At 40.2% G+C, this 288,358-nt stretch overlaps 5 protein-coding genes and 1 pseudogene across 10 annotated transcripts; 4 read left to right on the forward strand and 2 right to left on the reverse strand.

Moving 5' to 3' along the window:
* The first annotated feature begins 23,026 nt into the window (after window positions 1-23,026).
* On the forward strand, window positions 23,027-30,933 carry HAO2 (hydroxyacid oxidase 2). Its single transcript, XM_013958071.2, has 7 exons — window positions 23,027-23,157; window positions 23,956-24,107; window positions 24,947-25,230; window positions 25,595-25,810; window positions 27,662-27,820; window positions 29,505-29,574; window positions 30,878-30,933. The coding sequence occupies exons 1-7, from the start codon at window positions 23,027-23,029 to the stop codon at window positions 30,931-30,933; spliced, it is 1,068 nt and encodes a 355-aa protein (XP_013813525.1).
* Window positions 30,934-41,779: 10,846 nt separating this feature from the next.
* On the forward strand, window positions 41,780-52,333 carry LOC106497227 (3 beta-hydroxysteroid dehydrogenase/Delta 5-->4-isomerase-like). Its single transcript, XM_013958067.2, has 3 exons — window positions 41,780-41,948; window positions 47,550-47,714; window positions 51,442-52,333. The coding sequence occupies exons 1-3, from the start codon at window positions 41,795-41,797 to the stop codon at window positions 52,254-52,256; spliced, it is 1,134 nt and encodes a 377-aa protein (XP_013813521.1). The 5' UTR covers window positions 41,780-41,794; the 3' UTR covers window positions 52,257-52,333.
* A 7,239-nt stretch (window positions 52,334-59,572) lies between these two features.
* ZNF697 (zinc finger protein 697) lies at window positions 59,573-60,415 on the reverse strand. The gene has a single exon (XM_013957998.1). The coding sequence runs from the start codon at window positions 60,413-60,415 to the stop codon at window positions 59,573-59,575; it is 843 nt and encodes a 280-aa protein (XP_013813452.1).
* Window positions 60,416-72,842: 12,427 nt separating this feature from the next.
* Window positions 72,843-232,385, reverse strand: MAN1A2 (mannosidase alpha class 1A member 2). Of its 6 annotated transcripts, XM_067302575.1 has the most exons (15): window positions 232,117-232,385; window positions 231,507-231,683; window positions 199,430-199,685; window positions 180,503-180,599; window positions 160,232-160,350; window positions 157,718-157,798; window positions 133,494-133,588; window positions 130,282-130,405; window positions 129,752-129,845; window positions 104,501-104,616; window positions 97,621-97,840; window positions 88,408-88,580; window positions 80,158-80,273; window positions 74,520-76,611; window positions 72,843-72,974 (listed from the first exon to the last, which is right to left on the reverse strand). In XM_067302575.1, exons 4-14 carry the CDS (start codon window positions 180,597-180,599, stop codon window positions 76,479-76,481), a joined length of 1,368 nt encoding a protein of 455 aa, XP_067158676.1. In that variant the 5' UTR covers window positions 199,430-199,685; window positions 231,507-231,683; window positions 232,117-232,385; the 3' UTR covers window positions 72,843-72,974; window positions 74,520-76,478. The 6 variants fall into 6 exon arrangements, with proteins under 6 accessions (XP_067158676.1, XP_067158661.1, XP_067158668.1 ...); XM_067302560.1 differs by lacking the exon at window positions 232,117-232,385 and having other exon boundaries at window positions 231,507-231,980; XM_067302567.1 differs by lacking the exons at window positions 72,843-72,974; window positions 74,520-76,611; window positions 80,158-80,273; window positions 232,117-232,385 and adding an exon at window positions 86,441-87,146 and having other exon boundaries at window positions 231,507-231,980.
* On the forward strand, window positions 150,672-152,344 carry LOC136990969 (signal peptide peptidase-like 2B pseudogene; annotated as a pseudogene).
* A 25,736-nt stretch (window positions 232,386-258,121) lies between the features above and the next one.
* On the forward strand, window positions 258,122-267,678 carry CD86 (CD86 molecule). Its single transcript, XM_013958037.2, has 6 exons — window positions 258,122-258,174; window positions 258,303-258,352; window positions 259,624-259,965; window positions 263,930-264,241; window positions 266,746-266,880; window positions 267,659-267,678. The coding sequence occupies exons 1-6, from the start codon at window positions 258,122-258,124 to the stop codon at window positions 267,676-267,678; spliced, it is 912 nt and encodes a 303-aa protein (XP_013813491.2).
* Window positions 267,679-288,358: the final 20,680 nt, after the last annotated feature.

The raw sequence follows: 288,358 nt of genomic DNA on the forward strand, positions 1-288,358 counted from the left end.
AGGCCCAGCTCTCTCAGTCTTTCCTCATAAGAGAGATGTTCCAGTCCAATCAGATAACTGATTAATAATTAATAATTAATACTTCCCCAGCAGTTTGGAGAACATGTTGCACACTGAGTACTAATTTTCATGTTTTCTAGTATTTTCAGTATTGGAAAAAATGGTAAGCCACAACTTCATTGTGTCTGCAGGCAATGCTAGAATGGTAGGGTATTACCTCAGAACAATGTGAATAGAGCAAAACTAGAGAAGGTAAGGAATCAGAAAGTAGGTCACTGGGTGACAAAATGAAATCCTACTTGGAAAAAAGTATAAACTAATACATATGGAGGAAACTATCTAAAACACATTATTCACTGAGGTAGCCATGGAAAAAGGTAATGCTGAAAGAGACTTAAGTTTGAGAGTGGACAGTAAATTAGACATGAGTTTGCAATGTGTCAGCAACACAGTTTGGGCTGCATACACAAAGGTACCACATCAGAGAACACGATAATAAACCCTTTCTCTACATGCCTGGTGTGACCACACCTGAAAGTCTAAGGGACTTTGAAGTCAGTGGAGCTGTGCCAGTTAACACCAGCTGAGCGTCTGCCTGTTGTGTTTGGTTCTAGTTGCCTTATTACCAGACAGTTATTGACAAATTGGAAGAATTCAGTGCAAAGGAACAAAATATATGAGGGCGCTGGTAGGACTGACATATATATATACATGTGTGTGTATGTATATAAATGATTAAGTGAACACTGTATGAGAGATGTTCAAATGCTGGGAAAATGCCATTTATCCAAATTCTAAACAGCTGGCTTGTTTGACTGTAGCTATGCCTTTAGTATATAGTTCCTAAAGATGTTTGCAGAATAGTTGTTCTTTGTATGATTGCAGACATTTGCATAAGGACATAGGTGTGTTAGTGAACAAACATGAGTTACAGCGTCTTTTCCAGGATGTATCCCTTAGATTAATCTGTATTTAGGCACCTCAACGGGAGACCAGATTTTTAGATCTGATAATCACCCACAGTTGTCATGAACTTCAATAGTAATTGCTAGGAGTTTGTCCTCTCTGCATGTCTGACCTCACTTACATAGATGTTAAATATAGATGTATTCATCCCAGTGTAGATGCCTAGATTTGAATTACTTAGCAGAGGACAGCAGAAGTTGCAATGAAAATCCAAACATTTTCCATTCCATTATCTGAAGATGCACTGACTCTGACAGCTAGTTAAAGTCATTTAATGCAATATGTGCTTTGAAAGGAATTCTGGAAGATGAAAGTTCCCTGTCATTTTAAGACTATCCAGGTCCTGATTCAGAGCCCTTGGGAGTCAATGAAAATCTTTCCATTGACTTCAAAGTGTTTTGGACCATTCCTAGATATTAGCACAAATTTCACTTCATTCTTTCTTTCCAATTCAGTTGTCTGAAACTGTACAGTGTGTGATTGAATCCCTATGTCCCCTGCATAGCTTGCATGCCAGCTCCCTTTAACACCTTCTGTGAAGCTTACGATTTTAAACGGCGTATTCAGTTGCTGCAGGCATCTTCTTTCCAATCTGGACCCCAGCTGCTTGAGCTCTAACAGATCACTCTTAAAGGACAATGTGGAAACAACAATTAATGTATCTAAAGGAGTCAGTTAATCTAAGCACCTTTGAACATATGACTATGAAAGTTACAGAATTGATCTAGATTAGGACACATAAGTCTGAGCAGCAGCTAAGTGATTACAAACTTACCTGAATCATTAACCGTGAAGAAAGTAGAGATTTTCTTGCTGTTACTGATCATAATGAGGAAAAGTTTCAATGCTGAAGTGCCTAAAGCAGTAGTCTGACCACTTAACCATCAAAGACCCAGAAAACCCACATCACATATGAAGATGAACGTGAATATATGACCAGGGAGGCTTTAATTCCAGAAAATGGTAAAAAATATAAAGTATACACTCAAAAATGCCCACTAAAGACAGATGAACTTCATATGGTGAAAACTCTGAATTTCGGTCATGTTCTGTTGCCACCAGATGATGCCAGAGATTAAAACAGGGTCATTCATCTTTGTATGCCACAAGCAGAATAAAAATACTGCAGCTACCTCTCTGCTATTCCTAAAATTATTCAGTCTGTCCACCATCTGATTGATACTAACACCATCCAACCAGGATTTAGCTACTGAGATCAGATCCCATTGTTACTTCTGGAACCATGAAGTCTGCTCGTTTTAATAAGAGCTGGCGTTTTTCAAACAAAAACTTAAATTGGAGGAGCCTGAATTATCCATTCCAACTTAATTACATGAGTGTTTCTCAGTGGATTTCAGAGGATTCTGACATATCCATCTACCCTATGGACAGTTCTCTCAAAGAGTAAATTCACAGCCACTACCTCTCTGCATCACTGTATTATTCACCTGTGCTGTCAGCCTTCTCACTTGGAGATTTGTATACAGCAGCAGAAAAAGACATCAGTAACTAATACTGATGCCTAACAAAAGTGATTATTCAAAGAATGGGCACTTTCACTGAAACGGAATAAATTACATAGATGAGGAGGCAAGTCCATTTTTCCTTGTCATGCCAGCTAACTGGGGAAAGGAAAAAGAACAAAGTTAAGCAAGGCAGAGGAAAGCCAGTGTATTCTCCATCATGGGGCAAAGAAACAGAATGCCTTACTAAAAAAACCCACATAGAACAAACTAAGAAAGCCCTCATATGTAGAAACACACTCCAAATACCATAATCACTGTTGGAGAGGAAATGATTTGATGGGTGAGTGGAATGGGGGGAGCACATCTGGCGAATCAGACAGTAACTCTCCATATCAAACAGACACAAACAGTACTGTCAGATTCCACCTTGCATTTAGGAGGCTCTCAGAAGCTTCTCTGACTGTGTTAGAGAAGCCTGGTTTTGTGCTTCTGCCTCAGTCCCAGGCACCTATAGGCAGGTGGGGTATTACTTCTGTCACAGCTTCGTGCTACTTTTCTTGAATTAACTATATCGCTTAGAGCAGCGTTTGATCCCTGTTGTGAGTTGCATTTTCCAGTATCTTTGTGAGAGTGAGTGCCTAGTCTTATAAAGTGAAGTCCTCTCTCAAAGATAATAGGAATTTTGAAATAGTTATGAAATAATCTGAAATGACCCATGGTAGTCTGGAACACCTTCCATGGATGGGGGCTTGGAGGTGGCCATCACACAACATCAGGTCTAATCTTCTGCAGAGTAGAGCAGAGGAGAAGGGGACAGACAACAGTGGAATGCACTTAAGAGAAATAGATACAGACATGAAAGAAAAATGTCGTGATATTTAAAATATTTATGGCCTTAAAAGGCATGAAAACTGATACTAGCCATTAACTAATAGACATTCTGCCTTTGTGATGCAGCTTACATCCCTAACTAAAACCACATCTCTGCTCTGACTCTGTCTGAAACCAGGTGCACAGATGATTAAATTTAGGGCCAGCTACAGGGAGAGTGTCTTCATCCTGTCCTCTTAGCTAAGCACACACCATCTGTCTGATACTTATTCATCTGTCTTTTTGCTGGACTGACATACTGAGCCCATATTCTTCCAGCATCAGTTGGCCTCATACTATCATGCTGTGCAAATGGAAAGGATCTAAGCCTAAGGGAATAACCCAGGCTCTGGTGTAGGCTTTTGCTGTGTTAAGCCAGTATTAACTGCTCTGCCGTTAATATATCCTTGATGTTGTTCATATGTGTTTTCATGAAAGAGGTTTGGGGCCCTTGCTGATCAGTGTTGCCAGCATGACTCCTACTTCTGTGAGGCAGATTCTGTGTTCACTATATTTAAATGATGTGTTTACTGTGCTCCTCCTCTGCGCGAAGCTTTACTGCTCAGAAAACGGAAGATCATGGCCTTGTATCTCACAGCATATGGATTCTGTGTAATCAGTGGAGGGTAGACTGCTTAAAGTGTTTTTATTTTATTTTCTGAACAGAATTTCTGAGCCCCTGTTCTTGTTTCATAGGCCTACTTGTAGCAGGAAATGATAAACTCAGGCCCTGCCTCTTTGAGGAAAGGCTAGGTGGAGAAAAGGACTCCAAATGCATATATGTTTTTCTTAAAAAGATAAGACAGCTACTTTAAGTGTGTTGAACATATCAGAAAACAGACACAGCCTCCTTTTTTTTTTTTTGTTCCTTACTCTGATCTAAGTCACTTTGTCTTGGAGCCTAACAGGAACATTTGACCCAAACACATGCAAATATTTGGATTTTTCAGACCTGGATCCAAAGCTGTCACCCAGGTTTTCCATTCAACCAAATGTTAAGCTGCACAAGATGCATTCAAACTTCTGTTGCCAGTTCCTCCAAAACAGGACACTTCTGACTGGCCTTACCCTTCACTCTGTCTTTTTTTTTCCTCATTAAGGCTAAGGCTGTAGGGGCTATTTTACTCATAGCCAGACAACATCACAGTGGTTTCCAAGTACTTGATGGGAGTGCTAGAAACATCATGGCTGTTGGGGAGGAATTGTGTGGGTAGAGGAGTGTTTAGTTTTTGTGGGGACTGGTATTTTTATGTACCTATTGTAATCACTTTATTGAAAGGAGGCAAGGTTGAAGATGAGCTCCTTACCTTCTGGAGTGGCAGAAGCAGAAGTTGTTAGGGATGGCTGGGAGTTCCTATGAGAATTTACATCATAATCTCGCCTGGGCCCCGGGAAATCTGTGTTTCCTACACTGCTTAGCTTCACTAGCAGGCTGGAAAAATTCACTGTATGAGAGGAGTTTAGCTATCAGTCAAGGATGACATCGGGTTGACATGACTGTATCCTGCAGGTCTCAGGGTTATTTTTGGGATGGTGGGCTCAGACTGCAGAAGTCTCAGCTATAAGGATTGAGACTTTGAATGTGTACAGTTTGAGAAGGGAAGGTAGAGAGCAGACAATACAGCTGATGTACGCTGCAGGTAAAAAGGCTAATTGCGGAGGTGCAGCTTTTTTCCAGATCATGGTCTTGCTGAGGAGAATGGGAGCCTTTTCAGTGTATATATTCTAGCTGTGAGTTCAGGCATTTATCAGGGGTACGAATTATGACTTCTGTGAATTCTCAGAATGGTGCTGCAGAAAATGATGCCTTGATTATATGTAACAATTTCTAGAGATAAGGAGAGAAAATGGAAATGTAACATAACAGGCAACTACTGGCCAATATACGGCAATCTCATTCCATCAAGTATCCTACAGCTTTCTTCTGATGACATAAATAGCACATCCTGCAGGACATTGTCCCATGATAAAAATAGAAGCCCCAAGTGAAAGAACAGTCTGAGAAGTGAATTGCTAAAGGTCACCTAGAATGCTGTTGCCAGAGGAGAGTATAGAGCTCACAACATATGCCTCGCAGACTTCTCTTAGCTGCAAAGTCCTTGCTGTCCTCAGCCATTTAAGAAAGCTTGTGAATAAGAATAAGAACCATAGCTCAAACAGAACTACAAACAGAAAAATAAATAAATAAATAACTTCTTATCTTCATAGTCTCCTTGATTAGCTGGTTAGAAGGCAGATATAGGTATAATGGAAAAGTAAAACAGCAGATCATGGAAGGGCTGCTTATAGAAATACGAGGGAGATACATCAAAATTCCTTATAAAGGTAGTTTTTATTGAGCTCTACCATAAAAAGGTCAAGAAATTTTTTAAATGATAAATTGACATGTAAATGTATCAAATGTATTCAGTCTTTTTCTTGTGTTCAGTAATGGTCAGGGAGTTGTTAAACTTAGGGTAAACATGTTGAATTTCTAGCCTGGCACATGCTAAATGCAGCCCAAACTTGGGATGTAGGAACACCCTTCCTTGGAGCACATCCCTAATTCTGCTGAGAAAAAGGCTGCAGATCATCTTCTTCCCAGCATAGAGCTTGGGGAAAGATGTGGAAACACTGTAAGGTAATTAAGAATAATGATATATAATAATTTTATGGTGACATTATTAGTGATATGATTTACTATGCTTGAGGTTATAATGCTTTCACTGGGGAAAGGATTGGCCTTGCTGGAGGAAAAGCAAGCAGGAGAGCAATGCAGTAACCAACAAATAAGCAACATTTCCAACCAATCTCTAAACTAACAGGGCAAAAGCAGACTCTCAGTCTTTGAAAGTGACACAGCTGGAAAAGACATTGAACAGTTAAAAAGCCCTCTGAGCAGAGGAAGGGAGAGAAGATGAATGCACAGGACTGTCACCAAGTTCTACTATGTAGGCAGATAGGCTGGTCTGTTAGGTTAAAACCTACTTACTCTTTAAGGTTTTTTGCTCTAAATAAATAATCTTTTTCATTAAAACAGCTGCTTGATTGCTGGATAGTACTGCCATTACTTCTAGAGGAAAGAGGACTGCAGGTTCTAGAGAGAATCCAGGCACAGCAAAGAAGTTGTGGTGTCCTTCAGTCCAGTGTGAGGATCTCTTTCGCTGCCACCTACACCTGCCCCAATTGCCCCCTCACACAAACCTTGCCAAGGCTCAGAGCTGAGTGGAAATGCACTCAGAGAGTTTGGTTTTAAAGTTACTGTTGTAGATCCTTCTAGCTGACAGGATCCAGCAGAAATGGAATGACTGATATCTGTGTTATATAGTAAATAGAGGAATAACCCTGCATCAGAAATATGTAAGGTCTTGTCAAACAACCTCTTGTTAAGTTTGGCTGTCTAGAGGAGAATTATTTTTTTCAATATGCCAAGGAAGATGCTAATTAGAAACTGATTCCTACAGCAACTCTATTTATCATTTTCTATATGTACGTGTTTTGTGAGAGAAATGTAATGCTAGAAAAAGAAACCAGAATACAAAGCTTTTTCCCTCCACTATACCTAGCATTGTACAGCATCTTCCTCTGCTACATGAAAATAAAAGATACAAGGAACACTGAAAGAGCTGAAAAAAGCTAGAGATTTAATTCACAGACAAATTAGCTTCATTGCATTTAATATTCCCAGTGAGGAAATGAAAAGGAATTCATTCTGTTCCTTCTCTCCACAAATTCACCAGAGGGAATGATATCCCTTAAACTAAGGAAGACTGATTGCTTTCCCCCCTCCACCCCACGCCTTTGATTACCCTAAAACAAAATGATGAGAAATAAATAGTGCATAGAAAAAAAATCAAAACCACACTGAAAATGCTACAGTCATTCAAATTTCTTATTGTACTAGAAGCAACATTCTAAAAAGTTCTTTAATAATGTAGTAGAAAAGTCAGCCAAATGGAGCAATTAAGGCCTATTTCAATGGAGCAATTCAATTCAAGCTATCAAGCTAAAAATGAGGAATTTCTTCCGTTCTTTCAGGGCTGATAATTTAATGTGGTGGGATGGTGTAAAGCTATGCATATTTTGCACCCAATTTATTGGACAGTTTTTAGGATAATTTGTTTATCACATCACCGACATAAACTATGCAGAAATATGAAGAAAAAAGGGAGATTTAGAGAAAGATCAGAAGAGATGGATGATAAAGTAGAAAGGAGCCTAGAACTGGTGCTGCATTGGTGACATCATTGTATAATCATCTGATGAAATTGAACTAGAAATGCTAGCTGAACAGCAGAGCTGACCATGGTCCGGGCTTAACGAAGTGTGGCTCTGCCTAGATAGCTGTAGAGAATAAACTGTTACAATAATGTTGTATTTGTCATTATTTAAGGAACTAGATGTGAATGAATAACTGTTTTTGCAGCTCATGCTTCTAAGAATCTTTATGTTTCCTGTTATCTCAAAATGTTGGATAGAAGAGAGTTTTAAAGTCTATTTAGAGAAAAGACAGCTCAGCACCTTCTAATGTATACTAAGACTATGAAGGCACACTGTAAAGGCTGAATGAAGGGGGCCTTTGATAATGCATAGATAAGGTAGGAAATGACTCTTGTACTGTTTGCTGTTCCTGGCCTGAAAGCAGCTATGACTCACAGTCCAGACTGGTCATTCAAAATTTAATGTAAGAAAGAGGTACATGAAAACTGCTGTACTGGTTTAGATCAAGGGTCCATCTAGCCTGGTAACTTTTCTGCAACAGCGGCCATAGCAGATAGCTTTAGAAGAGTAAGGACAGGTGTAGCAAAAATGATATTCTCCTAGCCTCCAAGTGAATTTAGCTCTGGAGATTTCCTGATCCTGATGCTTTCTGTCTGTTTAATATCCTCTGATGGCATCCTCTTCCAAAAGTTTGTCTAGTCTGTCCTTGAACCTATGTATGTTTTTTGCATCCATAGTAGCCTTAGGCAAAGTACTCCACAGGTCTATTAGTTGTATGAAAGAACACTTCCTTTTGTTGGTTTTGAGCCTGGTGCCTGCTAGCTTCATTTCATAGGCTCTTGGTTGAAAGAGTCATTCTACCATAATGCATCATCTCCACTTCATTCAGGCTTTTGTAGACCTCTCTCATATGTCTTTTCCAGGCAGAAAAGTCCCAGTCTACTGAGTTATTCCTCCTACAGAAGTCATTCCATACTTTTGATTGTCCTTGTAGCCTTTCTCTGAATGTCTTTTGGTTCTATTCTATCATTTTTGAAATAGGAAGAACACATATTCAAGGTGTGGGCAAACCATGGGCTTATGCATGGGCATGATAATATTCTCTATTTTGTTTTCAATTCTTTTCCTAGTAGTTCCCAACTTTTGATTTCCTTTCTATTTGCTCCTGAGCCCTGAGCTAAGGTCATCACACATTCTTCTAAAATCCATCTGCTGTTATTCATAGTCAGTTCTTCACATCCTCACTAACCTGAATATCCTTGTACCATCAGCTAACATTGTCATCTGACTGCTCACACTCTGCCCCAGGTCATTACAAATATGTTGAACATAGGCCCCAGCACAGACTCTTGTGCAACTCTTCTGGTGACCTCCTTCCGTTATAAGAATGACTTTACTCCTACTCTTTATTTCCTTTATTTTAATCAGTTCTTTGTCAGGACTCTCCTTCTTATGCTTTGCCTGCTTAGTGTACTTAGCAGCCTTTGGTGAGGGATTTTGTCAAAGCCTTTTCAAAATCCAGGCAGATTCTCTCAACAGAGTGATCTTCAGCTAACGATCATTTTAGAGAATGTGAAGGAAGCCTGTAAGACAGGACTTCTCTTTACGGAAGCCATTTTGACTCCTTTGAAGTATATTGTATTTCTTCATGCATCAGTGAATTCTCTACTGAGCTGTAATGATTTGGTCAATACAGAATTTTTCCTCTCACACATACACACCCTCATCTCCTGCAGTTGCATTGCTTACCTTTCCAGGCTTAAAAATAATATGAAACATAAGACCTATCATTCCGTGGATGGCCCCGGGAACTGTTTTAAAGATTGGCTTCACTTCCAGTCTTCAGGTTCCAAGGAAGTTTTAAGTGGGAGGTTGCACACTATGATTAGTAATTCAGTGTTTTCATCCTTGATTTCTGCTGGATAACATCTGGCTCCAGTAATTTTTTAGTGTTCATGCTGTCTATTTGTAATAAAATCTCATCCACAATTACTTTAATTTCAGACACATCCTCTTCATTTTCTCCTTGCATGAAAACTTCCTCCATTTCTTCCCAGTGAATAGCAGTGCAAATAATTAACTTAGCTTCTGTGCAATGGTCTCCTTGTTTCTGAGCTTTCCATCTATACCCTCATTACCAGTTGGCCATACAGAGTCCCTTGCAGGTTTTTTGCTCCTGATGGTTTTGATGAAGGACTTAGTACTACTTTTGACTCCTTTAGCTAGTTCTCCTCAAATTCTTTTTAGCTTGCCTAATTGGGTTTTTGCTTTTAATCTGCCAGACTTCATGATTCATTTCATTTTATTTGTTTGAATTCAATAGACATCTTTGTGAAAAATGCCTTATTATTGCTCATAAACTTGCTTACTTGGCTGTTTGTGTATGCTGGCCTCCTTTAATCCATTTTCCAGCCTTTCTCAATAGGTCATACACAGCCATGCTGTGCTTCCAGTCTGGTGTTCTTCAGTAGTTTCCATGCTGCTTGTTAGGAAATGATTCTCTTAGCTGACTTTTTTAGCTTCTTTTTAACAAGCTTTCTCATTTTTGCATAGCTTCTCTTGAAGTTGAGCACAATGGTAGTAGAGTATTTTGCCTGTGGTGCTCCTGTAGAGCTGGTGAATCTAAGTGCACTGTGGTCACTGTCACAGAGTGGTGCTTCTACTGAAAGGGTTTGAACTGGATCACACACATTTCTCAGTACCCAGTCAAGAATTGCATTTCCTCCTGTGGGCTCTCTAACCAGCTGTTTCATGGAATAATTACTGACAAAGTCTAAACATGTTGTCTCTGTTTCATGTCCTGACATGTTATTTGTCAATCTTCAGGAGGGCAGCTGAAGTCTCCCATTACTACTGTATTTCCTGCCAACATTGCCTCTCTGATCTCTTTCAGCTTATCTAAATCAGGGCATTTTGCCATCCTTTGTCAGTAACATAAACACTCTACTAAATTCTTCCTATATTGGCCTGGAATTTCAACCTGTATAGACTTTGTGTTACTTGTTGAGTTGGTTAGTTTGTACATTTGATTAGAAGCTAAGCTTTCATTCCAGCAGAGTGCAACTCTGCCACTGGCACAGTTCATTCTACCCTGAGCTTTGTATCCTGATAGTAGTGTCCCAGTGACTGTCTTCCTTTCCCCAGGTTTCTAATATGACTGGTGCATCAGTGTCTCTATTTTGGACCAGACATTCTGGTTCCTCATCTTATTTCTTAGATTTCAAACATTATGTAGAAGGCAGTGCACCACTGCTTCATTATTTTATTAGCACCTTGTATAAAAAGCAATATGTTTGTTTTCCATTCCTGCTTGATTACTTGCATCTTCCAAACTATGCTTTCCTTGAGGATACAGAACTTTTCCATCTTCTTTGTCATAAGGGTACACATATTGAAACTGCTTTTCCACACCTGTCGGCTTCCCCTGCTACTTAGCTTTTCCATCTGGTAAAGGAATATTTTCATTTCAAAATGACTGTCTAGGGCCTTCATTTTGCTAAGAATGTCTGAAAATGTTTTTAATTTGCTGCAAGACCAATCAGTATCATTGTAGAGAGTTAGATAAGTTAGATGTATTCAGATCAGCTGGACTTGATGAAATTCCTCCTAGGATACTGGAAGAACTGTCTGAAGTAATGCCAGAATTATTAGCTGTTATCTTTGAGGAATCATGGAGTACAGAGACAAATGTGTTGTCTCTTACTATTTTTTTAAATAATGAGGGGGTAGGGGAAGCAATCTGTGACCCTCCAGAAGTTAACTACAAGGTGAGTGGCAACCAGTATGGTTTCATAAAGAACAAATCGTATCAAACCAATCTAATATGCTTCTAAGACAGGAGTTGTGGATGAGGAAGAAGCAGCAGAAAAATGTATCCTAACTTTAGTAAGGCTTTGAACACTGTCCCTTATGAGTTTCTCAGAAGCAAGCTAAGGAAACATTGACTGGGTACAATTTTTAGCAGATGAGTGCAACAGTGGTTGGAAAATTGTACTCAGAGAGTAGTTCTCAATAGTTCATGATTGGCCTGGAGCTATATGTTGAGTGAGGTCTCTATTGCTAACATTTTTATTAATCAAATGAGTGACAGAAGAAAGAAATTATTTATTATATTTTCAGATGACATGGAACTGGGAGGAGTTACAATTACTTGCAAGTTTGTCAAGATGACCTTGACAAACTGCAGAAATAGTCTGGAGAAACTTGGATGCAGTTCTGTTAGGACAAAAACATATTCTGCCTTTAGGTGGGAATCATCAGCTGCATATAAACTAGACAGCAGTACTGCAGAAAAGAATCTGGAGCAGAGGCTGTAGTGTGTGACAAGCTGAAAACCATGTGCAATGCTGCTGCAAAACAGAGAAACCTCTCAGTGGAAGGTTGCCACAGATCAATGTGCAAACAGGGCCTTGCTGCCTCAAGTCAGCTGCTTCCCAACTCTCAGAGATTCACTACAAAATTTCAAGACTGAGGTGGATCTTCCAGGTTGCAGATTGTTCTTGATACTGTTGTTCAAAAGCCTCCTTTATATCATGTTTTTTCTCCTGTCCCTCTTTCTCCAGGGACGCATCTGGATGTATCAGGGCGTCTCTGGTATGTATGTGGGATGGAGCCTTTTTATGACATCTATTTTCTCTCAGTACTTCTCTTTTAGAAAAAAAAAAAAAAAAAGGTCTTTGTTAGGTAATTATCTCTGGAGTTTGAGACTTTTGTTATCCTTAGCCTGATTCCTATCCTACTTGGAAAAGAGATGAGACTACTATTTTGTCTGAAAGACCTTTCTTTACCTCAGGATGGAATGCCTGCATGTGGAGAAATGAGTAAGGAACATACTGCTGAATAATGAACATAAAAATATTCTTCTGTCATCACAGCAGAATAACCAGGAGTATTAGCAAAGCTATGTGATGTATTCTTTCTGCTCTGCTCCAGGTAAGGACAGGAGAGGACTCAGCTGGAGGACTGCGTCCAGTTTCTGGTGCTCTAATTAAGGAAGGATGTGAAATAGCTGGAGAGCCCGGAGGACAGAAGTGAGAATGGCCAGAAGTCTAGAAAACATGGCTCATGAGGAGAGGCTGAAGGAATTTAGGTAGCTTGGTCTAGAAAACAGAAAACTGAGGGGGAAGCCCAGCAATGATCTTTAAATATTTTAAAGATAGCCATATACAGTGAAAATGAGTAAACCTTTCTCCATATCCACTATGGGTGGATAATAGTTTAGATTATGACAAGAGAGATCCAGGTGAAATATCAGTACATTTTTCTTGTATTAAGGGTAGAAAAGCACTGAAACATATTTTCCTTGGAGGAGGTGGAATCTCCATCAGTGGAGACTGGTGCAGGTATAGCCAATTCTGATTTCAGGAGGAAGAACAGACTAGATGGCCTCTCTGGGCTCCTCTCAACCCTATTTTTCTATTCTTCTGTGATGGTTATGCAATGGCAGGTAAAGACCTAGTCCTCAACAATTCCCACAAGGTGAGCAGATGGCAGCCTTGCTCCTGCTGCAAGTGGAACTTGCCAGAAGTTTGGCCAGCTTATAAAGTGGAAGTGGGACATGAAGCTCAGAGTGCTCTTCCTTCTCAGGTGGATGCAATTCCTGTGTACCTCTTGTTCAGTTTTTATTGTGCTCTGTATATTTGAGCTAGTTTCTTCTTTTGCTGCCAATACCATGGTATTTTAAAAAAAGACAAGAAGGAAAATAAAAATTAGATGTTTACACAGGCCTAGCTAGCCTATTGGACCAGGTAAATTATTGATGAAATGATCTGTAGCCAGCCATACATAACGGTGTAACATGATTAATGTCATACCTACCTGCCTTTGCTCCCTGGTTTCAAGAAGGACAGCCACCCAAGTAAATCAAGAGGAAAGCTCAAAGCTGAGTCACACCAGTGCTCCTTTGCTACCCCACCTTGTGTGAACTCAGTTGTCTTTGAAAGCAGCTTTGGCAGCAGCTAGTAAGGACCAAACAGTGTACTGGGAAATGCAGAATCTGCAGCCCTTCTTCCCTAACTCTCCTCTTGCTCATCTCACACCCTTACCCCTATTTCATACAAAAACTGTAGGTTGCATTTTACCAGCCTTTATTTATACAGTTACTAGCTTGAACATAGCTTTAGATGTGTCTGAGATGAGCAGTGCTTCACATGTTCCTACAGAGACTAGACAGTCATTGTCCTTCCTCCTTCAGCAATTCCCAGCAACAATTAAGTGACTCTGGAACTGCTTTTTCAAATCTTTTTTCATGGCTGTGTTTTCAGTCTGTGATCCCACTTGTGCACTGCCTCCCTGCTACCTGCAGCCCCTGACTCCTCACACAGTGGTGAGTGGTTGCCCTGCATCAAACCCTGTCTGATGTGATCTTTCCTCCTAACCAGATGCCTATTGGCTTGATCTCAGCATCCTGGTTAAGAGGTTTGTTACAGTCTGTAGCTCCAATATCCTTACTGGAATGGGTACTTGGTGAAAGGACTGCATTGCCTCTCTTTAGCTGTCACAAAGCCTTCCAGACCTTCCTTGCTCGGAGAGATGCAAGGGACCAGATTTCCATAGTAGGGCCCAGGAGCATGCTCCTGGTTTCTCCCAGTTTTTCTGAGGGAACAAACGGAGAAAAAGGATAAGGATGAGATGAAAGAAAGGGGTACCACAAAAATTCGTGTTACTGAGATAGTCAAGAGATGTAGGAAGATTCTGATTGCTGGATGTTCCTTGGGTTTGTGCTTTTTAAAGCAATAATTGCACTTGTGTGCTTGGAACACAAAGGTAAAATAACATGGGTCCAGATTCTACCTGTACCGAGAGTTGCTTGGCATAGGAGGGTAGACTGGATGACCTTCAGGGCTATGTAAAGCCTGCAGCCCTCTGAGTCACAGGCTATTTCAGTGCTATTTCCAGTCCCAGTGTAAATTAGAACAGCCACTGGCTATGCCTGAGGTTGCTACTCCAGCTTGGGAGAGCTGGAGTGCAGGGTACTCTGGACACACTGCACTCCACCCATGAGCTGCCATGTCCAAGGAGGCCAAGACGGGTGTGGTGCAGGAGGTGGTAGACTTCCCCACATCAAAGCAATTTTCAGCTGCAAGATCCTGCCACGGCTTGGGTTGGGGTGAAATAGGAAATTCAGCCAATGGTTTGGAAAGCCTGCTATGCTTGTTTCTCTTCCCCTTACTAGAGGAAAGAAGGGATTCCCAGGCCTTGTACAGGGAAAGGATCATTGTGTTTTCTGACCTGAACTCTCTAAAGGAAAATGACCTTCCAGATACAGGACCACAGTGACAGCATGAGGGAACTGCGATAGGACCCCATGATGCATTGTTTTCTCAACACATCTATGGATTTAGATTGCCTTATTTCAGGTGATCTAGGTCCATTAGCACCTACAGAGCCCAACCAAGAAAGAACGGTCCTGAACTGGTGCTGTACATAGAAACAAAATCGTCTCTATTTTACAGTCAAGGAACCAGAGCACAGAGAGGTTAGGACTAGTGTGCTGGTAATCTCAAACACAGCTCTGAATGCTCACCATTTCTGCACAACCAGCTTCATGGTGACTCCCAAAGGTATCAGCATTCTGTTCAGGTTTGTCCTTTGGCAACTCAGTCGTGGAATTTAGGTGAGGGAGATGGCAAGTCCACACCATGCAATGTATTGTGGCATAAAGACACTCACATCTAGTAGCTCAGAAATTTGTCTCTGACTTGGAAGCAGGGAGGTTGGGCTGATACACTGTTACTAGCAATTAATTGGCTGTGGATTACTAGCCTAGGTGTTTCTTTCCAGACCCAATCTATTTTCTCTTCCTACCACTTCATAGTGCTGTGCCCAGTTGTCACTGGTTAGCAGACCTTTGTGTGGTGCTCCCTGGTACACAGAGAAGATGTGCCCTATCTTAGTTTATGCTAGTTAAACCTGACCTACTTTAGACCCTTTCTCTAATACTGATGCAACTGTCAAAGTGAAATTCAGCTACCTTGTGGTAAAACTCATATTTGGGTGACATATTGTCATGTTAGGTAAGCCAGAAAGAAAAGCTCTGAAATGATGTTCTATCACATATGACAATACACAGGAGATGTGAGACTTTATATGGTTGGACTTCCAGACACAATACAGAGCCCTGCAGCATGATCCAGCAGGGTCATCCACTAGCAGGAAACACTTTTCCTTTTTGAGGACCTAACACTAGTGTAGATGAAATGCATTTTCTCAGAGGTCTTTGTAGCTATTTGCTGTTCCACAGAGTAATGCTGAGAATAGATCAAGCTTTCTTCTAGATTTCAGAGGGAGGTGATAACAGAAAGAACAGCCAAATATTTAGTCATCTCCTAGGTCTCTTTCTGCCCAGTGTGCCACAGGCTGTCCTCTTCTGCCTCTTACCCAAATTTGTCCCCTTCTGCCCTTGATTCTTCTATTTGCCTTAAGTCCAGTCATCCCACCATGTTCCTGTCCTGTTCTGCTTCAATCTGCTCTGTCTCTTTGTCACGGATGAGTGAGGAGTGATGCACTTCGCTTGTAGGAGAGAAGCAGCAATATGTTTTATTGAGGTAAGATAGTGATTTAACAGATTTCAATTGTAAATAAGACAGTGATTTAACAAGGGTTGATGGCAAGGTTCACTCAGTTATTGACTGTGTGGAGGACAGGGTCAAATGAAAGTGTCAAGGAGACCCTCCTGTTGAGTCACAAGGTTCAGAATGGACCTCCTTGCTTTCCAAATACCTTCTCAGGGGAGTCTGGGGGCAACTGGATCCAGTCTTAGTCCCAGACTTGGTCAATGGTTTCTGTCTAAAGGATTATGTGCACAATCAGTCAGAGATGCAACCTAGCAAAATTTCACGAAGTTTTGCAAAGTTTCAGCATGCTATTAGTCACTTACTGAGGATCTGTTGTGGGTAAGGAATCTCTCAACCTCGAGGAGTAACCTTGAGAGGCGTCCCTGCTCAAGAGGAGGTTCTGCAGTGCAGCCCACTGCTGTGTAGCTCAGTGGGCTCTGGGCTGCCCCCTATTTATGGGGGGAAGATGATTGACTCACAATCTTATTTGCATACTAGATGGATTTTAGCTGGCACATGCTCATTTAGCCCCTGCCTATGTACTGTTTACGGAGAGGTCAGGTTGGGGTGGAGGGAAAGAGCACATTGGGTGGGGAAGAAGCACACCATCACACTCTTACCCTGTTGTCTCTGTCCCTTCCCACCCTGCCAATCTCCAGGTGCTGTCCTGCAACTCCTATTTTGAGCCATTTTGTTTCTCTTTTTTTTCCCTTCCAGCCCTGTCTAAGTAGCTGGCTGAATCCAAGCATAGGTGACATGGGAGAGGCAGCTCTGCTCATATTTGGGGCTTTCTGAGTTCCTGTGGCCATGGGCAGAGGCATGCTCTGTACTAGACAAGCCTTCAATAAAGATAACATCTGGATTTCAGACAATGTCTGCTGACCGTGTGCAAGCAGAGAGCTGCAGTGATTTACAGCTAGGTCAGGTCTGGCTGGCTTTTAATACGGCCAGCAAGTAGGGACTAATGCCCCCAGGGATCAGCCCCCACTAATTTCAAGCCCCTGCGTCAAACACTGAACTGCCTAAGCTCTTGCAGCGAAACCACTGTAAGACATTTTCAGCATGGGCCAACCACCATATTTTCCCCTAACCTCATTCTTGGAAATTGCTGACCTGCTTTTAGTGAAACATTCCCAAAAAATTCAGCCAAACGCAGAGACCAAGGATGGGAAATTTCAGCCTTGAATGATTAAAATATGACTAAATTAAAAGCAACTGAAAACTGGATCTTATAATCAAAAGTGTTAGGCAACCTGAAATATAAGACTTGTTGCCATCTTCACCTATAATAGAGGGGTGACTATTTAAGTATTTAATTTTGGGAGAACTTTCTTGCATGAATAACGTACAAGGAAAAAGAGTTTTCCTTCCAAACATGGGGCATATGCCCAAGAAACACATCTGATAAGCAAAAATGAGTCGTAACTGCATAGTTATGCCATCTGGTTTACATTGCTCAGAGTTATGCCTTTATCCTTCACCAGGTTCTTCGCCAGAGTTTTCAAAAGTCCCCAAGTGAACCTGTCACTAGTGAATGCATCAGTGAGAGGTCAGCTTGAGCTATGGTGATTTGCCAGCTATGAAAAGCAAACAAATATAACCAACTGGAGTAATGATTGTTGTGGTTGTAACAGGAACTTGAGCAGAGATTTACACAGGATCTTTGTGCTTGGACTCACGAGCCTTCGACTATGTTAATATGAAAAGCAACTACAAAACCCCAGCTGTGCAGATCTGTGCAGAAATCAAGCTTTGGCTGTTGACTGCCTGACACTCTACCCGGAAGGCTGAACCAGATGTGTGAGTATTTCCTATTTTATTTTCCTCAATTTTCAAAAGAAAGCAGCAAGATTTGCAGTGAAGTTTGTAGAAATAAATTCTTTTACTGAGCTCCAATGAACAGGCTCCAGAACTTTAAAACTTGTCCATCTGAGTATATAGCAGGGGCTGTAATAAAAGAAGCTCTCTCTGTAATTTTGATTCCCTTAGAACTTTAAAGCTTAACAGCTAACTCAGAAGTATTACTATATCAGAGAAAATGCTACTTATGGGACAAGAAGCCGTTGCTTCTTAGAATTTAGTTCATTGCTGCAAGAAGAGAAAATCTCCAGATGTAAACTAGTCTCCTACAAGCCACAGTACAAAAGCAGAGATTTTTTCTCTCTCCCAATCCAAAATACAGTTGTCACAGCCTTTTTTTAAATTAATGTGAAATGATGATAACCAAGAAACCATAAACTTTATGGTCTGGTGAGTTGGCTGCTACGTGCATCCCTAAAGTAGGGGAGTACTGAGATCAAGAGTGAGAAACATGATGGAGAACCCTGCAGATAACTTGTAGGCTGAAACAAAGATCAGGGTAGGCTAGATGTAGCTATATTTATTGCTATGCTGTGCACCAGAAAATGTTAAGAATAAAACACAGGGAGTGAAGATTTCCAAACATATTAGCAGGCACTGTTGGCATAGGATCATACCAATTTTAAGGCCATAGTGCTTGGCAGCCCATCAAGGACTGTGGTTTTGTTTTTGTTTTTTTTTCCTGTTATTACCAGCATAAATTGCTATATGTGACACAAAACTGACATCTAGCGGAGGGAGAACGAACCCAGGATTTCCTTTCCCATCCCAAGGTCACACTCTGTCCTGTGTAGTGCAGAGGGAGATGGTACTTTGCTCTTCTCTTCAAAAGTGATATGAAAGCTGTTATTCTGAACTGGTTTTCCTGGGCAGGAAAGAGAACCCAAGGAGCTCATGGGCACTATGGCTAAGTGTGTGCATACTGTGTCTCGTTTGTAACAAATACATCAATAACTGAATGCCAGAAGCTAGCTTTGCAGTGCTGTCAGCAGATAATAAGCTTTGAAGGCAGAATTTTAAAAAACTTCATGGTATAGATGGCCATTCCTGGTAGTGCCTGGGCTGGGTCTTGTGAATACATCAAATAGAAAGATGTATTACTACAGCTGAAAAAAACGGTATTAGTGACCTAGGATTTCTGCTGCCAGGAACATAAGGTCTGCAATCCTGCATCAGACCAGCCCCGGGGATACCAGGACCCCAGGCTGTAATGCTGTTCAGCTTCCAGCTCTTCTCCAGTCCTTTGGCTCACTCACTGCCTCAGCTGCACTGTTTGGGCTGGGAGGACAATACAGGCAAAACTCTGGGAATGTTCTCACAAGTTTTTGCTTCAGCTTCTGCACCTGGTATCAAAGGTTTATGGAAAAAAACATACCAATTTTCAGTTAGTAAAAAAATCTAAGTTCTAAGCTCTCATGCTTGTAGGTAGAAATTGAAAACATGAACCTTGAAGTCTAAAAACCAGAGGACAAATAAAACTGTCCAGTATTTACTTTTCATATCTTGCAAATTTAAGTCGGTATCATAAATCTGTTGGCGCCTCTGTCCTCATTTGTAATGCTTAGTGGGGGGAAGGAAGGGAGCACAGTAAAGTCTCACCAGTTCCCAAGCAGAGGGAAAACAAAAGGACAGACAGTGCTCCTGGGAGATGACTGGATAGGCAGCCAAAGGAAGAAATCTGCAAGTGCAGGGGGAGAGCACGTGGATCATGGGAGCACTCATAGCCATTTAAAAATGGTGGAGCACAAAGGGTACTTTACTTGTTCATATACTATAGGAAATAAAAAAAAAATCTCTCTTCCACACACGGTGGTAAAGATTCAAGGCTCTGTAGCTGAGGGCTGTAACAACTCACACTGCCTGTGGATCATCATTTTGGAGAGCTTTATAGCATATTCATCAGCAAATTACCAACAGGCTTGAGGAGCAGCTTTGGTTGGCGAGGAACTGGAAAAAGGCAGCAAATCCAAATGACTTTTTCTGCAGACTCATTAGTTTTCCTTGCGGACCTGCAAGAAGGTGTGGTAGCATGCAGTTTACTTGGTAGAGCTAGCGGGTTTTCACCAGACTCTCAAAAATGAAAGCATCAAGTAACAAAGTGACACTGGGACTAAAAGAGCTGTGGTCCTCCTCTTGTGTGGGAATGGTAAACTCCTTCCTGCAAATTCTTTCTAGTTCATTAAAGAGAGCTTCCTTGCTAAAGCACAAGCATCTTGTATCTCACATGTACACTGTTTCTACTGAAATCCTGTATAATTTCAGCGCACCTTCAGCATGAGCCTTGAGTTTCTTGAGGTCCTCACATGCCCCATAGGAAATGGCATTTCACCTCCACTCCTTTTCCTGCTTGGAGCAAGGGGCAGGGAACACTGCCGGCCCACGCCTGAACAGGGCTGCACAGTTACCATCTCTCCTGTCCTCCTAAGGGCCAGTTTAGAGTTTCAGTCAAAACCCCTGAGATGCTGTTGCTTCCCTGAGTGAATGCAGAGCCTCCATCCACTGCCAAACAGGGCAGTTTCAGTGCCGTTTTCCAAGCAATGACTTTGTTGGCAAGGTGGTAGACATTTTTGGAAGGACCTTTTAATGATCTGATAGTAAAACAAAGTCAGTGTTACACAAGCAGTACAAAGTTTACTGCAGGACTGAGCTTTAATCGCTTGTGGTTGCTTATTGACTCCAGAAAAAACAGCAGCTACTCAGTGAAAAGACCTCCTCTGCATCCTGTTTGTAAGCTAACTTGAAATAGAGGATCTCTGCTGCTGCTGCTCACCCTGAAACTGAAAGTAAGTCTGAATTGAGGGGTAGTGAGGATTGGCCTGGGTCATTTAAGATTCCCCTTTATTCTGCCATGAAAGGATTTGGTTTATCTTTTTTTGTGTTTGCTGACTTTAACTTTTCTTACATCAGGGAAAGGAGAACTCGTGATATGTTGTATATGGTATATCATGACATATGAAGACTTGTGCTATCAACAGTGGTTGATGTAATGAAGACATACAGACAGGGCTTGGGATATTTTTACCACCCTGATACCTAATGATCGTTAGAGGAGACAAAGCACTAATTTAGATATCAGTCATGCTTCCTCTTTGTCTTCCAACTGATTCCATCATCTCGGCTCTTTGTTAGCATAGAATTATGATTCCTGATTTTCAAGTGTATATGCACAATCTTTATCAGTGAGACATATCCATGTTTGCAATTTGACAGACCGAATTTGTGTACATAACCTATGTGCTTTTCTGTGTCAGAAGCACACAACATCAGAAACATTGGACTGGTTTTGGTGAAGCTTGAAACCCCTGCTAATCTGCTGTGAAAGGCTAGTCTTGAGAGCCAGAGTATTTACTTCTTCCTGGACATTTTTAGAAAGATTACGTGAAAACCACAGCTGTTTTAAAACTCCATGTTTTAATTACACTACAAAATACCTGTTTTAATAAAAACTGCAGAAGTAATTATAACAAACAATTTAGTAGATTGATTTTTCCTATGTTTTGTACAGTGTAATACATCATGTTTCCTCACACACAGGCATGATTTGCTAAAATATCAATTTGCATAGTTTTTAGTCCTGACTGGTTCACAAGCATGAAAGTGAAGGCATTTGACAGTCAGATTTATATTGGTTTGACTGAACATTTGGGTCACACAACATCATTTCTGTTCCCTGACAGACTGAGAGTAGTTCTTCGAATCATGTTTTATGTTGTGAAATTTGCTTTTTGTCCACGTTCTCCCATAGTTTCTCCAAATTTTGTATGTTCTTTTCTTAGCATGCATGAATGCTGCAGTGTGGAAAGTAAACACCAAAGGGATATTTATTTGTTGCACAAGAAAAATGAATATTTCTACAAAATATTTTGTGTTTTTTCCACAACTCTAGCCTTGACTGTGACTTATACTCAGAGACTGCACATAGCTTTAAAAGGCCTTCATGCTGAAGCAGGTTATGTGTAGGTTCTGTATTTACTTGCTTCCAAATTTTATGAGCTTGGGTTTAGCCAATGCGCTCAGTAACTAATTGTTCAGTCAAAGAGCAGTCCTAGAAGAGAGACAATCCAAAGAATGAAGTTCTGGAACAATCTTCCAGGAACAAATTATCCAACTTTTTTTAAGATGGAATTTATGATGGAATTGTATGACTGCTGTGTCTTAAAATAGCAGAAGACCCAAAGTGTCCTCCTCAGGCTTCTGTTCATTAAGGCAGAATGGAGACACAGATATACAAGTTTCCTCTTACTCTTATATCTGCATCAGCAAGTTTTCCTCATACTAGGGCAGAGGATAAATGGCAAGATTTGCTTGAGATCAGATGAAATAATTGTGGACACTGGGTAATCATGGTCTGGTAAAGCAGTAACTAAAAGTTAGAAAGAAATCCTGATTCAGGAGGGATCTTAAAAGATAAAAGACCAGATTCTTCCTGTAATTCCTTTAATTCTGGTGGAACTTCTTGCAGTTATCACACTTGCAAGATCAAGACTTGAAAGTTTAGGAAATGCCCAAATAAGTATCACCTGTGTGACTTTGATTTGTGTGTGTGACACAGTATTCCACAGACCAAGTTCAGCAAGCCGCTGTACCATGCTGATTTTGAAACATTTTTGCAGATTCTTTTAGTGGGAGGCTTGATTAGATAACCTCCAAAGTTTCCTTCTTTTGCTAATTTTGTTATGATTCTGTAACAGCTAAGCAGGAATTTGTATCTTCTTGGATTTACATTTCTGAAATTATCAGAGCAAGCTCCTGGCACTGCCCCTTAGACAGTGAATCTGTTTGAAGGGCAGTCTTGTCACTATTTCGGGACACAAGTACAGGACATTTAGGAAATGAGATGTATGACTTGCATGTGTTCAGGAGGCAGTGTCAAATGAGGTGATATTACCTCAAGATTACCCCTGATCATAAGAGCTCAATAAATAGTCTCAGAGACTGAATGGGCCACCAAGCTGAAGACACCTTCTCAGCAACTCTTCTACAAGACCAAGGAGTCAAGGCTTGCATTAAGTGACATTAGAGTGCATAGACGAGAGAATGACAGTTCAGTATTTAATTTCTGCTCCATGTTATTCTTTTCTTCCAGGGTTCCCAGAGCATCTCTCTGAAATGGCTATGGTGTGTCTGTCAGACTTTGAAGCTTATGCTAAAAAGTATTTACCTAAGACTACTTGGGATTTTTTTGCAGCTGGAGCAGATGATGGGACCACTCGAGATGACAACATCCTGGCATATAAGAGGTAATGTGAAGGGGAAGTGAGGGGTATTGTGCTGGAATCTGTTAAATCATGTTTATGTGCAAGTGTGTTTGGCATTTGTGCTCAGCATTCACAAGCAAAGACTCCTAACATCTTGCCCTCTCAGATTCATCCCCAAGCAGAATGCACTTATATGAATGACATACACTGCACCCTCTGATGCTAGCCAGAATAAGAAACAGATTGTATGAGGCATAAGCGACACTGAGGGTACAGGCAAGTGGTATGGTATGGTATGGTATGGTATGGTATGGTATGGTATGGTGTGGTGTGGTGTGGTGTGGTGTGGTGTGGTGTGGCGTGGCGTGGCGTGGCATGGCATGGCATGGCATGGTTTGATGGAAAAGAGGGTAAGTGGCTATAATAGAGTGAGATGCAAAGGGGAGGATGTGGTGGGCTGCAGGAACCCTAAATGTGGATAATATGGGATTTGGGGACCATGCTGCAGACAGTGAGGGCAGACACTGTACAGTGAAGACAGAGATAAGAATGATGTAGTGGAAGACAGAGATCTGGGACTGGGCTGCAAGTAGAAGTAATTTGTGGGAAGGGGACACAGGGAGAACAAGAGATGTAAAGAGTGATGAGCTGAAGTGGGAAGTGCAGGAAAGCAAACAAAAGGAAGAAGAATCATTTTCACATGACTATGCTTTCTTTATCAGCTCAGACTCCTGCATTATGATGGGTAAATGAAGACCTGGTTCCCATACAACATCAGAAGCAGAAAAGCTATTGGGCAGCTACAACATTGAAGAGTGTTTTATTGCTATTGCCTTACAGAATTCGTTTCCGGCCACGCGTGCTGCGGGATGTATCTGTGATGGACATTAGGACTAAGCTCCTGGGGACTGAAATCAGCTTTCCTGTAGGAATTGCCCCTACAGGCTTCCACCAGCTTGCATGGCCTGATGGAGAGAAAAGCACAGCCAGAGGTACTCCTCCATTTTGTTGCTGTGTAGCAAAAATGGTTTTGTGGAAAACTCAGTGGAAAATTTAAGGAGCTCTTAGGATGATTTGAAGCATGATGGAGCAAAGTATTCAGGCTTGAAGGGACAAACTCCTTTCTCATTTTCTGACACCCCTTTTTGTAGGTGACCCACTTTGCTCTGGTGACACAGAGTGCATGGGAAGCCATATAAACAGTGTTGTACTTCTCCAGCTACCACTGTTACCAGATCACCCTTGTGTGGGGTTGCTGCAATTTGAGACAGAAACTGTGGAGACATTTCTGACTTACACCAAAACCTGCACAGGTCCTCAGTGCCATGGGCTCTAGATAGGACATAAAAGTGATGGATAGGTCTCAGTCTCTACATTTCTTGTGAGAACTGTCTCCCCCCAAGAGAAGAGCAGAATCACTCTCCCAAATCCTGCTGTGAGTTTGGAGAGCTGCCCCCTAGAAATACCTTTGCTCACATGTGGGTTTCTGTATAAACAGATCGCATTTGCTAGCACATTCCTGTGAGGCAGTAGTCATAAAGATGAAGTTGCCTTTTTTAAAAAACAGTTTCAAAATGAACAACACTTGGTGAATTACTTCTTCCTTTCCTGTATTCTTAACCATCATCCTACAACAGTGCATGGTAAATGTTGCCATTTTTAATCCCTGAGACATATATGCCAGTTGGTAGAGCACCGTGTTTGGCAGAATATACATAAAACAGCAAATCAAGTCTTCTCTGTAAACAGTATACAAAAAAAATCTTATACTGGGTACCTGATAGGACTATTCAAATAACATTGATTCTGACTCTTTTAATACCTCCTGAAGCAGCCAAAGCCATGAACATTTGTTACATTGCCAGCACATACTCCACCAGCAGCCTGGAAGAGATTTCTGCGGCTGCCCCCGGCAGCTTCCAATGGTTCCAGCTCTATATCCACCGCAACAGGGCGGTTTCTAAGCAGCTGGTCCAACAGGCAGAGGCCTTGGGTTTCCAAGGCCTAGTCCTCACAGCTGACCTGCCCTACACTGGCAAAAGACGGGATGATGTCCGTAATGGCTTCCGGCTTCCTCCACACATGAGCCTGAAGAACTTGGAGGGAGCCTTTGAGGTTTGTAAAATGATCTAGTTCTCTTATTCACTGTGCTCGTATATACCACATGAGACAAAACCATCAAGTAACTGCTGCCTTGACATCTGCTGTATCAAGAACGTATTTTCTCCCATTCTGGTTCTTTAGTGTTCTGGATTGGCCTCCTGCTCACCAGGATTCTGGCTTTAAAATCTCAGTCCAGTCTCCTTAGAGACACTTATTTCCATCTCCATATTATCCCCTAATGACACACGCTTTACAGAGGTGATGGACAAGACTGTTAGGAAGTTTAATTAGTCTCTTCTAGGGCAGGGAAAGACTTTAAGCGGCCTCTCTATTATTGCAACTTAAAATGAGACTTTCTTCTGCCCCATGGCTGTAGGGAGATGACTGTTCTGAGTATGGACTCCCGCCCAACAGCTTGGATCCTTCAGTCACCTGGAATGATATCTACTGGCTGCAGAGCCTTACTCACCTGCCTATCATTGTCAAAGGCATCTTGACCAAAGAAGATGCAGAGCTGGCAGTAAGACACGGAGTTCAGGGTATCATTGTGTCAAATCATGGTGGAAGGCAACTGGATGGAGGACCTGCCACCGTAAGTGCTATAGTTGATGTCCCATGAGTGTTTGTTGTATGCATGCTTGTGCTAAACTGGGTGTCTGTATGCTGGTGGTTGTATATACACTTATGGTGGATTTGTGTACTTGTTGCACGGCTGTGAGCATGTGCAGATGTCCTTTAGCTTCAAATTGGTAAGATGCATGTCTTGGCATGTGCTACCCATGCAAGTATTTTCTCAGCTTCTTGGGAGGGTTCTGTAACCAGCACTGAACCCATGTTACTGCAGATACACCACTGTCAGTATCTGGTCTAAGTTAGTAAAAGTTGGTTTGCCTATGTCTTCATCAGCTGGTACAGTGCACACATATTCTGTGTGCACTCCAGCAGGAACAAACTGAAGCTCTGGAGTTGAATATGTACAAATGAGAGTATAATGTATTCTCATTATTAATCTCTGCCAAAACATGCACAAACAATCCAGCTAGATTTAATGAGAGATCTGCATGCATATTTACAGACTCAAGACTAAATGGGAATTTACTGACTTTTATGAGCCAGAAAAAGAATAACTTATTTGGAGAAAAATTCCCTATTTTTTTATCTGTACAAAGAAATTGTAGGTTGTTATGACATATGTGTATTTCACTGCTTTGATTTGGCTTCATTTTTCTCCTTGTGCTTTACTGGCAGTAGACGGTCAGTTTTTCCGATTGTTTCTTTTACATGTTTGTATTGCATAGCATCTCATTCTTACTGACTTACTTTCTTATCTTTGTTTTCCTCTGTAAAATAAAAATAGGCATCAGGGAATTCTCTGCTGTTCTATGTCAAGGGTGACAGTAATGAATAAAATTTTTTTCTAAATGCTAAAGACATAATAATAGAAATGACATTCTTATTAAACTGCTATTCTACTTTAAAAGTTTATTTTCTTAGACAGAAAATCCAGCAGATACATAGCCTTGCCAGTCCCCTGGCACTGGGCCTGGCAGCAGAGGCTCTTGTCACTGTGCTTGGTGAGCTACTTCTGGACAATTTCAGCCTGCAAATCTTCAGCATGAAATTCTGAAAAAAAATTATGAGCAACTGGAGAAATCTACTTAGTAATCTTAGTTATAGCTGTTCTACCTAAAAACAATGAAAGGAAGGCAAGAGAGTGTTAAGACATCACAGGAAAGAGATGGTTGAGCTTGCTGAGAAGAAGAGTTAATGAGGTCTGGCGCAATGTCATGTCACTGGCTATATTGTCCTTGGGACCAGAGCCAGTATCTCTGCATGGTACTGCTCTACACTGTGCTCTGCTCTGCAGAAAAGATCTTAGGGAATCAAGAGGCTTAGCCAGGAGGAAATGACATGTGGGCTGTACTACATAGCAAATGAAATCTTTCATAGCTGCTTTATGGGGCTTGAGGAGGCTTTCAACAGATGGTCACTAGAATTAGGTTGAAATATAAATAAGGCAACTTGGAAAGAAACAGGGAGAAGCTTGACATTAGCCTTTTTTACAGACATTTGTATCATTCATTATTGTCTCAGATGAAAGCGAGATATTATCAACAATTGTTTCCACTGAAATTTATTTTAAAAATCTTTCCAAAAAATGGAAAGCAAATGAAAATGTTACTTTCTGACTTACCAGAAGTGCTAGCAAAGAATGCTAACATAAGCAAAACACTGGAAAATGTAAACTATCTGGCAAATTTAACATGGAACTGCGCTTTATTCTACAACTTTTGGTGATGAGTTATTTGATATGCAATGTTACATATCATTTTGAGAACATATGCTAGTAAATTATTCCATATTGTCTGCCTGTTCCACATCTCTCCCTTTTGTGTCAGGATCAAAAGCTGACCTCAGTGTGACAGTGCCTTCATCTTTGCAGATTGATGCTCTGGTTGAAGTTGTGGAGGCTGTACAAGGCAGAGTTGAGGTTTATTTAGATGGTGGAATACGAAAAGGCAGTGATGTATTAAAGGCACTGGCATTGGGAGCAAAATGTGTCTTTATTGGAAGACCAGCTTTGTGGGGGCTTGCTTACAAGGTGAGTAAGGAAGTTTGAGGTTTGTATGCCTACTTCTCACACTCTCCAATACTCTGAGTTACTTAAAAAATCTCACAGTTTTCACCAGTGAGGAATCTTAAGCATTTTTTACTTTTGCTGAATTTTTAGTGAGAATGCCCCCAATTGAGTCAAAACCAGACATTTTGTGTGATTAAAAAATACCAGGGAATTTTATGTTTTAAAATATGTTTTTGAAGTTGAAAACATTGTTTTGTGGGCCTGATTTCTTAGTGTTGCAATTTGATGCTAAAATACTGTAGGAGTCAGGGCCATTGGTGTTTTTGAAAATAGAAAGGGGTCTTATTTGTCGCGAAGATGTTTTTGAAAATTTTTTCCGCTTTCAGCTTACTAGAAAACAGTATATGGTTTTAGTACAGCAGTTTAATAGTGGTGTTAGGAGTTCTTTAGAAATATATATAGATCTCCATCCCACTGATGCTTAAAAGTTTGTTCGGCAGGACTGAGCACAACAAGTCCTGTAGGTACCTAAGTGGGCTGCTACCATCCATTCCAGCTTCTACCATTCGAGCTTTGCTGCTTCTTAAGTATTAGCACATTTGTATGATCCCAAATCATAAATCAGGCCTCTGATGCAGAAGATTAGCATAATATATTGAAAAGTAAAATGTAGTTATATAAGTTTTTTACTTTGCTAAGCTTTGCTTTTTAGCCTCTGGATTGGTGTGTTCAAGATCTGCTATAGAAAAAAAAAATTTAGTTTAATGGTCTGGAAGTATTTGCTATCTTTAAAGTGAGATTCCCATCCAGTGGTGTGATTCCTGTAGATTCCAGAAACTAGGCTTTAAGCAAGAAATTGCCTGAATCTTGTGAGAAACCTGGGAGAGCTGGCAGCACCAGTAAACAGGGGAAAAGGGCCTAACATCAAAAGGGCATTGCTGTGAGCTGCTTGCAGTTTTTCCATGATGGAAACAGACAGCAGATGGTATTTTTTGAGTTCAACAGTATCTTGGTATTATATCCCATAGGATATTCCTAAAGATGTATCTCTGTGGCATTACTTCAGCATACAACAGAGGAAGGGCAAGGACAAGCAGTGACATTGTCAGCACCCAAAGCATTCTACATTGTAAGAAATAAAAAGAAAAGAAAAAGAAAAAGAAAGAAAAAGAAAAAAGAAAATAGCAAAAAGAAAAAATCCTCCAATATTTTACAGTAAGATAAAAATAACATATACATGTTATGCAGTTTTTGAGCTTCTTGATGTTATTTGCTCAGAGGAAAATGCACACTGTACTATTTCATCCCTGTATCTGAGCAAATTAAAATTTTTAAAGCGTTACCATTTATAAAACTCTCAGTACTTCATAAAATACTGTCAGCATTGCCAAACTTGACATTTTAAAACAAGCCCATTGGTGAAGGTTATCTGAAAGCTAAAAAAAAAAGCAGCTAGAAAATGTCAGAAGTGAAAAACAGCTTTGTTTTCTTTCCCTGTCCAGATATATCTCAAAAGGAAAAACATCTAAATTAATCTGTGATGAACTGAGCACATCCATCATATCATTTTAAGCTTTCATCTGCATGAGTGACTAGAATTGGCACTGATCTAAGGGACTGTCCCAGCTCTCACAGTGAAAGCATCCTGCTGCATTGCTGTGGGCCAGTGCTCCTTTCACCCTGACTGCTTTCTCTGTTGGAGCAGGGTGAAGAAGGTCTTCAAGATGTTTTGAGGATTTTGCGTGATGAATTTCATTTGTCAATGGCCTTAACTGGTAAGCATTTTGCAGGTTGGTTTTAACTGGTGGTACAGAGGGTGTGCGTGCAATAGAAGCTTCACATCCACACAGACTTAACGATCTCATGATCTAACAAATCATAAAGAAACCATGTGAACTGTGCTGGTTCTAGCTGTGGTATTTAAGGTGATTCTTTTCTTCCTGTGAAACCACTTTGCATTTCATGTGCCACAGCAATGAAGCTTGCAAGGAGGAAGTAAGCAAGAAGCTTTCTGACCTGATTTAAATTAAAGAAATGCAAAACTTCTAAGCAGAGCCGAGCAAAAGTTGCAATTTCTGTTCTTCTAGGAATTGCATGTTTTCCAGTATTTGACTTAATCTCTACTGGGGTAAAATGCAACCAATTTTTTGCAGCATGAAAAGTTCAGAAAAACTGGATTCAGGATTTTTCTCTGTGTATTAGAGATGCCAGCCTGTTGGTACAGGTTCAGATCTATGCATCCCACATGCTAAAAAGCCTCCGTGTCTCTCCAGGCTTTCACTGTTGTCCCTAGTTCTGGGTCTCTCACTTCTGCTCTCACCTGTAACTGCCATGTTTGACCCCCCTCATTGAACAGCAAATCTGTGCAGTCTGGCCTCCAATTGCACACAAAAAAAGTACAGTGTTTTACTCTTCAGGTCCAGTGTAGAAGTATTTAGGCATCAACAAATGGTCCTATCCCAGTTCAAATCATGTTTTAAAGACTTTTATGCTTCCATGAGTGTGAACCCAAGTGGGTAGCAACCCTACCTAGGAGAGTGGGACTGGAATTCTTTGGGGAAATTCATATTACTCTTTCTTTGGGTTACTTTTCCAACTAGTAAAGATTCTTACAAGCTTTTTTTCTAAGAGTAAAGCTCTCAAGAGGGCACTAAAGTCATCAAGAGTAGCAGGCTAGAGCCTTTTCGGTGGGGCTGTGAAATTCCCCTTGGAATTGGCCAAAGGAAAAGGCACTGCAAGTTTCCATCTCTGATCAGTTTAGGCACAGAGGTCTTTCAGCCCTGTTTCTTTCCTGTCTGCCTTTCACTTGTGGCTGGATCAGATAGTTCCCTGCACAGCCTGTTATAAGTATCCTTTTTTTCTGATGTCTGACTCTCCTTGTATGGGAAGCCTAGTGCCTAAGCTGAAGATGCCACTGATAGTAGGGCTCCTGTGAGTGAGCTGTTGAAATGCCAACCTATCCCTGCATGGCTCGTACAGGATTAGGCTTGTAGGCTGTGACTCAGTGAGGAGGTCTTCCAAGTATCATCCGCAGACCTTTCTGTCACTAACACGTTTGAATTCTCTATTTTATTTCAGGCTGTTCCAGTGTCTCAGGAATTGGCCGACACCTAGTTCAATTCTCAAAGTTGTAAACAGCCTCCTGCAACGTCCTCTGAACAAAAGCAGCTTGCACCAGCAGTTGAGGTCCCAAAAAAGACTGAAGAGAGAAAAAGGAGGTGCAAATGTTGAACCTATAACATATAGCTGATAAAGCCTTCAAAAAGCTCCTGAGGAGATTAGGGAAAGCTCTGTGTTAGCAAGGATCATTCTTTGCTTTCATTGAGGCCAATAAGTTCTTTAACACTGCAGATAATTTTTACTTGCTTAAATACATTTACTTAAAACTGTCTGTTCGCTGGCATTACCTGTGTTGGGCCTTACTCCCAAACTCTATTATGTCTGACAGCCAGAAATGCTAGAAAACTGTGTCCCTTGCTTCTCCTGCCTGATCTTTCTACCTAGTCTGACTGCAAGTCCAGCCACAGGCCTTTCCTGCTGCAGGCAGGAAGTACTGTGACTGCCATCTCCAATAGCCTGGTCTCTCCCAGACATATTCATACAGATAGAGAAATTAGATCAGCCAGCTAACAGGTACCCCGGCTCCCCTTTACAGTGGTGTCATCTTGCCGCTGCTTCTGAAGAGAGAAGTGAAATCAATAGTAACCCAAGCAATAACCTGCACTCCCCACAGCGTTCCTGGACGTCCTTTACTACACAGTTAATTTGGACTGCATACTCAGCAGGGCAACAGCCAGGCTCTATCTATCTTCAGAGCACAGTGCAAGCTTGTGGCAGTGCATGAATAACTCACATGATGCCCTGCTCTCTTTGCCCGTGGATGAGAGCAGCCAGTGCAGGCTAACAGCATTGGTCAAAGCTATCTGTAACATCAGACCAGCATGTTACATTTGTCCTTGGAGGATGGTGCAGAGGCAGCACCGGGCTGCTGCCAGTGTAAATCCTTGCTCTCTGAGGTAAAAGAAATGCATGCTCATCAGTTCGCTTTCCAAGTTTCTACCTGAGACACTGGTCTTGCCTGCCCCTAAGGAAGCACAGCCTGGGCTCTGCTACCCATCTAGCCTCAACTGGGAGTGATGAATCCATAATTAGTAACTAGGAGCTTTCTCTTGCTTTCTTTCCCCTAGTCTTCTTTCACCTGGATGTTTCCTTTTCTGTAGCACTCCTTACAGCACAACCTTGGACTACTCCATCTAGTCTCTCTTTTCCTCTTTCTTCCTCATTCCCTCTCCTTTGATTGTCTCTTCTCTCTGTTCCTTGCCAACCCCTTTCCCCATCGTTTTTCTTCAGTCCTCATCTAGGCTATTATTTTTATATATCCCTGACTAACATGATCCTCCCAATGGCATGCACCTTTGCAGATATATGAAAAGCAGGTGTAGCATCCTGCAGCCAGGGCAAAAGCTGGTCCATGTTGTGTTAGTGGAGGGTGACATTGCTTAAGCTTTGTCTATGTCATAGGCTGCAGTATGGCACAGGGATGCCCAGGAATTGCCTGGGGACTAGAAGTACAGGGCTCCTCTTGCTAAGCACAAAAGCTGTTTCTGGCAGGCTGTGCTTTGGGCTGATGCTGCTTCAGTGTTACCTGGGCTAGTGCTCCTAGGCTGTTTGTAGTCTCATTGATGTTTTTGCACTGTGCAGTAGTGGAGGTGGTATTGCCTGCTTCCCTTTTGGATATAGCCGTAGAACTTAAAAAAGAGCTTATCAGAACAAAGGCTACAATCTAATTTTTCAGCTCACTCTTTTTGTGCTGTTTGTGATTAGCCTTAGCCCCTGGAGTACTGAGAAGGTGCTTTTCACCATTTTTGCTTATCCAAATGCTGCTGACTATAATGATACTTCCACTAGAGATGCATTTACTCTAACCTACTCTAGCAAGGAGGTGTTTAACAACACTTTGTTGATTTGTAGGCATTATGCAATGCTGCCCAATAAACATGTAAATAGAACTCATCTGAATGGCTAAAATCCCTGCGTGGACATGTGGTCTTTATTATCAATGTGGAGTGTAAATCAGTGGGGAATTGTTCAAAGTAAATGGTGTGTTTAGTAAAGAATCTCCATACAGGGTTTAACTGATTTAATTACTCTGGCTTAATCAGGTCTTTTAAATAAGATCAGTAAACTAGAATTGTATACACATGAAAACCACTTCTGTGTCTCATCTTTAAAAATGCAATGAGATCTTAAAAATACCTATTAAGAACCCTGAGTTCTTGTTTTCTTATTATTAATTTTTAAGGCCAGATGCAGCCACTGGTGTAGCCACTGCTTATATTGCACTTTAGAGCAGCAAAACGGCTGAAGGATACTGGGCAGCAACATGATGACAAATGTCCCTTTGCACCAAAGAAGTGCCAACTTGCTGGGCACCTGCCCTACTTAGTGCACCTCCCAGTGTTCCCATGCACACAGAGCTCCCCTTCTTGTACACTCACAGGTCTTTTTATGGTTCTTCTCTCTGCTAATCACCTGGCTCTGCAAGAAGGACATTACTTCACCCAGTAATTACTTGGAGGAAAGTGCACAAGGAGCCCTTGGAGCACAGGGCTATGCAGTTTTCAAGCTCTGGTTCAGTGGATCTGTAATTGTAAGTGGCAGAGTTTCAACATGAAAATGCCAACTCTCCTCCCATGAAACTGCCAATAAGCTTCTCTGGTCAAGACGTGCTCCTGGCACACAGGAAATACGACTTTCCCTTAGGAGCAAAGGGCATGTGTGCCCTCCCTTCCTGCTGAGCATAATGGGCAGCCCAGCACCATCTCCTGTTGCACCAATACCTTAGAAGAACAAAATGAAGCTTGTTCAGCCTTAGACTTGCTAGAAGTGAAGTTTCCAGCTTAGGCAAATGGAAGTGGCTGAAGGTGCCTACTGGCAGACCTTAATCAGCTGGCTGAGCTCTGGAGAGGAGCAGGATTTCCAGCATGCTGTCTCCGATACCTCCATGTGGCTTCCCACTAAGCGTTTGCATTGTTTTAGATCTAGTTTTGGCTCTAGAAGACTTGGATGCCAGGCTTTAGGAACAGAAGAGGAAAACAAGTCACAAAAAGTGAGTCATTGCCAGTGACTAACTTGAGGCGATGAAGCACTTCCATGGCTCTGGACCTTAATGCTTTTCCATGGAGCAGCCTGCTGCTTCTGTCGCCACTAGCTGGTAGTGAGATTGAGCAGGTGTCTGTAGCAGAGAGTTTTTGGTGAACGTTGCTGCTGTCTTCTGGAGCTGATGCTGTGAAATAGGAAAGTAGGTGGTGGGAGACTTGGACAACTGCGCTTAAGCTCTGTTTCTGTGAAAATGGAGTCCTCTGTCTCCCTGGTAGATGACCATCAAGGCCTGCTCCTAGTTCTCTGCTGTCCAATTCCTGTTTTCTCTGTTCCTTTTTTATGTGGTCCAGCATAAGAATTATTGATGTTTGTTTCAGACTTCTTCCCTGTTTCACACATCAAGTTTGTTCCCTCTGACACCCCTCTCACTGAAAGAAATCCTGTCTGGTGAAATCCAGGTACTGAAAAATCATTCATTTCTCACCTGCATTTCACTTAGATGCATTCCACTTGCAGTCTGGCTCTTTCAGTACTCCACACACAGCCTTGCTGGTCTCCTCATGCACCTCCTCATGGCAGTCTGTACTCAGAGCAGAAGTACTGCTCATGGCTGCTGTGCTGAGGCAGAAAAACCTCTCATTTCAGGCTCCAGAGTCTCAGCTTTCACTTAAAGCAAACAAAACAAGATACTGGAATGAATGTAATTGTTACAATTGTGAAGAAAAACCTTCAGGGAGGGAAGCCATGTTAAGAAACCCAAAGACATCTGCTGGAACTGAAACAATCATGATGGAAATGCTCTGCACTGCTGGGCTCACTTATGATAGCTTCATTGACACCATTATTGAGTACCATGAGAATCAAACCTGCTGTGAAAGAAAAGCAACTTCATATCATGAAAATAAGCACAATGATTTATTTTGTGATTTGAGAAGAAACAGCTTGTAACTCATCTTTTCTGTTTTTCCCATGGCACTGAAGTTGGGGGTTGGAGAGTAGGAAGGCAGATGGAGCTGAAGGGCATCTGAGCCCTTCTAAAAGGGAGCCAGAAAAATTGCATCCTCTGATCAAGTTGTTCTACAGATTTGCTTTATGAGACAGCATAAACTTCTTAAAACAAAAATATTTGCAGAGGCCACTGATTTGCAGCTCTCAGGATCTGGATGTCTAGTGCAGTACACCTGGAGCCAGACTTGAAGAGACATGGGGCACTTGCAAGTGAGATGAAGGTCAGCAGAAAGAGTTTGGGATTGTAGGCAGTCCTGAGTGAGCAGCATTGGTGGAGCTGAAATATCTTGTCCTCCCGTTCTGTCTCTTGCTATTGGCCATTTGCAGTCATATTATTTTTCCATCTAATTTTCCAAACTACACAATGACCTACCCCCCCCACACACACACACCCCTCCCAGTCCCTTCTGCCCTTTCAGATCAGCATATATTATGAGATTGAGGTAATGCCTGTACTCTTGGATTATTCTAACCTGTTCCCTGATGTTCTTCTTGCTGTGCACTGACTGGGGGCTGATGGCAAAGTAGAAGGGGATCCTGGATTTAAAGACCCTCATGGTGCACAAGAGGTAAAACTAAGACTGTACAGCTCTTCAACTGTGGCATTTCCAATCTTTTAAATGTTTCACTCATCAATATAATTAAACTGCATTTGATTTCCTCCCTGCTCCATCTTTAATTTACAGCACACTTTATACCAACAAAAAAGCCTAAATATGTAATTATTTTGCTCGATGCAGCATAAAAGCAAAATAAAGCACAACTTATATGCATTTCAAATGAATATTGCTAAAATCTAAAGAAGATTTATAAAGAGTGAACAGAGTTCAGGTCACAATACTGGTCTGGAACTCAAGGACCCTGGCATTTTTACTTTTTTTCTGCTAAACTTTCTCCAGATTTTTCCTGATTGTGCAACCAACAAACAAAAACTCAAGTGCCGTACCTTTTAACATACTGCTTCTTCATCTTTGTACAGCTGTCTTGTTTTAGATACGAGGCAGACTTCAGGCCTGTGTGTGTACTGTCCCCTCCTGTCCCCTCTCTGCCAAGGGGATTTGAGAATTGAGCAGGACTGTTAACCATTACCGTAATACTGTTGTTATTTTCTTAATGTACAAATGCAAGAGTGAGGGGAAGATTTTTCTAGTGAGTTTGTGCAAATATCATGCCCTAGTGATCAGCATCAAAAGAGAGGGCTATGTATGTATTAACTGCAAACTCTCATATTGCTGTGGTACTAACCCTGTCAGTTCACTCTGTTTAGTCCTGAATTTCTCCCAGAGATAAACGTATCTGCAGTGATCTTGCAGAGGCCTTCACATGGAGGCCTTCCTCTGTGTTCCAGTAATAACAAACCTTGCTGGCAGACTCACAGCCCTGCAGATAAGCCTCAGGAATAACACCACATCACATATTTTGATAGACTTCAAGGATTTGCAAGAAAACTGAGAGAACCAGGTTGGTTCAGTCTTGAGCAAGCTATGAGGAAGGATCTTACTGCTATCTTTAACTGCCTGCTTGGAGGTAATAGAGAGGATGCAGCCAGACTTCTTGGACTTCAGAACAGTAGAAGGATGAAAGGCAAAGGGGCACAAACTGCAAGGAAGAAAATTATGATTACAAATTAGGGGAAAAACTCACCATGAGGATGGTCAGCAGCTGCAACAGGAACCCAGAGGGTGGTGAAATCTCCATCCCTAGAGCTATTCAGAATTTGACAGGACAAGGCTCTGAGCAACCTGATTTAATTTGACCTCCCTTTGAGAATGGGTTGGATCAGAGACCTCCAGAGGTTCCTTCCCATCTAAATTGTTGGGGAACATCACAGAATCATAAAATAAAACAGCAACACATCAGATCTGTACCCTACTGTACCAGTATGTTGTAATGATAAGCTATTCTGTAACTGCAGTGGCAACAGTTATATCTCTGTGAAAGAAACCACAGAAAGCATTTTTGAGGAGAAAAAGAAAAAAAAAAGCTATTATTTGGTGAGTGAGCTTAAAAGCAGAGCTCACAGGGTTCCTCAAGGCTATGAGTCTGTGATGCGAGCCCATTCTACAAGTTTTCCAAGTCTCTGCAAGTTTTCTACAATTTGGATTAAGCCTTTGCCAATGTATGCCACAATCTCATGCCCCCTTTCTACATTCTGTCTTGCTGTTCTCTATATTTGGTTGTTGTGAATATCTCCAATGCAAGTTCAAGCAAGGTCAAATCTACCAAAAACTCCTGGCCTGAAGAGGTTGTAAACATGTCTGGGGAGGGCAGACAGAGAAAGAAATGCAAAACTGAGCTCGAACTCATCCAAGTAGATGTTGCAGATAACAGAGACAAGTAAGTCTTAACATATTCACCTCTGAATCACCTGTGGGTTATGGACTAATCAAACCCTGCTGCCTCCCAGCATCAACTCTGTATGTATTGCGGAAAACCTGCTGGAGTTTGAAACTGCCCCTTCCAGGCATCTGTGTACCAAAGGTGAAAGAATTAAATATGGTATTGTAACTTGATGCATGTATGGATTGTGCTAGGTGTCCTCTTCAACACATCCACCCAGGCTACTGCCTCCTCTGTTGTCCTCCAGGTCTGAAACCAGTCTGTCAATCTAAAGACATGCACTTGGAAAAGAGGAAACTGCTACCTACTACTCTGCAAGCACTTCATTTTCCTCTTTTTCTAATACATATTTCTCTTGTTACCCTTCCTCCTAAGCAGCTACATGAAGAGTGGTGGGGGCTGGGACAGATATTGGGAGGCAAAAGTGGGGAAAAAGCTGGGAAACTGGCAATTTCCTGATTCTAAAAAGGCTGGGCAATAGACAGCATTTTATATTGTGGCTTTACACTAAAACAGGAACTTAGGAGTTCATTTCCCAGTAGATGATGTGGCAGTGACATGGAATCAGGCTATTTCCAGGGCAGTTTATGTACAAAAATGGATCCAAATTTATACTGTTTCCCTTGGCATATGACATAGATTTCTACTGCCTTTGAATATATAATAATTTATTTATCAATTTCAGTTGAGGAAACATAGTTCTACCTAAAACTAAACAGAAAATGAGACTAAATGTTTCCAGTTAATTGCCCAACTTGCATGCTAAATAATACAGTGAAGAATACTACAGGTAAGTCTTTCTGACCTTGAAGATCACATAAGAAAAGTTTTTAATCACTTTCTTCCTTACTCTACAAGAATTTTGATACGACTGAAATAGCAGATATGTTCTTTGTCAGACTTGAACACCCAGAAATTCTGAGGCCTCTTAAGGTGGTTATCTTCATACCTTGGCTAAAGTGTCTTAAAACTGCTACCAACTATGAGAATTTGGTTTTACTCAGAGTTTGTTTCAGCTCTGCTGACTTTAGCTGTCAAAAAGTTAATTATTTAAGTCTTGTTGTCTCATGTCAATGTGTAGTTACTAGAAAGAGGAAGAAGTTTCCAAGGGATGGTGACTCCTATCTTGTATGGGAAAAAGCTTTCCCTAGGTAAATCACATCTCAGAGCTCACCTTCTCTCCCAGAGCTGCTGGCATGTAGGCATTTTGAGCTTATAAGCATATGATGGTAAGAAACACATTCCTTTCTTATGTGAGAAACACATGAATTCTTCAAGGCTTTCAAGTCACAGTTAATCTATACTTACATAGCAAAAGGTCTGATAATAAGCTTTTCCTGCTTCAGTTCTCATCAGTCTGGACAACAAGACAGAATCCAGGAATGTCTTTCCTAAACCATATTTCTTTTCTGGACAAAGGAATCTGTTCTCTTCTTGCTCCTAAATAGCTTCTTTTGCACAATTAAACAGCATCACCTTATGTAGACACTCCTCTCTCCTCCCCAAAGTTTCTCTGCTCTACAAGTTTATTGTATTCATTCATTCCAGTGTAACTATTCAGTTTGTTCTCATTGCTGCTGGGAAATTTCTCTTCACTGTTTCTCTCTTGCTGTCTTCTCGCTTCCACTAAACTCCCCCTCCTCCATCACTTTTTTCCTCGTGGTTAAAGAAAAGATGTTAAAGAAAATTTGTTCTCCTAATATCAGCCACCCGTTCTGTCACAAAAGCCACCAATAAAGGTGGAAGACCAACACTGCCCCTGGGTTGGCAGATCAGTGACACAGGTGTGATGGGACATGGTGAATTCCACGTAGACTAAAATGTCCACTTATTCCTTGTAGAATAAGTCTCCAACACAAGCCAAAATTTGGAAGATCTGATGTTCTAAAATGATACTTTTAGACATGCAAGCCGTCCTAGCATCCAGCTCTGTGTACTTGGGGAAAATAACAGATTGTGAAGGCCTTGTTTTATGACAAAGTCAAGGAGGAGAAGACAACACAGTTAAAAAATGACTGTGCTTTGACACAGATAGAATGTCATGTTTGTTAACTTTTTAGATGATGCTGAGTTGTGTTTTAGACTGCAAATCCCAGACCCATGCTATAACCTTGAACTTGATGAAGTTGTTCATGGGGGTTAGGGGTGAGGTGTGCGCTGGCCTCACTGCTCATTGAAAATGTTCTGTAAACACTCTCTGGGGCATACAGACCGTTCAAGCATCTGCCTTGGTCTGCTTGAGGAAACAGCAGAGCTTGATCATTTTGTTTACAGCACAGATGAGCTGTCACACCACACAGCGACACCACACAACAATTTCAAAGAGAAATAGCAAAAAAAAATATCTCTAGTGGAAACTGCGTGAAGCACCACAGCCTGGCAAATATATGGGTCTGCACTGGAATTTAGTGCACTGCTGCTGTGCTGATCTCTGACATCCGCAAATAACAGTTCAAACGAGGGACATTGTTTAGCAGTGTAGAAGATTCCTTCAAACTACCTCAAGCATTTGGCCCAGTAGTACCTAAGAGCACTAAAGTACAGCAGCTACAGATCTCCCTGCAGTCATCTATAGTTATGCAATGTTCATATTCTCATATACAACATTGCTCCTTACTAAACTTGGGAGTTCTAATGGGTAAGGTTGGTGCAGGAAAATATTTTGTATCCTAAGAGGCTCTGCTGTATTGCCTGCTTTTCTAATGCCTCTTTAAGGCATTTTATTTCCTTTCTAAAAGTAAATTGGAAGTATCATTTCCAAGGTGTATGCACAGAGAACACTAATTGTAGCAGCCGGGTTTAATGAGCTATTTTTCCTTGCAAAATGCATGCACAGCATAAAATTCATTTGCACCAGCTTCCGATAAGAACATACAATGTCAAGGTCCTATCCGAGAGTAGCCAAGGAAAGAATCACAGATAACAGTTTTTATAAGGCTTTGTTGGTATAAGGGAAGGGTTTTCAAGGACGGTGTCACTGAAACAGTTGCCAAAACTTATCATCCGTGTCAGCTGGAAGCTCTCTTCTACTCCTTGGACTCAAAACAGTTTTGCTTTCCTGCTGTTATTTGAAGGCCCAGTTTTGCTCCAAAAAGTAATGATGTGGGGGTGCTGCTTCTGTAGCTTTTCTCCAAGGCTCTTTTTAGTGAGTATGAAACAGGGATTTTTAGGAGTTAGTTGCATGAATGCAAGTAAATCGTTTTCAGAGATCCATTCCAGCTATGCCTGAAATCAGTAATCCTCTTTCCAGTGCTTTCAGTGTAGTTATTTGCATTTTGGGGCTTCTTTTTGGCCCATGGCAGTGTTCCTTGCTTAAGGCAGCTACCTATTTAACATCCCGCTTCAGTAAGGAAACCTGATTAACCCTATCTGAGAGAGAAAGAAACAGAGCTCAAGTCAGGGTGCCCTGAGAGTATCCAAAGACCTGAGAAGGCAGAATGGGTTGTCTGAACTTCAGACCAAAGTCTAAGCCCTACCCTGGTCTCACATTGGAAAAGAGTTTCACTGAAACTGGAGCGAAGCCCTAGTGAGAGATATCGGGGCATGTTCTCGGTATTTTAGAGATGTAAAAACTAATGACAGTCTACTGCGAAAGCACAAAGAGGCCTCACAACCTTATTTTACTTAGATATTCTCACAGACATGGTCTGTAGATTAGACCATTTCAACACTTTGAACCTCAAGTAAAGTATGCTGAACAAATACAAAATCCCAGAAGTGTGTTTTTGGTTTTGCACAGAGAGCATGAGAAACCCGTGCTATGGTGGGCGAGCCCAGTAGACAAGAAACTAGAGCAGTAAAATCCACTTCACAAACAGTGTGACACGAGCAGTGTGAATGGCTACTCCTGCTACTTACATTTAATTCAATTTTCTCTTCCTTCATATTAACACTGTGTAGTACAAGCAAGTACACCTACAGAGAAGGAGCAGCATGAGGATTTACCCTCCTGTAATTTAGACACACAGGATCACATTTAACCAGGCATTTGGACCTCAGCTACAGCACGAATGCTCTGGCATGAGAGGGGAGGGGTGGAAGCACTGCGGTCATTTGTAGCAAAGGAGGCATGAGAGAGGGAGGGGAATCAAGGGAATTGAGGTGGTGCTGTGCAGTGTATAAATACAGGCAAATCTCCTCTACGGTCTTTTGAATGCTAGAAAGGTGGAACCCAATGACTGGGAGAGATATTTGTGGGGTTTGTGTATAGCATTGAAGTTGATTTTGTGCCTTTTCAGATTTGTTAATTTCTTCAGTTTATAATACTTGGTAAATATTTTTTCTTTGCATGGAAATATGTCTTGGCTATTTCTGAATAGAAACAGCTAGCAAAAGTAAGAAATGTTTTAAAAATTGTTGGCTTAGCATTTAGCATAGGGTTTAGAGATTGCTTTTGCATTAATGTCTCTTTCTGGTAACACCCCTTGATTCATAAAGACCTTGGAGGTTGATGCTATCATCTGTTCATTTTCTCAGGCAGAAGGTGAAAGAGCCGATCCAAGCTCACGAGAGAGCCAGTTTGCAACTGAGGAGCAACCCAGAGCAATGTCACTGGCCGGGGTCAGCTGTCTGGTGACAGGAGCAGGAGGGTTTCTTGGCCAGAGGATTGTCCACTTATTGCTGGAAGAAGAGGAGGCACTGGCTGAGATCCGACTGCTGGACAAAGCTTTTAGCAATGAAGCACTCAGGAGCTTTGGAAGTAAGTACCATCTGGTCCCGGACTATGTGTTGTGGGTATATGTGATGTTATCTTAGTTGGATAACTTGGAAGTTTTTACTTCACACCCTCCAGCCCAGCTTTGCAGATGCAAGTTTTATCTCAAGGAAGTCATGCTCTATCCCTCCCTCTCCCTTCAGCACAGAAATCAGAGGTAAAATCTAAAAGCAACAGCTCCCCTTGCCAAATCCTGAGGCTTCTCTAGATCAGAAGAGTGACCTAGTTACTGCCACTGCAGTGAACAGATTGCCTTCAGCCTGGCCTCCAATTAGATCAAAGTCCACAGATGAAAATCAGTGAAAAACATCTCACACTTCTGCTGGGGGAAGGAAAAGCAAGGCATGGCTGTGCTTGGGGGGCAGTATAGCCCAGAACTTATTGCCCTGGGCTCTGATATACAAGTCTAACTGCAGTGACAGGGTTGTGGGTGCAGGTGATGGTGGTTCTCTCTAAGCCTGGGTTAGTCAGACTTTCTGCAGGCTTGGAGTGACCTGCCCTGGCTGAGAGTTGTAAGGGCACAGCTTAAAAATTGGTTATTATTATTAGCATAGTTTCCTGGAGAGCAGAACCCTGGTTTGCTGTGCACAGAAGAGACAGGCCCCATTTGCAAAGGCCAAGTCAGTACTCCTGCTTCTTGAAGGGAATGGAGACAGCAAAATGGAGTGATCTGCCCAGTGTAACACACAGTCTGTGGCAAAGCAGGAGCTCAGAGTACTATATTTTAAATGTCCCATTTTCCTGGGATTCTGAGCATGTTTATAAATAGGCACATAGGAACCTAAATTCAATCAAGTACTTAAATGCATACATCATAGACATTTTCTTGACAATGCTTTCCTGCATCAAATGTCTTAACTGCAAAACTATTCTTCCTCCATACAGGCATTACCTGTATGGGAATTTTTATGGAACAACCCTATACAACTTGCTAAAGAACTACAATCTTTCTATGAAGTGGTTAAGTGACATCAAATAATAGTAACAGTACACAATAACCCTGGTGCAAATTACACAAGCCTTTAGGAGGTTTTTATGTAAGTTTTCTGACTTCCTCCTCATTAAACCTCATGCACTGTTTCAGTGAGGATTTGCTAAATCCCCACGGGCATTGCAGCAGCCCTTCCTGTCCTGATTTCCTGGCAGTTCCCACAGTGACAAAACCAGCAATGGCAACAGTGCTGGTAACGTGTGGGTTTAGCACTGATGCAGCCAGGCAGTGGCAGAAGCATCTCTGCTCTTTTGTGCCAGCCGTGAACTTTGCAGGGAAAATGGAGCTTCCTGGGGAATGAAACCAATTGCTTCGGTGAGCATAATCCTGGCTGGACTGCAGCAAAGTTTTTGTTGCTCCTTTTTGTTAAAAAGAAAGCTCTGTGCACTCTTGCCTTATGCTTTCCCTTTCCTCCTCTAAACACTGCCCAGACATATTCTCTCCCCCCCATTCTTGCCCCATTCCTGCTGCCTATCTGGCCAGCATAGGAGGAAGGGACAAATGAGTTATCAGAGCTCCTTTCTCAAGAGCAGGTAATAGGAACTACAGGCTGGTATTTCAGATGTGTTTGGACTGCCTCGAGCCCCTGCACCACAGCTGGCAGTCCTGTCTGCATCAGCCTCTATAGCCACATCTCTTCAAGTGTCCTGCTAGTGCCTGTGCTTGGGACTACCTGAAATATTTTGCTCCCATTCCCTTTCAAGCTCTTCTCTGGCACAGTGACTCCTGCTCTAAAAGCAGGGCTGCTACAAAGACCATGGGGCTGGAGACTCTCCACATACATTATTTTTGCTGCAAGGACTAACTCTGCAAAGGAACTGAAATTCCTTTACTTGCTGGCACATGTTGTTTGGATTTCTCGAATAGCCTGGAGCAGAGTCCAGTCATTTTCTTTCTCATTAAACTCTTGAGCACCTTTTACTTGCAATGTCCTTGCAGAGTCAGTGTTGCGGCTAGTAAAACACAGGAGCGTGTGCAAGTTACAGCTCTGCTCAGTGCCCGTTTCTATCCAGGACACTCCCCTTTGTCCTGCTGAGACCCTGACCATCATGCTCAGTCTGCCTAAAATAGAGGCATTTTCTGTCTTGCACATTCCCAGTGAGTCCAGGATGCTCCAATCAATATAAAATGCTGTGAGCTCGAGCCCAGAGTCTACCCAGTTGAACTGTGCCATTGAGAATGAACATCACATTGAACGTGGCATGGAGTTAGGTGCCTTGGTTTCTCTCCCTCCCGGCTCCACTTCCAATTTATCCTCATACCATTCCTGTGTTTCCATTTATGGAATTCTTCTTGCCCACAATTGCACTGGCACCTTCTTGAAAAGTTAGGAGAAGCTCCTAGCTTGCTCTCCAGTGAGTTTCTCACCATTTCAAAGCATTGACTCCCTTCTGTCTCTTCCCTCTGCACATCTCCCCCTGCCCTAACCCTTGTCTCAGGTCATTTTTCCAAGCTTGAAATTTATAGATCATGTGATGCTTCAGCATTTAATGTCAGGCTTTTAAAACGGGCACTGATAACCCAAGACTGCTCCAAAGCAGAAGGAAAGTAGAGGGGGAGGAGTGCTTTTCCCAGAACTGTTGTTGGGGAAAGTTACCACTGTGGCAAACTTCATCCTGGCTTTTTAGCTCAAACTTGCAGTCAGATTCATTTGCCTTTATCCCTGCATTCAAAATAGATAGGCAGGGTAGCAGCAGAAGAACCCAGTAGCTGAAATGGGACCAGCATAAACATCTTGGCTTCTCTGAGCTAAAGAAGCTAATAAATTGCATTATCCTTTGGAAGTGAAAATAAGATAAATTTTTAATCTTTCTCTTATGAATGCAAAAAGTAGACCATTTTAATGAGCCCTCTATTTACCCAGGAAAATTGAGAGCTCTCATGAGAGGAATGCCATTCCCCACCATCTACCCCACAGTAGTTAGAAACTCCATAAAAGAGCACCAACTAATTCAAGCTACTCTAGTCATACAGACATTCCTGTTTGCTTTAAACAACAGCTAGAGAAGAGAAAGACGGTTTGGGGCAAATAGTACCATTGGATTGCTAAGCCAGACACTGCTCACAAAAGGACATTGTATTTTATTGAGTAATCATTACATTTCCAAGCAAAAACTACCCCACAGCAAGCAGGCTGCTTATGGCTCAGAGGCTGCAAAATCCATTGGTGATATAGAAAAAGCTTTTTCAGTGGCTAGCTGCTTTCTTGTAATCATAGTATGCAAAAACAGAAAGCTGTGTTGAATTTATTCTCCTCCTCCCCACCCACCTGACCCACAAGCTTTTTTGGTGCCTGGGCAATGATTTGTGCACATGCAAGTCAAGTCTCTGTCTTTGTTGTCCATCTCAGACTGTAAACACCATCTTTCATTCATTTGTTCTTTCCTTTCTCAGTTTCCAAGCTCATCCGTAGTTCTCTTCTTTCCCCAGTGCAAAACACGATCAATCTACCGAACCTGTGAACGAGCTGATGTCAGTAAAGTGAAAAGGCACATATTGTACTCACCAGGGCAACTTCTGCTGACCATATAGGAATGCAGACTATAACCTCATGAAAGCCCATTTTAGCTCTTCCCTACTGCTGCACTTCAGGAGCAGCTTTTCTGCTTCATATCACACACACAACTTCAAAAATCTGCAAGTCCAAGTAAGGCACAAAGCAGCTAGACAGCAGCTTTCTAGTGACTGATACCAACTATCCTGGTGATCAGCTTTAAAAGGGGCAGTTTTCTCTTTAATTTTCCAAAAGCTTTGATTTGCATGTGTAAAAAACCTCCAGTTGCCTGACTCCTGTCCAGACGCAGTGACCGCTCTAACACAGGCACATGTTTGAATATCAGAATTTACATCCTGAAAACCACGTTTCTCAGTCCTTTAGATTACTGTAACCCCACAGATCATTACTCATGGAGAACACCAGGAGGCTAAGTGCTGTACAAAGACTAATGCCTATTAGAGCAAATCCAATTGCCAAGTGCCTAACAGAAAGCCCATCCATGTAGTCTAGCACTTTTGCATCCATGCAAGTAGAGGTCAGTGTGAACCCTCTGGAAAAGGAGCCCTAGGAAAATAATTGCACCCTGTAAAATAAAGGAGCGCAAGATAGCATGTGTCAGTGACTGGGGTGGGAGGGCAGTAACTGTAGATTAGTAACAGCTTCGGAAATATTGAGCATTTACGTTCTCATTTCACATCTCTGACCAACAGACTGAGAAGAAAAAGAGGCCCTCAAACCTGTTGCATCAGAATAAATGTTAAATTAATACAGGATTGAATCCCGGCATGTTCGAGAGATAATGAAAGAAAAAAAATTTTAAATATATTCACATTCGGTTCCAGATCCCAGCAGCTGTATCACTTAGTGCTTCTCAGTTAAAGATATGGGATGAAATTCTGCCTGCTTTGAAATCAGTTATGAGGGGCTGTGAGAAGGCACAGCATTTTCCTGGGCCTCAGAGTCCCTTCACAATAGCCGTGCCTGGGGAGCCCTCTAGTGCAGGCACAGCAGAGGCTTACAAGAGGATTTCTTTTTTCTGTAATAACACCACTTCCTTGAATGCTGTAAGTCATGCTGAGCTAGTTCTCTCCCATGGTGCAGCTGCAGCCACACCAGCAGGTTTCCTGGGAGAGCAGCATCACCTCGGACTATACATTTTTGCACACAATCAGTCAACATGGCTGGGCTGGCTAAATTTTGTAGTGCAGTTCTAAGCTGTATAAGGAAGCTCCTGCCTAGTAAAACTTTGGGGAAGCATGGCTCCTAAAACTAGAATTATACCAGGTGTCACACACATTAGCTGCTGGGGAGAGAGGGGATTGGCCTAGAAGAGCAGGAGTTAAAGCAAGTCAGGACTGAGGTAGCTCAGGAGAGCAGCCTTTGAGAGTTTAAGTGTGGACCAGAAGGATGTACATCCTAAAAATGGCCCCATATTACAGAAACTGAAATGAAGGTAGAGCTGGAGTAACAAAAGGTGCAGTAATTCATGACTGAGGTGCATAAAAAAAATGTGTGAGAACCGTAAGGAATGTTTTAGAAGAGCAGCAAAGGAAAAGCTGCAATATGGGCACAGTCATGGGGCAGGAAATAGATGTGAACACAGAACTGGATGCACAGGCTGTGGGTGGAGAGAGACCATTCATCTCCTCAAAGACAAGAGCATGCAGTGGCTGGCTATTTGGCATCTGGGTTAACAGCCAATCACCAGAACATTGATAGCTAAAGTTACCTCTCCCCCACCTCAGCCATCCCAGGAACTTTAAATTAGGTCCATATCACACTTGAAGGAAGCTTCAGACCCTTGCTTGCAGTGAGAAAGGTTTCTCCTTAAAAAAAGAAAGGACTATGTTGAATGTTGGCTCCAAAAATATGGTAGGTAATGCAACATAGACTTGTATAGCACTGTAATTAGCACTTCACAGTATAGTCATTGAAAAACTCCTTCTGTTTTGTCAGCCTTAAAATACCCCTCCTGTGCCTGGGCAGTCAGCACTTCCCAGTTGCAGCTTTAGCATCCACAGAGACCTTCACCACTCCTTTTAGTATCTGATTAGGATGCCAGTAAGGTCCTTTTCTTTGTTTTCTCCTGCTCTTGCAGAGTTTCAGGGCAAGACGGAGGTGAAAATCCTGGAAGGGGATATCCGAGATGTGACATTCCTGCACTGTGCCTGCCAGGGGGTCTCCCTCGTCATCCACACAGCCTCCATCATTGACACCTTGGGTCTCATAGAGAAGCAGCTGCTCTGGGAAGTCAATGTAATAGGTGAGTGGGTGAAGCACCTTTCCCAGACCTACATCTATTATGTGCTGATCATCAGCTGCTCAGGGAACACTTGACCTGATTTTTTGAGCCAGATTCACTGGGGTGTTCTGTTTCCTGCACAGCCATATATGTGAGTACAAAACATGCACTTGCGAAGCCCTGTGCAGATCTGACCCTTTCCACACCCAGCGTGCACCAGTCCTGCACTGCAGGGCACTGCAGGATCATTCACAGTTCTCAACGCTCACTTCTCACTCGGTGATGGGATCTCCGTTTTTACTAAGGAGTCCCTGTTCCTCATGAAAAGATCAGATGAAGGGGGAATGATTTGGCTTTGGAATGGTATATGTGACATTAGCAGTCAGGAAATTTCAATTTATTTCCTAAAAGAACAACCTCATCCCTCTCCTTATCCCAATGACCTCTATTCCTTTCAGTCAGCTCCTGACACTGCCTAACCTTCACGCACGCTGACCTCCCTTGCTGAGTTGCTTCAGCTCTTTGGTGAGGATTACAGGAAGACATTCTTATTTACATGAATAGTTTTCTTGGTCCTTTGCTCCTCTCTACCACAGACAAAGGGCTTCATCACAGACAAATAAGGAATATACTTCTATGTTGCACCACTTGCACAAATATTGGCTATTCCCCAACTTCCAGGCCCGTTCATTTCTGTTCAGTCAAAGCCACAAATGAAAGTGACCACAAATTAGAGTCCAGAAGGCAGCATCTCAGGTCCCTGCCAGGAGGGGAGGGCAAGAAGGCAAGTTCCCATAAACCTGGGCATTGTGTAGTGGGAAAAATAAAGATACAGCGGTGGTAATTCAGAAAGGGAATCTGTAAAGCTCTCTCTTTTCTGCTACAGTCTGTTTTTCACAGCAGGAAGCCTGGACCCCTGCAAATATACATATAAATGTCCCAAAAGCAGAAGGGAGCTGGAGTTAGAGAGTTTGAGTCTGACCAGTCTATCCTTTAGGCAGGTTCAGAATTAAGCAAAAAGCACCCAGGCTTTCATAAATCATTCAGAATCTCCCAACAGAATCTGTCTGTGGGTGAAGTTACTCCACAGGGACAGTGAGGGTTAGCTGATAACATCTGGTAGGATGAAAGCACAGACCAGTCCTGCTCCTAGAGTAAACTGACCCTGAGGTCAGTCTGTAAATATTGAAGTCCTCTTCCCTGTTTGCCTCTGTTTCCACTCTGTTGCTCTCTTGGTTTTCTGATCAGCCAAGACACTGCTATGTCCTTCATAAATATGCAGGATGGAAGTTGTGTTTCTCCTTGAAAACAAAATTCTTGCAATACAAATGTGACAAAGAACCAGACGTAGATGCTCACAATTCAGAGCAGTAACAAACCCACTGAATTTTTTGGTGAAAATCCAACTGGCTTCTAATTCAGACCTATAAAAATGTGAGACACAAAAGGGAAACACACCCAGCTCCTTTCAGCTTCCCCATATGGGAACAGTCTGGACATGAGCAGAACTTCGCCTTCCCTGTGGGAGCTGGTCTTGCAGCAAAGCCCATGTGACTATGATAGCAGTTGGGCTAACACCTCTGAGAGTCTGCACTTCCTTTGGTGACCCCATTCTCTGCTTGGGGACCTCTATATTTCAGGCCTTTCAAAGGAATCTCATGACAGTGATGCAGCAAAGCAAGCCATGAGGGGTCTCTGCTAGGAGAGTGAGAACCTCAGTGAACTGCAACTTAAACTTGCCCTGATGCAAGTCTTTTCTCTGTCTCACATTCCATGTAGAATCCCTTAGTAGTATGGTATCTTTTTAGATGTAGCTTGAGGAAGGGGATTAAAAAAAATAACTAAATATAATCCAAACAAAAATATCCTCTGTGAATCAGGTCTTCAGTAAAATTTGCAGAACTGGCCCACTGAAGATTTGCTTTATTACATGCTATGTGAAAAATGCTCAAAATCCCATGACAGTAAGAACCTTTTGATTTTTTATCATACAATTGTGATTTTCCAATAAAATCTATTTTATTTGGGTGAAAATTATCCTGAACAGATACCAACTGTCAAGATTATTTTATGTTTGCTTTGTTAAAACTTACTATCCCATTTGATTTTATCCAACCCTTCTGCACTTAATAGTTTCCTTCACCTTTTATATAGCATTGATGGCAAGAATAGCTAAGCATTTGCCAGAAGAGCTTGGCTTGTGTGTCACTTAAACATACTGTTGCATGAATTCATTTTTCATATTAATTTATTTTTGGCTGTGTAATCATTCTTACTTTGTATTGTTTTAGTGTTTTTCAAAGCTTTGTCTAGATTTACTTTCCATTTGTCCTAACAACTTTCTTTTTTCTTGTTCAAGTTTGAAAAGAAGAATTTTGGTGTCCTAACAATATTCAGCTCAGTAATTCTTCCCATTCCTCACTCATTAATGGATCCATATTTTATTGCCAATATTTTTTAGGTCTTTGAATCTCTTTTATTCATTATATTCTCTTTAGACATACTAGACCACACTTCACTGTGCTGCCTTTACTTATAGTCATAACAGAATGAGAAGACTTGTTAGAACATTTATGGGCCTCACTGCTAGTGTTTAGTTTTATCCCCTAGATTTTAGACCACACCCTTATCAGCCATTTCATAATATTCCTTTTTCAAAGACACTGTGGACTGAACTGTATCTTTTGTTTCAAAGTCATTGGCTCTTTTACACATCATCTCTCTTATTACATCATGAACATCAGATAAGGTAATCCTGCCTCAAATCTCAGAAGAAAAAGAGTCTATTTGCAAGTAAAAAAACACAAATTATTAAAACATTTATTTCCCCCTTGGATGTATTTTCTTAGCTTAACACCCTTGGCTACTTGAAAGAACATGGACTTGCTGGCTTACCTCTGCTCTTGTTATTGAAAGCATTATGATAGGATTTTAAGAGTAGAAAATCTTGTATTTTTAAAGTGATATATGGTCCATACAAAAAGTCACACTAAGAGCATTAATGTTGTAGTGACATCAAAAGTAAAAGCCAGAATATGCCAAAAAATGAGAGATACATACACAAGCATCAAACTGCTCACTGCATATTACTCTATGATGTTTGACTACATGGTATCATGCATTGTTCTGACAAAAATCATTGTCTTCAAGCCTTCCTCCAAAGCCAATTGAATGATGGATGGATAAAGTTTGGATTGGGTAAAGTTGATTTTGGAGCAAACCTTCAGGTCCCAAATTAATTCCATCACTGCTTAGGAAAGCACTCAAGAGCATGCTTAAGTATGGAAAATTAGGGCTTTGATATACAGGATGGATGGTACTTAATGAAAGGGGCAGCTTCTGAGGTTCTCTGCCTTAAGCCTAGTCTGTTGAACTAATGGCACAAAGGAGTGAATCTGTGGTAAGTGAAGTTACTTTGTGTCCATGGTAGTGTAAGCAAGAGCAAAGTTTGAGTCTTTGCATAAGAAATAACACGTGCAGTTAAGATTAAATGTTCATCCTTGCATAGCTCTGGCAGCCACAGTGACACTCCTTAAATAAAAATAGATTGAGAGCATGTTCAGTTTCATTGAATGTGTCACCCAATTAGGACAGTGTTCTTACAGCTTCAGAGAGGGGAGATATGGCAGAGCTCAGGCCAAAGATACTGCTACCTATCTAACCAGCCCTGCCTAGGGAGCTCTAGACTGGAGCCTCTGTCAGCCAACCCAGCTACATGCTACCTGACTCACATGTTTCTCTCTTGAAGGTACTCAGCTACTGCTGGAGGCATGTACCCGTTGTAACGTCCAGCACTTCATATACACCAGTACTATAGAAGTGACAGGCCCAAACTGCAGAGGTGACCCAGTTTTCAATGGTGACGAAGATACAGTTTATGAGAGTATATCAAAATCTCCTTATGCCCAAAGTAAGAGACTGGCAGAGGATTCTGTGCTGAAGGCTGATGGCCAGGTGTTAAAGGATGGTGGCATGCTGCTGACATGTGCCCTGAGATCCATGTACATTTTTGGAGAAGGATGCCCATTTCTTCAGGGTCATCTGGATAAGAGTCTACTGAACAAAAATGTCTACCTGCGCTTCTCCAGGAAGGAGGCTTTGGTGAACCCCGTGTACGTGGGGAACATCGCCTGGGCCCATGTACAGGCAGCCAAAGCCCTGCAGGTCCCGCAGAAGGCCAAGCACATCAGGGGGCAGTTCTACTACATCTCTGATGACACTCCTCATATGAGCTACGCTGATCTAAATTACGAGCTGACTAAGGACCTGGGATTTGGAATTGAGCCCCAGCTCCCCATGCCGCTGACAATGTTGTATTACTTCTCGCTGCTGCTGGAGATAGTGAGCTTCTTGCTCAGGCCCTTTGTCAGATACATCCCCTCTACCAACCGTCACCTGGTCACTCTGCTGAACACCCCATTCACCTTCTCTTACAGCAAAGCACAGAAGGATTTTGGCTACATGCCCCGCTACACATGGGAAGAGGCCAAGCAGTGCACCAGTCAGTGGATTGCCTCCATGGTCCCACAGAGAAGGGAGTACTTGAAAAACAAGGCTGCCTAGGCCTTGAGAGGAGCTGAGACCTGACTAAACAAGTAGGCCCACAAGCCAGAGGAGAGCTGGGTGAACAGCAGCAGCAGATAACTACAAAGCATTTAAATGCAGAATTTGTGTAACATTCTGCCACTCCACAAAAAAGCAGAATAAATAAAGGTGAAATGTTCTTTTTTTTTTTGTGGAGAACAGGCTGATCAGAGTTACATTATCATATAGTTCACACCCATGTCTACATCTTGTATGGCATGAACACATTATTTTAGTAAGATTCCATGGTTTGAACACATCAACCCTTCTTTTTACTCCACTCCACCTTTAAGACTTCTGGAAAAGCAATCAGGGCACAATTCTTCCTAGAACTATGACTATACTGTATAAATATGTAAGAATAAGCTATACCCCAGCCACTGAGCCCTTATCAGCCTTACTGAACACCCAGCAGGTAGAAGCCACATGATTGAAAATGTTATTACAACTCTCACTCACATTTTCAAGAACAGTGTCCAATTTTGGCTATCATTCACCTGTCAGTCTGAGAGCAAATTTGGGCACTGTAAACATTGTGAGGCATAAAGCACAATATAAGTGCAACGTAACAGTTAGTAAGGACAGTTTTGTGGAGGAGGAGAGATGGAAGCCTTTGACCAGCTTAAGACTGTTCCTCATCCATTCTCATTTCCCTAGTTACCGATTTTGCAATAAATTTGATGGCTGCCCAACAGAATGATAGCTTTAACAAGATGAAAAAGAGAAAAATATTCTAGGACAGCCATGGTCACTGAAAAGTTTCCACTGCAGAGTCAAGACATTCGTGGACACTGGGGAAAAACAAACAGTACTGAAAAATAAGTTCATGCTATTTCCAGCTCTCAGCTGGGGACAAAGGTTAGGATTAGCTGACATGCACATGGGCTGCTCTTATGCTTTTCTAATGGCCGTATGAGTTTCTGCAGAAAGTATAGCTTTATTTCAGGGCCAAAAAGGTAGAACTTGTCTGAACAGATACTCTTTTAGATGTGATCCAGCATTTGCTGCTTAAATCTACAGCTCACTTGCTGGAAACAGCCCTAAAAATTAGGAGTTTCTCTGTTCTCTTCAGGATGGTGTTAACAGAAGCATTTACCTGTCTCAGTTCTAATGTAATTAAATCTGATTTCCAGAGATGCTGGCCCCTCAAAGCCTGTATTCAATTTAATTATTCAGTGCCCTAGCCATTAGAGAGTCCCAGTGCAAATATTACCCTTTTCTCTAGTAACATCTTGGGATAACTATGTAAGACACAAAGCAGCAGAATACCAGTGACAGGAACTTGTGGTCGTATTCTGGGGACAGTGAAGTAAGTCTTTTGGGCTCCTACTGAAGGTTTTGTAAACACTCAGCAAACAAGTACTGTGGATGTTGTTTGAATGAATGCCACCACTTCACAGATAAACATTTCAACTCTCTCCCTTCTCCACTGGGCAAACATTACTCTTAATACCTCCATCAGGGCTCCTCTGTGAAACCTTTATTAGTAGGCACACAGATCTATCCCATGGTGAAGGAGACCCATCCTCTGCTACACTGTATGCTGATAACTTCTCTCTAGACTGAGGGGAGTGGGGACGCTTGCACCTACACTGAAGAACAAATAACTTGAAATTTACATTTGGAATTGCAAACTCCTGGATAGAAGCTGACCAAGCAAACTGATGTGTGTACTGGAGTTTAAAAACAGATAAAAGACATTATTTAATGCATTTTATTCTGCTCAAGGCAGACCAGCAGCACGTCAGTGCAAGCAATGCTAACTAGCTGTATTATCCCTACCAGGAGACCCACCTGCCCCAACATCAACTTAAAAATAAAGATACTTTTAATAAATAAACTAATTCCCCAGAGAGGCCCTGATGTGCTCCTGTTGATCTTATGGCAGCAGTTTAAGAAATTCCTCTCCCTCACTCTCTCTTGGTCAGGGTGCCTTCCAGGAGAGGTTTCAGAGGAGAGGGAAGGGGCACAATCACTTTGGGGTGCTTGCTCCTACTTTAGGCCCTAGCAGAGGATCAGTTGGTCCTTTCAAGCCTCATCTCTCTCTGCAGCTGGGACATAATCCTTCATTTTCTTTGTGCTCTTTCTTCCCCTGCATTGCCCTCTGTGTGAGCTCTGCTCTCCTCTGTTCCCTTCCATGATCATGCTGTTTCCCTCCCCAACTCTCCCCTCCCCTCTGCTCAGTGCTTCCTCTGTTGCCTTCCCTTCCCTTCCTTGGACACTCTGTGTCTTTTCCTTCCCCTGTATGCACACTCTTATTTCCATTTATTCCCATCCATGTGCACCTTGTTCTTCATTCCTCTCCATGCAATTTCTGTTCCTCTCTATTCCCCTCCATACATGCTATTCCCCTCCTCTCTTCTTTGTGCATGTCCTATTCCCCGCCAGTTCCCCTCTTTGTGTGACTGATTCCCCTCCATTCCCCAACCATGCATGCCTATTCCCTTCCCCTCCTGGCTCCTCTGTGTGCCCTGTCACTCCATTCCCTTCCATATGTGATCTACTTTGCTCCATTTTCCACCATGCACACTCTGTTCCCCTTCCATTCCTCACCTTAAATGCCCTGTTCCCCTCCTTATGCCTTCAAAAATGCTCCATTGCCCTGCACTTCCTTCCATCCACACTCTTCTGCCCTCCATCTCCTTCTGTTTGCACTCCGTTCCCCTCTATGGGCACTCAGTTTCCCTGTGTTCCCCTCCTTACACAGCCTGTTGTCCTTTCTCCTCTGTGGGTGCTCTGTTCTCTCTATTGCCCCATCATAAGCCAGTGTCATTCATGGCATAGCCTGTTCCCCTCCCTTTTCTCTGTGCATGCTCCCTTGCCTGGCATCCCCCCTCTGGTGCATTTTGTTCCCTACCTTTCCCCTCTGTTCATGCTCTGCTCCTCTCCATTACCCTCTCTGAGCACTTTCATCCATGCTCAACCTCTCCACCCTTACTCAGTTCCTCTCCATATCCTTCCTTACAGGCACCATTCCCCTTCATGTGCACTCCATTCCCTTCCAGTCCACTGCACCTGTGGTCTATTGCCCCCCAAATTCTTCCATTCACTGTTCATTTCCCTCCAAACCCCTCCTTTTATGCTCTGTTCCTCATGTCCCCCCTATTCGTACTCCATTACCTTCTAGTCACTTTGATCCACGCTCTGTTCGTACTCCATTCCCTTCCAGAACCCTTCACAAAATCACAGAATGGTTGAGGTTGGAAGGGACCTCTGGAGATCATCTAGTCCAACCCCCCTGCTCAAGCAGGGTCACCTAGAGCACATTGCACAGGATTGCATCCAGGCGCGTTTTGAATATCTCCAGAGAAGGAGACTCCACAACCTCTCTGGGCAACCTGTTCCAGTGCTCTGTCACCCTCACAGTGAAAAAGTTTTTCCTCATATTCAGATGGAACTTCCTGTGTTTCAGTTTGTGCCCGTTGCCCTGTGTCCTGTCGCTGGGCACCACTGAAAAGAGTCTGGCTCCATCCTCTTGACACACTCCCTTTAGATATTTGTATACATTAATAAGATCCCCTCTCGGTCTTCTCTTCTCCAGGCTAAACAGGCCAAGCTCTCTCAGCCTTTCCTCAGAGGAGAGATGCTCCAATCCCCTAATCATCTTTGTAGCCCTTCGCTGGACTTGCTCCAGCAGTGCCATGTCTCTCTTGTACTGGGGAGCCCAGAACTGGACACACTACTCCAGATGTGGCCTCACCAGGGCTGAGTAGAGGGGGAGGATCATCTCCCTTGACCTGCTGGCAACACTCTTCCTAATGCACCCCAGGATACCATTGGCCTCCTTGGCCACAAGGGCACATTGCTGGTTAATGGTTAACTTGGTGTCCACCAGCATTCCCAGGTCCTTCTCCGCAGAGCTGCTTTCCAGCAGATCAGCCCCCAACCTGTACTGGTGCATGGGGTTATTTCTCCCAGGTGCAGGACTCTGCACTTGCCTTTGTTGAACTTCAGGAGGTTCCTCTCCGCCCACCTCTCCAGCCTGTCCAGGTCTCTATGAATGGCAGCACAGCCTTCTGGGGTATCAGCCACTCCCCCCAGTTTGGTATCACCAGCAAACTTGCTGAGGGTGCACTCTGTCCCTTCATCCAGATCATTGATGAATAAGTTGAACAATACTGGACCCAGTATTGTTCAACAAACTTACAAACTCTGATCCCCTCCAAGCATCATCATTCACACTCTTTTTCCCTCTGTTCCCCCATGTTTGGGCTGTTTCCACCCATCTCCCTCATTCACACACTGTTTCCCTCCTGGCCCCACCATTTATGCTCAGTTCCCCTACAATCACAGAGTAACAGGATCCCTCAGATTGGAAGGGACCTCGAGAAATCTCTAGTCCAACCTGCTGCTCAAAGCAGGGTTAGCTCTGGGATCAGACCAGGCTGCTCAGGGCTGTATCCAGCCTGGTCTTGAAAACCTCTGAGAATGAAGACTTCCCAACCTCTCTGGGTACCTGTTTCAGTGTTTTCCTCATGGTGAAAAAGTCCTTCCTTACAAGTTGGAACCTTTTCTTCTTTCAATTTATGTCCATTGTCTCTCATGCTCCCACCATGCACCACTGTGAACAGCCTGGCTACTTCTTCTTGATGACATCCTTGTAGATATTGGAAAGCTACTGTTAGGTCCCCACAAAGTCTGCTCTTCTCCAGAGAAAGCTAAGCAAGGCTGAGCAAGCCCCATGGCCTCAGCCTCTCTTCACAGGGCAAGTGCTCCAGCCCTGTGACCATTTTGATGACCCCTCTGCTGAACTCACTCCAGTTTCTCAATGTCTTTTTGTACTATAGGGCCTAAACTTGGTGCTGAGTAGAGGGGAATAATCATTTTCCTCAGTCTGGCTATGCTCCTATTAATACAGCCCAGAACTTCTTTGCTGCCAGGGCAGCAAAGCTGAGCACTGCTGGCTCATGTTCAGCTTGCTGCCTACCAAGACTGCAGACCCTTTTCAGCAGAGCTGCCCCCAGCCAGTCAGTCCCCAGCCTGTGTTTTTGCAGGGTTCTTCCTTCTCAGGTGTATGGCTTTGTGTTTGTCCTTGCTGAATTTTTTAAGGCTGCTGTTGCCCATTCCTCCAAACTGCCTAGGTACCTCTGAATGGCAGCCTTGCCCTCAAGTGTATTGGCTGTTCCCCTAGTTTGGTGTCATCTGCAGACTTGCCAAGAGAGTGCTCCATTGCCTCCTGCAGGTCCTTGATAAAGATGTTGAACAGGACAGGTCCCAGGATAGACACCTGCAGTACCAGTCTCCTAGTAAAGTATGACCTGTTAACCACTAACTGATCTAAGTCCAGTTATCCAGCCAGGTTTTTTACTCATCTCATTGTCCATCCATCCAGATTCTAACATCCTAACTTGTATCCAAGAATACTGGGGGATACAGTGTCTTGAAAGCATTGCTAAAGTTGAGGCAAAAGACAAAAACTCACCTTTGTTCATGCTCTGTTCCCTTCCCATCACCAAATGATGATTGCCCTTTGTTTCCATCCACTCCCCTCTTTCCCATTCTATTGCCTGGCAGATGCCTCTGATGGATCTCTGTTCCCCTCCTGCCCCCCAGATCTATGCTCTCCTCCCCTCCATTCCCCTTCCTTCATGTTCTCTTTCTGTCTGGATCTCTCTGATCAAGATCTGTTTAGCTCCAGCCCCTCTGTTCATGCCTACTTCCTCTCCAGCCCCCACCATTCATGCTCTTTACCCCTGCAATCTCCTGAATTTGTGGCTGTTTTCTCACCAGACTACTCCAAAGCTCTACGCTTTGCTCTCCTCCCATTACCTCTCTTCACAGTTTGTTCCCTTCCATTTCCCTCTGTTTGCCCTCTGTTTCCCTCCAGACTCCTCATTTCCTTCAGTTACCTCCACTCTTACTCTGTTCCCCTTCAGTCATCTTCTTTCAGACACTCTTACCCTCTAGTTACCACCTTTGTGCTTTACTCTTCTCCAGGAGCATGTGTTCCTGTTCTGTTCCCTACCAGATTCTTTCATTCTCACTCTGTCCCTCTTCACATTCCTCCATTCACACTGTGTTCACCGTGAGTTTCCTATATTTGCATGCTGGCCAGCTTTCAGTTCCCTCCACTCACACCTTGTTCCTCTCCAGACCTGTTCACACTGTTCCCCTCCAATCTCCACCATTCACTCTGTTCAATTCTAGCCCCTTACATTCATGTGCTCTTCACTTCCAGTCCCATCTGCGGTGCTGTTCCCCTTCAGATCCCTCTATGCACACTTTGTTCCATTTCAAACCCATCAGATCAAACTCCATTTCCCTCCAGGCCCCTTCATTTGCTGTTTCCCTCCAGTCACCACCATTCATGCCCTGTTGCCCTCCAGTTGCCCATTTTCATTGTGTTCTTAAACAGAGGGTTCTGCACAGGTCATAAGCCTCCAAAAGCCTCCAAAATATTTAAAAATTCACAGCACTCTGAGAGCTACTAGTAAAACTCCAGATCAGTTTCATATATTTACATATTCACAGTTATCTTGGTTGCCTCCAGGGTTGAATAAGGCTCTTGGAATGCATATGAAAAAGTACTATTGAAGGTGGTTATCCGACCCTGCTTAGAAAAGCAAAAGGAGGTGTTTAACAAACAGGAACAATAACATCCATTATTTTTCTAGGCTAGTGAGACTTCATTCTTCTCTTCATTGAAACTGATGATGAGGGAAATCATGGCTGCTCTATCACTACAGTAGAATATAAAGGACAATCCGGGCACACAGAAATAGAACAAGATAGGAGGGAGGAGAATGACCAAAGAAGAGTTTCTATTTAATAGAAAGACCCTTAACACATCAGAGCTGGAACATTACAAATGTATCAGAGAACTGGGACATCCTTGACCAGATTTAACTTAACTCCTAAAATATGTACAGATGCTGCCAGAGAGAATAAAGGACCCTTTTTCTTTCACAGTTCCATGAGTGACTCATTTCCCAGAATGCAGACTCCAGTTGCTGGAGCTTACTTTTTGCCTTCTCAGTAAGACAGTGGCTACACTCCCAGCAACCAGTTCTCTTATCACCAAATTCCTCCTTCACTGAACTTCCTATTTCTTGCTACACAGCCCTTCCTTAAATCCCCATAACAGTACAGTCCTGCTGACAGCAAGCTTATTCCCACTTCTTATCCCCTCCCACCTCATCAGTTCTAGAACAATGTACTTGCACTATGGCAGAGATCCTCTCCTTCCATTGGTGGCTTCTTCCTTCTTTCAATCACCCATAAAATTTATGCACATAATTTTTTTTAAAGGCAGGACAGCAATGCTCACAGGCCCAAGGGACAAGCTGTCCTGCTCTCTATCCCAGGTGGAGTTTACAGTGCTGGGTGAGGTGAATCTTGTATTGGAAGCTCTTCCCACATTCAGCACACAGAAAGGATTTTTCTCCTGTGTGAATTCTCTGGTGTCTACTGAGGTGAGAGCTCCGGCTGAAGCACTTTCCACATCTGGAACAAATATAGGGTTTCTCACCTGTGTGGGTTCTCTGATGCTGAGTGAGTGTTGAGAAATCACTGAAGCTTTTTCCACATGCCGTGCATTCAAAGGGCCTTTCGCCAGTGTGGGTTCGCTCGTGATTTCTAAGGTGTGAGTTTCGGCTGAAGCTTTTCCCACATTCAGGACAACAGTAGGGTCTGTCTCCTGTGTGTGTTCTTCTGTGGGTGATAAGGTGGGAGCTCACACTGAAGTTTTCCCCACACTCACTGCATATGAAGGGCTTCTCACCTGTGTGGGTTCTCTGGTGTTTAACTAAATCAGAGTGCCAGCTGAAGCCTTTGTTACATTCAGTACATTTGTGAGGTTTCTCTCCTATCTGGGATATTTCATGCTGCAGAATATTTGATGTCTGACTGAAGACTACCTCACACTCACTGTACTCATAGAGATCGTCCCCTATAGCATCTTCTTCATGGAGAAGGATGCTGTGGAGATCTCCAAAATCTATTTCTAGATGAATGCAGTTATCCTTTGTCTCCCCAGGGGGGTCTCTCTTGTGCATTTCTAACATGTGCTGGCTCTGGTAGGCCTCTTCCTTGCTAGATCTCTGGAAAACACTCTCCTCAAATATCTCCAGTAATGTCTCATATTGTTCCACATTTTCAGGATCATCTCCCAGAGGACTGTCCTCTTCACTCTCACTCATGACCTCATCATCTTGATGAAAGAGAAGCAGGCATGAATGCTCAGCAAGAAAGCAAGACAGAGAAACAGAATTACAGAAGGTGAGCCTCTACTAAACCGTAGTTTAGAGTTGAAATCAGAGGGCAAAAATCCCTTCCACACCCACTGATATAAGATCACTCCCCTCCTTAATGCCTGAAGAATAAAGATAGGTGAGAAAAGATCCAGAAGATGGGAGCAGTGGAAAATTGTGAGCATGCCTTCTGGATGGAGGCACCATTGGCTGTAAACTTAATGCAGAGGCGACTTCACTGGCTTAACTTTACTGAGGTGTTGAATTAACTTGCTGTGTCCCTCACCTGCAGAGATCTCAGTGAGGAGATCCCTCTCTGGTGTCTCCTGGAGAGCTGGCACCCACAGCACTTTCTCTCTGTCCATCCAGAGACAGCCGGCCGCTGGATTCTGTTTATGCTGGTGAACGAGACCGCAGAGCACCAGTAATTACCACCTGGTCTGTTGCTTTGAAAGGGGTGGCTTGCTGTCCTCCCTGCAGGAGATTACCCTTTTTTACCTTTCTTCCTGCCCAGGAATCACCTTTCTTAGTGAAGACCGCCCTTTTCCTCACCCACCAACGGGGTAAATTTGAGCTGAGAAATGCTGAAGCAGACACACGGCTGGCCTTAGCCCTTAGCGTGGGGCCAGTGCCGGGAGGGGACAGAGGCAGGCCCGCGGGAAGGAGCCCCTTTCTGGAGAAGGGCAGGGAAAGGGCTGCCCCAAACCGCTGGGGTGGGATGTGGGGCGGCCTCTTGGCCGCTGCCCCTGACAGGAGCCGCCGGCCGAGGCGGGGACAGGCCCTTCCCCTGTCTCCAGGGGAAAGGGAGAGGAGACGGTTCGGGGAGGAGCCCGCCCGCCTGGTGCCCCAGGGCAGGGTCAGGATCGCTGCTGCTCCCTGGCAGGGAGGGCACGGCGGGAGGCGGCGACCACTTCCCTCCCCTCGGGGTACCCCCGGTTCCCTCCCGGCGCCCCCGGCCCCGGCCCCATCGCCACGGGCCGCCCCTGGCCTGCGGCCGCCTCCTGCCGCCGTCCCGCCCGCCGGCGCCCGCGGCGGCTCCGTGCGCGGCCGCGGGGGGGCGCCGGGGCGGCCTCGCCCCGAGGCCCCGGCGGGAGCGGGAGGGGGGCTCGGGAGCGCTGCGAGGCCAACCGCTGCCGATCAGGGTGGCGGCTGGTGCCAATCCCGACCGCACATGAGAAGCAATAGCCCTCTGTTACTCGTTTTTAATCGTATTTGTGTCGTATGGTTGTGATTTTTAAGCCGGGCAGGGCCATGGGGCTGGGGCCGGCGAGTCGGGGGCCGGATCAGCAGGGACCATGGCTGGACAAGGGCAGGGGCAGGGCCGTGGCAGGGCTGGAGCCTAATAGCTAATATGTTAGCTTTCGGAGTAAAAAGCAAATTTAACCAGAGCTGGAAACCCTCAACTACTCTCTGTGTCATCCTCTGTCTTGATTTTGCTCCCTTCCTGCGAACAATGGGCAGGGGAGAAAGTTATATCTTGGAAGCTGCATACTGTCATGTTAAAGACTGGGGGGGAGTATGGAAGAAGGCAGCGAGGAGCGTTTGCCTTTCATTTTAAGTCGGTAAAAATTCTGGAGAAGGTAGGGATGAAAGATGGACCCAGAGAATCAGCCTTCATGAACACCAGTAAGTTTGCAGCAAAATTGCGGGTAGGTTCAGATATCTACCCAAAATAAGCGCAGTGTCTGCGGTAAAATTTCAGCATCATTAGAATGTCTGAAAGTCTTAGGGAATGGGTGCCTGAACAAGTTACCAGGCTACTTTGGGGTCACTGCTTTCGTGCATGTTCTTACCTGACAATACACCCATGACCATCAGGCTGTTTCAAGGGATATCTTTCAAGGGGTAAGAGTGTGAATAAGCACACTTACTGCAAAGCACTCGATTTGCTGCAAGGTTACCCTTCAGTCTACTTTGCAGAAACTTGTTTCTATACTCCTATGCCTGGCAGGTTAGCAAAGTGGCTACAGAATATACCTAATCAATAAAAGTACCTTAGTATTTTTTAAATTAGCTGGCCAGTACTACTCATCTAATCAGTTTGTTGGCAATCAATAAAGCAAACTAATGGTTATCAATGGAACTTCACTGTCAGCAGGATCACAGTCAATAAGAAGGATTTTCACATATATATATATATATACACAAACACTGGGAATAAGAAAACGCTAAGGCTGATTTTCTTGAAAGGTATTATTAACTCTTGAAGGATGCAGAAAAGGGGGCAGCAGCAAAGCATATGCTGATGATACACAATAATGAAATACTTCTGATTCCAACAGGTACAAAAGCTGAGTTTAAACACCACTTATTGATACTAAATATTTTGTCTCCAGAGGAACAGATATTTGCTTGCTAAAATGGGCCAGGGACTCTGAGCTATTAATGCTGACTTTTAATAAATTTTGGAATACAGAAGATGTTCCAGAGGAATGGAAACAAAACCAAATATCACATTGCCCTGTTATTTCCATGGAAGTTGCAAGTACACACTTGGCATTGGTCCAGAGCAGTATCATACTGTCATTAATGTAGGATAAAATCACTGGAGGACAATTGGATAATAAATGTCAGTGAACATGTTTTTATGAAGAATGCACCTTGTCAAACAAGCATGACATTGGTGCTTTGCAGACATTATGGATTTCAAAGAACAACAAAATTATTGATTTATTATGGATGAAGTTTGATTTACAAGTTAGCACTTTACACAATCAATAGAATAGGAAATGAATTAGAACAGACTAAATTATAAGAATCACAAAGTAAATGTTAACTTTCTCAGTTGCAATCTTTAAATCAAAACTGTGCTTTTTTTAATGCTTTGACTCAATCCAAAGTCATAGGCTTGGTGCAGAATAACAATGTGAAATATTTCATATGGCCTCTGTCTCTTAATGGTCTCTTAAGGATGTCTACAGGCCTGTTTTCTCCAAGTACACCTGGCATCAATGGGTTAATCTGTATCTGGCTCTTTTAGATGTTCATTGTAAAAAAAAAGGAAATTTGAACTGAAACCATAACATTAAAATATTATTAAAGAGTGCAGGCACTGACAACTTAGAAAATATAAGAATTAAGGTTTTCTTTTCAGGGACACATTCATATTTATGACACAATCTGTAAATAAAGGTTCCTATGATACTTTTTCCACAGGACCCTTGGTTTATAACTGATGGTGCTTAGAGAATGAGCAATCTTAGATCTGTTCACCCCTTCAGTGTGCAACCACATGCCAGATTTACTGCACCTTGTCCACCTGCTCCTAGTGCAGAATTATAAGGTCTTCTGTGATGCTTCTTGTCTTTGAATCGGGACTTCACAGACAGTTAGAGATTTATCTTCATAACCACACAGGAGGTAGGAAAAGTTGCAAAAACTGAGGATTGAGGCACTAGCCAGCATATCTTAACAGTGCAGTAGTACTATGATGGTTTTCAGGTAGAGAAACCAAGAGAAAAAGCTGATATAACCTGTGCAAGGCAAACTGGGGGTCCCGGTTGGACCGAAGCAAATAGGAGTTCCTCGACTACAGGCCTGGAGTTCATTGTACCTGATCCTCTACTTTCAGTGATGCAAAGGGACTGTTGCACTCATTAGCTTTGGATTCAGTGGTGTGTGCCCTTCTGAGAAATGGGCTTCAAGTATTTCAAGGCATACACATGACAAAGGTACACACATGACAAAATATACTCATTTGGCAGCTTAGGGGAGCAGAGATATCTGTTTAAGTCCAAGGTCTGTGCATCTGAAAGATCAGTCAGCTATAGATGGTGATGGGAAGAACATGTGCATATGAGGGTGGCACTGCACAAGAGCCAGTGCACATGTGGTTTGTGCATACTCTACTTTCCCAACAGGTTTATGTGTGTTCTTAGTCTGGCTCATTCTTGTGGCTGAAAACACAACCATTTTTCACCAGAACTGTAGGACAGTCCTTTGGCGTACAGGCCAGAAAAGCTTCCACAATATTTGTTCATCAGCCCTTCTAGTAATTAGTTCATCTGCTGCTAGGCTGCTGGTGCTGACTAAAAGGGCTAATCTCTCTTCCACGTGGACCATAATGTCCACATCACCTCCTGTTAGCACAGCTTGATACAAACTAGTAGTCATTGCTCTTGGTATCTGATATTGCACACCAATGAAGAAAGCTGTCTCCACGAAGCTGTGCAAGCAGTTCTCAATGGTCTGTAACTGCATCAATTATTTGAGTCCATCAAGCACATCATGTTGCAGCTTCGCTTACAGCCAGCCACAGCTACCAAAAAAGGTGATAAGAGGCATTTCTTTGTCAAGTCTTTCCAGCCAGAAAGAGATTTTTAACATCTAATACAGAAAAGACATCCGTCTTTGTGAGTCTTCATATGTACTTCTCAGTTGTTTGTAAAAGACACCATGATTAATGAGCTGTAAGGTGTCAATATGTAGGTGAGTTTGCCTAGCTTGTTAACCAGCTGTTACATTCCAGACCCAGTGTGTCACCCATAGCTCTTCTTGAGGACTCTCCTTCAGTAAATGTCAGCCCAGCTTGAAGATCTTTCTTTAAAAATGATGTTGTAGCAGTTTCACCTCGGGGTTAATTACCAAGTGATACTCTTCAGAAAGTCATCCAAGCCTTTTCGTAAGGCCAAAAGGGACAATTAGATCATCTATTCTTACTGTCTGCATAATGTAGTCCATAGAGTTTCACTCCCTTATGTCCAGTGAGCCTAGTAACTTTGGCTTGTCTGAAACACATAATCCAGAAAAGCATCCAGACCTCCTCTGTAGATGTCAAGGGAGGAAGAATCTATCACTTTGCGTGGTGATTAATCCTTCCTATTGTTAAAAATATATGCCTTATTTTTTAATCTGAACTTGACAGGGTTCAGTTTCTGGCCTTTAAGTCTTGCTATGCTTTCTCTGCTAGACTGAAAAGCCCTTGAAAAGTCTGAATTTTCCCCCAGTGAAGGTACTTACAAAGTCTATAATCAGGTCATCCCTTTATCCCCTTTTGAAAAAATTAAATGTATAGAGCATCTTTAGCTTTTCATTACATGCTATTTTCTCCTTCAAACAGTTTTGTGTCTTCTTTTTGTGCTTTCTCCTCTCCAATTTTTCAGTAACCCATTGAAGATGTGGTAATTTCAGCAGGAGTTAAATATTCATGTTTCTGATAATCCCACCATGTATCTGTATACAACTTCAGGCATATAAGTATTTTTATTAATCTACACCAAAAGCAAATTAGATTTTTACATGTATTTGGCCTTTCCACAGACTTTTCTTGTAAATGCTGATGAAATAGGAGTCAGTGCATACCCACTGCTGACTAAAGTCTGGCATGAATTGTTGCACACAGGTATTGCTGGAGCAATCTGGTCTTCCTGGTTAGCCACAAGGAATAATTAACACATGAAAACTGTTCTACTTTGAGCACTGCATGTTTTACTTGTAAAGAGTGGTAAAGGCAGCCATTTTGCAGCATACAAGTTTTCTCACTTCTAGGGACTTGCCCACTGCAATCTTAAATTAACTAGTTACATATTTAAAGCAGCTACTTTTACAATGACCTCATTTACCTTGTATTCTGTGTTCACAGTGTTGCTATAAATGAGAGAAGGAAAACAAGAAAAGGTCACTGTGGGAGCTTGGTAAGCTCTTGTAACAAGCACCGTGATATATGGGATACTGCAAATTGGCCAGGTCTCACTGCAGGACATAAACCCCAGCTGGGAGCTCTGCCTCCTGGTTGTGCTGCTAGTGTCATTGTGTTTGTGCCTAGGCTCTGGAAAACCAGCAGGAAGCAGGCAGATGCATGATGCTCTGAAATGCATGCTGCACATCAGGAACCAGGCTGTTTCAGGCGGAGGTACTGAGCGCAAAGCTTCCTGGGGTAATGGCAAGAAAGGCAGAAAGTGGCCACCGGGCAGGTCTGGGTGACATCCCAGTGTAAGGACCAGGTCCAGATTTCGGTCTCTTCGGCAAGGAATGTCCCAGACTGACCGCTGGGTGGAGTGCGTGCATAAACCTTTGCTTTTTCTTGCATGTCCTCTTCCCAGCAGTTCCTTGACTAGGACACGCAAGGCAGAGTGAAGGTTTGATCCTAATACTTACTCCTGGGTGGCATCCTTTGCCTGGAAAGGAGGGAGTTTATGATCAGCTACTTGGTAGAATTAGTATTAGCTTTACACAATCTAAACTTGCTGGCTCTGTTACTCTGTGCCTCTTATTACCACAGGATGGTATCTTTAGTGGTAGTTTCCCCTCACTTGCTCTGTGAAGTCTAATTTAATATTCTTACTGCTGAGTTTCTGTATTTACAAACTCTGCACTTTTATGACATCTAATACAGTGTAAGGTTGCTGGTTCAGGCTGCCTGCTTCTGGGAATGGTACCTTCAGGCAAACAAAGCCAAAGGATTAAACTGCAGGTCCAGTATTAGTGCAAGTGTTCATCACCCCCCTCCCATGTTAACATTCTTGTGTGCTTTGCAATCCCTCTTACAAGCCAAGATTTCACAGTGTGGCTTTCAGGGAATGGCTTGATGCATCTATGTCAGCAAAAAGTTTAAGTCACCGTAAACGTAACAGAATCCAGGCCCCCCTGCCACCAGCAACAGCCCTTTCTGCCCCTTGGACAGAGATTATGGCACTACCACCCCGGGTGCCTCTGCTACCTAACTGCGGCTCTGATCACCCTCCAGCTGCAACTTCACAGCTGAAATCCCACCATCTTCACAGAGGTTACCAGATCACCCCCGCTGCACATACTGTGTGGCCACCTCCAAGAGAAGGGCTCCTCACGGTGTTATGATTCCCTGTCCCACAACACAAACTCACCACCATCCGGTGTGTTGATTTCCTGAGCTGTTCAGAGCAGACGGCTGTGTGCCAAGTACTTGGCTTGGTCTGCTGAGCCCTGCTGGCTCCTGAAGCAGGGGACTTAACACACTGCACATCCTGGAGCATCAGCAGCCTCAGGCATTACATGTGGAGGTGGGTAAAGGATGTTCAACATTTAGAAGACAGACTAATAGGACTTCTTAATATTTAAATGTCACCATTCTGGAAGTTAATCTCATACTATTGAATCTGAACCATGACTTCAACATTTGGGGCCGACGTGCCTGGATATGCTTGGACTACAGAATACAGCACCAAGCCAAGAGGGCTGAGCAAGGTGGTACCAGCAGCAGAATAAAGTTAGCCGCATCAGAGCCTGTTCTAGGCAGAGAAACTGGCAGCGAATTTTCTACTGCAGAGGAAAAATACAGACTTGGGCAGAGCATCTTTCTGATGCAGCTAACAAGCATCTGGCACTGAACATAACCTGTTCAGAGGGAACATCTCCATGGCCTCTGTAAAGGGCTGACATGTTTTCCCCATAGACTTTTGCTCTCTTCAGAACTAGTATGAGAAGGAATTGGAGGAAATCAGGGGCAGGATACAGCAAGATTTACTTTGACTACAAATCTGGGAAAGCAGTATATGCATATTATTTAAGTTAATAAAAAATCAATGTAACAAAGTCTCCTGGATGTGACAGTAAATTTTTCCTTTTTATCACTGAACCCATCAAAGTCTGCTCCACAGAGGAGCATTTGATCCTACAGGTTGGTGACTAGTGGGGATTCAGAGATTTGGGAGACTTTTTCTGCTGGAGGAAATTTCCATTTCAGCTAAAAAATACCTATTCGAACTCAAAAACCTAACCTTGCTGTGACACAAGTAGGAGTACTGTGTCTAAGTTGTCAGGAGCTTGGCATAAGGTTTTAGGAGGCTTTAGTATTAATTTGATACAAATGGTTGCATAAGTAACACTGGGTGCTAAGATTTAAGCATACTAACACCAGTAATGTATAGATTCTTCCTCACTAAAGTATAGGAAATGCATAACTGTGTCACTGCAAATCTGAGTACACTTGCAAAAATGCCACACAACTGTCAGGGTAACCCCTTGATGTAAATGTTAATTAGTACAGAAATAACCCATAGATATAAAGCACCTCAAGTAATAATGGGACATGTAACCAAATAAAGCATAGGATGAGCTTATAACAGAAATTACGTACACAAAGATGGCAAAACAAAATATAAATACATGCAACGGATAGTACCTTGGAGAATCTCTCTCCCAGGGTAGGGATGATCTGGTATCTCAACCTATTTTGCTGTCCAAGAATCATTGCACAAAGGAGTTTATTTGTGGAAAAGTACATTATTCGGTGCTGTGCTATGCTTTTCTATTTTGTTCAATAAAATCAAAGAGATTGGTGTCCTATGTTAATAGTACTGTGTATCGACTGACTGCATTCTCCTTCTGATTCAGTCACAGCAGATCCAGTGCTGAAAGCTGAACAGGTAACCATGGTAGACGACTTAATAGCAAATATTTTGGTGAATTTCTATTCGTCATCACTCAACCAACGTAGCAAATGTGAACCAATTATTCCAGTCCCTGTAGATAAGAAAGGCTGTTTTTCTGATCCAGTGGCATTTTACACTTACACTGCACTAGAACAGATGACAACAAAAAGGAAAGGGCTTTTGTAAACTGAGCCCTAGTTACAATTGTCCCATAGGAACTCTGGAATGTGGGACAGGAAGGGACCTCCTGTGTCTTTCATCCACATCTCTGAAGTTGCAAGCAACCACACTACATCATCCTTTTCTTCAATAGATCAATTTTTTTTCTTAACCTGCTCTACTTGTTGGGGAAGTCTCTTCTAGGGCCTCATGGTGATCAGAAATCCATTTCAAATGTCTAGCAGGAAGTTATTCAGGATTTTTTAATATCCATTTGTGTGGGGGCTTTTTGTTTGTTTGTTTGTTTTTGTTTTGTTTGGCCAGGTAAATTGCCAGTTTTTTTTCCTCCAGGAAAAAATAGCCTTTTCCTCTCCCACGATGTTCAACTACTTGATGTGTCTGTGGACAGCAGTTATCCCCTCTGCCAGTCTTCCATTTTGCTGGCCTAAACTCTTCTTCTCACCTCTCTTGATACAAGCTCTTCATTCTCTGGTAAACCTAAATATTCCTGTCTTGTAGCAATTCCACTGACATGAACCTTCTTAAATATGGGTGATCAGAACCATACACCAGATGTGTTCATCAGGCTTTGTACAACACTGATTCTTTTTTAGTTTCATCAGAAATACCCTTTTGATGCATGCTAGCTTTGCATACACTGTGAACCTTTGGCAGAGCTTCTTCTGCACACTAGCAGTTTACATTGATTGAATAAATGACTGGACTAATTCACAGGGGAAAAAAAAACATCTGTCAAGGGCTATTAAATACAAAGATACCTCCTGCGGCTCAGAATGTCTTTGAGCTGCAGATCATTTCAGGATGGCACAGTACCTTGAAGAACTTGCCTTGTTCTTCTATACTTCCCTGAGAATCTGTTCTTGGTCACTGTTGAGACAAGATCCTAGCTGAGATAGACCTTAGTGTTGACCCAGCACAGCCATTGTTACAATTTCATCTGCCTTTTTCACCATGCATTGGTGATCTGAGTCATTGTGGCTGACTATACACTGAGGTCTTTCTCAGTTTTAATGATTTTAAATTGACAACATCCCAAATTTGTTTCTAGTCCCTGGAGGAACAAGCTTGTCTTTTGACTTTTTGAATTTCTTCTGTCTTCTGCTGTGCCAGGCCTCAAGATTATCTAATCCTTTCTTCTCTTTGTTGACAATCCTTCCTGGCCTTCTGCTGCTTCAAACAAATTCTTTTTGCCATTACACAAGATTAGTCCTAGTACCAGGATGCAGCGATATTCAGTAATAAACCTAGGAGTTCCCATCTCCATGTTATACTTTACTGTTTCTCCTTTATACAATTCCTTATCCACTGTGCAGTTCTTGTATTCATCTTCATATTTTCAAGACAAATTAATCAAGATTGCATACTTTATTGAAGTTCAGTTAGGCAAGATGTACCATACATACTTCACCTGGAAATCACTTATTTCATAAGAACATGTATCTGGTTAATCTGGAAACTTCTGTCTTTTGTATCCCAAATAATTCTGTATCTTCAATGATTCTTTCATTCCAAATACATTCTGTGGCCCAACATGTAGGTAAAGTTAAACCAGCAGCTCTGTAGAGGTTTTCACAGGAACACTGGGCATGATCCACACACCAGTCATGGATGGGTCTATCTGTCCATGTGACCAAATAAACTTGAGAAATCTTCCCACATCTCACCTCCTGGAACCTGCACACAGGCCTCTATTTCATGTGGTATATCAGACTTCGGGCATCCACCAATATTCTTTGGGACTTCTTCCACTGATTTGCTTGCTGAAGCTTCAACATGGATAGGTGAGGAGATGGGTACACAGGCATATACGGTACCAGCCTGTGGAAGAAATGACTTCGGGTCATTTTTCCTTTTTGTAGCTGTATCAGTAATGCAAGTCACATGGGAATACTATGTGATTAGGGTGATCCCAATACCGGGACATTATGCTTTCTCAGTTATGCAGCAGTTTATCCTTTCTAGTTTATAGAGTAACAAATAAACATTGTCATACCTCTTGCCTATAACTGCTTGTACAATGGAAACTCTAAAAGACAATGGTGATGAAACGGTTGGTACACATGGACACATGGTGCTTTTTTTTCCTCCCCAATTCCCTCCATGAATTTTACCTGCAAGTAGTTTGACTATATGAGCGACTGCTCCCCTCAAACCTGTTCACACGGGAGTTTGCTCAGCCTGAAATATTTTTGTCAAAAAGACTCTTGTTCTTCACATTAAAAAAAAACACAAACAAACACATAAACCTTCAAGCAAACAGTGCCATCTTCACACATCCCACATGTAGACTGGCACAAATCGAGTAACCTTTCCTTCCCAAGGCACAAAGAGTGTCTATGGCTTTGCACCAAGAGAAGAAAACTCGCAGATCTACAATATGAAGGCTAAAAATACCCCATATGCCTTCAAGAAGGATTTATTTCAGGATTTTTAAATACTGCTAATTAATATGCATGGGAATGGGAGACAAAAATACCCACTATGCCTTGAGTAAAGGCACATGGTCTCCAGGGAAGAGCACACATAATCATGCAGTTGATGGGGAAGGACATACAGGCAGAGTGCCAAAAGAGAAATAAAAACGTTTGCTTTGAGGTTAGAGGAGGCGCAAAGAAAGTGTGCTTCGGAGGAGGTAGAAACAGATAGGTGAAACACTTCATTATCAAGGAGACATAGGCAATAGAGTTGAACCACAAAGCACACGGTACTGCTTGAAGAGCAATGAGGATAGAGGAATGAAGTCTTCAGTACAGACCAGAATGTTGTGGGCAAAGATGTAGTGCTTAGTGGTAGAGCAACTGGAAGTGCAGGAGTAAGGAAACTGGGTGCATCATGAACATGCAGGGTTTGGAAAGCTAGGGAGCAACAACTGAATGCATGGCAGGATCCCAAGGTGGAGGACATGCAGCAGGTGTGCATCAGGTGCTACATACTACACGGAGTTATGGTAATTTGGAATTAATTTTCTCTTAGGAAGTTGTACTGAAGGAGGGAGATGGAGAACAGAAGCATGCTGTGAAGACAGGGTATAAAGCACTGAACTAAGATGCACAGGATAGAGCTGTGGAAATATGTTGCAGAGCCATGGCACACCATGGAAACGAGGCACTGCATATGAGCAATATGGGCTGATGCCAGATAGTAAGGATTACATACAGTTAACGTGAACCAGAAAGCAAATCTGGTTATTCATTTGCTGTACTGCAAAACAGCTACAACAAAAGTTCCAGCAAATTTGAAGGTGCAGGGGGAAAATTATCTCCCTCAAAGCAGATTTCTTCATACCACTTTCCCCATGAACAACATTTAAACAAATAATTATGAAATTATTCCATTCTACAGAGGGCAGAGGAATGGCTGGACAGATTTAATTGCTAATTTACCTGCTATTTAGTGTCACGAAAAACTAGATTTTTAACCTGGTATCTTAGGAAAATGAAGTTTATTTAGTAGCGCTGCTTGTCTGCCTGTCCCCTTTGCCCTCGTCACTAATTATCTTTGAACTTTTCAGCCAATTTCACCCAAATTTTATAAAGGGGTAGAAACCTTAGAATTTTGTGAAATTTGGTGGCTTTCACAATGGCACACAGAGTCTCAGGTTGTTGTACACTGAGTCACATCTTAATAAAAATTGGAGCGCTGCAGCGATCTGCTAATTGCAGCCATGGGGTACAGGGGTTTTAATTTTGCAATAGTGGGTCCTGATAAATGTTTAAGGTGGCAGAAAAAGCCCCTAGTAGAGCTGAAGGGGAATGAAAAGCTGCAGCACCTGTGAAATAGGATCAGCTTCATAGTCCAATGCTACTGGAGGTTGCTATTGGAGGCAAAGGACACAAAAGATACATTCCTCACTTAAAGACATTCTTTATTCAATCTTTTTTTAATATACAATATTATTTTTAATCTGTAAAAAGTACATATGCAGGATTCCAGGTCAGAGGCAGCCAGAAGGTTCCCATGTCAGAAGATAGACTCTTGCCCTTTTATTGTTTCAGAGGAAAAAATAATTTGTCAATTTTAGACTAAGGAAGAATAAAGGCAGAATGCAAAACCAACTTCCACAAAGCAATTAGGATTAAAGGCAACAATCTGAGTATAACAAGTCAGGCTGTCTTCTTCCAGTTTGGTGGTTCCCAACTTTTCTGGACAATTACAGAGCAGTTTGTTAGAATGGGCTGACAGCAGAAACAGCTAATGCTCATCATCTCTGCTACACTTGTATGTACGTGAACTTGCAAAAGAGCTTGGGTTTCCTCTTGGTATGGTAACTCAAACTTCATTGAATCAGAATAGTGTTTCTCAAAATTCAAAGACTGAAAGAGGGGTGTCATATCAGGGTAAACAGATCTCTGAACTACCATGTGAATCAACAGCTTGCTTTCATTTTTCTTCGGTAATGAGCCTGTTTTTAATTTGTTCCTTTAAAAACATGAACTAGACTTAATAATGTAGATAATAAACTCAATTTGATAAGAGTCTGTTATTACAGCCCTGAGATGGAAACTGCCTCACTGTTTTCTGCGTATGTCAGATGACATTGTCGATCCTTTCAGTGTTAATACTATTAACCGTTTCTCCATTCAAACTAGGGAGAGTCACATTATGAAGGTTTATAGTATCGTTTCCTCAGTGGCAGAGGAGAGGATCATAAAGGACAGCCAAACAGAGTTTTGCTTAGCTATAAATCAAGACAGGGTAGATATTTAATCTTACAGGATGGTACTGCAAGGAGAGAGTGACTGATTTCACTTTTCAAAACTCTGGAGACTCAATATTCAAGTCCTGTAAAATATCAGGTGAGAATATGTCAATAAATGGGAGGTAGAAGAGACATCCACAAATTTGGAGCAGGGAGCCAAAGCAGCCTCAAAGATGTGAATGACTCGGGGAACTACACTATTTGCTTTTCCCATTACTCCAGGGTGCTTACAATCTTGCATGTTCTTTTTAAGAATTTAATCTTAAGGACCATATTGTGCAGCAAAATGAACACCCAGAATATCATTCAAGGGTTTTGTTTTTAATCAGAGGCCAAAGCTAAGAAGTTGATTTCTTGACTGCAGGATGCACACAGCTCCAAGTTGGTCAATGGAAGCTGCAGAAATTCAGCTTCTTTGAAAAGTCAAGCTGTAAGTGTTAGAAAAAACGACTGCTAGCTGTTCCTAACCGACAGGCAAGCTTGAGGCTTGGATTAGGAAAAGAACTAAACATCCTTGTTTTGAATGCATGCAAAAAGAAAATAGACAACTCTGGGATATCCAGGCTCTTGCACAAGTCCAGTGTGCCAAAAATGCACATGATTTTCTGTTCTTTATTTCATCCTGTAAGAGGAGAGAGTACTGTAGAAATTGCTAAAATGCAACAGCTACCTAAAGAATTTGAGGACTGTTTTGTTAGAGAATACAGTGCAAGACTTGGAAACAACTAAGACTAAAAAGTCATCTTGTGCTTAAATTTACACTCTATCTTCATGAAAGTATGCAAGAAAGCAGCAACAGAATGAAAATGACAATATTCTACTGTACCTTATGTACCCAGAGGGAAAACAGTCTGAACTTTGGGTTGCACATAACTCCTTTCTGCAGATCAGGACCTACTTTGTGAAGGGCTGAGAAAGAGTGCATTTCACTGCAGTCAGAAGCTTCAATATCCATGCTTGGTTACCATGCACACCTTGCTCAGAACCCATTATCTCCAAACTCAGCTTACTCTAGGATATCTCAGGATGCTGACATGCATGAATGACACAGCAATTAGTCCACAAAATGCATTATTTTTGATATAGACTTTGCACATCAGTAGCTGCTGGAGGAAAAGGATGGTCTGCATTTTAAACAGTGATAGGGTAGAGACTGACAAACACTGGGTAACTTGGTAATGAGAAAAAAGTGTCCTTTATTTGGTACCTGCTGCTTGTCTACATAAAGAAGAAATAGCAGTACTGTACATCTGCACTGAGAAAAATACCATCCCATCACCACAAAATGGCTTAGGTCCTCAATTCAAGCGTTCTTGTGGCAGTGAGTTAATCCACTGGGATTCATGGAGAAATTTGAATGGTTGTTCTGTACTTCAAAACAGGTGGCTGGGAGAGCAACAATGAGCAGAAGTTTGCTGTTTCTATTTCTGGGACTCCAGAACTCTGTCCTTTCTCTGTACAGACTGGCAGCCATTCTACACTTACTGTCTGGCCTAATCCCAAACTGTTTGGACTACCCCAGCCTAGTAATACCCAGGAAAAACACATGCAGGTAACACAGCATCTCATTTCTCATAAACTAATGGAAGAAGGGACTTGATAGCCTCTTTTTCCACTCATATGTAAGAGATGTTATGTTGTTTCCAAAGAAGATCAAGTTTGCTTTGCACTGAAGCAGATGGTCACCCAGATGAAAAAGAGTTTTGTAAACTAAATCAAATGCTGTTTTGAGCTTCTGTCATACACAGAAGTAAAATAAGTCAAGATTTCAAATCTGCAAAGAACACTCTCTGGATAGTATCCAAAGAATGAAAGATAACTCTCAGGAAAAATCCAGATTGTATGGACTAACATAAAGCAACAAAACAAACTCCTGTTGACTAGCTCAACGGAAGCATTTCTAACTGCAATATGCTATATTCTGTTAAATACACCACGAGAAACTGTTTTTGTCATGTTGTCATCTCTGGTTCAACAAACAGGACAAATAAGAGACCATGGACTTCCCATGTGAAAGGATTTGTGAGGAAGGAAGGCTTAGGCTCCCTCCTACCCGTGATATGCTCCACACTGTGACTGTAGCTTGCCAAATGATCTAAGCCCACAATGCTGCCAGTGAATTACAAATGAAATGCTTACTAATTGTTTTCTGGGTGTGAGCATGCATACAGATCTTTAGGCATTATTTTAAAAGGCAAAATGAAGAGGCAACAGTTTTAGAGTCCCCAAGAATGGCTGCCAGTCTGGGCAAACTGATGCTGATTAGAAAATTCAGACAGGTACAGGAAAAAAATTCAAATCCTGATGCTGCTGGTGCAGTGATGCTGCTTTTTGTTGTTGCTTTGTTCATGTCAACCTCAAACAAAAACAAGAAAGAAAAAAAAAGCATTTGGAACCCACCCCATCTGAAGAGGTGACTGGTGCGTTGTTCCTTGCAATAGTCAACAGCAGCAGCAGCTAGTTCCTGCCCCTGGACAGGAAAGCCTCTTCTTCCTTATGCTGCTGCATTTGTATTAAATAGTAGACTCCAATTCTTGCTAGAGTTCAAAGCGCAGGTCTCTGTCCTGCAAATACCACACTAGGGTGTTTTGGTCATGTATAAAACGAAACTTTTTTTCAGTTTTACTTATCTATATGTTGAAGAGCTTTGTTTCTCACCCCAGTACTTCACTCAGAAGTCCAAATTTATCAAGCATCTGTCTCCTCTCCGGCTTGAAGTCTCAAGTGGTTCATGTAAACAAAACAGAGCTGAAAACAGTCTCTCTTCCTCTTCTTAGAGCTGTTTTTATCGATAAGCAGGATTTCCTGACAGTGTGGTGTTGGCTAAGCGTAAAACGGGCAGAGGATGAGCTTCTGTGTTAAAAACCCAGTTGTCTAAAGGTAGAAGGTCATCATTGGAGAAAAGCAGATACAAATACCTGGATATCAAGACAGAGAGGAAAAATGATGGCTATTAAAGGAGAGCAACAGACAGGGTGGGGCAACATAGCAACTTCAGGCCCCACCAGTCAACAGCTAAAGCTATAAATAAGCTATTTACTTTCAACCTTTTTATAGCACTTCCCAAAAAAACCCACACTGTCTTCCCTGTTATAATGATCTGAAGTGTCATTTTTATCCTGATCAAGCCCTTCAATGAAAAGTTGTTATGGAGACAGCATGTTAATCTTTCCAAGTAATTTCTTCTGTTTTTTAAGACTCCATTCAAAGAATTACAGTGTAATAGAAACATCAAGACACCAACTACAAGGATTTTGGGGGGCAGGGAAGTGGCAGAGAATGTTCTTAATGGAGTGAACCCACTTGAAAATGGCCAATCCTCTTTAATCCAGATCAAAGATTCAGAGGAAGCACAAGAGAAGCCACTAAGCTTGACAGATATATGGCTTGTTATCACCATGCTGGGAGCTGGTTCAGTTTCTGGTAGGAGGAAATGGGCCAATGTATTGCGCAGAGAGGATTAGCAGAGAGGATTCATAACCGTTACTCATTAGAGAAGAAATGAAGCATGTAACCAAGTTAAGGTTTCTGGACATACGTGGAAAATGAGTATTTCTTGTTTCTTATTTCTTAATACACACTTTTGAATGTGTTTATGCTATTCTTTGAAGGGAGATATTGGCTGGAGGAATCTTAGACAAGGCCTCAAACTCAACTGCTAAAATTCAAAAGGCATTTCCCTTGCTCCAGAAAACCTGACAGTGGGGGTGCAGGCTTAACATTATGGGCCTACAGGACCTCTGAGCTCCTGCTTCAGCCTGGTTCCCGCTATCTAGAAAAGCATGTGACAAGGGGTGTCATTCCCATTAGGGGGCTCTAATGTGCACACGCATTGTTCTGTCTTCACTCTGCTGATGCTGCTGTTACTTAGTTCTCTCCAAATCAGATGCAGAACTGAGTCAGTGTAGCTCTATCATTTCTTCACCAAGTAACTGCTTGCAGATAAAAATTAGTTACTGAGGTAACTTTGTTCTGTCCCACGTCTGGTCTCTTTCTCTACATTTTTTCTTTTTCCTCATAGCCTCGCACCTTTGTTTTCCTCATTACTTCTTCCTTGCTTTCTCCCCCTGCAGCACTCCTCCACTCGCTCTTCTCACCACAGCAGCACCACTATCCTACATCTTACTCAAACTCACCTTCCTCATTGATTCAAACTTTTGCTTTGAATAACTTAAGCGAGTTATTTCTACATCTTGCTCCTTCCTGCTCAGTGATTATGTTCTTGCCTCATACTGCCCAAACTCTCATAATTTGCCCTGAGTATCTTATCTTTGATTAACCAGTGATCAGAGCAGCAACAATACATATTTAGGGGAGGCGTAAACTTTGAATTTGAGGGGATTGAAGATGCAGAATTTATTATCAATATAGAAAAAGATAACAGTAGACATTCTGTAACACACATTTTACATCCCTCTTCTAAAGGATATCTTCATCTTTTTCTTGGCAACAAACCCAGCCTTCCTGTCTTTATTTTCACAGCCCTTTGACCTATCTTGCTCTCATGTCCTCTATTTTATCTCAAGGTGATATCAGTTCCTGGCTTGGCTATGCTCATTGCATCAGCCTCAAAGATCTAATCTCCAGCTCACCAACAAAACTTCATTTTACTCCACAAGTGGAAAATGATCCAAACCAAATGCCAGTAAAACATTTTTGAGCTACTCCTCAGACTCTCCTTCTCTTATAATGCTTGCACTACAGCATATCCACATACCGAGTGATGAATCAGTGAGTTTTAAGATCACCTTGCGATCATTTAAGATCTAGACAGGATTCTGGCAATACTTCAACAGTCATCCCTGTCACCATAGAAGTCCCATAGGAACAACTTTCATTCTCTGATTTGGCTTTTATAGACAAATGGATAAAATCAGCTCCCTGGGAGGTACTGCTCCCCTGACTAGACCTGTTTGAAACTGCTGCCTCTCTCTTTGGGAGTATAGCTTTTCGGCTCCAGAAAACAAATTCAAAGGAATAAGTGACATAAAATTAATGAAGATGACAGAGAAGGCAGCAGAAGCTGACTTTTTTTGTTTTAATAGTAACACTGGAAAACAAGGTATTGTGACTATTTAGAGGAGTCTAGAAAGGAGGGAGTAGAAGGACAGAATTGCCAAAATCCTCCCTTACACATGAGGAACTCAGAGTCCCTCTTTGCCAGTAAAATATGTTGAGCTGCCTGGAGCAGGCACCAGTGCTGCTACTGTCAGGACCATCTTTCTCACCTCTGCATTTTGAGCTCCCAATAGCCAAAATCAATCTTCAGACTTCAGTTGCAGTTAAAGCCTCAAAATCTGACATTGTAAATTCTTCTGCTGTATAGAAACCCTGTTTCTGCAAAACCTGCATGTGATGTTAAACTACCAAATGGTTACAACTGTTTCTTCTTCATATCATTAGGTTGTAAAGACAGAAAGGGCATGTTAATGAGTTTTAACAGCTGACAGGTTTGTGCAACAACATACCTATCATCTCTTCCATCAGATGCTGACAGAAAGTGACATGGATATGTAAGCAGAAGCAACAACCAAGTCTCCTAACGGTAGCCTTTAGCCTCATTCACGCTGGCCACAGTGGCTTCTGTCCATGGCATTAACTGAGTAAAAGATTCTCCAAAATCCAATAAAGAAGGAAAAAAAGGGATAGGGAATATAGCCAACTCAGATGTTTCTCTTCTAGAAGCGGACAATTCACAAAGAAAGAAATGTGGTGGAAGACCAAATACTTGGAATGCTTTGCCTTGAACAAAATATACAACAGACTGCAACAGTCTCTAAAGGACAGACTAGATATGTCCTACAGGTTTGACTGAATTGGAAATATTAAAAAGATTTTAAAATCTGAAGCATATAAAAATTACAAAATTATTAAAATTATATAAATAAATAGTAAACTATAATATATATTGCATAAGAATAATAAATATTTTAAAATAAATATAAAAAGGCCTGATATGCTGGCTTACATTAAAAAAATAGAAAAAATAGAAAAATATGTTGTGGGATGAACACAGAGAAATCATTCAAGGTCACAGAGGGCTTTTGTTCCATGCCATTTTTCCCCATTTACTCCTTTTTAATGACACACACAGGAGAAACAGGGCCTACCACATCAAAGCATGACACATACTCATATAAAACATGTCAAGTCAGTAGACTTAAAATAAAATGTTGTCTTTTGCAAAGGGAATTTGTTGGAAGGAAGTAACATTTCCTCTGTTGTAAGGCCAGAAATCAAACTGAGGTCTTAAAAACTAAAGCTCCCTCAACAGAAGATTCTTTTATGGGAGACCTTACTTATATTTTCTGCTGGTAAAAGGGCTGACCTAGAAGCCTGAAGTTGAAAAAAAACCCCAGCCCAAACCACTGTGATAGACAACAGATTATTTGTTAAGCCTATGTATTTTTCTAGACTTTAGATGTTAGCTTCTACAGGAAGATGCAAGATTGAAGACAGCTTACTTCAAAGTTTCAGCAAGGAAAAAGCTCTGCTGTACGTCGTCATATGCAGGAGATGAGGAATAGACATCTTTGACCCCAGAAAAGCCACCACTGACTCGGCAATACTTGTCAATGGCCTGTAAAGAGGAAGGAGAAAAAAAAGAGAACTATTTTATTTGTAGAACAAAATTTGGAAACATGGAAGGATCAGGTTTAATCAACACAGGCTCATAAGAAACAAAAAGAGATAGCTCTTTCCATGCTGCATAATTCTGTTGTGAAGAGGAAGCTGTGGATGTTAAAAGTTTATGCTGACCAAAAAAAAAAAAAAAAAAAGGGACTGGACAAATACAGATGTAAAACCTCTCCAGGGTTATTAAAGGCATCACATTTAGTAAACTGCTAGAGGCTAAAAAAACATGCTGGGAAAGAATACTTTCTTTCCTAGGTATTCACTGATATTGATGACAGGACATGGACTCCATAGACTTGTGGTCTGAGCTGAGATGGCTGCTCATAGGTAACACTGAGTAGAACATCCATCAGTCAACCAATGCAACATACTATGAGGAGCAATAGGAAATTACAAACATATCCCTGGATTTTGCAGCTGAAGAGTCTGAAGAGTTGCAGGAACTCTGTGACTAGTAGTCTGTCATAGGAATTTACTAAAAGTAGGGATAAAATGCTGTACTCATCTTTGAGGACTGTTGATTTCATCTTATAAACTCTTCTAACTGTTTCTTTCTCCCCATATTTCCATCCCCTACATGTGCTCTTCTCTGTTTCCCCTTTATACAGTCGAAACTCAAATCAGCTTGTGTGCTGGACTGCAGAGGAGCTCTTTATCTTTAAAGCATGCAGCCTAAATCCATAAACCGTGGAGAAAGGGGGCCAACAGACCTTCTCACTTTTGACCCTTTCCATGCAGAAAGGGCCCAACGGGCGATGAATTCCCAATTCACACATTAAGTCCATAGCTCAGGAGCTAGTCAGATCCAACATACTACTGCAAAAAGCACAATGGAAGAGGAAACTGGAAAGAATGTATTAGCAACTCAGAGCACCTCTTGTCTGGGCTTTCATCATTCTACCCACATGCACAATCCTACAGCACTCAAGGATATCGGCCATCAAAACCAGCCCCCAAAAAATGACCCTGAAATGATTCACAGGTTATTTATGCTTCCCTGCTGCTTTGGCAGTTCCTCCTCAGCAGACACCAACTCTTTTAATAGATTCATGCAGGGACAGAAAAGGCACAGTTATGAAGAAAACTGTTTGGCTCAGGATGTCTGTCATTATCAACCACTGAACAAAGCTACCTGTAGTTCAGTAATCTATGATTTGGCCCATTAGTCTGTATAAAGTTTCTCACTGCATGGTGCTTTAGGCCTGGATTTCTGTTAATTCTGATTTCTGTTAGTTATACTCAACAGAAGCTGAGGGGAGTCAAAGCAGGGCAGAAAATGAAATTTTGAATGATCTCTGTTTTTATGCAGAGAAAACAAATTCAGTCAAAATTAACTCCTCAAGGTCCTTGCTGAAGCCTCTGTATACTAGAAATACAGAGAAACAAAAGACAATTTTCCATTGGACGCATGCATGAAGAATGCTGGCAGATACTACTGGTGAAATTAGAAGAAAAAGTGAAAAGGCAAATGAGCAAGGTAGCTGGGACAGTAAGTCACAACACACCAGGTACTACAGCTAACTTCCTCCATGTACATACTCTTACTCTGTGGAAATGTAAGGAAGTGCACAGACCAAATAATGCTTTAGTGTACAAAGTTCACTTAAATTTCTGAAGATTGATCTTTAAAGAAGCAAGAGGGGAACCTGGCAAAAGCATGTTACTGAAATGCCTGTGGCTCTGGAGCGTAAGTTGATGCCAAGAAAGGTACTGTCTTTCTTGGTAAAGTCTAATTCTCTATTTCCTTATCTCAGGTAGAGCTTTCTCCAAGTTTGGATGGAAACACCCCTTTTTTTGCTGAAACCAAAGACTAGAAGAAGGAAGAGTCTGGACGAAATCTTTTCAGATCTGATTATTGGTGCAGGCTAGGGGTACACTAGGACTGTCCACATGTTGGGATTTGGGTTGGTCTGATTTTCTCCAAAGTCTGGAAAAGTGTATCTGACCCATCCTGTTCAATAGTATTTCTAGCATACAGAATCTGGCCCTGCAGATGTCCCACTGGTCAGCTACTCAGCACCCCTCACACTGTGTGCCACAGCCCAGTCAGGAGAACTCTGCTAGTGATTGCAGCCAGATGAAAAGAAGGAACGTATGCTACCACTGTTAGAACATTGCCTCTTTTTTTCCTCAAGAATTAATCTCCTGAGTCAACATGACTTGCTTATTCTGGAGACTGCAGATGACGTATAGCACTGAGATGCTGCTCTATGCTAGGTTTCACGCTCAGATAACTGAGAGGTGCAACACAGGTGAAGCTAGCAGCCCTAGAACTCTTAAGAAAGAAAGTGTGCGATTTGCACTGACCTTTTTTTTTTTTCCTTGTAATTACCAAGTAGTCTTGTATCTTCAGAAATTTCTCCTTGGGGAGACAGGCTCAGGCTACACTGGAGTTCAAGACAGGCAGAGGATTTATCCTAATTGATCAGAGATCTAGACACTCCAGGTGGTAATGAACTGCAGAGGAAAAATCCCACTGAGAGATTGCTGTATAGCTACTCATGCAAGTACGGATAAATAAATATGTGCTTGTTTCAGAGTTGTACAGAATTTTAGACACTGTCTGAAAAGTTTGGTGTTGTAGACAAGCTACTTAAAAGGTGTTTGAAACTTGTAGTGTTTTATCTTCACACAAATGTTCAAAATACTTGACACAGAGGCATTTGATTCACCACCTGGCTACTCTTTAACTCAAGAGCTCAGTACTTGTTTCCTTGACCAAATTATGCTCATTTTTATTGTACCACAGAATACAGGAAGTCCCAGAGGACTGGAAGGGGATTAAGGTAGTGTTAACATTAAGAAGCACTGGCAGGCTGATTGGATAATTTTAGGCTGGCATGCCTGATATCAGTCCCAGACAGTTATGGAAACATTTACATGTAAAAAGAATATAAAAGAGTAAGAAGATAATTAACACCAAACAGCATGGTTTCATAGGAAAAAAATCTTGTTAGCAAGCTTGATTTCATTCTTTGAGAAGACATACAAATTAGTAGATAAAGACAACTGCAGAGATGTAATAAACTTAAAAGTTTCTAAAGCAATTGACACAGTACCAGAAGACATTCTGATAAGAAAAAACAGTAGTATACCACATCAATATCATTATTTCAATTTAAAACTGCCTAACAGTGTTCTAAAAAGGAACTGGAAATGTAAAATCATCACTGAATATGGCTGCTTCTCACAGAGATCCACAAGGAGTGGTCCTAAGCCCTATATGATTCAAAGTTTTATCTACCACTGCAATGATGTGCACAAAAATGACACAAAATCAGATGAACAGGTAATCACACCAGTCAGTGTGATCTGGTGGTAACTGAGGCCCAAACGAAATGACTTTCATATAGCCAGGTACAAAATCCTAAATCTAGGAATAAAGGATGTGTAACTACAGAGCAAGTTTAGCCTGGAAAGTAGAGACACTTAAAAATTCAGTGGCCAGAACAAACAACTCAGTATGAGTTCCTATTAGAATGCCGGTACACACATAGGGATAGTGAACAGTAGCAGGGATATAGTTTTACTTTTGCACAGGACTGTGGGAAAAGTCAAAACTGGAATGGAACCATTCTAGAAATTATTTTTCAAAAAGGATGATGAAGAACTGAAGTGGGTGCAGACATTTGGAGAAAATGCTTTACAGTGGGAGACATAGCACAATTTGTTTAGCATCTTAAAAAGACTGAGTTGTAAGTTTATTACAATCTATAAAATCTCTTTGGGAAGAAAACATGGGGTAATAAAAGACATTTTAATCCGGTATAGAAAGTCATAGCAAAATAGTGGTTGACAGCTGAAACTAGACAAATTCAAATGGGAAATAAAGTACACATTTTTAACAGTGCAGGTAATCACAGAATCACAGAATATTTGGTGTTGGAAGGGACCTCTGGAGGGACCTCAAGCCGGGTCAGCTACAGCAGGGTGCCTAGGACTGTGTCCAGTCAGGTTTTGAATATCTCCAAGGATAGAGACTCCACAACCTCTGTGGGCACCCTTTTCCAATGTTCAGCCACCCTCAGAATGAACAAGTATTTTCTTATGTTCAGATGGAATTTGCTGTGTTTCAATTTGTGCCTGTTGCCTCTTGTCCTGTCACTGGGTACCAATGAGAAGAGTCTGGCTCCACCTTCTTTACACCCTTTGGCTCCACCTTCTTTACACCCTTGCAGGGTTTATAAGCATTGATAAGGTCCCCCAAGCCTTCTCTTCTCCAAACTAAACAGCCCCAGCTCTCTCAAGCCTCTTTTCATTATGAGACCTTCCAGTCCCTTAATCATCTTTGTGGCCTTTTGCTGGACTCACTCCAGGAGGTTCATGTCTTTCTTGTATTGGGGAGCCCAGAACTGGACACAGTACTCCAAATGTGTCATCACCAGCGCTGAGTAGAGGGGAAGGATCCCCTCCCTCGACTTGCTGGCAATGCTCATCCTAATGCAACCCATACTGGTGACCCTCTTTGCCACACAGACACATTGCTGGCCCATGTTTAACTTGTCCACCAGAACCCCCAGGTCCTTCTCTGCAAAGCTGCTCTTGAGCTGGTTGGTCCCCAGCCTGTTCATGGGGTTATTCCTCTCCAGGTATATAACTTTGCACTTCCCTTTGTTGAACTTCATGAGGTTCCCTGCTGCCCATTTCTCAAACCTGTCGAGAGCCTTCTGAATAGCAGCACAACCGTCTGGTGCATCAGCCAGTCCTCACAGTTTTGTGTCATCAGCAACTTGCTGAGGGTGCCCATCTGCCACATCATCCAGGTCATTAATGAAGAGGTTAAACAGTATTAACTGCAGTATCGACCCCTGGGAAACACCACTAGTGACTGGCTTCCAGCCGAACTTTGTGCCACTGATCACAACCCTCTGAGTTCAGCAATTCAGCCAGTTTTCAGTCCACCTCACTAACCACTTATCTAGCCCACACTTCATCAGCTTGTCTATGAGGATGGCATGGGAGACAAGTGACTAAAGCCTTCCTAAAGTCAAGGCGAATGACATCCACTGCTCTCCCCTCACCCACCAAGCCAGTCATCTCATCGTAGAAGGCTATCAGGTTGATTAAGCACAATTTCCCCTTCATAAATCCGTGCTGACTTCTCCCAAGCACCTTCTTGTGCTTCGTGTGTCTCGAAATAGTATCCAGGATTAGTTGCTCCATCGCCTTCACAGGGATCAAGGGGAGGCTGACTGGCCTGTAGTTCCCCGCATCCTCCTTCTTGCCCTTCTTAAAGGCAGGGGTGACATTTGCTCTCTTCCAGTCCCTTTGGAATCTCTCCTGATGACTATCACCTTTTGAAGGTAATTAGGAGTGGCCTTGCAGTGACACTGGCCAGCTCCCTCAGCACTCAGGAGTGCAACCTGTCAGGTCCCATACACTTGTGTATGTACAATTTAAGTGATCCTCCACCATCACGGGAGAGTCTTCGTTGCTCCAGACTTCCCCGCTGGTCTCAGGGGCCTGGGATTCCTGAGGGTCGATCTCACCAGTAAAGACTGAGGTGAAGGCAGCATTCAGTATCTCTGCATTTTCTCTCTCCTTTGTCACCAGAGTCCCCGCTTCATTTAGCAGGAGGCCCACATTTTCCCTAGCCTTCCTTTGGCTGCTTATGTACTAACAGAAGACTTTCTTGTTGCCTTTCACATCCCTTGCCAGTTTCAACTGGTAGCCTTTAGCTCTCCTAACCTCATCCCTGCATGCTCGGAGAGTGTCTCTATATTCCTCCTGGACCACCTGTCTCTGCTTCCACCTCTTGTATACTTCCTCTGTGTTATGTTTGAGTTTAGTCAGGAGCTCCTTGTTTATCTATGCAGGCCTCCTGCCACCTTTGTTTGATCTCCTGCTTGTTGGGATGAACTATTCTTGAGCTTGGAAGAGGTGATCCTTGAACATTAATTAAATAATGAACAAACTACCAAAGAAATGGGTATGTTGGATAAAGAAACTCTTTACTGAGGAAACATGCAGAAAAAGCACTCTATAAAGACAGAGAGGGTTAAGAACATGGGCTGTTTGATTTACACTACTCCCATGGAGGTTGATGATAGGATAAAATAAAACAAAATCCTATCCACATACGAGGAAAATTGGGGATTGGAGGGAGGCATTTGATTTGAAAGCATTAATGAGATAATAAGATATAAAGACAGGTGGAGAAAACTGAACAAAACACAATTCAAAAACATACTCTGCAGTATAATTAAGAAACAGATCCTAGCCTGAAAAACTTACATTTGTGTATTCTTTAACCTAGTACAAAGGTCTCTAATCTCAACTTGGATCATCTAGCAAAAGTTTCCAACAGGAGCTGGTATTAGATTAGCAAGCATTTGTAGCACAGATGGTGGCAAACAGTGGTTACTAAATCCACTGCTTTTCATATTTGATGTTTTCAAGATAGCAATAATGGATTCTGGAATACAATTATAAGAGAGGAGAAACCTCTCTGCAAAATAACAATTCATTGGTTTAAAAAGAAAAAAAAAAGCTTGTATGGTCTACAAGGCAAAACCTTAACCAAGACTAAGACACCACCTTATAACATTTGGATTTTTCTACACAATTGTAACTGCCCTATGGAACGGGTAGATGAGATGAGCTAAATGTTCTGAACTTGGAACAGGAAGCCTGCCTTAACTATCTTCACTGTGATCAATACAGATCTCTCAACAGATCTCTTCTGGCTCCAAGTACTTTTTCTGGGTCTCTTGTCTCTGGAGCTGAACAGAACACCTTGGTTTTGGCCCGCAAAATAAAGTTCCTCCAATCTCTCGTCCTCCTCTTCCCTTGTTCTTCCCTCATCTCATTTGCCTGGCTGTGGTAAAAAAATTTCATTAGTGTCTTGTTGTCTTTAATGCTTATTCTCAACTCTGAAAGTGCTTTGAGTTGCGTTGTGAAAAACTGCTAGATCTACAGCAGGGAAGTGGAGGAGTTGCAGTGGTCCCTTGGCCGCTCAGATCTTGAAGAGGACCAGAAAACTGCTTGGCCCTCAAATTAGTTTTGCATGACCTTAGGACAGACCAGCAGGTGGAAGCAGTGAGAAGCGTGAGACCACAAAAGGTTCACAGTTCAGCCCTAGGAAGCATTTAAAATGGGAAATCTTTCTGGGATTACATATATTTACAATTAGAATAGTATATTGTCATGTGAAAATGAAGCCTAATTATTCACATGGCCTATAATCTGTAACTATCAGGCAAAGGAGCTATCCATCTATGTACAAAGAATGAATGAAGGAAGGCCAAGATCACAGATCTGTGTTAAGAGTCTACAATGAATCTGGGCTTCTGTAGACCAGGAAAAGCATTTCCAACAAGAAAAACTCAAGAGCATTTTTACACTCGGGAATTTGATTCAAATATATAACAACCAGATATAAACCCACCAGAGCAACTATACAGGAGAGCAACAACCTCTAAAATGTCCTAGTAACAATTTTTTAATTTTGCCCTACGTGCTATTATTTATTTACTTTCCTTTATGCCTTTTATGGTCTAATTCCTGGGATGCTATATTTTTTCATTAGAATTGAGTAAACTGAGTCTAAACTGACTGGCAAGCTTTTCCTTCCAGTGAGACCACTAGGATAAGCAAAAGTGAGCATACCAATGCATATATGTAAACGTATGCTATCTTGTCTTACAAACTGAGACCAGTTGTCCCACTAATTGTGTTTCAACAGCAAACAAAGTGAAAACCTAATGGCAAAGTCTTTTAACCTACACTGAGTGCTAAAACACATGCTTAACCAAAAGTTATTTATAATTCCCTTTCATTTCCCAGGATAAGTTACCTCTCTTGGGGCTGTGGACTACTGATTACAGCAGAAGCCATGACTAGTGGCTATTTCCAGGCCTGAACTCATCAGATGTATAATACTGAACACATCACTGATCTGTGCATCTGTTTCAGCACTTGCAAAACAGGAATAAGAGCCCTCAGCCCCATCCACACCCTAGTTTACAAGACTGATGAAAATCAATTATTATTTGAAGTGTTTCAGTACCACTGGATGAAAGTGGCTACAGAAGGAAAGAAAAATAGAATTAATTTACTGATGGCTAATCGATAGTTACCTGTGTTGCCTCCCAGCCCCACTGCCTGTACTTGGGATCATGTGTGAATCTCCACATATACCAGTAGGTCTCAATCACCTCTGGTCTTAGGATGTAATACTTTTCATTCTGTCGTACTGCCACCGCTTCTACGCCGCCATCAAATTTGAATGCTTCTGGACCCAGCTTTAATGCTGCAGAGGAAAGAAAGGAAAGAAAAAAAAAAAAAGAGAGAAAAATTTAATCCTTACAAATCTTTGCAGGAAGGGAAGCTAGGAGGTGAAGGACTGTTGCACCCTAAGCATGTGAGGAAAGCAGAAACTAGCTTTTCTTTAAGCTATCTCATAAATATTCCCTGTTGTTGAGGCTTGCAATTTTTCTGATGCATAATTAATTCAATTCCTGTGAGAAAATGACCTATCTTGCCAGGACTATAGTAATCCTCTTGAAAACTAATGAAATACTAAGAATACAAACACATTAATACATTCAATTATAGGATAAAATTAAAGTGACTGACATTAGTTCCTTATATGAGCAAAAAGAAAAAAAAAACAAAAAGATCAGCAGAGGTTTTTACGTCCTTTGATCCCACCCAGCACAGTGGGAAAAGATCTTAGAACAAAAACAGGTATCACCATCCCAAATAACCTGCATTTCATCCAAACTCTCTTGGTTTAGGAAAATCAAGTTAGGTCACCACAACCAATGTGCTTTGTAATGTAATCCTCAAGTAAAGGTAGGCAACAAAAACTTAGCCAGGCCTGAAAATCTCTGAACTATGAGATTCACCATTTCTGCCCTAATGGAAGCTATAATGGCACTATGCCAGCCTCTGGAAGACTGTTTGTGTAAAAAGGAGGTACCTGTAGAAATATTGTCTATAATATGAAGAGGCAGTGCTAGAGACAGTTTACTTATATTTTTAATCACACAGCTACACATTATTCTTCAGATTTCACATAAATCATGCACTCTTATCTACAGCTTCACCCAACCCCTTGCTTTGGCAGAGAATTTCTAAGGGGTTGAACTTTCAAGCTGTGCGTAAGCTTTGAAAAGTATCAAACAGATTAATCATGTAATTCCTATGGGCTAGAGGCTCAAATTAACCATGGTCTCATGAGTCTGAAAGGGGAACCTTAGAATATTACAGTTAAAAATATGAGCACCACCTACTGTGTGCCCCAGCAGAAAACCTCCAAAAAAGCTCCTTTTTCTTTTTGTTACAAGGGAGAGTGGTTCTGTACATAAACAGAGAAACACAAAAAACTATGCTTCAGCCACACACTTGGTAAGGAAAACTCCATCAGGAAATGTCTATGATGTGTATTTGAAAATGGGTCATTTTACCCGTTTTACTGAAAATATTTACAAATCTTACTGCAAAATCAATGAGATCAGATTCAGAGTTCCACCTATCCAAAACTAAGAACATAAGAATGGCCACATTGAGCCAACTGGAAGTTCTGTCTAGTCCAATATCATTTCTCCAACAGTGGTCAAAATTAGATGTCTAGGGAAGAGTAAGAACAGAATAAGCATCTATGACACCTTTCCAGCTCCTCCACCCGTCTCCTATTTTCAGCTCAAGGGTTCTCCAAAACTAGATGCATATTTTTATTTGGTCAGTAATTCTTAATAGATTTCTTTTCCAAGTACTTATCTGGCATTCCCTTAAACCTGTGCAAACCTTAAGCATCCAAAATATCCGCTGGTAAAGAGTTCCACATCTCTACTACCTCTTCTGTGTAGAATAATTTTTTTTGCTATTTTCTGTTTGCAGCTTGGTTGCTATTAGACTAGTAGTCTCTAGTTCTTACGTTGAAGAAGAGAGTGAACAAGTGATTCCTACCCACCCTCTCCAATACCTTTATGACTTTGCAAACCTCTGTTATATCCTACCTAAATCAACCCTTTTCCAGACTGAAGGGCACTAGCCAACTCAGTTGTTCCTTGAATGGAAGCTGTTCCTTATCTTTAAGGCCTTTCTCTGCAGCTCTTCCAATACTGCTCTACCCTTTTTGAAACATGAGGACCTACCCAAACATAGCACTGAAGGTGTGGGTAAGCCATAGATTAATACAGTGACATAATCATGATTTCTATTTTGTTCTCTCTCCCTTTGTTTTTTCTGACTGCTACTGAGCTGATATTTTCACAGTCTCAAGAGCTCCTTCCTCAGTTGTAATGGTCAGTTAAGAGCTCATCATTTTGTATGTGAGGTTACGAATAATTTTTTCCCAGGTGCCTCACTTTAACTACACTGAATTTAATTTTCTAATTTATTGCTCAATTACTCAACCTCATAAGGTCCTTCTGCAATTTTTCAGCTTTCTTTCATCTTCGCTACCCTGAGTAGTCTTTTTTTCATTACTGTCAGCAGCAGCACACTTACCTCATTGTTCATGCCCTTTTCCTGGTCATTTATGAATATACTAAATAGATATACCAGATCACCCCTGGTTAACCATCCTCCATTGCAAGAGCTGACTATTCATCCCTACCCTATTTGTTATATTACAAAATTTTTTTTTAATCTATGCTAGTACTTGCTTCATACGCTATAGTTGCTTAATTCGCTTAAAAGACTTTGACAAAGAACTTTTGAAAAAGCCTTTTGGAGATCAAGTAAACCATGTCAGTTAGATCACCCTTATCCACCAAAATAGTTGGATTTCAGGCAGTTCTAGTGATGCACCACATACAGAAACTGCTACTCCTTTTGCTTTGAAGCATGCTGGTGCATTAAATCTTTAACTATTTATATCTACTCCTAATGTTATTGGGCGCACCAAGAAATTACACCATGGCTCAGCCAGAGGATGGGTGAGCCCTGCAGAGTGCGACAAACTCACTGAATTTTTATCTGAAACCAGGGACACAAAATTAATCGCAGCATGTCATTATTACAGAGATGGTCAAGCTAACTCTCATAAAACTTGAGGAAGAGACCCTCCAAGGTATTTTTGCTTGAGGCTCCCTAAACCATTCCATTAATGTACAAGGTCATTTTACACTTCCTAGGAAAACAAGTAATTATTCCTATCATCTGTGCCCATTTAGCTGCTTACTGCGAGTCTTGGGACAGAGACAGCATCTACTCATACCTTGACAATGTCTCAGCTGAAACCTTATTCATCTGGTTTACTCTGCATTGGAATTGTCACATGTATAAAAACAGCTAACATTGTACCCAGATTCTGATGACAATTCTTGTCAGAAGCTCTAAAGATGTGCAAGGAACTTCCATCATAAAATAATTTGCCGCTGGATGATACTTATTTTACAGACTACCACCTAATGGCTGGAAAAATTCTAATGTTTAAGAGTTGGTATATTTTACTAAAAATCCTATGTGCTGTAAATCAGCACATTCTGCCATCTATACAGGTAATTATTCTTACTAATCTAACTTCTATGATACCTATGATAGCCAATTCTTCAGATTGATTTATTATTGGTATTTCTATTCTTTCAATTTCATTGGGCGCCTTTTTTCATCACCATTTTTTCATTACCATTCATGGATTTCACATTACCTTTTATTTTATGCCTTTGCCATGTTTCTCATTGGTGCACATTAAGCATATAAAACAAAAAACTAGTCCAAGATGTGCAATCTACGCACAAGTTTAAACTTTGAGAAATCTTGCACTGTATGTACACAAAACTAGAGTCTTTTAACTTTACCAGTGCCCACTGACAGCATTGACTTCTTGTGCTGTGCCAGTACTTGGGCATGCAGATCAGAGCATGCCCCATATCTTCAGTTCCCTCAATCTTCTTTCCAAATTGACAGTACGTTGGACTATAGAGAAATCTCAAAATCTTCTGTCATAGGATCGGAGCCTTAGGATAACTGCAGCAATGATCTAATCAGTAGGTTATAGTACAGCAAAAAGCAATGCAGAAAGGAAGCAGTAGTGTATGGAAATCACACATCACAAGAGTTTTCTGGTGAGCTTTCTGTCTTTGACAGTCAACATGCCCATTCAAACTCTGGGTGATTCCAAATGGTGTCACAAGCATTCACAATCACCTGGAAAGGGGAAGAGCCTTGGGGTCTCATGCCAATCGGTTCAATGGATCCTGGAACCAGAGCTCCCTTGCTCAGACAGCTAGATCAGAATCATGCCTGCACCCTCTGCCTTCACCTTCCCCAGAACACCAGCTTCTTCCAACCAGCGGATTAGGAAGGCATCCCACAGGGAATACAAGGCTGATCTCCTCCTTGAAAAGGATCTATGGGCACTTCCACAGATGAGAGATCCTGAGCTGCTCAGGATATCCCCAGCCACTTCTCTGCCCTACAACTCAAGAGTCTGAAGTCATCTAAAAAATTCCTGGAAAACGTTGATATGAATCAGATGATCAATAAAGTGGTTTCAGACTGACTGTGTCCCTGCATAAGCCTCTTATTAATTACATGGCAGTGATGCTAATTGTCACTGAGACATAATGTCTATGGAAATACAGAGGAAATGGTCACAATGACTGTGCCACTTCTCAGACCTAATCACCACTGTTGAGCAGACAGCATCATGACAGATAAAATGACTAATCTAAGTATTGAGAGAATGCTATTTGGTGGGAAAGGGGATAGAAAGGTTGTACCAGCATCTAGAAGGATTAAGGTAAAACTTTTAACAAGCCATGTAGGTGGTGGCTGTCATGCAGACAGACCAGCTTATATTTGGACCATGAGACTTGGGCCCCATTTGAGAAAATAACATGCACAGGACAGCAAAGCCTCAGCAAAACCAGACACACCTCTCAAAGGGTAAGTGATTTCAGATTTGCTCCCAGCAAGTTGTAGGATGTGGACTTAGTTTAACTGTCCACAGTTAAAGAGGCCCGAGCTAACCCAAAGGCAGTGATTAACTTGCCTTTAATTAATCAGTCATCTGCTTAATAAAAAAGCAGATACCATCACCTCAGTTGGGTTATTATCATGGCCAGGTTTCTTATCAAAAAATCTGTACAGAAGTCAAGAACTGAATTTTGAACTAGAATTGGTCTATGTCTACCACAAAGTGTAACTATCTCCTGTTAGATGTTTTGACTGAGATGTTGAATGAAGTATCCTTAAATTCAAGACACCAAAGTCTTTCTCCTCTCTGAAGAGCTGGGATGATCTCCAACATCACCAACCTGAACTGAGCTTATGTATGAACATATATAAGCCCTGTAAGTCCAAAATGGGTTATCATCCTTTTTCCACATCTGCCCCTGTGAAAAAAATTTACATCTTAATGCTGATTGGTCCTAAGGCAGCAGCAACTACCAATGATAATGGTGCTGGGTAATGAAGCAAAAATTGAGTCTTGTAGGCTAAGACAGAGTATCTTTGCTTGATCTGCAAGACATGCAGGTGCAGAAGGCTGTGGCCTCTCTAAGGGAGTCTCACAAATCTGCGGCTGGCCTTATTCATAGGTTGGGAGACTTGGCATGGGGTGACCCCAGCAACAAATCTTGCAAAAGGTGATGGCCTGCTTTAACTTGTGCCACACTTTCAATCAGGTTGAGAAATGTCCTAAATTCTTCAGTAAGCCCCAAGGAGGCACTACAAGCATTCAAAGAGCCCGCAAGGACACATTGATAAACATTCCAGGGGATGGAGGAATACCCCAAATACGAGGAGAAAGCGGTTGTTCCAATGATGCCAACACTACAAGTAAAGTCAGTCTACAACATCACTGTGCAAACCTGTGACCATGTGGCAACTTTTGCTTGTTAAATGGAAAAATGGCTGCTTTTGCTAATATGGAAGGAAAGGACAGGGTAGTATAGGACATTTTTTCACCATTTTTTCACCAGAGGTTAAAAAAAAAGGGGGCGGGGGTTATCTTTTTACCTGCAGTGATGGTCCTCAATCCACCCCAAATAATTTGTTGCAAAACCCATACCTTTTCTTCATGAGTCTGGGGACCCTAAAAGTACTTGAGTTGGGGAGCATGTTGGAAGATGCTTGGGAGCATTACAACCCAGGTAAACTTGTGGGGGATTCCTGCGGTACAATCTGCTTTTCCACCTGTCACAGCTGGGGGAGGAGGGTCTAATTGCCTGCTGGGACAACAACTTCTAAACATCATGAAGATCCACAGCCGAGAAAACAAACTGGATGGCAACAGAATGCTTGACATCAACAGATAGACCAGAGAGGGGACAAGGTTCATATAACTATCTGTCTCATCTCAAGGCCATCAGTAGAAGCAATGACATCCAAGGGACCACAGAGGTGGTCTTAGAACCAATGACAGATCAGGCAATCATATTCAACAGATGACTTCTTGCACTGATTGTGGTAACAGCAGTCCCAAAGGTAAGTAAACAAAGAAAAGGGGCAAACAGACGAGAACAAGTGAAAGGACTGTATTCGCTTTATAAAATAAGTAAAGTCTTGTTTTGCTGAAGAAATCTGAAGCCACCACAAATGCTCTGCTGCATACAGGGTGATTGAGTTTGCCTAAAGACATAGGATCATGTATGAGAGGGGGAAGAGCCTGAGCAGATGCTATTACTGCTTTTAAAAAAATTAATATATAAAAAGCCTCAAGCCACAAGTGTCACGGCATAAAATTACCTAAATGCTAAACAGATGTGTGAATTGTCACTGCAAGACAAGAGCATTTTACTGGTAAACTGGTAAAATATGCCCAGAGCAAAGTTACTCCAGTGGAATGCATCTGAAATAACGCTATCCAGAAATCCTGGCCCTGAAATTGTTAGTTTCCGACTGCAAGAACTTGGCTCACTGGAAAGCAAGATTTAAAACCAGAATTTCTGGAGATGTTATTCCATGATACATATGATAACGTTGATCTAAGAAAAAATAGTAGCAGATTCAGTATTTAGTTTGCCTGATGCTTTTTTTTTCTTTTCTCTTTTTTGTTTTTGAAACAGGCTTTCCACATTTGGCAATATAATGCCCTTCTTTTCCAGAAGTGTTTTTGTTCTGTGAAATTCCATTTCGATTTTGCTGAAACTCGACTTGTTAAAATAGCAATTTCTTCTTTTCTCATGTTCAGCCCTTAAGGAAATTTAGGTTGCTTCATAAAGTAATAATTTGACACTAAAATATTATAAGACTGTGCTAGTATTTACTATGATTAACCCTCGAAAGACCAGGGAAAAGACAGCTCTGACTGTTCTACCTGAAGAGAGCTCTCTATCCCAAACACACAGTCTAAGTATCTTGCTGTCTCCTCTGGGGACACCACATGGGGCAAGAGTTCTCCCAAGTCTACAGGAGAGCGAGAAGACCAGGCTCTCCCCTTCTGCTGACTGAAACCTAAATCTAGCAGCTGAACCAGGATGACTATCTGCTCCTGAAAGAGAGCCTTCTTCTGCAATCAGCTAGTTCTCCCACTTAAGCATAAAACTCTGCATCAAATTCTGCTGCTAATGCATAACGAGGAGGTTGACATTTTGCACATTTCTTTATTTTCTTTGAAAAATCAGCCCAGACAAAAAAAAAAAACAAATCCACATTACTGAGATTGCATGACTGAGCAAAAGAAAACTAGGACATTCCCAATTTAGAGCTCTTTCAGTCTGTTTCCGGCATGTGTGTGTTATTATACAGTCATTAAATATGTAATCAAAACTTTTATCTCCCTGGCTTTTGACTTATTTAGGGTACAGAATAAACACCTAAAGGAATAAAATTAGGGCTGCATAAACAATAGTAAATCTAGTATTTCTTAAGTGTCTGAACTAAAAGTTTTAATGCAGTTTTTCACAATGCAACAATAGTTGTAATATTATTTCCTTTTTCCTAAAGCATCCTAATATTATTTTTTCTCCCTTTTTTATGCTGCTGCTACACAGGTGAAAGTATCCCTCCTAGACCATCAAACCTAATTCTTTAAAACTACAGGCAATGTTACACTGGTATTATGCAATCCTTGCATAAACACATGAATCCTTATCTTAAAACTACTTTGAATCTTAGCTCTCACTACCTCTACTAGAAAGTTATTTCAGAAGCTCACTTTTCTGATGGCTACACAAAGCCACTTCCAATTTTCAACCTACAGTTATTCACAGCTAGCTTACAAATTCTTGCTCTTGGTACAACTTTGTTGTTTATTATCTTAAAATAGCTTATTTCTTCTTCAGTGTTTACCCCCTGATATGAATAGCAAATTTATCCCCTTCTTGGGCATTATTCTTCTAGTCTGAGCAGGCCAACCTCTCTTTGTTTCCCACTATAAGATAAAAGCTCTATTACTTTAATCATTCTCTTGGTCCTTCTCTGCATTCATTCTGCTTGGAAATTCAGATTAGCACACAGCATCCTGGATGACAAATTATGTGTGTCTTCTATGATAGTGTTAGTATTCTCTTATCTCTATTGAAAATTCCCAACTGATACAGATTAGGACTGCACTGACATTTTTCAAAGCCATATCAAATTGCCTCATCATTTCATGAGCAAAGAGTATTCTCAGATCTTTTCCCTCCTCTGTTTTCCAACTCATGAACTTCCAGTTTAGAGAAAAGGCTCTTACCTCTTTTCTGGTAAAATCATTATTTCTGAGAGTCTAATCCTCAAGGTCTTCCTGCTTTACTATTCTGAGAGTCATCTGATTTAATAATGCCTTCTGACTTTGTGGCCACAGTAAATGTAATCAGCACGTTCCGACTTTATGCATCAAGGACACTACTAAAGATATAAAATAAGCCTGGCCCAAAAGACTGTGAACCTGAGAAACTTGTAGCCCAACAGTAAAGCCTGACATTGCCTCCTCATTAATCAGGTCTTTGGCCAACTCACAATTCACGTACTAATTTCTGTCCTCTCTAGTTTAATTGCACATTGTACTGACCCAGAATGTACTACTACTAAAAACAGTACAAATTATATTTACAAATTTCTCACCCTGCATAACTGTAAGAACAGTATATTTGAAATGAAAAACTGCCCAATGTATCTGGGAGGACAAGAGTATACACACATTCCTCCCCTCCCTGCACCCACACAGCATGTCTCAGCTGACTGATGCAAAGATAGGGATAGACACCAGGGAAGGAACTATATAAAGTCTGGCTCTTCATTTACTCACCGTAATGTAAATCAGAAATGAATACTTGTAAGTGAGGAAAATTACGCTTGTATAAAAACAGTGCAGAGGAAACAAGAAATAGGTTCATAACAAGCCTTTTAAATAATTCCACCAATTCCTGTATTTCAACTATTGAAATAACCAGATTAGCAAAGTATCTTACTTGTCCTGTCATATGATTCATGACACGTATGTGCAATTTCAGCTCCAAGTTGCAAATAATGTCCAGCTTTATCATCTCTGGAACCATCTGCTCCAAGGGCAAACATTCCCCCTGCAAAACAGGTCAAATGGCCCATCTTTCTTTCAAGGTGCCCATTCTTCCATTCCCCAATGAAAGTCAGTCCTCCATTGGACTTTCTGATGAGATGCTTTTCTATGGCCTACAAGAAGATTGAGAGAACTTTCAAATACTGTTTGAAACATAAATCTTACATGTTAACTCTTCTTCAAATAATAAATTACTGTTTTCAAAACAAAAAGAAGTTTTTTCTTCTCCCAGATTCACCTCTGAGCAGCACAGGAACAAACAGCTACATGAAAATAATTTCAATGCACTCCAAAAAATACCCTAACTGCTAAACTATGCTAATGAGATCTTTTATAGGAAAGTCACAACATAGGTAACATTGCAATTTTAGCTAAGAATTCAGCTACAAAGCACATATTGTATGGCTTAAACAGCTGTTTGTCTACATGTTAACTCTGATAAGTATGTATTTACTCTACTGTACTATCTCTGCATACTCAGAAAATATACCCATGTTGGATACTTCTGGTCAGCAACATATGTTAAGGCAGCACCTGTATGCTCAGTCAGCCTTTAGCAGAATGAGACAGAAATGCTCCAGCCTCCTAGCTTCTTCCCCCAGCAGCTTTTTGATTATACACTGTCAAGGAGGGCTAAGGGTCAGAGCAACTGTACACAAAAAGCACAATTATTTTATAGGTGAAGTAACTGCTACTTTTTCTTTGCGCATTTGTACCAATATATACTGTTGCTTGTGATGTATAACCAGTATTCTTCTGGTAGTGGGAAGGAGAGCAGCTGACCTATCTTTCCAAAGTTTGCAAACCACATGAAGAAAGCACATTTACTTTAGCCTCTTCCAGAGAGGGTCACAACCTCCTCCAATCTATTGTAGTACTATCTTTAGCATTAGATAGTTTCTCCTACTGTGTAACTAGAATTTTTCCTGTTACAGTCTGAGTCCACTATGATTATCATATTTACCGCAAGGACATTATTCCCATCTTCTTTCTAGAAATCTTTTTTGTACTTCAGCACATAACTATTTGAGGAGTTCACACCTTCCTTAAAGTGCAGGACCTATTACTGGTCAGAGTACTCCAATGCTGATTAGAATTCAGTATTAAAGTGGGATAAATGGCATTTACTACTCTCCTTCCCATCCACAAGATCTATTACAAAAGTGAATTACTGCTCCTCTCCATTATTTTCCAGGTGCCCATGACAAATTGCACCCCAGAATAGAAGGTGCACAGCTCTTTTTGCACTAAACATAGATAAACTGAGAACACCCAGTCAGGGAATCTTGCATAACCACAGCAGTTATCTGGGATGGGGCAGTCACTTCTGTGCATACAGTTGTATCTTTGTTATCTACACAGTTGGCTACAATATAGACTCAAATAATACGTAAATTAGTCAGTTTGCAACTTATAATTCACATTTAAAAGTGGACAGTGAAATAGTTTTTCCTTCTAAATAAAAAATTGGGGCTGTCTCTTGTCTTCATGACAATGAAATGGACAAATGAAAGGCTTAGAGCTTTTTTGTGACAGTAGTAGGTTTTCCAGGTTAACGTTTTTTCTTTTTTTTAAGCTGGTCCTGCGGTAATATAAGGCTGTTAAGGTAGCTTTATTGAACCCAGCCACATTTGATAACAGGAAAGTCCTCTAAGCCAGGTACTGAAATGACATCTGACATCCTTCCCTAGTTTTCTTGAACAGTCTATACTGACTTAATTTTTTTTGAGCAAACACAATTCTTTAAAGTATAGTCAGAAAAGGCAAAATTCTTAGGATCAGGAGCCTCATCTAGGGAAGATGATAATATAAATCGTAATTTAAAATAGTCCCCTGTGTAACTTGCTTCCTGAATAGGTCCCTGACACTAGATACTGCAGCGCTTGCAGCAACTTTTCTGAATGGTTGTAACAAGGGGAATCAACACCTCAGCTGTGTAGCCAGGGAAGAGCTTGCAGTCCCTGTAAGGCCAAGGTGAATGTACTGGCTAGAAGCCAGTGCAGTGGATTACAGGGAGAAGCCTGTACTGATATCAGTAGGGCCCTTCACCCCAGACTGCGTCATCATTTAGATGGTAAAGTTTCTCTGTTGTCCTCTGTTGAGTCTGTGCATGCTGAGGGTAATGACAGGGAAGTGCTGGTCTGCATTCCCGTTGGGTTTGCTTTCTCACTAATACCGCTGTTTCGGAAAATGCTGAAGTTTGTGTTTATTGCAGGAACCACTGAGAAGAGCACAGAGATAACTGATAGACCAGAAACTAAGAAGTCTCTAACAGCTGCCAAAGTGGTTGTGTAACAATCACACAAATTGGTATTGAGGTCTGTTATGATATCGTGACTTTTGCTGCTGGCAAGTCCGATGTAGTTAACAGTACAAGCCTCATTCATCATGAAAGTACTGGTATAGAAAAGATTGGTACTGCTGAAAATTATGCCACTGAAGATGATACCGAAATCTGAAGCATCAGCTCTCTTGATTCAATTATCCTAGACTATGACAGATTTGACATAATGATGATGAGGTTTTTATCATATGGTAGATACGAGCTAAGGAACACTTTTTAGAGCAAAGTGTCTTTTTATTATGAGGAGCAAGAGGACTTAAAAAGGTTTGGATTATTTATTTACTGGAGGAAGACATTTTTTGTCCGAAATTTGTGTGGAACTCCCTTCCCTTTTGAATTACAGCCTATCTTTCTGCAGTTTCATAACTGTTGAGTATCAAATAGTTGCAGGAACAATTTTAGGGGAACAAAATTGCTGTGGTTGGCACTAGTAAAGCCAGCAAAAACCAAATTTATGCACCTCTCCATGAGCTATTCCTTCACTCTGTAGTTTCAGGGTTTGACTGGAGAATACCATCTAGCTGCAGTGCCCCTTTTCTGAACAGAGAATGTATCTTCTGAACTTGAACATCACTGCCTTGTACATGGGGTAGTTTTTGAAATCTGGAAATTAAGTTCCGTCAGCTAGTTAATAATTAAGTAACATCTTAAAAAAGTAGCAAAGGAAGCATCCTCAAAAAGAAAACAAATGTAACCCTCCTGAAATACTGTATTATTCAATAACCTACTGCTTGCCAACTGTATAAAAAGGATAGTTAATATTTACAGTAATTAACAGAGAATCACTGGGCACTGCTGGGAGCACTGCTCGTGGCAGATAAGAAAAATGCAAGGAGGCTGAAGCAGATCTGAAATTTGTATCCTGGGCTGGATGCATGGTGCCACCAAGCACTCTAATAGGTACTATAAAGCAATGGCATCCAGCTTGACCATGAATATATGTACACTGAAGTGGGCACATATACTTAAACTCTGGAAGAAAACACTCATTTCACATCACTGAAATTAACTAATGGAACAAAAACTTCGATAGTCTGTGAAATGCCAGAAACAAGTCTGAGACATGCAAACAGCATGTTCTTCTTTATCTGACCTTCATACTTTCCATGATTCTATGACTCCAAAAAATAGCATTTTCTGAGCTCTTGCAGCAGTACTTGCTGTGTTGTGATAGTCAAACACACTACTGAATCCTTCTTTAGCTATCTAAAGCTCTGCAATAACAAAGAGTGGAGATAAATTTGTGAATCTGACAGGTTAGACTGCTCAGAAATCAAGGCAGCAACCAAGAACTTGAGAGGAATAAGTCATGGAAGTCACTTAACCACAAGAATAAAGGAAGCTTTCCTACTTCCAGCTGATGCGAGGAGAAGAAAAGACACAAAAACAGGTTGGCTAGACAGCACTACAAGAGTTTAGCATGACAACATTGGAAGCAAAGCAAGAGGCCCATCCTCAGTATTAATAACTACAAAAAATTCTCAACAAGTTTTATATTTGGCTCTTAGCTGCAGCTGTAAGTCTACATACTGGGACATGGAAGAGAAATGTACTTCACAGCAGATGACTACACTAATGTTACAGGAGCATTTAGAGGTTGTGGATGCAGAACGTGTTTCCATTCTTGTTAACAAAGTACATAGTGGCCTGGCTAAGACTTATATGACATGGGTTGGAAATCAGGACATCTGAAAAACAGATGCTGTCCTCTTTCCTCCTCTTAAAATCTCCAAGGGATGGGATATCATAACCTACTGCAAGACTTGAGAGTGTGGTGGTGGTGGTGGTGGTATCTTCCACTCTTCCCCCTGTAAAAGCTACAGGAATGACGTGTGTCTGAACAGATAGCTTTTTTAGATTGGTGTGTGCTGAGAACATTTCCAGCTCTGTGCTACGAGTGGGAAGAAAGTGTATTTTACACCCTTCCCCTTCTGCTTGCATAAACGACACAAAGAGCTTTTGCTCAAAATTCTCAAAAACAAAGAATAAGAAATGTCAGCTATATAGGGAGACCTAAGTTATGAACAACAGTAAAAGAATGGTAAAGCAATGGGCTTTTAAAAAATATTTTGGGGTTTTAATTGAAAATTTAGAATGCAATTACATATACATATCTTACTTATTGTTTTTACACATATCTTCCAATATTAAGTAGGATTTGGGATAAACACAAACCCTGGTGCAGAAAGATGTTCCAGAACTTGTAAATCAGTATGGCTCATGTAGGCTGAAATGTCCATGGGAGAGTTTAGCTGGGAGAAAGCCGAAGAAGAGGCCATCTGATGCTTGCACTCCAGGTCTTATCACATTGAGAATGGGAGCAGCTCAGCACCCTTCTTCCTCGTATCCACACAGTGTTTACATCTGGTCCCATTTTAATTTTACTGTGGTTCCATTCAGAGACAGATATTTGCCCACCCAAAACAGTTTGCAAGACTAGGCTTACAGGGAAGAGAATGAAAGGGAAAGTTTATATTCTCTAACTTTCAAGTGCTCACAATTTAAGAATTAGAATAAAATATTTTAACAGTAATTACAAAGGATGTTAAACAACAACTGCTATACAAACATTTTTAAACCCATAGGACCCAATAAATTGCATCCAAGAATCCAACTAACTCTCTGAACTACTGATGTTGACTTCTAGCAAACCCTGGAAAACTAAGGAAGTTCAAAATGACTGTGAAACAGCTGATGCTGTAACAGTATTTTAAAAGGGTAATGGAACAGTCAAAATTAAATGAGTGGTTTCAAAAATAAATGTTTGATTGACAAGAGTACTCTGGTATTATTATAATTCTATTAGGAATTTCCTTGTTATTGTACTCTAACAAAATATTAGTTCTAAACAAAATCAAGCTAGTGCATATGAAGTGGATTAAAAGCTGGCTCACTGAAAGAGTTGAAAATAAAATAAAAAATGTGAAAAATCCTCATTCCATGAAGATTCTGCAAAGATATTTTTATTCTGTGCTATGCAGCATTTCTATCAATGATCTGCAAGAAAAAAAATGCTAATAAAATTTGCAGATGACACAGAAATTGATGGAGATATAGATAGTGATAAAAGAAAAGTCAGTCTTGTAAAATCATTCAGAACAAGTGATAAAATGGGGTTTACATGAACAATTGTCTTTTAATAGAGATAAGTAGAAGGTCATACATTGAGGAATCAGGAATATAAGTCACAGTAGTGGGAAAGTGGTAAATCAAAAAGACTATAAACCAACTTCAGAGTATAACCAGCTGAAAAATAGATGATGGTGTGATGCCAAGGTTTAGAGTGCAAACACAACTCTTGACTGGATAACTAGGAGAATACTGAGAAGAAATCAGATGACACATTATAGCATTAACAAAACCATTAGAGAAACAAAGTATCCAATTCTTGTCTCCACATTGAAGACACTGGAAAGAATTCAAGAAGAGCTTAAAAATATAATTCTAAGTCTGAAAGAACTGTTTTATATTGTGACACAAAAGAAAAACATGTATTTCTCTTTTGGAAAAGAATGTTAACAGCACATCAGACCTCTGTTAGTAACTATCTACATGATGCAGTTACCTCTTAAAAGAAGAAGTTCTTTAATGTGGAAAAGAAAAAAAATTCAAGTAGCTGGAAGCCAAAGGTAACCAAGTTCAGGTCAGAAATAAGACCTATTACAGTTTCAAAGCACTATGGTCTAGAAAGTTCATTTTATATATATAGTGAATGTATATTTTGAGAACTCCAAGAACAGGCATTTTGCTTTAGGAGACTGATACAAACTGCACTAAAATTAAGCTTCAAAAGCTTGTGTTGAGAGAAATATGGTATGCATACAGCACAGAACAAGGTAGGCATCAAGTATGTATCTGTGCTTGGACAGAATTATACAAACCATGCTCTACTGCTGTTGGCACTACAGCTAACTAGACTAAAACTAGCTTGATTATTCTCCTCATATCTCAAAATCTTAACTGTAGCACAGACATATGGGTACAAGAGAGCCTGATGACAAAGGATGCCTGTGAGGGGGGAAACTAAGAAAGCAACAGTCAGGCAGCATAAAGCTCAGAACTACCAGGGAAAGGCACCTGCCCAAATGTGGTATAAAACATCTGAATGTGTTAGAAAGTAATTTAAAGAATAAAACACTTCAGAATTTCCACTCCTAGAATGATTCTAAACACTGGCTAAAAATGACTTGGTTGTTCTGCACATCTTTGGGCTTCTACATTACACCATTTTGGACAAGTTGATATTTTTAGCACAATAATCTGCATCACAATAATACTTTTTAAACTACTCAGAGTGAAACTAGTAATATTCATCACTTGATTTCTTAAAACTTACATAATCAAAACAAGTGGGTTGGTTTTTTTTTTCAATTATCAAAGATGGTTTTTAAATTCCACTACATTGGAAAACTCAATGAATTATAATCACCTCAATTGCGTCGTCATACATTTTCCTTGCCTCTGTGTCCATCTTGTCTGACATAAGCCAGGCTTTCAATAAATATTCATAAAAACTGTCTCCCAGCCCGCCCACAGATGTATGATCTGCAGGAGAGAAAGAGGGAAAAAAATATTGAAGTTGTTACATAATAGCACCTTGAATTTATTCAAAATAAAACCTGACATTTTTAAGGTTTACCATTGTAAAATTACCAATCTTTTAAGCCTGTTTAGTAGGACAAAGCTGTACTGTGTGCCCTTCAAACCTACTTCATATGCTTGGAACCTGTCCTCACAGCAGGCAGGACAATTTTCCTATTGTACATTTTCATTATTTGTCATTCCAACTAAAGGTAAGCACTCCCTCAGTATACTCTTCTTTCAAAAAGTAGTATAGTCTCTGAAACTTACTGGTCTCTGAGACTTAATAAGTGACTCCAACCACGAAAGCGCATAAACTTTTCTTTCCCAGCATTACAGCCCCCCGAATGCTGGCACCAGAACAATCAGAGTCTGCTGAATCTAGGCAAAGAAAATGTTTAAGATCAACTCTGTGCAATGTCCAGAACTTCACTGCCCCAAGCATGGCTGTTTGTAGTCATGAAACTTCCTTTTTTTTTCTGGTGGAAAAAGGTATGATACTTCCTTTTTCAGGGTTCCTCAAAAAAGTGGTATTATCCATAGGCTTTCTGGGATGAAGGTGTAAAAGGGAGTGTAGCTCTCCTTTTGTTCTTTCTTCCTCCAAGCCTTGTCCTCCCCAAGCAGTCTCTATATACTTGAATAGAAAGTTAGAACTGGTAGATGGTACTACCGTAACACTCTTCTAGCTGTCCCTTGTCTCCTCTGCTACTCACCAAAGGATTTCCAAACACAGAGAGCAGGAGCAGGTGGAAAGCCTTTAGCTTTCTTACTTGTTTCCAGGTTGCAAATTTGGAGGAAATAACCTCATATCCTTTTCTCACACCCCAGAATTTCTTAGACAGCCTTGTCAAATCCAGCTATTCAGTGATTTAAGTCCATGTAAGAGCTTTCATATGCCTTCTAGTTCTGAGCTTTAAGAGAGCACTCAGGTCTTGAGTCATTTTCTTGCACAACTGCAAGAGCTAGAAATTACTCTTTCAATGAACAATTACATTCTCACATAAACACAAGAACTAAGAGTCCATGGTTTTCAGAAAAAAAAACCAAAAAGCAAAAAACAAATCATTGCAAGACTTTTAAGTTACAACTCATGTCAACACTACTTAAGGTCTTCACAACAGATACAGTTTAAACCTTTTTCTGTTAAGCTGCTGCCTCCTCCCTAATTGAGTTCTGTCACTTTAGATGGAGACTGCTGTCAGCGCTACTCCTCTGCCAGAATCCTTTCACAGGTACATCCAGTTCCCAACCAGGATGGGGTTGCTGAACAATTCCAAGCAGCATGCTTGCAGCAGCTCCAGCTGGCTTCAGGGCATGAAAAGCAGGATGATGAGTGGAAAAGGTTCACTTCTTAAAATAAGAAGGTCATGTTCCAGGTGAGTTTCCAAAGTCAATTATCAGAGAGACTATTTTACTTTTGCTTCTTCAGACAGTCATTCAAGAACTGCATTTCTCACCTGTCAGCAGCTCTTCGCCTCCTCCACATTCCTTCCTGTTTTAGATGGAAGTACAGGAAAAAAAGGAACTCAGTAGCAGTGGGATACACAGGACTCAAAGCCATTCTCTCGATAGCCTTTTCTGCACCTTCATGTGTTTAGAGAGCAGAGCAGTTCAAGCCTTTCAGAGTACATATTCTCCTCCCACTCAGCAAGCGAGAAGCAAACATGGTAGGGCTTGAGGGCTTCTGAGGGCCTTGCAGCTCTCAGCAGTAGCGTTTTGTTTATTCCTATTTCACAGGCCTTCTTCCAGCTCTTGAACCACTGGGAGTTTTCATGGCTCTTCATTCATTAAACACTGGACTCCACCACTCTTCAGTTGCTACCCTCTACAGACAGAGCAGAGGGTAGACACATCAGGGCAAACTGATTCTGTTCCTTCTCTTCAGTAGCAGAAAAGGGAGAGATGAAACATTTTTGGTGGTCACATATGATGGGAGAAGACAGACATCATGGTCTGAGAGATCGTTCACACAGGAAGCAAGCAGTATTTCAAGGGACCTTAGCGTATTCATGCTCTGATCCAGATGCATCTATCTTTATTTCCCTGACTACTTTCCCATGTCTACAAGAAATATCAGAAAGAAATTGGGCCATAATGGGGTGACAGCAGCAGCTGAACTGAGGTTTAAGCATGACAAGTTTTTCAACCTCTGCAGCTGCATGAACTGCATCTCTGGCAGTATCTTCTTCAGGTGTTCTACTAAGGTCAGGAGGTGTTGCTAAAGCAGGATTTGTTGCATTCTGTGTAAGGACTATAACTAGAAATAACTGAAATTTAAACACTTTTTATGACAACTTGCAGGACTTTGATAACTTGCTTTCACCTAGAGTGGAAATACCAAACAAATGTTTTTTTAAGATTCCTTAGCAAACACATAACTGAGAGGTCTGGTGCAAACTGTAGCTTTGGGTCCTCACACATCGTCCTCTCCTATAAACACAGATCCCCGCTCAAACTGGTCCCAATAAGGTTCACAGCACTTATCACTCTCTCCCACTATTTGAGCCACAGCTCTGATGGATTCAGAGATTTAATTCAGCTCAACTCAAAATGTTTTGCTTATATTTTTTTCAGATAAAATATTTCAAACCCTTGCCCTAACCTTGCACAGCAATCCGGAAAACTAAAAAGAACATCTCATGACTTGGATTACTGAGTTTACATGTGGGTCTTGTACTGGGTACTCTTCAGTAGATAGCTCTGAGGCAATGAAGCATTATATTTAAAAAGTTCATAAGTATTCTGCCAATTTAAAAATGGATTTAATTTTTCACATACTTGGTTTGCAAGTATTATTTAACCAGCCCTATGTCAGTAAAAAGGTTCTACTGTGAAAAAGTATTGCACAGTGAATTCCTGAAGTAAAATTCTTTCCAGATAAAGACAAATATAGCAAAGAGAACAGAAGGATGAGAGCATATCAAATATAGTAGAAGCCACATAGTCTATCCAATGACAGGCATACAGTTTTAGAACACTCATTCTTTCCAGTAGAAGACAAATTAAGATATTTTTTCATTCCCCATTTTTTTTATTTAGACCCATATGACTTTTTTCAAATGTAAAAGGATTCCAGTCAGCTTGAGAAGCCATATTTTAAATTAAAAAGCACATTACCTGCAATTAAAAAGAACATTTTCAACTATTGAAATTAAAATCATTTACAAAAACACTATATTTTTTCCAGTTTGTTACACACTTGAAAGCACACTGTGTGCAAACCTGTACGGTCAGTCTGTTCATAGGCTTGTTCCTTACTGAAAAGAGCCAAATAAAATCTTAATAGGACAAAGATGTTTATAGTTTATATCAATATTTTTGCTCAGATACTTCAAAAGATTAACATCCTGTTAAATATTGGCATTTTTCTTCTTAACAAACAGCACATCACCAGAAAAAAATCATTTAATTTTATAGCGATTTTTGAATGAACTTTTCATTTATTTTTGGAAGCAGCCATGTACTTAGTCAAATTATATTTATGTCATAGCTAATAATCCAACAACCATATTCACCTCTTTTCCACAGACTGCAGGAGGGAGACCTTCTTTTAAATTCTAACGTCATTGTTATCTAAGACTTCTAAAGCTAGTTTTCACTCCAAATGATTTTTTCCTATCAGCAATCAATTAGTTCAGGGCTGAAACGCTGCCTCCTCTGAAGAGGACCATGACAGCTATGTAACAGCAAACCATAGTAACACATAGCAGGTCAGAATAGAAATCAAGCGTGTGGTACCTCACTGAAATGACAGTGAATCTCAGCCTGAGATAGGAGAGAGAGTCTGTGGCTCCTGGTGATTTGTTCTTTGTAAGTGGAATTGTTTCTTTACAAATCTGGACAGACAAATAAACTTGTTTTTTCTCAGCTAGCTCTTCAGGGCCCAGACAGTAGGGTTCCCAGTCCTCAGTTACAGCTGAGGCATGGTGGCTCTTTTCTATTTCGGGACTAATTTGGGGGATGGCAGCCTTAGTCTGAAGTAGATAACACAGATCTTAGGTATTCTCATAGTTCATTCTCTTTACTCATACCTAGATGTACCTAATGGCTCCAAATACTTCCTTCCCAACAAGCCAGTTTCTAAGTGAGTAGCAGCAGTTCCCAAGAACACAGTTATGACAGCAGCTTGCACTTTAAAAACATGTGTCACCTCCTTTTATTTATAGGGAAACTTCGGTTCAGTAAGCAATAAAATATTTTGCACAACAACTTAAAGCCCCCTAAAGATAGCATTAATAACAAAGCGTGTTCTAATGAAAGCCTACTTGCTCTCTAGAGCAAACTTAATGTGCGGAAATTATTTTTAAACAGATGGCCTTAAGTAGTTAACAGCAGCTTAATGAGGCAAATTAAAAACAGTTCAGGATTTGTTAAACCTCTCTGCTTTGTTCCTTAGTTGTACAATTGTCATTTCTTGGCAATGAGCAGGAATAAAGAAAGAAGCCAAGCATTGTTTTAAAAACAACACATTGCATCAGAGCTGATACTGCAGTCACAGGCATCAGATCTGACATGGAGCCACTGCCCCTTCCTGACCCTGTATCACGTGCTCCTATACTTTCTTTGCATCCAACCAGTTTGTATATACAGACATGAAACATCCATTTGCACCGTGATCTTAAAGCACTCCTTTTTTCAACAGCAACAACCTTTTCAACTGCTCTGTAGAAGACTAGGAGGGAAAGGAAGCAACTATTGCTTCAAACAGAAAAACAATCTCACCTGTGTGCTAGTTTAGAGGGAGAAGTTTTTTCATGGATAAAGAAAAAAACATTTCACAGAATCACAGAATCGCTGAGGTTGGAAGGAACCTCTGGAGATCATCTAGTCCAACCCCCCTGCTCAAGCAGGGTCACCTAGAGCACATTGCACAGGATTGCGTCCAGGCGTGTTTTGAATATCTCCAGAGAAGGAGACTCTACAACCTCTCCGGGCAACCTGTTCCAGTGCTCTGTCACCCTCACATTTCATTTTGCATATGCAGTTGCTTCATTGTGCAAAAGTGTATAGCATAGTATATAGTGTATTTATAGTATATAAAATTTCTTTCTTCCCCTGCAGCTCCAGCAGAGCTTCACACAACTCCTAGTTTGAGGCTGTGGTTACAGCGTAAAATTTGTATTTGTGCTCACACAAGACCTAAGCTTTACCTAACTCCTGCTCTACGCATAAACACAGGTAAGTAGTGCAAAGCTGTCAAATCATTTCCTCCCATGTTCTGTAGTTGATAAGGTTCACTTATACCTTCTAAACTTAAGGATATGATTTGATGCTTGGCTTTTTAAGCCCCAATAATAACCTACAGCAACCTGCTTCAAATTAGTCCAAAATCAATGTAAACTCTATATCAAAGTTTATATCACTGCTATTTTATGAGAGATCACTACTGAGTTTGAGAAGCCAACAAAAAGCTAAATGCTGCTATATAAAATAAAGTATATTGTATTTCTCTGTGAAAAAGACTAGTAAGGTATTTTTCCTCTTCAGCATACATTTTGGTGGTGTTCTCCTTCATACACTAATTCTGCATGCTACTATGCTCAGATATGAAACAGCTTACTTGAAACCTGAGCACTGAGCAGAACCTCGTTCAAAAATACGACTAACTGAAGACTTCCTGTACTAGTGACAGTGGTGTTTTTAGAGTCAGTGTCCTTAAAGGAGTAATCATCCCCTTCCCCAATATCTACTACCATTTTGCTAAAATTTCCTTGAAGGGCAACTACACAGAAGTGAGGAAAGCTAGTTTAAAAGAATCTAAAAGGATCAGCTAAGAGAATTATGTCTTTGTGGGTATCAAAGACAGAGGCAATTTAAAGATGATCTAGTAGATACTCGAAATATTCACAAAGTATACACATAGTTTGTAAGTGTACTATCTATCAAATAAAGATTAGGAAAAGAGTAAAAAGATGCAAGAAACAGATAAAGAAAATAAGGGAGATTATTAGAAAGAAGAAAGCATCTTTCAAAAAACCCTGATGTGTCCAAATTAGGATAAATAGGATGATAAACTCCAGGAGGTTAGATATAAAGCACAATAAGGCAGCCCAAGCAAGTCTGAGGAACAATTTGTGAGCAGCATAAAAACCTGGACAACCTTTGAAAATAGGATGTCTCATGTTAGAAAACTGGAAAGGCCAGCAGATAAAGCACAAGAGGAGCATACAGAGAAATGAAACCATAGAAGAAAAGCAAAATGATTTTTTTCTGTGTCCCTGCTTGCCGCTGAGACTGGGGACATTCTCATGCCAGAATCTTTCCTTACGTGAGACAAAGTATACGTCTCAAACTGAGGCGCAAAACATGAGGTTGTAGAACAGTGAAAATAAAAACCATAAAAAGTCAGGGTCAGACAGCATCCACCCCTTCCCTTCCCCCACTCCTTCCCTAAAAAAAGGAATTGCTGAACTGTGATGTGTAATCTCTTGCTTAAAACAGCCTCAGGTGTTTCAAGAAAGCTGGAAATACAGACCAGAAACCTGATGTCTGTACAGAGAAAATCAGTAAAAAAATATAGTATGGACAGTATCCAGTGGATACATGGATAAATACAACATATAGATGAAGTCAGGAGGACTTTTCTAAAGGGAAGTCACATCTCGGAAATCTACTGAAGTTCTCCAAGGAACTCAAACTTGTGGTGAACAGAGATCCAGACAACATAGCCTACTTGAACTTCCAAGAGGTAACTGACACGTTTTTTTCACTGAGAGTCATGAAGAAACTAAATTGTGGCAGAAAAGGAGGGAAGATCTTTGCATAGATTTCAAAAACTTGTTAAAAGAACCAGTGAGTCAGTTTTCACAGGGGAATTTGGCCACGGTGAAGTCCCACAGAGATGTGTGCTGCACATTGTTCAACGTATTCATAAACAACCAGGAAAAAAGGTGAACAGTGAAAGCCAAAGCCCACTGGGATGTAGGGGGCACAAGAAGGGCTTTTATGGGTGTATCCACAGCAAAATGAAAACTAGAGAAAATTTGAGCCCACTGCTCAGTGGGGCAGGAGACCCGGTCACAGGAGACATGGAAAACACTGAGGCACTCAATGCTTTTGTCACGTCGGTCTTTACTGCTGAGACTTGCCTTCAGTAATCCTGCGCCCCTGAGACCAACGGGAGTCTGGAGCGATGAAGACTTACCCTCAGTAGAGAAGGATCAAGTTACAGAACATTTAAACAAACTGGACACACACAAGTCCATGGGACCTGACAGGACGCACCCACAAAGTGCTGAGGGAGCTGGCCAATGTCATTGCAAGTCCACTCTCGCGTACCTTTGAAAGGTCATGTTGATCAGAGGAGGGCTCCTGAGGACTCAAAGAGAGCAAATGTCACTCCAGTCTTCAAAAAGGGCAAGAAAGAGGATCCTGGGAACTACAGATCTGTCAGCCTCCCCTCAATCCCTGGGAAGGTGATGGAGCAACTAATCCTGGATACTATTTTGAGACACACGAAGCACAGGAAGGTGATTGGGAGTAGTTAGCATGAATTTACAAAGGAAAAATCATGCCTAGCTGGTTGGTCATAGCCTTCTATGATGAAATGACTCAGTGGATGAGGGAAGAGCAGTGAATGTTGCACTTCAGCAAGGTTTTTGACACTAACTCCCATAACATCTTCATAGACAAACCAATGAAGTACGGGCTAGATAAATGGACAGTGAGGTGGACCAAAAAACAGCTGAACTGCCAGGCTCAAAGAGTTATGATCAGCAGCAAAAAGTCCAGCTGAAGGTCAGTCACTAGTGGTATCCCCCAGGGGTCGTTACTGTGGCGAATACTGTTTAAAATCTTCGTTAATGACCTGGATGATGGGGCAGATGGGTACCCTCAGCAAGTTTGCTGATATAAGATGATACAAAACTGGGAGGATGGTTGATACACCAGACAGGTGTGCTGATATTCAGAGGCACCTTGGCAAGCTGGAGAAATGGGCAGACAGGAATGTCATGACCTTCAACAAAGGGAAATGCTAAGTCCTGTGACTGGGAAGGAATAACCGCATGCACCAGTACAGGCTGGTGGCTCACTGGCTGGAAAACAGCTTTTCAAAGAAGGATGGGGGGGTCCTGGTGGACAACAAGTTGGACATGAGTCAACAACAGACGCTTGTGGCAAAGAAGGCCAGGAGCATCCTGGGCTGCATTAAGTAGAACGTCACCAACAGGTCGAAGGAGGGGATCCTTCCCCTCTACTCAGCACTGGTGAGACCACGTTCGCAGTACTGTGTCTGGTTCTGGGCTCCCCAGTAAAAGATAATCATGGACATACTGGACAAGTCCAGCAAAAGGCCACTAAGATGATAAAGGATTAGAAGTTTCTGACATAAAAGGAGAGACTGAGAGAGTTCGGATTGTTTAGCCTTAAGAAGAGAAAGATCAAGGGGAATCTTATCAATATGCATAAATAACTAATAGGTAGGAATAAAGACGACGGAGCTAGACTCCTCTCTGTTGCACCCAGCAAAGGACAACTGGCAACAAGTACAAACTGAAGTACAAGAAATTCCACTTAAATGTAAGAAAAAACTCTTCTACTGTGAAGTTGGTCAAACACTGGAACAGGGTGCCCAGAGAGGTTGTGAAGTCTCCATCCTTGGAGATACTCAAAACCCAACCGTACAAGGCCCTGAGCAGCCTGCTCTAGTTGACCCTGCTTTGGCCAGGGGGTTGGACTAGACGATCTCCAGAAGTGCCTTCCTTATGATAAAATCTTGTCTTTTCCCTTCCCTTATAAGATGCGATAAAATTCCCTTACAATAAAGTCCCTTCCTTTATGGTAAAATTTGTTGATGGTACAAAGTTATTCAGGGCAGGAAGCCAGTTCTGAAAATCTCTAGAAGGACCTTTTGATAATGAGTGACTGGGCCATAAAATCATAAAAGAAATTCAATGTTGATGCACACAGGAAAAAGAAATCCAATTTTACATATACAATGCTGAACTTTTTTCTTAAACCTACATATTTTAACCCCAACATCTCATTCTTGAGAGGTTATAACTCAGAAAATATCACCTCAGTGTTACACTATGGTCAAAAAAGCAAACAGAATATTTGGAATAATTTAGAAAGAGAGAAACCACAGAAGAAAAATACTAGCCAATGAATAAATCCAGTGTCCATCCTCATCTTCAATTGTAGCTGCAATTCTAGTCTACCATCTCAAAAAAAAAAAACAAAAAAAACCCCTTAAACTGCAGCAAACCTTGAAAGGGTACAGAGATTAGCAGGAAGATGATCAGATTTATATAACAAAATTGCCTGAAAAACAATTAAATCGACTAGGATTCTTTGGCCTGGAAAAGTGGCAACAGAGTTGAGAGAGCTTATTATATCTCATATGAGATATGATAGGATGTATAAAATAATGAGTGCTCATGGAAAAGCAAGTGAGAAAGACTTTTCGCAGTCTCTCACGGAAAAAATAAACAAACAAAAAAGACCTAGCAGAATTAAAAAAACACAAAAGAAAGCATTTCTCCATTCTATGCATAGAAAAGGTATGGAACTCCTTACCACAGGACATTATGACTGGAAAAAAAATTTTTACTTGGTCCAAGTGATTAGAGGAGTTCATGGAAAAAAGTCCATCCAGGACTGTTACATATAAAAAACCTCCTCTAGCTCAGTAAGTCTCCAAGTGCCAGACTGCTCAAGGGAAGAGGGAGAAACTGTGCAAGTATAGTAATGCTTGCCCCTTTCTTCCCTTCTAGTGGCATTCCCTGTTGAAAGGATACTGGGCTAGATGGACTAATTTCAGTCTGTCTTGGTACAGCTGTTCCAATATTAATGAAACTTTTGTAAAGATACTTTTATATTGCCAAAAACAAAAACCATACCATGGCTAGTAAACTGTATGCAGACTTGAGAATCACGAAAAAACTCAAGTGTAAAGCATGAAATACGTCCACACAAAATGTGAATGTTCTAAATACATGTGGAAAAAAGGAAATTTAAATGAAAACTATTCTGTAACAAAAACTTTACACTCACTTGTTCCAAATCTTTTGAAAAGGTAGGAAATGTACAGAAATGTACAAATTATTTGTAGCATACAGCTACATTACGGCACGGTAATCACAACACAGGTAATGGTAGGGATAGCCTAAATGGGGAGAGAAAAAAACAGGTCAGTGTTCCTGGGGATATGGGGATGGGGTAAGTAGCATTAAGTCAGTTTCGGAGGACTATATCAAAATCAGATCTTGTTATTCTTTTCTGTGAGCTAATTATGCAAGCTGGTAAACAATCCTGGTGGTTTCTCATTCATATGAGATCTGTCTGCAGTGCCAGATGTGCAATGAGTAATAAGAAAAGCTAGTATTTTGGAAGAGTTTCAGACTGCCATCCAAGCAAAGTACACTAAGTCAGAGTTTACATGCAATGAAAGTAATTAAATGATTATTAAAATACATACTTTAAAAACACACTTTAAAAAAATTGCAAAATTCAGTATTCACTGCAATCACTCATACCTCTAACTTCCTGAATATGTGGGGCATACTCTGAATTCCTCCCTGAGGAAACTAACCCCACAGAAGAAAGCACTGGGACTACCAAAGAGCATCACATAGCAGAAATGGAAGACAGCAGATCATCTACACAATGAGTTTGCAATTACAGAGTAAGCTGAGGGTGCTGGTCTCCAAAACCCTAGCAATTAGATGGACTAACTGGTATGCTACATCTTTCTTCTTTGTTTTCATCTTTGTTTATGATATCCTGTGCTGTTTCTGAATGCATACAAGAATATAAAAGGAAAAGGGTAACCAAGCAAATATAAATAGTCCCTCAGAAATACACATATGCAGATATAACTGAGATTGCTAATCTCTCCTTGTGCCTAGAGGTTCCTCTGGACTTCCAGAGCTATGAATTTCCCAAAGATTATCAATAAACCAGCATATCACAAGAGAGATGCTTTTTTATTCCAGCTTAACTGTCGCAGAGATCCTGTACCACTTCCAGAGAGGACCATTATAATCTATGGCTGCACATCTACTCAGTTTTTAGTCACAGGGAACCTAAACACTCTTTGTAAGAGGCTGCACTGACTTCCAAATGCAATTCAAGGCTTATTTATTTGCTCAACCTCAAAGAACTTGTGTCCATCTTGGAGGAGGAGTTACTTTTTCAGGACCTGTAGTTTTTTTCAGGACCTCTAGTTTGTCTCTGAATGATAAACCTAGGTCAGAAAAAAAACAAACTAATCTGCATACCAGCAAGTAGGCAAAATATTGATCAAAACTTAAAGAATTAGATAGAAAAAATAAAACTTGTCTGAAAGCATTCTATAAACAGCCATATGAAGTTTTCAACAAAAGAACTACAGCAATCAAAAATGTTAGAAATTATTTGGATTGTGGTGTCTCATTTAAAAAAGAAACATAAAACATCAAACAATTATACTATAGCAGATGATATATTTATTCCAATACACTATTTTACTATATCTCAGCCCCAAATGCTTCCCTGTTAGAGAAAAATTTCCTGCTATTGATTACAGTTGTAATATCAGTTCACATACAATCAAACTTCAGATGTTTTAAAATGGGTATCCAAACTTATGGGACATTTTTAAATTTAACTTGTGCCCCAGGCTCATTATGTAGAATACAGGTAATGATATCTCCTAATTTCATAGAAGTGCTAAAATAAATACATTAGAGTTATGAGCACTCAAATATTCTGCAAATGAGCATCATGGAAACCCTGATTAAAAAAACAATATTTGCTATGTAAGGTAACTCACATTCAGTAATGTGCAGCTTACACTTTATCTACTGCACATTGAATGACAAAGATAAAACAAAATACTGGGTAGAAATACATTTAGTGTGCACAGTCTATCTTGCTGAAAAGCAATGACATAAAATAACTTAAGATCATATCATAGTACATATGCACACGTGGTTAGAGCTGAGAATCAACTATAATGATAGTATTTTTCTTTCACAAGTTTGCAACTATAACACTGGTTTAGGATTTTTACATACAGGCAGGTTGCATACATTAAGTTAAGGACCAGTCAAGCAAAAAGTTAGAAATTTGGGAATAACACTTAAAAGAATACACATCTTAGAACCATAAATGTTAATTATGGCTCTAAAGCAAAGGAAGACTAACTTCAATCTTAAAACCAAGATAAAAAAAACCCTACTGATTCACTTCAACCAACAGAAGAGTAGTGCAGAAATACATTGTAACAAAAGAAGGAAGTAGTAAAAAGGGAGGCTGATCTTCCTTAAGCACCATAAACACTCTTCCTTTAACAAAGTGCTATTATAATACTAGATCAGAAGAGCTCAAGAAAAGAAAAGCTAAGGGACTGGGAGGAAGTAGTTAACTGATTAAGCTAATATTAACTTATATTAAGAAATCCACACCCCTTCACCATTAGTTTTTTTGGGTACCAGCTGGCCTTACACAATGCACAATCTGTAGAAGCCATGTAGGAGCTGTGCAGGAAACTTGTGAAGAATTGCTTTTCTGTTTGCCTTCAGAGTGGCTCTAATTAAATTGCAGTTCAATCTTTACTTCACATAGTTGGGTGTAGTGGCCCTCAGCTGCTCTAAATAGGTGCAAGCTCCCTTGCTAATCCTTTAATCCAGAAAGCTGAAGCCCTGGAAATCGCAGCTGCTGCAATTCACAGTGGAAATTCAACCTAAGGATGCCATAAACCATAGCAGATAGTTTAAAAGTGCAAACGCTTGTAAATTAACTGAAGCAGAGGCAGCCCTGATAAAAGGAGTTGCAGGTACAATTTTTAGTCAGGTATGAATTATTTATCACTAAGGAACATGTTACCAACAAAAGAATTTTTCTGAAAACATGAAGGTTGTCACATAAAAAAAAATAAATTAAAAGAGCAAAAGCCAAGCATTCAGAAGTTAGGAAACAGCTGAATGGACATCCCTTCCAGTTCAAATGCCTGGTGCCACGATAGATTCAAGCAACAAGGAAAGCCCAGGTCAGCTCCTCCCAACCTGTGGGTTGTGCATGCTCAGCACACACATCTCAGGGGATCTTAGCAGCTGAACTCCAGCAGTTCCCTGAGGAGAAAGTAGACCTAATATTTTTCAAAGGCTTGAACAAATATGTATGTTTTTCTCCTCAGGTAGTCCTGAAACAAATAATTCCTGCAGTATTTCATATCCAAAGCACGGTAGTTCTTTAGATTCTTAACTGTACCCTTCAAAAACTTTAATCTGAGCAGATTCATATACTATCCCTAATCTCATTTAGAAACAGTTGAGGGATTTCTGTCACAGCTTTTAAAAAAAAATAAAAAAATCACAGCTTAAGGCAGACACGGAGTATTTCAGCTGGAAGAGTTGAAGTTTGGCAGTTATAACAAATTGAAAACAATCACATAACGGAATGTGTTAAGCAATCTTAACTGTAAGTGCTACTGGTTTCTTGTACAATAAAACTAAGAAAAATGACCTCCTGGAAATGTAGTGATGTGAAACAAATTGTCAAGCTAAAGAGAAAAATCCTCAAGCTCGCAAAATTCAAGTATCACACACTAGAGCATATGCATATGACAACAGAAAAAAATTTGAAAGAGATCGTCAAGTAAAACTAGGCAAGCTATTGAATATATGTAGGTAATTCAAGTTGTGAGAACCAAAATGCATCTTCAGATTGGATATAGTTTATGATTCTGTAATGTCAAAGGATTACCCTAATTTAGTACCTTACAACAAACTCTTCTTTCACATTCAGGAATTCACAGCTGGAGCAAATACTTTCTTTCATATTCATACTTCCTTGAAACTTCAAAATATTCGTGCTATTATTTATACAGGCAATCTATACAGTTTTATACAAGCAATGCCTTACCACTAACACAGCCAATTTTAAAACAAAAAGAGAGTAACTTTTTCACATCAGTATTACATGAGCTACTTTTTTTTTTTTTTAAGTGCATAAGACAACAAAACAAGGTGTAATGAACTAAAAGTACAAGGGGATTCTATGTGTAAAAATGAAAATGCTCAGTTTGGATTTTCTTGTATACACCACAGAGGTACACCACTTTCAAGAAAGATTACCTTTAACTAGGGTTTCTCCAGACCTCCCAATTCTCAAGGGTTAAGTACAAGACTTGCTCAGCAGTGGAGCATGAACTGAGACGGAGCTATAGAGCACTCTACATTTGCACTGCATTCACCATAGTCTCTCTCTCACTTTTTGACCACATAGGCCAAACAGTTATACAGCATATCTGCAATCAAAGATCCAGCTATGTCTTCATTTGGATGTCTAAGATGGGAAGGGGGATTTTACCTCACTGCCACAGGACAATGCAGCTCCTAATGGAATGCCATGATGAGAAGAACCATCAGGAAGATGCATCCTCCTTCCACAGAATGAAACCACAGACTCTCCCCCTTCATGCCACCAAACGGGAAACATACCTCACAAGACCTCCAGAAGATGCATCTCCACACATAACTCAGAAGGTTAAGTCTCGCATGGTGAAGACAGAATGATAAGAAATGCACTATTATGTGTCATCTCAAATCTGTTAGTGATTTAGGGAACAAAGTCTATATAATTATAAACATAAATTGGAAGCTGGGCAACTAGCTAAGTAATATGGAAGGAATAAAATCAAAACAAGTAACTGTAGTAAGCCTGTAACAAGTTTGTAATAGGACTTTGATAGGTTCAGGAAATGAAAGAATCAAAAATGGTTCAAATAATAAAGTATCTGGCAACTCTACTACAAAAAATCATTTATTAAAGAAATCTGAGATTCAACAGTAGTTCAGACTTTAAAATATCAGAGAATATGTGTTGAAGGATACACTTTTAGTCCCTAATCATTTTAAATTAGCTGCCTTCAAGGTCAACAGTTTGAACTCAAAAATATTTTGCATTCTGTCAAGACAGATTAATTTACTGGATTTAAGTGAGGAAAATAAATTTTAAAGGTGTTGTGGGAGAGATTTCAAATTCTAGATATTGATGTGTTCCCCACTAAAATTATGGTTTATCAAGATTAGCATATCAGGCCCTAAAAATATAGTTCAGTTGTACAGCAAAATAAAATATTCATCTTTTTCTCCACAGCAGTATACATAAATACTTTCAGAACCCAGTTAAACCATGTCCAAATGCTATCTTTAAGAATTTCTTTATACAGTCTTTCAAATGCATAATTTCCATAGATGTTTAACCTTCCAATAATAATAGAATCTTTAAACACACTAAACAAAGCTTTTGTTTAGCTTTTTCATCATCTTGCTCAGCAGACCAGCAAAATATCTTAACCTTGTAGGCTTACAAAAACATATCCCCTGCAAAGCACAGCTCTGTTATATTTCATTAAAACAAAGTTTTATCAGATTAACTCACTCTTGGCTTCTAATGAATAATCAAATCAGAATGCAAACTTTTTTTGGAACATAGATAATTACATTTGTACACGGTTGCAAAGCAAAAGCAGGAGGGGAATTCCCCATCCGAGATTAGACAGATTACTTGATATTCAAAACACGTACATGTTCTTAAATATAGAACAAGACAAGAGTAAGTTGGGAGGAAAATTAAGGAAATCCACCAAGACAGCAAAGAAAATTATACAACTGAGGCCCACCACCCTCCTCATATGCAGCAAGTGCATGCATGTCTATTGCTGGAAGTCTAGAAATTACCTTTTATTTTAATTCCTTCTCAACATACTGAACTGAAAGGAGATTTGAAACAAACAAAAAACCCAACACACTTAGAGCAACTCACTTCACTTCCATTTAGGTCATGGGTGTTTTGTCAGGACTTGACCTTACACTTCAGAATGTGATTTTTCAGGACTCTTGGCGTTGCTGATTTCTTAGTGTTGTCTAGAGTAGGAAGGGGTACTAACAGATATAATTTAAAAGACTAACTCTGCTGAAGGTGGCCTGGTAAATAAACAAACAATTGAAGGGTATGAAAGCAATGCAAAATACCTTCACAATAAAGGAGAACACTAACAGCTTCAGTTGGCAAAGTATTTTCCAAAGTATTGCATTAAGTATTTTCTGAAACTAGCATCTTTCTCACTACCCATAACTAAAGTATCAATCTATTAATGTATGATGTAATCGTATTTTGAGTTTCCATTTTATCTGTAACGTTCTTTTAATCTTCTGAAAGACCACTTCATTCTTCAGTAGTATTTGTTTCAGCCTGCAACCTGCAGGGGTTTTTATCTTCCAGAGATGGATGTAAAGACTGAGAGAAAGGGCTTCTTGCTCAGTTTTAGCAGTGAAAGTCCAGATAACTGAAATCAACAGTGATTTATTTATCAATCTTTGCAGCACCTTTGAAAGTCTGCATTCAAGAGAGAGGTACTTTTCCTATATTCTAAACAGAGTTCACAGTGCCAGTACAGTACCCTTTAGTACACATGCTGATTATTCTCAGCATTAGAACTAAAACATGTAAGGTATGCAGAATGTGAGAGCATCTGTTCATTAAGCTAGCTGGTTAAGAACTATTCAGTACAAAAGAAAAAAAAAACAACAAGAAAATTGATAAATGAAACAGAGACACACAAACATTAATGAACAGGTGATAACGGACAGCAACAAAGACCAGAACTTTTCAGCCACTGATTGACGGGCCACTAAAGGAACTACTCAGACACAGCCTTGAAGAAGGTCAACCCAAACTTTGTCACTGGTATGAAGTAGGAAACTTGATTATCATGAGTTTTATGGGCTATTTGAGGGGGATTGTGGGACTGTGCAAGATTTATGTAGGAGCCAGCAGAAGGGGCTTCTGGAATTATGCAAAACTTATTATGTCATGTTTAGGGGAAGTGCTAAAGGTGGGGAAAGGGAAGGATCAGGGTGGATTGGGGAAGAACAGGTATGGGAAAATGGAGAGGAGGGGGGTTAAATGGGGCTGGTCGAGCACATGCTTGTCTGACTGAGCCCTAGGCCTGATCAACAGTCTATTCTATCTTCTTATTAAATCCTTTTCTTTATCCCCACCCCCCCCAATGTAATCTCACTATTTTATGCACGAGTGCTGCAAGGTCTAAATGTCAGCAACTGGAGAAGAAGCCACGGGTCACAGACCCTGCCAGTCTAGCTTCCAGCAACTGCAGAGAACAGTGTGCAAAGGAGGTCTGGGTGCCAGCAACTGGAGGGACCAGGGGGTGTGCTGCAAGGTCTAAGTGCCATCAACTGGAAATGGGGCTGCAAGTCACAGGGCCCATAGACCTAGGTGCCAGCAACTGGACAGACCAGCATTCAAGAGAGGTCTAGATGCACAACAACTGGAGAAAAGACCAGGGTCACAGGGCCCATGGGTCTGTGTGTCAACAAGTGGAGGGACCAGAGTGTATGTGAGAGAGATCTAAATACCAGCACGTGGAAAGACATAGGTGTGTTAATTTTTCTCCAGTGAATTTAATCCTGTGTGTACACATGGGTGTTACATGTAATTCATGAGTAGGAGGCTAGCATCTGGTCTGAGCCAGTGACTAGGTAAGGAGGTCAGCGTCTGGGCATCGATATTAGGTAGACTGAGAGCTCATGCTAATATCTGAGGCATCCTTGATTGTGTGGGTGTTTGTGAGATGACTGTGTGAGTGCATGCATCTGTTTACCAGCAAACATCACGCAGGACTGGCCAGCGAAGAAACCCACACGCACAAGGTAAGGGGGCCCAGGGTCCAGGCATGGATAAGTAGATGGACTCAGAGGCCATGCTGATATTCACAGGATCCATGAATGTGGATGTGCTTGTGAATCTAGAGAGTAAGAGCATGTATGTTTTCACCAGGGAATTTCAATCCTGATTAGCCAGAGAGGAAGAGCGGGACCTGGCTATCCGTACTTATGTGAGATCTGGTGGCATTCATGTGGGTACTACTAAAGGCAGTGCTCTGTTTGCGGTAGTCTGGGTGGGCAGCCACGTTAGAGTTCTTTGTGTGCAGGTGTGCACCTCCCAGGGATATGTGCTCAGCCTCGTCACAGGCCAAATGTGCAAAGGGGAACAGCACCAGCTGCGTCTGTTGGACTGGGACATGGAGACCTCCTGGGTCTCTGAGTGCACCAAGCTGGGTTTCAGTGGCTGGGAAGGACGAATCCCCGGGTCTTGGAGCCTACCGCTGCAGAGGTTTTCTTAACATCTTTATCAGAATGTATTAAACATAGTTATATCATATTTAAAAGAAATTTGAAAAAAAAGTAACAAATATAGACAGATAGTACTGTATATTTGATACAAAGCCACATCACAAATGAAAATAGTGCATATTATTCATTGTTTGCCTGCTACATTGCAAGAGTGTAAATGAAGCAGTACAGTTAATTACATAGCTCAACCCAAATGTACTAGTCTAAAACCAGCTGAACAGACAGGCAAAAAAATTAAGGAGTATTCACCCAGCATTGCACTGATTTAATGAAAGTGACTTAAAATCATTTTTATGGCTTTTCTTACATGTGAAAATTGCACAATTATAAGTAAAATGTAAATTTAATCTAATTAAATTAAATCCATGAAAACCTTCTCTAAATTATTATTTTAAATTAAAAGCACTTGTTTGATCTACGTTTTTATTGTTAAAAATGAAAGACCATCAGTTAGTGTGCATCCACAAAGAAATTTGCTTTCATGTATTTAAAGGCTAGTCTACAGCACAAACCACTGGGAAATACAGGATGCAAATCTCTCCCATTCAGCTACCTTGGTTGTGCCTGTTTATTCTATACTACTTGTGCAGGGAACAGCAAGAAAGCCAGAAAATCACCAAAAGGTGCTAAGTTGCGTAACTGAAAGCAGGTTAAATTCCCATATGCACCATTTTATTAGTCTTTAGATAACAGTAATCTTTTTGTATCTGAAAGAAAGCATCTATATTCAGTGCATTAAATATATGTGCATGGATATAATAGTTAGCTGATTCATCTTAAATTGCTTTGTGAGCCCTGATAAACAAGCTGACAGAGTGCCTCATCCAGATTTTAACTTAGTCCACTTGCAAATGTGACTGAAAGGGCTTGTCTTAGGTAAAAGTACGTAAGCAAAGCCCTGTAGGATAGACTTTATTCTGAGCATTCATCACATCAGCAGTGATAGTAATTTCAGTACGTGCTATTACGTTCCTAAGAGCAACACTCAGCTTATGAGCTGTAAATTTACATACAAGCTTACTTCATAGTAACACGTTAATGTGCCTGTATCTTTCATGTGGAATAAACACAGAAGGCTTATGCAGAATAGATATCTTTGATTATTTCCTGGCAAAGGGAAGCCATAAATAAATAACCATTTAAGTTAAACAGAGACAGCTTTCTTACATAATCAAGCCAGGTAACTCCATAGGTAGAGCAGTTCCCAGTAATGAGATTAGAAGCCAAAGTGATTTGAGTTCCCCTTCAATAAAGTTATTACTTGCAAGAAATTTTGGGACCAGATGAAATGCATTAAGTTATTCTTGGCATTGAAAAGTTGAAAGAAAGAATACCCCAAACCCCAAACCAAAAAATTTGCAGAAATATGCAAACACTAGTAGCATTTGCTGACTTGGCAATAACATGCAGTTTATCATGTTCTTTGTTATTGATGTTTTAATTCGTGTTCATATCTAACCTGTTTGCAAATGCAAATTGGAATTAATGAAAATCCTCTCAACATATTTTTATTTTGACAAATTTCATTTTTCTTCAACAGGAATCAATCTTAGCAATTCTGAAATTTCTTGCTTTTAATCAAAATTCTAATCATTACATCTGCCTAGCCAGCTTTTCTAGGAAGCTCTGTCACTGTTTTTGAAAATAACTGAATTCCAAGTCTGATGCTTACACCAAACAAAACACTCATCGACAAAAACAAGAAGTAAAACAAAAAGTTTAAAGTTCACTGCAGGTTGACATGAGAGATTACAATATGCTTCTTGCCAGCTACTTTTCTCTCTATCTTATACAAACTGAAACCCCAAGACAGAAGTATCCCAAATGACTTGTTCCTACTGGATCATCACCCTAGTCTGTAATTAAAAATTGAATCTGTCAACATTCTTGTGGGCATAAGAGCTCTGCCTTCTAACTAAAGCCCCAATTGCATGTCTGTCATGCCACTCATGCTGTAATAATAGCCATACAAATATTTAGTCTACAGATGACATTGTTCTCCTCCTCCTGTTTATAACAAACTCTGTTGTAAAGTACTGAGTCCAGTTACACACAGTTTTCTTGTGAAGCAGTTCCACTGGAAATTACAGAGATGATGAGTGGTCAGTAAGCAGTTCACCTGACAGTTTCTACAATTGGGTTTTATGGCAATCAAAGGTAAAGGAATGACATAATAGAGTGGTATTTTCTGTTGTGGCACTACTTGCTGAGTTTCTGGTCCCTGGCTCCTGCTTCATGTGGCAGGTAGAAGTGCTAAGTAAAATACATTAAATACATACAGAAATTTATATTCAGAAAAAATGTAAATATTAAAAAAATCTCTATAGGTGATATTCATGTGACACTATATGATTGTACTCATCTCACCAGCTTTTCAAGAACTTGGCAGCCATGGTCATGTTCTTCTTGGTGAAACCATTTTCAGTAACTGTTAAGTTACTTTACTGATTATACCTTTGTAGGGAAACATTAAAATCGGTATGAGTGAACTATGAATGGAAATGTGCGTGTTTGTAAGCACCAGAGGCAACAAGAGAACAAAGGGCTGAAAGGATGGTCTGCATTAAGGATACTATGTCCCAGGACCCTGTGCCTAGGACACTGCTGCCCAGCAGTGAAATTGAGAAACATGCTGTTTCTGTCAAGGTCAAAAGGTCCGCATTCTAACAAGACCACAGCACGGATGACTTACAGGCAGAAGACTCTGCATCCTAACATCAGAAGGATGGCAACAAGGTTACAGCATATTACGTACACCACTGCTTTTCCTGCTTGCCCAACAAGAGAACAGACCATGGACATACATTTTAAAGATACATTCAAATGAGGAAAAGCAGACAACATTCAGCAACCTGGCCTACGATTTTTGAAGTCAACAAGATTCTGAGGCAAAGTACAAGCCCATAATAATTGATAATCCCTAAAAGGCAGAAAAGTCCTGTCCAAAAACTAGCTCACTGTCATTCAAGAAGCCTAGAGATGTGATGAGGACTGGAGAGCTAGCGTCCCTTGTCTTCTGTGTCTAGACCACTGGACACATATGTCTTGGTGCCTGCACATATGACAGCGTGAGTAAATTAAATTTATGAAAGAATGGCTGCGAGTATGTAAAATCAACTTGTTTTATTATTTTGTAAATAAATATCACCTTCCCCTACCATAAGATCTTGGACTGAATTTTATTACACTAATTTTCCTACACCTACCCCACACCAGAAGCTGAGGTATAAATTTCACATTTGTGAATTAAATACAATCCATTTAAGGTTCTGATGGACAACACAACATTTAGATTCTGCAAAATCTGAGATTTAGAAAAAAAAACTATGTTGTTAGACCTCACATATACTAAGAAGTTACTTCTACATGTTGACATCTAAGATTTATTTGACATTAACTGAAAAAATCATGCTTGCACATGGCAGCATAAATTACTGTACAGATCTCCGGAGCACAGGGGAAGGAGGACGGAAAGATTTCTAAATGGGGTGTTTCAAAGGCACATTAGTCGCTCATGCAAACACTTAATACTTAGGATTGTAGCTCAGAGTAGATGCAATCCTTGATTTTTCTCATTAAGTATAGGATGTGCCTAGGATCCTTATGCAAATATCTCTGGCCCCTTTTGAGAAAGTATCAAAATGCTGTCAGTTCTTTCCATTAAACTCCTGCTACAAGTGGAGATACATCCAGCTCCTGGTCCTACAGGCTCACGCCAAGACCACAAAAAGCATTGGAGGCTTCTCTTTGTTTCTACAAATCTGTCTTGAAACAGGAATTGGCTCCAAGTGCTTAGGTTTACTGATCAGCTTGTTAGAACAAAATTATAGAAAAATAATAGAAATATATCTTTTTTTCTATTCAAATCACATATACTGCGTCCAGTTCTGGGCTCCCCAGTACAAGAGGGATGTGGCACTACTGGAGCAAGTCCAGCGAAGGGCCACAAAGATGATTAGGGGGCTGGAGCATCTCTCTTATGAGGAAAGGCTGAGAGAGCTGGGCCTGTTTAGCTTGGAGAAGAGAAGGCTGAGAGGGGATCTTATCAGTGTGTACAAGTATCTGAAGGGAGGGTGTCGAGAGGATGGGACCAGACTCTTTTCAGTGGTGCCCAGCGACAGGACGCGAGGCAATGGGCACAAACTGAAACACAGACACTTCCATCTTAACATGAGGAAAAACTTTTTCACTGTGAGGGTGACAGAGCACTGGAACAGGTTGCCCCGAGAGGTGGTGGAGTCTCCTTCTCTGGAGATATTCAAAATGCGCCTGGATGCAATCCTGTGCAATATGCTCTAGGTGACCCTGCTTGAGCAGGGGGGTTGGACTAGATGATCTCCAGAGGTCCCTTCCAACCTCAGTGATTCTGTGATTCTGTGATATCAGTTTTCTTTTTTCAAATAATTTAAAAGCTATTTGTAAAAGACAAAACATGATTAGGAAGAAAACTCCACCTAAATGGACTCTTCCATTATATACTTTGTATAATAATCTTTGGATGATCAACTGGTAGTAATTACTTCAGTTAATCTATTTGATCACAGATGTTATGACTACTTTGAATACAACACCCACCACTAGAATGTTATATTCAGCTGAGTTCCATACATCTTCAAAAGTCTACATATATGTGTGACAGATTTATTTTACCTATTTCACACCTCTCATGAATTAGTAGGAAGATTGTACAGATTAAACGAAAATCCTAACTAGAAGTGAGCCGCAAAAGTCTGATGAGGAGAAAAAAAAAATCTACCAAAAGAAAAAAAAGAAAATTCAGAAAGGTCAGAGCTATAAAGTTACATGTATCTAGGCAAATAAAAGGTTCTGAAATAATTTTCAAAACCTATCTGGAGAAAGTAGTTTGTAGAAGATAAGATGTACCAAACTAAAGGTCACGGCAGAGATGAAAAGGGCAGTTTTCCCAGAAGCCGAAAGAAAAAAGTTGTAATTTGCTACTATCTTTATTGTCTCAGTCCTTCCAGTACTAAAGCATAAAACAAGCCAAACACAATGCTCTTTGAAACTATCTTCTGAAGAGGACATAAAAGCCTATCCTGTCCTTTATATCAACAACATGAGTCAAGTCAGTAACAATATTTATGGCCTCTAGTGAACTGAGAGCTACTGAATGAAGATATCACCCTTACTTAACTGACTCCTGTGATGCAAGTTATGACCTCTGCAACAGAATCAGAAGAAAGGAACAGCTGTCTAAGCCTCAGCTGTTCCAGCTCATAAATCCAGTGCCTTGGTGCATACACACTTATAGCAAAAGTTATGTTCTTAAATTTCTGCAGCTGGGTTCACTGAGGAGTGATCTATCAGGGCTCCAACAAAGACAGCGCCTCATTGTTCCATTCCGCTTCTTAGCGGGAAAACAGAACTGTGGATTTGCATTCTCTTGTCCCCGCAAAGCTTTTCAAGATAGGTTTATAAATGTTTGTAGCATTTGGGGATCTTAGAAACTCTATCAGAACATCTTTATTTGCATTAGGAACCTTACTTGCCTGAAAAAAGTGTCTGCCAACATCCAAAACAAATTCCAGGAAACACATTTGTGGTTAGTGAGCAGCACAGAAAAATTAAATGCTTCATAAAGGTGTACTACTTTTCATCCTAGAAACTTAAGTCTCAAGCTACATCTTAAACTCTACTCCCAAACATATTATCTTTCAAAATTCATTAAAAAGCGTCCAACCTCGTTCAAATGTCTGTGAAGTTAAAGCTTCCGCTGTTCACTGTACTTTTATTCTCAGTGACTGGGATTATTTCCTTCCCCAGAGTTACTAATTCTGAGCACTGTTATTAAAACAAAGATAAAAAGCCCCTAAAGAATCTTGGTGATATGTCCAATTACACTATTTTTGATAAAAATAGCAGAAGCAAGTGGTCAGAAATAGAAAAAAGGAATAGAAAAAAAATTATTTCAGAACAAGAATGTCAAACTGTCTTCTGAACAAATAATAGATGAATATTTGTATTGACTTTTGACAGCCACTGCAGTTACAACTGTATTCATTTCCCTCATACACCAAAGTCAAAATCAAGAGCAAATGCTCAATTTGCAAGTCCAGAACATGCAGTGCTGGATATTTACAGCCATATTTTGGAACCACCAAAACCTGCCAACTGTGTCAATCAGGACAATTATTGACCATCTTGCTCATTTTCCTTAAATACATTTGCATTTATAAAATAAAATGAAATAGGAGCCTTTAGAAAAAAGAATTCTCTATCACAACCACTATGAAAGCACTAAAATATTCAACTTTTCTTGTAGGAATCACATCAAGAAAAGGAATCATGTTTTTGTCTGTATCTTTGTGTTTTATCTCTCCACTTACACTGCCATCAAAACCAATTTCTTATTTTCATTCCAAAGCTGTTTTTTATGAGTACACATTGATACAAGCAGGAACTATAGTAAGATTCATCATGTCATTTCACTTACCATTAAGTAAAAGAATGACATTTGTAAACTTCAGTCCCTAATGAGGGACTGAGGGACTAAGGTGAAAGCCCTCAAATTTAATCATCAAAAACATGCATTGCTTCTAGTTACCTGTAAAAAGTATTCTCACAAACAGTAATTCACTTCACAGATGGCTCACAGATGAAAAAACAGGAACAAAAATCAAAATAAGAAAACTATTTTTAAGTCTCATCCTTTATTAGGGAAGATTTTATTGACTGATACAAGTAAAGGACAGACATCAGATTTGGTAGAAAGCTGCTTTCAGAAAGTACCATAAAAAATGAGTTGCATGACTTCTGATGGAGGTGACTGGCAAAACATGGTTTCAGGAAATCTCAGGTCTAAGTAATACTTCTACATTTCATATTTTCAAGCAACGCTGCTCCTTTCCTAAAGAATAAATTTTCTGATTTCCAATTCAGCAACATAGTAAGAAGTAGAGCTTTAATTATAAATAAAGAAAATAACAAATACTTACGCTGACCCCATCGGCCTGTTCTTGGATTCAAATAATTCGGATAAAGTCCATTAGGACGATCCATTTTTTGAAGTAACTTCCGAATGTGCATAACCTAAATTAAATCAAGAATCAGGATCACCACTAACAACTTTCATCTGATCTCTTTCCGTAATTAAATCGTCTTTTTTTTTTTTTCAGTAGCAGATTTTCTTAATCTCACCATAGAAGCTTTTTTGAGGGCTTCCTGTAGATTAGTACTTCTTTGTTTTTTCAAAGACTGCTCACAAAAATGTGTTTTAAAATTCTAGTTTTTAAATATATATTGAAAGAAATAAGAAAGTTTTGCTGTCATAAATTTCTATTTGAAAAATTCATCTATTTTGGTAATAGAAACAGAAAATAGGAAATAATTTACCTGCTACCAAAAATGTAAATAGAATCTAATACATTAGAAAATGGAATACAGAAGGCATTTTCATTTAATGCCAATTATGATAAGACAGTATAAAAGAAACTTGTGTGACAGAAAAATTGAATTCGAGACCCACCTTGTTGTAGTATACAGGGTCCCCAGTCAAGTAGCTGAGGTGGACAAATTCCATATGCAGAGTACCAAACTCTGCCAGGATGCTGCTGCCTGCAGAAGCCCAGCCCCAGTTTCGACCCACACCACTGAGTTCCAAAAAACATGTATAAAAAGGGGAGGAAAGAATAAAAAGAACAGATTTACTGTGCATAGCTCTAGCAAACAATCACAAGTCAAATTCAAGAGGTAATACATAGCAAGATATTAATCCACACTTAAGATTACAAGAGCTGTGGTTTGATTGGTTGGGTTTTTTTGAAAAAAGATACCACAGCCTCATAAACAGTAAGTCCTATGATTAAAGGATATAACATCTTGATGTCGCAGAAGTATATTTTTAACACTGGGTCCAATCTCAATTGTTGTTTATTGATAGTACATTCCTAAGATTAAGCATCAAAAGCAGTATTGGATGAGACAACCATACTTCCACATGTGGTAGCATTAGCTTCCTCGTTCTGTCAAACATCTGCTGTGTCCCCTTTACTCATGTGGGACATGCTAAAGTCAGCATTAGATGCTCAAGCAAGATGGGAGTTGGCCTTATCTGCATCTACATAGAAAAACTGTATGTTTACTGTAGGCATAATACTATGAGTTCGTCAGACTCATGATAAAGAATCAACAGAAAGTATCATATATGAATCTCACTCTAAGACATATCATATCTTGCAAAATGATATAACTCCTAAATTACCTCCGGTTTAATCTAATTTGGGAGTATTCACCACCTTCCAGGATAAGGTCTTTTAATCTATGATGTTAAACTACATTTTCCTGGAGATGACTTCTACTTCTTCTCACCAGATTTCAGTTGGAGGTTATGAATAAGACTAGAACCAATGAGGAATGCCTTATTCATTTCTTAAAGTGTATATTAGAAAAAGGAAAAAAAAGTAAGAGGAAAAAAAGGATGGTAATGGAGCATTATTTGTAGCTCTCACTTGCGACAAAAGAACTCCTTTATAAAACGCAATAACCACTGTTTACAGAGAATAAAGAGAAAATCATAGCCTGTCTCAGGTTTTTTGGTACAGCTATCAGGAAATGGGAAAATGAAGTGTTTCATAATGAATACAAAAGCTAATAAAACAAAAGTTGCCATTTTCCAACTCTCTTTCAAGTCTTTACTGCATGTCAGCCTCACAATATATGTTCAAATACACACATGCTGCTGTCACTGCCTCCCTGCATGCCAACCACTATATTTTCTCCTGTGATGCCAACTAGTTCTGTACATTACCAAGAGATTAACACAGTAAATGTAGACAACTATTGACACATAAGGAAATTCTGGCATTCCAATCCTTGCCCATTAGCCTACTGGGAACCCACTCTTGCTGCTGCCTTCCTGGCACTGCTCTGGTGCCTGACCTAAGGGATCTACATCAGTACGTTCCTGCTCAGTATCCGTTTGAAACAGGGAATCAAATGCACCTGCTGCCGATGCCGTATGACCACCTGCCCATTCAAACATACAGGCATCATGGTGCAGACTCGGCTCAAACTAAGCAAACCCAAAAACTCATTTGTGCATAGAATTTCAAACTGTATAAAACTGCAGGAAGAACACAAGACTGAGTAAACCATAGTGCAGTGCAGAAAGCATGTACAGAAATTTAACCCAACATTAATTTTACAGAGGTCCAATAAATGAGGTAAAAGTGCAACACACACCAAGCAGGAAAAATGTGGGCAAGGGTGGTGAGGTCCTGTGTCAGGAGAATGGCAAATGACAGTTCCATGGTCACCATCTAAGAACTGAAAGCAAAACGTGAAGTGTTCCCTGACCACAAAAAGGCACATGCGGTTAACGCTCTCAAAGTAGTCCTAAATCTTTTCATATTCTAGCAAAGCACAACAAACATTTCTCCTAAAAAGAAAACAATTTAACGTTCCTATTTTTGATTAAGTAACATTTTAGATAAATAAAAAAAAGGATTGAAGCAAGTACATGTGTAATCCAGGAAAGCCAAAATTAAAATTACAAACTCAAAATGTTAAGACCTAGAAAAACGCAGTTAGGAGAATTGAACTGCTTAACTGTCTTGCTAATGACACCCAAAGGAAAACCACCACAATATGCAATAGCATTAACTAACATATTTAACAGTAAGTTTATGCACAATGTCAAAGCTGGTGAAGAATTATTATTTTGGTGATGCTTTTTATAAATTTCATCTTAATTCTGAACTTCCTGTACTTATAATTTGATTTTTGAATACTCAAAACTCCTCTATTACTCCAAATTGCTTAAGTGTACTCACAATCTAAGCTGCATCCTAACTCAGTTATTAAGAACATAATAAAAATTAAAAATGCTCTCTCAAAAATTTGAGCAAAACCCCAGTATTGCACAAGCAACACAAGATAAATTAGCTAAAAAATGTAAAATTTAAAATTTGCTAGATAACTGCCCAAAGAACACACTGACCACATCACTTTCACTTGGCAGAAATAACAAGCATCTCTAAGAAAGTTAAGGAATTACTTGACTAAAAGCTATGATCAAAAGAAAGAGTCAAGGAGGTATTCGCCATACCCAACTGTTGGCATTATCGATGAAGAGGTATATTCTTCCACCAGGCAATTCAGGTCATCTAAGTTAGGCCTTCTGGCCTGAGCAGCTATCTAGAGGAGCCCCTCCATTTCACACTGACCATAGGAAATGTAAACACGCCAGCAATTTTATCTAGGCTGAACAGTAAAATGGAGCAATATCCTCCAAGTCCCATCATCTTTTCAAACATCACGAATCTCATGATTGTAACATAAAGCTCATACAATGCATAACCCCAGGAAGTTTAACCATGGCCTGCAAACATTTTTGGTTTTAATATGAATGTGTGATTTAGAATGACTGACGGACCAATGATTAAGTCCTAGGGCAACAGATAGCATAATACACTGGATATGTTCTCCTGACGCATTGAATTCTTATTGCAAAATGAGGAAAAAAAATCACGGTCACTATTTATTACAGTTAATGATCTAGAATGCTCTGAACTCTACTAAAATTGTTCTGAAGTGCCAGGAATATCAATTTGTCTGCAAATTCTACACTTTCATTACTTTGAAAAATTGTCATGTGCCAATACCAATTATAAGTTGGGGGGGGGGGAAGAAAAAACAAACACACACACTCCCCCACCACCAAAAAAAAAAATCCATTACCTTTTCAGATTCACCATTGCCCATGGTATACCTGTAGGTGTGCTGAAGGCTGGAAGAAGTTTTCCTGCCAGCTGTACTGCTTTGATCTTGAAAACCTAAGACAGTAGGATCAAATGCAGATAGTTATAAATTCTGATTTATCTCCAAAAACTACAAAGACTGTGGAATTTCCTTGCCCTGCCCAGCCCATTATATTGGAAAAACTTTTATATTGTAAAATATATATTAAGTTCTCATTTATTCTTCATTTGTTCACTTTATAAACTTCACTAAGATTTGAACATGAAAAGAAAAGTTGTCATTTTAATTTCTTTGCTTCTGTGCTCACCAGCTTTGGTATTTAGGTTCATATTAAAGAAGAATAACAATCTTTCCACCAGCTCCCTCCATCAATACTAGGAATTTCCAGTGTTTTCTAAAGCAGTCTTTAACTATACCTTATATTTTGGAGCTAAAAGCAACAGAAAACTTCCCCCCCACACACATACATAAGTATTTTAACTTTTACAAACTTGCAGTCTCTTTCATTTTATATATACACATATATTTTAGATATAAACACATACATAAATATAATGCAAAGAGAGGTTCTGTCTTTTCATGAACATTGTCTATGTAAACATATATATGCTAGGTTTCCTGTAGCTTTTCCATCACTGATAATACATTAAGAAAAAAAAAGGGGGGGGGCTTAATCTCTCCTCTTAAGTCCGATTATTCCTAGAATTTCTTGACAGGACCAGTTCTGTTTCATTTCTAAAGTTGTTTCGCATGTCACTGAAAAAAAAAAAAAAAAAGACGACTAATACTTCTTTCTCGTGAGTGGAGCTATTAAGATCCACCTGCCAGTGAGAAATTAATCTACATCTTCATATAGCGTTCAGGCCACCTGAGTTCATTTATGCTGGGTCCTGGAACTTGTCATACTACAATATCATCTGCAGACATCACCATAGACCCTGCTGTTTGTCTTTGTATTTATTTTATGTTGCAAACTTTCCTTCAGTTCTACCATTTTTGCTTCTAGTGGTTGAGAGTGCTCCAGTCACCACCATAATATTTAACCCAGACCAGATCTGAACAGGTCTATAAAATCATTATTCTCAAGGAACCACTGAATCCCCAGAGCCCAAATGCTCCAGCTTGAATCAAGATCACTTCTGGCAAAGATGAGCCAGCTGTAAGAACCATAGGTATTTTCTTGATAGCAACATTGGAAGGCTTAAACATATAGAAATATTTTAAAAGTTGAATATGATTGTCAAATATTCTCAACTCAGATAAAGCAGGAATGTTTACGGCAAACAACTGAGACTTATCAAAAAAAGACTTCTGCTGATTTTCAAGGAAAAATTATCCTTCCCAAAATATTCTAGACTGACAAAGCCTCCTGCTAAATTTGTACTGCAACCTAGTAAGCATGAAGGATACTCAAATCACAGTAAGAGTTTCTTTTTTCCTAAGCTATTACTGCGCTAGGCCCTGCCACCATTACTAGGAACTAAACAAGCATCAAAAGCTCCATTTAAGTTCCAAAGAGGAATAAAGTAGCATTACAGAAATTTTCCTTTCCTAGGATAGGCATTAAATCCCACATTTTATAAAAAAAAAGCAAGCACTATGTTACCAAGCTAATTATTTCATCTACAGCTCCAGGAAACAAGCAAATAGCAGGATGGACTCTTCCTTCTGTGTTCTTTTTGTCTTCCAGATAAAGCCCGTGCTTTGGAAAATACAGAGTAAAGGCATATAATGTATAGGCCAGTGAGCCCTAGAGTTTTCAGACTTCCTGACGGGCGAGTGAAGAGTTAACAGGACTGAAGTTTGTCAGTTGATATGCAGAAGAACTGATAGCACAAGAGCTGACGTGCACAAAGCTGTTGAACAGAGGACTTAACAGGACTAAAGTCGTCTACCAACCGATATGCGCAAGGACTGATATGCGCAAGGCTGCGGAATGGAAGCATTAACAAGGCTGAAGAAGTCTGCCACCTGGAATCTGCACGGACCCCCGGGGAGGGAAGAAACAATACGGAGGTGTTGGGGTCTTGCCTCGCTAGCAGGGTCCTCCCAAGCAGACAAACAAACAGTCCTGTGATTGCGAAACTCGCAAAAAGTCAGCAAAAGCAGTGTTTGCCCAGAGCCCCAGCCGTATAAAAAGAGACTTGGCAGCTAGGAGAGTTTGAGCAGGGACGGGAACGTGACCTGACCATCCTCTCCGGCTGGACCGTGAGTATTCCCCCCCCCTCCCCTTTTCCTGGGATGTTGGGTTAAGGTAACTCCTCGAGGTTGAGAGTCCTCTCACTAGGAGAGTGAACAAGAAAGCTTTCAAGTAGGGATAAGCAGTCCTTCCAATTAATAACGCAGTAATCGACGGTTTCAGGTTATCCTTTCTAAATTAGTAACTGATGGTTTTGTGTTATCTTTTCTAAGTTAGTAATCGCATTATTTTAATGGATGTTACTAATCCAAGAACTTGTGTGAGGAAATAAACATCTTTTTTATTATTATTATATTACTGTCTCAGTTGTTGCTATTGAACCTTCATAGCATGACAGTGTGACACTTCCTAATCGTAGGAGACAAAGTTGTTGGTTTCTTAACTTCACAGCTTTCAATGCAAACACAGTTATACTAATTCCAGCAGAAAACTAAAGACAACTTCTTCCAACATGGAGAAATCTAGGCTCCACTCCCTTTCTGGATACTTTAACTACCACAGAAAAAGGGCATATCTGAACCCAGCTGCAAAGGGTTTTCATTTTGAGAGAGTATCCAGGAGAACAGTAAAAAGAATGTAGTGCTGGTACTAACAATAACTAAGCAATCAGGAAACGCCAACTTAAATGTTGAAGCAAGTGGTCACTGTTAGCTTACGACAAGAAATTTTCAAGTTGAAACACCATAACCTTTCTCTTCTATTCCAAACAAAACTAGTAGCGTACTCATGGAACACAAATCTGTAATATTCATATTCAGAGCCTATTGTTTATTAGTTAAATGAGCAACTGGGAGACAGTTCCTTCTAAACCCATAAGAAGCATCTTTTCCAAAAAGGCATATTTGGTAGATCTCCATGACATAAAACTGTTTTTACCAACTAGTTGCTAGCTCACATTTTAACTAAGTCATTGTCATTATTCACTACATTTCTGCAAAAGTGTCTTCTTTTTCGGAGATAACATCATTTCTCAGGTTGAGGAACTGCACGGATGTATAACTAAAGGAGCTACCATGCCCCCAAAATAACATACGATCTAAATGCAAAGTGATGCAACATGGACACGCTACAGAAGTATTATTAGTAACTACTTGACCAATATTCAGCAATCAAGAGAAATAAGGAGGACTATGAGAGTGCTTTGTTCATATGTAAAAACGATTTCTCTGTTTTATAAAGCCTAGAGCAGGAAAAGAGAAAAGATGCTTGTTGGAGAACCTGAAAAATGAGCAATCAAGACTATCTTCATTTATGGTATGAAGGTGGGAAAAGATCAATATCTTAACATCTTTTGGAGATGACTAGTAAAGCATGAAATAGACAGGAAAGAATACTAAGGATGACATCTAATTGTATTTGATGCATTGGAGATTGAAGAGATGCAAAAAAGAATGTAAAGAGGTGGACCTGAAAGCAATGAGCCAGGAGAAAGGACTTTTATAGAGGTACTCTAAATGAATTGTAAGATGGGATATGCCTAAACTGAAAAAGGGGATACTGGAATAATCATAATATGCTTTGATGGAGTTGTGAAGTAACAGAGGCCTTACAGCTTAGATGACTTTTTTAGCAATGATACTGACAAGAGACAGCCTTCAAGAAAAAAAGGCAGAAATTTATTAGTAAAATGCACACAACACCCTGACCTTGAATAAAGGATCAAGTCAAAATAAGCAAGGTAGAGTATAAATAAGAGGAATTACACAGGTGGAGTCTTTGGTAATGGGGGGGGGGGGAACCCTGAGAAGAACTAAAAACTCTGTCTTGGCCCAGTTGCATGAAAATTACCTGCTTCACATCCATAAATACATTTTAAAACTTCTTCCTGAAATTTCAGATTGGGAAGTAGTAGATGGGTCAAGAATGGGGAACAGATTTATAAGTTTTGAGATTGGATAGAACCATCATGGTCATCTAAGATGAATCACTACAGTGCAGAGATAAAACTTTGTGTAAATCTACTATGTAATTATGACTTCTGGTTAAATTGTGCATAGTTCAGAAAGAGATTTCTAGCCTGAATTTGTTAACTTCAGCTTTTGGATCCTGCAGCATCTGAAAACTCTACACTTATGATTACTTGTTTGCATTACTCCTATTAATAAAAGATACTGAAACACTAGGGTAAGAAATATTCAATTGGAGAATACCCTAAAAAACATCCTCACTAGAAGAATATTCCTAATGGCTAACTCTTTATGTACTGCTATCCAGCTTTTAAACAACTCAAAACATGTGACAACGATTTGTGGAACAAACTATAGTATCGGAAGCAGTTTTTAATGATATAATTATGTATAAAGCAAAATTTCAGCTGATTTAAATATGCATGAATCTAAACCAGGACAGTTAAAGCTATGCAATCACCGTGCCAGTTGTGATACGTGCTAATTTGTTACATCAACTTGGGAAGTGATTGTACAGTGAAACTAGGCGCTAAGTACGGGTGAAACTAGGCGCTAAGTACGGGCTAAACCACAGAATCCTGTAACGAAAACAGGTACCCCGCCGGAGACAATTGAGTTGAGTTAACAAAGCGGTAATGTTAGTTTAGATTGCCTAATATGGCGATGTTACCCAACTGTGAAATGTTGCATAGCCATGGAAATTGTAAAATGTGCGCGCGACCTGGAGGTCACCACACACAACGCAGAGGAAGACTCCAGCCTTCATCCCCACGACCACCAGAGGGCTGAAGAAGACCCCCTAGCAACAGTCAGCGCAACCGCAGAAGTTACAGGAAGTGCCACAAATACCCGGAACTAGAGCTGCATATAAGGAGACTGCGAGCGGGGGAATTTCACGTGCCGTTGGTGGAGCAGGAGACTCCCCGGCCGCCCAGCGCTGTTTTGCTTACTTGTAACTTGCTCAATTATTCTATTAAATTGGAATTTATGCAACCCGGCCCAAGTGGTTGTCAATTTGTCACGTTTACCTATAACACCAGTCATTTCAGAATATGTGCAAGCCAGAAGGCCAGCAAGGAAGTCAGTGAGATAGCAATAACTACTAGTTCAGACAGCACTGTTAACAGTACCTGCAAAAACATACCGCGATTAGGAGTCTTCTGGTCACCTCTGTTGGGCTGAGGACTCTAGGTACTCCTGATTTAGCATAAAAGGTAAAATTGTACCTTTCTATATCCCTCTCAAAGACAGAATCCAAGGAAACACTTTAAATGGCTGAAGAAACACATTCTCTTTCTATTAAGCTACCTCCCTACCTTACTGCCATCTCAAGAGTGCTACAAATACCTCACTACTGCTTCTGGATAACAAAATAGCCTAATGCTTCATACCATGTTTTTCTGTGCAGACTTGGGTGAGAACAGAGACAGCTGCACAGGTTTTTGTCAGATCAAAGTGACTAGAGGGGCGTATTTGGAGAGAGATGCAAAACCTAAAACCCAAATCAGACAAATGGATCGCTCATTAAGATGAAAACCTGAATCAACATCTACAGACTAGCATGTCCAGCACACCAGCTGGAAGGGAATGAATCTTCTTCAGCCATTAAACTGACACTTTACATACTGAAGCTGTCACCTCATAATATGAAGAGCATGTTTCTGAGACTGTTAATCCAACTAAGGCTAAAATATGCAGCAGAAAGCCTTAAAGATTAAGAAGATTCTTTAAAAGCCTTATCAATATATCCAGTGGCTGAATTAAAATGCAAGACTAACTTTTAGGAAAACTATATTGTGCTAATGTAGCTGTTAGGCGTTCCCTTCCATTGCTATGGATGGCAAATAGCACAGAATTGCCTCAATTCCTGCTTGCAAGAGACACAAATTAAAAGTTTTTTTTACACAAATAAAAAATCTCTTTCATCTAGGTGCACAGACCAGATTTTGAGTAATTTTGTTAGAAAGTAATATATTCTAGACTTCTGCTTAATTTGACAATTACTGCCTAGTGAGCATTAAGGTCATGGTGCAATGTGGCTGGTTCTGTAGGTAAGATGACTTTTTATCCTGGAAACCACACCAGGCAAAACAGACACATCGCACAAGTTCATGAAAATCTGGTGCTCTGTCAGTGCTACCATTACTACCAAATCCTATACACATTTCCTTTGAATGCTAAGCATGACATAAGACAACAAGGCAGGCCTATCTAATTATTGAATGCAGGTAAAGAACAGAGCATCTGACAACACCACCAGATTCAGGACCTTCTTGAGAAAAATGTTTAGTATTTCTTGGCCCAATTTAAAAATAGGTATGTCTACCTCCAGAGTAGGATCTGCAGTACTGAATTCTTCATAGGCCTTTTGTGGCTAACTACCCATTGAGTATTCAACTTGCCAGGCAGGACTTTCTGCATGGATAGAGACAGAAGCTAGTGATGTGATTTACCGCTGAAAATCAAGATAAGCAGTTTGGTAACAAAAAAAAGATGACTACCTTGATAAACATTGTTTTATTACCTATTTATATAAGCCACCACTCCGTGCTGCTTAGGAAGAAAACGTGTGCATGCCAGGCGAACAGCCTTAAGTTCCAAAGAGATGCAACTCTCTTCAAGATTTTAGATCCTTGGGTCTTACAATATTCCTAGGGGAGTTCCCCTGCAAGTACAGACATCCTTACACGTATCCGGCTAGCAATCAATGAAGAAATGGGTCCCTCTTTACACATTCAGTTCTAATAAATTCCACAGGTTTAACTAAAAAGCTTCTTGTGAAAAGAGGGACATACAATAAGACGCAGGTAATATCTCAGCCATCCTTGCATGAAGTGAAAGCAGGAAAACACTTCAACTATATTTTACAGGTGTTTGCCAGTAACAGTTGAAGAGCTTTGTCATCTCTAGAATTTGTCCTATGGAATGTAAACCCATGCTCATGCAAGACTTAGCATGGCAACTACTAGCTCCATTACTTCCAGTGGTGAAAAGATGAAGAATTACATAAATACAATGACAGCATTTCAGCACTATAGGTATTTGAATCATAACACATTCAGATCATAGCAGTTAAGGTACTGCCATAGCTAAGATCCTTTTGCTGTCTTGATGAACTTGGAACAAGGACTTGATGAACAACAACACTTAGTAATTCTAAAAGAGTATAAAAGTCCTTAGACAAGATGAGACTTGAAATGGGATGCTTTCAGAATCGATGTTATTTTCTACATGACAGAAAAATTAATATGCAAATGAAAAACCCAAACCAATCTCAGCAGTCTAAAATCAGAGACAAAACAAAAGGAATCAGCTTAGACCTGGACAAGGGGAGGAGCTGAAAATACCTCAAGTCTAAAATTCACAGTTCCTTCTCCTTCAGGGACCAGGAAATAATGGCAGGAAAGTCTCTTTTCTCTGAATTCTGAAGTCTCCTGTTTCATTTCTTTGGCACCACCCACTGCACAGAGTTCTCTCAGAAAGTCTGTTACTATGGTATATTATCATCACTTACCACTGAGCTTTATCAATGAGGCCACAGTTTTTGGAACAAATCAGCCTCCACTGATCTAAGTTGAGTATCTAGACCAGGTCTCAAACTAGGTCACATACAAGTAACTAAGACTATGCTGTGAGGGTTCAATTTTATTCTCCTCTCTTAGTTTTGAGCTCTTACAGACATTAGGAACAGTTTTATGACATTATGCAAATATTCTTTGAATCTGAGCAATGAAATGAAGATCTAAGAGTGATGTCATTCATCTTGTTTTTTTTTTTTGTTTCCGCTTTTTTTTTAAGCTTTGTTGCCCAACAATACTAATTTAAACCTTAGTCTTTTAAACTATTACACTACAGTAAGGTTAGGGGCACTTATATTAGGAAGATTACACAGGCAGAGAGAAAGAAGCTGAGCTTAAGTCCTTAATCCTAACAGTCTCCAAAATTTTAAAGGACACTGCCAAATTCACCCAGAGGGAATCTGGGTCCAGTTACTTCTGTTCATGAAACTATTGCTGCAAAGTCCTGCTATGCTGTGAGAATTCTACTGTCAAGAACAATGAGATTAAGCAAATACTTCATCCATAAATATTACATAACTTGCTGATTTACTGGTTTCAAGAACCAAAGAATGCTCCAAGGAATGTTCCCTCTTTCCAAAAAACAAACAAACAAACAAAAACCCCAAAACCCCCAAACTCCCCACAAAATACTACCAATTCAACAAGCTCAGAAAAAGTCAACATTTATGAATGTATTGTGACTGCCTCCTTCTGTACTCATTCTAATCCATGCCTCTCTTTTCTCTTTACCCTCATGACTGTCTCTAAAGTCAAGTTTGTTTCTTAGCACTAAAAGAAAAATGCCTTTGTGAGGAGGCTTTTGGAAACACCCATAGTTTTCACAACATATGGATTAGCTCCACATTTTGTTTAGCCAGTGACACTGCATAAGGGACTTCTACAAATACTTTTATAAAAAGTTCGGGCTAGATACTTTTCTGAAAAATATGTTTTTGCTGACAACTCAAAACAATGATATAAAGGCAAGAAAGGCTGTCCCCAGTTTTAGATGATGCATGAAACTAGGTGATTTAACATGTCCCTCTTATCTTAAAATCAAGGCTACAGAGGCCTAGCAACCCTCAGTATCTGAATCTAGACTCAGAACAAAAGCACTCTGTAGCCCAAATGGATGCTTGCAAAAAATTTCTAGTGTACTGTACCAGAATTATCCTGATTTCAAGGAAAAGGCTGCAATTATGTTCTACATTCTACTATCTGATGCAAAAAGCTAAGTAAAGCCCACAGAACTGTACAGAGCTATTCAATCACTTAGTCTCCTGACCTCTTCTTTCCTAGAGGCTCTAGACTGCTCTAAGGTAAAAATAAAGGTCATGTTTCTCGGAATACTAAATACAGGAGCAGATAAAGCACTGGTAAAGAGATAGTAAGAAACTACCGCATCATATCAACAGATGTGGATGGACTAGACAACTAGGAAAACTATTTAGTGGTAGTTCCTAAGTTAGAATTATACAGAAAAGCATTAAAATGCCTATGTGATCTTACTGTCCAGCTACAATCTACAGTCTACAAATAAACAGAAAAAATAATGCAGAAAAATACTTAGACTGCATCAGTTACACGTCCAGATATGCACAAAAGAAACGTTATCTGGTTGACTGCTACTTTCCCTATTTACATTTTATAAAATAACACTTAATTATATAACCCAATTCTGCTTCCTAAACATAACACAATACTATGGTAGTTTTCTACCACGAGCAGGAAAGGATTTGTAAACAGAATTCTTGAGTGATACCATCCTATCTGTTGCTTAAATTTTCTGAAAGCTGCTTTCCTGGACAACAGACATGAGGAATCTAGTTACTGCCGACTGACGCGTCTTAGGATCTAATAAAATATTCATCAGGTTTCATGCTAATGGTACTCTGAAAAATTCACATAAGATACATAGCACATATATTAACTTTTAAAAATATTTGAGAATTTTATTCTAGTATATCTAAATGTGAAAATGCAGCATGTACTGGACAACCAGCAAATCACATTCAAACTACCTGGCATCTGCTAAATTCTTGCTAATACTATCTCAATTAAATTGCATAATTTCCATTCACTTCAATAGCCAAATCAGCCTCCTTGTCATGGGTTTCAGGCATATCAGAGCAGAAAAGATACACCTTCCCCATTTTCAAAGCACCTTCAAATTCTGAGGCACTTTATACCACACAGTCAACATCGCAGATCATTTAAATTCAGAATAAACATCACAAGGATCAACGCCTCCTATATCTGATCATTCCAGGAAGATACAATGCACTGTTTCTCATCCCACCTAAGAGAGCCAAAAAACATGGCAGTTTTGAGTTAGTACTCCCTTTTATTATTAAAAGTTGTTTTCAGGCCAGGCAATTTTTGCACTGTATCTTTCCTTCTTTTGTATCTTGGGTATCTCTGACTTCTTCCAGAGTATGTTTACATGCACAAACCTTATTACACTGCCAGATTAGTTACCTCCGTAAACAAACTGTCTCAGGATTAGAAGCAATAACGTTGAATTTGCCTAACATACCAACCAGAATTACTTATGCCTAAGCATGCTGCAAGGATGTAAGTGGGCTTTAAGAGAGACTCTGCTTTCAATTGATTTCTCTTTACTGAGAAAGTCAGATAGGAGAACATGGAGAATGTCTCACCTCTGGCTTAAATGCTCACCCACTAGTTGCAGGCAGTGAGAAAATAAGTTGGTTTAGAGAGCAAGAAAGATAATGGGGAAAGAGGAAGATAAAATGTAACTGGATAGTCATCAGGAAATCAGAGAGAGTCATACCTAAAAAGCAAATGGTATATTAAGAACCCTAAGGAATGATTCTGAAGTCAAGTAAAGTTGTTTGTGCAATTCTTATGAGAGCCCTTTCCACCCACTAAATATAACCTACCTTCTCTGATTATTAATCTCTCTGACATTAGCTTTTTTGTAATGTCTGCTCTTAATATGGTCTCCGCTCATGTCAAGCACCTCCTTAATTTCCCACATATGTTTCTCTGCAACTTAGTCTCTTTGTCCTTCAATTCTATGCTCACATTATATCAGTTTCTCCTTCCTTCCTCTGCTCAATCATTCCTCTGTGCTTGTCTTTCATTTCACTCGAATGTCCTGCCAAAGATTTCCATTTTAAATAATCTTGATTTCCTCTTTAAACTTTGTCAGGAATGACTCAGACCTCTTTAAACTGTATTTGTCTTCACAAAAAAGTTAAGCATAGATGAAATTATATATCTCTTCATGCTATGTATACTCTTTACACACACAGACTCCCTCCTCCCATTGGTATGACACGTCAGATTAAAATACAAAAATCACAGACACTATAGAAATAAAATATTCAAGGAAATTACATAGCTTTTACATTTTCAGAAACTTAACTTTTTTACACAGTGTCAGGTGTAAAACATTTCTTTATGTTGCATCTGACGAAAGGGAGCATATTTAGTGTTTTTTTGTTTTGTTTTTTTAACAGCTGAAGTAAACTGGCCCTTTTTCACAGATCTACAGACATATTTAGCTTATGTACAGTTAACACATATATTAGGAGCAGGCACTGACAGGACCGATATCAGACTAACTGGCTCATAGATCACCTAGGTCACCTTACATTACGCTTCTTGAATATGAACGTAACATTTGTGTTCTTTTGTTTCAGGCACTTACCTGCTGGTTTATATTTTAAAGAAAAAAATAAAATAAATCAATGTTAGTAGGCCAGAGATCATCTTGGTCATTTCTTTAAAGATACTTGTCTGTCAATTTTTCAAATCATAAATGGTAATTCAGTACCATTGCAGATGTTGTTTAGCATCTTCTGGGTTCCTAATAGACTAGGAGAGTTCACCATCTCTGCCATGCAATAGGCACACATACCCTTAGAGGCAAGCTGGCTATTTTTAGTGGTTTTGCTTAGCAGTCATTGTAGCATTCATGGCATTTATTTTGTTTTTCTCTCACAATACCAAATATACTGTGTTCTTGTCTAAATCATTGGAATCAGGTAAGTAACCATTAAGGGACAACAGTTTTTAATATTCAAGGCCCTTTTTGAGAGGGAAACCTAACAGTTAGCACTGAGTCAAAAAAGGTTTCAAAAGGCAAAAACAGCCAAAGCTGCCCTGTTTTAAGATGTGATCATGTCTGGAGTTGGGTTTTTTTGTTTTGTTTTAAGGTAAAAGGGGCAGCTTAAAATCCAACTGGAGGAACTGTATTTAAGCTGACAAAAGAAAGCCATATTTCTTGTCAGAATGAGACCAAGCTTGAAAAACTCCAGTGCAGAAGCTAACATAGGAGGAAAGAGCATAGGAAAACTCAGTGGGTAGGAATTAATGTTTCATAGTGTCAACAGTAACGCCAGTAAATGAACGTCTGGTAAAATAAAAGGTAAGACACTGTGCTTGCTGTTATTAATGATGATCAGCATCAGTATGACTGTTAAACTACTGAAGAGGGAGCCAAAAATAGATGCTGTCATCAGGAGATATATGTGATACAAGCAGTTACAAACAATCTATTCTTTTTTTTTAAGCTTTTATAACCCTCTACAGGAACATGACCAAAGAATTTTAAGAGCAGCTATTACTGCACAACTACTGTATTTTCTATTGCTTAAACAGCTTATTTTTAAATTCCACCAGTTTAAACCATGTTACACCAATGAGCAAACTAATTTCCAATCAGATTTAGAATAAAGGGAACAAAAATGCCATGAAGTCGGTTTTCCCCTCCTTCCTTCCTTCCTTGAGTGCTGTGCAGAGCTCAGATGCAGCAATGAGCTGGGCTAAGTATTATTTTCCAGTCAAGAAAAGGTTTATTACAAGTTTGGTAAACAAAGTGCACAAGGATTACAGACTGCACTGTAGTGGCTATGTACGTGACAGTGCTTTAAAACTCAAGAGAAAAGATCTTGTTTTCATGGCTGTGTCATATTAGAGACCACTGAGCCGTCATGACCACTTATGAATAAGCAACTCATCTCCTGGCAACAAACTGAAATCTTTATTAGACAGGACAGAGACGATGAGGTTATCCCATCTGAGTTTTTAAGCTTTCTGGCAAATTTAATTTAAATAAGCCCCTTCATAGGTACAGTCAAGACTACTGTGAAACCAGTCCACAAAATATGTTGTCTTGCTTACTGAAGACCTATGCTTTACAGATTTAAGTTAGCTGTAGAGCAGATCAGCGGGCATATATCAACATAATTTTACTAAGGATTTTTCCTGAAGAGACACTGCCTATCAGTTTCCTGGAAAAGGATTATTTTGATTACCTGTTAATAGAATATCAGGTACTCCACAGCCCTTGCTCTCTATTTTAATGACAGATTTCAGGCTGAAATTTATCCACATGAGTTATATTATCATCTCGCCCAGAAAGATATATCATTTTGATTGTGGTTATACAAATGAGAAAAGACGATCATATAAAAGAACTGCTTTATATCTAAGGCTGACAAAGCAAACACAGTAGATCATTAAGCTTTCTTACATTGCAAATATTATAAATAAATAGCTTTGTTCAATGAAAATAAAACAATAAGCTACTCCGTTCATGATATCAATAAATCAGCAGCAGACGAGAACACTTTGTCATAATGATATAAATGTCCTCCTGCCACTATCACACAAATGCCAGCAGAATAACATTTGCTTTGTTTTCCTTAGGTGATGCTATTTTTCAAGCAGAGCAACATACTCCATGCAACAACTGACCCTCCATCCAACTCTAGGGTGCCATAATTCCATTCATTGTTGCTACCAGGAATATTTTATTTGCTGTTACCAACACAGAGTTTTAAGGATTGGTGAAGCTGTACTTCATGAGAAAACCAAGCAGTCAACATATAGCTTAAGGAATCCCTCCAGACAAACGCAATTCATACCAGATAAGATGCCTAACTATTTTAAATGCAAAATGGAGTTACTCCTGCTTACCCCAAAAAATGAAGAAATGAAATCTAAGCAAAACAGTATCACTTACGAATCCCAATTCTCAGTCATCTCCTTTAAAAACCAGAACATACTCAAGAACTGGAAAAAGCCTCAGAATCCTGCTGCAAACAGCTGCAGCTGAACTGCTATGGGAAGGCCTAGCAGAAGGACCAGAAGCCATGGGTTAAATATTTGGGTTTGCTATAGACTTCCTATAAGATGCTAGACAAGAGAGTCAAATCAGAATTTTCAGAGACCACCACTAGCTACAGCATTCCTTTTTTGGTTCATCTTGCTTCAGAAAACGTGTTGAATTTTCTTAAGTGTCAAGGACTAATCTGCAACTGAGGGCCATAGGCACTCAGAGTACTAACTTCTGAGAAGAGGCAAAGTCAAGCACATGTAAAGTTATGCTTCTGTCCACTGAAGCACCCCAAACCATTGAATACCTTCAGCATTTTATCCATAAACCTATCCACCACTCAGTTGTTGCTGTCTGAAATTAGCATAGTAACACAGCCTTCTTTTACAGGAATACTGTAACCCTTCATGGACGAACATTCATGGGACACTTACACACAGTATCATTGTACAGAAAAGATTAAGAATAGTAAATTCATCCTGGGTGCTGATATAGATACGGGCTAGACAAACGCAGACCTGCCAAGTCTTCTGCACGAAAGGTATGAGCGATGACTAGCTCTTCCCTTGTGCTCTCCCCTATGGCTGGGCTTGTATGTCAGGCATTTGCAGGACAGAGCAATACTTTCTAAGCATTCTGTGGCCTCCTGACCATTTCCACCTCAGCTCTGGAGTCAGAACAGATGAGTGGCTGTGGCGCCATACTGTGGCTGGCACGCATGCTTCTTGGAAATCCATGCTCAAAAGAATCACTTTAGAAGACATGTTCTACAGTTGCATCCCCTGTACCAGGCTCCTTTCAACATCACACAACTGCATGTACAGTGTGCATCCATCATGTGGTCCAAAGAACCAGGTGCCTCTCATATACACCTACCTGACAGGTTCTCATGCACGGGCACACAAGAAACTGAGAATTCTGTCCCCCTGATAAAATGCACCTGTGATACAGTTAACATGAAAGAAAACAAAACAAAACAGGGCAAGCACACCAAGACAAGCAGTGACTTCTTGAGGATCAGAAAAAACTAGGCCTACTCATTGAAACTAGCATTAAGCAAGAAATGGTATAGACACATGTAAATAAAGCCTGCATCCTAGCACATATGTAAAAATACACAATTAAGATTGTGCTGAACATACATTAATCACAAAAAGTTATGTCAGGTTTTATAGCATTTAAACCAAAATTCCAGCTGAACATGTTAAGTGCTCAGTTATTCAGCCTGAAAAGGATCAGAGTTTCCCAAAGGCGAAGCTCAAAGACAAGGAAAACTCACACATTTAAAGAACCCGTCTAGGTCTGCTAAAAAAACTTGTGAAGGCTAAAATCCAAATTAATACTGGAAAAACACAAAAAAGGTGATGTAAGGTCAGCCAGTACGACCATACAACTTGAATTCTCTCCATGTCTGCATAGTGAAAAAAACCTAGACATGTTATAGTATCACATCTCTGTTTAAATAAATGCCATTTTTGTGCCCACTACTATTTTAATCAGGACTTGCATTAATTTCACTCTAATCCTCAGCATGGCTTGTACAGTAGCATTGATTCAGTGAAAAATTTCTATGAACGATGGAAACAATGGACAATGAATCCTTCCCTATTGTTTCTACTCACAATCATGATCAGAAGCTAAAAGAGCAAAAGGGCACTTAATTTTCCAGTTTTTACAGCATTTGAGCCAAATATTCCCCTTGCCAGAAGAACGATGCAACAAGCTATTGACTACAGGAAAATGGCTCGTATGGAAATTATCATAATTCCATCATTGTCAGTTCTGTGCTTTGGAAAGGATATATGCATTTTATTATGACTAAGACAGTTGAAAGGGTTTAGATGAAGTAACATTAACTCTGTGTTTCAGGGTTACATATTTGACTTTGAAAACTGTTTTTAAGGGAGCAAGAAATGCAAGATATCACTGAAAGTGCATTCTTGATATTTATCGGTTTGACAACAGTCATTCTATCAGAACAAATAAAGAAACAGAGCCACATTTTCTAAACTGCAAATCTCAACAAACTAAAAGCACTCAGCTCTAAACTCATAAATGAAACCTTTTAAATTAAACATGTTGTTAGGATATATTCAGATTAAAGGCATAGACTACTTGACCTGGTCTTCCAATTTACTGTGCAGGGTATATGCAACCTGCTGATTCTGCATGAAGAAATGGGGAGTCAAAGACCAACCAGAAAGTATGTAAAGTACCTTTATAGTCAAAAGAACTGATGAGAGAGACCTTTATAGAAAGGTCAAGGCAATTCAGAATTGTATGAATGGGAACACCTACACAACATCAGCTAGATTATCTTCAAACAAACATTGTGCTCAGGTACGCTCAGGAAAGTTCTGGTTGTACCATAACACTCATGCTAACCCCAAAAGCAAGATTAATAATAGAAGCTGATTACATGTCTATTCAACTAGTTATCCACCTAGTCAAGTTAGGAAGATCCTGGCCAGCTCTTCATTTGGATAAAATCTAGGTACTTGAAAAGGGTCTGCAAAAGAAACCACATTACACCATATTCCTCGGTCTCCCTGGATCTGTGTTAATAACATGTCTCCTGTTGCTTCAGGCTTACAATAATTTGCATTGTGCATCCTGCCTTCTCCTACCTGGAGACAAGCTCCTAGATGTGCTTGCTCCAGATACTTTCTCCCACCATCAGAGTATTCTGTTTCCTGCACTGAATATACATAGGTTCTCTCTCAAGTTCTGACATATGCCGAAGAGTGAGAGCAGAATATAAAGCATGCCAGGAAAGCATATGGGAAATGACAATTTATTTTATTTTATTTTTTAGCAAGGCTAAAAGTTTATGAAGGTAGTATAAACTGAAATAAGATATTTTACCCAAAGTCTAACATCAAAGGACTTGAGAAGTTATCATCGGAACTAGCATCTCCCCATTCATGTAGCCACAAGGCTGAAGGAATGACTACATAAAAAGGAGGAGAATAGCTGCTGTCAAATAATTTACTGGCTGACCCCAAGCCCCAGAATGTATCCACAGACAGAAGGCAAAATGTGCAGCAGCCAAGGCAGGGCTTGTCACCATGGTGAGCCATGCGGTGTCACAGACGAGGGTGGGGCTGTAGCCAAGGAAGGGACAGACTTGCCACGTAAAAGAAGGAGACTACTTCCCCAATGGGGGGGGGACGACAGATAACTCCATAAAAAATAATAATAATAGAAGAAAATCAGTGGATGGGACTGGTTTCTGCTTGGCTAGGATTTGCCATGTAACAAGGAAGTAAGCTGAGTCATCCTAAAAAGACAGAAGCTTTCGTGGAGAAAGGAATGGGTAAGAAAAGGTCATACAGTATGCAGAATACCTGGAAGATAGTGGCACTGCTTCTACCCCACCTGCTCCTCCTGTTTTTTCTGCAAATGCTGGCTCATCAAACTAGACTCGTCAAAGTTATCCCTGTGAAGGGAGGAGACTACTGCTTCCTAGTCCCTTCTCACTGGGCACACTTCCTCCAGCCCAAGGATAACCAACCTCACTGGCTCCAGCTGGATCAGAGCTTCACCTTCTCAGCTTTGTGTTGTCTTCCTTCCTCCTTTGGTGAGGATGATGGTGACGGCAGGGGCCTCAGCACTGGAACTGCCTCAGGCAGAAAGGGTGACTGCAACTTCTTTGAGAACTCCAGGCTCCAGGGAATAAATGGGACTCAGGGGCTATTAACCCTCTGGGGAGATGCCCTAGCAACCTTTCCAGGAGGCAGCAAGCATGCCCATGATTGGGGTCACTGTGAAGAGCTTACTATTCCTGTAGATTTGCTCAGTGATATGGACTTTATCTATCTATTTTTCAAGAAGCTGGGCAGAGATTTGGGGTGTAATATGGGTATCATGTTCATCCTGGCAGTGGGTACAGTCAGCACTGGAGGCTACTGGGCAGGAGCCATAGAGAAGAAAAGAGCAATACATCAAATGCAATTTTGAAAAAAGAGAATATTTTGAACACGTAACAATCAACCCTGATATCCCCTTTATCTGTGGAAGCATAGCAACATCCTCCTTTTTGTTACTCATGCTTTACTGCTTTTATGATCATGTAGTGTGTTTAATGATAGGATTATTCTGCCTATATGCATCTCTCGGCCTCTACAGCTGTCTAGCCCCTTCCTTGAACAAACTCCCATTTGGAGAGCAGAAAGTTTATTTACAGCATTTTCACAAAGGCTTAGAAGTGAAGAAATTGCTCTTAGCAGGGTTCAGCATCTTCACTGTTGTCTTTTGGATGGTCTTCAGAAATGAGGATCAATGGGCCTGGATCCTGCAAGATGCTCTAGGAATCTCTATCTGCCTTTATGAATGAAAAAACAGTTCACATACCCAAGATGAAGAACTGCAGCTTGTTTCTACTTGCTCTTTTGGTCTATGATGTCTTTTTTGTGTTTATCACTCCTTTCCTAAACAAATGTGGGGACAGCATAATGGAAATGGTAGCTCTTGGATCATCCAATTCAGCCCACCATGAAAAAATCCCTTTTCTGCTGAAGATTCTGGTGCAGTACCCTACATCAGCTTTTGACAACAGCCCTTTTACTGTCCTAGGCCTTGGGGATATTTTAATTCCTGGTTTCCTGGTAGCCTACTCTCACAGATTTGATATTCGGGCACATTCTTCACGGATCTATTTTGTAACTTCTACTACGGCATATAGCTACGGTCTCTTGGCAAGCTTCATAGCTTCAACATTAACACAGAAAGGTCAGCCAGCTCTTCTCTACTTGGTGACCTTCACTCTTACCGCTTGTCTGCTTGTTGCCTTTTTGCGCCAGGAGTTGACAGTCTTTTGGAGAGGCAGTGATTTTACAAAGCAGCCCTCCTGTCCTCCCTTGGAAATCAGTATCAGCTACCCTGATACCCAAAAAGATCCAAAGACACAAATGTGGCTTAAAGAAGAGGAAGAACAAACGATCAATCGCATATTCAATAAAGACCAATCAGATAATTCATTTGTTTTGAAAGAAGAATTTACTGACACCAACATACACAGTGAAGAGAAAAACTTCATATTATCGAGAGAAGAAATAAGCAACCAACATGTGTGATCTCGAACAAGGCAGTTTCAAAGCAGAGAACCAGCCAGACAACATGACAGACAAAAATTCCAGAACCATACCCTGAGAAACCAGTTATTTAACATGACCGATTTCCAGATAACAAAGGAAGCCAGGAGAATTTTAAAAACTGCATGAACAGCCAATTCCAATCCAGCAATAAAAGTATGACTTGTAAAAGCATCCTTTTTTTGTGAAATGTAGTGCTTTATCTTGTTCCGATCTCTGTATATACATGATACTCTGTTTCATTAAGCATTTCTATCCTTACATTATTACACACAATAGAATGATATAAAAATATTTTATTATTGTGGTATAAGAAGTTAAAGATAACCATAAAGAACACAAACCATTCTTACACAATAAGTCTAGGGAATAGTCTTGGAATAAACATAAAGGAACATACTGTTCTAGGGAAAATGCTAAATAACTCCTTAATGAGCATCACTCAAAAGTATAAAAAAAACATGGATGCATAAACTAAAGGCAAAAATGAAATATTTGCCAGGATAGTGCAAGAGAGAAAGGAAGAATACTTGCAACTTTAATACTGTGACCAAAAAAGTTGTTTTGTTTTGGTGCTGATTTTGATGCTAGGCTGCCACATTCAAAGTTTACTCCAAAGCAGGCATATGGAACATTTCTTTTCTGGTTACTTCCATCATATTATCAGCTATATCACAAGCCCCCTTCAAGCATAATGAAGACCTTGTTTAGTTCTTCCAAAAGTTAAACAATTGTTACAGGAATTACTGAGAAAAGCCTGGCTCAGGTTGCATAAGAGATCACCATAAATTTTACCCCAATATGTTAACTAGGCCATGTTAACCCCATTTGACAGCTAGTGAAGAGGAAGCACAGTGGTGCCTGGGAGCTCAGAAGGTGGAAAACTTAAAATTTAACTGCAAGATCATGCTTCCTCTTTGATCAAAACACAAAATTCTATCCATTCTATTGTAATCTGGGGTGGAGAAAAGGAGCGCCTAGTTCTTACAATATGACTCCCAGCCACTTCCCACTAAGCAACGCTCCTGAATCCTGTTACCTCCAAAAACACTTAATAAGTGGCTCCTAAGTCAGAGTAGACACAGTAGATTTTGCAATTCCTATTCAGAAATTGGGTACTATGTATGCCTGTTAATGTACAGCCGAATGAGGAATAAGGATCAGCGGAGTAAACACTTCATATTGGTAGCTAATTTATCAGTGGCAAATGAGAAGAAACCTTGGGCATACAGCAAAATACCAGAGAGCTGCCTGGACCTAAAGCATCCTAAGGAGCTTGTCACATTTTTTTCTTATGCTTTTTAACAAGTCACTTTCTCTCTTTGGTTTTACAGTATAATTAAAAAAGTATACATTTCACTATTTTAGCATATAATCATTATATAATATACCTTGGAGAGAAGCCACAGACTCAAAATTTCAAAAAGAACGGCAGAGTCTCAAAAGCAATAACAGGTCTGGATCTCATTCCTATTTAGGAGCTGGGTCAAGAAAGGCACGCTCTTGGATCTGATAATACGCATCTAGCCACGGCTGAATGGCCTGTCCACAGTCAGACAGGAAGAATTTCTTGTTGCACAGAAGATTTAAACTAGACCCTCCCAGATTGCAGACCTACTCCTACCTTGGCCACCAGAAGCCTTCAATTTTCATTCAACTTGAGGAGACTGAAACAAAATGTATGGGCAGAATTCCTACTGTGTCAAGTTTCACAGCCATGTTCCGTTTTTCTTTGGTTCATAAAGCACTCTAGACGAAGACTGTGATTTTACCAAACCAGGAGAATTGCCACCTAGACAGAGAAACAACTTTGTTCCTCTACATTACTGGAATGGCACAATAAGGCAATACAAACCAAACCATTTGGCCAAGGGGACATGAAAACACACACTCCTCAAACTATAGTTTCACATGCTCCTTGCCCAAGGAAGTCCAGCAAAAATTCCCAAATGTAACAGGTTGGGCTGTTGGAGCCTTTGGAAGGGTCACGTGCCAAATAAAAAAAGGCTTGTGACTCTACAATGGACTGGACAAGCCTACGGAATTTTAAACCAAGCTGCCAGTTGCTAAAACAGCAACACTTCTTGTTGTAAAGGAAGTATATTTCATTATTTTCCCATCCACTGCTGTGAGTGAACACAAGAGAACTGTTACTGAAAGAAGGGACAGCAATACAGTCTTATCGTGAAGGTTGTTAAATTTTGCCATCCTCTTTAACCAGCTCTCCCATCATTAAAAGCCTGATCATAGTTGAAATTCATCTAAGAAATACCAGTAATATGACAACTGAAATACACCATGGAGACAGAGTCACGTCATTCTGAGAAAATAAATAATTAAAAATTAACATATTTCTAAAAACAGCAGTAAGGAGGACAATTTTACCTGAACTAATAGCTAGGTATCTTTTAAATCATGATCAGTATCTAGCATGATGAATCATAATCAGACAAAACCCTATCAAGCACAATTATCCTCTCCATAAAGGGCGAAAGCACATAGATAAACCATGCTGATTAACAAGTTCTCCAAATGTGGCCACTTAAATGTGGTTGAACTGTCACAACCAAGGTTAGGCCTTGGACGCTTTCTTTTAAGGCTGTCAGTTCAGCATCTTTATCAGCACTAAGTGATAGGAATCAAAAGAAAATTAGAACAGGTTTTATAACAGTTAAGCAGCAGTAACTCTCCATTGCTGACCTAAGCAGATTTTATGTAAGTTAAAGGCAAAAAAGCGGAATTAATTGAGAGGCCTGTTCTACGTACATGACCTATTTTTCAATATACCAGACAAGCTGTACAAAAATAAAGAAATGAAAGTGACAGACTCCTAAACCAAGATCTAGCAAATCTTAGAGAAACAGATGTTTGGGGGAAGGGAGATGGTGTATGGAACATCATGAAGAGATGGGAAGAGAAAATCAGCAACTAAATGACTGTTTGATGAACAAAGGAAGGATACCTACGAATAGGTAGGGATGTCCTCAGATGCACAGCCCCATGTGCATATTTGTGACCTGAGTGGGTAAAATATCCAAATGCTTGAGATCAGATTTGTTTGTTTTAACGGTGGCTAAGAAGTGCCTCCTCACATGTCTGAGTGCAGTAGAAAAGGAATGACACATGGCCCAAGCCAGAGCCGATGAAAACCTTTCTTTCTGGGGGACAGCACAGAGAAGACCAGATTGGAAATATCACATCTCAAACCAGCCCAACAGTTTAACTAGGAAATGACTGACTCCAAGATTTTTCATCAGAGGCAGGTGTCTCTGTTCTGGGCTCAATCACTGAAAAGTCTCAGACTTCCTTGCTTATCTTATCCATGCTGACAAATTGCACAAAAGTCATCCAACTTGGCAAATGAAGTAATCTCTCAGGTAACAAAAGCAGTTCTGTCCGCCACACTATGTGAAAGGCAGGCAGTCTGAACACTTGTTGATGAGCTCTTCTCTTGGAAAATAGAGAGTAAATGTGGTCACGTGACAAGAATAATCTTCTACCACAAGTCATGAAGTGTTAAAGATCCATTGGAGAGCCTGATGCCATAAAAATATTTTAAAAAGGCAAAAGAGTCAGCCCAGTGGTCAAAATTCAGGGAAGATGGAGGGTAAAAGCCTTCTAAGATGGAAAGAAATAAAACATGTTGATGAAAGCTCTTTAAGCAAAGGAGCTTAGCACTTAGAAGCAACAGAAAGAGAAAATACTCAGCCCTATGAATCCAGGCAAAGCATGGCTGCACTCATCTGCATACTAAGGCAAAGAAGTTCTTGATACTGTGCTTGTGCATAGGTATAGTATTGATCTATACAAATAAATCCAGTAACTGATAAGTAATCTTTGTTCTTCCTCTGTGGTTTTTCATATTCACAGTAGCTAACTCCAAGAAGCATGCTTCAGTTTGAGTAAGTTATCCAGAAACAGGATCAACGTTCATATCCAAAAAGATGACGTGGGACTGTTCTACTCAATGCTTGAAGGCTTCAGTGATCACAAAGTACTTAACGTGATCAGAGTTAAAAGGCCAACCCTTAGCACTGGGGAATAGGGCCACTCTGAGGGTAAAACACTTACTGAGATCCCAGGAAACTCTGGTGCAAGATCAAGCCTGACAGACTCTACAGGCACAGAAAGACTCGCTGCCATGAACACAAGCTCAACACTTAGGTTGCTACAAAGGAGACGGAGTGGCAAAATTCTGTTCTTTTCCTTTTCTTCAGGCCTCCTACAACAGATTATGTAAATTAGTGCAGCAGGAAGGAGTGCTTGCAGCTGATCTTAATATGGACAAGGTGGAGCTTGGAGAGTGTGGACAGTAAAGAAGGTGAAGCAGCAATACTTGATGAAAAGTGAATTAACAATTTATTTCAAGATAAGCAATGGATTTGTGCTCTGTCACAGTGTGCTCTATTTCCAAATACAAGACACTCCTACAAGAGAAAACTCATGGGTCCCAGGATGATTCCAAAGAATTACAAAGATAACAAATATGGAGTTTCTGCTGGTTCCTTTTAGGGTTCTGGTATAATCTCTGAACTTGTGGACAGGCAAGTGGTCCTCCCCTAAACCAAGAGAGATAAGCAGTATGGACACCTGGAAAAGGATCAAACCCATGAAATATGGCTGAAAGCCTAATGTTTTAGGTAGAGGAGTACAGAGGGGCCACCAAAAAAAAGGATCAAAATAAATTAACAAAATCAAAGACACTGGCAACAGATCAACTGAAAGACAGCTAGCTGTTAAAACATGAGAAAAGCTATGACTTAATCTGTAGGCTGGGTCAGGTTCCATCCTTGTTAAAGTATAAGAGGAAATGGGGCATGAGGTCACAGTAATGATACTACTAAAACAAAGTAGTCCAGGATCACAAGTGTTTGGGTATATGCTCCCTTTCAATATAAGCATGGATTTGGATAAGCACTCAGAAGTACTAATCCTCAAGATCTTTTAACAGAAGTTTCAAAAGTGGGATGAATTTGACCTGATATTTTTTAATTTGTCACTGAGAAAATGGTAAGAAGATTTTCTAAGACTTTTGTGAAGCAAACCTGCAGCTTTGCAGGACAAGTGACAAAACTATAATTTCTGCTTTTGTAGATAAAATGAGTTATTGTTGGCACTAAAACCTAGGAACTTCACATTTCAGATTGAAGTGGACATCTTCTGAAAACACCTTGACAAATGAGGCATTTCAAAGTTCTAATGAAGGGTTTCCAATTAGCTTAGAGCTGCACAGAAACAAGCTTGTAAAATTAGTTTGCAAACTGTGGAGAAACCAAGATTCTAAAAAATTTTTCATATGCAACCTTTATTTGCTAGACTACATGAAATCTCACAGACACCTTCCAGTTTCCTTACCTCTTGTCCTGAAAGGTAGTATGCTGCCAGAAGACCACCAATGAAGCGAATATTTACCTCAAAAACAGACACTTCGGAATTCTGAAAGAGGAAAAACAAAAAAAGTAAATATTTAACAAGCTCCCTAATCAAAGAACAAAAAAAACACAAGGCAGAGGAAAGTACATATCCAAAGCCAATAAGCATGCAGGGGTTTGCACTGTGCCACTATCTAAATCCATATTGGCATTCCTGTGTAAATCTTCATGTCAGTGAGTAGTGCCTCTAGTGTGAAATTAAACTGATTTTTAAAAATCAAATTAGTTTTTCTCCTGCTCTCCAATTACATTACCACTACAAATTGCAAGTTCTTTGGGGGATGGTAGGAGAGAAGGCAAAGACTGTACCTTCCCATAACTCAGCACATCTTACTTTTTCTTATATTTAACCACATCTGTGAATTTTCTGGGTTTAAAACAGAATAGAAGCATAATTAGAGAATTCCTGTAATGTGCTTTCTTACCCTGACTTACCCATGTATAATCTCAAATTCAGCTCCATTTTAATGTAGTTTCCAACTAAGAATAGCCTTCGTATATTTAATATTCTGACAATATGTACTGCAAACCACTGAGAAACTCAAAAGCATAAAACATATTACTGCCTCCCTCCATTTTAATATATTTGGGCTAAATTCACTAGTACATTTGGGTTCATTTAACCTGCTCCGGAAAATTAAGAGAAGCTAGCTAGTTTTATCACCTTTCTGCATCCTACTGACCCCCATTCACTCCCTTGCCTGCATATACCCCATTGGTCTCTCCCATAAACTTCTATCCATTCAATCTGTTAAACACAGAAGTGTATATTTTTAATAAAGGCTTTTGAGATAAGGCATGCTTTCCTTTTACCCAGAAAAGTCACTAGAATTTACACTGTACAAGCTGTTCTAGCAGTTAGCACGCAGCTAACATGATATTTACCAGTATTTTCCCCTCCACTCTAATTTTCTGTGGCACTTCTGGCTGTATCAGGCATTTTGCACATATCCCAAAAGCACATACTACTTATCTCAGAGAGATAATATGAAAAAGTTAAATACTGTTTATGCTTAGAAGACTAAAGTTTGAAATATCTAAAAAATGTATGATTTTAGTGAAAGATGTATCATTATTCACATATAGAAAATATCAACAAAGCAATGTGTGATTCCATTTAATACCTACTACAGATATAAACAACACAAGCAAAAACGTATAGTGAAACCAATGACTTCTATTTCTCAGTAAAATTATCCAAAAGGAACAGTAACTTTACTTTAAGAACAATTCTTAAGAAGAGTTTGTTTCTACTTTGAACAATATAAGGTTCATATAAATAAGACAACTCATTAACCTTCAGAAATGTTGTTGATACACGGGAAGCTATAATTTAAGCCCAGTGGATCATGTAAAAATTTTTTCAACAAATACAAGATTAAATCTGCAAATTTATATTGAGATTGCCTTAGTCCAGAATAAAACTAGGAAACAATTTAGTCCTTAGTCACAACAATACCATTATGCCTACGCTGTCTCTGACATATGTAGAGTCTTCAGTTTTAGACTGTATAATTATCTGGCAGTATTGGGGGGGGGGTGGAGGGGGGAGCAGAGAGTAGAATTTCTGTAGTGTTTGCCACTTAGTCAATGTATGAAAGAAAACAAATCTTTTCTGAAATGTAGGATTTAATATAAGAACAAAAATAAGCATCTGTTCAACTCCAACTGCATACCAAAGTTTCCCTTTGTGCATTACTGAGTGCAAAAATCTTTTTGGAACCATAGGGCAAGTCCAAGGATTGAAATACAAATTCTGTCACACAGTTTATGAAATATTCCCCAAATTAGTGCTAAGAGCCCTAATAAGAACATAATAGAGTCATTTCTTCTATTTAACATTAATGAACTCTGTATAAAAGAAGAATGTCCAAATATCAGACCCTGTATAACCAACTGGAAAATTCTTCTGATTGATTTTGAACCTATGAGCAAATGAAGGACACTCAAATGGCATTCTGGCTTACTGTTAAAACATCTTAATAACGTGGGGGAAGAAAACACCTAGACTGTAATGTTAAGTAATTTATACACCATGGTTTGGGGAAAATTGTCTTTCATAACTCCATTATTTGCCGCTACTATCAGCTACTAAAGGCTGATTTTTTGATTAGACTTTACTTTGCATTCATTTCTTCTGTAGAGACACTGTTGTTTCTCATGGACCACTTTCCTTTTCTTCCATTATCCAATAATAATTTGTACTCTGAAAATACAATATATAGACATATCTCTCTAATTAGAAGAGTGTGAAAGTTCTTTTTCAAAGTACAGAAAGTTCTAAACACAGAGAACTTCTGTAAACTGAAAGTGTACACCTGAACTTCTGATACTTTGAATAAGCTTTTTAAGCTCCAGCTGAAAGACCTCTTCTACCTTCCCTGAGGAGGAACACAGTGAAAAGGACTAGAGAAATATTAGGACAAGTTCTACTCACCACGCTGAAATCAAGATTTTTGTCAATCCACTCTTGTCCTTCTCTGAATTCATCATGAAGCCCCATGATATAAAGAGTATCTAATGCATCTACTATGGTAGCACCCATTTGTGAGTTTCCTAAAGGGGGTGGGGAGGGGGAAAAAAAGATTTCTATTACAAGTGACTATTTCATTATTTTTCTTAAACATCAAAAGCAAGAGAAAATAACCCAAGCAGTAACAAAACAAAGTTACTACAGAGATGAACAGTACGAGGAATAGTCAAAATGAGCAAGGAATTAGCAGCTACATCTCACTTCTCTTTTAAAGCTTCAGGACACTGCTATCATTTGGATTCTGGGGAGAGAAGGAGACTAAAGTCAGAAGAATCCCTCTCATCTGCTCTACTAACCAGAACACGAGCAACTCTACTTTGACCAAAAAAAAAAAAGGATAGAAAGACATGCAGCTTCAAGAGGCTATTAGGGATTTGAGGACAGAAAAGTATAACATACGCAAGATAAAGTGATCAGTATTTGCAGTAATGCCTAATATTTCCCAACATTACTACAGGAGCTAATGAGCATGGATGCCCTGGCTTGGCCTCACTGATAAAGTCACAGCCCCAAGATGTTCACTTTACCTATTGCAGGGACTCTGCAAGGCGCTCATGAATTTCTGAACTATCAACATGTAAAGTGTAGCATCTTAAGCTGAATAAAAACCAGTGATGCTTGACCCTAAAATGCCATTCACTTGAAACAGCAGCAATTTAGCTGGCTGATGAGCATCTCATTGGTTTGTACAAGGGAGACAGTCTTGCTGCTTAGGTTGTTTCCATTCATTCCTTTATGTTTTACCTGTTTAGAGTTTTCTTTTTTTTCCCTCCCTCAAGAATAACAATAACTGAATTAACTTACCACCCCAACTGTACTTCTCTTAAACCCTTAAATTACTGATACTTACATGGAAGCTTAATTCCATTTTCAGGGATTCATTCCCTGAATAATAAAAATTAAACACAACAGTTTTTATAACAAAGTAAACAATTTCCTCAAAAATAGGTGTGCATTTGTTTTTAATGAATTTGAACTAGATACGAAAAGCCTTAAGTCTATTTTGTTTAAGAATATTCAAGCACGTCAGGACATGCTATACTTGTTAAGATTAAATAGAATACATAACCTTTAGCAAACTGGCCACCAGGCATATTTATAATTCTCAGAAAATGGATTCATTGTGGTGCGTAAGTACTGTAAGGTTTGGAAGGACATACTAAAACTTTCATGGAAGTGCCGAATCCCATCATTTGCACAGAAGTGGACCACCGCTTGAATTAGAGCTACAATAGCCACCTACTTCCTACCTTTCCATGTCCATGACATGTCAGTTAACCTCTAATTTGCCACTTAAAAAATATGGAAAGCAGACCATAACACAAGGTGTTCGTATCAATAGGGAGCTTTGGGAATTCTGAAAGTTGTAACAGTTGTCTTGTAACAGTTTCAAAAAAATAAGAACATTTAAGCTTGAGCGCAGCCATAACCACATCAGGAAGCTCTCATATTCTGTAATGGGCATGGGGGGAGAAGAGTACATCGCACAGGGATGGGTTCATTCCCCCCTCGTGGAAAAAAAAAAAGTTCAGGTACCATTGTACTATCATCCACACTTTTCTAGATCTCAGAAGCAAACACTCAAGTGCCCACCAGTGAGTACAGCAATATACTAGGCATGGGAATACGTACTTTCCAGCCCTGCAGGAAGCATCTTGAAAAATACAAATTTACACAACCTTTTTTTATGGCATTCTCTGCACAGAAACATGAAAGAAGAGCCACGAAAGCACAAATGCCCACAATAATTTGCCATGTCATGACTCCAATGGATGCACACAGCCAGAGATTGAGAGCCGAAAAGTCAGAGAAGTTTGAACTCAGAGCTCTCCACAGAATCTACCAAAACCACCACAGTTTCCTAATGTATCCCAGGCTGATGGAACGATATGAGGGAGTCGCTGCACAGTCTCCTCAGGTTTGGTTTCCTACTACGCATAGTGCTCCCAAGAGAAGGAGCAAGGCACTCCAGTGACTTCTTATTGGCTGTCAGAAAACACCGATTTATCCAGACAACTGGAAGTGCAAGAAGCATAAGAGGATGCCTGTATTAAAAAAATGCAGTAAGAAGTTTTGTATTGTCCATAATGACTACAAGCATCTAACATTTCAGTATCATTCTTCCACAAGCAAAAAGTATGCCAGGGTTATATGTCATTTTGAAAGGCAACTATATTTAATGATTTGTTTACAATTATGGTTGAGGACAAGACGAATTATTTTGAATTATAAGTGCATATTCTTAACGAAGAAGAATTTTTTACTTTCACCATCACATCATGTGTTGCAGAAGACAGCAACCTACTCTGCCAATTAATTTTTCCATGCCATATAAACCCATCCCAAGGAAAAGAAAAGCAAGTGATTTTTTCACAGAACTGAATAAGAAAAACAACAAAACACTCTGGTTCTTCCCCAGTGTGGTTATTTCAATGGGGGAAAAAAAGATTTCTTAAATCACATCTTCTCAGCTCCCCCTTAGGGCTACTTTCTTCTCAGGCTCATGAACGTTTGATAATTAACAATATAATCAAAAGAATTTAATGTGACCAAGGTGTTACCTAAGAAAAGCAATTAACATTTGAGAGATGTAAAAATCAGGGGGGTTTTTTGTTTGTTTGTTTTTTAAGAACTGGCTTAAGTCTTAAATATTTATTGATCAAATAATTAAATGATCACAGCACACAGGCACTAGAGACAGAATCAAGGTTGCAAAGAAACTTTCTTCTGACTTCTCTGAATGTAGGTGCTTTTGATTGAATAGATTAGTAACACAATCACAGTTTTTTGACACTGCCCTTCACGGTACACTTCCATTTTCCTCTGTAGTTATTTTCCAAAACCTTAAGATTATTTTTATTAACGTTTCTCATCTTTTTAATTTAACAAGTGTTAATACCTGTCTCTTTTAGGGAGATATTTGTGCTGGTTATATATAAATATGTACCATGGCATCAAATAAAGAAAAGCAATGGAATTTGACTTCAACAAATACAGACAGGAAATTGGATTTCATCCTCACAGTTTTAAGTCCTTTTAAGCCAACCCTCAACCCCATACACAACTCCCATCTAAGCTAGTAGTCCCTAATAGAGTTTGGCTGACAACCTGTTTCATGCAAGATCCAACAGCCTTGTTTGCAGCCACAGGAATAAGTTAATTCAATCTTATAAAGCAAAATACACTTGCGCAGTATTTTTCACCCCAAAGAATCAAGCACAGGTGTAGCTTCATACTCTTAACTTTTGTCTGGACCACATTCCCATCATTTGTTCAAGCTCTTCCTCGTGCTTATTTTTTGCCTCTTTCAGTTCCTCTCATCTTTTATGCCTGTCTTTCATAGACGCACAAACATTCCATAAAACACTGCTGAGCAAAGCCCCTTTTGTTCACACCTGCCTTTTCCCTGAGCAGTGACAGCTGCCTATTTCTGGAGATGGAGATCACTATGGTTATATCTTCTATATTCCACGTAAGAGCTGTTTCCTACAAGGGACTCCTTAGAATAGCATTTGTATCCTAAACCATAATTTTTTTTTCTTCTTTCTTATTCATAAATATGCTGCTATTTCACAGCAGTTCAGGCATTTTTTCCTTTTTTCCTTAAACTTATGAAAACTAATCCTATATTGCGCTCCAACACCTCTTCCTTGAGGAAGACTCCAAAGAGCAGTCTTTGGTTTTTAAACCTGCTGAGCTGAACATATTTCCAAAAGGTCAAGAGATGACAATCAATATATCGTCACAGATTGTCTAGCCAATCTTCCTTCGTTAGGATCCATCAGGCAGCACAAAGCAAGTGAAGTCTCCCATAAAGGGGGAAAGAGCCTAACGTGGAATCCCTACTCCCAGAAGTCTCATGCCTACAAGAATAAAGGGTAGAGTTGAACACATGGCAACCCAGAGGATGAGAGGCATAACACACTGGCTGCTCCATGTTTCAAGAGAGGCACAACCATTTGTGGGCTACACTAGGTTGGGGGAGAGATACAAAGAGCATTACTCGCTCTCAGCTGCTTTCTTGGAGGACTCTAGCTGTCTGTGTGGAGGGGAAGTCATTCTTAATTTGTCCCTAAATACAAACAACCTCTGCTGAACTTTTCTTCAGAAGCTCACAACCTAACCAGAATAGGCAATGATGCTGGTATAGCTGCCTTCCTCCATCTTAAAATGAATTGAACAGCCAGCAAGGCAGCATCTGAAATATGAAACAGGAAGAAACCTTACATGTTTGAAGATCGCTGGCCTGCATTAGAACTGCACTTAGTGCTATTGGGAAAACAATAGACTACAATGGATAGACAGCTAATACTTCCCTCTCCTGCTGCTGATTCAAACCATTCAGTCTAAAGTTACAAAGAGAAATCATTTTCTATTCATGTATTTCCATTTCATAGCCATGCTAAGATCCATAAATTTTGCCTTAAAGGACAAGAGGATAGTCTTTGTGGATTTAAATCGCTTAAGGTGTCCTTTGAAAGGTAATAAAGTAATTGTAAACAGTGAGATAATAGCTTGGAGGAGTAAACACAGCTTACTACCACTTCAACCAATTTGAACTATTATTTCTCAGGATAGAGAGGAGAACAGATGTCTCATTGTAGTAAAAAAGGCTATAAAACAATTAAACAAATTACAATAGAAAATAACCCTTCTGGCTGAAGGCACTCCTCCCAAGGGCTGCCTCTGTTCAGTACAAAGGCTCAGTTGCTCATGCTGCAGAAGATAATGACCAAAAGGTCTCCATTTTGTGTCAGATTAGGAATTTTCTCCTCCATCTAATTACAGTTCTAGTTGACTGAATTCCAAATTTAATGAAGTTTGCCTAATGAATGCAATACTCGTTTTTCTAAATAAAACAGAATGACATCACGAGCTAACGGAAGGAATTTAAGTGTGAAATAGCTAAACTATTAACAAAATCAGGCACTCTCTCATTAAGCAAGAGTAATATTCCAAAGGACTGCAAAATATTAAGTGTCAGATTTATATTTAGGCAGACTTCGGTTTCCTGAGATTAGACAAATAATTTCTTCGTTTGATAGCAAATGCATTCTCTACACTGTCTGGATAATCTAGCAAATCCTATGACTATACAGTCAGGGTCACTGAACGAAAAACGGTCTATCTACAATTCTTTGAAAAAGTGCTAGATGAAGAACTGGTTTATTTATACCTTTTAAAAATCTCACAAGAGACTACTAAAATATGGAGACACAAATCTTTGTCATGTGTTCCATGACAAAAAGGAATATGAAAAGAATAAATAGCCAATTCCATTATAATATAAGGTTAAGAATTGAGATTCATAAAGTATGATACCAGCTACAGGATTGCTTACTGTATTTATTCTGTGGAAACAGAAGAGACTGAGCAGTGAGGTACTAAAGAAAATATGCGAAGTAACCTAGATCAGTTAGGACCAGAAAAGACTGCAAAGATTTGAGATGCATAGCCACATTAAGTAAATAAAGAACAAGATGACAAATTAAACTGTATGTCAGTTAAGTCTTATACTCTGAGCTGAAAGTAATCATTAAATAGGTACTTCACAGAAACTTTGATTATTGGAGATGTCCATACAGACTCCTTTCTTCAATGGATGTGCACTGCGCACAAATCTCATTACTACTTCTGAACAACACTTCCACAGGGGATCTCATTACCCCAGTTGAGGGCTGAGCAGGAGATCAGGCTCAGAAGAGAAGGCAAAAGTGGAATTTGTAAGGCCAACAGATTCCAAAGAACTACAACTATAGAAAGCAATCATTTTTTCTTTCCCTTTCAGCCTCTGTTTTCCTGTATTCTAACACAGGAGGAACTGCTTGGAGTCTATTTGAAGACTGATACAGGAGTTCCCTATCAAAGTTTGCATCTGACCCAAAAGCTTCCACCAAGGACTAATGAAAGGCAAGGTATGGATCCACACCATGACTTTGACACAAAGATCTCCAGTTAGGTAGAACATAGATGCCCAGACTTGAAGGGAACAAAGGCAGTTCAAGCGGATATCTCATTTTCAAAATGCACTGTAGGTCAAAATGGTACTGCAACAACACAAGCCAAGGAAACCAGCCTAAGTGGAAAAATTAGCTTGAGGTCACTCAATCTCTAGGGAAAGTCATACACAATAGGCCTAATACATACATATAACCCTTCTAACCATTCTATCTTACACAATGATCAAAAGGAAATGTTTTATTAGCTGGTAGAAACGACAACAGATGAAAAACCCAAAAGTGGGATGCTCATCAGTCCCTTTACAATCAAGCTAGGAATTTAATATCTCCTAAAGCAGTGACAAAACACACAGAAATCTATTAGACACTCTTATCCTCGTTTACGAGGACAACCTACAGATACCACTACTAACTATGCTTATATGAGAGCTAGAGAAACTGGCAAGATTACTTGAGGAAGAAAGATTAGTTGGATATAGTAAGAGCATTTGGGCTATTACTGAAGAAAACCGCTTCTGTGTTATACAAATAGGAAAGATTTCCATATCAAGGCATCCCTGCTACAGAAATAATCTATTTTACACCGTAGAAAGCCAATTTCTCTTCATAAGCATGAGATACCCAGAACCTAGCAAGTCATGCGTAGAGACCTGAGATCTGGATGAAAGGAAAATGCTTTCACTTTCAAAACTGCAGGACCAATGGAACGATCCTAACAACAGACAAAATCGTAAGATCCAAACAGCCCTTGCGTGGCAGAAATAGTACAGATATCATAGCAACCCTTATCCAGTTTTTGTTTTTGCAGGGCCCTGGATAGGCATCACCTACCACAAGCAGAATATTCTGCTGGAGCAGAATTGCAGACTTCGATTACTGATACGTCTAACTGTGGGAATCGCTCTTCAAAGGGAATCTAAGAGGACCGAAGCCATTAGAGGCCAACTCAAGCTTCCAGTTAAATTTCTGCTCAGGCAGCCCATCAGCAGTGTCTGACATTCGGAGAGGACTAGCACTACTGCCAGAGTAACCTGATGATGGGTACGCGCCCAAGTCCCAGAGCACATCCCCAATATTCAGTTTTGGTGATTCCAGAAACAAAAGACAAAATCTAAAACCTCCTCAAAGTAGTATACACTGGTACACTTTGAACTGAAAAGACTAGAGTTATTATTTTTCACATACTTAACTGTTTTAATCCCTAGCAATGGAGTGAAAGTGTTTCCTTGGAAAACTCAGCCTGACATTAAATGTACAGTTATTAAAGTCTAAAAAAATGAATATTCTTATTATTGACATTCTGGCCTTGGCAGCTTCAGAATGGCTGAAACATGTAGACTGAGCAAGACCTTACTGATCTAGAGAAAATACAGCAATTTCTGTCTAAAAAGGTACAAAGAATTCAAGTTTTATTACTGCAGCAAGAGGATTTCTTAATGTGATACACAATTACAGACCTGGTAGAAAAATACACAACATGAAAATTGAAAGCAAACAATTATCAACCCAGTGTTCTTTATCTGTAATGAGGCTCTGGCAATAAAGTTGCCAATATTGAAGGATACCATCTATAAAATATCTTAATGACCTACAAGGAACAAGATAAGGTTTAAGAAAATGAATTAAACTACTGAACAACAGAGTTTAATTCCACCGTGAAAACAAATGGCTCAAAATTATTTGATGAAACAATACATTTCATACAAAAATGCAACGTACGATTTCAGCCCAGCTATAAAATACAAGTAAGCCTTTAAGCATCCATGAAGAAACCAATTACCTACAACATCTTAGACCAATTAAAAAAGCAGAACACAATATTGCGTTGAGTGCTTAGTTCTGTTAAATTGCTGACAATAGGCAAAACAAAAGGGAGATCCTGATCTTTCGTACCAGATCCTAGAAGTATCTTAGTATATAAATAACATTAAATAATCAGTTATAATGCTTACCTTAATTTTATAAACAAGAATGAGAGTTAAGAACTGTGAAGTACATTCTAGTCTTTTTTCTTTTAATCTATTAAAATGTGAACCTACAGGTAGATATTAATCATCAAACTACTGTTTAAATACCTAAGTATGTCCTTAACATCCTACAAATTTAAAAATGTTGTCTAAGGATTTATACTACAGTAAAGTTTTCTTTTCTCTGCTCTTCATTTGATTGTGCTTTGCTTTGTTCTCCAACCAAATCCTACATGGTCCTTCATTTTTATTTAGATTTCATACAAGCAACAGTTGAATGCAGTTTCTCTAGTACAAAGCCTGAATGTGCTCAAAACTAAATTTGAAAGGCCTTGGCATATTAGTACCAGACTCTTTCAATTTTCTAAGTTTCTCTCCATTCATCCCCTCTATATTTCTTTTATTATTTTATTTTCAAGCATAAAAAAACCAAACTGAATTACTGTAGACAGGAGGAGGAAGGACTGGATTGTGTGCAGACATAATTAAGATTAATGCTGAAGCACACTAGGATCTGAATCGGTGAAAGGATGAAACTTAGTGATAACTAAAGGTGGCAACATGAGGGGAAAAAGATGAGAATGAGCTACAGACCAGGAAGGAACAAGGGAGAGGAGATAGGAGTTAAAATGAATGCAAAGGAGGAATACGAGAGGACAGAGGTTAGCAGAGGGGAGGCAAGAAAAATGAGTGAAAAATGAATGGTGATGACAAAGCAACCAGTTACACACAAGAAGCAGTCAGTGACAACTAAATAAAAATACAGACCTAGAGCAACTCCATTTTGAGAAATCAGAAAGAGAAAGACTCAAAAGAAAAGACTGTGAATGATGGATCAGCAGCACACAGAATCCAAATACACACAGCAGTCAGTTAAACCCAGCAGCACCCAAGGCAAGGCTGGTATTAGACCGCAAATAAGAGAGCAAAATATTATCAGAACTCGAGTTACAGTATGGTTGTGCAACTTGAGTTGGAGAAACTTTATGAAGCACTCTGAGTACTGATCTTCCAAGATAGTAAAGACATAATTTCTTACAGATAACTGTAAGCAAAATTTTTTCTTTGCCAGCTAGGCAGTAGGAATAGCATCATAAAAAGGCACACCTAAAAGCCATGAGGTCACATAAGCTTTTCCATCTTCAGAAGATCAAAAGTTTGGGCCATCCCTACACATTTAGGTCCAAACCACATTCTAAATTTTCCCTAAGACAACTGAAGGGAAATTCATTTCAGTTTGGAAGCCCAATAACCTTATCAGAATGATGCAAAGTTCAAATGAACAATCTGAAAGAAAGCAAAGTACATTAGGCACAAACACAATGCTGCACTCACATGATTGCACAGCTTCTCAGTTAGAGCTCCCTCATAGTTGGCTTCAGATGACAGCAAAGTGTACTCATGCCTGCATTCAATTTTGTTGGCATGTCCATGGTACTGTCCTTACCTGTCTTAGTTTTCAAGCTCAGTATGCTAATCCTTATTTACTTGTCATGCCTGTTTACTTAAAATTTTTAACACAGCCCAAAATAGATTGCATAGCCTTAATTTCATTTCCTTTTTGCATCCTCTACTCTTAATTCTAAATGATGGGAAACAAGTTTCAATGCAGGAATAGCAGTCCTTCAACTTAAATAATTCCAAAATCAAAACAAGCATAAGTTCAAAGATTCCCAACAGGAAACTGAAATATATTCTTTTCCCCAGAGCAAACCATCTAGTTCATAAGAGAAAAATAGGAGAGGATGCTATTAGAGAGGGGAGAAAAGTATTCTCCATATGATTCTGAGCGTTATACCCTAACATGACTTAAATCCTTCCTCATCCTTTGAAGTAGGTGTGTACTTACTGTTCTATAAGGCAGATTACAGAAATAAATACAGAAATAAAGTGTGCACTTCTAATTCCACTTTGCATTTGTGCATTTCATTACCATAATTTAAAGTCAGAATTTTCAATCTTCCGAATAACATCTGATTTACTTAATGCCATTAGTCCAGAAACATGAAAAAGCCACTAAGAACCACTGATCTAAATATGTAGTAAACAAATTAATACAGACTGGGAGAGAAGCATTCAGTGAGAATATTAAAAAGAGATTATTAAAAAGAAAAACAGAAGATGACAGCTGCTCACGGCAAAGTTTTGTGATCTGCACAGGCATGCTTGCGACAATTTGACAAAATAGTAATAACGTTCAAAAACTGTTCTTCAACCAGCTATAGTTGTCTCTGTGTATGGCATCAACACTGTAAGCAGATGAGAGATTGCACAACCAAATTACATCCTTCCTGCATTCTTCTGCGAGTTTTAGAGAACAATCATACTCTGAACAAACATCAAGTCTATCGCAGTGAGGCAAAGCACTAGGGTTTGCAAAACATATCCTGAGGGTACATGAGAACATCCCTCAAAAAAGGCTCTTGAGAAAACCAAGCTGCCAGAGGATAATAAGAAACCATCTGCACATGGATGAATAACTGGTTAAAAGACAGGAAATGGCATAAGTATAAATGGCCAATTTTCATTGTTAAGGGAAAATCGCTAGTGGGATCTTACAGAGATGAATGCTTGGGCACATGCTATTCAACACATTTATAAATCATGTGAAAATGCTGTATATGCTGCAGCATCCATACCTTGAAAAAGAAGGCTAATTGTGAGCAACTGTAGAAGAGGCACACTATAATGAGTTTCTAGACTCCAGAAGCATCAAAAAAGCCACAAAACACAATTATTCAGAAAAGAACAGCGAGCAAAACAGAAAACAGAACAAAGTTCCAGTCTTCCTCTCAAAGAAACAGAAGAACAGAAAAGAGAAAGAGAAAGATGAAAACTATGCATGTGAAAAAACACAGATATGCGAAATGACTTAACAGACCAAGACTTTTCAAATAATACAGGCACAACTGACTTTTCACAAGAAAAAGATGAATAAGAAATATTTTCTCAGGTTCTTCTCCAAGAATTAGGCACCTAATAAAGGGAGAGGAAAGAACATTCAAAACGAACAAAATAAACTGCTCTCCACACAATACAGACATCAAGCTGTGGAACCCCTTGTAACGGGATATTGCAGACGCTCTCAAGACTCAAGAACAGACTGGACAAAATCATGGAAAAATACACTGAAGGTTATTACATAAACCTTACTGCCTCTGACTCCAGAAGCACCAATGCTGCACAAACTTTTGTAAGCCTGAAGAGTATTCTGAGAAACATTCAGTTGCTACGTGTTTATCCTGTTCTTTTCTCTCTTCCCTAGACACCTGCTTTTGGCAATTTTTGGATACAGTAATGATCCTATATTGATCTTTCGTTTGACCTGATGCAACTTTTCTTGCACTATCGAATTAGTCAGCAATTCTTGAGAATTATGCACTTAATGGCAGCTGTCTTTCCAACATTTGTTACTGGCGGTGGGGAAACCACCCACACATTCAATATACATGTAATGTTCAAAATTTTCTCAATGTAGTCACTCGTTACTGATTTTGCAGAGGACACAGCTGCATAGGCCCAGCTATACGCCTGTCCTAAGGCCAGTTTCTTTTACTTTTAAAACAAATAAAACCTGAAACACAGAGATTGAGCTCCAATTTGCATCATGAAATTACCTTTCTTTAGTAGCTAGTGTGGATGGATTTTCTTCTTCCTTTCATTTGTCAGGGAGAAAAGGCAATGATGGGTAGGTTATATGCAGATGTACAGTTCAGATAAAACCACTGTTCATCAAGTATTTCTTTCACCAACATGATGAGAGGAATCAAGAATATATTTGTTTATACATATACCTCTCATTCCTCTTTTTTCTTTCATTTATCCTCTACATGGACTCAGAGGCTGAAAACACAGACACAGGAAAAAGAGGCTGAGCAGAAGTTGTTTCCTTTGGCTTTCTCTTCATTAGGATTTTACGGTAAGATGACACCAGAAGCTTTTAAGCATATTCTCAAAAGATCATCTCTGAATCTTTACCTTGGAGTATATCATCTAATTTCTTCCTGGCAAAGGTACAGTGTTTATCTCCATCACATTTACAAACATGTTGGTTATTTGGCAGTCCAAAACAAAACAAACAAACAAAACCCCCCCACAAAATTTGACAACCTTGGCATTCAGTTATGTCCTTTTACTTTTCAAGTTCACAACTACTCAGATGATGGCAGGCAATAGCATCAGAGCAGTTCAAGCAGCCCAGTAACTGTTACAACAAAAGATAACAAAAGTAATTTAATAAACTAATGAATATTTTTCCAGGGTAATTTAAAAAACATCTATAAAAACAGTTTCTTGTAGCACATGCAGGAAATATTCCACTTGTTTTCCAGATCACAAACCTGACAAAGAAATAACATTACACCCCCAAGCTACACTGAACTTGCCAAAGGTAATTGAAAAATAAACTCCTCTGCCTGACCCAGCTCATCTCACAGCAGCTGCACACTCTTGCAGTCTGACGGATGCATTTGCCCCGTAGGGCTTGGGAGCGTTGCTATTCCCGCTTTCGGCACAGGAAAGAAACACACTGTCAATTCTCCACTGCTCAGCACCAGACCTGTGACCAGAGCTCACCATGCGGCTGCTGCAGCCGCAGTGGGCAGTCGGCTCAGCCCAGCAGACAGTGGCACGCTCTCTTTGGTAGCGGGCAGCTGGCTCAGTCACACAGATTTAGTGGTGGTGCTGGGTGAGATGGGCTGTGCGGCAGGCCAGACAATAGGACACACTCAGGAAGAGTGGGAAGTTGGTGGAAACCAAGTAGTAGGTTGGCAAGTCAAAAAAATATTAACTCACTAACTAACCCAGCTGAAACCCTAAGTTTTTCCCTTTGACATCTTCCTTATTAACACAGAATACCTCGAAAGGACTTTTTTCCATGTGTGTGAAGGAGCAGTACATTATGTTATATGACCCCGAACATGCCAGACTGAAATCTCTCACAAAAGACAGAAAGGCTGTATGTGGTCATACGTTAGGGAAGAAATACAGGACTGCATTGTAGCCTTCAGGCTCCACTAGGTAATACAAACATAGCCACAATGTGACTTCATAGGCACCCTTCTCTTCCTCCTAGAGTACAACAACCCAAAACACAGCTGGCAGGCATCCCAGATTAAATAGACCATTTGCATGGCACTTGAGATAAAAGAAAAGGAGAGGCATGGACGCACTGCAAATGCACGAGACAGGTCTAGCATGACAGAATATGAAGTAATAGTTGATTTGTTAAATCTCTGTCCATAAGAATGGGCATGTCTGTTTGCACCTGTCTACAATGACTGAAAGCCTATACCATTATTCCTTAGGAGAGATCTTTTCTCAACACCAAAAACATATCTAGACATATCTGTTTGTTTACGCAGGTATACATATATCAGATCATCATCACATAATGCAGCTCATCTCTAGACAGAATGCGTCCAAATGCAAAGTCTAGAAATGTACAGCTAGTAGTACAGAGAGTTATGTAAATTTGCAACTATTTGTATCATTACTTTGTTTCACTTCTCCTGACAAACCCTTTTTTATAGTGTGAACTGTTTTCCAAATATCTGGGAAAAAGGACCTGCAAACCTTTAAGAATCTCTAAATTATTGGAGAGAAGGGTTCATTTGAAAAATCCTTCCCTGGCACATCTTCATTTATTTTTAGGTGGTTTAAGATTACAAAAAAAAAAAAAGCAAGAGACAAATTACATTTCAGAACTGTAATTTCAGAAAGCATCAGGTAAGATACAAGCCAATGTATTCTAGTTTTTGCAGAGGCCCATGTTCTGAGTTGCCCAAGGTTGTGTTTTATCTTTTTGTTTTCTTAAAGTCAATCAGCTTCTCAAATAAACAGTTTCAGAAAAAATAAATAAAGGTTGAAGACTGATACAAACCCAACAGTACAAAGCAGATTGCTTAATTTAACTCACAATAAAGGATCTTCAAACTTGTGCTACAGTGATGAGTTCATAAGATATTGAACTTAAAGCTGTCACAAATATACATAGTGGAGAGTCATAATCTCCAAAGCATATCTGGACTGATTAATTTTAATGGTTCACATTATGCTGTTCACATAGGACGTCATCAAACAGGTGCAGGGACAAACAGTCTCTAAAGAGCATGTGTCAGACTTGGTCATTCTGATCCTCAAAAGCGATCCCAGCCAGATTAGATTACAGCAAGGGAAGCTGGCAATACCATCAACTACTCTGGTTTCAGCTAAATCCTGGAAACCTTCTAAAGCAACCTCAGTGTTCGTCATACCTGCTCATTATCTTACATTCTCCATTTTCCAGCAGTCTTGTCTTTTCACCCTTTGTATTGTAATGAGGATCTGACCTAGATCCCCACACAACTCCACTTCTACAATAATGCTTTGAAGATATCATCAAATAGTTCCAGCAACTTCAACAGCCCAGTTACTTTTTTTTTTTAAGCTCAGCTGCTACAACCATCAGAGCTGCACATCAAAGTTAAAAATAGAAAGAGAAGTTGTACCTTCTCTCTCTGCTATACTTTCTCCTCCCCTTTGTACACCTTATTTTATCTTAAAGGACAGGAATAAACAACAAATCTTGAGATCAGCAGCACTTTCGAAAACAGGCAACTTTCAAAAACAACAGGAACAAGTTATTGCCCTGCCTCATGAACACAGAATTTTGTTTCATTGCCACAAAAAGGCAGAGGAGGAGGGGGGGGCCGACACCTGAAGCTATAAAGGTTTGTATTATATGTCATCTATAAGTGAATATCTTTAAAAAAACATCAATTCCCAGTTATACTTTTCCAAAGCAGCACCATACTACTAATGCCTTGGTCAAGCTGTTGGAGGGGTACTATTCAAGATTTTATCCAAAGAGTGGCTACGTGGTTTGACAGGCAAGGCTCTTGGCAGGCTCTGCCTTACAATTTGGAATCACCAAGGCAGACATCTTCTGTAAAAGACTGGCAAGAGTTTCCAAATAAAGTTGCAGGCCCATTAAAGTAACCCCACTAGGTTTTGTTATAAGTCAAGCTACTGACTGGGGCAGCCCACCAGCATTCTTGCTAGCGTGCATCAGTGAGGGACAGAGCACCTTGCTTCAAAGTTTACCACCTTCCCTTAGTTTTAAAGGGCTTAGTTTTAAGACTTAGGAGAGCAGTGCAGGCCACCTCTCTCCCCTTCTCTTACCCCAGCCTGAACTCTGCTAGACCTTGCCGTGCTGGAAACACTGATCTTCCTCTTGGCATAAATGTGGATATATGCTACTTGGCAGGGGTAAGGGGAGTCTGACAGGGAAGATTAACAGTTTATTTGCCTTCTAAATTTAATCATGTTTTCTTCACTTGAAAATTATCTGTAACCTAGTTTCCAGAAGATTCATGCATCCAAAAAGATGCAGTGTCAACGGCAATACCTTCTCCTTGTTGAATCTCACATGAAATGGAAGTACAACAGACATGGTAACAGCAGAAAAAGTTTGAGTCAAATCACCTTTGAGATGAATAATAAAAAGAGATTCTGCTGAGAGACTTTTTTTTTTTAAACAAAAAAGAGCATCAGATTTGAAAAAAACAAATTCTGTAATGCTTCTGTAAAGGCAATACCACTGGGATGAGTGTAATTGCAGGTAAATATAAATTGGTAAATTGGTAAAGTACTAGTAAAGTACTGGGAAAGGGCTGAGACAGCCCTTGCTACAAGAACAACCACTTCTCCTCCCTCCCCTCAACCAACCAACCACCCACCAAATCAACAATAGCTGCTTCTATTTTAGACTTGGTAAATAGTGAGGACATTACGGAAAAGTTGTTCCTACAAAATAGCCTTGAATAGAGCAAACATAACATGATTTGGCTAAAAATTAAATGGCACAAGATAACGTCTGGACTTTAAAAGGACAAACACTAAGGGAACCGGCTGATAGAGCTGCTGGAACAAGATGATCAGACACTTGAATGGAGAGGAAGCCAGCAATTTTGTTAAGTCAGAAATGCTAAAACTACAAAGGATAGGCATCCCAAGAGAGGAGAAAGAAGAAGAAGGTCCTCCAGACTCCTCCAGACCTAAATGCATTAGGAGACAAATTAGAGATAAGCATACAGGGCAGGGAGACTAACTAGATGAAAGTTGTAATTGAAAATTACTAAAAAAAACACTGCATCAGGCACATTGAAAACAAACATTAGGAAAATGTTTTCCTGTCATGTAAAGGAAAATCCTCATTTCATAGCGAGTCTGGGTTACAGACCAAGGCTAATCTAATATTATTCTTGGCTAATTAAGCAACAGAATTGCTTAGCAAAGACTACAAGATCACACAGGTGAACATTAAAGATTTTAACTATAAAACCTAAGTTCAACATCTCAAAGAAAACAGAAATAAAAAAGGATCCAAGTATAAAGATAAAAGGGGGCCCCAAATTACAGATGACATACAGCTACAGAAAAAGTAAACTCCAGCACTGAATGCTTCAAAAGAGGTGTTTCTAATAGAAATGCAAGCAGTGCCAATGTGCAAGGTAGTAATGAAGAATTATCTAGGAATAGTTCTGCTCACTCATTTCCTAGGAGGATAAATTAAGCTGAAAAACAGGACAGAGAAACTAGAATGATCACAGGAATGGAAAGCCTATCTTATCAAAGAACACAAGAAACAAAAACATGGCTTGTTTCAACCAAGCAAATCCAAAACTGAAAGGCGATATGACTTCTGTCAATTAATAATTAATAGTTTGCTTAACAGCAGAGAGGAAAATAAAGTATTTAGGAAGCAGGACCGTATTTATATGAGAACAATTTTATTTATATATGTGTGTGTGCATATATATACACACAGACACACACACGCACATATATATATATATACACACATACACACACACAGTCAATGAATTAATTTAAACTGACAACAGTTTTACAAATGTTACACTTGTAAGGCTATTTCAAAACCCCACAGCAGGAATGGCAAGGGAAGGGATTGTACAATGTCACAACATCTGAAGCAGAAATCAGGACCAACCTGGAAAGTCTCTTCCATTCTTGTTTTCTGGATTCTGTACAAATCAGAGTCTCAAATCAAATCTAAGTCTAGAAAAAGGGGTGAACACTACAGCAATTTTTCCACTACATAATCTACTAGTACTGGTATAATGGTGTTCAAAAGGAACAGAATGAAAAGTCTAGATCTTTACTTTGGGGGACGAAACTATACCTTTTTTTTTTTTCCTCATTTTCTCCCCTTCTTCTAAATTAAGCAACAAGTATTTTAAAGCAATTTGCAAGTGTTTTAAAAATTGCTGAAGTCTAGTGTTGAAATTTTCCCTAGATTTTACTATAATTAGTGTTTTATAGTATGCAAATGTCACTATCTTGGAATAAGAGACTACTATACCAGGCATTTTACATGTCCCTGACCCAACACTATCACAACCTAATTGATTCAAAAAACATCTCTTTGATTAACAAAAAACAGGGACATCATCTGACCAGTACTGGGAAGAAGTCATACACGTCGCCCATACTTTGTATTGTTCCCCAGAGCTCCCCCAAAATACATCTATCTAAAAATTAAAGCCCTTGGAGTTTTTATTAGCCCCTAAACTTACCAGAAACACTACTGTTAATGGTGCACTATTTGGACATGTCCACATGTAATGGGACCTGAGTTAGTCAGAGCTTTTGAGGGAGATCCAGTTCTCTGTGTAACAAGCATCCTCCCCAAAGGCTTTTAAAACTCTGGATATTAGAATAAATTTTACTTCCCCCAAAAAGCTACTACATAAAGTGAACATAAGACAGACTAGAAACAAAAGGGGTTTATAAACAAACACTTCTCTGTATTTTTTGTTGGTAGGTCATCTCCTCTAAGTTTGATTTCAGTCCAGCAACCTGGAGGCTTTCCAGGTTGCAAACTATGCAGTACCCTTCAGAAACCTAAGAAATGCCTTCCTGTCTATCACAGCAAAAGCCTGTCGCTCTCTGTTCTTCCCTGCCCTGCCGTCTCACACTATTTCCTTGCACAAGGCTCAGTGCTGGCAGCATCCTTCACACTCTTGTATTTTACTGTTCCAATTCTTCCTCCATTCTGGACACCTCTTCCTCCTGAGCATGCTAACTTGCTCCACTTCACACCTGGACGACTCCACCATTAATTCTCTTTATAAGGGAACATAAAGAAGCAGGATAAATACCATCTTTCACACCACACTAAAGAGTAACAAACCAAGTTCTAGAACAAAAGCAATCATAAAATAAAAGGTATGAACAAAAGCAATCATAACATCAGACTCTGAAGGGTTTGTTTGCAGTAAAGGTGCAGTGCTTGTTGCAGATAGGGTAGTACAGAAGCTGAAATCACTCTCTTACAAATTTAAATAGGTGTCCATGGACTATAGGAGATCATTTTCTTTTAAAAGTATTACAGAAATTTTCATTCTTCTTATAGGATCTCACTCCTTCACTGGGAGCAGGGGAAGAAGCAGTGTGCCATGTTTAAGTTCTCCTCTCTATCTCATGTTCCAACAGTTTTTTGTTTTTTTTTTTTAACGTTGATGTTCATCATGCAATAAATTATTTTCTGAAAAACACAGTTTGGGTGCAGACTTGTTAATTTGGTAAGATATGAGAATGGTTTCAAGATAAAATTTAAGAGGAGCAGGGGAAGCAACAGAGCAAAAAAAAAAAAATCCTCTAAGTATTACAATACTTTTGAAGCAAGTGCTTCAAATCTTCTTTGGGAATGAGTTTCTTCTAAAAGTTTACTTTTTCTCTAAACATGAAAACAAAAAGCTAACATTTTGATTTGAATCAAAATAATTTATTCTAGGTTCAACCACCTAGCAGAAAAAAAAGACACTTGCACAGTCCTAATCTCTATTTTTGTTATCCACATGAAACAGATTCAAGATTTAAAGCAAAACAAAGTACCAATTACAATGAGAGCCTCACTCAAGGTCATTAGCCAACTACCTGAAAAGATATAAATAATATTGTTTGCTTGAAATGAAGATTTTTATAATCAATACTAACATACTTAAGGTATACACAGTAAAATCGCACTCATTCTTGATGAAAAAAGTGGTTATGACAAATTTGTACCTTCCTCAGATACCACAGGGATGATGAACGCAGTATGAAAACCTGAAGAGAATTAAAAACAAAACCAAAAAAACCCCCAAAAAACACACAGAATCACAGTCAACAGCTTTGCTGAGTGTGTTTCAAAAAAACGCATGAACTTTAAGTCTTCTGAGGTGCTGCACATTCAGGATCAATCCAGGCTTAACTTTGACGTTAGCGATTAAGGCTAAGCGTTTTGTTATGTCAGAGGATGAACACAAGGAACCTTCAGGGCTGAGGTGCCAACAGTTACAACCAGTTTTTCAAACTGTCAGTCTTACAGAACTGGGGCAAAAAAAAAAGGATTCTTTTCTGGTTCAAGTAGCATGCACAGTACAATGCCATGTACCAACCACAATTCTATTTATTCTATCCTAATGCATCTACATTGCCAACTATACCAAAAAACAGTACAGCTCTCAATCACTCAAATTTTGAGGAAGAAAGGCCTATTCAATTATCTAGTCTGATCACATGTATACAACACAGGTTATTTACTGTCTTTCTTGATCTTTATTTTCCTCATGTTCTGTACTATTCAAATGTCGTTTGTAACAGTCATATTCACATTCCATTGCTCAAACATTCTCACCCCTTCCCTTGAATTTCTTTGAAACCTTCCCCCACCCTCAAACCTCTATATTTTGAACTTTGTTTTTTTCTTTCATTCAAGTCTATGTATTCAGGTTCCTCAATTCACATGTCAAGTAACAATACTACTTTGCATTATCTAGATTTTTTTTTAAAGCAACTTACATCAAAATTGATCTTGTTACTAGCAGCTTTTTGGCATCTTGCACGCACATTTTGCCTTGTATCATATTTGCAAAGGATTAAACATGAAGATTTAGAGAAGACTTTTTTTTTTTTAATTTATTGCATCTCTAAACATTACCACCATATTCTAACTGTTATCTGTATACATATCAAAGTAATAGTGTGCACATAGACCCAGCTTAGGTTTCACAACATTAAGAACATACTTTCTACAAAGGATAGTTAAGTAATTCATTGAATTATCACTGAAATAATTGATACACTACTTTGGTTCACATTTCAAAATATTTATATTAGAACAGAATTTACTATGAAGCTTGTGCATATTTTCAGGGAGGATACAGACAGAAATACTTAAAAAAATAGAACATAAAACCTACCAAATATGTTGGTGGAATGTCCTTTCCTGGCAATTGGTTTGAGCTCATTATGTCCCCATCCATATTGCCTATAATTGTCCCAGGCATGCTTCATCATCTAAGAGACAGAAAAATTAAGATTTAATTATCTATCTTACAAAACTGCATTGTATGAATACAACATTTTATTCCTTATTTCAGACTGTCTCTCATGGTCATCCCAGCATACTGATAATTGCTATCCCACTATTTCTATACATTACGGGAGTCAGATTATATAGTACAAATAAAGCTGGTAACAACATCAAGTCTATTTGACTTGTGTTGTAACAACATCAAGTCTATTTGACTTGTGTTGTAGGATGCTCTGCATTTCTGAAGTTTAGGCAAGGGTTTTGTTTGTTTGTTTGTTTTAACTTCAATAGGTACATAGACATTTAAGCAGAGGTATCAGTTAAAAACACTGGCTAAAGTTTGAGGTGCTAACCAAAAGAAAAAAAAAATCTACCACTCCCTTAAATATAAAAGAGTTTTATATACACTGGCACATTAAAATATGGCTAAGCAGTATTGCAAAAGGCATAATAAATTGTTTATTAGCAACACCTACTTGACAAAGATACACTGTGGAACAGCCTCTACCAGGAGAAATCCTGAAGGATTCCTTCTTTAAAAAGTGTAACAGCACTAGAAACTTCGTTCACAGCCTAAGGTTCATGTACTATTTGTTCCAAAAAATACTCCCAGTTCTAAGAGATGCTTCCATCCCATAGTAAACAAAGTACTTCTGAAAAACAAAAGGTCCTGTTGTCCCACTAGGATTACTGGTACAGGTCAGCCTTTAAGCCAACCTTTTACACATTTGTTAAAGCTTTTTAGATTCCTTGATTGTTTGCATATGGTTGAAATTCAGCAGTGATCAAATTGCAGGGTGTGCCATGCTGTAAGTACACAACTGCCCTTTAAAAATCAAGTAAGACTAGTTACCTAAACAGATCAAAGTAAGTAACAGGAAGAAATCTGATTCTAAAAAAACACTGCTCCAGGCAGAAGGAACAGTTAGGAACAAACATATTCCAAACAAGAATTCTAAAACAATAGTAACATAGCTGTATCCATAATATTATGCATATTTTATTTTCCTATTATGTCTTAATAATGGTCTATGTCTTAAAAATTAAAATACTATTAATATAAAAAAAAACACTCCAGAAAGTGTATGGAACTCAAATCATGAGAAAGATCTCCACAAGTCTGAGAAATGCTCCCCACAGGGAGAAACTATGCAAATGGAATTTCACAGACCTAGATTAACCATTTAAGAAACTTGACTACATCAGGGCAAGTAGAACTTTTCATTATGGTTTGCAGGACTGTAGTTTTCTCATTCTAGTCAGAGAGTCATAGTACTCATAGAAACTATGAGGAAACAAGAAGATGCCGGCTAAAAAGCCAAATGCAGTCCATTACCTTCTTAGCACTACCTTGCATAAAAGTGAGATTGCAGCTCCCTTCTCTTACTGAGTTCAGGATTTAGTAGAAGCCAGGAGCCGGTCATCCCAAATCTTTCAAACCGCACCTAAGCTGCCTGCTGAGACATGCAACACACAAAGTCCCTGCTCCCACACAACCAGCAAGAGGTCCCTGTCCATCCTGCACAGCTGTAATTCCTTCAAATGTAAACTCAGGCATGGAAAGTTTGGAGGGAGTTAGAACTCATGCCCAGATGATGATTTGAAACACAGTCGAAGTACGCACTCAAGCCCCGAAGCTGGGAAGTGGTCCTGTGTTAAACTTGCATCAACCTAGCCACAGGTGTCCCTCTGAGATGTCCTGGTTCCCACTCATACTGTGTGCCTCTCAAAGTCAGCCCACATGCTGCTTTTGGTAGCTATGCCAAAAGATTCTGACACCTCATTAGGCAATAATACTGCAAAATTTTCTTTAGTGTCATGAATCTAAAATGTAAGAAAAAGAGCATGCAAATATTATACTAAAAGAAGAGAGAAGAGCCACTTCATTAGCATTCACAGCTTCCTTAGTGTTTGCAAAGCATTCATCAACTGACCAATTAATACTCATGAGAACCTCAAGAGGACAACTGTGGAGTACAATGATCCTCTTTCGACAGACAGAAAACCGCAGCATGACAAAAGCAGTAAAATCCTGATCACAATTAGTACAGAACTTCCTCGGAGAGCTCTTACTAATGTTATCCAGACTCAATCTACAAATAACCAAGCTTTGCTGTAGTTTTATATAAAATTGTTTATTAAGTTAAGATCATAGAATCAAGAACCACCGCATCCTTCTGTCAGAAAAGGCCTCAGGAGGTCTCTAGTCCAACCTCCTGCTCAAAGCAGGGACAGCTAAGAGATCAGACTGGGTACTTAAGGCTTTATTCACTAAGGACGGGACAGTCAAGGTCTTCCTGGGACATTTACCTCTAAACCCCAGCATGCAGGTCCACTTTGAGTCCTACAGATGCTACCCTGGAAAAACAGACCTGTACTTTTAAAAGGTGCACTAGAGGATGAACCTAAAAAATTACTCACCAGTGAGCTATACCTGAGTGCAATAAACAAATGGAGACCTAAACAGCAAGATGACCATGATACAGCAAATCTAACCAATCTGCTTCTGCATAAGGAAATAGAGCTTCTGAGTTTTTTGAATGCATCAATAAAATATTTCATGAGGAGAATCAAATGACAATTGACATTTTGGCTTCTTAAAAGTCTCAGACAAAGTGTACACAAATACCTTTATAGAATGGAAATTAGCTCAGCCCAAAAGAATTAAGAGCAATAAATTATTTTCTCATGGCAGAATGCTAATCATAGATTATTTCAATGTTCAGTTTGCTATGCTATGGGGGAGTGGGGAGTGAAGAAGGTGCAGATTTAGTTACATAATACTTAGGTCAGAGAAAATCTAAGAAAACAATGAAAATTTCAAAGGGCTGAAACAGCATACACCACTACACAGGAAGTTTTTATATCTATAAGATCCTAAGATAAAATCTAGAGAAGATAGAAAACAAAGGAATTGATTTCACCAGATTCATGAATTAATGCAGAAGTAACTTAAGAAAATGCTACCAAGACCAGAAACTCTGTCAAACACAAAAAACAGAGGTGACTCCATCTCCTAAGGTTCTGAGCTAGGAAATTATACTTTGAGGAAGCTAAGCTACTTTCATAAACATGAACATTCTCCTCCTCCCCCACTTCAAAGAAAAACAGGGTGCCAGGGTGCAAAGCAATTGCGTTATTATAGTAACAAGTCAACTGACTTTTTAAGATGAATATTGAATATCAATTCTAGCGCACAATTCATGACTCTCCTCTACCACAAAGTGAGCAAAGATTTCAGGATATCAAGTTAGCAGATAACTGCCCATTACATGCAAGTGAGAAAGCCAACAGCTCTTGTATATAATATAATGCTTCATAAGGGTGATATGTCAAGAAAGCTCATAACAACAGGAGACTTCTGTTACTGCTGAAAGTGGTAGCAGGATATACTATAGATATAATATCTATACTGCTGTGAACAGTTGTACATGTAGATGTTTAAAAGAAGATGATACTCTGCCAGGTAAAAATCTAGCAGAGGATATCACTTTGGCTCAGGAAGTATCAACAACATGAATTCCTGATCTGAAAAACGAGATTATTTCTATGGTTATGCCAGACAGCATCTGTGCAGTGAAAATGAGAAATGCTGAATTACAGTTGCAGGTAGAAAAAAAAGTTACAAACTTTAAGAGGCAAGTGAAGTCTCAGGTACTGACTGCAACCTCAGCACTAATGATAACAGAAAGAAGGTGAGAATACTTGCGAAAAAAGAAAAACACAACAAACTTTATGAAGCTTAAGTTGACTCTATAATGGCTTCATTATGTGAAAATAATTATCTGGTCCAAACACAAATCAGTAAACGCGAAAAAGGCAGGGCAGAGATTTCCATGGCTGAAGTGCCTACTCAAAAACAGTTTGCCAAGTGGGTGCTTGGAGTCTGACAGCATATCAGATGAAGAACTTGCTACTTGTCCACCACAGTACAATCCTTTTTACCAATGGACTTCTTATTCTATTAATTCCAGATGACAGATCTTGCTTTTGACAGAAAAATGACTTATGTGAAATAGGCCCACTGAGTATCTGTTTGGAGAATGTTTATTATGGGATGTGCCCAAAAATACAAGTCAGCAAGATGCATGTACAGCTTGGTAATTCTAGAAAAAGACGGATCTGGAGTCGGCTGTGATAGAGCTAGAATGGCAATAAGTAGGGCATGTCTGAAATGAAATTGCTTTTGTAGGAACACTGTATCTAGATGCTTTTACTGATTTAGAACCCATGTGCCTTGTTCATGGGATCTGATCCTCTGTGATTGCTGGGAAATCAGGTTTTTATGACGTGAGAGTGGTAGTGAGATCTTTCAAACAAAATCGTAGCTATAGCAGTAAAAGGAGAAGCTGACCCCAACATACAGTGATTGAGAAGATTTTTTAAGTTCCATCAATGCAGCAACAGCAGTTTGAATTATTGTTTCTAAAAACCCCTTTCCACTCCCCAAAAAAGGGCAGACAGCTAGCAAGCAGAAAATCAGGGTCCTGTGCAGTAAGTAAAAGTTAATTTCTGGACAAATTGCCAAGAATGGCTATGCCCTAGAAATGGGGACAGTATTGTTTTCTTGCCATTCATTGCAAACGTGCATAACAGACAGTGAGATAACAAGTAGCTTTTGTTTTCAAAGGAACCTATTCTGGTTAAGGATATGATTTCCAGAGATCATATAAACCACCTTCAACTTCTGTTTTTAAATTAACCAAGGACTTGCTAGACAAGATTACTGCTCTACTGGCAGATGAAAAATTGATAACTGCTTTCCTATTGTCTACAGATAATGCTTTTTGGAGGTTAAGAAATGATCTTTTCCCTATACAGCCACTCAGATTTTTGCAGAAACTTAGAAAACTCTTACATATTATTTTATTCTTCTGGGAGCTACAAATCTCTACCTAAAGAGAAATTATTTCAGATATCACTAAGTCTTTGCCTCTGTCATTTATTTCTAAACAGCGCCCATGAAAAAGTTTGTTGGGGACATGCTCCAAATACACACAGGAAGCTAGGTTTTCCTCATATTCTTGATGAATTTATTAAGAAATCCATCGCTAAAGACTAAAATGTATATCAATGGAAAACTTAGTCTTTTGTGCATGCAAAAAAAGGACAAGTCTAAGATGTCTGATGGAACTAAGAAGGGGCAAATATTTCCGATCTGTTAGAACTGAACAGAAGTAGAAGTAAACGGTCTAAACTGGAGACTTTATGGCAGTGAACTGACTGCTCAAATTTGTATAAGAAAGCCAAAACTTTTTTTTTTCCCCTAATGTGGTGAATCAGTATTTTCAACCTTGTGTGTTTTTACCATTTCAAGAGAAATGGATGCAGTCACGGGTTTGACTCATCCTGTGTTCAGAGAAACAGAAACTTCCCAGATCATCTTTGTAAACAGAAGGAACTGCACATCAAACAGCAGAAAGCTGCTCCTTTCTTCACTATCCCGGTCTTGCCTTTTCAGGTGTCAGTCTGATCATCTTCATCAGCCTGTTCTGTATTTCTTCTACTTTTGCCACATCCTTTTTGAAACTGAGAGGCTAGAACTGCACACAGTATGTGAGATGCAGGAGTACCTTAACTTCATACAGTAGCAAAGATTTTGCCTGTGTTGTTCTCCCTTCCTAAAATATTGAATGGTTAATTTGCTTTTTGTCTGCTACTGAGCACTAAGATAACCTTTCCAATGAACTATTATAATCACAAAACCTCATTATCAAGTGGTAACAGCCATCTCACACCTTACCATCTTAAGAGTGAAGTTAGGATTTCTCCCTCTCCCAGCCCCAGTATGCATCACTTCACATTTATTTGAGAAACAAGAACGGGAGAGAGGAAATCACTCACTCAGCCCTGTAAAATCTTACAGCAATTCTTCAGCCAGGCCTCAATCTTCTACTCTGAATGTCCAAATCAGCAGCAAATTTCATCATACCACACCCATTCATTTTCCCCAAAATAATTTCTTCATACATTTTGCAGCATGCAACTCCAGTGCAATTCCTCCATGGTATCCAGCACAATTTATTTACACTCTCCATTTCCTGCCTTCCAACCATTTTTTCCAGGCAAAGATGGGGATATAACACCACATCCCAAGGCTGCCTAGTTCAACAGCTGTTAGCAATGAACTTCGCCAAGCATTTTTAGGAAATCCTTGTATACAACCACCAGATCTCGCTTGCTCACATGCTTGTTAAATCTTTCAAAGTACTTCCATAGGTTTGTGCATTATAACGTTGTTTAAAAAAAAATAAGATATATCAAGAAATCGTTTGTATCTGTGCATCCGCCAATTCTAGTCTCTATTCTAGTTTCTATTAGTTTGCCCAGTTCATTCATCCAGCATAGCAGTCTGCAGTTCTTTGATCTCCCCTTGAACCCTTTCAAAAATTGATGTCATATTACCCACCTTCTAGTCCTCTGGTAACAAAGCAGAGAAAAAGGACAGATGTCAGTAACGCAAATAAAGAATCCAAATCTCAGTGCAAACTGAGTCACAGTTAACTGTTGCAAATCTCAGGTATTGCAGTATTACATCTGGAGATGTACCCGTATCAGTCCATGTCTAACTGGAAAATATCTTAGGGAATTACTAACTCACACTGCCTAACAATGACGTTATGAAAATCAATAATTACGAGATGTGAAAATCAAAATTTTAACACCATCAAGTAGACTCTATGCTAAAGAACATAACAGGCATATTCTATGAAGCTGCTATGGGAAACACAGAAAGGACTACAGTAGAAATGAAACATAGACAACTAACGATTATTAGAATTTTTAGTATATTTAAAAGGACATTCTTGCAGTTATAGAGACTTTGATTGAAGAGCAAAATATACACTGTATAATTTAATCTTGTATAATTTAATACGAGAGAGCTTTCTCTCCATCCAGCTATCACCCGTGGTTTTTGCTACCAAAATCTCTGTGGTACACCAATAAATTGTGTATAAAATACAAAATGAAAATAGCAACAAGGCCCATCAAACTTCATGGCGTCTCTTGATCTACCCAATTCTGAAGAAAAGTAATTTACTTGGGGTTTCGCTATTTTTTTTTTTTAACTGGTTATATCACGGAAAGGAACTATTTTCTTGATTTTATTTGCATTTGAGTTTTATACACTGTAAATGTGCTACCTCTTTGTTCAAAGACAAGTTCTTTTCAAACAGGTATCTAGTAATGAAGACTTCCTTGACTTTTTAATGTGCTTCCAATAATGCAAGAATGGACAAGAATCATGCTTGAATAAGCTAATTAATTTTTTAAATATCCTCAAACATGCAAACTTGCATCCCTCATCAGTAAGGCATTTCAACAGTTACCAACCAAAGCAAACTATCCAGGATATGCAGCTGAAATGCTGTAGCCACCACACTAAGAACAAGTTCTATTCTCCTCCTTCCATCCGAGGAAAACGAATACACGAAGCTACAAAGCTTCTCACAGGCATAAATTAAAGACTTCCAAATGTAAAATGACAATCAACTAAAGGTATGCTTTTCCTTAATAAACTCATTCCTGCTAGTATGCTGGGACACAAATCCGTGCAGAGCTGTTCCTAACTTGCATGTACTGGACAAAGTGCTAAAAGCAATTTTCAATCTGCTATATGCATGAAAATTACTTTATTAACAGGAAGTCCTATGTCTTGACCAAAAAAGTCCATTCTTACTTTATGCAGATTCCACCCATTCAATAAAGATAAGATGGGCATCATAATAAAAGTACAGCAAAACTAGCTTAAAGACAACATAGCTATGGTTTCAATATGCTGAAATACATTTGAGCATCCAGAATATTTCAAGAGTTGGCAAACAAAACCACTTAATAAAACAAAACATATACATGCAGACTGTTATCTTAAATACTGAGGAAAAAAATAGGTTCATAACTATCGTGCTTCATTTTTATTGTGATCAAAGCCAGAAGCAGTGAGCTACAAAATACAGTGCAAAATCTTAATTCAATAGATACATACATTAATAAAAACTGATGTCCTAAAAAACTAGAAGTATGGGTAAGTTTGACCATGAACACACACACACACACACACACACACTAGTGTCAGCAGAAAGAAAACTGTTTCAGTTTGTCTTCATATGCCGAAAAGTCCCAGAAGGCAGCAGCCAATTTGGTTAGATCAGAAACACTACAATTACAAGAAATAAGATTAGCAATAGAAGTCATACATATAGTTAAGTATGAAAACAGGAGTTGTGTTTAACCTAGGAAAGACAGGGGAAGGGGAAAGTTATAGAGACCAGGCAGTCGGCAAACCAGGGCTCAAGTGCAGCTATCTCAAGCAATTGCATGCAGCTAAGGAAGTACCTACAAGACAAGACTACGGAGAAATCTCTTGCACCCCTTCTGGAAAATCAGCATGCTTCAATACCCCTCTGAAGTGCCTGTACACAAATGTATGCAGCATGGGGAATAAACGGGAGGAACTAGAGATCTGTTCACAGTTGCAGGGATATGATCTCATTGCGATTATGGAGATGTGGTCACATGTCTAGAATGCTGCAATAGATGGTTACACACTCTTTAGGAAGGACAAGTGAGGAAGGCGAGGAGGGGGAGGAGCCCTCTTTGTGAGAGTGCAACTGGAATGCACGGAGCTCTGCCTAGGGGTGGACGATGAGCATGTCAAGAGATTATGCGTAAGGATTAAGAGCCAGACTAACAAGGGTGACACTGTTGTGGGTGTTTGCTACAGGCCACCTGATCAGGGAGAGGAAGTAGATGAGGCCTTCTACAGACAGCTGGAAGTAGCCTCACATTCACAGGCCCTAGTTCTCATGGGGGACTTCAACCACCCTGATATCTGCTGGAGAGACAACACAGCAAGGCACAAGCAATCCAGAAGGTTCCTACAGAGCACTGAGGATCACTTTTTGACACAGGTGGTGGAGGAACCAGTGAGGTGAGGTGCTCTGATGGATCTTGCACTTACAAACAAGGAAGGGCTGGTTGGAGACATGAAGTTTAGGGGCAACCTTGGCTGCAGTGACCATGAGATGGTGGAGTTCAGGATCCTGCAAAGAGGAGGCAGCAGGGCACTAAGTAGGATTGCAACCCTGGACTTCAGGAGAGCAAACTTTGGCCTCTTCAGGGATTTACTTGGAGGAATCCCATGGGATAGGGCCCTAAAAGGAAGGGGGGGGGGTGTCCAAGAAAGCTGGTTGATTTTCAAGCATCACCTCCTCCAGGCTCAAGAATGGTGCATCGCACTGAGCAAGAAGTCAAGCAAAGGGGGCAGGAGACCTGCATGGATGAATGAGGAGCTCCTGGCAAAACTCAAGCAGAAGAAGGAAGTATACAGAAGGTGGAAAGGGGGACAGGCCACTTGGGAGGACTATAGGAACATTGTCAGAGTATGCAGGGATGGGACTAGGAAGGCTAAGGCCCATTTGGAATTAAATCTGGCAAGGGATGTCAAGGACAAGAAGAAGGGCTTCTTCAAATACATCAGTAGCAAAAGGAAGACTAGAGGGAATGTGGGCCCGCTGCCCTGGTGATGAAGGATACAGAGAAGGCAGAGTTACTGAATGCTGCCTTTGCTTCAGTCCTTACTGTTAAGGCCAGCCCTCAGGAATCCCAGACCCTGGAGGCAAGAGAGAAAGTCTGGAGAAAGGAAGACACTCCCTTGGTCAAGGAGAATCAGGTTAAGGATCACTTAAGCAAACCTGATACCCACAAATCCATGGGCCCCGATGGGATGCACCCACGAGTGCTGAGGGAACTGGCAGATGTTATTGCTAGGCCACTCTCCATCATCTCTGAAAGGTCACGGAGAACAGGAGAGGTGCCTGAAGGCTGGAAGAAAGCCAATGTCATGCCAGTGACATCAAAAAGGGCAACAAAGATGACCCGGGGAACTACAGGCCAGTCAGCCTCACCTGCATCCCTGGAAAGATGAGGGAGCAGCTCATCCTGGAGGCCATCTCCAAGCAAGTGGAGGACAAGAAGGTGATCAGGAGTAGTCAGCATGGATTCACCAAGGGGACATCATGCTTAACCAAGCTGATAGCCTTCTGTGGTGGAATGACTGTCTGGATAGATGAGGGGAGAGTAGTGGATGTTGTCTACCTTGACTTCAGCAAGGCTTTTGACACTGTCTCCCATAACATCCTCATAGGTAAGCTCAGGAAGTGTGGGCTAGATGGGTGGACAGTGAGGTGGATTGAGAACTGGCTGAATGGCAGAGCTCAGAGGGTTGTGATCAGTGGCACAAAGTCTAGTTGGACGTCTGTAGCTAGTGGTGTCCCCTGGGGTCAATACTGGGGCCAATCCTGTTCAACTTCTTCCTCAATGACCTGGATGAAGGGACAGAGTGCACCCTCAGCAAGTTTGCTGAGGATACAAACCTGGGAGGAGTGGCTGATACCCCAGAAGGCTGTGCTGCCATTCATAGAGACCTGGACAGGCTGGAGAGGTGGGCGGAGAGGAACCTCCTGAAGTTCAACAAAGGCAAGTGCAGAGTCCTGCACCTAGGGAGGAAAAACCCCATGCACCAGTACAGGTTGGGGGTTGACCTGCTGGAAAGCAGCTCTGTGGAGAAGGACCTGGGAGTGCTGGTGGACACCAAGTTAAGCATGAGGCAGCAATGTGCCCTTGTGGCCAAGAAGGCCAATGGTATGCTGGGGTGCATTAGGAAGAGTGTTGCCAGGAGGTTGAGGGAGGGGATCCTCCCCCTCTACTCAGCCCTGGTGAGGCCACATCTGGAGTACTGTGTCCAGTCCTGGGCTCCCCAGCAAAGGGCTACAAAGATGATTAGGGGACTGGAGCATCTCTCTTTTGAGGAAGGGCTGAGAGAGCTGGGCCTGTTCAGCCTGGAAAAGAGAAGGCTGAGGGGGGATCTTATTAATGTATACAAATATCTGAAGGGAGGGTGTCAACAGGATGGGACCAGACTCTCTTCAGTGGTGCCTAGTGACAGGATGAGAGGCAACGGGCACAAACACACACAGGAAGTTCCATCTGAATATGAGGAAAAATTTCTTCACTGTGAGGGTGACAGAGCACTGGAACAGGTTGCCCAGAGAGGCTGTGGAGTCTCCATCCTTGGAGATATTCAAAACCCACCTGGATGCGATCCTGTGCAATGTGCTCTAGGTGACCCTGCTTGAGCAGGGGGGTTGGACTAGATGATCTCCAGAGGTCCCTTCCAACCTCAACCATTCTGTGCAGTATGAAAAGACTTTTACATGATTAAATATTTTTCTTCTGTGCAGCTCTTTTCTCACTAAGCACACCCAAACAGAATTCAGGTAAAGGGACACTTACTATTTTTAGACTGTTTTCCTAACAGAATAAGTCTTACACAGTCTTGCTGTCTATACATCTGTCATTCACCACATACATCTGCAGTAGCATTTGAATCTGCTGTCAAACCTAATTGCACAGAGTCAGAGGAATGAGATTATATTGGAGAGCTCTACGTTTTGTGAAAAATCAAAAGCCAGATAAAGAAGACAGACCCAAATTAGCACCTTTACTGAGAGAAGGGTAGTTATAATCCAGCTCCTTATTCATTCATAGGGGCAGCACTTAATATGCAGGTAGCTCTAAACCAGGTGCACAGCACATTGTAATTCATGCAGTCAAATAAGTAGAAGATAAAAGAGAAGCAGAGGATGGTGTGAGGGGATGTAGGTCAAAAATCCATAGGATTACTTCTGTTGCTTATGAAACAATCTGTTACTTCTCAACATTCAGCTAGCAGTCTCTTGAGCATCAGCCAAAGACCATGATGACTATACAATTCCTTTTCATCACCTCTTTTCTTGTCACACTTCTAAAAGCATTACCAAAACTGCCTCCACTAATATTCAACAAATTATCTCTTTAATTCCCCTCTAAGAGGCAACATATTAGAATTACACATATAAAAAGAAGAGGGGAGGCAAAGTTTTGCTGAAGGCCGTAGAGTACTTCACTGGCAAAAGAACTCAAGTCAGAGCACCCCAGATTTCCAGGCGGGTCCTCATTCCTCACTCACACCAAGCATCCAAACTTAGCAGTGATTCTTTTCATGCGTCAGATGCTGTAAGAGGGGTATCCAGGGAACACAGGGGACCCAATTAAAGATCACTTGCAACAACTTTTAAGCGTCTTCCTCAGCTTTTCACCAAAAAGCCATGACAGAAGTAGGCATGGAACCAAAACTTTGCTGTGTTGAAAAAAAGTCAGAAATTGTCAGAAATCAGTAAAACATCTCCTTACTAGCTCTTTCATCTCCCTGTTAAACTTAATATCTTTTGAACTGCACAACAAGAAGCAAACATGTTAGACAACTAGGAGGATCATTCACTTCACAACCCTGGCTTATTCTGTGAAAACCATTTGCCCTTTGAGCTGAATTAAATAAACATGCTATGTACAACTAGCACAGCCTAATTACATAATTGCGTATCATAATGAGTACAGAAAAAGTAGAACAAAAAAACTCCAAAGAACTCAGATTTTGCAAGCACATCTTTGAAATCTGGAACACAAAAATTATTTTAGCCTTCATTTATTTGATTGTGTTTGTGTAACATTCTGGTACAGCTTCCTTTCAGTTGTTGGTTATGTTTAGTCAACAGGCTTACATGGAAAACATGATATCAACATTTCTCAGGGCAAATATCTACGGATTTTAACAATCCAAGAACTAAAAGAACCATTTCAATGTTTAGAACAAGGTATGCATAGGGTATCCTGCATGGGATTAGTATTGATGGGTGAAATATTCTATTTTAACAAGTATCTGAAATGAACACTGGCAATAAGGCAATACCAACAAATCTAAGGCTGAGATGAAAAGAAAACCTGAATAGGGTGCAAAAAAAGAGAGCACGCATGTGAGAGAGAGCATGCACACAAGTGACTTTCCTTTATTTGACTGGGTAATATTTAATTCCTCAAGGAAACAAAACTCATTAAAAAAAATCTGCAAAGAGCAATTATACCTGTAATGACATTGACGGGGCAAAAAATATCATTCCAAAAACTATTTAAAGGACATAATAAAGGAAATTATGCTCCCAAACTTCTTAGTGCCCATGCAATTTATTTCTAATTTAACTTAAAAAGGAAGCCATCAATGACTTTCAAAAGATCAGTTTTGTTCTTAATTTCTTTGCATTAGCCCCGATAAAAAGATTTATCTTAAAATCTTTTTGAAATATGATACAAGTCTCATCTACCTCTTACTAAAGCATTTTCTCATCTCTTACTTAGTATGAAAAAACATTGTAAAATACTAACATAAAGCTAAAGGGGAGCAACAAGAATCTTTTTCACAGAATCACAGAATGGTTGAGGTTGGAAGGGACCTCTGGAGATCATCTAGTCCAACCCCCCTGCTCAAGCAGGGTCACCTAGAGCACATTGCACAGGATCGCATCCAGGTGGGTTTTGAATATCTCCAAGGATGGAGACTCCACAGCCTCTCTGGGCAACCTGTTCCAGTGCTCTGTCACCCTCACAGTGAAGAAGTTTTTCCTCATATTCAGATGGAACTTCTCCAGGCTAAACAGGTCCAGCTCCCTCAGCACTCATGGGCACATCCCATCGGGGCCCATGGATTTGTGGGTATCAGGTTTGCTTAAGTGATCCTTAACCTGATTCTCCTTGACCAAGGGAGTGTCTTCCTTTCTCCAGACTTTCTCTCTTGCCTCCAGGGTCTGGGATTCCTGAGGGCTGGCCTTAACAGTAAGGACTGAAGCAAAGGCAGCATTCAGTAACTCTGCCTTCTCTGTATCCTTCATCACCAGGGCAGCGGGCCCACATTCCCTCTAGTCTTCCTTTTGCTACTGATGTATTTGAAGAAGCCCTTCTTCTTGTCCTTGACATCCCTTGCCAGATTTAATTCCAAATGGGCCTTAGCCTTCCTAGTCCCATCCCTGCATACTCTGACAATGTTCCTATAGTCCTCCCAAGTGGCCTGTCCCCCTTTCCACCTTCTGTATACTTCCTTCTTCTGCTTGAGTTTTGCCAGGAGCTCCTCATTCATCCATGCAGGTCTCCTGCCCCCTTTGCTTGACTTCTTGCTCAGTGCGATGCACCATTCTTGAGCCTGGAGGAGGTGATGCTTGAAAATCAACCAGCTTTCTTGGACACCCCCCCCCCTTCCTTTTAGGGCCCTATCCCATGGGATTCCTCCAAGTAAATCCCTGAAGAGGCCAAAGTTTGCTCTCCTGAAGTCCAGGGTTGCAATCCTACTTAGTGCCCTGCTGCCTCCTCTTTGCAGGATCCTGAACTCCACCATCTCATGGTCACTGCAGCCAAGGCTGCCCCGACCTTCACATCTTCAACCAGATATGTTTATTCAGATGTGCTTATTCTTAAAATAGTAGTTAATTAAAAACAATAGCAATTTTTTGAAGCCAGAACAGCAAGTTAATCTACTAGAGAAGTGCTACAAAGCTGATGAAAAAGCTTTCCTTCTCAAAATTATTACTGTGCATCAAAAATAATCAGCCAAGTCATATAAACAGTCCTCACTGGAACAGCTGAATTAATAGCTTGTTAGAAGAATATAAGCAAATTACACAACTGTGAATTAGTTCTCACAACTGAGAATATAAACACTAAGATCAAAACCAAAGACAAAAAATGAGATGCATGTTCCACTCCTTGTTTGTTCCATGAAACTTCCCTCTCTATGGAAAGGGGACATTCCCACGACAGTTTTCAAACACTGTACAAAGCTGAAAGCATTACACAAGTTTAAATTACTTTTATATGCACCTTCTTAATAAAATATATATATATATTTAAAATATTTAAGTACCACAAAGCCGCTCATTATAGAGACCTGTAAAATGACTTCACTGAAGCTTTCTTTGGAAAGAAAAAAGTAATGAATCTTCCGTAACAATGATAGTAACTGGGTCCCCATGTGGAAATTTTCTACTCTTCTCCTCCTTAGTGTGGAGAGCCATGTGCATGTTCCAAATTATCCCTAATATTGCCCCTAAATTGCCCCAATTCTACATATTTTTAATTTTTTGATACAAAGTGAAATAGGCTGTATAAATTTGTTCATTTTGTAAATTTACGTAATCTAAAGCTGTTCTATGAGAGTGGAATTCCTCAAATATGCATTCCTCAGGCATCAAAGTAAATCAAGGCCAACTGTCTTCTCAGGACCACTTGGAATTTTAAAACCAGATATGCAGCCTCCAGAGAGCTAGGAAATTCCCTGTGCAATTTTTGGTTTTGATCCAAGCAACCATAATGCACTGCATGTCAGAAATGCTGTGTATACTGGATGCAGACCTGTATTACAGATATTGTCTCCTGGAACTTACTCTTTTTTGGTAAGTCTGTATCTTATCTACAAAGACTATTTGTACTAGTCTATACTGGTTAAGAAGAATGGTAAGAAAAGACCTCAGTGATGATTTTCTCCTTAACAGTAATGCTGCCACAGTGGTGGCATTCTGTCTTTTCCCAATTCTTGTTTCACTTGTTATATACACAGATTTGAAGTTACAGTTAATTATCAGAAGCTGTAACAGACCAGAACTATCTTATGTCATCGCCTATCCCCTGTCTGAAGTCCTAAAGGAAAAGATGAAGACATTGCCCTCAAAGAATCAAGGCCAGCTATATTACACCCTTTCGTAAGACACATTCCCTCTAGCAGCATGCAACAGATTTTACTTCCCTTTCTGTTCTTACTCTTGCAGCTGAAGGGAGAAAGGGATGTTCAAGGCAGATGGAGGGCTTTGGCAAAGTCCCCTACACTGGTGCATTTTGGTGTCAAAACCACTGACAAAAATAGGGTAGTAACACTGAAAGGTATGAACCATTTATCTTGTCTGTCCAAAGATTCATCCATAGCTGTAAAGAACCCAAGATGATCACTATGTGGGGAAGATCAATGAGATCGTCTTGTCACTTATCAATCTTATCACTTAGCATCAAGATACAAATGGTACTTAATAAAATGCAGAAACTCGGTGCAAAGGGTATTAAGTGCTGTATGCAAGTATCTAGAGAAAGAACAGAGCTCTGACTGCTAGAGCATTGTTGCAGGCAACTGCATCCAAGTTTCCATTAAGTTGTTAGTTACAGCAATGAGGTTCATTCTTATCAAAGCATCATATGCTCACTCCAACCAAACCCTTCCAGGTCTAGAAGGATACTCCTGAGTTATAAAGTAAAAAAAAAAAAAAAAAGTGCAATCCTTCAACTAGAATGCCTTGGGCATTATGTTCTTTGCAATCATAGCATTTTAAAAGTGACTTCTTATCCAATCCACAAAATCCTCAAGGAACAGGAATAGGAACTACAGTCTTCCTGTTTACTAGCGTATTTCAAGATGCACATTGAATTTCCAGAATCTCTGCAGTAGTCTGACACATACAGCTGATACCTTAAAAGCAGATTTCAGATAAAGTATTATTTATCTGACACACCTAAAATATGTTTCATCTCACCTACACTAGAAGTAGACCCAGAGACTGCATGAGAATAACACTGCAACAACAATGGGGTCTTCAGCATTATGATTTGCCAGTTCTCACTAGCACACCTTCCACCGCCATATTCTACCCTTTCGCACACCTAACCATAGAAGTAATGATCTGCTGCCCTGTGTCAAAGAATTCAAAAATTCTAGAGATCAGCTGATAGCTATAGTATTAATAAGACTCAGTGAAGGCAGTTCACACAACACAGAATCTTTTGGTCATGCTAATATGATCCTGGACTGTTAAAGCACAATGGCCATACTGTTGAAGGCTGCACAGTACAAAGGTATGACACCCTCACTGCAGTTCTTACTCAGCTAATAAATAATCCCATAAAATCTTTTACCTGGCTATGATCAGCTACATACTTCAGAAACCACAAAGTATCCATAATAGTCAACAAGCTATGCAGTAAAAGGCAGCTTGTTGATGCGATTCACATTTAGGCTGAGTTGACAAAAAACAAGCAGTCCTTTTATAGTACAAGATTTGTGGCAACTGCAGGTAAGAATCCCCAGAGGTATTACTTAAACAACCCTGGTTGTTTAACTACACCAACACACATTTGTTTACCTTCAGGTGTGGATCAACATGAATTGTCCAAGCTTCACTACATATTCAGGTAAAATAAGTATTTGTGTTAACCTATAGCTTCTCAGCTCTTCTCAAATCAGTTTTACATTCTGACAAAACATGATCTTAGAAATGCACATTATTATCAATTGCAAGTACTAATTTTCAATTCTCATTTCAATTCATGGTTGAGCTATGTGATCTTTAGCTGATGCTTTCTTCAGCTATTCATCATTGCTACCTTTGCTCAGTACTTTCATGTCACTTGGTTAACTCACTTACTCCACTCATTAAATCCATCAGTGGCAAACTCACAGGTACTTAAATATAGTAATCTGTAGTTAAACTAAAAAGTGTTGACAGCTCCCTGACCATACTGTTCACCATTCATATTCATTCCACAGAAGACGCACTGAGAAGTGAAATGCTCTGTATGTTCTTGCTGGAAACGTTCAAAGACTCCTCAGAGTTTTGAAAAACAGTAGGGTCCTTTGAAATCCACAATTCAGCACTGTCCTTTGGGAAATAGTCCTAACAAAGCAGGATCAAGTGGGTCCGATAACTCAGACAACTTCACAGTCCAAAGTGTTTCTATAGTAGTCACTAATGGAAGACACACACCTCCAGGGGAAGGATTTGCTGTGTGTCAGGTTCAAACACTGATACATCGCCATGTCTACAGGCATAAACAGTTGTTCATTATCTGATACGATTGGATTTGCCCTTGTCATCATTAATGTTCGAAGTAAAATTCCAACTTGGGTGATTTACCCACAGCATACCACATCCTGCAGCTGTTGCACTTCCCTATTACTAGCACAGATGTGTGACTATAACTATGGTTTTGTTTTTTTTTTTAAACCTTACTAAACTCAGGCTGCAATTTAAAAGCAGATTCAGCTGATGTAACCATTGATTGCTGTGATCCTGGCTACTCTTTAGTGACAGAGCCTGTGCTCATCTGCCTCTGGCCTGAACCATGTCTGTTTGCTAACCTGATTATTGGGCATAAGACTAATTAGATTAAAAAAAAAAAGCCTGAAAAATGTCAGGTGAAAATAATAATAATAAAAAGCCACCACCAGGGCAGAAGAGTGCAATAAATCTCATGGCCAGAGGTGGAAAGGATGGAGCCAGAACCAGCAATTCCCATAGCCTAGAATGCCATGGAACCAGAAGCCTAAGCCAACATCTTAGTTTGAATGTTCTTATAGATAAATGAGAAATCTACATAAATGAATTCTTAGTTTTAAAACTATCCTTAGAGCAGTCATTTAAAATTTACCAAATTATCACACACTTTTCTTTAAGTAATTTTCAATTTTCACTAGCAGACCAATTTTTTTTCTCTCTTTTCACTCCACTTTTTAAAAATTTTTAAATATTCTGCGATACACCAATACCCTCCATTGTTTGAATGGAACCTGACAAAGACAGGGCTCTATTTTAAAAGTGTACTGTTGCTGTTTCATGTGTAAATGTCAAACTCACTTTGGCCTCCAATACTATCATTAAAGAAATCCTTAAAAAAAATTAACTGTTATTCAGTGAGATATTAAGATCACAACACCAAGAAAAACATGCAATAAGATGGTGATGTTTACTAATACTAGATGCATACTTTTAACTTACTGTTTACTAAAAAGTTTTGCACTCCTATTTCTCTCTCTCTTTTTCTTTTAATATAAATCAGAACAGCAACTAGAGGACATACAGATAACTGCTATCAGACACAGGAATGGATAGAACCACATCATCATCTTTACCTCTTTAATTTTATTCCTCTTCTCTCGGATGTCTGGGTCTGCTGGTTCTCCACTGTTTATCCCTATAAGATTTGGTAAAGGAACTGGGGGCAGTGGTTTGCTGTCTTTCTTCTTCAACTCTTGGACTACTTTGCTCTTTTCTGTCTGAATCTCAGCTTGAATCTCATCACGGGATTTCTTCAGCTTTTCTTTAGCCTCTTCCAGGGCCTTTTCATGATCTGCTCGGATCTTATTTCTCAGACGTTCCTCTTCTTCTCTAAAGAAACAAATGCTGGTCAGAGTCTCATTTCTTAAAATGCATTGATTACAAACAAACCCAAGCTTTAAAACAGAAGCCACGTTGTGAGTTGGTTTATTCTAAGTAATTGTAATGATTCAAACAAGTTTATTGAAACATGCTAGTGCACATATATGCTATATTATACTATTTTTGCCATGAACTCCAACAGAAGAACTGTGCACACATCAGCAACAGTGCTGTAAGAAAACTTATTTTAGGGTTATTCTAGATTATATCTCAGCACCTTTGCTTGTCTATTCGAAAATTTAGAGAGGAAAAGCCTTAGATCTTGTATTTCAACTACAGAATGTGCACTCGTATAACAAAGCTAACACTATATAGCGCACAGGCATATCTAGCAATTCTTCAGCTTTTTAGAAAAAAATCAAAAGGGCTCTTCCTCAGCTTCTCTACAGTAACTGCATCGTATGCAGCTCGCCAATACTTGGAAGTACTGACTACAAAAAAAATTGCAGTCACCCATTTTATTAACAACAAGGTGTGAGCTGCAAATCCCGTCACAGTATATTTTGGTTTGAATTCAGACCTTATTGTTTCAGTCAGTATGTTTCATAAACTTCCCAAGTTAAATGCAGAATTAATTATAAAGTGACTTAAAAGCATATAAGCTTTACATAAAGCACAATTTTGAAGCCTGTTATTACCAAAATTACCAAAATAACAATTTCTTGGCTCTAAGCATAGTCTTTCATCATGATCTTTAAATCTTTAATGATCAGTAAGAGTTTTGAGATTCACACACAAATTAAGAGTGCTGTTTTAAGGCCTGGGCTAGACATGAGGTTATTCTAATAACAGATCAAAACAGGTCCTTCCAGTCCTAAAATATTTGGAGGCAACAAAATGATACACCTCAGGCTCTCAGCATAACGCAACCTTTTCACACATCTTTAAAAGGATCCACAGTTGCACAATAACTAATACAAGCCAAAAGAGCTCCAGGGATTAAAACAAGCCCAAGTCCAAAAAGCAACCTGCCCCACCACTCCCCCCTTCCCCAATACTACTTTCCTCCAAAAACCATTAAGAAAAAGATGGTGGATAAGCAAAAGGAAAGAAAGCACAAAGAGAGGCCCTGTAAGGGATGGGAAGCTAGGCCTGACTGCTTTTAGGAGAGACCGAGTCACTAGGCCCATATCACATGATTTTTTCAGCCTACTGAAATAGTACCATGTAAAAGGAGCAATCATCATCTGATATGTGAGGATTAAAGATCGGTTAGCATCTACTATAGAGCACTGCCTCACCCTTACAAAAAAACTCTCAAAGAACACTCATATGAGTAACTTGCATAAAGTTGTGTGTTTGCCTATTTTAAAAGAAAGACACTCTGCCTTTTTTCCAGTTTGATTACTACATTATTATTATGGCTACTGGGAGGTCTCAAATGGTGGCTAGGAGACAAGCAGGAAGGGAGGGGGGGGAACATGAGCAGCCACATCTCAGCAAACACATGAGGAATTAAGGGACTCCAGGTATAAAGATTTTGCCAGACAGTCTACAGAACTGATTTGAACTAGGGCAAAAAAGCAGCCCATAAATGAAAAAATAAGGTATTTTTGGAACTACAAAAAGATAGTAGTCTCTAAGTCTCAACAGCTCTGAAAACCTATTCGATGAATCTTGACAGATCTAAATTTAAATTACCACTCTAGGATAAGGCCAAGCATGGTAGACATGCTCACACACTGCAACCTTAAAAAGCTTTTCTTCCAAATGCTTTGCTCTCACTAAATGATACTTTAAGAACATGGCCTGGATACAGTATGACAATACTCAGATTTCCAAAAGAAAGTAATAACAAAAGAACACTTGTTACACAGGATATTACAGGCCATGGAATAATTTAAAAGTGAAAAATTTCCAAAACTTCATCACTGGAAAATACAAATGTACAAATCTCTTTACAGGGGAAGGAATGGGAGAAGGACACTCAAGCAGATTAGAAAGTGGCAAAAGCCTGACCTGACAAACAAATGAAGGAAAAGGGGAAAAAAGCAGGAAGCACCAACTTTTCCCAACACTTTAATCTCACATATTATATCATTAAGATTTCCATTTCTAGTATGATGTATTTAAAGTGATAACTGCAGTCTGTACTTTTGCCCAGAAAATATTTTTAAGAGATGCAAAATGAGGATTGCTATGTTTTGAGATACATTACATAAAGTTTTTAAACCATTAAGATACAATTTCAGCAACTGTCAGACAAACTATTCTGTCGGCCATTAGGATATAAATCACCAAAATGGTTGTGCTAAATATTTGCATCATTTATCACTGTAATATCAGAGTAATCCCCTGATGAACTTTTCCATTTTGTGCAAGGTATATAGGACTGTTACAGCTCTCTGCCTAAGGAGGGCTGATTCTCTAAATCAAACTGTAATAAATTAAGCTTTTAGTTGCAGAAATTCACCGTTCAAACCCTCAGTGCATGGGCCCTGACTGTTAACTTAAAAATTACTGTGTTTATGTGATAACATTTTTATTATATTTATTAAGTTGATATTTATGTACCTCTTGGCTCCAATCTTTAGGTTGGTACACAAAGGCTCAAATAGAAACTTTTTTAGCTCACATTTTATTTTCAATTTGACAAAATTTGACATCGCTTAAAAAAATTCAAGTTTACAAGCCAATGTGCATAGCTTGTAGCAGGAAACCATGGCAATACAACATAAATATGCTCTCAGCAAAACGCACTGTTACACAAAGAGACTCGTGTTAGCACTTAGGTTTTTCATAAATGCTACTGGGCTTGCATTTAAAAATTATAGTAGTGTTACTACCTGTTGATATTTCAGCACCAGAAATACGATGCAAAGGTTTTTATGGTGCATTGGTTAAAGGGCTTTCAAACTGACCTTCTTCAGCCACTTTTCTCAACAGGTGTGTCAGATCCACATTTCTCCAAAACAATGAAAAAGGACTGAGCTCCTCACTTTATGATATCAAATACAAGCTCATTAATACTGCAGAACAGTAGCAGTCCTTCTCTCCCTCAAGGGTAAAGCAGTGAAACATTTTCCAATCAGCAAAATACTATTATAAAAAGAAAAAAAAAAGTAAGCAATACTATTTAAGAAAATTTTTGTCTCCACCACAACCTACCGATGAGAGACTAAATGTGTCGTATTCCTGTAAAAGTTGCTTACATTGTAATGCAGCAGCAAGGCACTGGTTTCAATAACAAAGGCAGATAAAAATTTATATCAACTGAAAAATTTGAAACCACAGATCTGTAGTCTGGAAAGTTTTTCCAAAGCTTGCACAGGGCTTTGTGGAAGAGGTAGGTAGAATGAGAATGAGGTAGCCAGAATTAGACCTCATTTCACACAGTCATGTCCCCACCAAGACAGATACTCTGTACAAAAGCCAAAGAGATAGCTTATAGAGAATAGGAAATAGGAAGCATTACTGAATACTTAAGAAAATACTTCAGTTTTGGGATAACATATTTTGGAATTATGCTTCTCATTTTCAAAATTCGATTTCTAGAGAAGAGAAGCCTCTACCTCCCGACTAGATGGTTAAAAAATAGTTAAAAAGCACCTCCCCAAATAAAATCCTCCTCTGTGAGAAGGATTAACCATGTTTGAAGAACTATGCCTGACTCACTAGAACCACTGCTTCACTAAGTGGAATGACATGCACTGTGGTGATGCGCTTTGCACACCATCAGGATTTCGCACCATAGTCAAGCACCATCATCCTTCCCTTTAATCTTCTGTCCTAGGTCAAAGTACAATGGGGGGGGGTGGCAACAGTAATAAGTGTCATTAATCTACCTCTACCATCCTCATCTATTTCTAGATTCAAACTGCATGAAACAGCCATAAACTGGAAAACAAGTTTTGAACTCTGAGTCTATTTACACTGCAGGAGCCACTATCAATGTACACAGGCTCTGCCATTGTTCATTCCACAGCACTATAATCCAATTAAAGTCATTAAGGAGGTTTGAATGACAGCCCATTCTCCTCTGCTCACTCAGCAGAATAACTAAGTGGTTGAAGAAAATATGCAGAGACTTAACAGGGATGAAAAATTCCAGCACTAACTGTATGATCATCCCAAAATCTTCCAGGAAGTGACATTTTGAGATAAACATGAGAAAGCAATAAGATGAACAGAGAAGTCCACAGGTGTTAGAGGGAATTTACAGGAGATAGTAAAAGTGCTTCTTCTGCAGATAGACATTCTCTATGTAGTTACCAATGATGAACAGCATGAGCTGCAAGAAATAGTTTTTTTAAATTCAACCTGAAAAATACATTTTACCAAATATATTCAAGTATACGACCCTAGTGGAAAAAATCCATACTCCTAAAGCAATGATAGCAACACCGCATGTTTCTCAGACAAGTTCTTAAGCATCCAGACTCGGGTACTACCACATAACAAGTTCATTCTGTATTTACGCTTAAGAGAATGAAAAGACTAATTTGTGACCAACTGAGACCAAAAAAATTCTGCCCAAACCCACATCCAAATACCCAACAAGTTCCACATCTACCACAAGAAAGAGTCAGGAACAGCATGTAGATATTAATGCATGTAGATATCATTAAATTTGGATATTCATAGAGTGAAAGGAAAGGGACCACAGAAAAGAGAAATCTAAGAACAGATATACTACTCAGTCTATTTCATAAAGACTGGAAACAATCCCAGCATAAGCACATACACCAAAACATGTCAGATATGCTGTTTTCCTATCCAACTGTCCCTCCTTTCCAGGCAATACAAGCGGACACATTATAGAGCATTTTGAGTAAATCTTCAAAAACCTCACTTAAAGCAAAACTGCTGCTTCATTCTAACCACCCCAGCACCTTATTCCACAGTCTCAAGAGAAAACTGAGATTTAACTACCATGAGAATACTAGCTATTTTAAAACAGGCGATATTATTAAAAGAATCTGCTTAGACCATTTTTGTCAACAAGAAGCATAAAAAGAGGCAATAATTACTATCTGAAACTAGACAAGCGCAAACTAGAAGTAGGTGCAAGTTTTCTAAACCACTGTAATTAACTACTGCAGCTATTTAGGCAAGAACATAGGGCACTCTCAAAGTCTCTACAAGCAGTCTAAATGTAATTCAGAAAAGACCACAAGTTATAAGGCTTGATAACAGAATCACTAACTGAAATCTAATATGCTATAATTATGCATGAGGTAATAACTCTTCTGAATTTAAGAACAGTTACTAAAACTTCACTTGCCAGGACAATGATTTTTAACATTAGTCTCATCTATCTGCTATGATACAACAGGCTCTGGAGAAACAGAACTGCAAAAAACACATACTTTCAAACTTGTTCATAAGACACAACATGATCAAAAGCGGAAACCAGAATAAAAATTGAGCTAAGAAAAGAAAACTAACCACCAGCAACTGTTCTCCTGCACTTAAAAGTGGAGCACTGGGTTACTAAATCAAGGCACAACCAGTTTATTACCCACTGGATTTTCTGCAGATGGGCAGGCAAGATCTGTTAAAGCACATAAATATTTTTACGAGTCTGTCATCCAGAAATAACCCCATAGGTGGAAATTCGTTCACGCAATGTAAAGACACTGGAAAAATATCTACTGCCCCTTCATTGCCCATAAAATTAACCAAAATTACAGATTTCTTGAGTGCTTTCTTTTAGAAGTTGACAGTAAAACTGGGTATTTCTAGTGGATGGTTGTATTTGCAAAGGACATGAGTACTGCTTCTCCAACACAAACAAGGACCACAAGAGACAGACTACTTACTCAAGTCCTCTCTTCTCTTTCTCTCTCCAGCTTTGGAATTTTCTCCTCTTCTTGCCATTCCACTTTCTCTTGATCTTTTTCATGCCTCAATCTCCCTTTTTCTTTTAATATTCTTCTTACCAACTTACACTCTGCTAGCTTGCTCTCTTGGTGTTCTAAAAAGACATGGCTGCCACCCCAAACACCAATCCTTCTCACTTTTATCATCAAAGCTCTTTGGGCAATACTAGGAAGGGGAGAGAACAGAACCCACTGACACAGGGACTCTCTTTTAGTCCTGAATTCCCCTGCTTAAACTCAGTTTAGACCTTCGCCAACCACACTTCGCTTCACTTGCGTGCAATAAATGAAGTCTATTAATTGATCTCATTGTAGCCAAATCCTAGACCAAGAACCTCAGCTGTCAGCCACCTTCAACACTGTCCTCAAAAACAATCATCTGACAAAAGCTCACAGATCTTATTCCAGGTCTGCTCTCCTGTCTAAACCAAAACCTTAGTCTTTGACATTCCTTTATAGCTAGCTAGCCCTCATCTTCAAGTCAAATGGACTGTAACTTAAACTCTTAATCTCCCTCCCATATCTTTTGTCCAGTAACAGAAATTTCTCCATCGCCTAGATTGCCTGCTGTCCAGGCATTCTTTCCCGCACTGTCTGGTTCCCAGAACTTGACTGCACCTAAATCTTTCTACCTCCTTTCCAAGTATTTCAAAATGCAGTCTTTTCTAACCTGAATAGTAAAAGCCCTCACAGTTATTATTATGCTTTTGACAGCCTTGCTCTGCTCATACCCACTCAGCAATGCTATTGGGAAGACAATCAGTTTATCAGCTACTTGCATCTCTACATTCCCTTTCTGTATTTTTCTGCAAAACTGCAATTCATTATACAAACATTTTTGTAGGCACAGTGGAAATAAAGTGCAGCCACTTTTAGATTATGGATATGTTAAATTCACTAATTTCCATGCTGATCAGTAAAGGCCACTGTTTATTAGTGCTCCCATATCTATCTGTACCCAATTGTTTTCTTTTGCCTTGTAATTTAGGCAGGGACACTCTATAGTCTGGGAAATCTTCTTGTTCTGTATTTATTACCTGGTAAAACAGGACACTTCTCAGCTAGAGCTCCTGGAAAAAGCCTTGGAATGAGGACAAACAAAACCCTTGAGGAACAGATGCAGAGAGAATTTTGAAAACAGACTGAACAGGCACAGAGAGAACTTGCACAAGTGGGTGAAGAGTTGAAGCACATCCTTTACACATGAAGAGGAAGCCCACTGCAAAGCTAAAAGCTAACAAACTCCTTAGTACAGCTAGATACCCTTTTTTAAGATTTTGGAACACGACCAGAATCTTCATAAATCATGATAAAGCGATATACTCAATCAAATATTTTACTAATAAGTGCATTAATAAATGGTACAGCTCTTGTGGTTTTTTGCACAATGATTAATAAAAAATTGCAAAACATATCTTCCAATTAAGAACAAAACAGTACGGACTCCACAGTCAAACGCAGAACAGATATAACTATTCTAAGGGAAGAACAGCATGTAGGCAAGGGGTCCTCCTTGGGACCCCTTTTCTTCCTAATTGTGAATGTTAAAATGAAGAGAATAATTAGGAAAACTATCTGAAGATTCTGTCCAGTGCTGTGACCCTTCCCAAAGGCATTTGTTCCTCACCTCCCCCTACAGCAGCTATTAATATAATTCCAAGCATCAATTCAAAAAGGAAGAGGACACCACACTCAAGTTAATGGCTTTCTTGGAACCTGGAAGCATCATCACAGCCTGCAGACTTGGCTTAGTTTTACTTCAGAAAGAAAGGCAGAGGTTTTCGACAAACATTGCAACAGCTTCACTCATACTAGTGGTCAGGCATTTATCAGTGTTGAGAAGGATCACTAGAGATCATATAGGCACTTTAACCTTACATGAAAATTTTTTAGTTTTGTATTTACTATATCAGCTCTGATGCAGATTTTCAGAAGAACCAGATCCAAATGTTTCAGGAAGAAATATGATGCCTTTTTTTAGTTCAAGAGCAATTAATACAGACCTCATTAATGAGGAGCAAATAAAAAATAGAAATTACACAGTGCTTTATACAGATTTTCAATATATAAAAGCAAACTCATTCATTTTCAAGTGTACAGTGTCTTAGCATCACTCAGGTATGAAAACAATTTGTTAGGAAAAGCAATGAATTCCCAAAGTAAAACAATAATTTAGAGCTTTCAATCACTACAACTCTAACAAATGTTTCTTTTGCATCCTTTTTTTGCTTCTAAGATATAAAAGAAAATACGATTAGACCTGCCTCAAGGCACAAACATAAAATTAAAAACAGATGTTATTTCAGAATCTTTTGCTGATTAAAGAAACTCCATTTAATGGTTGCAGCTAATTACTTCTCTGCAGAACACTAAGCCTATGCAGAGTGAGATCTTATAGCCAATTGTCAAATCACTTACAATGCTAATATGGAGAAAACTTTTACTTCTCTTTTTCAGGAACGAACAATCTTACTCTGAAAAATGGACACTCAGAAGTCTCAGTCTTACCAAAAGTTTATGACATTAGGGAGCTCTTCATATTTTAATCAAGAAACTTAAATCAGAGAAATGCTGCTCCTCACCCAATATAAAAAAATTCCAAATAGCTTTCTGTCTCCCAGTTCAATACCATATTGACTGGAGTATGGTAGGTACCGTCCCTTCCGAAAGGGCACCACAATGAGACAGAAGTTAAAAAAAAAAAAAGTTTACAAGAAGCAAGAGTGAAGACAACTTATATGCCACAGGAATGAGAAACAGAAAAGGAAACAAACACTGAACACGAGTAAGAATGAACATCTGGAAATCTAGGGTTTATTTTGACTGAGATTGATAGCACCAAAATACTAGCAGGATACTTTTACTTTGCTTTTCAAAACTGCAGAAGTCTATTACAATTCATAACACCATACTACAGAATTTCTGCTCTCAACTACTCTAGCTGGAAGCTGCTGTTGTACGAGTTTAGATATGTATACAGCAATGTGTCAGGGTGTTTAGATTTAATCATCACTGTCAAGTCAAAGACTGTATGGGCAAACATTCTTACATGCTAGACTCTTTCCTGATTTAAAAGACTTAGTTTGATTAAGGTGGAATAATATACCTGGTCCTCTAAAACTGGGGAAGCAATTACATAGAACTGTGTTCTCATGCAAAAGTAGAGCATCATTTCTGCCTCCTGTTAAAGGAGGCATCTTTAGAAATAAGTAAGCACATTTATGTACAGGACAAAACATTCCCCCCGAATGTTTTTGGCACAAATAAGATGTAAGTACAAATAAAAGGAACCAGAGCACTCCCACTACACAGAATCAAGCTCTCAAACATTATTTTATGTCCAGTCAACTACTACCAGAAACAGTTTTCCCATAGGGAAAAAAGCAAAGCCACAAGCCCAACTTCCCAAACCCAAGAAAGAAAAAAGTGCTGCATACTATGATTTGGTACATATCATAAGCTGCTGCAAAATCTGAAGCATTACTGTATTTTCTGTACCACACAAAGCTGATCTTTTTCAGAAGTCAGTATGCTACAATCTTTACAATGTTATTTTTCTTCATTCTGCACAATATATACTGTAGATTATTCTCATTTTTCACAATGATAAAAACAAACCTGCTTTGAAGACAACTTTTCCCCAGCAAAACCACAGTCCTATTTAAGAAACTTGATGTCAGATTAAATAGACTCTTAAAATTAGCCAAACTTAGATGACTAGTTCAAACATCTGAAAACAAAGAAACTGTCAGATTACAGATGTCCATTACACCTTAATTCCAGCCCTTTTGAATCACCTTGTACAACAAATGAAACAATCTTAGCTAATCATAAATTCAAGACCACCTCATAGTACAAAGAGCCACATTAAAGTCACATATGCAAGTGCATAACTAGCACTTCCAAACCCATTTAACATTTGTACGTTGTTTGGAGTGAAATGGATTCTTTAAATATCACTCCAGTATATGTTTTTCTTTAAAAAAAGTCAATGGAGACAGAAACAATAACAAAGCAACAAAAGAACTCCATGCACATATATATCACAGAGTCCTTGATCTCCCTTCTTTCCTGATCATCTTTGCCTCAAGAGTTACAAATTCCCCTTTCTCACATGATACTCCCAGAGGAGGAAAAAAAGTTCCTGGAAGCATGTAGAAAATCTTCAGGAGTGATGGAAAGGACCCAGACTCCAGAAACTAAATAAATCTGTACATAGTAGCCTCACCCAGCTGAGGCACTCCTTTTCCTTCTGTACACCCAGATAGGAAAGGAAAAAAGGAATTTCTTAACACATCTATAGATTATAGTATGCTCTTGTTCAGGTAGTTTAGCCCAGTAACTGAATGTTTGATATTAGTTTGACTAATACACTACCAAGAATTTCTCACATGAAGTGTTAGGATATAGAGACAGCACTATATAACCTATAACATTTAAGCAAAAGAGGAACATGATTTTACCTGTTTACCTTCACAGGATTTAGCTTGAAAACACTCCTCCAGCAGATATCAGAGGCTTGCTGAAAGCGATAGATAAGAACATCACAGAGAAAGTTGCATGAATTCCTTATAATGAGAAGTGCTTGATATAAACATATTAAATACATAATATACCAGGATATCCTCACCCTCTGCACATGATAGGGTAGATGAGATTTCTGTAGCATACCACATGGACATTGTAAGCTTGTCATAAGCAAAATTTCTTTATCAACAAGATGGGATATATTTCAAAGAACTTGTCAAAAAACTCCACTAAACATGGGAGTCTGGGAAGAACAATAATAGGAAGAGGATAAAAAAACTCCTGGTCTACTCTTGTTTGGAAAAAAGGAAAAAAACAAAATAGAACTCAAGAAAACTTTCCAAGCAACACAGTTAACAAGCAAACACTTTCATTAACGAAATTATGCAGAAGTGAGTTAAGAATAGGTTTTGAAAGTTGTATTTAGTTTCAAATATGTAGTCAAAGACAACCAGAAAAAAATTAAACACACTGACTGTAACCAGTAATAGCATAAAGAGATAGAGTAAAATAATGTTGGAGGTGTAAAATAAGTAACCTTATGAACAGAGGTTGGGACACTAGAAAGGAAAAACAGGGCGCCAAAAGACATTTACTGTCTATAGAATTGTATTTCCTAAGCAAACTAAGAAGCAGTAAATGTTAAAAGGTATGACAATTATCTTAACACCCCTGTGATCCACAACAGGAAGGTTGAAGCTCTACATCCGTGACAGACCCTACAATTTGAGCTAATAGAGGATGACAACCTCCTGGTATTAGTTACTATGTAGGTCAACAGCAGAGGAAGAGAAAATACCTTGACAGGGTTTCACATGTATCAGCTTGCAGTAGAAAAACAGAGACTCAGGCTACAGCTTTACATTGTATTTAAGCTGATCTAATACCTAGCTACTGCCAAGTGGAAGGTCCCACTCAGCTTTGCACCAGGACCTGGCAAACTGATTGAAGATCTCAATGCAGTAGACTATCTGGGGGCTTGGTAGGGCTCTCTTGGATATTGGCTGTTTCTGGGTTTTTTTTGCAAGGGTTCAACCTCCTGAACTAGCTGATGGTATGATTGGATGACAGCAAAAGCTGACAGTGGGAAAGAAATAGGAGCAATCTTACCTCTGTGGGCAAGTCCATACAGCCTTCTCTAAATAGTCAGCCAGAGAAAACTGTGTAAATTGAAGCTTTAAGATGACTCATATAGCAAAAAAGGAAACTAACTGTTGACCTTTGAGATGAATAGTGAAAACCAACAATAAAAAGGCATGTGCCTGCTGGAAACTGACGACTATCAGATAAAACCATGGCGAGATAAATAAACTATCTTATTGGACAACCCACACGACAGCAAGACTAGAGATTACCAATGACCATAATACAAGCTATGGCAGGTTAAGTTTTGGAAATTTCTTCTGACAACCTCAGAGAAAACCAATTTGCAGACCCAATTTCCAAGTGGGAAGAAGAGGACCCTGCCTTCACTGCATGCCCAAGGCAGAGAAACTACATGCGAATGCTGGTCTGGATTCATAAGAGTATCCTTGGATCAGTGAAAGTTGCCCACCATCAGCATGAGTACCCTCTCCCAGTCACCAGTCAGACAGTGCACAGGAACACATCTTTCCTAGTGTTGCTACAAAGTCACCAATAGCTAGAAAAAAAGATGGTGGCTCTGTAACAAGTCAATCAGCATATGAATGGGCCAGCATGAAGTTTGTATGACCACAGGTGACGCTGTTTTGTTAGGTTTGATATTGTTTATGTATAACTGAAGCATTAGTAATATGAACAATATTCCAACTGTTATTGTTGATATATGAAATAAAAGATACTATAACTCAATATTCCTTATGTTGCCATCATCCCTGTGCAAATCATTCTTTAAATTTCAGAGCTTTAGCTGCCCTACAAAAACCAGCTCCCTTACTCTGTACACTGGTACTCAGGAGACCAGACAGCAAGCCAGTGAGTGATGAACATCACTGATCATTTCTGGCCAAATCAGCCCTCCCAGCTGGCTGACTGCCCAAACACTGCTGTTGTAGCAAGGGTATCAGCACGACTGAACAGCCAGGGACACAAGAAAACAGGACATGAGCTTCAAGTGTTATGGAACTGCACGCTCAGGAATTTTAAACTAGAGCCCAAGCTATAAGGAGTACGTCTTCTGCATACAAATTCACATGGCCATTACCCTCAGTCATTCCCTCCTGCACTATCCCATCTGTCTCCTCACTCAGCCAAGCAGTTTCCACTCCTGCAGTTTCTCCCAAAGATATTGCTTCCTCCATCAGCTAGGGTCATTCCTTACCATCCTAAATTTTATTTATTCATTATTGAGCAGCAGCTCACTTCAAATATTGCCTCTTCCCAATGTTACACTGATTATCAGTCTTGCATATTTTACTCAGCCAATACCAGCCTCTTCTTATGCCTCAGAAAACATTCATCTTTTCCTACTTAGTGTCTTTCTCTTTCCTCCCCTTCTTCCCTACTTCACAGCCATTTCATCTTCTTTTATTTTGCTCAGTGCGCAGTTTCCATCCCCAGCTTCCAAAAAAAAATTACTGCTTCTCAGCTTCCAGTCCCCACCAGGGCCCTCTGCTTGCTCCGACTCACTTTCTTCCTCTAGGTTCCTGTTCCTAACCAGTTACTTATTCCCATCTCCCCACCCTATACTGGAGAAATAAATTAATGTCTTCATCCTGATGTCTGTGTTCAAAGGGGGTACCACAATAAATGACAGCTCCCTCATTTTACATCATGAGTCTTCTTGTAAGTCTGAATTCCAGAAGTAAACTTAAGACCCTCACAAACTGAAGAAAAAACAGCTAGAGAAAGTTAGTAGTTTAAAGCAATAGCCACAGTCCTCGTTCAAAATTCTCAGTTGTTCAAATATGAAATAAGTTGGTAGCTAGCAAAAATATACATAAAAAGAGAAAAGCTATTCCAAAGGGAGGGTAGCAAATATTGTATAACGCAGACTCAGAGGCGGCAAGCTTCCAGGTAAGCAGATGGCACTCGACTTCTTTGCACAGGACTTCCTCTGGCAGGTTCTACACAGTTCTAAGGAAGTGACTACTGTCACACTGATGTTCTGTCAACACAAGTTACCATGCTTCCATAATGCTGTTTTACCTGCCCAGAGTTGCTTTGCAAATCCCAGGAACAACAGTGCTTTAAGTACTCTACTGACAGTTCACATGTAGTGCTCAGATTTATCTCCCTCCTTTGAATGTTGCCATCTAGCTCCATGGTAAATTGATACCTGTACATCAATCTGCTTAGAATCAGAGTAGCAGTCAACATTCCTGGCATCATAAGCCATGCACTTAAAATTTTATATGGCAAAGAGCTTGAGGAGGAAGACAAATTCCCAGAAGCTATCCATAGATGAGACTGATAATAGGTCTTCATTACTGGGGCAAAAGACTTATGGGTGTGTGGCTGTGTCCAAATAGGAACTAAAAATACAGGTCTCAGCAATTACTGTTCACTTGCTTCCTCTCACCAGCAGGAATCAGTTATACACAACCCTTCTGGCCAACACAGCTTCAGTGCTGGTCAATTAACCTTCTGGCATGGGAGCAACATTTGATCAGCCTGAAAGCCACAGATCAGCTCCCTGCACTGTAGGATTGGCAGAATCACACCAGTCACCAGCAATCCTTTCCTCCTATGTGACAGAAGTTCAGAAAGTAGTTCTTCACAGAAACTGGAAAAGTTACAGGACAACAATAAAACAAATTTAATTTGATCTCAGTCTCAGAATTTCATTAACTCTCAGAAAATATTCATGACATAACACAAGAAAATCCTGAGAGTACAGAAGCTGCAGGCAATGTTCTGCTGTTAAAGACAGTAAAGACAGTCCTTATTTCAGGAAAAAAAAAAAATATTTATATAAACACACACGTCTAACACTGATTACATACTGTGATTCAAAAGGAAAGTAAAAGTGTAGTAGGAATAAAGTGCATTAAGGGTAAGCTGATAAGTGTAAAAGGCCACAGGCCACAGTATGGATACACTGCAATAGTAATACAGGATTAATTAAAATGGAAATATTCTACAAAAGTTCTTCTCCCATAGAACACTTCTTGGAGTGGTTAAAAGAAAAGAACAGTAAAGTTTTACACCTTTGCTTGGCAAATTAGCCAAAACAATAATTAAAGAGCAACAAAACACCTGGAAATCATAACATACAGTCTAATCCACACTGTTTCACTGCTCCCAAAGTTCTTGCATCTTCTGCTTTATGGACAAAATTAAAGACAACTGTGTGACGTATTATTTAGCCTTCTAAGCACTTTTTATTAGTGGGGTGGATTTTTTTTTAATATGGAAACTTATCAACTACTTTATGATTCAAGAAAAGATAATCAGATGTTGGGTGTTTTTTTTCCCTTTAAAAAAAGGTGAGAAAAGAAAAGATGGTCCAATAACTCCCCCACCCCCACATATGACAACATAAGGCTCACACTGCTTAGTACATTTACGAATATGGGAAGCGGTTACCATTTTTGCCATGAGAGAACACACACACAGTCCCTACCATCACCACAAATTAGGCAACCGAGTTTCCCATACGTGGGGAAACCGCAAGGAGCGTAAGTGATAAGCCTCACCCTGAAAAAGACACCTTCCCATTGTAATGTCTTCCCTATTGGGTAAACAATATTATTGACAAAGTTATCTAGGTTAGCCAAGTCCAGCATGGAGTCTGAGGAATGACAGAGAGCCACAAACAAGTCGAATATGTTAGTATCAAGATGGTAAATGCAGCAGAATGCAAAAAAGCATAAAAGAGGAAATTGCAATGTGTAAACTACCCCTATATATTACAATTAAGTCAGCATCATCTCAAGATGACTTCGCATTCTCTGGGAATTGCTAAATGGATCTTCATTCATATATGTCTGTAATAAAATATGTCAGGATACAATAAATGAAACAATATGACATATAAACAGCAATGTATCAGCAGTACATATATGCAGTATCAGGGATATGTTTTTTTCAGAAACATATGAAAATTATTATAGATTAAACTAATGCAATGAGGCGCTGATTAACAGCTATCAGCACAATTAGGAATATACACAATTGTGAAATACACAATATTAAAATGTTTCATGGACTACAGACTTTATGATGTATACAACAACAGATGAGATGGACACAAACTATTCTTGACACTACCAAGACAGAAAATACACATAAGTACTATAGTTCAGAACATTCATCTAAAATGAAGGAAGAGTCAGGGATATAAAATTGCTCACCAATTGTTCACTTGTTTTCATCGCTATAATCTTCTCAGATCTTCCACATAGCACATATTATGTATTGTTTTTGAATCTATCTTTGTTAATGCTGCTTAATACAAACCCATATAGATCCACTGTATAAAGTCAGACTTCCTTTCTCTTCTCCTCTAAAGTCAATTTTCTAAATTCCCCAAAACAAGTCATGCAATTTACAGACAGCTGTAGCCAAATATTTGATTTCTCAAAAATCAAACCAAAATCAGTTTCATTAGCTCAGCTGATTATAGCAACTCCCTTACCTTTTTCATGAAATTGTTAGTCATTTCCCTAACAAATTACTATTCATAATAGTACATAACTAAGGAAGAGATGATTTAAACAAGATAATGATGTTGATTTGACTAATGGAAACTCGAAGTGCAGCGGGGGGGAGGACACTATTTCCTTCACTGGCTGCGTGCAATAAAATCATGTTTATTTTCAGAAGTTCAGACCCAACAGTTTCAAATATACTGGGCCAGAGCAAACAGGCATGCAGTCCCAAGATCACCCGACCAAGAGGTACAACTATCTATGACTCAAGATCTAACACGAGCTTTGGCACAGCTTTACAAAAATCAGAGTGAGATTGCTGAGACAGTAACTTAAATCAAGAGAAAAATATTGACACAGAAAGGCATGAAACCTTAAGGAAAAAAGTGGAATCAGAATATGACGACTCAGTAAGATCAAGAATCAGCCCATTCTGAGTAGCAAAGGAGGTTGAGCAGAAGAGGCTTTGACATCCTACTTAACTTGCACCTGCCAGGTGAGCAGGGACTCATCAGGCTCCTGCTTTGCAGTGGTAAGCACATTAATCCTCAGTAAATAGCTGCGTCTAACTGGCTCTGTGCACTCACCAGCCTCCCTTCTCCAGCTTTTAGTCATTATCATTATGGATTCCACAGAGAAGGGAAGGAAGAAAAAAAATAAAGTACACAAAACATGATATTGAAGATAGGCTTTGACATCCAATTTAGCTTTCATCCTTGAGAGCTTCTGAAGTTTATGGAGGCTTTTATTTACTTTTGTTTCTTAGGGGTTAAAATTTATTCTTCATGTTTTAAAAGAACATAAGGCAGTACTAGCCAGCACACAGCAAAGTTTTTGTGGGAGAAAAAAGGTTGAGACAGGTTTGGGCAAAGGATATCTGATCTGAAACACAGTATAGCATAAAGAACTAAGAAAAACTTCTGGACAGCATACTTCCATCCAACTCCTCCTACTCCCCACCACCACTTTCCCAGCTAAAAATAGCAGAGAAGGTGGTGATGCTGTAATTGTAAGTTTTGTAATTGTTTGTAACTGTAATTTTTTGTAATTGTAAATCTGCAGTTGGAAGAATGGCAAGGACAGATGGCTTTAGATGTCTCCCATTACTCAGTCATTGGATAACACTCAGCACATTCTTAGCCCAGTTTTATTTGAAATGTTGAGCACTGAACTGAAAGTGGTATTGTCAAATCGCTAAAAATGACTGATTTATAAGGAGAGGTAGAATGGAAGCTAAAAATATAAAACCAAAAACTGGCTGCCATAAAAATTTTTTTAATAGTTCAAAGTAAATACACAGTTTTCTAATCGCAAAAGGCTTAAGTGTTATTGAACCCATCTGAAAACTAGTGAGGAAGGAAGCTTATGGCTGAGGCACTTTAAGATGCTTTGCATCACATGTTACAGTGGAAGATGCAAGCAAAGCAGACAGAAAAATGACTTTCAGCTAAGCATAAGATTTAAGGAATATTTTGAGGTTTTTTTCTTTTTTAAGTTTCCGTATATTTTCCTAGTTACTGGAATAATAGTATTACACAGTTTGCTCTTTTTTTTTTAATCTATACTCTGAATCTGTGAAAGAACAAAATAAACTTGCTAAGGAACCTAAGAATAGCAAGAGATTATGAATTTTTCAAAAATTATACACACCATTTGGAGTTGGGGGTGGCTGTTGGTTTGTTTACTTGTTATTGTATGAAAGGAAGCTCCATAGGCATTTGCTTGGGGGGGGTTCTTTTAAACTCAATAGCATTTTAAATTTTCTCAGGACCATCACCAACAAATTCTAGAGTATGAAAATTTTGAATAAAGTTATATACCCTGATGGACTAAAGAAACTGCTGATCAGTTGATCAACTGATCAGATGACTTGTGTCAATACCCGAACCTTCTAGAATGAGTAAACATGGCATTTTCTTTGCAGTGCCTCAGAGTTCCTCCTGCAAGTATTCCTGCAGGTTACTTTACCACTTGAAACGTCACGTATTTCATTGAGCATAACGATTCAGGCATCTTGCCAAATTGACACCAATATGTCAAGCCCCATTTTTCTTTGTAATGGCAGTAGACTGCACGAGCTAGTCCCACTGTAGTGTGACAGTCAGATGCTATTCTGAGTAAGTTATGTCTAAATAGGGGAGGGGGGAGAAGTCAAGCAAACCACTCTGCATAACTGCAATAGCACATCCATCTGAATAGAATTAGTGCTCCCAAGTGATTTACAGAAACCAAAACAAACAAAAAACTACAGACATATTAAAAAAAACAGACCAAAGACCTAGAGTTCATGTATACTGTTAGTAGCACAGTCACAAAAATTCTATTAGTTCAAAAACACATATGGGAACAAAATCACCGTTAGGCATTTTACTGAATGAGCCAAAGTACTGTTCCCACAGCCTCCTCTTGCCAGCAAGTAGCTAACAAATGTTGCAATACCAACATATGATTGAGTAAAAGACTGTCAGAAAGATCCCAGGTTCTCTTCCATCACTTTATTTGTTCATGTCAAGTAATACCAAGACTGAAAGTGTGTTCTGTTTTTTTTAAGACCTCCCTTGGTTACAACTCTGAATGATTCCCAATCATTCTGTTTGGCAACCTCACTACAAGAAAAAGCTGCAACAAGCTTATATAGGAAGTTATTTGCAAAAAACTTCCAGTACAAGTTCTAGTCACCTCATTAGCCACTTGTTTTAAAGTTTCACATACAACTATATGTGTTAAAATGACAAATAATAACTGACTTCCACTTCACAGAGCAATTCATAGATATCAAAGAACAAGAGAAAGCATGGTATCCTTCCATAGATACCATCTTTCAAAATAAGAAAGTTCACAATCACAATACAAAATTCTCAAAAAAAATTCACCCTCATCAGGCTGACAGTTACTGCAAAGCAGACAAGTTCCCTTCCTTCTTTCCTCCCCTCCCTCTATTTGGGATGGGGATCATTACTTCATTTCACATACAAATAGGCAAAACATTCATATTGTACCAATTTTTCAACCACAGCTCCAACATTACTGCTTTTAAATGTCTAAATAAAATTTTTAACAGCTCAGAATTAACAACAGCTGGTTAAAACAGTGATTTATTAGATACAAATACAGAGATAAAACTGAAGTAAAAAATTCAGTTTGTTGATTCCTTCTCAGTGGTGCCCAACGACAGAATGAGAGGCAATGAGCACAGATTGAAACAGGAAATTCCATCTCAACACAAGAAAACACTGAACACTGGAAGAGGTTGCCCAGAGAGGTTGTGGAGTCTCCATCCTTAGAGATGCTCAAAATCCAGGTCCTAGGCAATCTGCTGCAGCTGACCATAGTTGAGCAGGGGTGTTGGACTAGATGATCTCTAGTAGTCCCTTCCAACTCCACCTATTCTGCGATTTTGTGAAGACTGAAGCAAATCTGTTTTTTTACATCCTCACAGTTTTGTGTCACCAGCAAACTTGCTGAGGGTGCCCATCTGCCACATCATCCAGGTCATTAATGAAGAGGTTAAACAGTATTAACTGCAGTATCGACCCCTGGGAAACACCACTAGTGACTGGCTTCCAGCCGAACTTTGTGCCACTGATCACAACCCTCTGAGTTCAGCAATTCAGCCAGTTTTCAGTCCACCTCACTAACCACTTATCTAGCCCACACTTCATCAGCTTGTCTATGAGGATGGCATGGGAGACAAGTGACTAAAGCCTTCCTAAAGTCAAGGCGAATGACATCCACTGCTCTCCCCTCACCCACCAAGCCAGTCATCTCATCGTAGAAGGCTATCAGGTTGATTAAGCACAATTTCCCCTTCATAAATCCGTGCTGACTTCTCCCAAGCACCTTCTTGTGCTTCGTGTGTCTCGAAATAGTATCCAGGATTAGTTGCTCCATCGCCTTCACAGGGATCAAGGGGAGGCTGACTGGCCTGTAGTTCCCCGCATCCTCCTTCTTGCCCTTCTTAAAGGCAGGGGTGACATTTGCTCTCTTCCAGTCCCTTTGGAATCTCTCCTGATGACTATCACCTTTTGAAGGTAATTAGGAGTGGCCTTGCAGTGACACTGGCCAGCTCCCTCAGCACTCAGGAGTGCAACCTGTCAGGTCCCATACACTTGTGTATGTACAATTTAAGTGATCCTCCACCATCACGGGAGAGTCTTCGTTGCTCCAGACTTCCCCGCTGGTCTCAGGGGCCTGGGATTCCTGAGGGTCGATCTCACCAGTAAAGACTGAGGTGAAGGCAGCATTCAGTATCTCTGCATTTTCTCTCTCCTTTGTCACCAGAGTCCCCGCTTCATTTAGCAGGAGGCCCACATTTTCCCTAGCCTTCCTTTGGCTGCTTATGTACTAACAGAAGACTTTCTTGTTGCCTTTCACATCCCTTGCCAGTTTCAACTGGTAGCCTTTAGCTCTCCTAACCTCATCCCTGCATGCTCGGAGAGTGTCTCTATATTCCTCCTGGACCACCTGTCCCTGCTTCCACCTCTTGCAAAAAAAATTTTTTTTTTTTGGTGAGTTCAGTCAGGAGCTCCTTGTTGATCCATGCAGGCTTCCTGCCACCTTTGCTTGATTTCCTGCTTGCTGGGATGGACTATTCTTGAGCTTGGAGGAGGTGATCTTTGAATACCAACCAGCTTTCTTGGACACCTCTTCCCTCCACAGCCATCTGCCATGGGATTCTTCCAAGCAGGTCCCTTAGCACACCAAAGTCTTCTCTCCTGAAGTCCAGGTTGTGATGCTACTTTCTGCCCTGCTCCCTCCCCACCAGATCCGGAACTCCACCATCTCATGGTTGCTGCAGCCAAGGCTGCCCCCAGCTTCCACATTTCCTACCAGTCCTTCCTTGTTTGCAAGTATGAGGTACAAGCACAGCACCTCTCCTCATTGGCTCCCACCTGTTTTAGGATGTTACCAATGCACTCCAGCAACCTGTATTGCTTGCACCCTGCTGTGTTGTCCCTCCAGCAGGTATCAGGGTGGTTGAAGTACCCCATGAGCACCAGGGCCTGCAAACATGAAGGTTCTTCCAATTCTCTGAAGAAGGCTTTGACTCCTTCTTCCTGATCAGGCAGTCTGTAGCAGACAGCAACGACAACATCACCCATGCTGGTCTGCCTGCTAATCCATAAGCTCTCAGCCAACCCCTGACCTGTCCCCAAGCAGAGCTCTGTGCATTCTAGTTGCTCTCACACATAAAGGGTGATTCCCCTCCTCACCCTTCTGGCCTGTCCTTCCTAAAGAGCCTGTATCCATCCATTGCAGCAGACCAAATGTGTGAACTTTCCCATCATGTCTCTGTGATCCCAATGAGATCATAGCCTTGCAACTGTACAGACTTCCATTTCCTCCTGGTTGTTACCCATGCTGCATGCATTAGTGTACAGGCACTTCAGAGACACAGCCCAGCATCCTGACTTCCTAGAAAGGGCATGAGAGCTTTCTTCATAACATGGTTAGTCCCATAGGCACTTATTTGCACTTGGGGTGATTCCACTTTAGCCCCATTTAGTTGATTAAGAAGTTCCTTCTGTTTACATCACCCCAGACTGTTTGGTTTCCAATTCCATCCACCACTTCCTTACTCGACCATTAGTCATTCTCTCCCACCTCCATTGTTCCTAGTTTAAAGCCCTCCTTACCAGCCTGGCCAGCCTGTTAGCAAAGATACTATTACCCCATTACAAATCCAAATTTGTCAGTTGGATCCCATCCCTACCAAGTAGTTTTGGTCCTTGAAGAAAATCCCATATTTGTAGAAACCAAAATCTTGTTGTCATCACCAACTGTGCAACCAATTGTTGATCTGCAGGATCCATCTAGTCCTCTCCTGAGGCCCTTCCTCCTCATTGCCAGGATGGAGGAAAATACCACCTGGGTCCCCATGCCCTTGACCACTACCCTCAGAGCCATGCAGTCACATTTGATACTTTCCAGGTTTCCCCAGTAGCACTGCTAGTGCCCACAAGGAAGAGCAGCAGGGGGTAATAGTTCAAAGACTGGACAAGCCTCTCCACAAAATCCCAAATGTGAGTTCCAGCCAGCAGCAAACCTCCAAGTCTTCTGGTGGAGCAGGAGCTCTCCTCCTGGTGCCACAAGTTACCAGCTTCCAGCCTTCACCATTGCAGGAGCTTCCACTTCCTGACCTGATAGGCACCAACACTGCCTGCCCCTCTGCTACAGTTGGGGATTTGCGTTCCTGAAGCTGCAGGCTCAGAGAAGACCTAGTCAGTCTCCTTCTGATGCTGCCCAGTCTGCCGGCCTCCTCCTGCAGCTTCTTGACTTAGCAGCTCAGCTCCTCGACCACTGCAGAGCTCCTGCAGGCAAAGAGACCATCAGCCCCAGACAGAGGCCTGAGGCACTCCCTGCAGCCCAAGGCTTGCAGGGCTACATCTTCCTTCTGAAGCTCCATCTGCAAAGTCTTTCATGTTGCAGGAACAGTTACTCTAATAGCTGTTGGGGAATGTGCCCTGTGGTGCATCACCACCATGCCTGAGGACACATGTGCTCATCTGACCAGTGCTGCCAGGCCGTCCTTTGTGCCCTGCTGCACAAACCACTGCATCTGTTAACTGTGCTCTGGGCCTGGCTCTTATAAATGCCTCTCCCTAACACTGACTAAAAGGGTGCTTGACCCTCCCTAAACAGAGCTCAGCTGGAACTCCAACATCCCCCTTCAGGGCAACTGACAGAGCTCCTTAGCAGCTGCTAGAGCTTCTAAGAAGTTAAGGCCTCTTGTGGTTGTCCTTACCTAGCTGTTCTTACCCCTCAGTAAGGACACCCTTAAGTTCCTCAGAGGGTTCCCAGGAATCCCCCAACAGTCTCAAAGTCCCAAGAAGACAAAAGACACAAACTTCTCACGTGTTTAGATTTGTTTACTTACTGCAAATCAGCTGTTTCAGGGACCCATCATGATTTTAATTGCCATGGATTCCACTGTCTCTAAAAAGCTGAATTAATTCACAAAAAAATAGGGATCCAAATTCACTATAGAAACATTCCCTCTATAATATCAGGACTCAATCATGCACTTACTACTCTGGAATATTCTCTTCTCCAAAACACTGTGCATTGTAATTCAGAATTCAATACATGCGTTACTTAATAATTTGGAGAACACTTTCCACTCAAATAGAAACCAACAGCAGAACAGACGTTTTTAAGAAACTAAGAATGTGCAAGTATAGCACAGGGAAAATGGGCACATGCTTGCATCATCTGCAACTGTGAAGTTTAGAATAAAACAGTATCAGTATTTCCAAAATAAACCTCCATTAATAAGTGATTTAAAAGCTCACTAGAAACACGGCAACAGTTCATAGTACAACTATTTTTTGTTCACTCTACTGTTTTTTTGTGTTTTTTTTTTTGAAAAGGCATACAAAATGTTCTGTGACATTCTGCTAGTCTTTACAGGCAGAAAATTTGTGGTCCAAAAAGTCAGTTTAGGATTTTTCCCCCTTCCCCCCAAATACACTACAGAGAGAATGCAAGTATTCTACAGCAAAAAAAAGATTCTGTAACTTGTATACAATACATAGAGAAAATAGTAACACACACTCAAAATACGGTAAATTTGTAAAAGCAGCAACATAGCCAGAAAAACCTGCTGAGGAAATGCTACATGCATTATTTAAATTTAGTTATTTTTCCTAGCCAACAGAACTAAACCACAAGCGCAACTGAAACCAGTAGATTCAGCATAAGTTTACATCTCTGTCAGAATGCTCACAGAACAAGAATATGGCAAATGTGACCATCCACTTCCAGCTGAAGGCTGTAAGGAAAATGCCACTCCCACAGATTATATTTTTTCTTACCATTTGTGAGCACATTAGATTGATTCAATAAAAAGTAAAATGGATTAGTTCGATTTACCACTGAGAGCCATCTGCCCATAAAGTGGCTTGATAGTACATTTGAACAGCTAAAACATGTCAGCAGCTCCAGGAGAAAAGTGATGACAAATTACTGAAGAGGAGAAACTTAAGCTACCTGTCTGTACAAACTTCGAATGCCTTGCAGGCCTAGTAAGCAGTGCTTAACCTGAACGGAGATGAATGTCATCTTACAAACATCTTCCAGGATACAAACAGCACGCATTACTTCATGTTTATTAACAGCAGCAAATACAAATGTCAATTTCCACATTTAATCTCATTTAAGAGCTCTTAATACATTACACAGCAAGTACTTTCATCATAGGCATTCCCTTAATTCTGTAAATAATTTGGTCATACCATGTTGACCAGATTATAATTTTTAAAACAAAAGAAAACCATAAGCCCTTAAATGCCTATCTGTCTGCTGTAAGCCTCAACAGTGGCACTACAGCAAGAAGTTGGGGAAGCTTTTACAAAATCCTCTGAAGTTTTAAGATGTGATTAAAAAGTAAAAGAAAGCACATAAAATATTAATGAAAATAATGTTGAATACCATATGCAACATAATCCAGTTCATGGGTTTGCATCTTAAGCATACTGAAAAAATTGTAGGCAGCAAGAAGGAATCAAAAATGATCCAAAGTCTGAATAAACAAATCCTATGAGCGGCAGAGCTAACGAAGTCCAGTTTTCTATACATTAGTGTCTTTGAGCTTCTTTATCCCAATGTTTGTTATAACCTCAGTAATGCATCCTATTCCTGTTAGCATCCCTTAAAACTCCCCTCTCTCCTGCTAAAGCCTTAATTTGCAACCCTATTTTCCAGCTATGGATGTGTGCATTCGCTCTCCATAGAACTAGATAGTAAAATGTAAAAAAAATAAAAATAACATACATAGACACTACATTTTCATTATCATGCAAAAAAACTTAGAAAAAAATTTAAGGAAATGGAAGAAAGAAAATTAGAAAAAGACTGCTCTTATTTCTTGAATTCATTTGTTGAATTCTTCAATTCAAAGAATAACAACGGAAACCACATGGACCAAATAGAGGTAAATAAGTACATTGCAAAATTCAGGTACTCGGAAAAATTGTAATCAGAGAGGACATTTAGAGTCAATCTGTTTTTCCCCTAAGGCTTTGTGGAGGGTTTTTCCTTAATTTCTCTCTCCTTGCTTTGGCCTCATTATCTTTACCTTGTTGAACACTCCTCCCCCCTCGCCACAAGCAATTAACTTGCAACAGAACTCTAGGAATTTTAGTAATAAAGTGACAGTCTAGTTATTGAATTAAGACAGATTACGGCACTCGAGTCTGCAACTGGAAATGAAGGCAAAAGAATAAATCCTACAAGCTATATCAAAACACATTGAAATTCCACTTTGAATAACTGTGATGGTAAATAACTCTATACCTATCAGACCAAACATTTCTGAACATTCGGAGCTGCAACAATAAAAATGGAGGATGATGGAATAAAAGCACTGATCATGTTTTGGACTTCACAGGTTTCTTAAGGAAGGGGAAGGACACAAGAGGCAAATTAAGACTTTTTCAAAATATCTCTGGGGGAAAACATTAACATATGCTTTTATAGAAATTCACAGATAAAAGATTCGAGGCCATAATACTTTCCTAAGACAAATCTAATCTGAGAATACAATGCTGTAAACCTCAAAATCTCATATGCAGATTGATATCAGTTTCCCTTATGCAAGCTGAGAGAAACTGCTAGCATGTAAGAGCAACAAGTAATCTCCACAAGATTTTTTCACCTTTTGCCCATGTTTAGTCTCAGTTCAACTGTTATGAAAACATGTACACAAAACATATGATATCACCAAACTTACGATTAGTTTTACATACATTTGCTATAAGGAAACACAAAGACCTGAAACTCCAAACTAGCTGACAAGGGCCAGGATGTTTGTATTTACTACAATAAATTGGTGAGATCAGAAGATCGAAGAACTCATACTGTAGAATATCCACAGTTATCCATGTGGCTTACTATTCCTTACACTGTTGCTAACATCATCAAATAACCCACACTTATGCTGAAGTTCTTTTGAGATTTTAATCTACAAAACTCCAAATGAACCAAAGTACCACTGCCGCCCACCCTCTACCTGGCCTAAATCCAACAAGCAGACTTTCTGCAGTTTTCCCACACCCAATTGTTTTTCAGCATGCACACAATTAACAGGTTTAAATTTTTCTTAAACCAGAAAGGCAAGACTGGAGAACACCAGCTCTAGTCCCCTCACTTCCATACTACAGGAAATCCACATAAAATACTTTATTAAAATGGAATACAGCAGGAAAACTTGAAGAAAGAAGCACTCTACATGTGATATACACTGTTAAGAAGCAGACAGGAGGGGAAGGGAGGGAGGACATCTAGACAGATGGTCTAGAATTTGCATTTTGTAAATCAAATACAAACGCACTTCTCAGGTTATTATATAATTAACTAATTTCAATAGAACCTTGTGAAATAATACAAGGGGGTACCTCTCCCATAGTCCAACCTAACTTCAAGAGAAGCTCAAATGAAGTTTTAAAGAGTATGGTTTGGGGGCTCCAGAAGAAGTCAAAGGACAAATTTCCATACATCTCCAAGTACCAGCATTATTTCTTGGTCCTCTCTCCAAATGGAGCCTAGAACAAAGAATGACGAGGGTTTATTAAAAACTCCAACTGAAAAACATCTCCTGATAAGGAAAGATGGAGGACAGTGCTCTTGCAATAGCGTGGATAGCTGAAGACTGAGACCAGACAGTTAACTTCTCTGCAGTAGATATACCAGATGTTTTTGAACCCTAACCTGAAACGGACTAGTCCCACCCTCTTCAGCTCCACAGCTATCACCATGAAGAGCTACATCTCCTGCATGTTGGACCCTAAAAGTCCCTTAACTTCTAAACCAAGCACCGCAGCTTAAACTTGCTGCCCATATTCCAGAGACTGAGATCTGCTCTGAAGACAGTCTCAACTTCATGCAGCAAAAATTTGAACAAGTACTGAGTTTGGCCCCAGATGCCACAGTGGCTACTATGTTTTCAGTGAAAAAGGTGAGTTTTTTTTTTTTTTTTTTTTTTTAACTGTATCACAATAGCAAATACTCAACATTGCACTTAATGAGCTATGGCTAAAGTAAAGGTGGGGGGAAGAACTGGGAGAATTGCTTTATGCAATTTTACACTTGACGGCTTGGCAAGAGAAGACAGAAGACACTAATTCCACTGAATAATAGAAGTTTAAGTTATTTCCTCTGCCCGCTTCTGCTACGGCTGATTAAACCATATAGACCACAGAAGATAAAAGGATTCAAAGGAAACATATTAAGCCTTTCACATTGCTTTCAAAAAAAAAAATTAAAGAGCATAAAGGAAAACTAAGACAAAGTTCTTCAGAATTATACTTATTACTTTTACCTCTTAAAAGTAGAGATGCTTAGCTGCTACTGTCGTAAAGATCACTGTATATTGAGCAACAGAAGAGTGCTTTCAGACTATTGCCATGCAACTGCTGACACACAACTGGTCCTAACAAACTGCTAGGCTTGTCATTTTTGCATAATATAGAAGCCAATATTCCTTAGCTTCACAGGAACAAAGTCAAAGACATAATCTGCACTGATCTATACCTGTTTACACAGTAAGTAGGCAATTGAGGGGTCAGTTGTATTAGGAGCACCTGCTACCAATCTGTTGGCAAGAGTTTTTTCTTTTTTTTAAGCATACACAGGACTTAGATTTGAGGTAATACACAAGAATTTAGCAGCTGAAGATACAGCTCTGCAAATTTTGAAAGACTGAACTGTTGACACAACAATAGTCCAAGTGCTATTACGAAGTGGCTTGGCAAGTTTGAGCTCATAAAATTACATATTTATTGCTTCTATGATTAATATACTTTTACAACAGAAGTGATTTCAATTTTTGTCAAGTAATATAAAAAGCAGTTGCTTGACACATCATTAAACACATCTGTTCAATTTTCATATTAAAGATAGTCTGATTTAAAGAAATCTGATAAATCAAGGAGATTATATGGCATCTGCATTCTCACTCATTTACATTAGGTGGCAAGAAACCACATGAACATTTTATTTTGGCTCCAAATCTATCTTTCAGAACTCGTACAGAAGAACAAAGTACCTAAAAATAGCTGTAAAGAAAATGGTGAGGGAGAAACAGCTTAAGTGTTCTAGTATGGCAGGAAAGATGCACAAGTTTGTTGCAGGATTTTGGATAACTGTCACTTTTCCTAAGTTTTGCAAGACACTAGTTTGTAGGTCAAGATCTGTCTTCAAAACTGTGCTTCTCTTGCTCCAGAGCCTCTGCAATATCCTATTTGAAACAAAGAAATTCATCTTTGAGAAGTGAAGTGGATTTTTAAAAAGGGTGTGCATGCACATTTCTTCAGAAGATCCCAGACTAGTCTTTTCCACTCTCCTTCCTCCTGGACACAAGATATGAACCTTTATATTACCAATCCATTCCCCATGTCCTACCCTGGAAGTATACATAAAGCAATTACCCTGAAATGAAAAGCAAAAAATGAATATTAACTTGCAAAACAGCTTATCTGTTCCCCAAAATATCAATCACAGCTTTGTTTCAGATTTCAAATATTTTCTTGTAAGAAAGCCATTTTTCTTTGGATGACAGGAAGGACACTAATTCCTGAACAAATAAGACTGCCAGCAAGGGGGTGGGGATTCCCTCCCCCCTTTTTCTGCAAGGCAGGGCAGAAGGGAGGAGGGACAGGAGCAGGAAAAAAAAAAGTTAATGGAAAAAGTAAAGATAATGTCTCCAAGAGATATCCACTATAACTAGATTAATAAAAACACTCAAGAATGTCAAGAAGGTCCAAGGGAGATGTAAGAAAGCGGTGTCAGGAAATACAGAGAATTTCTAGTGAGAATCATTATTGTACGCTCAACACTAAAGCAAGCCTGTATGATAGCCCTCTACCTACATCCTCACTACATTATGCTGGAAGACAGAAATATGCATATACTCCACTAGCCTATCAAGCTCAAGTTTTAGGGGACAGGGGAAAAGGAGGATTAAAATATTATATCCTAGATGCATAAAGAGCTGCATAACAAAGATACATAATTTTTAATCATTTTATAAAGGTCAATACTATCATTCACAGAAAACACACTTTCCCTTAGTCACTAAATCAACATGCCTGTCATTTCATGATTAAGGGTATACTTCATATGAATGACCTTCCACCCAATATCTTCTGAAGTCCCACAGTTCTTGGGAGAACATCTTGTCAATTCATTAGCCCACTTCACATTTGAGACCACAATCTACTGATGATTCAGGGGAGAATATTTTCTCTTGATCTCTTTTTCATAGCTCATAAGTGCTATTCAAAAAATACAACCAGTAGGCTAGCTGCCACTTGAGTTTGCTCCTTGATGGTAAATTGAACAAGCTTTTCATCCCAAACTGGGATAAGTGATCTAGAATTCACTACTGAAGACCTTTCTCACAAAACTGACTGTCAAACCAGGCTTAGCTTAGTCAATGCTTCTGCAACCAAGTAACAGTAGCTGAGCACCCACACTGACAAGGGAGCGTCTCTTCTTCCTGCATATTGACCATGTCAACTCCAAACCGGCAAATAGCCTAATGATAACAAGCCAAGAAAGTTGCTCCAGAAGTAAAGTATATAACTACTCTTCATAATGGATCCTGCAGCATTCACACAAAGGTCTTCCAAGCAGGTTAAGCAAGCAGGCCTTTTTAACTAAGACATGCTTAGGATAACCCACTGGTTTGCAGGACTAAAGCAATAATACTTATTCTTGTTCAACTACAAACCAAGAGACAGTCATAAAATTTGAGCATGACACGGGACAATTTGGATTATGCGTGCGGGATGGGTATACACATTTACTGCTTTCATAGGAACCATAGAAGAGTTAACTGATAACCACTTCTTTTAAGGACAGAGCCCAAATAAACAAAATGCATTTAGCTCCAACAGTTAATAAGTTACTGTTCAACTACAAATGAAGGATAAAAGCAGTACACACTTCTTAATACCATTCCTGAAACTGTAGCCTCAGGAACTACACTTAAAAAGGAAACTTGACAAGGACCCAAGTAGGTAGGTTATAAGAATCAAGAACATCAGTTCAGAACGCTCAGTATTAACAAATGCCTTTTTCTATGTCCCATCCAGTCAGCAACACAAGATACATTCAGAGCTGGAGTTTTGAAAATTTCTGGGTTTGTTTCATTTGTCTTCTATTTTAGAATTCGATTTTGACTGCATGAGACCACAGTGACTGGTTAAATTCAGAAATAACAAGACCACAAAGAAACAAACAAAAAATTAAATATGAGAACTTCAAGGGCATATTAGTCAGAATGTCTAAACTTATACTTTGTGCAACATTTAACTGCACCAGCAAATTAACATTATTGACAGGAAAAGTCTGTGTTAAGTATTAAGCATCCATCCCTTTCAGTTAGTGAGGCAGGAGAAAGAGCTCATAAGTGCTCCAAGACATCAAACAGCAAAGATGCCTTAAGGAAAAATACCACAGTGTTCAGGTAGTCTTTATAACCCATAACAGCAATAAAAACAGGCAATTACTTCCCCCTTTTAATCTAGCATAAATAACCTTTAAATAATTCTTACAATATGTCAAAAAGATAAATATATTTCAGACTGTTCCTGAAGGAACACTATCAGCATAAGTAACATTTCTTTAAATTTCATTATATTACTAGTGTAAGTACTGAAGAGCACATTATATTTTATCATTCACCATAATCCCATTTTACATATCTTTGACATTGAAGAGAGATTAGTCAGCTTCACTTATCTATGATCCAGGCACTAGGAGGTGATTTAAGTAATTAATATAAATTAGAAGCAAATATACTGCAAAACCCTCATTTAAGTTTTTGAATCTCAGTTTGAGGTTTAACTCCACCTGATCCAGTCTTGAACATTTAGAGACTTGTGCTGCACAAAGCTTTAGGTGGCCTCAGACTATCAACAGCATGATATTTACCCCTTTTACACTTAACTACTGTTTTACTTCCAATTTATTTACACTGGCAAACAGATTTAAGGAAATTTAATCACCGACACCTCTGATTCTCTGGAACAACATTAAAAGAACAGATTTTAAGAGCCAGAAAAAGCAATTATGCCATCTACACTAATTTTATCTCCTGCACATCACAGGCTAATAGCCTTTGGGACACCACATGAAATCTCTATCAGAGTTCTATGTATACTATTCACCAAAGAGGTGCTTTGAGTCAGGAGGCAAAACCTATGGAAAAGATTTAGCAGTTTTTCAACCACTTATAGTATTCCCACAGATGTTGTAACATCACTCGTTTTTTCCATGACTGATTAGGGTATTGCCTAGCATGGGAAAACAATCATCTACCCAATGGAGGAGAGCTCAGCCTTAACCTTATAGTACTAGCTACTTAAGAAGGCCAAAATTAAATTCCCATTTGAAAAGAAAACAAGGAGACACAGCTACATACAGCAGCTGAAGGATGCAAGGATATGCAGAAAAGAATTCGGAAGCTGGAATACATTGGGAAGCCATAGTGCTGTTGGAGAGAGTAGCAGCAGCAGGATGCGAGGGACTCTCACTTTTCATGGGCCTGCCCAAACACTAAAATGCTTCTAGACAGCAACCTCTTTTTACACATGGTAAGCAATCATAACTTTTACATTTGCCAGAGAGAAACATTAAAAAAAAAAAAAAAAAAGACATTACATTTAAAGACAGATAGTTTGCAGGAGGGGGTGGGGTGATAAAGCACCTGAAAGCTACAGTGCTTTGGCCAGCTGGAAGCCCTTTTTAAGGGTCTCTCTTGAACCCAGTCCTACTCCCATCTGGATTCACTTGCCATAGCAGCAAAAGTGATGCACCGTGTCCTTACTGGAAACCAAACCACTTACCTGTGCCGGTGCTCGTCGTGTCCTTGCCCATGGATCAGGAAGCTTCCGAGGTTTTTGCCCCCTTTGCTGGTATCCACGTGAGGAATTAGCACATCCTCCAAACCCAGGTCAAAGCGTTTGTGCTTCGAGGAGTCAGGCAGGAAGAAGAACGCCCCGAAGCACAGGGTGATGAAGGCACTAAGAATAAGGAGGAGGATAAATTTTTCGGAGAGTCTCAAGGTAGCCCTGTGGTGCGGGAAGGAGGAGGCCCCCAGGTTCAGGGGGGGCAGTCTTCGCCCGGACAGCGGCAGCAGGGCGGGAGCGGTCATCCTTCCTTTAACGACCACCCGGCAGAGCTCGGCTCATCTCCCGGCGCGGCGGCGGCACCCCTCAGCCCGTGCGGAGGCTGGCGCTGACGGCACGGTCCCCGCTCGGCTCGGCCGGCCCCCGGCCCGGCGCGGGGGCGCGGGGCGGCTTCACCATCCTCCCCGCGGGCGCCGGGCCGCGTCCCCCCTCGCGCGCCCAACCGCCGCGGCGCGGGGGGGGGGGGAAGGGGGGAGGCGGCGGCCGGGCCGCCCCAACGGTCCCCGCCCCCCCGAGTGGGCTCCGGCCGGCGGCGCCGCCCAGGTACCTGCGCGCCCCCTCCCGCGCTCCGCCACGAGCGGGGCCCGAGCGGGCGGCTACGGTCAGCGACGCTCCCCGAGCTCCGCGGCGGCTCGCCTCCGGGACCCTAACGGCGGCGGCGAGCGGCAGCGGGCTCCTGGGGCCGCGGCCGGGCGCGCGGCGCCTCTCCAGCCGTGTCCGTGGGGCCAGGCCGCGCAGAGGCTCATCCCCGCCGCCCCGCGGGCAACGGCGCACGGAGCCGGGAACAGCTACCGCAATTCCACTCCGGACCCTCTCCCCAGCCCCACTGCGCTTGCGCGAGGGCGGGCGGCGCAGGCGCCTTGGTCAAAGCGAGGTCTCTAGGAAGCCGCTGCCAAGAGAGCCCCGCCCCCGCGGTGGGAGGAGCGGGCGGGGCTGCGCGCGCTGCCGACCGCCTCCGCTGTTCGTGGCGCCGCGCCGCCCGCTCTAGCGTTACCGGTCGTGGTGCGTGGAGGGGCGGCGTAGCGCCGAGGCCCCGGCGCCGCCTGCCGAGCGGCTCGTCGTTGCCTCCTGCGGGCCGGGCCGCGCCGCGGTTTGGGCTCGGCGAGGCTTGCGTCGCGTATTAGGGTGCACGCGAAAAAAAAAAAAATCGGGAGTGTTTTTGGAAAACGGAGCGTAGGCCTGGTTTGGCGGGAAGCGATTTAAACCAGTTCATTAGCACAACAAGGAGGCAGAAATAATCATCCTGGGAACCCTGAAGACAGGATTAACCCCGGTGGAGAGAGATGTTGTCAGTCAGAGACGTGACAGACACATCCCCGAAGAGCTGCACAAAGATCTAATGTAAACACGTTCACCAAACACCTACAGTTACCCTAAGTAGTGGTCGCTGTGCACATACTCAGAGGTGATTATTTTAATTTATCTTAGTGATCAACCTGGATCACCAGATGATGTCCTGGTAGCTGAGATCTATGGATCTGCAAGAGACACTGCCAAATCTAGTCACTTCAATGGCTCTAGCAAGACCTCCTGTTCAGTGCCCAAGCCACTTCAAAGAGGTGGGAATGTTAAGCCAGAAGGACTTTGAGAGGGGGTGCAGGGACCATCAGAGAACATCTCTGAGTTGTCTTTTATGAACATTATCTGTGACCGTTTTACCCTGCTCAGTTATGCATTGTTGCCTGCCTGTGTCCACAACAAGTCAAAGTTCTTTAGTCTGTAAATAGTTGCATATAAAACAAAAAGTAAAGTAAAGGCCTGGACAAGGCATCTGCAGGAACCAGGGTCAAAGGCATTAAAAGAACAAGAACAGGTCCATAAGTTTGGGAGACAAGTTACACGTCCAGCTCCTTTCAAGGTAGGATGTTTTTGCTTTTTCAAGATTTAACAAGATCACCGGAGCCTTGAGCACTCAACAACTGTAGGGATTGGAGTGTGTTTAGTAAACCTGGCAGACTAGACTGAATCACAGCCAAGGAAACACAAAGGCAGGGACAAGGATAGGTTGGTTCAGCCTGCCAAAATGCAGTTAGCTGGATCGGAGAGGACTTCCAAGGTGTAAGGCAGAGCTCCCAAACTGCAGTAGGACTGCCAGTATGAGAAGTGAACTGAAATGATGGGCAGCAGCTCTTTGTGGGGAACCCCCTAGCTGAGCTCCAGGAGAACAAGGAGTCTGGTTTGCAGGTGTGAGAGCAAAACATTAGGAAAGCAGGAGAGAAAGGCATGGAGGCATGCGTCCTGCACACAGATAGACCAGGCACAGAGCCAAGAGTGGCTTTCGCTGCAACTAATGCTGCCAATACCCACATGTGGTACCCTTGATCACAGTCTTAGCAGCTGCTGGTATCTGAGCAAAGCAGGTCTGAGAGCTCTGGTGCCAGTAATACCAAGCATTTAGGTCTTTTATCATTCTTATACTTTGCTCTGAATGCTTCGAATCCTTGGGGAATTATGATGAACTGTGAAAAAAACATCCCAAGTCCAGCTGGACATGCTGAATTGAAGAATGTTAGTGCTTAGCTTCTGGTCCAAGTGTGGATATCCTATAGAAATTAGCCCCCAACAGAAGTTAATTTGGGAGGGCTTCAGGGAGGGAAAGCAGCTCAGCTAAACCAAAAACTCTCGTGGTCAATGTGGACAGGTCAAAAAAATCCAGTTAAACACTTAGTGTCTATCAGGGTACCTGAAGTTAACTTCCTATACTGACAGTTATCCCCTGGATACCAGACACAATAACCCTAACGCTTTCCTCATTTCTTCCTTAGTGACAAGCTGCTTCCTTACAATCACCAGTTATAAGAACCTGAAGAGGGCAAGGCTAAATACCTGAAAGTCAGGTGGTTCTCATCCTCCTACTGTCAGGGGCCTGAGTGTGCTAATAGGCTTTAATGGTCCTGACCAGCCTCACCTGGGGTCTGGGGCAGGGTGTGTGACTCCAGGTGAGGCAGGTCAGAGCCATTAAGACTGATCAGTGCACTCAGGGCCCTGACACCTATCTTGCCTTTCTTGATCAAGGGAAAGGAGACAGTTTTCTAACTGAGACTAATTCTGTGCTCTGAACACTTCCTACATCCTCACATCCAAGCTCTGAACCACACCTTGCTGGGTCTTTCTGTTTAGCATATCAGACTGAGGGCACTTCCCATTTGTCCATCTAGCTAAACTTTTCCATCTACTGATATTCTTGCTTCTTATTCTCTGTTTTTTACCAACTGGACCTACAGTAATGCCATGGGGTAGACAGGTGGACACCAGTCACTAGTCTTGCATTAGTCAAAAAGGGAAGGAAATGTGAAGACTTCCATTAGGTGACAGAAACCAGAAAGGCAGTGTGGACCAGAAAGGCCGAAGAGAGGACATAGATGAAGAGTGCTGCATTACCAATGATACTACAATGCGCTCCAAATAATACAGTGATTAAACCTAGTATTTTATGCTATTACTTCAGGATCAACAGGCTTCAATTGGTCTTTTTGCCATTTCAACTGTCTTCCAGTTTTCATCTGTAAAGTAAAATATCTTCAAATACATTCATGTCTTCACTTGCTGAATTGCTCTCATGCAGTCTGAAAGAAAAGATCAGTCCATGAAGACTTTTGTTCTTCAGTCTGTTTGCCCTTTGCTTCATGCTTCTCTGCCAACTGCTAGTTTTCTTTTTGCTTTGTGTTCCTTAAAAGACTGAGCAGAAACTTACAGTTCCTTTATAAAATATTTCTCCATGTTTAGGTCATCATAAGGAAGTGACATTTCTTTCGGTTTTGTAGCTTATGATGACCTTTCCAAATTCTAAAGCATCTGTTTCTAAACTATCATAAAGCCTTGTGCTTCTAAAATTTTGTGCCTGTTTTGACTTCTGTAGCCTTACCAAAATCTAAGAGTCATTTTTCATCCTTTGGTTCTGTCATACTGGGTAATATGTATATCTCTGTTAGTCTGCCAGTGATTTTCCATGCTGCAGTAGCATTGCCCTGTAGCTGAACAATACCAAATACAGAACTTCTCTTGAATTAGTTGTTTTTTGAGCATGTGCTACCCTATATAGATTCTGCATCTATTAGCATTTTCTCAGAGATGCCCAGAACATTCTCAGAAATGTCTTGTGCTGAAACCAAAAGGTTTTCACAAGAACCAGGAATTTGCTGTACTCACTTTATTGTCCTTGATCAATTACTAATGTAACTATGAAATTGAGGTGCAAAAGTGCCTGATCATCAGCGCTAAAAAAAAGACAACATTTCTGGAAAGTTATTACTATGGTTCACATTTCTCAAAGCCAGACAAAGTTAAGTATGATTTTCCTGTGGAAGCACAGGTGGTTCTTACCATACCCACATATTCTTTCTTTGTTCTCGAAATGATCACAATGATTCCTTCTAGCATCACAATCTCTGAAACAATCCTGAGCATACAGTCTGCAGTCATTATTTGGAAGCGTCTTCTTCAGTTTTATCCTAAACACTTTCCAGTCTTTTTTCTGATCTCCAAACTCTGTGGAAAGTCTCTATAACACAACTCAAAACAATATGCCCATTCTCTCTGACGGGACAGTGACTGGACATTGGTGAGCATACTCTATGAAATCTTGTCTCTAGTGGCTCCTGTGGCTCTGTCCTGTTTATCATCTTATCCCTCCAATCATTACATTTTTGGAAGAAACTCTTCACCCACCACCTAGCTATACCACGAGATTTTGTATTTGACCCATTTCTCAGCTCTCTCTGCACCTCGTCCCTATGTTGTCTCTCATGCAAACATACATTTTATTATTATTTCTATGTGGACAACTCACAAACCAGCCTCTCCAGTCCAGATTCCATTTTGTTCCAAACAACCCTCACCCTGACTTCTTCATAAGGAAGAGTAGCCCTTGCTCATTCTCGACACGGCTATAATGATTAATTCTTCCCTAATCTCATTCTCCTATTTCCTTTCTTGATCAAGGTAGAGAACATAGTCTCCTCCTAGCTCAGACCCATAACCCATGCCCAGTCTTCTACTCTGAATTCTCTGTACAGCCTCACATCCAAACTCTGTATCGCACCTTGTTGGGTTTTCTTCTGTGTAACATATCAAAGACAGGGCCTTTCCCGTCAATCAGCCCAGCCAAATTCTCCCATCTAGCCATATTCTTGCTTCTTTGTGGTTCTCACAAAGGCAGTCTTGCACCATTCAGACCCACTCAAAGTGATTCTGGAAAGATAATTTTTGTTTGTGCCCCGACTCTGTCACTTCTAGCTTTGCATTCTCCTGTCCTTCCTAATATGCCTCCCCCCCATTTCTGTTTCACTACTAAGATACCAGTTCCTCGTACACCCAGTTGACCTATAATATGAACCTTCAGCAGCTGTTTATTAATGAATCAAGTACTTCCATGCTCTTTTCTTTGCTTCGCTAAAGCACAATGAGACTTGCACATCAGAAAGGAATTTTGGAACCACTAAGGAATATTAGACTATGCCAGTAAATTTGCAACTATGAAAACTGAACTCACTTAAAACAACTTTTGTACCATGATACAGAATAGGCATAAATGTCAGACTGCAATAGAAAATGCAAAGCCTAGTGTTAGGATCAGCAGCAGCACTGCGATTCTGTAACTGAGGAAGTGAAAACAAGCTCTCCAAAGATGCTTGGAAACAAGTTTTGGAAGCTGCATGGCTTTAGAACTTTGAGACCAAGTGGCTCCCTGTAGTGTGCATTGGGAGAACTACTCAATTATTGGAGCTTGTTAAACATATGGAAGAGGTTGTGTAATGAGTTAAATGTATCCACTGCATGGTGGTCTGGTGTCAGGGAGAAGCAAGGCTGACTGCTCCGCGAAGGAGGATGAGCAGAGTGCAGTAATAAGGCAGGTGTGAGCAGTGATCTTACCAACAAGAAACTGTGATGCAGAGCGGAAGCCTTGGTCAGGGTCAGATGCAGTCCAGTGATCACCCATCAAGTCTGTAGTGACAAGGTAGGTCTGAGGTAAAGCCAGGAAGCCAAGCCAGCAGTCCAGGTCAGGGTCTGATTCATAGTGGTAGAAGACCAGGTTCAGAAGTAGCTGCTACACAACTATGATATAGCACAGGTAGGGGCCAGCAGCAAAGCCTCGGCTTAAAAACAATTCCCAGGGGAAAGGAGGAGCAGGCCCTCACTTCTAGCTATCTTTACAACAGCTCTTCTTGGCAAAGGAACTGACCTTGGACTTAGCCAGCTAAACTCTAACTTGGCCAACTAAACTCCTAGAAGGGAGATGCACTCTGGTCCCTGACATCTGGGTTTGCAGATGATGAGACTTGATGACTGAGGTTGTCCTTGAAAGTAAGAATAATGCTGATCATTCAGAGGGACACAAATCTCCCACATCTGTCATTTTACATCCGAACACAATCTGCTTTAAAAGAAAATCAGGATTTGTGCCCCATTTTTGCAATCCTAAAAATAGAATTGCTAAGACATCTTTACAATAATGGAGATGAGAAATTTAAGTAAATAAGTTTTAGTTTCCTGTTCCCAAAGGTTTACTACAGAAATGAGTCAAGCGAAAGATTTTCAACATTATAAAAAATAACTCAGAGTCCTCTTAAAAATGTAATTAAAAACCTGTCTCCCATTGCCACAGGCATACTTAAATGGACAACACTTACAGTGGCAGAACAATCACACAATGTTCAAAAGGCTCACATTTGTCTTAAAATTCCAACCTGGATCTAGTAACAACTACAGGGAGCATTAAAATCAGCTTCATATTTTATAGTGAAGCTTTCTTCCATTCTGGAGAGGGCAGATTAAAATTTGGCTAGAAAAAAGAGAGATACACATCCTTACAGCAACATTTTTGGAATATCTGCATGTCCCTGATCCTCTACACAGATCTTCATGTCTGTCTCAATGAGCCTTCCTGCAGACATATGGGCCCAACTGCACAGATTACTTTGCCGAACTGGGGGTTAGAAATTACAAAGCCACATGCTATATAATTGCAAACTCACTAACTTACCCCAGTCTTGTTCAATGATCTTCTTCTGCCCAGCAGGGCCAATCTGTCACCATTCCACTAACTCCATGTTTTAATGGGATCCAATTTCACTCCTTGCTTTCAAGTGATTTTATTCTATATCTATATGTTGAAAGAAAAAAACTAAATTGTCTTAGAACTGCAACAAGCTGAAAAGTCAATCCTTTGAAAATTTGACTGTGAGGTAAAATGTTCTCGGTGAACTAATGAAACCAAATTAGACTCTGTCTGTGGACAGCCAGTGAAGAATTCTGCTGTTAAAGGGGGACATAGCATTTGATGTAAAAATGACAGGACCAGTTCTCACATTAGCAGCTCCCTTTATTACCCCAGCCACAGGTCTGGAGGGAAGAAGGTCTCTACAGACCCTGCACAAATAGGAGCGCTTCTGCTTTTATGCCTTGGATCTTCTAGGCTATGCTAAGCCTGAGGCTGGACTTGAAGGCATCAAGCCAACTGAACAGACACAGTATCTGCCAGGGAGCAGAAAGGACGAGCTACTCCCTAAGGGACAGGGAGTCAGGTGCATTAACAGGGCCAACAGGCAGGGGTCTCACCAGCCAGGGCCCCATCCCACTCTGTCCAAGTGAGACAGGCCTGGGGATGGCAGTCAGGGTCAACCAAGAGTCTAGATAATCAGGCAAGTTTGTGGGGATGAGGCATGTCCGAGGTCAAGCCAGGAAGTCAATCTGCAGTCCAGGGTCAGGATCAGGTTCAGTGATGGAAACCAGGGTCAGACACAGCCCGGTGATCGCCAGGCAGGTCCATAGTGATGAGGCAAGGCTGAGGTCAAACCAGGGACTCAGTCTGTAGGTCACGATCCAGATCAACAAGGTCCATGGCCAGGCAGGGGCACAGCTGTGGTTGAGCTGGAGACCAGCACTCCAACAGCACAGCTGGGACTGGGGCCAAAGGCCCAGGCCTGAGCTGAAATGGGTTCCTGAGCCCATGAGCAGGGTATCTTGGTGGAGGCCCCAGGGATAGCTGGTCAGGGCCAATGAGGCCTATTAGTGCCCTCAGGGCTCTGACAGTAGCATCCACACTGCAAGCCATAGCTTACCTCAGGCTCATGTCAGTTTTGTCCCTCTGCACTTCAAGAGAGCATTCAGGCTTGGCAACTATATTCATATGTATATATATACACATACATACATATATAACTTGTCAACACCTCTGTGTTCTTTCCTGATAAGCACTTTGAACTTGCCACCAAATTGTCTGCCATTATACTCACCTGCTGACTGCTCTCCCAGCATGCCCTGTATCAATGGCCTTGCTTGCCATGACTCCTGAGCATCCACACTAAACTTACTGTACGAGCATGGTGATTGCAGCTGCTGATGACATGAAATCAGGCTATAATCATGACCAGGAGCAAATGGCTAAGCTCAAGGCCCCTGTGCTGGGGCCCAGCAATTCCCAGACTTACTTTGTCTCTGCTGCCATGAACAGATGCAGGCATCTTGGCTGGGTTGTTGCTTACAGATTTGCTCAGATTATGGCATTTCAGTGGAGTGGCAGTTGTGGGGAAGGTCAAAACCTGCTTGCGTGTCCAGATTATCCTCAAGACCTGGGACAACCAGCACTGGGTGCAACAGTGAGAGCAAAAGGCTATCTTTGATGTCCTCCAATGGGAGCTGCTGGGATCGAACTCAGGGACAGCATACCTCCTTCAGGCCTCCTCCCTCTGCCCAGGGAGATTGCTGTTGCCTTCTGGTCCCACGTCACGCAGACTTCCACCATTAAATGGGCATTCTGGCATCCATCATCAGAATGATCTTATCAGGGAGGTCCATCACTACTGGGCACATTGTCTCTACCCCTTCTTTTGGCCATTCCAGGCATCTCTGTGCCATTGTCATTTGGCATGATATCCCATGGAGCATATGGGTTTCATGTACCAATGTTCCCTTCTTCTAAAGGCCCAAATGAACCGAAGAAGCCAGATCATGGGCATTGTCGTCTATTACTATTATCATGGACATTGGGCAAATGCATGATTTTTTTGCATAGATGCTGCGCTCAGGCAACAAATTCCTGTCATACTGAGGTCTAGCCTGCATTTGTCTAGCTAGCAGCAAACTGGCATGTGCTACAGAGAAAGCTGTATGTTAGTGTCACAAGCACTGTACTCATCCTTGCCACCTTGTGAGATTAGCAGGGAGCCTATCAGGACTGGAAACAGTAAGACATGAATTTCCCACCCACCTGTGCACAGGTTAAAAGCCAAGCCAGAGGAGCTGTTTCTCATGAAAGATTGCATTCCTCACTCAAACACGACAGTCCCTTACACTTTCCCATAATCCTCCTCCTCACTCATCTAATACCTTCTGCCTCTCCCTCATCATTCTCTCCAAGTTTTCTAGAACAACCCAACCCTCAGGTGCTCCCCATTCTTCCTTCCCACAGCTGAGCTGACCTTATGCCTGAGTCTGTAATGACACCTACCCAGAAATCAGGATAGCATTGCAGGGCTTCCACCCAGAAGCTGCAGCGGAAATTTGTCTCCAAAGTGCCTCCCCTCAGCAGCTACGACAGGCTTTATGCGTCTTCTAACACCCTCCCCATTCCAACTGGGTGAAGCTTTGCAGGCACAAACCCCAGCAGTCCTGCACTTGTCTTTGGGGCAGAGATCTCACCCGTTACCTGCATTCCAGCTGTGAGTGTGAGTCTGAGTGGACTTTCACTGATGTTCTGGGATTTCCCAGATACACCTACATGTGTGTGAGCAGTAAGCCTGAGCTCTTGGGTCACACTGCATTTATTTAGGTATGAATTGATGTTGTACATATACAATGAACCCAGCATTTCCAGGAAATGTTGGTCAGGTACAACCAGATGAATAGCAAACACATGGTAATTGAGTCCAGTGCATCTTCACAGTATCAGCTTTACTTGACAAATACACAGCAACTGTGCCGCATGTGTGTTTGAAACCACGAGGACTTGCAGCCATACAGCAGCCTAGGGGGAACAACTGTGCAGGATTCATTGCCAGATTGCAACCACCTGGAACTACCAGATATGCTTAAAAATCCTCCAATTCCAGCAAAACTGAAATTCTGGGTGCCAAAACAAGACTTCTTTGGGGAAATCTAGGTATATGATAACATGGGAGGAAAAAAGGTGTTTCTGCTGCTGCCTTTACTAGTTGTGGGACCACCATTGCCACTGCTGATGAAAATGCCTACACAAATTAGACTAGGAACTTCTCCTCTACTGTATCTATGATTACATACCCTCGTTGTGATTATGCATTCTCTTTCTCCTTCCAGAACACACACACACACACACACACACACACACACACAAATAAATACAAGTGCACACACATTGACAAAGGAAAAAACTGAGCCATCGCTCTTCAGGAAAAAGTCTTTGGTCTGACTAATTTCCCTAAAAATATGCTGATTGACATTAATTATAATCTTACCTTTCAAGGCTTTTTCAGCTAAATCCTATAACAACTTTTTCATTATTTTACCAAGACTGAATCAAGCTAACTAACTTATAATTATCTGTGTCATTCTCCTCATTCTTTTTGAATATTGACACAATATTATCACTCACTTGATTTTCTGGTGCTTTGCCATAATCCCAAGATTTGTTAAAAATTAACAGGGATGCAGAAGTCACCTCAGCCAATTCTTTTTATAACACTTAGGTGCAAGTAATTTGGGCTTGCAGATTGAAAGATGTTTGCAGCTGTTGTATAACATCTCAATAATTATTGGGTCAGAAATCAGTTCATCAGTCTCATTTGGCATACATGTATCACACTGCTTTCTTCCAAATATAGTAAGGAAATTATTACTCTGTCTTTTCTGCATCATTATATGCAATTTTATCAGCTGCATCTAACCATGGCCCAACATTTCTGGACTTACCTTTTGTTTTAATGCTAATGTTCTTAATGATCTTAAAAAATTTGGTATTGTCCTCAGACCCTCCAGTGAGAGACCCCCTTTTTATGATCTGTTCCCAAGTCTTCCATTTGTTATAAATTGTTTGTTTCTTTCTATTCATGGTTTTTTCCTTAGCGACTGAAACCAGCATGGGCCAATGTTCTTTTCCTTGATGGTGGCTTTTGGCTGATTAACTCCCTTAAAGAGCTACCAATTTCCATTCACATTTTTCTGCCCAGATATATTTCCCCAGCTGATCCTGCTTATCACTTTCTTGAGATTTGACAAACTAATGCTTTTGAAGCCTTCCATGTTTGGGACTCTCCTGTGCTTGCCCATGCTAAATATAATTAGGTCATGAACACTGGTCTCTAGGCAACCACCGACTTCCAGTACGGCAACTTTCATCTTTATTCCTTGTAATAAAGTCCAAAATATTTACCTCCTGTTGGCTGGCTTTTATGTTATAGAACTGGCATTTTACCAGCTTTTCGGGGAAGAGGTTAGGTCACCATCACTTTGAATCCTGAAGACAAGATTAGATCTCTTTTAAAAAGACATTCTTTGATCCAGTTCCAAAAAAAGTTATCCAGCCTCTTCACAAGGAGGTCAGCCTACGTAAAAATGGAGGTCTCTTCTGGCCATAAAGTCTAAGAGTCTCTGAACAAAAGAGAAACTCTACTGATGTTTAATTGCAAATCTGCCAGTTTTGAATTTCCCCATAACAGTGCAGGTTTTCCTTCTGCCCATTATAGAGACCTGCTTAGGCGTAACTCATCAATTTAATTGCTAGCTTTCTAACCCTTCCCATCCCTTTCCATATTCCTCTCATTCTCTCCTTCCACCATGCTCCCACATTTGTATTTTCCTAGACTTTATTAATTGGCACACTGTGCCACAGGTGTTGGGGAATCTTTACTTCTGATTTATCTCTTCTTGGAGCTGCACAGCAATAGGATGAGAGGAAACAGATACAAGTTGTAACCTGAGAAATTCCAATTATATATTAGGAAAAAAAAATTTACATGAAGGTGGTCAAATACTGGAACAGGTTACCCAGGGAGGTTATGAGATCTGATCTAACTAGACTTGCTTTGAGCAGGGGGTAGTTCTACTAGATGACTTCCAGAGGTCACTTCCAACCTAAATTATTCATGATTCTATGATCTACAGGTCTAAAAACAGGTAATCATATCTTCCCTGTATAGTTGTACCTCTGAAACCTTTTTTCTCTCTCTGTCCTTCTTAATCACATAATAACCAGAGGTGTTAACATTCCAATCATAATATCTCAGCAGGTTTTGATAATGCCAGTAAGTTCAAAATGTCTTTTTATTAAGACTGTGAGATGCTCTGTTTCTTCAGGTGTTTTCCTCACCAGACTGCAGCCCAATGTTTCATAAAAATAGTCTTCCAAAACGTATCTTATTTCAAGTCATAGAATGCCATAGTACGTTTCTGAAGTACTCTAACACTGCTCCTGACTCTTTTAGGATAAAAGAGCCCATAGCAGAAATAATCTTACATTGAAGTGGGTGTTTGAATGCTACTGCACATAGACAGATATATCTGTCTCAACTCAAGAAGTTATGACTATACCATTCTTGCACAATATTAACTTTGGTGTACTGCTCCATTGTTTCTGCAGGCTTATATAAATAAATGCATGGTGGGGGGGGGGTCACTATAAGGTGTGCAGGGACTTCTGAGCTTTGAAGAGCTTGTCTTTGCAATATAAAGGTAAATCTAAAATGTCTAAAATATATGTTTGTGGATTATATAATCCTTCTTTGGCACCTACTGAAGGACTAGATATTTCAGAGCATCGTGAATAAACTCCAGAGCTTTTCACCTGAGTTTGCCAGAACTAAAGTGAGAAAACAGAAGTACTTTAAATAACCTTGAAGAATATTTTATGATCCATTGACTGTTATAAGTAATGCAATTTCAAGGTGAAGTACTTTTGAGTTATAGAAGTTAAAGTAGTTCAAAGAGGAGAGCCTAATGATGAGGGATGACAAATACAGTGGGACCTGCAGTGTGGACCAAATGGAATTTTAGTAGCCCATAAGTACACTGACAGTCCATCAAACAGCCTGAAGAGACATATAATTAGAAATAGCTGTATTTCTTCCTGGTTCTTGCACTGTTGATGTAGTATACACACACACACACCCCATATATAGGCATCTAATGAAATGGCTGTAAACGATAAGGTAGGCAAGTGTCTTACACAGAAGTGTATAGTGTACTGCGAAGAACACAGGTACACATCAAGAGATAGAGACAAATATTTACCAGCAGAGTGACTCTAGGTTTTATAACCTTACTGCAATTCTGAAAGAAAAAAAAAATCCCTGTAAGCCTTTTACAAGGATATTTACATATTAATAAACAAATAAACTTAAAATGCATTCAGATCCTAATAAAAGAATATTTTCCACTAAGCTAACTAAAATCAAGCAATTGAATACTCAAATCAACATTAAAATTGTAATAACATGAATTAACATATTTGTTAAATACAATATGATATGAAGTCAACAACTGCACTTCAGATGAACACGTGGGATTCAAATTGTGAAATTACACGTCTGAGCCTTAAAAATGTGTAATAATAGTAATACAACAAACATAACCTTCTTTCCAGCTCTCTGAGGCAGCTGCTAGGCTTATCAAGATTGCTGTTTATTGAGCAACTTATGCGATTTTCCATTATTCAGCCTAATTGCTCTAGTTTGATTCAAAATGGCTTAAAACCCTCTCTTTCCCATGTTGCAAGCTAATATTGCACAAACACAATTTTCAAATGCAGCACAATACAAGATGATTTAAGATAGCAGTTTCTACATATTTGGATGCATATGAACTATCATACACGCACTTATTTACAGTTGCTAAAGGTTATAAAAATTAGTCCCCAGTAGGCAAGCATCTGTAGGTTAGCTTGTAGGTTAGCCAGCCTGAGCTGGCTTCTGCTTTAAACCAGCCTCAAGACAGCAGTAGCCTGCACCTTGCTACTGGATGGCCCAAGAAAAACCTGCCTGTGCTGCTTACCTTTATGGATAGGATCCTCATTCAACTCCCCAAAGATCTTCCAAATATGTTGAGCAAAGTCACATCTCAGAAATCTCAGAAATATGCTGTTCCCTCCCCTCTTGCTGTCCCTTTAAGGGGACTATCTTTAGCTTAGCTACATGTGGAGCACCCTGAAAATTGACCTCTTTTGCTGGCAGTTTGCACATTGTCACCCTCTTTTAAAGCAATGGTAGAAGGTCTCAACGTGAAGATCTTGGGATAAGGAAGAGATTACTGCACAGCTCTTTTGTCAGACTCCCACACAGGGTAAGAGATGAGTTGCAGTTGATGTCAGCTTCTCTCATTTCTTCTGCCTGTTTAGTTTAACTGATGACCTACCTCACCAATATTTTCTCTGACTTCACTCATACTCCCACTGCACCTGTCAATAGTTTTTATTCTCTCAGCCATTCTTAAATCATTCTCAGTCCTATTAGCAGCAAAGAGTGGGGGAAATAAAAGTAGTTTTGCTTACCCTGGCTAGGGGAAGGTCACACCTGGCAACAGAACTGTCTGTAGTTCTATTAATATGAAATTTAGTTAAGCAAAGAAAAACAGTGTTAGCAGGGTATGGCATAGGAGAGTACATAAAGCGATTTAAATACCCAAACCTTGTTAAAAGGGGCTTATTTCTTTCACATCTTCCCTTCTTTTTCCAAGTGATAGGTAATCTAAGCTTCAAAGAGAAACAACTTATTACTTATATGAAAAACACACAAAAATGATTGTGTCAACTTAATATCTTACATGTTTATTTATTTTTTTCAGCAATTAATTTCATTTATTTTAAGCTGCTATAAAAATCAAAGCATTTAAGAGCAATATTCTCTGTTTCACATGTCAGTTCTCTTTTGATAACATTTCCACATAGTGGACCTGCATTGCAGAACATACTGCACTCATGCTCTTCCATTTTGAGCAAGTTTCACTTTTTATTTCTTGTTACGAGGACTGTCAGATTCTTTTATGCTCTGGCAGGATTTGAGTCAAAAAGGAAATGGTCTATGCTCTAGTCTCAAATGTCATAATTCTTTTAATTAGCATAACATAGAAAAAGGGTAATAGGAGTCTATAGGACACTTAGGCAAGAGCACTTCAGTACATGAGCGTGTATACAGGATTAGGTGTTTGTAAGCTCACTGAATGAATTTAAATTTGATATATTAAATTCCCTCATAGGCTACCATCACTTCCACATCAAGGAACTGCATTTTGTTTAAGCAAGCTGCCAAACCCAGGAGCCACGGGAAAGAAATCCTCTCCACATGCACTGGATGCTTTAATCTTCATCTCACAAAACTCAGGCATTTTATATCAAATATACCTTGCTCCCAGTTTAACTGGAACATCCTGTAGGACATAGTCAATTAAGTGAAACGAAGGACTGAAGTTTAAAAGTAGTTTCTCCTGTCCAATAGTAGTTAGTGCTTGTTTCTCTGAATCAAAACCAAACAGGATGTGCCTGAGAGCTCTAATGCAGTTCTCATTCCTGGGCAATTGTTAGGACTTGCTGAAATGGGCACTGGGACCAGCAGAATTTTAAATCCCAGTCTTTCCTGAGGACTAATGTGTTTTCCCAGGCACTGCTGGCCATTGCTCCTGGGAACTGCAGTAAGTACCTTTTATGAGATTTCCTTTAACCTCCAGAGGTCCTTGCCATAGTGTGAGATGAAAAGATGCGGGATGCTATTTTCAGCAGGCATTGGTAGTCGCTAGTGACCAAAGACATAACCAGAAGCAATAGAGCAGCTGCCCTTGGCCCTCAGAGGAGGGAGGTAGTCTATCTAGTCAGGCCCATACCCACCAAGGGTTCTCAGTACCTAAAGATGGCTCTTTGGTTGGATTTTAGGCATCCAAACACAGAATGATGAACCTGAAAACCCCTATTCAACTCATCTAAATTCTGTAGGCCTCTGTGGTATCAGGTTTCCAGGTGACAAAACTTCTGATGCTCAGAAGCATGTTACTATTGACAAGATATATTAGTTCAGTGCCTAGCAATATCTAGTCCAAGCCAAGACCCAGGAGCAAGCCTTTCCTCTCTGCCTTGTTTGATGGACTTGACATAGCCAGTTGTCTCAGAACACATCTATTGACTAAGTTTCCACACAAAACTGGATTGCAGGTACTTATTCCTTTTAAAATATGGTTAGAAGAAGGATGATGTCTCTCTCTCCCAATTAGATAAGGATTATTTTTACAGCTGCTCAGTGGTGAGAGCCCTTATTCAGGGGTGGAGAGCCCATAGGCCACTTCCCAGTCCTGCTTGTGAGTATGTACACTTCCATCTCTCACTTTCTGGACTAGTGCTGTAGCCAGCTATTCTCTGGTAGATGGGATTTCTCAACCACTTCTCCTGAAACTGCGGGCTAGAAAGAGGGAGCAAGAGTATTACTTTAACTGTATGATGAGGGCAGTCACTGGGTCATTCCTGGTCTTTTGTCTCTGCCCCAAGCCACTGCCGTGCACTTGGCACAATAATATTTAGTGTAAAACTCTTACTGCAGGAGGTCATTCTGCTCCTGCTCCTTCTCTGACACAGGGACTTTGTAATTCTTCTTTGCAAAGGGGAACTGATACCAGACATCATTCTGTCCTACCCCAGGATTGCCTTTAGCCTGGTACCTGGAGAAGTCCTGTAGTGTGGAAAGGTAAGTCAGAATCCCCTTGAGGACCATGAAACTGGATCCCTGGAGTCCTGGATGAGCGCTCTGGCTCCTAAAGAACAGAAAGGGGATATGCTTGCACCCTTCTGGCAGAGTGATACAACCTTGTTTTTAAAAGGCGGTGATGAAAGTGCCTGTTAGCACAGGAAACTTTTGGACTGTGAATCCTGAGGGAAAGGAGGTACCTATTAGCACAGAATAAGAAAGCCATATCTTAGAAAGTGGTCAAATTTAAGACATTTGTGCCTTTAGTTTTTCCCATAGGCTCATGTAGGTTGCTCCCTCCTCCGTGTGCTAAGTGTTAGAATTTCATTCTGGAGCTCATTCTGGAGCATTGTATTCTCTCCATGAACTGTACAAACTCTATGTATAGTACCTCTCATTTTCCAGATGTGGGGATACAAGCCTCAATTATAAGAGCAGTGGTGTTTTAGCTGTGACAGTCTGAGTGAGGCAAGGTTTGTAGCAAGAGAATGTTTTCTCTTGGAGCAAATGATATAACAGGGAAAACGAAGTGGGCTTTCAGGCCATCTTCAACTGCTATGTTCAAAAGCCCTCCCTATTTTTTCCACCAATACTTGGATCTGATAAAAATATTTCCTCTGTCTACAAAACTTGCTGTAAAAATTTATGGCAAAGAAGGTTTTTAATCACCTTTCCTAGATGTTAAAATTTGTCCTGTCCCATCCACCTGGAGAATACTCCATGTCAGAGTTCTCGTTTCTCAGTGAGCTGTGACTGGGGCAATACAGGCAAAACAGCTTGGTTTCTCAGTCTTTTTGCACTTCGTGCCATCAGGCCACTTAGTGGAGAATTCGGCCTTAGTGATAGGACTCTATGCTGAAACGATTTCATGATGGTACTTCCAGAGACTCCAGGTGCTACCTAACAATACCTTAGGTATTGCCCTGTTGTTTACAGCATCACATCTTTGTTTGGAGCTCACCTTGCTTTTTAATAAGTCAAGCATCGTTTCTGGATTAGCATTTAATTTGGGGGGGGGGGTAATGAGGAATGTCTTAGCATCCTTCAGGACTTTAACAGAAAACTGAGATACTACTGAGAGCTGGGGGGGGTGGTTATCTCACCCTAAACGGGGCCATTCCCTTTGCCAAATTTGCCATCACGTTGGATTATGACTGCTGGAGATTTCTTGCCTGCCTCCTAGTGGCTACATCAGCTTAAGGCCACAGATCATTACCTGCCGGCCACGCCATTTCCTAATGCACCCAGATCCTTTCCTGCAGAAAGTCCTTCACCTTCCTCCCAGGAAAACCCAAGAGCAGCTCCCTGAGGAAAGCTCTCCACAGCCTTACATGATTCTCAACAGCCTCGCCCAATTTCCCTATCTTTAACCCTTTCATCCTGTGCTTTTTCCACTCTGGCAAGTATCTAAAAAACATCAAAACATCTGCCCAGCATAAGTAAAATCCTTATAACAGTAAGCTGGTAAATAGCACCTGCACATACTGCAATCGAGATTTCAGCTCTTCGCACTTGGGTCCTCTGTCAGCCCAGCCCTGGCTTCGGGTGGGGGTTGCAGGCTGAGCTGCTCTGCCCTCACCGTGAGCTTGCCACGGGTGCAGGCACACAGGTTCACATATGCCTCATTGAATTGCTTGCGCATCATCTTATCATAGCATAAGTATCTTGCAGTATCATGAGCAGCTCCAGGTTGGCAAAACTCTTTAATTGGCACCTCTGGAGCATGGGTGTGAATCTCAGCCAGGCCCTGTGCAGTCCATAACGTCCTGTCTTTGCTGCTCTGTCGGGGAAGCTCCTGGAGAACTGGAATCAAGGCTGCAGTGAAACATCTTTCCAGATATCTGTTAGCTTGTAATGTAGTGCTGCATGAGAAATACAGTGCTTAGTGTAATCTGTTACAATAAAGAAGGCATTTCTTCTCTCTAGTTATGCTAACTAGGAGGTCCATTTTCAAGCCTTATGTTGTATCTTCGTATTCTTTCTCCAGCTACAAGGTTTTTCTTTCTGCAACAGACACAAAAGTGGCTGAAAATTTGCTGAAAATTTACTCGTGAACTCCCTTAAACTTGGGCTTTTAAGTTCAGTCTGTCTTCCTGAATAATTATTTACCTTTTTTTCATGATCTCCAATCAAAGTCTTTTTCCCTAACACATTTGGAGTTCTCACTAACCTCTTCTGAAAAGTTTTCTTATCTGCTAATTCCTAATTCTATTCTATGAAATCCTTACCACTTTGTGGTTTTATGTAATTTTTATGTGTTTCATTTAAAGCCTGGTCTAGTTTCTCTTTCCTTGTCCACATACTGTCTTTGTCCTGTACCAAACCTTTTAGGTTGTCTTCTGATTTAGCCATGCTGGTTTTCTATTATTACAATTGCTTTTCAACACATTTTCCATGTAAGATAGAGAATCACAAGCAATACATTGCAAACTGAGCTTTCAATATCAAACACCTATTATATCAGTAACAATCAAGATAAGAGTATTCTATAAATGCATAGCAAAGCTTTCACCATAAGCACAGGATCAAATCCCACAACATCAAAAGTTACTCAGGCTCATATAAAGGGCACTGCCGCTTCATCCAGCAGCAACCAGGCTGGCTGGCTGATGATTTGAGTCAACTGAAAACTTAACTCTGTAAATCCATGTGACATTCAGTATAACTGGTGAGAATCTGTAGGTGGAAAGACAAAGAATATTTAGCATTTGCAGTTTGATTACTTCCAGTACAATGTCTAAGTCTTCTCCATCACTATTCCTGGTGGGAGGTCTTAGACTGGAGGGAAGATACTTCAGCATCTCGGAAAAGCTTAGGCAGCTCTCCTGCTTCTCTTGTTAACTACAAGACCAAGTTGCAAGCAGGTAAAAAAATCCAAGAGTGTAAAAGCTTTTAGGTTTTAGATTTTGCTGAACTTGTTTGGAAAACACTTAAATTACATCCAATTAGTTTTTAATCAATCTAGTTGAAGAAATTATTCTTTTGGCTGCTTTTGGGAAGCTTGAGTTAAAAGCAAATTATAGCTCTCTGATTGCTACAGGCTGAAGGAAAAAAAACTTCCCCTTTTTCACTCATAACAGCCTACTTCTCTATTTTTACTCAGAGTTGCTGAGTAGTTTATCCTGGGCTAAGAAAGATGTGTGTATAGAAGCTGATTTGGAATTCATTTCTAATAATCTTGAACAGGCTATAGATACAGGCTGGATTTTTCTCCCCAAACAGCTCCTTTCTGAATGCCATGTGTAAACTGTGATTCAGAGAAAAGAGACTCAAGAGTGAATAATGTTTGATCTAGGGTTCGCAAGCACAAATGCAGTCATTAAGTTGGGCTTTTATGAGGGTCTCTGCATGCTCATAAGCAAATTTAAACAAAACAATATATGCTAAAGCTGCAAGTTTTACTAAACTGGCAAAATCAAAATGAGATTAAAAGAGAAATCAAATTCAATGCAAATAAATTGTCAGTACAGGAAAATTAAGTCATCAATTCATCAAATAATTATACATACAAGTAGTCAAACATATAAGCACGTCTTTACTCAGCGATATAGAAAAATCAATCACAACATGGCAAGAATGACAGCTATAGTAAGGGTATGGTCTTTGATTACTGTAATTTTCCATAGCTGTTATGGAATCAGTCCTGGTGTCACCATTCTTATAACTTATGTAACTATCCATTCAACTATATTTTTATTGTGTCATCAGGTCTTAAATTAACTTGGTGACTTTCAGCAGCAGAGAATTGGGGAAGGACAGGCAGTTTTGTTTAATCTCTTTGGAGAAAGTTCAATCTGTGCCAACAAAACTATTTCTATTAATATAGAATCTACTTAAGCACTTTAACTTTTGTTAAGTGAGTGGAATTTGCCAGCCATGAAAACTAAGCCTTACTCAGAAACATCTATTTCTTTCAGACAAAATCTAAGCAAAGGTTTTCCTGAAGATCAGGGCTACACAGCAGATCAGGGATACGGTGAATTGCTCTGACATTTGTGAGAGAATTAGATGTGCTTTGAAACAAGGGGAATTTCAACTTAAAAAGAGGAAGTTTCTTTTGGACAGAGGGTGCTTGCTGTAAGAAGCACATGTATCTTGGTGCTAGGAAAGGACTGGTTTTCTGTGGCCTGGGCTGCCTGCATGTAGTAGAGGACAGGCACTGAGTATAGGACAGAGGCAAGAATAAACAAGTCTGTTGCCAAGATCTGCCGTGGAATATTTTGTTGCCTTCTGAGACAAGAAATCTGGAGAAAGAAATAAGGTACTGCCTATATTGTAATAATGCTTTCAATTGAATATTTTGAATTCTTTGAATTGAATTCTGAAAGAAATGGAAATCTTTTAGTCACCTGATAATGATTTGTGCTGTTAATCATGCAAGCCTATGTAATGCTCCTATAAACAAATAGGAAATACATTTGTAAAAATGCAATTGCTATTAGTAAAGTGATTCCACAGCTGCTACTTCATTTGAGTCACAGTTGCTAATTGTATGAATATACATGTTCTTACTCCCTTTGCTGTAGCAAGCTGACCAATCTATAAAAAAATGAGACCAAGTCCATTCTACAGTGGCATCTGGAGAATTACCTGCTGAATTCCAATGAGAAACAGGGCAGAAATACCTAGGTGGACCTGCAGGGCATATTCTCACTATACACATCATAAAGATAGAAATCTTAATTTACACCAGTGTGCACGAGAATCAGGTCCTTTCTTTCCAACTACTGCAATACTGATGGTTGGGGCTGGGGGCAGAAATGCAAGACCAAAAGGTGAAACCTCTTCCTTTGGCTTTGTAAATCAGCTAATATGCCAGAAGCAGCACTGTGAGAAAATAAGTATATGTCTCCAGAGTGATTTCTGCACTAGAATTGAGTGCAGCAGGACTCGGCTCATTTAACTGCACTTCTGAATTCTCACATCTTCATTTAATAATTGAGATTAATTTATTGCAAGAGAAAAAAGTGGCTCCTGATCAGTAGTGTTCCTGTTTAAGAAGCCCTATGAGGTTGATATCACATACCCAGCTGGTTATGAAAGATGCTTCTTGAAAATTAAGGACCAGACATATGATATATTGTATGGCTGCTGATCCTTGTTACATGTATTTGGGTGCATATTGGGAATTAATTACGAATTCTTCCTTTTGTGTACAGTACATGTCTGCCATTAGAGGTCCCTTTGCAAACAGCTATTTGAGACTATGCCTGTGCTGCACTGTGTAGCCCTGACTTGTGCTGAAATCTTTGGCTCTAACACCAATCCATTACCCTGCTGTGTCCAGGCAAACTGTCCCCTGCAGAAGTGGAAGGCTCAGAAGAGAGACAGTCTGGGAATGTGCGTTTGAATTCCCTCCTCTCTACAGTGCCTCTTGAGGAAACTCCAGCAGCTGACTGCTCTGTTCATCAGCTGCCTTCTCTAAATTGTGACCTGTGTGAGCACGCAGGTGTGCTCCTTCTCTGTTCCATTGCAAAGTCAAACAGGTTAACATGAACCAGTAAGGAGTGAACCTGGCACTTGCTACTTCCCAGCCAAGAAGTGTGCTTGACTGCCTAACCTCAAGGCAAGTGCGATAGGTGGGAGAAAAGGACAGACAGTGCCTGATGTGGTTCCTGTGATGCAGAAAAAGTGGTTCAACCAACCTGTCAATTCTGTGGCTGGGGGTAGCCTAGGGTATAGCTTAGGGTGTGGAAAAAACGTCAACCTGACCTGTCCTGTAGGTGGAACTCAGAACACCACAGCTAATTCCAACAAATGTCTCACTCTGGTTGGTGATGTTCTTCCCCTCCAGATTTCCCCCACAGTTTCAGTTAGGTGGAGTACTTGTTCACATCCTATGATTTGTGTTGTGGGACTATGTGTTACTAGGCGGTCGCTGTGTTCTCTTTCAGAGATACCCGCCCTTTAGTTGTGGATGAAGAATTCGGTTTGCAGAAGCAGTGGAATGCTCCATGATCTTTGGAACAAAGGTATTATTTAAGTAATTGGTGTTGCTTAATTGTTATTAAAAGAGCAGATTCTGGATGTTAGAGGAAAGTGATCCCAGAATCATGGAGAAAGTGATAATTCCTCTTAAGATTGGATGTCTGAAAGATCTTGGATATAATAAAAGGATGGTACTGAAAGAAGGGATAGTGAGAAGGAATACAAAATGCATTCAGAAATAGAGAATTAGGGCAATATAGACTTTTTTTTAATGCAACAACAATATAATTAATCAGCAAACACAGAATTTTAAAATGTAACCTGAATTTAAAGATTTTTCTGAAAGCGAATGAGCATTAGAAAGAGTTTAGCAATTGATTAAGACAATGGCACTTTGTAACTGGAGAAACACATAGGAAAACAGCAGTTGCTTGGGTAATGGTATGTTTTAAAATATGCCCCTTGTTGGATATTTATGTGACTGTATGGCTGACTATTTGGGTGAAGAGAGTCCTAAAACTCTGGCCATGCTATATTAAGGGAATTTCCTTAAGAAGTTCTCTCCTTTTATAATGCCTGCTCATCTCAACCTGTGCTTACAACATGGGTGATGCTGAGTGTTTGAAGGCTGAGGAACACATTTTTAGTGCAATGTTATTTAGAAAACTCTAGGATAGCTTTCAGGATGCAGTGGTAGCAGGGTCTTAGCCACAGCTATCCTCTCTCCAAGAGGCTCACAACATGACTAGTGAAGCTAATCAGTGATACCTAGTGTGGAAATTTTAGAAAAATACCCTACTCTAGAAAATTCAGAAGACTGGGTTACTAGTTTAGTGGCCAGTTTTGGTTTGAGTTCATGGTGAAAGATGGGGGATAAAAGACAAGTATCTGATGTACAAAAATAAGCTAAGTACATGTTCCTAGATACCCTTAAAGGGTGTATTTTGAAAGAAAAAGAACACTGAAAGAACTTAGGAGTCTAAGAGTACAGATATGACACTGTCTCTCAAGGACAATGACTATATCCAGAAGTGACAGCAAGTAAAAGAGAGCTAATCAAACCCCAGGCAAAAATGCCAGATACAAAGCTTTTGTGTTCCCTCAGAACTTTACTCTTCACTTTGCATTTATTATACGCTGAATTTGGAGGGACAAGATACAGAAAGCACAGGCCAATCTCAAAATGTGTCCTGCAGGGTTTCCTGGCAATTACTCTCACAAGTAAAAGGAGTGAAGTCACCTCTCTTTCCCCAAAATCTATCTCAAAGTTCTTTAGAGAGGGAATCTGCATGTGCTCAGCTGAGTGGAGTTTGGCTCATGGCTTCTTCCAAACTGGTGCAGACCAAACAAAGGCAGTCATGAATAGGGCCAATAAAGTACTTGTACTCATGTGGTTTCTCGTCCTTTCAGAGATTGGATTGCAGAGATAGTAAATAAATGGTTGAGCGTGACCACTGACAGCATACTGACATCACTTCAATTAAAATTTTTCTCCCCTGTTTTTCATCTTTGACATCCACACATGATTTCACCAATCCTGAGTCAGGGGGTTGTCTCCAGGGATGGCTGATAGTGAAGAAAAGCACTTGCCACATAATGCTAGTCTTATTTAGCATGGGAAAATGGTTACCTCCCTGAGCACCTGCATTGCATGATTATGGATGATAGAAATAAATTTTAAGCCCTGGGTCTTCAAAGAACTCCCACCTATTTAGTTATCACTAGGATCCTGAAAAAAGTGTCACTTCCATGGCCGGATACAGCCAGCATGTGAATGGAAAAGCTGCACAGACACAGAGCCACAATGCTCTGAGATGGAGCAGAGTGCTCATGCACTGGATTATGGCCATGATGGGGGCAGTTCACTCTCTATCATCTGCCAGCAGTGTGCAGGAACCAATGTCTCCGTTTCCCTTCTTATCTAGTCCTCTCTTAACTAGTAAACAACTCTGGGACAGAACTAGTCTTTCAATGTTATGGCCCACAGATATAAAATAAAAGAACACTGAGCACAGAATTTTTACGGAAAATGCCAAAGAAATGGTGTAAGTAGTCAACAAGGGACTGTGTAATTCCCTTTCTTCCCCTCAGAGTTCTGGACATGGGCTCCAAAGTGTTGCATTTGCAGGTGAAAGGCACCTTGTAAAAAAGAGAAGAGAAGCTGTTCACAGAACTGAAGTTTTATTGGCCCGTTTCATGATTCAGTGACTCTAACACAGCTCATTTAAGAAAAATGAACAGTTTGTCACATTCAGTGACCTTCCTCTGTAGGGTATGTGGGATACCGCTCTCTGCAGATTCCCAGGATCCTTCATTGTACAGTCATCCCCAGCATCACATTTTCTCCTAGAAGACAACAGTCAGGAAACTCTGGTACAATCTTGGAGACTTCTATTCTCACACCTCCATAAAGAAAGGCAGGGAGATAGTGCTGTATCTGGTATTTTTGCCTGGGTTTTATTTCTCTCTCTCTCTCTTATGTTTTCAGTTCCGGTTTTGGTCTTTGCTGCTGTGAGACAGTCATTGCAAAACATGCCTAGCTAAAGTAGTACACTCTATCTCTTTTGTTTGTTTCCAGTTGCTAACTTGTTTTAATTTCTCCTCTTATGGACTGTACTAGGTCCAAAGAAAAGGGCTATCCATTTTTGCATTTGACTGGAAGCTGAAATTCTTATTTGCAGGAGGGAAATATGACTGCTGAGAAGGAGGATCTGTAGTTTTCTGTGGCTTGGCACAAGCAATTTTATTTAGGCAATCAGTGGTGTGGTTTAATTCAGTGGGGCCCAGCCTTGAAGGAAACCCCCTTGATAAAAATACACTATGTAGGAGAATGGTTTATGTTGTGGTAGGCTGGAAGAGAAAGAGAATTATCTCTGATTACAACTGAGTCTGCACAAGCCTTCTCTCCTCTTCTGCTACGACTCAGTTGAGTCTCACTGATAACACGGAGAATTATCTATATCCTGTGAGAAATTTAGGCTTCTTTCTCCTCTTTGCTAAGAAAAGGCAAACGGCATCTGGAAAAACATAATTCATAGTTCTGTATGTTACAGTACACTCACAAAAAACATGACAGCTGGCTGGGAGAAATTCTCCATTAGACTTTCTAACAGGAGAAGAGGGGTAAAGTTAAAGACCAAAGCATACAACTTTAATATAAGACATGCCAAAAAATGAGAACGCATCAGGAAACTACTACCAGTCAGGATGGTGGGCAGCAGTCTTGCTGCTTTTAAGTAGTGTAAGAGCTGAAGAGTTTCTACATCTGCTCCAGTGAAAGAGAATTCACTGGAGGAGTTTAAAGAAGGAGAATGAGGGACCTTGGCAAGTGCTGTGTGGAGCATCCTCCCAAATATATAGAAATGGCACAGAAAAAGCACAAAGGTGCTGCTTTGAAATGTTAACCAGGAATCACAGGCTAGTCAGATGTGGGTGCTGTTCTCTCACCAGTGAATGAGAATGACATGGAAAAAGAGCCTTGACTATTAACCAGGATTGTAGGCCCTTATACCACATGAATCCAGTCATAGAAGTGTTTTGCTTATGACACAAGTCATAGTTTCTTTTCCTTCTTTTCTAAATAGATACTGTTTTTTCTTGACCACAAAATGTGTGATATTTAGCCTCACCTCTTCAAACCACATAGGATTTCTCTCAGTTATATTTTACTATAGTGAAGAGCAGGTTCCTGTTACAAAACTGAAGGTCACACTCTTCATTGCTTCTGGTAGCTGACATCATTGTGTGCCTCCCCCACCTCCTCCTTCTGTGTCACCCTCTCCTCCCCCTTCACTTTCAATTCCCCCATCCTCCTCTCCACACCGCCATGGGCGAGTATGCTCCCCTTTCCTCTTTCCCTGGCACTAGCAGTTGCGGGTACTTGTCCTGCCCTTGGCACACCAGGGGCTCTGCGGTCCTCTCATGGCATATCCTGTCCGCAGTGGTCTTGCACTTCATCACCTTCTTTGTAAAACAGAGATCCATCATGGCATGCTTATGGCTGTGAAGCCCACAGTAATATTTACACCAGTCAATGGCAAGAGGTGAGAAGAACTTTCTTAAAAGAATTTCTTTCTTGCTCAAACTTTTACTACTTCTTTGGCAATACTGGAGAAGATACTTGGAGTGTCTTCAACCTCTACCATATTTTGTTTATTTTTCTTTCTTGTAGCATCATGGAGGTGTGTATATTCTTCCTTCAGTCAATGATACTTCTCCCAGGTAAGAGACACATTTTTAATTGTAAAGGTTGTTTTGATTATTTGTGTCCCGCTATGTGATACCCTTTCACTCACTCAAAAATCATGGTCATATAGCCTATCTGAAATACATTTAAATTTTGTGGGGGGACTCTATAATAATGTATAGTAAGTACTTTCTCCCTTCCACTTTATATCTTTATATTACACTTATTTTATGTTGCTCTTAAATTTTCAATTTTTTTTAAAATCCATCTTAAAAATTAGTGTGTATCACCTCTGTATATTATAGAAGAGAGCAGTATTAAACTGAAAATACTGACAGTTTGTTATAGGACAAGTGGAGTTTTAAGCAGCTGAGGAGGAATGCATTCTGCAGTTTGGTGCTCCATAGGGGCAGTCACAACTTTGCTTCCTGAGAGAGATTATAAATCTTCTCCTTCTCCTTTTGAACAAAGCAGTGGTGTTCATGTCTTCTGGGACAGAGGATTGTATTACTCATTCAAAAAACTCTCGTCCTCACTACCCATTGCCACCCATAATGACAATGGATACATGCACTGATGAAAGTGGGAGAAAAATCAGCCCCGTTGTAATTCAGTTCAAACAGACATAATGCTTTGCATTAAAGCATAATTGTGTTTATTGACTAACTATTTCTGTTAACAAGATCAGCAACAGAACAGCTAATTCTGACATTTAATTTGTCATTAAACTCTAGATTAATTACAGAACAGTCATTAAACTTCAGATTAATTTTTCAGTGAGACAGGAAGTGTTCACCTGTTTCAGACCTTCTGGTCATATATTCCCTAGACACTAATATATATCAGACAGCTTGCACTTTACATTTTCTTCAAAACTGCAGTGCTGTGTTATTTTATTAAAAGAATTAACTCAATTTAAAAAAAAATTATGCAGCTATCTCTTTTGTGGCACAATCTCATTACACTCAAGATACCACAAATTAGAATGGTGTTGACACGTGGCCTTTTGTCTGCAGATAATAGTCTTCTATAAATATAATTAGCTTGGGCTTGCAACACCTCTGTGACTTCCTTAGAAAGTAAAATACAGGAAGGAAAATAAGAAACAGTTTTATGATGTGAACTTCACAAGCCTAAGTTAGTCAGTCTGAAAAACTATGTATCCTGTCACACCTAGTGGGAGAACTTCTGTCTGAATGCTGACGATTTTATTGCTACTGTCTTAAGTGTTGTCTCTATGAGTGCAAATGTTTGGTGTTCTTTTGCAGCTGATGGAAATTTTAATTTCTCTCTCTTTTTGTGTAAGGTATTGCTGCCAATGTGCATCAGGTGAAGTCATTTCTCAATCACACTGCATACCTATCCTGTTATTTTGCAAACTCTCAGAAAACTGACATCAGGGACTTAAGAGTTTTTTGGCAAAAAGGTGCTGTTGAGGTGGTGCACGAAGTATACTATGGCCAAGAAATACACGAGAACCTTAGTCCTAAATATGTAAATCGCACCAAGATGGATATGGACAGATGGACCTTGCAATTGCTAAATGTGGGGATTGTGGATGAGGGACAGTATACATGTATTATACAGCACAGAGAGAAAGGACTGACAAAGGTCATACACACATCTGAGTGCTCCCTGCACATCATTGGTAAGTAATCATTGCTAATTGGCATCTGGTCATCTTTTTGGGTTGCCTGTCACTTTGTTCAGTCCAGAAACGTGTGCTGCTCTCCCCAAGCCCCTGGAGATGTACCTGCACTGGAGCAGAATTTCTAAAGATGGATAAATGAGCATTCTCAGTAGAAGGTCCTCAGATCTGAAATAACAGTAGTTGGAAGCAATCAGATGAAGTAGGAAATGAGGCAATAATTCACTCAACATCACACCATTCCTGACTCCCACCTTGCCATACTTTATACTGAAAACCATTCTGCTTTCTTCCTCTTGCCTCCTGTAAAAGTTTTATGGCTTCTAGGACCCTGGAAAATACACTTTTTTATTTGCATCTGATCCACTGCCTTTTATTAAAAGCAATAGTAGTTAGCTTAATTGGTGGTAAATTTCCACTGAAACATAACAAGATTTCTGCAAACACCCAGCTATTTTATGATGATATAAATCACAGAGAAAATAAAGAAAAGAGCAGCTCATATGTGGAGGAGTAGAAATTCATATGCTCAGTTAAAGGAAGACTGAAAATATCTCTCAGGAAAAAATGCAGGCATTAGTGAGATTCAGCCTGATTTGTTGCATGTTATCAGAGGAAAAGTTAGAAAATCCTCTAACAGGGGAATGGGATTCAGTGAGGAAGCAATCTTTTCCTAGTATTTTCTAAAATTTATAGTAGTTCCTAATATATTTTTCCTAATGTTTTTCTCTTAAATTGTTCTGCTGGTTACCTTGTCCGTATGCCTGTGTTTTCTCTTCCACTGTGATGGTGTTAGTCACTAATGAGAACAGCTTCTGGCTTCCACCTGTGTTTTCAGGCTTCAAGATACTATGTCAAAAGAGAATAGGCAAGCTGTGAGAGCAGCCAGAAAGAGAGAACCAGGTTGTATGAGGCTATTTAGCCTTGCGCTACCAAAAAGTGCTCCCTGGATCCACAAACAGATAGAAAACCCTGATTGTTAATTCTGATTCTCCCAGAATCTACTTGACAAGTATCTTCAGCAAAATTTTAGGTCTCAGAGATTCACAGTTTGCACTCAATATCAAGGCATCTAATTTAAGAGATGCTTAGCAATTCAATTAATTCAAGTGGTTACATCAGCTTAACCAGCCTCTGAGAAACATGTTATAGAAGTTGCATATTTAGGTACAAAAATTGTCCCAAATCTTTAGGGTTTAATTTAGCAGGCCTGGTTTAAACTAGCTGCTGCTATGTTTCTTCCAAATGACTTTCTGTTCAATAAGCTCCCAAAGGAAGGAACAGTATACAATCATGTTTAAAAATAAATAAATGTATAACATAAAGAATTAGAAGATAAAATACTAATGTTGAAATGTACCTGTTGTTAAAAGCTGATATTTTGTGCTTATGTACTTAGTTCCTTAACTGATATTAGAATATCATATCATACATGGAAGGGGTTTTTGTAGTATGGGGTTTCACACTTAAAATGGACATGAGAAAGACTGAGTGATTGAGTGCTGTGCAAGAATGATAGGGCAGTCATACAAAGCTATCTAGATCATGTGATGACCAAGCCCTGTTCAAAAATACTGAAGTAGTTCCTAATACAGTCTACATGTATTATTTATATGTATTAGATAAAGACAATATATACTTATGTATTAGGTGTATGTATTGTATACAGACAAGATGATATATATATGAGAACAGTGAACACAGATGGTTCTCCAGAAAGAGGGGAGGACTTCACAATAGAAAGCTTTGGCTCTTAAACAAACAGACAAAGTAGGGATCATGATGACAAGCAGCTTAACTGGAAATTCTGCTTTTTCTGCTATAGGATGATTCTAGTGCTTCCTTTGGATGGATCGATAAGTGAAGTAAGAGAGACATGGGAAGCTATTTCAAAATATGCGCCATTCAGTATGATGAGGGTGAAACCAATGATAGAATACAGACTATAGTTTCAGTGTCCTCATTTTAAAAAGGGTGTTGAAAAACTTAGAAGGTGAAGAAAAGATCTACAAGAGCTATCTGAAGTCCACACTTCAGCTGGAGATTTTAAAATATCAGTCTGCTTACCTTATTGCAAAGAGGATTGAGAAGAGACTTTTTTTCAGTGTATAGGAACCAGAAATATCCATAAAATACTGGATATTAATAAAAGACTGATTAATTCAGTGAAGAAAGATATAACAACAATCAATGGCTGGAAGCAAGTGAGAAGTAAGGCATAAAGTCACTTTAGAAACAAACAGAACAAAACCACCTAGGGTGATTAAGACATTGTAAAAAATACTATGGGCCTGATGGTCTCTTGAGGTGTTTAAATCTAACCCCCCAGCTTTTTTGGAAGATGTGCTATCTTTAAATACAAATTATGTCCTTAAACATGCTTTTCTGTGAACTTTAACAATCCAGATACAAAGCTCACAAACAGGTAGCCCACACTCTGCAGGCAACTAACATTACTTTTCAATAAAATGATTTTCCAAAAGTCATAAAAATGAAAGTACTTTGATAAGGGTATTGATTGAAACTCTTAAGTTACTTTGATAATTTGGCAAGTTTCACAAATATGGGTTACATTCCTGTCCTTCTTATAAAATGCCAAGGAGAAAATAAATACTCCAGACCAGGAGCCTGAATGAGCTGTCACCTAAGAAAGTCAAACTTTGAGGAGAAAGGGGAAGCTTGAGCCCTCCTGAGGAACAACTTTATTAAATTTTGGGGTGCAAAAAAAGGCATTTTATTTTGTGTTCTGAATTCACAGCCATGGACTCTCTTGGGGATTTAAGTGACTAAACTAAACCCTTCTGCTTGCATGTTGGTATAGAGCAAATAAGAGCAACATTATCTTTCTTCCTCCCTCCATACTAAGAATTCACTGCGGCAAGGATTAGATCCTAGCTCCAACACATTAAGCAAGTTTCTAGGAGAGTGTCTTAGGCTCATATTGCTCTAGGAAATTCTTGTCCCTTCTCCAATATTTCTTCATATTGTTCTTAGTCCTACGGGTACTAAAATATTTTCAATGATGTCTTAAGCCTGTTTTTTTTAACACTTGCTATATGCCAACATGCAGTCAGTATTATGTCTACGTTTTTTCCTTCTTCTTTTCCACTATAGCCTATTATTTCCACTATGACCTTTTAACAAAATTAACCCTGTTTGAGAAGAATTTGGGCCATTTAATAGAGCATTAGCTAAAACCTTTTATTTATTATTCATGTTTTATGTTTAAATAATTCTTCCGAATCCTATTCTGCTTATTATTCATTTGAGCCTGGAGAACCTGGCTTTTTAAAACAACAAGTATGTTTTTCATTGACTGGGATGAGTATTCAACAGCACAAAGCAAAAGAAACTGTACTGTGGTCACTTACACATAAAAGCTGAGCTGAGGGAGTCAAGTTATCAAGATACCAAGTTGAGATGAGTGAATTTTTTTTTGTGCTGCAAAATGGTTATCCATAATACTGACAGACACAAAGGATTTTCTACCCATGACAGCACTGAATCTACAACTATCCTCTTCCAGACTGAAATCCCTGAGATGATTTCTGCCTCTGCATTCCGTAGTTAAAGGTTTGTGTTTTTCTCCTTATGTAATCAGGAGGTCAAGAGTAGACAGCACTGTATCCCATTCCCATTCTGTGCTTAAGCACTGACTTGCAAGCAGGCAAGATCTGATTCTTCTGAGCTGTCAATGAGTTTAAAGGAGATGGGAGAGACAAGGGCCTACTGTCTGGCTCATCAGACCTGTTGTTTTGTTAGAAGGTGCCCTTGAAATATCCTGAAGACAAGAAACAGCAGGTCTGTGTGTGCACCAAAAACATAACAAGCCTGTCTTAGGACCCAGTTTTCCTGAGATGACTGTTTAAACTTGCTTTTGCCTGAGAATCTCAAATGACTGGTAGCAGTTGTCACAAGATGTGATGTGTCTGACTCACGATGCTTTTTCTTTGGTCTGTTTCAGCCAACTATAGTCAACCTGAGATAGCACAGCTACACACTGGGGAACTAAAGCCCAATGAATACTTGAATCTTTCCTGCTCTTCCAGAGGAGGCTATCCAGAGCCCAGGCAGATGATTTGGGTAATATCACGAGAAAATAAAACATACAGACTTATACGGCACATGGATGTGTCACAGGATGCTGTAACAAAGCTGTACAATGTTACCAGCAAGCTGAATATCACAGTTCCTACAAACACAATCACTAATATTAGCTGTTTGCTTCACCTTGGAGAGCACCTGGGGAGCCTTGTCTCAGTGCCACTAGGCATAGGTGAGTCTCCATTTGCCCATTCTGATTTTTGCATAGGTAGGAGCAGGGAACATCACTATAAAGTTGATCACAGATGGCCGCGTATTCAAGGCAGGGTGGTAAACCCTAAATAGCAGTAGGGGCTGGTTACAAATGTTGTATATTCTCCATCCCCTTCATTGATAGGCACCTGTTTTTTTCCATGGGAGACCTTAATACTGCTAGGAGAGGGCAGAGAGAAGGAGACTACTGCTACACAATCCAGAACACAGCCCATCCCCTACTCACTCCCTCCCCAGATGCTGCTGCAGCAACAAAGCAACCCAGATATCTGGATTAGGCTGGAACCAGTTTCAGGAGGTAACTCCCAGCTGTTAGGATAGAGGTTTCTGCTTCACAGAATCAGACGATCACTGAGGTTGAAAAGCACCTCTGGAGATCATCTAGTAGAACCTCCCTGCTCAAAGCAGGGTCAACTGGAACAGGTTGCTCAGGATCTTATCCAGTTGAGTTTTAAATATCTCCCAGGATGGATACTCTACAACCTGTCTGGGCAACCTGTTCCAGTGTTTGACCAATCTCACAGTAAAAAAAGTTTTTTCTATGCTTAAATGCTTGAGCTGCTATTCCTTATCTCTCCCTAGAGCAAGGCAGAAGGCTGAACAGAAGACTCCCTAGGGCCATATTTGGCTCACAGGCTGCCAGTTAGACTGTGCTGAGTTTTAAGTATAAGGCCATGAAACTTTGAATAGTCTTGGAAATGTTCCTGGTGGTTTTAATAAGATTTAGCAGCATAAACTGCGCATTTCAAAATGATAATCTGGGTATGTTTTTCTCCTGGATTGTGTCTTTTTTTCATACACTTCTTGCAAGAAATTTAGGCTCTATGTCATGCTGAGCATTCCCTGATATATTAATGATTACAGTGTCAGTTGTGTGTAGGTAGTCTTTAGCTGCCTTGCAGGTTGTTACTTTTCCCTCTCTAACTGAAAAGATACATGCCAAAATGAACTTTTATGGACATCCCAGTGATGCCATAATGTTCTCCTAGATTTTGGGCTCTGTCACAAACAGGCCAATTGTCTAGAGAGAAGAGGCAAGAAAGCAAATTTAAATCTCTCAGTGCCTGCTGTTTATGTTTCCAGGTACCTTATCATCTTTATTGCTGAACAAGCCCATATAGATAGGCCCCCCAATTCTGTTACGTAGCAAAGTACTGCACGAGCCACCAGTGAGTGCCACAGCCACCTCTGCTGGTTGAACTGAAGGAAGGTTTCACCTGCAACTCCAACCACAGAGTTTTGAGCTGGGGACCTGAGTACGAGTCAGACTCTACTGCTGGATTACATCAGGGTTCCACGTGACTAATCCTTTCATTAAATTAAAACTCTTTTTTATTTATCTCCTGGGACAAGAAAACATCCTTTGACATATTTTTATCTGTAAACCATGACACAAATGCATCAAAATAAAGATGCTTCCCACTTTGGTCATATGTATGTGTTTGGCTTGCAGGTGTCCCCTTTAGACAATATTAAAGATGGAAAGATGTGTTTTAAGTGGTGGGAACGGGGAGCCTAGAGGGAATGGTAGCATTGTAGGAAAGCCTAGTAGGGAAGCACAGGCATGCATCTTACTATTGCAGATGTGAAAGCAGCTTGCCACTCATTGCCCAAAAAGTCCCACAGTGCGGATTTCTTCGTGTGACTTTAGCTAATGGGTTAAGTCATTAATGGTAGAGCTGGAAAACTGCTCTGATGCCCTTACATTCCAGGATTTGTAAATAATACTAAAATACAGTACAGAAGCCTTCTGAGGCATACACAGCTCTTCATGTTGCTCATGAGTATTAACACCACTAGTATTAGCTATAGTGCTACATCCTATTTTTCCTTATTCAGTTCTTCCTCTCTCCTCCCTGGCATTATGAAAGTAGCCACTTGATAAAACGTGATGGTGTTACCCAATGGAATTTCCACAAATGCAAATTCCACATAAACAAAACCCTTGTTTGGTGGTAACTGAAGTTGTATCAGATGTGGTCTAGCAATCAAAACCTCAAAAGCACAGTAGTCAGAAACAGAGGGAAACTCCCTTGCATTCCCTGCTACTTTCATATCCTTTATGGCATTTCATTAGGCTTTGATCTTCATTTCCAACAGATACCAAGTAGTAACATATCCCAGGTTCTTCAGATTTGCACAGTAGCACAGAACTAGTGGAAGCCTCATAAGCTCTTGCACTGATCAGTCTGCTGATCTCATAGGTGTTACCCAAACCTTAGGAAGAGTACTTACCATTGTTGAAGTGGCCATTAAGACTTGATGTTTCTGCTAGTTGTTGGAAATGGAAATAAAGCCATATGGATAGTGACATACTGACATGACTCAAGCCCTGTAAAAGCAAAAGATACTGGAGACCTTTCCCTTAGCTTCTGATTCACATAATTTTGGGATAGGTTGGTTAAGCTGTTACCAAATTAAATCCTTGCCGTGTGTATCTATCTCCTCTGTTCTCTTATTCAGAGATACAGGGGGAAGAAATGGAACCAGTGAAGATAAATTTCTTCGGCCCACTTATAGCTGTGTTTATAGTGATCATACTTCTTCTGGGTTTTGTGATATTGAGGAAGAAGAGAAATATCTCATCTACCCGACAGAGTAAGTTATTAAATCTCATTTAGCTCTGCTGTCCCCCAAATCACAGGCTTTGCTCTTTGTAATCACCTCTTTACCTACATTCAGCTGCTGACAGAAAGTTAGGTGTCATGTTGGACACCTAAAGATGCTAAACTTACGCAGACAATTTAGTTCTTGCAACAACTGAGTCCATCCAGCAGTAAGTCCAGCCATCTTTCTCCTGTCTCCTCTTGGGATCCTATATCCTACCTGCCCTTCTTTTTTGTCCTCTGTGAGACTGGAGCTTACCTCTCTTTCCTGCATTTCCATGCTTTTGTTCGGTTTATTGAAGGATTTGGCTATAAACCTGTCCTGTCCATCAGCAGTTGTAAGAAAGGAGGAGTTGGGGGAGGGATGAGGCTTCCATCAACTGCTAGTGTCTCAGTTGTCACTGAGCTGAAGGATCTCAGGCATTGCTCCACCACAGATTCCTAACACTGGACTGGAAGAATCACCTTCTGACCAAGAACAGAATCTGATTTTTGCATTGAATTTCTCTATTTTGTTCCAACATTAGGTTCTAGACATGTAGGGTTTATTCTGTGCTGAAAGGATCCTACGTTGGCATCAGAGCCTATCTTTCCTTGCAGCAAGAGGGAAATGCACTCCTCCTAGTCAGTCTTGTTTCTTTATACAGCCAAGTGTTCTGAGCCACACCTCATTCTTTCTCCAAATCCTAAGATAATGGGACATTTACTATCAAACCTTTTTCAGCTCCTATTTCTCATGTTTCTGTAAATCACATACTCATCTATTTTAGGTGTCAGCCTAGCACTCTAGAAGCTATCCAGCTGTGAACTGAGGCCAACTACCAGACTGCTAATTGGGAAGTGTTTCTGCACTTAGCAAGGCCTGGGCTCCCATATTTTCAGATACTCTGTCCAGTGCCAGAACAAGACTCCTCTTCAGGTATTAGAACAACATGCAACATTTTTGTCTGATGACTGAAATCCCCTCTACAGTGTCCCCTGCTTTTATTTTGCTACAGAATGGTAGCAAATACGATGCTCTGCCTGTCTGCCGTGACTTTCTTTTATCCTTTGGCAACACCCTGCTGATCCACACGAAAGATAACGAGTGCATTATGCCACAGCAGCCACTTGGTTTGATTGGCAATGCCCCTTGCACAAGAGATTTAATGAGCTTTGGCCAAACAATTGCCAGTGCCCACCTGTCTTCTGTGTTATTCATTGACTAGCACATGAACTTTCCTGGCTCCTCATGCAGTTATTCTGTCAGCACTCCTGACAACTATTGAGTAGACCACCTTGGAGATTTGCACTCAGTGGTTTGTCTCATTGCCATGAGGATTAATGTGTTTTTGCCTTCTCCTATGATTCCACTCAGAAATGAAGAACTGAACGTAGTGAACCCATTAAATATAGAGAGAAGAGATGAAGTCCAGCAAAACCTTGCCATCCACATCCCACAAGAAAAGGAAACTTTCTTCAGATACAAAAAGGTAGAAAGGCACAATATATTTAGCAACTGGACAGGAAGGAAGATGGTGATATCTGAAGGGTAGAAATCTTCCCACTTTGTCAAGAGTAACCAATACTCAGAGAAGCGAGCAGGCAGCTGCTCCAACTAACATGTGGACAAAATCTCCTCTTTTCCTTTTTGCTGGGACTCCTTCACAGACTTGACAGGACTACAGAAGACTGCTATATATTAGCCAGCCCTATTCAACATTGTGATCACCCATTATGGTCTCCCTCTTCACCTGAAAGACACCAGCAGTGAGTATCACTACCTAAGTGTCAATATTTTAAGGGCAGGAGCTGACTTTGGAAAATCCAGGGACTGCACAAGGACAAGCCATTTAAAAATCAAAACATTCTCCAAGCCAGTGCAGTTCTTCAGTTGAATGGCTTGGTTTGATCCCTGTGACTTTTTGCTGTATCTTTAATTATGCACTGTGATACTGTAAAATCCTGACTGTAAGACCTGAGGAAGAAAGCAGAGCTTTGTGGGATACAGAAGGGAATGTCTCAGAAGGAATTAGGCCACAGTCTTCTGAATCATAATCTTCACTGGAAATATGATCAGAAGCAGGCTCTTAATCATGAGCCATAAGCGCTTTTGGCAGAGTCAGAGTGGCTCTGTGAGACTAACTTTCTTGCACAGCTCCACAGTAGAAAGAGGAACATCAGGGCCCTTCCCCACCTTCTGAGAAAAGTCGTGCGATTCCTATCAGGCATTTGAAATGAGACATCAGCTGATTTAAAGACTTTCTTTGAATATAATTTCTAGTTATTTTAACTTTTTTTTTTTAACCATTCAACTCAATGTGCCCAGACAGTGAGTACCTCCACACTTTGTTCCTCTGTATTCTGACCAAGTTGTTCAGATGGATGCAGGGACAGGAAATTAAAGCATGAGGGATCACTCTTATGTATATAAACCTAAATAAGCAAAATGAAGTTAAGTAGATACTGAAAAAAATATTATAGAAGTAGGACATGTTCCAGTTTGGTTGACTATGTTCTCCCTTTCTTAATTTTGCTTCAGTGTTTGAAGATAAAGCAATCCATACACTATAGTAATCTCAACTACAGGATGAATAGATTCTCTGTTTCACTCAAAATGTGCCAGCTCTGCATCTTGAACAATCTCTGCACTGTATATTCTTCAACACCAGTGACATCTTTCAGGAGGAAGAATGCAGCAAAAATGAGACAAAAATCTTCTGAGGTCTTGTTAGTCTTTTTAGGCCTCACATTTGCAACAAGAGCAGGGACTCATTGTCATGACAAGGGACATTCTCATGACACAGGGACTCATTCTTATGACATGATTCTCACATTCTCAAGACAAGTTTCAGCTCAGAGTTTCATTTGGGGGAGATAAATTCTCTATAGTTTCTACTGGGTATAAATATTATTTTCTCTTAAATGATGATGTGAGTTGCTAGATGCTATCTCAAATTTTACTCCACTTTCATGGTGGCTGAGAAAATTTGCATGTCCTTTTCAGTGACTAAAACCATTTGGGAGTCAGTTTATTAAGCTATTACACTAACATTCCAAATATTTTCATTCAGATTAATATCATTCAAATTTTATTAAATGTCAAAGGTTTTATTTTTATGTAGAAGTTTATATTTGCTAGCAGAATTATTTAATGACTTATTAAAGTATACATCTTTTTTTGGGTTAGTGTTTTATTCTCCTGTCATTAAAGCAATATATTGGGGAGTACCCAAATTTGGTGTTCTCAGGGAGGAAACATACCCATTTTTAGTTCTTTGAAGCAAATGAATAAGAAAAGGTATTGTTGCAATGATCAGAAATGACACAACTGAATGTTTTATATGTTCACAGAGCTGGACAGAAGTGCACAACTCTGTGTATGCACACATCCTTGGCTTGCTGACCTATGTACATTGCAGACTAGATACAGACCTGAGAACTTACAGTCTGAGAACTTAGCCTTTCAATTCTATGCTGCAGGTTGTCTAATATACCTCCAATGGGACAGTCAGTCTCGAACTCTTGGTGTAAACATCTTTATATTAAGCATGTGTTAAACTACCAGGTCAGGAAGACACTCACCTGGTTTGTATTTTCTCTCTTACTCTTTTTAACACATGCTGCAATTCAGTTCCATCTTTTTCATATTCTCCCTTCCCACTCAAGTCATCCATCTCAAATCTTCACTAACATTAAAGTCATGTATGAACAACATCTAAACCCTACCCTACTGCTATCCACATAACAAGCCTGTGGGTCTTCTGTATGACTAGATTCACACATATACCCATACCCTCTTGAACTTAACAGCCTCAGAACTGTCTCACTAGTCTCTAAATCCCAACGTCCTACATAGCTGGTCAGCTTTATGCATTGAAGAAAAAATCTTTCATGTTTGTCTACAAGAACAAACAATAACCATCTCCTCCATGTCTGAGAAGGTGTCTGGAAATCTATGCCAGGACTCAGAGTCCTTCTCTGATATATTCACCCAACAAAAAAAGTTCTAGCACTTGGAAATCCAAGTGCCACAAAACTTTCCAACAAGACTTGGTACATCAGAGAGGCTTTTGACCCAGACTCACCAAGTACTACCACCCTAAGCAGCTGTAACCAGCCAGAAGAAGTCACAGCATTGGTGAGGTTTATATTTTCACAGCTACTTTCCATCCTTCATTTGTTTCTAATTAGTGGAGTTGCTTGTTTCTCCTTTCCTCTAAATCACTTGCCATTCCTCTACTTCAGGCTTCCAGCCTCCTTCTATTACTTTAGCTATTTCTCTACTTCTTATTTTCTAGTTCCTAAAATCAAACCTAATTTCCTCCTGCACCTGAAGAGTGCTAAGGGAGGAGGAAAAAAAAAAAAAAGGCAGGTAAGCTTCAGGGAAAAAATGAGTTTGATTGTATTTATTCAAATGCATTAATCCTCTGCGCTAACATGGGTAATGAGTGCAGTAGCAAAGCACAAGAAAAGTGCAGCTGATGTGCTGGCATTTCTGTGTTTCTTAGCAGTACATTTGGATTTCCTCCTCACTCACACCATAGTTTTTTCTCTGACAGCATGCAATAAGTTATTTAGAGACTCTGTAAACATGGCAAGCAAACAAATGAGCACTCATTAGATACCACAGTATGTAACAGCTTCACTTAAAAACACCATTCCCTTGTTTTAGGCATAATATCATGGAACTCCTAAAATAAAAAAGGCTAGCAAAGAAATGGAAAGCAGTGTGATAAACCAGTACCCAATGCCCTAAGGTGTCTTCATATTTACAATGAACAGCAACACTTGCAACAGATTGTTTTAAGTTCACTGATTAATGGGACTGAAAGCCTGTTGATTTTACTGTGGGCTTTCTAAATGTCAGACAGTGCTGCTTCAACAACCAATACTTTCATCTGGTTCTCAAATGAGGGGACAGTGAAGTGTTGCATTTCCAGAGTATTCCACAGTCACTTCTGAGAGGATCGTCATGACAAACCATCTCTTGCCAAATGTCCCTTAGTGGCCTTTATCCCTCTTCCCTTGGGTTCTTTGTTACTGGAGATTAGATTTAACCTTGAAGTTACAGAAATACAGCAGTTCTATTAAAAATCTAGTTCTTGTGTGTACTCCCAAATTCTCCTTCCCAAAATCAGAAGGAGAAAATCAAAAAACTGGGAGTCAGAAATGTTTATCTGCATTGGCCACATGTCTGCTGTAACTCTTCAGTGGTCTCTCTTTGCTCTCTCACCTTTGCACTGGGAGGGCCACAATGCTGGGGAACGGAAAGGACTAAGGAAGACATTTTCCAGTCTGAGGGCAGAGTACATGACACTTCTCAAGAGGAAAGATACCATCAGGCAAGAAAACATGTAAAAGAAAAGAAAGAAGGCAGAAATGGAAGAGAGCTGAGAAATGAAGAGAGTGACACACTGGGCTGGTTTGTGATGCACAGGCATCAAGTGCAGACCCCAGGCACCGGGCCCTGCTTCACAGCCCCTAGGAGATATGAGGTACTGGCAACTGCCCACCCCTTCCCCTCTGTGGAGGGCTCCTCTCCAACCCGCAGCGGTACCACTGACAAGGAAAACATCTGCCACAGGGTTCTGCAGTCTGGAATATGCTTACAGACCTTGACTTGTCACACCTCCTTACATACTTACAAAGTTCATGGCAGCTCTGCATGATCAAATGTTACTGCGCTTGGTGGGCACTTGGTGCTGAGACCTGTAGATCTTCTGTCTGCTGCTTTTGTTAATATAGCTCTTAAAACAAAACTTATGAGGATTACAAGAAATTATGCCTAGCCAGCCATTCTTAAAAAGCAGTGCTATCAGAAGCACACAGAATTAGGAAAAGATGCAAAGATCAGGTGAGAGTAGTTCAAACTGCAGTTACGCTTACATACATACACACACAGCTGATGAGCCCCGTGTATTGTGCACCCTCTTCCAACATAGACATGTTAAACAAAAGCACAACTACTCTTTCTCAGAATCATTTCCCAAAGCTTTCCTTGGCCCAGTTCCATTGCTGTTAGCAGAAGAAACTGTTCCCTTTTCACGCTGTTTGAAAACTGAGAACGTCTCTACCACTTCAACAAATTTCTTTCCCATCCTTTTTCACTCCTGCCCTTCCTTTGTCCTGCAAATTTTACAGAATACACAGTTTGAAAGAGACTTTTCTGAGGGGAGTTCAGGTGCACCATGAAAACAACTTTTAGCTGCCCTTCAGCTTGACAGAACTAGTCTGCGTGCACCAAAATGAACTTTTGCAGCTGAGAGGGCTAATGCGATCCCTCTGAAGGAAACATGATTGTCTTCTCCTCCCAGACAAGTGTCCCTGAGTGCAAGGAACACTTTTCCTTATCAGATGGTCTAATCTACACTTTGTTCAGCTAAAGGCCCTCTCTTGTCACTGGTTACTCTGGGCTCCCCATAACTTTTTGAATGAGGGTGCCTTTGATTTCACAATTTTTTCACCTCCTCAAAACTTAGGGGCGATCAGGAGATCCGAGTAGATCATCACAGTAGCCTCTCTGGGTGTAGAAAACCCCAGTAATCACTTGCCAACAACTGCAGCTGCCCCGCGGCGGCCGCGCCGGGCTGCGCCGGGCCCCGCCCCTCCCGGCCTCGCGGCCGTTGGGGGCGATGCGCGCGCCGCTCGCGCCCCCTAGCGGCTCTCCGCGCGCCCGCGGCAACGGCCGCGGCGCCTCCTGCCTAAGGTAACCGGTTGCCAGTGGCTCCTGCCGCGCTGTGGGAAGCCGGTGGCTCTCCTGCTGACACTGGGTCGGATTTCAGTGTCGTCCGCAGAGCATAAGAGATTTGGCTGTCCTGATAAAACTGAGCTGATTTGCTATACCTAGGCAGTGCTGCTGGTGGAGTGAATAATGTACTTTTGAGGAGAAACATGCAACCACAGCATCATAAGATAATTCAGGTTGGAGGGGACATCGGGAGGTCTCTGGTCCAACCTCCTGCTCAAAACAGGACCAGCTCTGAGGTCAGACCAAGCTGCTCAGGGCTTTGCCCAGTCAGGTCTTGAAAACCTCCAAATCCTTGTGGAGAAGCAGCTTTTCCTCATATCCAGCCTGAACCTCTCTTATGTCTGTCGTCTCTCCTCCCACTATACATCACTGTGAAGGGCCTGGCTCCATCGTCTCAATAACCTCCTCATAAGTATTGGAAGTATGCAGTTAGGTATTTCTCACGCCACCTCTTCCCCAGGCTGAACAAATTGAGTTCCCTCAGCCTCCCCTCACAGGGGAAGTGCTTCAGGCCCCTGACCATCTTAGTGGGTTTCCACTGAACTTGTTTCAGTTTATCAATGTCCTTCTTGTATTCGGGGAGCCCAAAACTGGATGCAATATTCTAGATATGGTCTAAGAAGTGCTGAGTAAAAGGGGATGATATCACTTCCCTCAATCTGCTGGCAATTCTCCCATTAATACAACCCATTGGCTGCCTTTGCTGCCAGGGCACTCTTCTAGCATGAGCTGCATTATTAGAAATCATCTCAGCAGCACCTTCCTTTCTACTAACAGGATTCTTTCCACCTTTTCCTCTGTGGTAGCTAATACTTTTGGAGATGAGATATTGAGACCCCATGCATACACTCTGACAGTCTTTAATAGTGCATGTTATAGTTTTCTTGTCATTTCTCCTCTTCTTCTCAGCTGTTTTGAAGCCTGGTTCATGACCAACCCCATAAGTCTAGCCAATTTTCAGCAAGTACTTCATAAGTTATCCTGCTCACATTTTGAGGACTATTCATGTAAAACTAGAAGGTACTCAGAAGATATACAGAAAAGGAGATTTCCTGACATAAACAGAACTGTAAGGCAGTCAAGGCAGAAAAGAAGCTATGGGACAACAAAACTGAGGTATAGAAAAAAGGAGAAATGAATTATAAGGAATGCAACAAAGAGAGTGGAATTCACACAGACAATTGGATGATAATGCATCAGAGACAGGCATTCTCCTCTTTTGAAGGAGAGAATTTCCTTTTCATGAAGATGATAAATTCTACAGGTCGAAATTGCAGTTGATAGAAAGCAGTTTTCCTCCCATAGAAAATTTCAAAGCATGCTCTTACTCTCAAAAGGGAAAATATGAAAAAAAGCTGTCTGTAAAAACTGAAAAAAAATAGTCAAATCATTTAATTTCAGTAGTGTCTGTACTATATATTCCAAACAAACTAACGGTCACAATGAAATCATATAAAGTATCAAAATGATCTCTTTTGAGTTTTAACTATTTGGAAAATTCCCCCAAGGCTTCTAAAACTAATTTTGGGGGGAAAAAATCAGCATTTCAAGAGGAATAAAAAATCTGTTGAAATGTTCTGATGAAAACGTAAATGCTTCTCTATACAAAATTTTCTACATAGGTTAATTTCAACAGACCTAAAGACAAACATTGGGAGATGGATCTCTCAGAGAATGAAGAGGCCTAATAGTTTTTATTAGAGAGCAATACTACTATAGTTAGATATGTATTGGTAGAAATATAGTGTTTGTTATGCTACATAGTACAGTGCAACTCAATTGCGTACACTCTTCTTTGTCAACTATATTCCCTGAATCTTTTATTAGTGTAAGTATAATTTTGAAAGTAAATAACAATATGAAAAGAATGGACTTAAGCAATACTGTCAAGAGCAGGAAAGTCAGACAAAAAAACACCCTCTAAGAGTTTTCATGTGGCATACCTGTGAAAAAATACCTGCGTTAAATCCTTTCAGTCTACACTCTAGTCCATCATCCCATCTGTCCCCCTGGATGTAGGTGTTGGAAATACAATAGAATATCAACAATGTGAGACACAAAAATCCATCCTCTTATACACCTCTGTGACAATTTCCAGGCATCCAGGCAGGTCAAATAGGCATCTGTAGGGGAAGGTTCCAACACCACTTTTACCACACATTACCACACTATACGATGTAGAGCAGTACTGATAGAGAATATGAAGCTGGGTAGTGTCACAGTGACACCTTGGGAAGCACTCCTTTGCAACTGCAAGACAAAAAGCTGAAAAATTCCCTAGAGGTCACCCTGCACATTTCCTGGAGACCTCCACATCTTGAGGAAAGATAGTGTTGCCATGCCCTTGAGGCACTACTTAAGGCAGCAAGCAAAGGAGCAGATGCAAGGATCTGTCAGAATGAAGCAAGTATTCCTGCGATTTTGGATCTTCAGCAGCCAAGTTTTGCTTTTCCTGATCATTTTAGGAAGCAAAATGAAGGGCACACTGGACTTAGAATTTTGGAGACATTACCATAATTATTTATTGGCTCTACATAGAAATGTTACTTACCTTTTACTGATATTCTCTGAGATGTGCTGTCTTTGTGTACATTCATACTGTGGCTATAGCAGCAATGTTAACTGAAGTTTTTGCTTTGGCAATATCTGCAGTGTACTTTAAAACCCTATTCCCTTTTCTTCCTTCTCCCTCTCACATGTGCAGTAAAGAAAAGGACTGGGAATGCTGCAGCCTCCCAGTCCCTGTGGCAGCTCTGTATGTTCCAAGAATACAAAATATTCTGGAAGAAAGCCATCAATATCACTTGAGCTGTTGTAGATGATGTGTTGATTATAGTAGGACCATCTTTTTTTTTTTTTTTTTACCTTTCATTGTACACAACTGAACAATTTGTAGTAAAATAACAGTCTCTATGTTGATCTCACCAACCGTTAGGTCTCTTTGGCTTAGAAACAAAAGTCACTGGGCCCTCCAGGGGTTTAGCCCTGTTAATATAGGAAGAAAGAAGCCTGAAAGCCAGATTGCATAAGAGGCTTCAAACACATATACAGGGGAAAAAAACAGGAATGTGAATTTTTTGATTCAAGTGAAATTCTTAAATAACTTCTAGTAAAAATGTTGAGAAATATACTATATGGGGTGGTAGACAACTGCAACATTTGCATTCCCAGCTCTTCCTGATGATGCAAGCACAACCAAGATGCTGTTTATGTGGAAAGAGGAAGAAGGCAGCAGATCACCACATGCTTAAGTGGTTTGTCCCTGTAGATTCTGAGTAGAAAAAAACTGACATCCTCTGTAGCTTCTAAGGGAAAGTTTCTGAGAATTAGGCAGGTAACTCTGGATCTTGATGCATCAGGTCATTCACAGTAGCTCAGTGAGAGAAAATCAAAAAAACAACTCATTCCATGGTATACTATGGCAACATGTCTACCAAATGCATCCTCAGCATTCTGTGGGAAAGATCCACTACTTTTATTTCAAGCAAGTAGCCCAATATAGCTGGTAAAATTGCAATGTCAGGGAAAAGTGAATTAGCTTTACCCAAGGTAGAGAATGCAGATGGTTTTGACATAAGTTTGTCCAGTAGTCTTCTCCCAACTATTAATGAAAATGTCCATTACTGAAGAGGAACAAGCTTAGACTAGTCCCATTCTGGGAGATGGAGGTAGCTGATGCTTGAGTGATAAAGCCACTCCTAACTAATCTTAAGATCTCTTAACTCTAACTGAGTTCTCAGATCTCTAACTGATCTTAAGCTCTTCTATGAGAACTTTGTACCCAGAGATATAACAGGCGCTGGAACCAGTCCTGTATGAACCATGCTGGGAACTAGTAGAAACATCAGACAAGTACACATAGAACAGCATCAACAGAACTAATCTGTGTGGGTTTGCATGTGTGGAGATGTGGATGTTTCCTGCTTCTTTACACAGCAAAGGCATTTGCCTGAAGCTCCATTCTGTTTAGAAACTTCTGCAGCAAAGTGCTAGGTAGAATTTATTTTCAGTGAAAGAGAAATGTTGTTGCCCTGTTATAAGCTCCAGCCTAATGTGTTATTAAACAACTCATACAGTGCCTCATAAGGCAAAAATTATTAAGATGCATTTTGTTTTGGTATTTTTTTAGAAACTGTAAGTATAATTTCTTGGCTTACAAACCAAGGAAGAAATCTGCCACCCTCAAGTCATAGAGGAAGAATTACAGGGTCCTCTACAATATCCCTGGTGAAATTGAAGCCTGAGTCACTGGTGTCATGGACCCTTATCCTTAGAACTTCTCTCCTGCAGCCAAAACCCCACATGAAAATAAATAATTAGAAGTTTTGAACAGAGATCTGGCCTAGAGTTACCTCCTGCTGGTTTCCCAGGATACTTGTTATGGAAAAGACATTCTGTGAATGACCCTGGAAAGGGGTCTCAGACACTAGGAAATGCTTCTGAGAGATTATTGACCTTCAGTGATGAAGCAGTGTGAAGGCCTGTCTAGTTCTGTATATCCTATATTCATTCTATATAGGAACAACTCACTACTGAAATATCTGAGATGGACCACAGCAAATGTTTAACAGTGCCTATAGACAAATGTTTGAGAAGAAAATTAGAAGGACTGCTGACTCCAGCTGAAACTTCCAGGGAGCTTATTTCCTGCATTTGGAAATAGATAGGAAAAAATTAAAGTGGTTGTTACTGTTAGCTGCAGTCTGATTTTTTAGCTGACATAAATAAAACTGATAGGCATTAGGAAAAGGCTGGAATAAACAGCTCCAAAGAGGAGCTGAGGAAACACTTAGGAAACTAATGTTAAGGGAGGCATCTGAAGATCCTGCTGCCTTTGTAGCACTGAGATATGTATCAGAGCAGACAGATGGAAACTGTGATTAGGGCTATCTAGTTATTTAGGTGCTAACTTAGTCAGCATCAGTGTAATATGTGAGCATCTCTCAGGTGAAGTAGACAAATTCTGGCACCCTTTGCCATGGGAGAATTAAAACACAGTTAAGCAATTTGCCTGCAGTCACACAGGAAAGCTTTGAAAGACCAAGATACAGAATCCAGGTCTCCTGAGAATCACTCCACTGTCCGATCCACAAGCCCATTCTTCCATGTATTTGCCAACTGCTCAACTTTTTATCTCAACTACTGCAGACCACTTTTCTGACAGGAAATCCACTTGCTGGGCTGTCCTTGAACCAGGCTAAAAAAGATTGTAGATGTTTCTGAATGGAAAATGGATACAAAGTAGGTTTAAAATCTGGGCTGACTTTGATCTGCAAGGGAAAAAGAGCATAGTAAAGAAACAAGTCAAGTCAGAGGCTTGAAAGCAGCAGTTTGGAAAAGTAGATTAAAGAAAGTATTGATTTATCTGTTTAAATATCTTATATTCTTGTCAGAATATGCTTTTGTACTGTCTACAGCAAATAACCCTGCTTGTCATCCATCCAAATGAGAACACTTAACCTTTTATTAATAACAGCAGCTCTCAAAGCAGCCATCAACATTTTCCTGCCTCCTGGGTCCTAGACCATTGTACACATGCAGTCAGCACACAGTAGTGTTAGTAGTTTTTTCACAGTAATCCTTCCGTCATTGTTCAGCTCCCTGCCACCTAAGGAAATGCACTGCATCAGCAGTGCAGTGGAGGTATCAGCTAGTGGGCAGTGCCATGAAGTTGTCAATTGGCAGTGGGACCAGCTTACTAACCTGATCAGGAACTTTTAAACTTGGTGGGGACAATATAGGAATAGACAGATTGTCTTGTAAATCATTTCTTGTCTCATTTGCAGCCACAAAGAACATGCTTCCCTGTGCACATATCCATGCTGCTAATTGATGTCTCCACTCCACTGTTATAAAAAAAAAAACTTTTTTATCTCCTCCTCATCTTGCATGGTCAGGCCTCCTATTCAGAATACTTGCATGAGTACCCATTTTTTTCTGTGCTGCTCTTGCTAGCCTGTACCTTTTAACAGCTGTTGATAATACTGACCAGTGGCACATACTGCCAGGCTCCCATTTGAGGAGTTTTGCACTGCTTTTAAACACAGTCCTTCCTAAAACTGGTTACGAATTTTCTAAAATAGCCTTTTTCTTTAAAGAAAGATAATTCTTTGAAACCAACCCTGCTAGTGAGAAAGGGCAGGTTTTATAAATTGACTCAATAAAAGTCCTGGAAAAAAATTATGTGGTTATGATATCTGAACTTAATGTTTTCAAAATGAAGTCATCTTTTTCAACTAGAAAATTTTTTCATTTCCAGTATTTATGTTTTAAAAGGTTTAAAATGGTCACAAGCTCAGATGGAAAAAGTGATTTTCAAAATCAGCATAACAATATTTCAGATCTTCCCAATTTTTTTCCCACAGATTATACATTCACAATGTTTTATCAGCTAGGGTCTCTGCACCATTTGAGGGAGATACTTCAAAATCACATCTTCACAAAAACAAAAAACTACTTGACACTCTTCTGTAAACTTTCTCTGTTTTTTTCATATCACTGTTGCCTATCCAGATGTCACAGATCAGGCAGTTTTTTAAAGCAGTTCTCATTAGGGCCTTTGCCAATAACTTTGCCTATTTTCCAAACATCTGCTTGTGTTTAGTATGCTGCATTTAAAAACACAGACACTGGCAAAACAGATACATTCCATCATGCCCTTTCCAGTAGGTCACTTTGGTACTCTAGGTGTTATTCAGACTTTCTACATTAAAGAAACAGCCACTTCACATTTCAGATCCAGAGTCTGAAATACTGCAAGAACAATCTGATCCATCTGTACAGCACTGTGCTATTTCTAGTTTCATTGCTGGCTGATGAAGGCAAGTGAAGAGATATGCAAGCACTTAAAAGCATAAATTGAATTTGAACCTTGAGCACTGATGTTTAATACACTGGATAAAACATGCCTGGCATCACTGTTGTCAAGCTCTGTATCCAGTAAATAACTTCTTGTATACTGCGCCAGTACCTCAGTGTGCAGGGTCTCAGGTGGAGATTTGATACTTATTGCTCAGGCAGCCTTTCAGAGCCTGCAGAAAGGCTCAGTTATAAACAGAAGTGTCACTGCATTGTCTAATTTCATTTATTTCAGTGTGTGGGCTCTTAAGAGCAAAGGTGGCCAGAGCAGAGCTGTATACTTATAAAAATGGTTGCAAAAGTTGTTTGTTCATTAGAATACAGGGTTGGGCGTTGAGTATCTCATCTCTAAAATGGGAATAATAATATTCCCTTGCCTGGGTAGGCGTCAGTCTCCCATTTGGGAAATCACAGACATTTGGCTACAAAGTCAAATTTTGGTGGTCTTTTTGGCCATAGGAAGGGTTAGTCATTTAATTAATACACCACTAACAAAGAACTTGGCCCTTTTAAAAATGAAATCCTAGATGCTGTAAGAACAAGATGTCATTCACAGACAAAGGAACAGTCTCCACTGTTGCCAGCCCTTACTATCTGATTGCGTGACTTGGCTCTGCACCTCAACTCTCTGCATGTTAATGTCCCTGATTGTTAGATAAGGTAATGGTCCTCCAAGCTACAAAAACGCTTTAGCATCCCTAGACAAAAAGCACTGTGGAAGTACAAAAGAACTGTTTACATGAGTTAAAAAATAACTTTTAACCTTTGATCTTGAAGATCTGTTTCACCTGTGCACCATATGCTCAAAGGCCTAATAGCTTTGGCTTCACCTTTTTTTCTGTAGATACACTCTTTGACTTCACCACCCTCATGTTTTTAACTTGAAGGCATCCAAGATGTTTCTTAGCAATCATATTCTGCCAGCAACACACATTCTTTGCTTCTCAGGATCTGGGAAATTTGCTGCATTCCTCTCTTTTCCACACTGCTCTTTGGGGAAGTTAACCTCTGAAGAAACCCAAGCAAACAAACAAGAAATCCCACAAGCATAAGGGATTTGCAGCTTGTTGAAAATGTATAGGGGTGGAAAAATAGCTCTGTAGTTGTCAGCTGAACCTGATCCAAATAATCTGATCAAAGATGATAAGTAACTCGACTTTGTTTTGTGCAAAAAGACCTCTGTTTACACATTGATGCACAACGATGGGAAACCATTAGCAATATTAAAACATTTGGTCTGGAAGAAATATGATGGCTAGAAGAGAAGAACAGCAGCCTGCAGAAGAAAGTTGAGTCTTTTAAGGCTTCTGGTGACAAAGGAGGTGGTAGGGAATGTCAAAGGTTTATTCCAGGGCACATTTTAAAGCTAGTATCTTGCTTCTAATATCTGATTTTTGGTTTAGGGAATGTTGTGGGGCTATGAAAGGGGCAGAAATAGGAACAGAGATGGCCATGAACATCTTACATATGCACCTGTATGGTGATCATGTTTTTAAAGGTAAAAAGAAAAAAATGAGTCTGGTTGCCCAAACCATAGGGACATGGGGAGAACAAAAACAAGAAGAAGGTGGGAGACAAAAGAGCAGCCTCACACTTTGAAAACTGAGAACTTAGCCACTTTAAAGTACACTATGAGAGAATGAGACAGATTCTGTCCCTCCTCATCTCTCCCATCTAGCACCCTAGACTTCCTAACAATAACATTACTCAGCACTTTCTCACTGATGAATTGATCCAATTTCCTCATGCATTCAACTATCCTCTCCATCTCCACCTCCCCCTTCCTCCTCAACCCCAGCTTTCCTAAGCATATAGAAACAGCCACGTTCCTTGTACCAAAGGTCCACCTAAGAAGGCAGTGAACTGCCTTGGTAGGCAAGTAGCAAATGCTTAGGGAAAGATTATGAGAACAGTGCAAATGTGGTTCGGTTCTCTCCCAGGTTCTAGAACTCCACCACTTCAGGTCACCCCCAATCCAAAACAGTCCAGGGTGGAGTTTTCTTACATGAAATTGTCAAATCTCTTTTGGAATCCATTCATAATTTTGGTGTCCACAACATCCAGTGCCACTGAGCTCCACAATGTGTGTGGAAAAGACACTGCCCTACCCCTTTTGTTTGTTCAGCACTTCTCCATACCATTTCACTTGCCTCCCACTCCACTTTTTGTGTTATGAGACTGGCAAATTGCTTATTTGCTTTTCCAGACCATTCTTCATTTTGCGGATCTCTACCATAATATCCCTCGGCTGTCTCTTTTCCAACCTGAACAGTCTATTTAGACTCTTCCTGTATAGAAGCCATTCCAATCCACTGAATATTCTATTTCATTTACTTTATGCCTCTTCTATATACTGTATACTATATACACTATATACTATTTTCAGTAGGAAAGACCGGAGCTGCGAACAGCACTCATGTGTGAACACATCAAGGTTTTAGTCTTCCAATGGTATCTCCAGATTTATTGGGTTCAGACAGAAGCCAAAAGGAAAACAACTACTAGCTGAATAGCAACCAATGGTAATCAGTCTAAGTCCTCTTCTACTATACTCATACTTAAAAAACAAGGATATAAATGGGATGCTTGAGAAGTTAAATAATTAATAGCTGCAATACTTTTTGAGGGTGGCAAGTGCTACTTAGAACTGCAAACAATGCAAAGGAAGTGTAATGATAAAGACTAAAAGAGAAGGAAAATGGTGAAATCAGTAAGTATGACAGCTGGTGATGGGGGACTATAAAATGATCAACACAAAGGAAAAGGTGGAATACTGGTATTAAGACTCTGGAATACTAAGTGAAATATTGTCTCTGAGAATTGTCATTCAGTCATCCCAGACTGGAAAACTGTGAAGAGATATTGATTGTTGAACTCATGTTATAAAAAATAAATTATATATAAAGTGCCTGCTGTAGTTTCAGAGTTGGAAATGTGTAATCAATTGAGTAACTAGATTATAGTTGCATTTATATCAATCTTTCCAAGCAAAACTCCTACAAATTTGATGTGGGCACTGAGAGGCAGAAACTCTAATTCATGTCTGATTAAAATTTGATTAAATTAAGAGTGGGGGCCTTTCAACCTGAGGAGTGATCTTGGCTTACAAAAGCATTTTGAGAACACCTAAGCAAGGGCTAGCCATTTGGAAGAATCTACCTCAGACTTACTTCTATTTTCTGGGCTGTTTCTCAGAATAGTTTCAGGATCCTTCAAGGAACAGAAGCATTCATTCAGGCCACTGTTTCATGGATATTTTTCTTGATTCAAGCAGGTCTCTCCTCTGTTCCCATCTAGCCTCCTCAGTTGTGATGATACCACTGATCACGGGGCTGCACAGGGAACAAGATCAAGTTAAAAATATGGGTTTTTTAATCGTGCTTCTTTAGTTAGATCAATATCCCAATTTCCTGTCCATCCCCACAGTCAACTACACTTGTGCAATGAGGAGGGGAGAACAGGGATGTGAATTGTGTCAAGGGAGGCACATATGAATTTTTTAACTTTGTGGCACTGCTAGGAGAATTTGCATGGAGCCATAGCCTCAGAAAGAGATGCTGAAGTGAGTAAGTCTGGCATACTATGCCTTTTGGCCAAAAGAGGAACTTGACCCGAGAGCTGCTAATATATGTTATTCAACCATGTATCTTTTTAGGCCCTTTCTCTCTGTTAGAAGTCTAGAACTATTGGTGCTTTGATAATAGGTCCATTTATTATATTTCAATAGTGACCTAGTTGTTAAATCAGCTGCCAGGCAGAGGAGTGGATGTGGCCAGAGAACCATTTAGTTAAACTGGCCAGTCACTGACAGATAATGAGGTAAACAGGATCCTACAGAGATTTGTTATAGACTACTAGACCAAGTCACAGCTGGTAAGGTAGAGGAATGATTTTCAAATTCCCAGCACAAAAGGCCTATGGAATAAATCAGTGCCCAACAGGAGAGAGAGCCTGGTTCTTTTGTGGAGTTACTCATTCTTGTAACTGTCTGAAACTAATCTCTACACTGCTGAAAATGGGGTATTATTTCAACTGAGTTGATTCCTATTTGCAAAGAAGATGCAATATTCTTGCAAACAACTCCACCAAGTGTATCTTGGGAGCAAAAAGCTTTCCAAAAAGCAAAATACTTCCTAACTGAAACAGTTTGCCATAGAAACTAATAAAATTGATTTAGAAAAATATGTAGTAGAATATAGCTAAACATGGTAACACATCTTCTTCCTTAGGCTTTGAAACATGATGCATATATTGACCAATAACTGAGCATTTAAAATCACTCATTAAATACCAAGTGTTTTCTATAAAAGCCTGAAGATTCAGTCTGGCCTAGAAATATATTCTAAGGCATCATAAGGGTGGGGAAGTATATTACAAAAAGTAGGTGCAACATCATAATGACATTTTAATCTACTTTTTATGTTTTTAAAAAGAAACAGAATGTACTTTCTGATGTACATTATAGATACCATATCATCCTATTTGCAGCTGTGAAAAGAAGCAATTATTTATTTCCTTTTTTTAATGATGAGATTCACTTCAGTAATGACTGAACAGTACATGTGACCCTCTCTCAGGAAAGCAGAGGTAGTTAATGAGAGCTTCATTAAGACTGATGATTAAACAATACTGTAATAAAGGCATAAATTCAGAGACAGGGAGATTATAAAGACAGGAGAAAGCATTGTGAATGTGTAGTCTGACCTCTTCTGTAATAGACTGTTGGATTTGGAATTAATGTCCTGACTGAACTACATTAAAAAAAATCCAGTTTTGAATTGAAAAAAATTCCATTAGAGGTAAAATCTACCAGAAATTGTTGTTAATTGTTCTGACAACTACTTGCCAACACAATTACAAAATTTACTTGATTTCAAGCCTGAATTTGCTTAAATTCAAATTCCAATAAATGTCTCTTGTCATACTTTTGCAGAGCTGGGTATCTGAGAATAAACACAGGCAAATGGGTGTCTGTCCATTTCTGAGCAGCAGACTTTACCCATCTCCCATTGCCTAGCCTGGAACACCAAACAGGTAAGTTTAGCTACTTTTTGCGTTACTACCATAAAACTGTCTGGCTATGAAACTGAAGAGCTTTCTATTACCACTTTTTTTCCCCCATGTTGCTATTTGAAAACTGTGATAAACTCACACCGTTACCTTCCTTTTCATAAACTAAACAAATCTGTCTCTTTCAAATTTTCACTGTGAGGTGTTTTCCAAATCTTTAATAATTCTTGTCTTTTTTCTGACTCATCTCCAGTTTAACACCATCTGTCTTAAAGTGAGAACTCTTGCACTTGATACACTATTCCATCTGTTGTCACAGCAGCACAATTACAAAGGCAAAAAGTCCCCAGTTTATACATTAACATTTTTCTGTGCAGCACTGTTCTGACGCCTCATGTTCATCTAAGTATCCAATGAGATCTCCAGGTGCTTTCATAGCAGTTCTGGCCTAAGCCATAGTGAATACATGCACAGGTATCAATGTCTGTCAGTTCATCATGAATAACCCAAGGACAGCAGAGGAGGTTGGATCATTGCGAATGAAAGAATGGAAGTGCTGGGGTAAGAGAGATGGCATTTTTTGTGAAGCTAAAAGAATACTGAGGACTAGATTCATCCTGTTTTTTAATTTTTTTCATCCAATTTTTAAGGTCATGCCTGAAGTACCTTGGTTAGGAACATAACTGCCCCATGCTCCCTCTCCACACAGTAGATACAGGTGCCTCTAGGGGGTTGTTTGAGTCTTGTGAGAGGGCCTCATACTCATTCACTCACCTTCTGTTACGTGATATTATATATACTAAAGGATCTACATTAGCGGTCACAAGTTGCACCCCCAGTTCTTCATCTGACTATTGTTCTTAGAAAACAATGAGAGACAGCAACTATTTTGTAGGAAGGCAGATCTCCATGACTTATATGGAGGAGTACATTAGCATTCAGCCTTTACTGCTGTAAAAAGTTTCACTTATGAAGATTGTAGGGAAAAGTGGCCATTAACCTTCATAATCATGAATAATTAACCATGATAGCAGCTGTACTTAAGATTCATCTCTCAGTCAATGTTTGTCCAGACAGATAATACCTGAACTGTCCAAAAACAAACACATAAACCACACCACACCCAAGTCAATCTGCCAAAATCTGCTTGTGCCTGCAACTGCATGAAACAGAATTAAGACTCTTTAAATAAATCCCATTCTAGAATTATTTTTAGCTTGTGAGATAATTAAGATCCTTCTGTATCCTTAGAAGCCTGTTTATTATTCAAAGAGTAAATTCTCTCTCAGTGCTACAATTTTGAGACAGATCGTATATGCAACTCAAAGGTGGAACAGAAATTGCAAGAGGAAGGATTTGGGAGAAGAATCCAGAAAAACAAGCCTGTGTGTAGTGGCTAGAAATCTAGCTAAAATTACAGCACTTCTGTAAAGTGTTCTGTTAATAGAAGTGTAGCAAGAGATCAAGGAGGACAGAAGCTAAGGAGGTGCAGGGAAGATGAGGGAAGAGCAAAAAGCTTCCAAAGAGTGAATGAGCACTTCAGGTTCAGTTTTGGTCTTGACATTCTGAATGCACACATACGGCTCCTCCAAAAACACTTATAAAAGGGGGGCGGGGGCATTTTGAAGCTCTCCAGCTGTAACTTTAAAGTCTTGTGATTTTAATGCTGTTCCATATTTGATTTTAGGCCTATAGTATAACTTTTGCTTGGGTTGTCAGTGCTGAAGGGATGTTTGGGGGCCTCCTTTGAGGTTAGATTTGTTGGTTCTCCATTCCACACTACATTTGCACTAACTGTAGACATAACACAGAGATAAGGACATTTATAGTCCTGCAGACTTACCAGTCACTATTTCCTCATGGAGAAGTGCTACCCTTGTGTTTCAGTTCTGAGGCAAAATGACAGAGCAGTGTGCATAGGAAGCTTTTTTTTTTTTTTTTGGGTAGCTCTTCTGAACCAAACTTTGAAAATAAAGAAGGAATAAAGGTATGGAAATGAGGGAAGACACTGAGAAAAATAAATCAGAATAAAAAAATAACTGATGGAAAAAGATCAAGGGATAAGGGAGAAGCCTGACTGGAAAAAGCAGTTACCCAAACTCTATTAAGTTTTGCCTTCAGTTCAGTTATGGTGCTAACACAAGAGAGCTTTATCCTCAGTGGCCTCTCTTCTCATGCCAATTGACTCTTTTCATTTGTGGGCAAAAAGAGATACTATTTACTACATTGGTTTTGAAATTGTTGTTAACAGGCTCTGGAGCAGAAATGCGGAAAGCAAGTCCTCCCTCAGAATGACTGTCTGAAGCTGGCAGCCTTTTGAGGCAGATATCACTACATTCATTTTGACTGGCTCCCATCTGGAAAGTTTTCTTTGCAATCATAAAACGTGGACATGAAAATGTTATTTTATCCATGGCTAGCTCCTGAAGCACAAGACAATTCTGTCATGAGGGAAATCAGCCAGATCACTGAGCTGCCCCAAACAGGCCAAATGTGACCCACAAATCAAACAACTACAGGGACTGAATGATAAACAAAGGAGCTACAATAATTATAAATCACATTTTTAATAGAATTTTTGTTGCTGAAAAGTTACAGCACAATCCACAGAACTAGGATTTTAGGAAGAGTGAGCCTGGCTGTGATTAATAGAGAGACAATGCTCTCTGTGTGCTTCTGCCTTGGTATTCAGCAAATACCTTGGAGGTTTTCTTTTGGTTTTTCACACTCCCCAGGGCAAGATATTTCAGATTTGCTCAACAAATAGATGCTCAAATGATAGTGCTTAGGCTGCTTTTATCTGCCAGAGTAGCCTTGCCCAACTGTGCAGATCCTTTATAAAAAAGCTATGGATGGAGATGAAACTTTTAAG

Source organism: Apteryx mantelli, chromosome 1 (assembly GCF_036417845.1).
Source record: "Apteryx mantelli isolate bAptMan1 chromosome 1, bAptMan1.hap1, whole genome shotgun sequence".
Lineage (NCBI taxonomy): Eukaryota > Metazoa > Chordata > Aves > Apterygiformes > Apterygidae > Apteryx > Apteryx mantelli.

Bases quoted from the DNA above. Each gene is read 5' to 3' on its own strand.
- MAN1A2 (XM_067302560.1), bottom strand. From the start codon at position 231,814: ATGACCGCTCCCGCCCTGCTGCCGCTGTCCGGGCGAAGACTGCCCCCC. The intron at 180,600-199,429 runs GTAAAGATGATG...TCTGTCTCTTAG, and splicing joins AGAGGAATAAAATTAAAGAG to ATGATGAAGCATGCCTGGGA. The intron at 97,841-104,500 runs GTGATTATAATT...ATCTTCTTGTAG, and splicing joins TGTATGACGACGCAATTGAG to GCCATAGAAAAGCATCTCAT.
- ZNF697 (XM_013957998.1), bottom strand. From the start codon at position 60,415: ATGAGTGAGAGTGAAGAGGACAGTCCTCTGGGAGATGATCCTGAAAAT.
- LOC106497227 (XM_013958067.2), top strand. From the start codon at position 41,795: ATGTCACTGGCCGGGGTCAGCTGTCTGGTGACAGGAGCAGGAGGGTTT. The intron at 41,949-47,549 runs GTAAGTACCATC...CTGCTCTTGCAG, and splicing joins AGCACTCAGGAGCTTTGGAA to AGTTTCAGGGCAAGACGGAG. The intron at 47,715-51,441 runs GTGAGTGGGTGA...TCTCTCTTGAAG, and splicing joins CTGGGAAGTCAATGTAATAG to GTACTCAGCTACTGCTGGAG.
- HAO2 (XM_013958071.2), top strand. From the start codon at position 23,027: ATGGCTATGGTGTGTCTGTCAGACTTTGAAGCTTATGCTAAAAAGTAT. The intron at 23,158-23,955 runs GTAATGTGAAGG...ATTGCCTTACAG, and splicing joins AACATCCTGGCATATAAGAG to AATTCGTTTCCGGCCACGCG. The intron at 29,575-30,877 runs GTAAGCATTTTG...ATTTTATTTCAG, and splicing joins TTTGTCAATGGCCTTAACTG to GCTGTTCCAGTGTCTCAGGA.
- CD86 (XM_013958037.2), top strand. From the start codon at position 258,122: ATGCTTATGGCTGTGAAGCCCACAGTAATATTTACACCAGTCAATGGC. The intron at 258,175-258,302 runs GTGAGAAGAACT...TCTTTCTTGTAG, and splicing joins ACACCAGTCAATGGCAAGAG to CATCATGGAGGTGTGTATAT. The intron at 266,881-267,658 runs GTAAGTTATTAA...CATCTATTTTAG, and splicing joins TATCTCATCTACCCGACAGA to GTGTCAGCCTAGCACTCTAG.